Genomic DNA, 288358 nt, shown 5'->3' on the forward strand with positions numbered 1-288358 from the left:
AAATAAATCACAATCTGACTTCTTATGAATTGTACAAAAGTTACATGTACTATTTGCTTCTCTCCCTCTCAGCACGCTGGGCTGCATTGCAGTTATCTTACTGTAGATGCCTTTATTGCTAATGCAGCATCTTTTTTCTTTAGGGCACCATGGAATAAAAACAATCATAACAATACAGAGAAGCTCCCTCATGTAAGGCACATAATGCATTCTTTACAAACATAATTTTTACTCAAGTCTCATTAGAACCCATCTCTCCTTTATAAAGAAGGGGTCTGAAGCTGACATAACTTAACAAACTTGCCTAAAGAACAAAGTAGAAGAGCTTGAATTAGAATACAGGTTGGTCTGATCTCAAGATAACTGTTCTTTCCATTTCATTTTCACTGGAAAGAAAAATTGTTTCCATATTTCTTCTGAATGCCCTGCTGAGTCATTTTACCCGACAACTTTCTGACCTTGGCTTGATTTAGCTTTATTATACATAGGGCACTGCTGAATTGTAAAGTATCACTAGCCGCATGAATAGGAGATTCTTTTCTAGAAATCCTTAATAATGCCTAAGATGATTTCAGGCAACCTAAGGAGACTCTGTCTCTCTGTATTCCTTCTCCCCTAAGGCAGGTAGATGAGGATTTGTTTGTTGCTTTTGATTAAGCTCATTCTTTTGTAAGTTTGTACATTTACTTCTGGTCCAGAAAAACAGAGATGCATTAAGCCAGTAAGTCTCAGGAGCTCAATTCCCGAGACTAATCATTCTGTATTGTAAAAGAGCCATGTTCCTCTTATATAACCATTGTACATTTCCTATGCTGCATTCAATCAAAGAATTTACAAAGATCAGGAAACCCTGTTGGGAGCTCTAGAAATACAAACTGAAGGCAGGGACAATGAAACCCTCCTGCAAAATCATCTTGATAAAGAAAAGTGTCAAAATAGTGAGAAAACCACAGGCTAGGCCTTTGTTATTTACCACAAATGCCACTATCTAAGCATTGTGTTCATTGTTTATAAGATTCAAAACTAACAAGGGTAAACAGAGAAGTTTTCTTCAGGAGTTCAGTGAATCAGGCAATGGGCCTTCAATACTGCTAGTGAACCCACTTAACAAGTCCCCAGAGTAATTTAGTAGCTATTTTCTCCAAAGACCATGTATTACTTACTTCTCTTGTCATCTCTGATGCCCAGCACCATACCTGGCAGACAGGAATTGCTCAATAAAGGTATGAAGAAATAATGGATAAAAGAAGCAAAGATGAAATTGTTTCTTAAGGCAAAAGCTTTTTATTATGCATGTTTTAATGACTTTGCTTTAGATTTAGTATGCTTTTAATATGAAGGAGGATATTCTAGAATGGTACAGATATAATTACATATTTTTAACTCTATGAAGAAGAAGGCTCTAGAAGAAAAGAAGACACTCATAGATGATGCTTCTGCTGGCTACCTTCCTTCTGCTGACTTCTCAGGTGCACTTTGGGCCTTCACTCTGCTCTCAACCTACATAGTGGGCCTGGAATGGGCTGCATTAATGGTTTCCCTTGCCTCTGGGTTTTGGTTGGATTAGACTAAGGCAGTCATAGCAAGAGACCAGATGGCAAGAGGAGAGTGAGTCAGATTATTTATCCTCTTTACTTCCTCCGCACGGGATCATGGTGCGCTGACTGCATGACCTTTTCAGGTGGACTTTGCCAGACCCATCTCTGTCTCCAGGTTCCCATAACTGCTCCTTCCACTCATTCTTTCAGTTCTTGGGAATTTATGTGCCACAGAGAATGTACTCAATGGTGTTCAGGCTTGTTTTCTCAGCTTTCATGAACACATTTATTATTTTTTAATTGTAATAAGATAATTCATTAGGATCTCTTTACATTTATCTATTATTTATACTTCTTCAGGAAAAATAACATAGATACTACTAATCTGAAACCCATTTTACCTACACATTTTTACCTACATGTTTTTACATGTCTTTATAAAGCAATGTTTTAAATGTAGGTTTACTTTTGGGGATGCCTGGTGGCTCAGTCGGTAAAGCATCTGACTCTTGATTTCAGCTCAGGTCATGATGTCACATTTGGAGGATCAAGCGCCACATTGGGCTCTGTACTGAGCATGGAGCCTGCTTGGGATTCTTTCCCCCTCTCTCTCTGCCCCTCTCCCACACTAGCACTCTCTTTCTCAATCAAAACAAATAAATAAACATTAAAAAATAAATGTAGGGTTACTTCAGAATACACTAATCTGTCACTAGGACAGATTGCATTATTTCTTATGAAATTCTGTAGTTCTATTGTCCACTCAATAATATAATTGCTATGAAGCCAACGTTGTTACTTTTAGCTACAGATGCAAGATCATAGGTTCTGGGGGCGCCTGGGTGGCTCAGTCGGTTAAGTGTCCGACTTCAGCTCAGGTCACGATCTCACGGTCCATGAGTTCGAGCCCCGCGTCGGGCTCTGGGCTGATGGCTGAGAGCCTGGAGCCTGCTTCCGATTCTGTGTCTCCCTCTCTCTCTGCCCCTCCCCTGTTCATGCTCTGTCTCTCTCTGTCTCAAAAATAAATAAAACGGTAAAAAAAAATTAAAAAAAAAAAAAAAAAAAAAAGATCATAGGTTCTGTTGTCAAACTACCTGGGTTCCAAATCCTGACTCCAACACTTACTTGAAATTTTTAGAAATTTACTAGTTTTCACATCCACAATATGTAAATTACACTAGTGTATTTATTTTTGTGTTTTGGGAAAGGCTGAGTATAAAGCATTTAACCCCCTGCCTGGCAAGAGGAAAACACCTTATGTATGTTCCCTGCTATTGTTATTTGCTACAACATCTCTATCATCATCAGAGAGTGTCAGTTACCTGCAATTTGTTAAGATCTCTAATTTTAAAATGCTTTATTTATTTCTATGGAAATCCTTTGAAAATACACCTTATTCTTTTCTTCATTTTTAAGATAAAGACCACCTTGTCTTGGTGACCAGGCTTATTTTAACAGACATTAATTTTTATTGACTCATTATACATTTGTAGATATTAAGGTGTTTTGCTTTACTCAATTCTTTACTAAATGCCAACAAGAGGAAACTGCTCTATAACCAAGAAAGTGTTAAATACCAATTCTAAAAACATTTTTGGGTTCTTTATGAATTATACAGACAATAAGTTCCATAGGATTGCTGTGGATTTTAGTGATTAAAGAAAGCTTTATAGATGGGATTTCAGCTGGATCTGGAAAAATGGACTTATTTTTACTAATCCTCAGATGAAGTGAATCCGTTTACACTGTGGGCTCAGTCAGTTTCAGGTGAATGCTCTCCAACAGTCACCTGGGGATAAGCCTATCATGCCAGAGAAACGTAGGCTAGGAGAGTTTCCTAACAACACGGAGCACGAACTGGCCTGCCTCTGGAATTTGGATGGAGTATTGTAGGTGCATATCCCTGGCATCAAGCTACCGCTCTAAAGAAAGCAATGTTTTCCTCTTCTTCCCTCTTGGAGGACAGTGCTCTGATGTACTGGAGAAGAAGAAAGGAACTAACATAAGAAACATTAACTTATGTTTCAGGTATGTCAAGCAAGCCTTAGGATTATTAAACTCACAGGATGATATCTCAATTCTCCACTTTGTCAAGAGTATACTTGAAATGGATCATGTGTTTAACAGTGAAGTGATATTTAGATAACTGTGCCCTGTTAAAAATTTGTTTTGCCAGGAGCAGAAATAGAGGAGTTGAGCTAAAAGTCCAAATATGAGATGAGCTTCACAAATAATTCGATGATTGTTGTTGGGGGAAGTGTCCAAATTAAAAAAAAACATAGGAGAAAGGGCAGTGGAAGATCAAAGTGGACAGGGAAGCAGAGAGCTGGAAGGGCAAAGCCTGGCCCTTCCATTGTGTGCGTGTGCAGCCAATATCTCTGCGCTTTGATGATGCTGATGGAGGATTATAAGCTTCCTATGGTATTTTTGGAGAAACTCTGAAAATCGTTTTTTCTAAATTCAGGTTAGGTTGACTATAAGAGGATTAACTGTGTCTGTATCAAAAAGGCTTTCAGGGATATAGGGATTTTAAGGCACTTGAAATAATCCCTGCAGAGCAGGCAAGAAAATAGTATCTTTACTTTAATCGAGTAAAAGATATTATTAAGGAATCACACATGATGGATACAGTTCAATTTATTACAAAATTATCTGCTTAGCAAAATTAAGCAATACTTTATTAAGGAAGCTTTATGTATATAATTTTTTCATGTATTGATGTACCATTTGTTTCAGCATATCTGTTGCTTACAATTTAAAAAAAATGTCATTTGCTATTTTTAATTTATTTTTTGCTCTCTCTCTCTCTCTCTCTCTCTCTCTCTCTCTCTCTCATCCCCCCACCTCCTGGTTGTATAGAAGTGCAGTATAATGTAAGAGTTGAGAGTCTGATTGTGGAGTGAGGTAGATCTAGATTCACATTGAATCCTGGGCGACTCATTCCATATATGCCTTTCAAGTTACTTAGTTTCTCTGCCTCAGTTTCCTGATTAGTAAAGTGAGGATACCAACACATATCTCACTGTTTTGGTGACAATCCAATATGGTAATATATGTAAGGTGCTTAAGTGGATAAATATTGTGGCACATAAATATTGTGGAATATATAAGAGCTCGTACTTTTTTATTCCTCATATGAGCTTTCATGATGATTCTGCTGACAGTTCATACTCCATATTTGTTGTACAAGCAAATTTATATTTATGTTTCCCAGTTTCAGTTTTGCAGTTTGATACAGGTGATGATGGTGATGATGATTCCCTGTGAACAGATAAGACAACTGAGCCTCAGAGGTTTTAAGTCATAAACAGAAGTAACTGCTAAATAGAAAAATTAAAATATGAAATTAGTGCACCCAATTTTAAGTGACTGAGATTATTTTTCTCTTAAGTGGTATATAGAGTGAGCAGTATGGAAAATGAAAAAGGAAAGAGTGATTTTTTAAAAAAAAATCAATATGGTGTTATCATTTATAACTCATTTCCCTGATTCTGTTGTCCTGTGACTAAAACATCGTGTCTTCATCTCTAAGGGCTCACAGACAGTGGCAGGAGAAATACATGTTGAGTGTATGGAAAAGCACACAAAAGGGGAAATGGGCAAGTATTTTCAATGCACCACTTTAAGGAATGAGATTTTTTACTGTTGCCCAGAGAGTTCTTAAAATATGGGGCATACCACATAAAATATAATTTAAAGGAGCTCTCCCATCCCTCTGAGATAAGCAAATGGCTATAGGGATTTTATCCAGCTTAGAAGGCAAAGCCAGGACACTTTCAGCCTCATTCATATCCTTGAAGGGAACTGTGGAATAGGGTATTTTATTTGGCTTCATTTCTACTGGCAGGAAAAAAAAAGAAGAAGAAAGAAAGACACAGTATCAGCTCAACAGGATTTTTCAGGTCTTAAGGATTAACCATTGAAAAGAAAGACAATTTTATTAAAACTTCTTCACTTTAACCATCTATAAAGGATTGATTTGAGCTATAGATTCCAAGAGGTTTTAAATTAGGTAGCGGAATCATTCGTCTTTACAAAATCAACCAGTCAGGGCATCAAAATCTAAACTCCTTGGGAAAAATAATGCTATATTTCTTTCAGTTGAGTATTTCTATACTGAGGACAAGATTAGAAGTTATGACATTGGTTAGGAAAAGCTGCTGTTTTTTACTTCAAGTCCACAATGTCACCTATCTTTTATTTCACCTACAAATGCTTTATGTACTTTTTTAAATGAAAGATAGGATAAATACATCATTTTCTTTTTTAATTTAGCAGGTTTCAAAATGAGTCAGTTTCCTAGCATCCTCAAAAAGTGACCAATACATGTGAATTTAAACAGGCAGTCTGTTACAGTTATTATCCACATGGATACCTGTATTGTCCCAAGCCTGTTTTACTGTCCCAAGAAATCTCTCTTGGATTCTGAGTCTTTTGGACATACCCTCAATGGGTTCTGACAGCTTTCTTACTTGTGTACAAGACTCATCCTGTATACTTGCTACCCAGCCACTTCTTAAGGAGCCTGGCTTACTTATAGGGGGCAACAATTTTTAGATGCCACAGTTGAATGTTGGAGAAACCAAACATTTTCTGTAAGATATTTAGCATAGCTTATTATCTGAAATCTTTAAATTATTATAATTATACTTAAGTACCAAACCAGAGTAATTTATTTTTATTTGTATTTTTTATCTTTAATTTTTATTTATTTTTTTTTTACCTTTGACCTCCTTCACCCATTTCTCCCACCTCCCAATCCTCACCTATGGCAACCACCAGTCTGTTCTCTATATCTATGATCTTGTTTCCCTCCCACCTCAAATTCCATATGTGAGAGAGATCATACAGTATTTGTCTTTCTCTGTCTGACTTATTTCACTTAGCACAATGCCCTTGAGGTCTATCCATGTTATTGCAAATGGTAATATTTCATTATTTTTTACTGCTGAATAATATCCCTCTGTGTGTGTGTGTGTGTGTGTGTGTGTGTGTGTGTGTGTGTGTACCACAATTTCTTTATCCATTCATTGATAGACATGCAGGTTGTTTCCATATTTTGACTATTGGAAATAATGCTGCTATAAACATGCAGTTACATACATTTTTTGAGTTAGTGTTTTAATTTCCTTCTGATAAATACCCAGAATTGGAATTGCTGGATCATGTGGTAAGACCTACTTTTAATTTTTTGCAGAAAAGTCTTCACTGTTTTCCATAGTGGCTGCCCAATTTTCATTCCCATCAGCCATGCACAAGAGTTCCCTTTTCTTTACATCCTTGCTAACACTTATTATTTCCTGACTTTGATGATAGCCATTATAACATGTGTGAGGAGATATCTCACACATGATTTGCATTTTCTTATGGTTAAAGATGTTGAACATCTTTTCATGTGCAACATGGCTTTTTATTAATGGTTTTAATTTTATTAATGGCTTCATTTTCTGTGCAGATTTTAGTTTGATGTAGCCTCTCATATTTATTTGAACTTTGGTTGCCTTTACTTTTGGCATCAGATTTAAAAAATTCATCACCAAGACCTATGTCAAGTTGCTTACCACCTATGTTTTCTTCTAGGAGTTTTATGGTTTCAGGTTTTGTGTTCAAGTCTTTAATTCATTTTTTAATCTGTTAATTTTTGTAAATACTATTAGATAGTGGTCCAGTTACACTCTTTTGCATAAGGCTTACCAGTTTTTTCATCATGATTTATTGAAGAGACTGTCCTTTCCCTATTGCATATTCTTGACTTCTTTGTTGTATATTTATTGACTAAATATTTGTGGGCCTATTTCTGGGCTTTCTATTCTATTCCATTCAATTTTTTTTCCTTAATGCTTTATAGCTTTCAGTATGCAGGTCTTTTACCTCCTTGGTTAAATTCATTCTTAGGTGATTTATTCTTTTTGATTCAATTGTTAATGAGATTTTTCTTCTTAACTTCTCTGATAGTTTGTTATTTTTGTGTGTATTGATTTTGTATCCTTCAACTTTTAATTATGTTGACTAAAAGTGGTGAGAGTGAGCATCCTAGTTTTTATCTTGGTCTTGGAAGAAACACTTTTTCACTATTGAGTGTGATATTAGTTGTGGCCTTTTCATATATGGCATTTATTATGTTAAGGTACATTCTCTTCCTACCCACTTTGTGGAGAGTTTTTTTAAAATCATAATTGGATGTTAAACTTTGTCAAATGCTTTTAAAAATATATATATTTGCTTTTGAGAGACAGAGAGACAAAGAGAGCATGAGCAGGGGAGGGGCAGAAACAGAGGGAGAGAGAGCCCCAAGAAGGCTCCATGTTTATTGCAGAGTCTGACATGGGGCTTGATTCCATAACAATGAGATTATGACTGAGCCAAAATCAAGATTCTGACTTTCAACTGACTGAGCTACCCAAGCACCCCTTGGCAAATGCTTTTTATGCATTTTTAAGATGGTCAAATGATTTTTATCCATTTTTTATTACTAATAATTTATTTATATTTTAAATTTACATCCAAGTTAGTTAGCATATGGTGCAACAATGATTTCAGGAGTAGATTCCTTAATGCCCCTTACCCATTTAACACATCCCCCCTCCCACAACCCCTCCAGCAACCCTCTGTTTGTCCTTTATATTTAAAAGTCTCTTATGTTTCATCCCCATCCCTGTTTTTATATTACTTTTGCTTCCTTTCCCTTATGTCCCATCTGTGTTGTATCTTAAAGTCCTCATATGGGTGAAGTCATATGATATTTGTCTTTTTCAGACTGACTAATTCCACTTAACATAAGACCCTCTAGTTCCATCCATGTAGTTGCAAATAGCAAGATTTCATTCTTTTTGATTGCTGAGTAATACTCCATTATGTATATATATATATATATATATATATATATATATATATATATGTGTGTGTGTGTGTGTGTGTGTGTGTGTGTGTGTGTGTATCACATCTTCTTTATCCATTCATCTGTCAATGGACATTTAGACTCTTTTCATATTTTGGCTATTGTTGATCGTGCTGCTATAAACATTGGGGTGCAGGTGCCCCTTCAAAGAGCATACCTATATCCCTTGGATATAGCAATTGCTGTGTCATAGAGTAGTTCTATTTTTAATTTCTTGAGGAACCTCCTTCCAGAGTAGCTGCACCAGTTTGCATTCCCACCAAAAATGCAAAAGAGATCCTCTTTCTCTGCATCCTCACCAACATCTGTTGTTGCCTGAGGTGTTAATGTTAGCCATTCTGACAGGTGTGAGGTTGTATCTCATTGTGGTTTTGATTTGTATTTCCCTCATGATGAGTGATGTTGAGCATTTTTTCCTGTATCAGTTGGCCATCTGGATGTCTTCTTTAGAGAAGTGTCTATTCCTCTCTTTTGCCCATGTCTTCACTAGATTGTATTTTTGGGTGTTGAGTTTGATAATTTCTCTATAGATTTTGGATACTAACCCTTTATCTGATATGTCATTTGCAAATATCTTCCCCCATTCTATCAGTAGCCTTTTAGTTTTGCTAATTGTTTCTTTCACTCTGCAGAAGGTTTTTATTTTGATGAGGTCCCAATAGTTCATTTTTGCTTGGGTTTTCCTTGCCTCTGGAGACGTGTTGAGTAAGAAGTTGCTGTGGCTGAGGTCAAAGAGTTTTTCGCCTGCTTTCTACTCAAGGATTTTGATGGCTTCCTGTTTTACATTTAGGTCTGTCATGCATTTTGGGTTTATTTTTGTGTATGGTGTAAGAAAGTGGTCCAGTTTCTTTCTTCTGCATGTTGCTGTCCAGTTTTCCCAGCACCACTTGCTGAAAAGACTGTCTTTATTCCACTGGATATTCTTTCCTGCTTTGTCAAAGATTAGTTGCCCATACGTTTGTGAGTCCATTTGTGGATTCTTTATTCTGTTCCATTGATCTGAGTGTCTGTTCTTATGCCAGTACCTTACTGTCTTGATGATTACAGCTTTGTAATACAGCTTGAAGTCTGGGATTGTGATGCCTCCCCCGTTAGTTTTCTTTTCCAAGATTGCTATGGCTATTCGGGGTCCTTTCTGGTTCCATACAAATTTTAGGATTATTTGTTCTAGCTCTGTGAAGAATGCTGGGATGGGTATTGCATTGAATATGCAGATTGCTTTGGGTAGTGTTGACTTTTTAACAATATTTGTTCTTCCTATCCAGGAGCATGGAATATTTTTCCATTTTTTTGTGTCTTCTTCAATTTCTTTCATAAGCTTTCTATAGTTTTCAGTGTATAAATTTTTCACCTCTTTGGTTAGTTTTATTCCTAGGTGTTTTATGGGTTTTGGTGCAATTATAATTGGAATCAATAGATTCCTTGATTTCTCTTTCTGTTGCTTCACTTTTGGTGTATAGGAATGCAACTGATTTCTGTGCACTGATTTTATATCCTACAACTTTTCTGAATGCGTGGATCAGTTCTAGCAGTTTATTGGTGGAATCTTTTGGGTTTTCCATATAGACTATCATGTCATCTGCAAAGAGTGAAATTTTAACCTCCTCCTGGCCAGTTTGGATGCCTTTTATTTCTTTGTGTACTCTGATTGCTGAGGCTAAGGCTTCCAATACTGTGTTGAACAACAGTGACAAGAGTGGACATCCCTGTCTTGTTCCTGACTTTAGGGGAAAAGCTCTCAGTTTTTCTCCATTGAGGATGATATTAGCAGTGGGTCTTTCATATATGGCTTTTTGATCTCGAGATATAATCTTTCTATCCCTACTTTCTTAAGGGTTTTTATCAAGAAAGGATGCTGTATTTTGTCAAATGCTTTCTCTGCATCTATTGAGAGGATCATGTGGTTATTGTCCTTTCTTTTACTGATGTGATGGATCACATTGAAATTGAACCAGATATTGAACCAGCCCTGCATCCCAGGTATAAATCCCACTTGGTCGTGGTGAATAATTTTTTTAATGTATTGTTGGATCCAGTTGGCTAGTATCTTGTTGAGGATTTTTGCATCCATGTTCATCAGGGAAATTGGTTTATAGTTCTCCTTTTTAGTGGGGTCTTTGGTTTTGGAATCAAGGTAATGCTGGCTTTATAGAAAGAGTTTGGAGGCTTCTATTTTTTTGGGACATTCCATTTCTATTTTTGGGGGACAACTTCAAGAGAATGGGTGTTAACCCATTTTTAAATGTTTGGTAGAATTCCCCTGGAAAGCCATCTGGCCCTGGACTCTTGTTTTTTGGGAGATTGTTGATTACTAATTAAATTTCTTTATGGGTTATGGGTCTGTTCATATTTTCTATTTCTTCCTGTTTCAATTTTTGTAGTTTATATGTTTCTAGGAATTTGTGCATTTCTTCCAGTTTGCCCATTTTATTGGCGTGTAATTGCTTGTAATAGTCTCTTCTTCTTGTTTGTATTTCTGCTGTATTTTTTGTGATCTTTCTTCTTTCATCCTTGATTTTATTTATTTATGTCTTTTCTTTTTGATCGAATTGGCTAGGGGTTTATCAATTTTGTCAATTCTTTCAAAGAATTGACAGCTTCTGGTTTCATTGATCTGTTCTATTGAGTTTTTGGTTTCAATAGCATTGATTTCTTTTCTAATCTTTATTTCCTGTGTTCTGCTGGTTTTGGGTTTTATTTGCTGTTCTTTTTCCAGCTCCTTAAGGTGTAAGGTTAGATTGTGTATCTGAGACTTTTCTTCCTTCTTTAGGAAGTCCTGGATTGCTATATACTTCCCTCTTATGACTACCTTTGTTGTGTCCCACAGGTTTTGGGCTGTGGTGTTATCACTTTCATTGGCTTTTATGTACTTTTTAATTTCCTCTTTAACCTCTTGGCTAGCCCATTCACTCTTTAGAAGGATGGTCTCTGGTCTCCAAGTATCTGTTCTATTTCCAAATTTTTTCTTGTGGTTGATTTTGAGTTTCATAGCATTGTGGTCTGAAAATATGCATGGTATGATCTCGATCTTTTTGTACTTGTTGAGGGCTGATTTATGTCCCAGTATGTTATCTATCCTGGAGAACATTCCATGTGCACTGGAGAATAATATGTATTCTGCTACTTTAGGATGAAATGTTATGAATATACCTGTTAAGACCATCCAGTTTAATGTGTCATTCAAAGCCATTGTTTCCTTGTTGATTTTCTGTTTAGATGATCTGTCCATTGTTGTAAGTGGGGTGTTGAAGTCCCCTACTATAATGGTATTATTATCAATGAATTTCTTTGTTTGTGATTAATTCATTTATATATTTGGGTGCTCTCACATTTGGAGCATAAATGTTTACAATTGCTAGATCTTGGTGGATAGACCCCTTAATTATGACATAATTCCCTTCGTCATCTCTTGTTACAGTCTTTATTTTAAAGTCTATATTGTATGGCTACTCTGGCTTTCTTTTGTTGACCATTAGCATGATAGATGGTTTTCCATCCCCTTACTTTCAATCTGAAGGTGTCTTTGGGTCTAAAGTGGGTCTCTTGTGAACAGCATATAGATGGATCTTGTTTCTTATCCATTCTGTTACCCTATGTCTTTTGATTGGAGCATTTAGTCCATTGACATTTAGAGTGAGTACTGAAAGATATGAATTTATTGCCATTATATTTCTTGTAGAGTTGGAGTTTCTGGTGGTGTTATCTGGTCCTTTCTAGTCTTTGTTGCTTTTGGTATTTTTTTTTCATATTTTCTCCCCTCAGAAAGTCCCCCTTAAAATTTCTTGCAGGGATGGTTTAGTGGTCATGAACTCCTTTAGTTTTTGTTTGTCTGGGAAACTTTTAATATATCTATTTTGAATGATAGCCTTCCTGGATAAAGAATTCTTGGCTGCATATTTTTCAGATTCAGCACACTGAATATATCCTGCCACTCCTTTCTGGCCTGCCAAGTTTCTGTGGATAGGTCTGCTGCAAACCTGATCTGTCTTCCCTTGTAGGTGAAGGACTTTTTTTCCCTCGCTGCTTTCATGATTCTTTCCTTACCTAAAGATTTTGTGAATTTGACTATGATATGCCTTGTTGATAGTCAGTTTTTGTTGACTCTAATGGGAATTCTCTGTGCTTCCTGGATTTGATGTCTTTGTCTTTCCCCACGTTAGGAAAGTTTTCCATTATGATTTGCTCACATAACCCTTATATCCCTTTCTCTTGCTCTTCATCTTCTGGGACCCTTATGATTCTGATGTTGTTCCTTTTTAATGAGTCACTGATTTCTCTAATTCTTCAATCATGCTCTTTTGCCTTACTCTCCTTCTTTTTTTTTCTGCTTCATTGTTCTCCATAAGTTTGTCCTCTATATGGCTGATTCACTGCTCTGTGTCATCCATTCTTGATGCTGTGGCATCCACTTGAGATTGCAGCTCAGTTACAACATTTTTTATTTCATCCTGACTAGCTTTTGTCTCCACAGAAAGTGATTATAATCTGTTTTCAGCCCCAGCTAGTATTCTTAATATCATGAATCTAAATTCTGGTTCAGACATCTTGCTTGTATCTGTGTTGATTAAGTCTCTGGCTGTCATTTCTTCCTGTTGTTTCTTTTGGGGTGAATTCCTTAATTTCATCATTTTGAAGGAAGAAAAGGAATTAATAAGGTCAAAAAAATTAAAATTAAAACATTAAAAACAACACACAAAAAATCAAATAAAGGATGTTAGATCCTAGGTGTGTTTTGGTCTGGTTGTTGAAAGGAGCTTGATATATTAGAGTAAAAAGGGAAAGATAGGAAAAGAATTAAAAAAAAGGAAAATGTTTGAAAGTTTGAAAAGCTGAATTCAATGAAATAGAATAAAATGAAATGGTGGAAGTAAAATAGAAGTTGAAAAATTTACAAAAAATGTAAAAAATATAGTAGATCAAAATTAGAGAAAAATATTTTTGATAAAAATGGAAAATAAACATTTTTTTCTTTCTGTATTCAAGAATAAGAAAAGAAAATTAAAAAACATTGAATAGATGGACCAGCAAACAGACTGAAATACAATGGAAATTACATCAGTTTCCCCTGGAAATCAAACTATGAAGCGCTTTATAGTCTGTAACCTAAGCAGGCAGAGAGACTGGTGGTATTCCTGAGGAGCAAGGTTGGCCCGGTTGGGTGGGGCTTAGTGTAATGGCTCCATTCTCCTCTAGATGGCACTGCTTAGCTTACTGGGGTGGATTGTAGTGGTACACGTAGGTGTGTATGTGTATGCATGGGAGGAGTGAAAATGGCTTCACCCAGCTACACAATCTCTAGTATCAGAACTCTGCTTTCCCTGACCAGCTATTGGATACCCCTCCTTTATCTCTGGCTCCTATCAACTCCTGACTTTTACACTGTCCATGATCAAGCCATCAAGTTGCCAGGCGGCACCTCCCTCCTTACTTATATCTCAGATGGGGCTGTTTCCCATCCCCTCACTTCTGAGGGACTTCAGCTTTGACCTGCTCAGATCTTCTAGGGGAGGGTCCTACCTAGCAATGGCCAGGTGCCAGCAGCACCCAGGAACATTCATGGGACCATGCTGCTGCCAATGCCCAGAGCCTGTGGCTGGGTGCCAGCCTGCCCCAGAAAAAGTTCATGCAATCATGTAGCAGCAGCATTTCAGGGATTATGGAAAATCACAGCAAACATCTAGTACCAGGCTTTCCCCTTAACATCCTTGTTCCAACACCAGTGAATGTGGTTTTTTTCCAGGGTCTGCTGGGACCTTTGTCCATGGGGTGGCTGCACAGCCTCTACCAAATGTCCTCCCTCCAGGGGAACTGCCTGGCTCCCTGTGGCCCAAGGACCCCTCTGACCTCACTCTCTGCTACTGGGAATTCACCCTTCCCACCAGAGCACCTCCAGGTATCAAGCTGTGGAGTTTCCAATTGTGCACTCCTCCTGTTTATAGAGACTTAATGGAATTTAAACCCTCTCCTTTCTTCTTTATCCTTTTTTTGTTCAGTCCCTTGCATACTCTTTCTTTTCTCTCCAGCTGCTTTTGTACTCTCCAACCCCCCCCTCGCCCCCCATCTCCATCCTCTCTCCACAAGCAAAAACAGCTCCCTGCCCTCTGTGGCTTCTCTCTCCCCCAGTTCACCTCTCTGCACCACATACCTGCTGGTTCAGGTTGTGTAGATTGTTGTGTTAATACTGAAATCAGTTTTCTAGGTGTGCAGGATGGTTTAGTGTTGATCTGACTGTATCACAGGGATGAGAGATGCAAAAAAAAACTTCCATGCTGTTGCACCATCTTGGCTCCTCTCTCTACCCTTCATTTGGTTAATGTGACATACCATACTGACTGGTTTGTAGGTGTTGAGCCAGCCTTGCAACCCTGCAATAAATCCCACCTGATCATGTTGTGTGATTTTTTTTAAATGTATTGTTGAATTTGGTTTGGTAATATTTTGTTGAAGATTTTTGCATCTGTGTTCATCAGAGATATTGGCAGAGTAAGTTAGTTCAATAGTTTCCAGTTAATTTTGGTGATGTGTACCTGTAAGTAAAACATTCTCATGATACACCATCATTATAGGTACATTTACTCATTTTTGAACTACATACAAGTATTATTATATTAATGTATGTCATAAAAAGTTAGCCAAAAGTGGAAATAGACTTTCTTCATTTAAATTTTTTAAGTGTTTATTTATTTTTGAGAGAGAGAGACAGAGCACAAGAAGGGGAGGGACAGAGATAGAGTGAGACATAGAATCCAAAGCTCCAGGCTCCAAACTATCAGCATAAAGCCTGATGCAGGGCTCAAACCCATGAACTATGATATCATGACATCAGCTGAAGTCAGATGCTTAAGTGACTGAGCCACTCAGGTGCCCTGGAAGTAGGACTTTTATAATATTTTCTTTTCACACTCCAATGTGTTGTATTGTGGGTGGGGGAGAGGGATGGGTTACCCTCTATTGCAGAAAATACTGATATATACTATGAAGGTCAAATATTGCATATTATAATTTATGTAATACTTTACACTTTTACCTGAATATTTCTTCTTGTCAGTTTTGAAAATTAAATCAGTATTTAGTGAGGATTCATTCTTTGATAAATATTGTAAAATACTTGAGATTTAGAAGAAGCAAATTCTGAATGTTCCTGTTCAACATTGTTTTTTGAATCATAGGTCCTCTGGAATTCCTTGGTCTGGCTGGTGTTTTAACTGTTTTGTTTAAATACTTGCCAGCCAATAATAAATAAGAAGTCGTTATCTGTTAGTGTCAATTTAAATGGCACTGTTGAATGTATATAGAATTCTCTCACCTTTTCCAATGCTAGTGCTTACCTTCTGTTGAAATCAGTGGTTTTTATATTCCTGGAAATTTAATGAAATGCTACTTAATAAGAGTTAGTTTGATTTTGGGGAATGCTGAATTTTCATTTATGATGATAGATTTAAGTCCTATTGAAGACAGTGTTTGGGGCTTTATCATAAACTGCCATCTATTTCAATATAGTAATACAATTTAATCTCATTGCCTGGGTGTATACTATAAACTGTTGGTGAATAAAAACCATATATATATATACATATATATATATATATGTATATATATATATAAAAAACTAGGTTTTGAAACAAAACACCACATCACTATTCAGAAACAGGTTATGTAGTTCATTTTGAAATATGCAAACTCTTTATATAAAACATAAAATATTTATTATGGTTAAGAATGATCTTTGCTATATTTTAAAATAACTATGTTGGATTAATTATGGAGCTAATAAGTATCATTCACATTTTGTGTCTGCATTTATTTTGTTACTGTATAGTTCAGGATTGGCAAAGTGTAAGAAACCAAATAATAAATATTTATTTGAGGCTTTAGAGGCCATATGGTCTCTATTGCAGCTATTAAGCTCTGTTGTTGTAGAATGATATTAGCCAGAGACAATACATTAACAAATGACCTATACTGTGTTCAAATTAAATTTTATTTATGGGCACTGAAATTTGAATTTCATATAATTTTCATTGTCACAAAAAATATTTTTTTCTTTTAATCCTCTTCTCCAATCATTTATAAATGTAAAACCATTCTTAGCTCACAGCCATAAATGAACAGGCGGTGGATTGGATTTGACCTTTGGGCCATAGCTTGCTGATGTCTGGTGTGGCCTAGAGAACATAGTCCACAGGTTGGAGTTTTCTACCTGATTATTAATTTCATTGTTAATTTAAAGCAGCCAAGAGAGACTAATAAAAAAAAATTAAATTTTAAGGGCTCTGTGGCTCAGTCAGTTAAGCCTGAGACCCTTGATTTTGGCTCAGGTCATAATCTCATTGTTCATGAGATCGTGCTCTGCATCAGGGCTCTATGCTGACAGTGTGTAGCCTGCTTGGGATTTTCTCTCTTCCTCTCTTTCTGCCCCCCCTCACTTTCATACACATTTTATCTGTCAAAACAAATAAAAAAGACAAAAAAAATTAACTCCAGTGCAGTTAACGTACAGTGTTATATTAGTTTCAGGTGTACAATATAATGATTCAACAATTCTATACATTACTCAGTGCTCATCATGATAAGTATCCTGTTAATCCCCTTCACCTATTTCCCCTATGGTAGCCATCAGTTTGTTCTCTATAGTTGACTGTGTTTTCTGGTTTGTCTCTTTTTTCAAGAGAAACTAATTTGAAGTTTTTCAGAATGTGGGTGCCTCTCTTGGTAGCAGTCACTTGATGGTCAGGTTCAAATGTCTAAATATTATAGGAAGTAAGTACAGAACTTGATATTCTTCTAAACTCAACTGTATTATTAATCTTTTCTCTAATTTCCTTGTCTTAAAGGGGTTCTTTTTCTCTACTTACATGCATTAAATGAATTATCAGATTAGAATCATGCATAGAAATCAATTCAAATAGTCTATGAAGCTAATTCTAGTTTGTTTTCCCCTCCAAGCATGGAATCAACCAAACAGATTATTACCTAAATTTATTATAAAATGAAAAATTTAATAGCACTTTGCTTTTTGCTTACTTTATGTAATTTGTTCCTGACAATAGCTTGTGAGGCAGGTGTGATTATTACTCCATTTGCAGAGGAGGAAATTTTAGAAGAAATTCTAAAAATTACACAGTGGTGGAAAAGTTGGAAGCAGAACTTGAAGTACTACGTATCTTTAGATTCCAAAGACTGGTCTCTTTGCCTTAGTAAGGGTCTGAGTGTCCATGAATACATGCACACCTATACATCCATGTATACATAACGACTTAGAATATTACCTACCTTTATTTATTTGAAAAGGAATCAGAAAACCTGCAGAGAATTTATTGTATAAAGTTGAAATAGGAAACCTAAAATAACTTCCATTTCTTTAGTAATTTCTTAAAGGACATGTGTTCAGAGCTTTATACATATAATTCAGAATCTTAAGCCAATATATTGCTTAACAATGCTAAAAATGGGATCCTCAAAGTTTACTTTTAAAAATAAAACATTTTTATTTATCTTTCCTCCCCTCTGCTTCTGCTAATTAAAAAAAATTATTTGGAGAAGAACCAAGGATTGTTGAGATAGAGCCAATCAGAGTGGATGAAATGGAAATTGAGACAGGTGAGATAAAAATATGTTTCTTTCCTTCAGATTCAAAGGCCGCACACTTGAAAATTATTTGGTACAGCTAGGTTGCTAGTTTTATATTGATTTAAAGGAAATTAATTGTTTTAAACTTTATATTCCTATGAAATTTAATAGCAACCTTATGATGTGTGCTTTGTGGCAATAATTTTCAAACTATGAGCCATGACATGTTAGTGGGTCATGAAATCAATGTGGCATTGTGGTCAGCTTAAAAAAATGATAGAATAAAAAACATGAGTGCACTGCACTAAAGGAGGATAAGTTTTGTTTCATGAGACTTTAACTTCAATTGTGGATGTTTAGTTATGTCTATGTTAATGTGCTTTCTGGGTCCTCATATGAAATGAATTTCTCACTATGAATGGTGGTCTCAAATCTTTGGAAACACTGATTTATGGAGGTGGTAACTCCCTTTCACTTTTGCTGCATGTACTTCATTGTCTCAATTCAAACTCAGACCCCAGCTCTAATTACTAATAAGGGATCCAGAACTTTATTTAGAGTGCATTTGATTTAAAATATGTGTGCCTTCTTTTCTCATCAGGACGTTTAGCTGTTCTAAGCAAGAAAAGCCCAGATTCAGAAGTTTGGACAATTGTTTAATAATAGTCTATGAAAACATGGCAGATGCTTGGAGAAGTCAGATGCAGGAGAGAGGAAATAGAAGAAAAAGGGAAATAGAAAGAGACAGGCAAAAACACACGTGGATACACAGTCAGAAACCATTTCACAAAAACACAATTTAGGGCTTTTACAGTACTAGAAGAGTATATGGATTATGTACAGAAAAGGCTATGTGTACTAGAATAATGATATGAATTAACCACATTTTTCAACGAGTAACACATTTATTTCCATGTGAAATGCTGAACCAGTTGTTTTAATACTTTCGCTTAGAGAAACTAGTAAGAATAAGGTAAAGCTGGGGGATCAGGCAGAATAGTTTTAAGATTTTTATTTTATCAAGATAAAGGAAAAAAATTAAGCAGCTATCATTCTTTATAACATCTCTTGATTATTCAAAGGGTATTTTAACAAAGAAAAAGCACAAATTGCCAAAACAGAGATTACATTTTATTTAAAATTCACTATGTTGTCCTTTTTTTCTTTTCTTTTTTCTCATTTCATTAAACACTGAAGGAACTTACTGAGTTTCATTTGGTAACCACTGTTCTAAATTTCTTTCCAAAACTGTGGAAAGGGTGTGACTGCCAGTCTGCCAGTCTGTCTATCTGTGTTTCTATTCAGAAGAGGAAACACGAGACCTTGGGAACATGTGGAAATGCTAAATTACAGCTATACATTAACTGGCTTTCCAGCATCTGAGGAAAAGGGTGGTTCTCAAGTAGATTAGCATTTGAAGAGAGAAGCAGGCAGTTAGTCAAATATATTGATGGCTTGCTGGTTGATCCTCTATTGGTTATATTTGATGGTTATTGGCTATATTTGAGTGCCTACCTCTCTTAGCATCTATGTTTTTTTGACCATGGTTTCATTGAAATGTTAAACTCTTAATATGATGTAAATCACAGTAGGTGATTGTGATGTCATATCTCACTCATGATATACACTGTGTCCTACTAACTCACCTATAAATTTGTATGTCAAGATAACTGACATAATTAGAATTTTGTCTTAAACTTTGAAAACTGTTTCTTTTCCTAAATCATTTTTATAATCTTCTTGATTATTACTCTCACATATACTAAAAGAAACAATTTCAGAATTAGGTAATTTAGATTATTATTTTCTTTGATGTGTTAAATCATTCAAAACATTTGCTCTGGTCTGCCTTCTTTCTTCATCTAATTATCAGTGGAATTAATACCTCTCACAGAGATTCACATCTTTTTCTTTCAACTTTTAACTTGGAAGATATTTTTCTATGAAAAATGTATAAAAAATACACTTCACATTCAATTATTATCATTAGAAACAGTACATAAAACATTCAGCAACTAAAGGTCAGTGGTAGCATCATTATTCTTTAAATCTTTTCTTTAAGTCTTTGGATTCTGTAGAAAACCAGTGACGGAGCTTATGTGACTAATATTATCCTGGTTTTTAGCAAAATCACATGTGTATGTATTCTCTCTAAAGATCACACTCCCTACCATACGGATTCCATAAAACTATTCAGCTGCCCAAGTAGAATGGTGCTGTCCTTGCCAATCCCACTCAGATGTGGTGATGGATGTGCATTGGGTTTTGCTAGTGTGCTAAAAATGTCCTGGTTGTAGCACTGCCTGCGTGACTAGACTATCCACAAGCTGATGAGCAACTCTTCCTAGGTCCTTCAAAGAACTGTACAGATCTTCTCTCAGGAACTGAAGGAGTTTGGGCAGAAGATTGGGAAAGTTGGTGCAGATATTTTAATGCGATTGTTATTCGGAGAGAATCTTGCCCTAGACTTCCAGCAATTGTTCAAAACCTAGTTCAGTCATTGGTAACTGTTACGGTCACATTGTTCTTACACTGGCTCCACTGTCAGTGATGAATTAGGAAGAAAGCCCTGGGAGGCAAAGCACAGGTTCATTCATTCTTTCAGCTTTAAAAGTGAGTTTTAACACATAATGTAACTTAACTTAAAGCCAAATAGTATCAGTTACATATCGAATTTCTTTTTCTTTCACATTCATCCCGTGAAGCTATTTTTAGAGTAAAATGAGTAGATCTAGATCTCCTCACTGGCTATCTTAATGGTGTTTGAAGTTGAAAAGTCACTTAGTAATTGTGAGGGAAAGGTCGTCTGGCAGTTTATGCAAGGGAAGAGTATTTTTTTTTTTTTTTTTAGTTTCAAGTTTTTATTTAAATTCTAGTTAGTTAACTTATGGTGTAATTTTAGTTTCAGGAGTAGAATTTAGTGATTCATCACTTACATATAACATCCAGTGCTCATCCCAACAAGTGCCCTCCTTAATACCTATCACCCATTCAGCCCATTTCCCTGGCCCACTTCCCCTTCAGTAACTCTCAGTTTGTTCTCTGTATTTAAGAGTCTATTCCAGGGTTTGCCTCTCTCTTTTTTCCCCTTATATTTATGTTTATCTGTTTTGTTTAGTTTTTTTTTACTTTTCTTAATTATTATCTTTTTTAAGAGAGCAAGTGAGAGAGAGCACACAAGCAGGGAAAAGTGGCAGAGGGAGAGAGAGAGAGAGAGAGAGAGAGAGAGAGAGAGAGAATCTTAACCAGGCTCCACAGTCAGCGTAGAGCCTAATGTGGGCCTTGATCCCACGACCCTGGAATCATGACCTGAGCCAAAATCAAGGGTCAGACACTCAACTGACTGAGCCAACCAGGCACCCCTGTTTCATTTCTTAAATTCCACAGATGAGTGAAATCATATGGTACTTGTCTTTCTCTGACTTATTTCACTAAGCATTATACTCTTTAGCTCCATCCATGGCATTGCAAATGACAACATTTCATTCTTTTCGTTTGCTGAGTAATATTCCATTGTATATATACACCACATCTTCTTTATTCATTCATTAGTTAGTGGACATTTGGGCTCTTTCTTTAATTTGGCTATTGTTGATAATGCTGCTATAAACATCGAGATGCATGTATCCCTTCAAATCAGTATTTTTGTAAACTTTGGGTAAATACCTAGTAGAGTAATTTCTGGATCATAGAGTAGTTCTATTTTTAACTTTTTAAGCAACCTCACTACTGTTTTCGAGAGTGGCTACACCAGTTTGCATTTTCACTAACAGTGTAAGAGTAAAGAGTAAATTAAAAAGCTATGGTCATATGCTCTTTATTCTTCCACTCCAACTAAAAATCTGCCATTTTTCATTTATTTTTCTCTTATACAATCAAGTAAATCCTAATTTCTTTTCCTTAAGGAATCAGTATGGTCTCAATGGCATGCAGGAATTCAGGGATCTTTTAATGACTTACAATAAAAAGCATATCTAAAAATCACTATAAACACTGTAAAAATAATCTTTATTTAGATTATTTTGAAAACATGAAGGTTAAGAATGGGTAAGATGTAGTATGTCTATTTTAGGCAGCTAAATTTAGTCTCATGATTATTTTGTTCAGGTTGATTAATGTCTCCAAATGAAAATTTTTCATTATTAATTTTTTAAAAAAATTTTATTTACTTTTGAAAGAGAGAGAGAGAGAAAGAGCAAGCACACGAGTGGGAGAGGGACAGAGAAAGAGGGGGACAGAGGATTGGAAGTGGGCTCTGCACTGACAGCCGAGAGTCTGGTGTGGGACCCAAGCTCACAAACCATGAGATCATGACCTGAAAGGGTCAGATGCTTAACTGACTGAGCCACCCAGGTGTCCCTCATTATTTAAAAATTTTAAAAATAAAAACATTATACAGTTAATTTGTTCACTCATCTACCAAGAATTTATGGAGTACCTATAATTTCCAGACTTTAAGCTGGTCCTAGAAATACACAGGTGAATCAAAACTAGTGCCTTCCTCACGACCAGTACTTTAGTGACAGAAATGGATTTAGATATTATTGAAGCATTTGATATGGGAGCATAACCAAATCAAGGAGTTTCAAAAATCAAGGACATTTATTTTACTTTCAGAATCTCTTGGTATTACTTCACTCTACCAATAGTTACTCTTTGACCTTGCCTTTTTCAAAGTAGATCAAATTGTCTGCATTAGTTGTGATAAAGTCCTGGTCTCAACACTACCAGAAAACCCCATACAGTGCAAAGTGTAGTGAAAATAATGCTGGTCTAGTGACCTTTCACTTCATCTTCCTATGCCATATTTTCTAATACTCAGAGTTTTTGTATAGATCAAATGAGATAAACAATACAAATGCTATGTGATATATAACAACAGGTTTTAATTTAAGACTATTAATCAATATTGTAAAATCTTAAAAAATAAAGAATTGGGTTTGTGAAATGTTATCAATGAAGGAAATAGTGTTGAATGTCATCCTGAGTTTCCTTTTACATGTAAAATAAACACCGAGTGTTTAGGAGTGTGCATTAGAGGATTTGGCATTAACATCACAGTTCATAAATCTTTGGCTCTATATTTTACCATTTTGATCTGTATGGAAAAATTGCCTCATTTCTCAGCACATCTATAGTTTGCATTCAAGTGCAAGGAATTATCCTTCCAGGATTTCAAGTTTATCACTATAAAGGCTTTATGTTATTATGGAAGGAACATTGGACTAAGAATCAAAGACCTAGTTTAGAGTTCTTCATCTGCAATTCTTTATGTTATCCTGCCTAAGTTTTGGTTTACTCTTTTGGAGAAAATGGAGATAATAATTACCATTATTTCCTTTATTAACTAGTGGGGAAGAATAATTGAGCAAAGCTTTAAATGCCATATAGATATGGGGGCTGTGTCTGGAATTGCAGTAGCAAGGCATATATTGCACTGAGAGAGTTAAAACTGCAGTAAATGCAACTTTTTTGGAATGTGGAGTTATTCTAATAATAGAGGGTGCCCTGGCATTTCCTTTATGTGAGTTATTTGTACAGAAATAACAGCCATGATTTTCATTGCCTTTTCATGAGTCCTGGGAGGCAAGATTCTTTGTGAGAACCTTATAGATATGTCTGCCTCAGGACAGAACTACTGCCAGAGAAGCTAGTAGTTAGCCATCTACCTGGGAATGTTCCAGCTGAACAGTACTCTATTTTTTAAGGTTATTTGTTTTAAGTGAAATAAATGTGAACATGGCACACACACATGCTCTGGTCAGAGAAAAATGGACTTTTTCCATAATATCAGAAGTTGTGGAATCTTGATATTTGGACATATTTAAACAGCAGTATTTTATGAGGGATCAGAAAAAGATGAAACTAGAAAGGATCATATATAGCTATAGCTATAGTCCTTGGTGTAAAATAATTGCATGATGTATGGTAAGAGAAGCATTACAGTCTGTATGATAACAATGCAGCAGATGGGATTTCACAGAGGGAAAAGGCTTTGAATGGCTAGTCCCTATGAAATATAAACCAAAACAATTTTTCTTTTCAAAGCAGGTGATGGATCCTCAATAGTTCCATGGCTCTCCATCATAGGACACCAAGCTATCTTCTAGTCCTATCTCTTACTAGAATCCTCTTTTCAATTATTGATTGCATGCATTTATGATAATCATGTGAAGTTACTAATTTTCTTATTGTTGGTCTTGTTCTCTCTATCCACTATCCCCAGAAGAGTGTCAGGTACTTATGAGGAATCCCTTTATTGCTTCTTGAAAAACTGAATGAAAAAATTAACCCTAATAACACAGTGTCAGTCTCACCTGTGGCAGGTTTAACAGCCTTCATGTTACGAGTTTTGCTTGTATGTACAGCTCTCCTATTGGTTGTACAGTTTTTGAGGGAAGAGATGGCAATTTATTTATCTTACTATTGCTACAGAATCCCTAGTACTTTGTACTTGATAAAGCCTTAATAAATGATTGTTGAATATATGAATACATATACATCTATTTAAATATAATTTAGGTATTCCTTTTTGTATATAAACATATAAATGAATGATAAAATGTTAATCACATTTAATCATTATTCCTTTTAAAAATTCTCTTCTCACTCGTAAATACTGAGAATAAACTGAAGGTCGATGGGGGTGGTGGGGAGGGGAAAATAGGTGATGGGCATTGAGGAGGGCACCTGTTGGGATGAACACTGGGTGTTGTATGGAAACCAATTTGACAATAAATTTCATATAAAATAAATAAATATATATATAGATAGATAAATAAATAAAAACTCTCTTCTCTATGTGAAATTCAACTGACAATGACATATTGTTATTTAAGATATTTTGAAGCTTTAGATATCTTTTTCATAAATCTAATGCTTTTTAAAAAATGTTTATTTATTTATTTTGAGAGAGAGAGAGAGAGAACAAGTGGGAGAGGGGCATAGAGGGAGGGAGAACAGCGTGTAGCCTGACTCAGGGCTGGATGTCAGGAATCATGAGATTATGACTTGAGCTGAAATTAAGTCAGACACTTAATTGACTGAGCCACCTAGGCCCCCCATAAATGTAATGCTTTATATAAATACTTAAGTTCTAAACACATTGACTTAAAATAATTGATTAAGTTTATTAGATAGCTTAGTAATTTCTAGGAAAAAAACACATATTAGGAGTACATAATCTGAGAAGAAGCTATTAAGTGGCTGATAGTGAAAATGATAGTCTAAGGCATAGCTGGGTGCTGTGCATGGCATGTTTTGATTTTCTGTATCTGCTCTCAGATTTCTCCAACAGTCTAATTTCAATTTCACATGTTCCCACACTATCATTTGGAACTTATTGAGCATGACAGACTTTGTTGAAATGAATAATCCCGAACAACATCCAAACATTTCTTTCACTCTCTGTAACTATCAGCTTCAAACTTAATCCTTTTCTTTTTATAGTCATGTTATTCAACAAACAGTTTTAATGGTCACATTTTTTCCTACAGTGTATTTTCCAGTTGATAACATGAGATAGTTTAAAGAGCATATATAATTCTTAGTTTGATGGTGGTGTTTTAATCATCATGATGCTATGGCATAGGATAGTTGAGAGAAAGATGAACACAATCCCAAAGTATATGAAATGACTATATAATGAAGTAGCTGTGTTTTCCTTCGTAAGGTTCCATAAGGAAACTGTGAAATATTAAAAGAGTAAGCATAGAAGCCTTATTGAGTAACAGGGAAACTTTGTGTAGATAGTAGGGGAAAAAGTACTTTTAAAATCAGAATATTAAAAAAAATTGTATTGTGTGAATGGGCGCGTACGTGCTCTTATGGAAAAAGGAGAAGCAAATAATAAAGGTGATTAAGAAAGGGTCTTAACTGATTTACAATAAAAAAATGTGCCATAAATTTAGTCTAAGTGACATTGAGCTCAGCCAACACTAAGCTTCTCACAAGGAAAAAAAGTAAGATGAGAAATTTCAGAATTCGAAAAATGCAGTAAAATAGGTGCAGGCTCTTCAAGTAGCCAACTTTAAGAAAATCTTGTTCCAGTCTTTCATATGAAGCCGGTAGTCAAGCAAAGATTTTTTTTTTTTTTTCTTTTGCTGAATCTCCTTTGGCCACTTCCTTATTTATTTAATTGTTTATCTCAAAAATGGTAGATTTTAGTGTTTTCTTTGCAGAACTTGGAATATGAGCATTATGTGTGGTAAAAGATGATAAATTACCCTGTTAAGTGATGTTCTTTTTGATAAATTAACTCATGTTGGTAAGTAAACAGTGAGTCATTTTTTTTTTTCTTTTGAAGCCATTGTGATATCCAAGACCCCAAGGAGCCAGTATCATATAGTAATCAATTTCAAAGACGGTGAGAGAAACTACCAGACAGTTTGACCCATCAGGACTGCCACAGTGGTGTGGTTCTTTGACTTTATTCCAACTCTCTTAAATGTGTTATTTTAAAAAAAAATTTTTAAATGTTTTTATTTATTTTTGAGACAGAGAGAGACAGAGCATGAGCGGGGAAGGGGCACAGAGAAAGGGATATGCAGAATCTGAAGCAGGCTCCAGGCTCTGAGCTGTCAGCACAGAGCCTGACGCAGGGCTCAAACTCACGAACTGTGAGATCATGACCTGAGCTGAAGTCGTACGCTTAACCAACTGAGCCACCCAGGTGCCCCTAAATGTGTTATTTTTAAGGCTAAAAATTTTTTAGAAAACCAGTCTATATTGCATTGTGACTCACACATTAACTCTATAGCAGGACTATCATTTTCTTCTACGTAGATCTTGTATTCCTATGTGATGGATATTTCTATGTAATTTCCATGAAGTAAATATTTCATTTATGATTTTGCACTTCTTTTTTTGCACTAATTTTGCTTCTGGTTTCTTTAACCTTCCATTCATCAAGAAATCTGGTTTCTTTACTTTTGTCTTAAACCTTCTTTGATCCTATAATTTATTTTCAATACAGCAACCACAAGGATCCTTAAAACTTAAGAAAGATCAAATCACTCCTCGCTAAAAACCCTCAATAGCCTCCCTTAAAAGGACTGCAAGCATTTTAATCGATAGAATTTTTCTATTAATATTTAGAATTAATTGAGGCTTCCTTTTTTTGGCTGCTACATGATCAGTTTCTGAAATAACTCATATGCTTAAAAGAATGTGTATTCTCTAACTGCTGGGTGCATGGTTCTTCATGTATATTAGATCAAGATTGTTGATTGTATTGTTTACATCTGCATCCTTACTAATATTCTATGTGTTTTGTCTATTAATTTCAGAGCTATATTTTTAGATACATTTATATTGATGGTTGTTACATCCTCTTAGACCATTTTTTCTTTTATTAATTAATAAGGTCACATTTTCTCTCTATTAATCTTTTATTAATACCTCATCAAAGCATTATTTTGATTAATATTTTCCTGTGTTTCCTCCCATCATTTTATGTTAACATTTCTGTGTTACTGTGGTTTTTTAGCATTTATTTATTTTTATTATTATTTTTTTTAACCATGATATGAACTTTATTATTATTATTTTTTAAATACAATTTAGTTAGCATATAGTGTAATAATGGTTTCAGGAGTTAATTTAGTGATTCATCACTTGCATATAACACCTAGTGCTCATCCCAACAAGTGCCCTCCTTAATGCCCATCACCCATTTAGCCCATCCCCCAACCAATCTGCCCTCCAGCACCCTTCAGTTTGTTCTCTGTATTTAAGAGCCTCATATGGTTTGCCTCCCTCTCTGTTTTTATCTTTTCTTTTCCCTTCCCCTGTGTTCATCTGTTTTGTTTCTTAAATTCCACACGAGTGAAATGATATATTTATCTTTCTCTGGTAGACTTATTTTGCTTAGCATAATACATTCTAGTTCCATCCACATTGTTGCAAATGGCAAGATTTCATTCTTTTTGATTGACAAATAATATTCTATTATATATATACACACATATATATACATATATATATGTGTATGTATGTGTGTGTGTGTATATATATGTATATATATATGTGTGTATATATATGTATATATATATGTATATGTATATGTGTGTGTGTGTATATGTATATATATATGTATATATATATATACACATATATCTCACATCTTCTTTTTCCATTCATGAGTCAGTTGACATTTGGGCTCCTTCTGTGATTTGGCTCTTGTTGATAGCGCTGCTATAAACATTGGGGTGCATGTGCCCCTTCCAATCAGCATATTTGTATCCTTTGGAAAGATACCTGGTCATGCGATTGCTAGGTTGCAGGTAGCTCTGTTAATTTTTTGAGGAACCTCTGTACTGTTTTCCAGAGTGGCTGCACCAGTTTGCCTTCCCACCAAAGTGCAAATATGTTCCGCTTTATCCTCATCCTTACCAACATCTATTGTTTCCTGAGTGTGTTATTATGTTTTAATCTTGTCTTTGGTAAATATAGTGATATTGCAGGTAATCCAATCTCAGAATCTCTACTTCAATGAGTAAGCTTAATTTAGTTTCACTGATTGTAATGGCTAATGAGGCTGATTATAATTTTGTCATCTTGGACTATGTTTTTCCTGGATTTTTATTGATTGCTGTTTTTTTTTATTTGTTTGTTTTTACCTCTCTTTCTTTTTGTAAATTGATCTCCTCCACCCTATTAATGATTTTGAACCTTAAACAGCCTCTATCTATATATTCTTTATCTACTTATACATTTAACTGAACAATGTCTAAATTTAATCAACATCTCAATTTTCCCACAGATTTTATTACTTTGTTTATTCACTTAAGCATTTTAATAATATTTATATAAAAGTCGTTTTCAGATTGCCCTACTATTTTGAATATGAGATTTCTTCTCTTTTAATCTATTGACTCCTTCATGATATGTTTTCCCTTCTTGTTATTTAAACATTTTAGTTGTAAACTCTTTTTTTTCTGCTGACTATACTGAAATAAAAATATAATAAAAATAAATAATGAATTACTTTTAAGAACAAACTTGAAAAATAAAATTTTATATTCTGTAGTGAAAATTGTCAACCTGTGAAAGTCCTGTGTATGACCTAGATTGTGGAGGCAGCAACCTCTTTCCACCCCCTTCCAAGATTACTTCTGTCATAGCTCAACAGGATTAATTGGTTCTTGACCAGTTCTCTTATTTGCTTCTTAATACAGGCTTCTGTACCTTAAAAATATGTGTGAATCTGAGTTCCACAATTTGGGAAGGGGTGGATATTCTTTGTCAACACATGGCTCAGAGTCTGTGGCCTACACCTGTGTTGCATTTCCAGTCCAATGTGCAGATTTGTTTTTTCAAGTTCACCAACTCTAGTTCTCTTTTCTTGGATGAGACAGCTCCTTTTAGTTCTGGTATATGTGTATATACTCTGGCTTCTAAGGTCTGGCTTCTTGCACAAGATCTGCAGTGTTGGATTTCATTCTTACTCATGAAAACCTGTCTCTACTTGTATACAGGGTCCTAAACCCTGTGTACTTAACTTTATGTAGTTTGGAATGCTTATGTGCCTCTATCTATCTATCTATCTATCTATCTATCTATCTATCACCTATCTGCCATCTATTTATCTATCTATTATATATCTATCCATCTATGTATCTTGACAATTGTTAGAATTTGGTTTTTATAGATATCAAAAGACATTTTGGTCTTTGATGGCATTTTGTTAGCACAACTACAAACCTTATTCTTGCCTCAGATGAACAGTTAATTCTTCATTATTTACATTTAAGCATTTTTTCTATCCATATCTCATTAAATCGTCTTTGAAGACAAAATATTATAACTTTTATTTTTGAATTATATTGACTCTTCAGTGTATTCACAGGAGATGTTTATGCCTATTAATATAATTGGTTTTAAATCTATAGCCACAAGAGTTTTGGTGGTGTCAGGTGTTTATGAAGAGACTATTGACATGCACACGTGTGCACACACATGCACACAGGGTATAAGGGTAGATGAGGCTCTTGACTTAATCAGATAAAGATGCAAATTCTTATTGGGAATAATAAGTTTACACAGAGTGGGAATTCATGGGATAAATCTTACCTGAGCTTCCCTTGATTCATAGCATAATGACAGGGACTTATAAATGCCAGATCTGAGGTACTCAGTTCTCATCTCTTTATACTCACCTTTTGAAGTGCCTTACACTAACAAACCAAGTGTGTCTATTTCAGAGAATGTTTACAAACATTGGATTTTCCTGGATCTTGCACCAGGCTCAGTGTTAGCAAGGCCACAAGACCCTTTGAGAAGATGTAAGATTCTATGCACAGGTGTTTTGAATAATTTCTCAGCCTTCAGCCTTCCACTATCTTGGAAAGCCTATTTCTCTACAGATCACTTCTAATTCTGATTTTCTTATGCTTTTATCTGGATAGTTCTGATGAGTTTGGTCCAAATTCATTATCCTTTAGTAGGGTTCAATAGCCAATGTTTATTAAGCACTGACTATCTGCCAGGCAGAATGTGGATGCTGGGAAGTAGTGGAATTGGTCGTTACTATCTCAGGCAGAGCTCATGGTCTGGTAAGTTTGTGTGGTTGTGTGTTTTTCTTTCTTTTATTTATTGTTATCATCGTTACTATTGTTATTGTTATAGCTACTGTTAGTGTTTTGCAAATAGCTACTGAAGTAGCTGCATTGATAAAAAAGTAAAATCTCCAAAAAGGCTGGTATTAGGTCAACTATTCTGCAATGGTCAGATTATGCTCAACTTGTAATACTCAGTTTGGGGCATTATACTTTAAGGGAGACATAGACTGGCATTTTTGCAGAAATGACCAAGACTTTGAGGGGATTTGAAGCCATGTTATGTGAAAATTTGGTGAAAGGATTGGAGAAATAGGATTGTTCATAATGAAGTTGGAAAGACTTATATTCACCAATCCTTTCTTCCCTTTTTCACATAACATGATGACATTTAAAGTAAGAAGTCTGTCATTCTCTATTTCTATCAATGTGAATGTCATATTAACTATTTTACCAGAGCCACGCACATGGCTCTGGTACATTTACTAGATTGTCACAGACTCCCAATGGCTAATAGTAGTGATCAGGCCCCTCCACTGTTTATTATTCACCAAATACCAATGCCTATGGCTGGCTCGTGTCTTGTTTATATAAAAGGATGCTAATGCTACTATTGTATACTGGAGGAGTCCCTTCACATTTGTTTCTGGTCAAATCCAAATGTGAATCGTCTTTAATTTATTTATTTACCCAAGAATAAATTATAGCTTTTCACACTGAGAATAAACTCTTTCCATCTGTATCTTTTCAAAATTGTGTTGTGCCATGCATGGGGCTTTTGTGAGCCACAGATAGAGTCACATTTCTTTCTACTAACTGAAACAAGCTTGTAGAAAGTTAACCATCAGAAAGTTAAATATTTGTTATGGGTTCTACAAATGGAAAATATGAACATGAAATTAGTTTTTCTTTTTATTGAAAATATGATCTATCTGTAGAATGGTAGGACACCAATATAAAAATGATTTTGGTGCATGATAAATTCATAGTTTGCTACATCAATTTGGGGGAAGAGGGGATAAAAAGTTGGAACTCTGGCTTGTTATCAAATTTAAATCATTACCAGACAAGATCATGCTAAAGCCCAAATACTGTGGTTTGGAACTATCTGAATCTATTCCAAATTACCCTTGGAAAACATCAGACAGGTTTAGATTCATTGAGCTTATAAAAGAAGTTACTCTTTGCTGTACTGGCTCCATCTGTTCTAAACTGCAGTGAACATGTCCCACTTGGGTCTGCAACCCCAGTAAAGGTGTCTCACAGGTGCACATTGGGCCACTTGCTGGCAAAGGGTCACTGAAATTCCTTTCCAACTCTAATTTCAGATTTAGCCTCCTTCTTAGAGAAGTGAAGAGACCAACAGAGTAGAAAGGATAGAATGCTTTATGTCAATGAAAGTTTTATTCATATTTTTTCTTTCTTCTTTCCCCTGAATTATTTAAACTTGCATAGACTATTTTATACTCTGGTTCAAGGTTAACTTCAAAACGTCTTTGGACACACCTTGTTTTATGTCTTGTTGTGTATGTCATTCCAGTAAGGTAATGTTTATGCCAGTTCTAGTGAAGACCTTGAAGAGAGGGCTTTGCACACCAGCTGGAAGATATAACGTCTGAGATACTCTAGCACTTTTTGGAATCATCTCTTTCAATGAAGACGATTTATAGTCTCATCTTTTCAATCTTTACTGTTTCTTATCCTTCTTACCAGCACCTTCCAAGAGAAATTTGCACAGTTTACATAATGTAGAAACACATTCATCATGATATATTCAGAAGTCTTTGGTTTACAAATATTACCTGGCATGTACTGAGTACTTAGGCCACAACAGACTATTATTGACATAGTGGAAACTTAAAAAAAAAAAGTGTGTTTTCCCTCAGAATCTTCATAGTCTACTTTGCAAATGCAATTTTACATTATCAAACAATTAGGAATGACTTTAAATGTTTTTTATCCTTATGAAGAGATATACGAGTACATGTGTACTTATATATCTCACATAAGACTTTAGTTTCCAATAAGCCTTTATACTGATGTATAATCTAAGCAAAATTAAACAAAACTTTCCCAGTTTTGAAATCTCTTTTCCTTTGTTTTCTTCCTCACAATGACAGCTTCACCTTATTTTTATTTTCTATTTGCTCCCATTTCTCTCTTCCTGTAGTGGCCAGTGCTTTCCAGAATGTAGGATGTAGTTCCTAGCTCCCCTTCCAGATCGTTGTGGGCATGTGGAGGTCATACACTCTAGCCAATGACCTGCAAGCTAAAATCTTCTATGGTGGATTTGGGGGCATCTTTTTGATATATGAACATAGTTGTCTTCCTCTCTTCTCTCATTTTGCTGCCCTGAAGCATGGGTATAGGTCATCTTGGATCATAAGCACGAAGCCACTTGAAGAGTGTTAGAGCAGTGACTGGAGAAACCCCAGAGGGTTACATTGTTGCACAACTCCAATCGGCTCCAATGCACATTGTAGCCCCTATGAATTGTACCCCTTGTAACTGGGTAATGTAGCAGCTTCAGAAGCTGGGTCCCTGAGGACTTTGTGGGGTAGAGTCATTATACCAGTCCCCAAATCCCCCAGAATGCATATGTGTGAGGAACAAACTTCTTGTTATGGCCATTGTGAATTTAGATTTTAGTATTTATTGAAGTTGAATCCAATATTGTTTTATATACCCTTTATCTGAAGTAAGCTTATGGTCTAGCTGGAAAATGAATATGCATATTTAAGATGAAATAAAATAATTGACAGCTTATATGACAGGTATAAATATAAAATAAATGATCACATATTGGTGGAGGCTATCGGATCTTCCACAACTTAGGAAATACACATAAGGAGAGAGTTTCATAACATATGACCTAAAGGCAAAAACTAAAATATGTTGACAATGGAGATTAAATTAAGATAGTAGGATAAAGGAATAGAATTAGACAACAATGAAGCATGAATTAGGCAAAAAATGAGAAATTGAGATACAGATATGACACAGGGCACTGGGTGTAATGAGAAAGTATGTAAGAGTGGGATTTTTCATGGTCAGATCATGACTTGATTTTTGACTTACATTTGAAGAGTTATTAATGTGTATGTGTCTTAATATAAGTTATTACTATATATGTGTATTATATAACTTCTTATAAGTTTAAATCACCAGATTATAAATGATAGTGATTTTGTCTTCTATTATTCTATAATTTCTCCAAATAGCCTTGTATTTTGTAGTAAGTAAAATAGTAAGAAAAAAATACACAAAGGTTCTTAAAATAAATTCTCTTCTTTTTAAGGGAAATTTCAGGCTCTTTTAGATCATGAAGATTTGAACCATTTACTTTGGGTCTTCAAAGAGATTTAATTTCAAGAGATTGTGTAATTTCCCATAGTAGCTCATGACCACATTTAAAAATTTTCACTGTTGAGAAAGTCTTCCGTGTACTTAAGTTAAATCATGTGGTTTTGGTGAATTTTTCTGGACTGTCCCTTCATATAGGTGAAGTTTCATGTCCTATGCAAACAAGAACAATCATCACTGTAAAAGGGAATTCAGTTGCATGATAGTAAAAGTAACATCTTTACCTTATGGAGCTTTATATATTACAGTACATGATTATATATATCTATATCTATCTATCTATATATATCTATATATATATATATAGATATAAATAGTGCATGATAATATATATTTAGTTTTTATAGCAGTCTGTAATAACAATATTCTTATCCTAAGTAGTAGCTTAATATCACCTCTCCTGGAAATTAGTGAATTGAGAACTGAATCCATCTCTTATAATATCAAATCCAGGAACTCTGGGTATGAATCTAGGTTTTATGACATATGAAATCTAAATTATGCAATTTCAGGGGCCCTCCTGTTGAAAAATAATGCAGCACTAAAAATACAAACAGATTCAGGTGTGAATAATTAAGGAAAGAAATAGAAGTAAACAATTTAAAAAGCAAGCAAATGTAATATTTGAAAATCCTTATAGTTAGCTATCTGATATATTTCTATGATATTTTTATCCTTAATTTTGTTGCAGGAAGTACACCACATACTCTTTGCCTCTTCATATGACAACAATTCTTTAATTTCTTTACATAGAACAATAATTCAATCCATCTTCTGGAAAGTTGATGGAAATTTCTGGGATCATTTTTTATTGCTGGATCTGAAAACTTAGCTTCACAGATCAATTTAGCAATGTCAAGTAGATTTTTAGGCTTATTCTCAAATTTGGGAAAAGTATCCACTGTCTTTCATGTAGGGACTATAATATTTCATGGTATTTAAAGATTACTTAGCAATAAGTAATCTTAAATACTCTGCATTAACCAGTTTTTTTCTCTACTATGTCCTTGTAGTAAAGAATTATTGTGAGTTTTGTGTTATTTTGTATATGTCAATATTTTGTGTCAAATTAGCAAAAATTGTCTTTACCAATGTATTTATAAGAATTAGTCTACTTTATTAATTGGATTTTCAAATAATCTAAGACTATAGTCATTACTTCTTTTCAAAATCTGTGTCTTCCTTTCAATGAATAACTGCTTTTAGTGTGGCCTAAATTTTGTCATAATTTACTTCTCAATGTCAGAATAAATTCTATTGCTTCCTTTGCTAATTTTATCATTTTGGTTCATATTCTACTAATTTTAATCAGAATTTTCATGGTTGTTTTCATAAATAAATTTAAGGATGACTAAAAAAATTACCCTTCGATTGTGTCAAAATCATGAGTCTCGAGCTACATATAATATAACCCAACACTGATATGTGCATTGCTTGATTGATGAATATATGAGGAATTTTGCCACTGAACACTTGTTTCTTCATATTGGCTTGTTGCATATGTGGCAATTTTGGATGCTTTTTCATCTGTAACCTTCAGACTTCATTGGCCATGATGAGTCAGATGCACTTAGACATGACCCAATATGTTGGCATGCAGAAAGTGAGTGATTTCACTCACAAACATATTAGTTGGAGCAACACTTCTGGGCTTGTGTTCTACAAACACAGGATTTTTTTTTTATAAAATCCTAATGCAATTCCCATAAATAAATAAAATATCTGTTGCATTTATGGTTTATATACTGTATTATTCAATGTATTTCTTTCCTGATAAGGGAGAACTTATATTTTGTCCAGGCATTGATGAGAAGCAAATTCTTCACTTATAACTTTACATGTTTGGTGACTGGGAAAATATCCAAAGGTTAGTTTCTGGCTCCAGTCATTCATTCATTCATTTCTTTCTGTTTCCTTCATTCCTTTCCTTCCTTCCTTCCTTCCTCCATCCCTCCCTCCCTCCCCCCTTCCTTCCTTCCTTCCTTCCTCTGTTTCTTTATTCTTTCTTTCTTTCTTTCTTCTTTCTTTCTTTCTTTCTTTCTTTCTTTCTTTCTTTCTTTCTCTTTCCTTCTTCTCTCCCTGTTCTGCTACCCACATACTTCCAGTCCTAGGTGTTAAAAGATGTGTTCATATCATACTACCACCTCTGGCTCTTTCAATGGTTGGTAGTAAGACTTGTGGGAGCCATTTATGGCTAGCAATAAGTTAACTATACATAGAAATCACTGAAAATCCCCAAACTATACTCCCGTAAATCTAAATTAAATGTTTTTTCCAGATAAATTTCCCCTTAGCTGGATCTCAAAAATATCCTTGGCTACTCTATTGTCACCCAAGGTGATCGGATGGAAATGGGGAGAAAGTTGGAGTAGAAGGAGACAGATTTCTGAGCAAATTTTGGCTGAAATATTCAACCCTAGAATATTTTGCAAAACCACATAATCTTCGTGGTCCTGGAAGGAACTTATAAAAGTGAGGGATGCTAAAGTTTCAAGTACTTTGCAGCAAACCTGCCTCTATGCAGTGCTATCATTTTAAAGATACAGATTTTAGATCTAAAATTGAAATGCTTGACTCTTCATTGTTAGATAAAAATGTAAAATTAGACTTATGACTGAGATTATTTTTAAATCCAAATTTCATTTGTAATATTCAACTGGGTGGCCATTCTTTCTGTTTTTTATATATGTGTAGAGTTCTGTTTTGTTTTATCATGGTCTACATGATACTCACAGTTTGCTATGCATGGAATGAATTGTTGGTTACTAATACTTTCTGATAGTTAATGTCCATGCTGTGCTACTTTAACTTAATTAAAGTTTTAGTAACTTCTTTCTTCTTGCCTTGTCAAGTATGCCAAGAAAGAACCTTCTGGTTGTTTTCCTTCTTCTTCTCAGTTCTTCTGAGGTTGGATTATTTTGCAGTGCGCAAGCAAAAATGGTGGATGGCCCACCTATAGTACAGATTTTTGTTGTTGAGTATGTAGTATTGAAACCGTTATATTTTTTATTGATATTCACCAAGTTAAATGTGTCACATGTTGCACATCCATACATGTCCCCACTATATTCATGTTTTCCTTCATCTAAAACAATGCAATATATTTTGTTAGCTATATTCCAAAATAACTAACATCATATTCTTGATATAATGTCCTGCTTTGTTGTGTAGAAGAGATACCAACAGTATTTTTTCCCTAGGTAGTGCAGCATAAGGATAAAGATATATTTTCTTGATTTAGCTTTTCATCTCAATATTTACTGTAAGTTGAGCTTGACATGAGTATCACTAGGTTAAAAATTCTCCGCATCAGGCTGGTACCATGACCCCAAATTTCACCCATTTTTTTATGCTGGAAATAAAAACCCATGGTTTTCCTGGAGATAGTTTATAATACTTAGTGATGATATATGATAAGAACTGCGTGTTTATATTACCTGTGTCAGGATTCCCTTAGGTCTATAATTAACATGTTGGCCAAACACTATACAATTCTCTGATGAATGTACTCACCCTTTTAACTGAGTGACCCAAAGATATGTTGTATTTTAATCTCCACCTGACTTCTACATTCACTTTTTCCAAACATTTTATTTGGCATTTATCACATTTAGTGCTCTCCCATTCTTTTCATCCTTCTTGTTTTATTGATGAATAATGAGAATGTTAACACTGCTTATCTTGACTTGGGCAAATGAAGAGTGACTTACCTAAGAGCCTCTAGCCTGAATCAACTGGATGATTTCTGTGTGTTTGCTTCCAGTTTTAAGCTATGATTGCTTACACCTAACAGTAGCTATAAAATACACATTTATGGGGAAGGCTCTAATCTCACAGTCAACGAAAGTAATCTTATTCTGTGATATGACTATAAATGAAATCACACTTCACAATGGCTAGTCTGATGCCCATGTAAATCCAGAAGGGTTTGAGACACAAGAAAATTGAGAAGATATAGCTCAATAGTTATCTTATTTCTATAAGCCACTTTTTTTTCCAATTCAGTCATTGCTGCATGAATATTCTTTTTTGTTTTTAATGTCTATTTATTTTTGAGAGAGAGACAGAGACAGAGAGACAGAGAGAGAGAGACAGAGCACGAGCAGGGGAGGGGCAGAGAGAGAGGGAGACACAGAATCTGAAACGGGCTTCAGGCTCTGAGCTGTCAGCACAGAGCCTGAGACGAGGCTTGAACTCACAAACTGTGAGATCATGACCTGAGCTGAAGTCGATGCCTAACTGACTGAGCCACCCAGGTGCCCCATGAATATTCTTTTTAAAATTTTTTAAAAAACGTTTATTTATTTTTGAGAGAGAGAGAGAGAGTAAAAGCAGGAGGGGGCAGAGAGAGAGGGAGACACAGAATCTGAAGCAGGCTCCAGGCTCTGAGCTGTCAGCACATAGCCCAACACGGGGCTCAAACCCACAAACCACGAGATCATGACCTGAGCTGAAGTTGGACGTCTAACTGACCCACTCAGGAGGCCCACCGTGTGAATATTCTCAAAATATATTCTTAAAATTAATGGGTTAGCCACCTTTGTGAAAGAATTATTTTCCCAGAGAGATGGATTATATGACTATGATAAAGTTTAAAACCAAACTCATAATTATATGAAAAACTATATAAGCATAGGAAAAAAGAGAGTTATGGAAGAATCTCCAAATGACATTCATTCTGAGAATGCTGACTGGTGACACAATGTGTGTGTCACAAGGAGTTGTCATATACATAAGAACTTGAGTTACATAAAGGGTTATGGTAAATACATCATTCTCACTGTGTGTTGTGCATACACATATATATATATATTCATATATACATATATATGTGCACATACATATATACATACATGCATTTATGTACACATACACATATGTAAGTATCAGGATAGAATATATAGAATATAGAATATATTTAATATAGAATACATATATATAATATATATTAGGATATATTTTTTACATATTTTTATATGAATATGCAGCAAGTATTGGTACCTTAACTTGAAACAAGCATTGTTATTATTTCAATACTCATATATGCATGGATATATAAAGTATGCATGCATGTATGACCATATTATGTATAAATATTCAGGAAATGCCTAACGTTTATAACATATTTGGCTGACCAAGTCCCAGCTCAGGCAACCTCAGCACTTTAACACTTTTGGAGGCCAGCACATTCCTAAAATTGCTGAATTCATCTTTTACAAGAAAAAGAGTTTGTTCTTACATCTTATCTTTTAAATCCTCATGCTGCATTGATTCTTCCTGAATCAGATTCCAACTAAGAGACATATTTTTAAGTTTTATCTTCTATTTACAAACTCAAGACTGTCAGTCTGCTTAGTCACACTGGATTGATGTTTAGTTATCATCAAAGATGTTACCGAAGCAGACTCAGCCACACATTCTTCTCTTTTCCTTTAATGCTCACAGCACTGTTCACAGTAGAAAGTACTAATTGAAATGAGAAGGGATTTTTGTGAATTAACTTCCTCTTATCTTTAATATTATGTGTCTTTAACTCTGCAAATAGTTTCTACAACTTTTGCCGCTCCAATCTCATATTTTTATTTGCTTTCTGAGATACACTAAAAATGTATATAAAATACATAAAGGGAAGAAGCCTATGCTGGTAATAAAGAACTGAGTAACTAAGAAAACTGCACACATACTGAGAGAAAATCACCAGTTCTTATGGTTTTGCCTTTTCTAAATAAGGTATCTGTTCTTGTACATTCCTGAGACTTTCAAGGGATGTTATGAAAAGTAAGTAGGAGTGAGTACAACATAACTTGGGCACTATTTGTACTGAGAAAGTAGTGTGATACGGTTGGGAAGAAAATCAGTCCTCCTCCATAAATGAAAACTTTATTACTTCGGGAAGTTTTGGCCCTAGCCTGTGAGGTTAGTTTTTATCACGTGATCTGTGCTATATTTGTACTTCCATGAAAGTATCCATAAGTATATGAGTCCTTTTTCAAAATGCAAATTCCTGAAATATTTTGTTCTTGTTGTTAGGTGCAGTGAAAAAAATGTTTTGAGTTTGAAACACTGGAAATATTATTTCAGAGCACTCTTTGATTCCTTTAAGATACTTCTCATACTCCAAAATTCACTTTATCTTTTTGCAAACTTACAAAAAAAACCCCCAAACTTTTGGTACTTCTGTTAAGGCACTTGAAATGTCATTAATCATGCAAATCCCTGAAACCGCTAAGTTTTAAATTTTTGATATGCATCTTCTGACTCTCTTGGTCAACATTATAAACTGAGCTTGGACTGAACGTTAGGGTATTTCATGTTGACAATATGTGCTGTTAAAACCCTGGGTAGGATTCTTGGCTTTACCACTTCTCAGTTGCTTGACTTGAGGGAGGCAGCTTTGGCCCAGATGAACTTCAGTACTCTCACTTCAAAAACAGATATAATAGTGTCTAATTTACAGAATGGTTGAGAATACATGTGTATTATCTTATATATGTAGTATTGAGATTTTTACTCAGTAATAGATGAAAGGCATCATCAATGTTATTCTCAAGAACTGAGTGATAACTCGATTTAGACTTCTCACGTCTCCCAAGAGGAGTGAATTTAAGTAATTGTGAGAGGAAATATCCGGCTGGACCCTGTGTAACGGACTGAGAACACAATGGGCAGATAACATTATTATATTCAAAGGAGCACCTCACATATATTAGTGCACCTAGCTGGGTGAAGAAATAGTACTGATAGATGCTGAAATTTAGACTCTTGATTTAAGGGATTAAATTGGAAAGAGGGATATGCGTTCATATAAGTAAAGGTATTCTTTCTGGAGAGGTCATAATGACCACAAATATGTTTCTATTTTATCAATTCACATTGAAAATTATCTTTAGCCCTAATAGTTCCATAACAACTGTTCAACAAAATATTCCATTGAGACCAAGTACAGCTGTTTGGCACACCATAGGTACTGATCGTATATATGCTCGATAGTACTGATAGAAAGCAGTAGTACTGCATTGTGCTTAAGCAGCCCTCCGTAGTATGTCAAAACTGTAATCTTTCTTAGGAGTCATATGTTATAATAATATAACATCACGTGAAGTCAAACCCTAGTCGTTTTTAAAGTAATAAACTTAAAGGGTAAGTAGATTACTTCTATCACCCTTCCAATCTCTCAACCTTGAGCTTGGGTGATAATTTAAAATACAGAGAGACACTTTGGCAGAGTTTTTTAAAATGAAGTTTAATATCAGCACTGTATTATATAATTAATCCTAAAAACAGCACAATTTCTAAAATGACTTCGAACAAAATTTCACTTCAAAAAGCAATAGAGGGGTGCCTGGGTGGCTCAACTGGTTAGGCATCCAACTTCGGCTCAGGTCATGATCTCAGTTTGGGAGTTTGAGCCCCATGTAGGGCTCTGTGCTGACATCTCAGAACCTGGAGCCTGCTTCATATTCTGTGTCTCCCTCTCTCTCTGCCCCTCTCCTGCTCGCAATCTGTCTCTCCCTCTCTCTCTCAAAAATAAATAAACGTTAAAAGAAATAAAAATAAAAGGAACAGAAAGAGAGAAAGGAAGAAAACATAGCAAAGAAATGAAAAGCAACAACAGAGAAAGGAAAACAATGGTTTTATTTATTTACATAATTATAAATAGGATGATAAAATATTTCAGTGAATGTTACTATTTAGCTGAGATGAAATATATGGATTTAATATGGGAAATTTCTCAAGATATGTCTGCAAAAATACAAAATGTTTTTAAACTATCAAGTGATTTCTATCATACAGTAATTTAAGCTTACTTATGAATTTGCAAAATTTTCTGATAATATTTGCTCCTTGTTTTGATGTCCTTACAGATGCTTATAAATTATCAAATGATTTCACAAAGAGGTTTTGGTTCTGTTTATTCTTCAGCAGGGATGGCATTAAGTTTTTCTTCCCACAGTACATTATCTCTTCAGAACTTATTAGTCAGTCATTTTTCCCTGGAGTAACATTAATGATTGATGTTTATCTAAAGATAAGTACCCTATAAGAAAAAATAAGCAAAACTATTTTTAAAAAATTTGGCAGATATTCATTTACATCAATAATGATATTATTAAGCAAAATTTCTGTACAAATAAATCATTGTCTTTGGAGCTTCAAGAAATATAAATATGGAAAACAATGAGATTTATCTAGTAGGAGGATATAACAAATAAATGACTAAGGACAACTCACATCTCCTGAGTGCTTATAGATAGAAGTTAACTTGTGAGATTTAGGCAGGAAAAGCTTCAGTATTTTTGTCTGCATATTTTAAACATAATCAAACAGAAATTCCCATGCATGCCAGAATATTTTTCAGAAGCTTTCATGTGATAAATGGCAAAAGAGAAGCCAAAGTTGGTGGGAGCTCAGAGAATCCAAATACCACATCTTGTTGATGGTGGAAGGACTCAAAACACTTTGTGGGCTCGATTATGTCTCCATATGTCTATATCTTACCTACTTCTATATCTCACCTATATTTTCAAATAGATGTTGGTCAGGAATTTTTTATTTATGTCTAAGATGGAAGTCTTGGAGTTTTCTTCCATGTATTCAGCTTTTCACATCATGATAAGTAGGACCAGCATTTTTGTAATTGCTCAAGTCCCAAATTTAGGAGATACCCTTTTTATCCTTTGTTTTCCTCCACCCTCTGTGCCAGCATCACCCATCTAATCACTGACTGAGTTTCTATAGTTCTCGTCATCATGGCCACCACCCATCCATACTAACATCATCCCATTTCCAGAGCTCAACCAATCATTGTCCCGCTTAAGACCTTTTAATGGTCTTTCTCTTAGAATGCCCTCACCTGGGCCGTTTGCACGGATGGTCTCTTCCCATCCTTGAGATTTCAGCAAAGATACCATCTGGCCAGACAAGTCTCTTTTCCAGTTACTCTCTCTTACTCTTCTATATTTATATTCTTGCCATTGTCTGAGATCTGTATTTATCTTATATAACCATGTAGTCTTTGACACTAGAATATAAGCTCCACTGAGGATGAAGAACTTGCCTCTACCAAGTACTTGGAATATAATAGGTGTTCAATAAACAACTATTGTGTGATAAAATGCTTATACATGTGCTTTGGGTACTTCTTGGGGAAAGCCAGAACACAGATGATATCATGAATATATGGGAAAAGAGATTTAGGTATCGGAAACAGAGAATATCCAATTTCCCTTGATTTCAATTAAAGCTCATGAAGTAGAGTAATAAGAAATAAAGCAGGAATAGTAGTTCTGGAACAATTTGTTGAGGCTTAAATGCAAGGGAAAATAGCCTGTACTTAGTTGTACATCAACAAGGAGATTGCAGATCTCTCTAGGTCATTAGGTATATGAAGACACAGTAGGCCATAATGACAACTTATCTGGGGAGCTAGGATATCTGAGTTTAAATTCCAGCTCTGTTGCTTCCTAGCTGTGTGGCCTTGAAAAAAAAATTCCTTCACTTTTCTGTGCCTCATTCTTTTCATATATAAAGTAGGGAAAGTGGTTTTAATATGTCAAAGCTTTCTCAATTTTAAATAAATCAATATAGATAAAGTACTTAAAATTATATATCATTTATGTTTAATATTATCTATTCTTATTTTACTTTTAGCCACAGGTGAAAGTTCATGCAATTTGCCCATATTCTCATAAAATATTCAAACCTATAAAATGACATGGTAGGGAAAAAATTAACTATGCCAGGTACGTTATCTTCCAGCATAAAGACTCAGTAGGAAATAGTTTTTGGATAAGTGTTGTTGTTATTTTCATAAATACTCAAGTTTTCAGGGTTTCAGTCTCATCCTTCCCCCACTGCCCATCCAAAGTGAGAGATACAAGTCTGATACCTGTGATTGGAGAGAGGAAAGGGAGACTGATTGGGTAGGAAGAGTCTTAAATTGGCCAGGCCAATGAATCCTTGAGCCAAAGATGTTCAAGCATCCTGAATTTCACAGGAACATGCCTGCTTTAATTCCCCTAAAATCCTTTGTCATTGGCTAGGAGTAGCACAATAACAATGATTATTTTGACAATTATCTTATAAATTATTTTTGTCTTTAGTCATAACATATAAATTATTTTTGTCTTTAGTCATAACATAATTATTTCTTTTGAATCCATATTACACCTTTATTTAAATATAACTATAAAGTAACAAAGAGTTCATATTTGTTTAAATTAGATAGAGTATGCTGTGACAACAATCCCAAATAAACTAAGACTTTTATAGCATAAAACACACAGTATGAACATGACTTAAAAAAGAGATCAGAGTTGAGATGTTAATATCCAGATAGTCTAGAAAGGGGTATTTTTTTTAAGTTTACATTTATTTTGAGAGAGTGGGCATGAATGGGACAAAGGCAAAGAGAGAGGGTAGAAAGGGCTACTTAATATTGAGAAAACAAACTGAGGACAAAGCAACTTTACTGCAGAATTAATAATATATTAGACACAGAATGACCAAACTATGTGTGATTCAAAAGTTAATTACATGAATTAAAAGTTTGAGGTAACCAACATATGAAGGATGAGTAAAACCAAAATCTTATGGAAACTAAAGAGAAAGTAATATACATGGAATATAGATAAAGGTGAGCAAGATGAAGTCGAAAACCCATAAATGTATCAGAAGAAGTTTGATATTATGTACATGAATCTGAAATACAGGAAAAACAAAAACCAAAACTGAATCTGCAACTTGTAAAGGACATAGAAAAAAATGTTGAAAAGACAGTCTCAAATCTCAATCCCAAAGGCATCTTTGACATCAGCAGTGCTTTTGGGATGTGGATATACTATCTTAATAGTGTGAAGGGGAAAATACAAGTTAAAGAATAAATTCAGGTTGGTTTTATGACTTGTCCCATCTAATGTTTATGCCTGATGCCCAGAAGAATTAGTGCATTATTACAAAAATATTATAATGTCTTCTTTGATAATGTATAAAGACAACATATTTGTTAGGAATCACTTCAAATTAACTTTAAAGTAAAAAAGAACTTAGTAGAATTACATGAGAGTGCCAAACTTCTGGTCAAGCATGGATATTATTTGAGCTTTTGAAATAACTATAACAATATAATCTGGTTGCTAATAAAATTTTTTGTCTTTCTTCTTTTCTTTGGGTGCCCATATTCTTCCTTCTTACCATAGATTTGTTTTCATCATGTAGCAAAAGAATATAGATACAAAAGCTATGGATTTTGCAACTGTCAGTCTTAAATTACTGTAGATAGACCAAGTCAACTTTCTTGGCCCCATACCCAGGAAAGGAGCTCAATGGCTTAGTTTAAGGCAGGAATCTGTACAGTCTTCTATCAACTATAGATTTTCAAATAGATTTTGCCCAGCTATCTTGAGGTTCTTGGTTGCCCACTCATGTTTGAAAATGAAAGAAGAGGTGTTTATTTTAGACAGATTGTGTGCTTTCTCTCTTTTGTCCAGGTAGGTATGTTCCCAGTGGACTGTCTCAAAAATGAGAGGTTTAACTGGGAATTCTGGGTACATGGGTGGAATTGGCTTGCTGACAAACTACTTTGTGGTATAGGGAAGGAGAGCAGAATAGTTGACTGAGGATCCTATAAAAAAGCAGAATTATCCAGATTTTCTTGAGGCCCCAACATCCACACTTTGGTACCCTCAGGCTGAGGGTTCAGTTTTTCATCTGAGAAGACCCCTAGTTTTTGTCTGACCATAAAAATTGCATGGGCAGGAGTGGGTACAAAGAAAGCAACTGATACAATCATTTCATAAATGCACCTTCATTTAGGCCCCAGGGTCTACCCTAGTCCATACACATGTTTCTTTTTTTTCTTTAATTTTTTTTTATTGCCAAGATGGAGTTCTGAGCCTTTCCAAGATCCTTTTTGAAAGAATAACATACTTCCAGTGCAAGACCCTGGTTCAAGTGGTATGGGCTAAAGTTTCCTCTAGTCTGTTTTGTCCTTCAACACAATTTCAAATACTTTTCATTTTACAGACATGTGTTAATATCTTATCTCATATCTGCTGACCATAAATTTGATTTAGGGTTCATATTCAAAATATTTAAAACACATACGACAGTGGAAAAATGAGACAAGGAGTTAGGCCAGGTTATTAGTAGCAAACAACTGTGACAACAGACTGACAGTGTTGGTTATTCCTTTGGGTTCTGTGTTGCTACTATTGTTAAGGAGTCTTGGAAGCAAGTGTGGTAAAGGCATGCCAACTTAGCTTTAGAATAATTTTTACATTCTTTCTCAGTCACCTGCTTCATATTTGCATTGTGTGAGGCAGAAAACCCAACACAAAGTTATAGACAGTATTATAAAACTAAGCTTCTGACCATTGATCCTATTTTCATATTAGTCCATTCTAAAGTTCTTAATTCTATGTATTTTATGGAAGAACATAATATTAGACTAACATGGCTTTAATGAAATTACAGATTTAGACATGGCTAAAACAGAGAGGACATTATATCATAAACTATAAGTAGTGAAGCTCATTGTTTCTTTTCAGTAAATATGCTTTTTAAGGAGGATATAAGTACATATTTACATTTAAATCATTAAATTAGCCTCATTCAGAAACCCTTAGATGCTGCACACTTATATTTATTTGTCCTCTTTCATTTGGTCCTTCATAAAATGTAGCAAATGTCTTCATACACCTTCAGGAAGGAATCCAAACCTACACATTTGGATGAAGATACAAAACCAAATGAAAATAATGCCTTTCATTGCTATACTGTATTTTATCAAAGTAGAATCAGTTTTTTCATTTATATTATAATGGTTTTCTTCTTTCAATTTATATTTAGTGGGTATAAGGTTATATTCTTCAAATATCAGATAATTCAGACCCAAATTATGCAATTAATTGAGGAATATAGTTTTAATGCATTCTATTTTAGAATAAATTGATGCTGTGTTGACTTGACCATAGAAGACCACACAGTGATTATACTACCATAGAACTAATGGAGAGGTAAGAACTCATTTGACTTTTGAAAACTGTATTCAACTAATGTTGAACATTCCTTGGCATTCCATATGCTAGTTAGGTGGTAAAAATTAGTTTCATTAAAATGCCCTTATCTTTTATGCCTTTGGCCTGTTATTTTACACTCATGGTTTTATTTCTTCTAAGGATGTTTTTGAGAACTTGGCTTACTTCATTACACAGTGTCTTTTTAATGAAGATGTAGGATATATATTTATATATATTTATATATATATATATAAATATATATATTCAAATCTATATATTCAAATCTCTATACTTTTGAGAGTTGGGTTTCTGACAAACATCCCTTTTTTTAACTTTATGGCAACTGAATCATGGAATTGATTAAGATTCCACTTTGAAATGACTATTGACAAACCCAGTGCTAAGTTTTTTGGTTATTCCCCACTAGGCATTTTACAGGCATAACTTGGGAGTTATTGCAGGTTCAGATCCAGACCACTGCAATGAAGCGAATTTCACAATAAAGCAAGTCAAATGCATTCTTTTGCTTTTCAATGCACATAAAAGTTAGGTTTACACTACACCATAGTCTATTAAGTATGCAACAGCTTTATGCCTAAAAGAACAGTGTACATACCTTAATTAAAAATGTTTTATTTTCAGGAGCACCTGGGTGGCTCAGTTGGTTAAGCATCTGACTTTGGCTCAGGTCATGATCTCCTAGTTCTTGAGTTCGAGCCCTGCATTGGGTTCTCTGCTGTCAGTACGGAGCCTACTCTGGATCCTCTGTCCCCCACCCCTTCTGCCCCTCCCCTGCTTGCATTCTCTCTCTCTCAAAAATAAAATAAACATCAACACAATATTTTATTGCTAAAAATGTTGACCATCATTTGAGCTTTCAGTGAGTTTTAATCACTGATCAAAGTTCACCAGAACAAATATAATAATAATGAAAAAGCTTAAAGTATTGCAAGAATTGCCAAAACGTGAACAGAGACACAATGTGAGCAAAAATGCTGTTGGAGGAATGGTGACTCTAGCCTTGCTCAACCAAGCGTTGTCACAAATCTTCAGTTTGTAGAAAATGCAGTATCTGCTGAATTCTGTAAGGTGAAGGAAACTTAATAAAGTGAGGTATTCCTGCATATACTAATCTTACTCCTGGCTTCATCTTAGTTATTTTTTTTAAATCTTAGTTATCTTTACAATATTTCTTCTTTGTGCACACTTTCTCATTTACTTTTATTTGTAGTATAGTATTTAAATATAAATATAAATCGGTTTTAGTATTTTCAAGTTGCATAAAATCCTTTCTGGACAAAGTAGAAACTACTATTTTTATTAATGACTACTAAAGTAGTAACTTCTCTTACTACTTACCATTATAAAGATGAATTGATTCAGAGTTAGCTTTTTAGCTCATTATATTATTTTTCCAATTTATTTATTATGCATGCCAACAAAAATGAACAGATGACACCCTCAATGTCATGTGATAGATACAGAGACATGTAAATTTTCCACAAATATGTATTAGGTGCCTTTATGTTCCCAGGAACTTTCTAAGAACTAAGAATAAATCAACAAATAAAACAGACTTAGATGCCTACCGTTGTGGAACTCACCTTCTAGTGAGGGTAGATGGGCAATGGTATACAATAAAATGTATAATAAATTGTGAAATGTTCTAAGAACAAAAATTAAAGTGGGGAAAAAGGGATGTAGGGCTTAGCAAATTAAGTGGGCAGACAGAGAAGCCATCACCCAGGAGGTAACATTTGCATAGAGACCTAAAAGAGGCAAAGGGGTGCCCCATGTAGACATTCAGATACCAGGAAGCAGGAGTGTACATGACTTGAAGGGGATCCTGGCCATTGTGTTGGAGAAAGAGCAAAGTGATCTGTCACTGAAGTGAAGTGGGAAATATGCAGAGTAGTAGGAGATGATGGCCAGCTTTTGTAGACCCTTGTTGACCATTAAAATTCCATTTTTTTCTTTGCTGGGAAAAAACACCATTGGGAAGTTTTTTGAGTATAATAAGATTCCTGTAACCTGAAGTGTTTTTAAAAAGAATTTTTCTACCTGCTCTGTTAAGAAAAGATTTAAAAGGGTTGTGAAGAGAATGAAAGGCAAAAGACAATTTAAGACACTACTGCAAAAATTCACATCAGAACATATACAGGAAGACTGTGTAGTCTTATACCACAGACAAAGAGGTGAGGAGTGGTTGAGTTTGATTGTAAAGCCCACTGGATCTGTTCAAGATTGGATATAGTGTTAAAAAAATCAATGATGGCGTGCCTGCATGGTTCAGTCAGTTAAGTGCCTGGCTCTTGATTCTGGCTCAGGTTATGATCTCATGGTTTGTGAGTCTGAGCCCCACATTGGGCTCTGCACCAACAGTGTGGAGCCTGCTTGGGATCTTCTTTCTCCCTCTCTCTCTGCCTCCCCCGTGCTCACTTGCACTCTCTCAAAAAATAATATATAAAATTTAAAACAATCAGTGAAGATGCTGGAATTGTGCACTGAACAACCAGAACGATGGAGTTGTTGGAAACTATTCTGGGGAATATTGCCAAAAGAGTGGATTTGCTGGGATGATCAGCAGTTCACTTTTGCTCCTTTTGAGTTTGAGATGCTTCGTGCTTTCTCTCCACTTAGAAATCCAAGTGGAGAGATATGGATATGCCAAGCAGATTAAACATTACCCAGTGATGTGTATGTATGTAATTGCATATTTATAAAACTCCAGATGATCCAGAAAGCTTGGAAAGTCCTGTTTCAGCTGACAGGATATGTTTTCCCATCAGATATATCTAGGTATTTCTGCTGCCTTCAATGTCTGCTATAGTAAGGACACTGGCTTCTATTTAATTACCGAAGGTACTTAATTCCCCATTCATATTAAAAGATGCACACAAGTAATCTTTTACAGAAAAAAGAAACATGTGAGTATTAACCAGTATTTCCTCATATCCTCACATGGTTTTCAGGTCAATAAGAAATCTGATGAGAAAGACAAGAATATGAAATTAGCATCCGTTCCCCCAGTCCCTCCCCCCCCCCTCCCCCCCGCAAATAAATCAAAAGAGACTGATCCTTCCACTCTAAAAAGTAACAGGGAATAAAGAAATGTTTATGACTATCAAGGACCTATTGTATTAAAGGGAATGAAAATAAGCTGTTTGTATCTGGTGATATAATTAGCAGGACACTTCCTCTGAGAGAGGCTTGCTTGTTAAGGCTGTAAAAGGAGCCACAGATAAGGTGGAGTGCTTACAACTTAGCAACAGCTTGGAAAGTATTGTCAATAAATGCTCCAGTTTGAAATGGGGCCAAGTGATAGGATGTGATAATATTGTACAACTGAAGCAGCACTTCAGTATCTAATCTTGGGATTAGAGTAGATCTGGGGGTTCACACCAATGAAACCATGTCAGGGTGGAATTTATAACTCTTCTCATTGATATTAATAACAGCCACAGATTAGTGCAGGCAAACTTTGATACAGTTTACTGCAATATATCTATGATAAAGTGTGGAAACTTGCTCGTTATACCAGGAAAAAAAAAAAATAAAGACCCACCTCTCAAAAGTGTTGTAATAGAAACTAAAGCATCTGGTTCCCACTATCACCATGTTTTGTATAAGTGTTTCCAAAGATGTAGTTCCTTGATAATGGCCTTTGGTAAATTCATTTAAGAAAAACCTGGCCCCACACCAGCATTTCCCTACACAATGCCTTTACACGTGAGAATCATTTGCTAACCTAGCCTTTCATAGTTAACCTAATGTTGAGACAGTTTGTATTTAGTTCATAATCTGCAAACAGGAAATCCCAAGGAAGTGTGTTGCCTCTTCACAAATAGCTGGCCAAGAAGCCAGGACGGAAGGCAAAGAGGTGACCAAGGTAGGAAGAAGAGGATGAGCAAAGAAGGGGAGCGAGGAGAGGAATGGAGTGTGAGAGAGAATACAAATTGGAAACAGAAGCTTGAATGGGAAAATGCCATTTTAGAAAGTAATCTTTTGAATTCTGTTTTTAAAGTCGTGCCTAGAAGCTGTCCAAACTACAGCCAAATAATAAGATTATGTCTGATTCCTGATCCGAGCACTGTCAGGCTTGGTTAGGGTGATGTCTATAATGTATTTGGTGTGGTTACTTTTTGTTTTGTAGCACAGCAGGAATCCTCTACATTAGACATAAATTGTTTACAGGTTTTTTTTTCATTGCCGAATTTGCATGGAAATTTCAAAGTGAACATTTTTACTTTACAATATGGTTCTTTCTTTTTTTTTTTTTTGACCCCAACTAACAGATACAACTACTCTAACACAAATGAAAATCACTACACACAACCAGTAATTCTTATTTCATGAGAGTTAGAGGGGATTTCACGTTTTTTTGGTAATTTTGCATCAGTATGAGAGAAACTTCGCTCATTTTTCTATTAAAGGTACATCACTGCATTGTTTTAATAATATTATTAATAATAAAGTCAACGCGAACAAGTGGATAAGGTTACACTTAGAAAACTTAGTATGGTGACTTCTTTGTTTTTAAGACTATTTTCTGTCCTTTTCATCAACTTATCTCAGTAAATGTTTACTTCTGGGTTCAACACACATAGGTATTAGAAGCAGAAAGCAGATTTATGGCTGAGGCATATGACATTGACATTACTTTTCAAGCTAAAGAGTTCACTAATTCTTTTTTATTCTTGTCCATTGAGGAAAAATCTTTTTATCCTTTTGTTTCCTAAGAACACTTACAAGACTAGTTGGTAAATGCTCATGACTTCCAAACCATACACTTCAAAATGTTTTGTTATTATGAATAGTACTAATAGTTGTTCATTTGATAGAGCCCATAAAGAAATGATCAGCTCATTTTGTGGGTCTTACCCCTAGAAAGGAAATTAAAACCGAGTCCTGTGTTGAATACGATTGGAGAATATAAAGCTCACATCCTAGTAGAATGAAGTTTTAGGATATATGCCTTGATTTCTATCTAGGTCCTTAAGCGATTTTTCCTTTAAAAACTTTCTCTAAAACTTGCACTCACATCTGGATATAGGCTCACAATGTAAGATCGCTTGCACTTCCTAACATCAGACAAGATGCCGAACAGTAATCATGTCAGTTATTTTTGTTGTTATTCTCACTGTTGTGCACAATACATTTTGATAAAAAGTGGTGAGAAAAATAAAAGAATCCAGAGGTAAGATCTTCCTAAGATTATTATCCTTGGTCGCTCTTTTTAATGCAAATTCTAATTATCATCTGGAGTGTTCTGGCAGGATTTTATTATGAATTGACTTCGAACATTTCCCTCTTCTTAAACAAAGACTCCTGGAACTTTAGTCTTCTAGCCCTGTAAATCTGCAGTGTTTCTTTTTTTGTCAATAGGCACGCGGAAAGACTTAAAAAGACACATTTATTTCATTTCTGAGAAATTAAATCCAGATTTAAAGCTTTTCTCTCACCCACTACTGTTGGCTCTCTTTACAATGATTCTGTGGTGGTGCTGGGCCCCAGGAAGCATTGTAACATGTGTTGGCAATCTTGCAAACCAAATTTAGAGTCCCTTAGATTCAATATCAGGATATTTATTAGGAGTAATGCTTGCCTTGAGCTCTTTCTGTGGGTTGATGTTAAGCCACTGGCAGTGTTTCTAGGGTGAGTTTTTCTTGTTTATCCCTGGTGATGTTTAATGCAAAGCTAATCCACTTCCCGGGACATCCTGCTGAGAGCAAGTCATTCTATTAATAGTTAGCAGTCTTGATTCTAATTTCCAAGTGGGATATAGAATTAAGGTCCATATCTTCTCAGTAGCTTTCATTTATACAAATCAAAATTATCTTGAGATAATAGAAAAAAGATGAAATGGAAGAGTAGTTTTCTCTTATTATTTGTAACATCTCGCTGCACTTTGTTTTTAATGTACTTAATTTGTTCTGAATTACTTTTTGAAACAATTCCTACCATTTTTAGCATGGAGCCAATCCTAATTCAAAAACTACAAAAACAGAAGACATTTGTTGTTTAACAATATTGGTTTAGTTATCTCACTTAACGTGCCCATAAGTGTTTAATAACTGCCTTTCTAGAAAAAAAAAACATATTTGCATTATTCACAAATTTCCAAGGTATAAATGTCCCCAGTCGTGATTAATCCCAACCTAACAACCTGTTGTCAAGTGGCTTTTAATATTCCTAAAAATTTAACAATTGGCCAGCAATAGCTGGCTTCCACACTTCACTGGAAAAAAAATACTGTGTGTAACATATATATCTTCTATGTTATTAAGTTCAAGCCTTCCCTAATTAAAAGACTGAAAATTACACTAATCACACAACAGTGTAATCTACAAGAATGGATTGTTTGGAATTACCAACTCTGAACTATGTCATAAAATCCTAGAATTTGGGAGCTAGGAGGATTCTGGTTTCATATCTTTGTGTTGAAGAGTCTGAAACTCAGAAAAGATCATTTTTTTCAAGGTTACAATGGCAATGATAAGACTCAAACTGCATCTACTGGGCTTCAGCTCAGTGTTCTTCCCATTAGTTTGGTCTTGTTTCTTAATTATTAGCTCATAGAGATGATCTTGAGTTACCTGGGTTTTCCTTGTTTTTTTTTTTTTTTTTTTTAATGTTTATTATTTTTTAGTGACAGAGAGAGACAGAGAGACACAGAGCACAAGCAGCGGAAGGGCAGAGAGAGAGGGAGACACAGAATCCGAAGCAGGCTCCAGGCTCTGAGCTGCCGCACAGAGCCCGACGCTGGGCTCTAACTCACGGACCAGACTGCAAGTTTGTGACCTGAGCTGAAGTTGGAAGCTCAACTGACTGAGCCACCCAGGCGCCCCTTCCTTGGTCTTAAGAAAGCTAGTTTGTTGCCCAGTAGTTATAATCTCTTGTTAAATCTCAGGACTGAGGCATGAGTCAGTAATTGCTTTCTCATTTCTTTAGTGACTATAACTAATAATTGTGCAATCTACAGTAAATTCTGCAAAAGGAATATGTGCCCTTATAACTATGATGTTTCTATTTTGCCACTTCAGAGCTCAGCCAAACATGCAAATGAATGGCATACCTTTTAACCCACGGTTTTGATCTTTCATAACTTTTAACTAGAAAGGTATTCTGTTTTTCCTATAAAGATAATAACTGGCTTCTATCTGTAGCTGTTGTTACCCTGTGTAAATCTTCCACTACAAGTTTACTGGACTACTTACCCCTAAGTTAGTTTTCATCATGATATGTCTCTTTAAAAGGAAGAACAAAAAAATTATTGCCTTTCATCCGACCCAATCAATCTACTTTTCTTACCATAAACTCCTGATGACAAGGATCAAGTATGTTTTGCTCACCTATATCCCCAGTGCCACCATGGTGCCTGGACCATGTCTGTATTAGCAATCACTTTACATGTATCAACTTATGTACCCACACATACTTTGGAAGTGGGAACTACTAGGATCCTCGCTGTGCACCTGGAGAAATAAATAGAAGTAACCTCCCCAAGGACGCACAGCCAGTTAGTAGCGAAGCCTGTATTTGGACTCTGCTTTTCAGATTGTACTTTAACCACCATACCATATGCTACCCTGTTGAATAATTTTGACAGTCTGACCTAATGTGGGGTGTTCTCTATAATCTGGTGTAAGTCCATCTCCCTAGGTTTTCTCTTTCTAAGCTTCTGGGTGAAGTCTTGACTTGAGACATGCTGGTGCTCTCATGATCCAAATGGGCTCCAGAAAACCTCTATTCCTTTGCTAAAATGTGACCCATGTCGTGTCATTGGAATCCCCCTTTTTGTTCACCAACATCCTAACCTTTCATCAGGGCTGTTTGTTAACCACCTGGCCTCTGCTTCTCACTGTGCTCTCTTCTCCCGAAGTCCATGCACTGCTTTGCCCTTCTGGTTGTTTTTTCTGGATGTCAGGCCTCCCCAGGCAGTTCACATCTCTTTGAACGGGGACAATGCATTATGCTTTTTTATATTATCCACTGTGATCTGTACAATATTGTAATCATTTTATAATATTTGTTCAGTATATATTGATGACAATTTTGTCAATTATTTAGATATTCACAGGCATCTTGACCGCATCTAGAAAGTAAGATCCTGGAAAAGAGCATTGAATTTCAAAATGCCATTGAAAGTTGAATGATGTCTGATAGAGACAATAAAGAACAATTCACCTGTGAAGAGAAAACTATCCTAAGAACACAGACTGAACCTTTCAGAGTGAAGCAACAGTAGCAGAAAAATAATGGCATTAGAGTGGATAACAAGCTAAATGGGAATCAGCCGTGTGCCTTTATGAACTGTGCATAAATAAAAGTTTAGCAGGCAAGAAGCCCGTGCTAATCCTCCTACTAGATTTTGCATAGGTCAGGCTTTCTGAGGAATAATTCACCTGATTCTGAATTGTTCTTTTTCCATCGAAGTGATGAGGAAGGAACTATAACAGTAGGGATTTAGATGATATATTAGGAAGATAATAGAAAAGAAAGGAACATAAAATTCATTCAGCTTTCTGCCCTTTGAAAACCATTTAACCCACAGCCTTGATTGTGCAAAGAACTGCTCTCAAGCCAAACCAGAGGGCGTGTTAGCCTTGTCTTACAGTTTCTTTACAGTTCACAAACTCTGTCAACACTGCTTCGGCTGTGCAAACCTGATGATCAGGAACTTGCACACAAGGCTCGATCCCAAGCTGTACCGTCATATATCACAGCTACTGGCTGTCCCAGGATGGCTCATTTGAGAGACCAAGAGCCAGCCAGCCCTGAGGGCCTAGGGAGCTCCTGGCTTAAGTGCATATTTACATATTACCTTATGAAAATCCTTGTTCCTTTGCTTTTGAGTTGCTAAATTAAGCTATTTTTAGCCCCCTGAAACTAATGCGCTTACCTAAAAAGATACAGTGTGGAATGATGACCCTTTTAGTTCTCTGAGGAAACTTGGTTGAGTTGTGTGATGGGAATGATTGCTAATAAGTATTTTGGATGCTTAGGAGTTTCTTCAGCTTCACTCTTTCTCGTATGACTTGTTCTTTCCTTAGTTCTAATGAATATGTAACCAATCTTTATGGATTTGGCAGCATTAGAGGCATTTCACACTCATACCATCTGATAACAACCTTTTGAACTGGTATTATTACACTTACTTTAGTAAATGAGGAAACAGAAGTTAAGTGCCTATCCAATGAGAAACAGCTAGTAAATGCCTGACTTTATGCTCTTTCTACTATATTACTGAGTCACACAAAACCTTCCCTTTGATTGGGCTGGTGAATTTGATAAAAAATGCTCGGATTCTTCCATAGTTAACACTTGTAGTAAAACTTTCGTGAAAGAAATTTGTGTCGCCTGTTTGCATTGATAAGCAGAAAGAATCTAAATGAGACAACAATAAAAATGGCTGCAGTGTGTCTCATACTTTTACAAAATAGAAAACGTGAGATGCTAATAAAAACGTGCCGATAAAGTGGCTCTATTACAGAGGTACTTTTATGAGGGAAAAACAGTATAAAGTTATAACAAGGAATCTTCTTAGGAATCGCATCTAGTAATTCAAGTTTGTAGACCTTTGACTTCTATAAGCTCTATTTTATTATTAGCATAGCTATTACCACGGGTTGTGTTTTTACTGTGTGCCTTGTTGTCATCATTTCTTTTTTCCATTAATGCTCGCTCAGGAGCTTCCTTGAAGTGCTGATAGTTCCACTCCAATAGGCCTAATGGTGCAGTAACTTTACACTAACCTTCCTTAAATGGCTATCCGTTGACATGCTAATTTTTCACCGGCTAAAACTGCAGCCTGTTAAACGTAAATGCATTCCTGCCAGGCTCCAATGGTGGATTCGGAGCTCAGATGACCCCTTGACATTTTACAGGCATTGACAAGGTGCTGTCCCCTCTCTGGAAATAATCTAAACATTGATCCCAACCAACAGAGGGGAACTCTAGATAAGCAAAGAAAATGTGTTTATAGACATTTTTAGGCCATTCAGGGTGTATTACTGAAGGCTGAATTACTTATGCTTTTGAAGAATAGGAAGTGGAGAGGGAAGAAGTTCTATCAAACCCACTTAAATAGTTTTGAAATCCTACCATATAAATGATTCCTTGGATACCTCATGAGGTTAGTAAAATGCAAAGCATGTTTGTTTCCTGTTAGGGATGATGCAGCAGATACTGACAAGATGTGGGATAGCATTAGATTGTACCAGATAAAAATTTCCCTTCACTTTCTAGATCTTTTGGCAATTCTTAAAGAAATAATCATTAGTTTAAAACGTATATCAGAGAACACAGACTGCAGGAGACACTTGCTTTGGATTTGTTTAAAAAATCTAAACATTTTTGAGGGCTACAATGATTTTTATGTTCATACAGGATTTAATGCTTTACAAGTCATACACTGGGGGTGTGGTTTAACTGTTCACACATTTGACAAACTGCAGTTCTTGGTCTCAAACTCAACAGGGTATTTGTTTCTTTTGATGATATTACAGTTCAAAATTCCAGGTAAAATGTATATTTTCTAATATAGAGAAAAAATATATATATATACATATATATATGTATAATGTGTATATATATATATATATATATATATATATATATATATATATAAACATTGGTTTTTTTTTTAAGAATTTAGTTTAAGGGGTTTAGAAGTAAGCCAGAAACTTCTCCTAGAATGTTACTTGCAGTAGGATGACGATTTTTGTTTCTTTAGGCATTGCTTTATCCCTAATGGCTGACATATGGTTGATGCTTAGTAAATATTTTTGAATGAATGAAAATTCAGTTCAGGAGTATTTATTCAATACAGTCTAGATGAAAGTATTTCTGATCTGAGGATTTGCTCAGTTAAACATAGGTATAACCTTATTGTACATTCGGATACATAAGACTCTCTTAGATAGGCCCCATTACGTGTTCAAATAGAAGTAACATTCCATCCTCATCAAGAAAGCTTTAGATTCTCATGTCAATTACCAATAGGTTAAAAATATTATAATGTGAGGAAACCATTTTCTAGTGTGTGGTTACCTTGGAAATTACTATTCTTATCATAAATTAATGAACTAACATCAGTATTATAGTTAGCTCTTTCTAGAACTTGGTAATATTAGTCTGTCTTGGGGACACAACTATATGTGGAGCAGGGTAATAAACTAAACACTGCACAAGGGTAGAAAACAAATGGACTGCTGTTCTTCAAGGAGGAAATCAGATTGAAGCACACATGAGACTTTGTCCTAAATAAACCATATGCTATAAATGTGTATCAGTGCATTTATGTGGTACATAATGTGAATTTGTGAGCCAATGAAGAATAGAAGTAGAGTTAAGGAAGGCTTCCAGGAAACAGAAAATGAAAATAGATTGGCCTCTAAGAAAGAGAGGGATATCACAGGTGGTGAAAAATGCTCCAGATACAAGATGCAAAAATGGAAGAAAGAGGTTATATGAAGGATAGGCCAAGTAGATTGGCTTAGGCATAGTAAAGAGGCTGTGTTAGGAGAAATTAGATATGAGGTAAATGTGATAGATAAAACAAAAACAAAAACTTGCTATCACAAGTAGAAGGCAATGAATAGAGAGTCTTACATAGCATCCATGATTACAATAATTTTGAAAATTAATATGTAGCTTTATAACTAATACTAGGTGTTTGGTTATTACTTATTTGTTTTTTTATAAAGATTTTATTAATTAATTTATTTTTTCAGAGTGAGAGGGGGAGAAGGAGAGAGAGGATCTGCAGGCTCCATGCCCAGAGGGGAGCCTGACACAGGGGCTCAGTTTTACAACTCTGAGATCATGACCTGAGCTGAAATCAAGAGTGGACCACTCAACCAACTGAGCCACCCAAGCGCCCTTATTTGTTGATATATAACAAACTACCTCACCACCATGTGGCTCAAAATAGCAACATTTAATTATTTATTATGTTTCTGTTGATTAAATAAGGCTCAGCTGCATGATTCTTCCACTGGTCTCACTTGAGGTAACTCTCGTGGCTGTGGTCAAATGGTGGCCAGGATTAGTGCCTTGGGTGGGATGACTGGAAAGTTGGGTTCAGCTGGGATGGTATGATGAATAGATGCCTTTCTGTTTCTTTTTTCTTTTTCTTTTGAGAGAGAGAGAGCAGCAGTGGGGGTAAGGAGCAGAGGGAGAGAGACAGACAGACAGAGAGAGAGAGAATCCCATGTGGGGCTTCCCACATGACTCTGAGATCATGACCTGAGCCAAAGTCGGGAGTTGGATTTCAGGAGTCACTCAACCAACTGAGCCGCCCAGGTGCCTCTAAGACTGCTTTACTTCTTTATGTATTCTCTGAGGCCTTGCTCCTCTTTGTGGCCTTTCTTCAGGGTTTTTCTACATGGTCTGTCTCTATCAGGTTAGCTGAACTTCTTACACAGTGGCTCAATAGGTCGCAAAAGTGTGTTAGAAGAAGCTATTCAGTATTTTTAAGGCTTAGTTCCAAAACTAGAATAGTGTCACTTCTACCACATTCTGTTGGTTGAAGCCAGCCACAAGGTCAGCCCGGTATTCAACGTGGAAGCAGATTACACAAAGGCATAAATATTGGAGGCTTGTTGATCGTTGGGGGCTGTTTTTGGAAACTATCACAGTAGGTGATATCAAATCATTATTCTTATCAACATCACAACTACAGTAGCAACAACAAAACACATTTATCAGGCCCTTTTAAGTGCTAGGCATTATTCTTAATTAACTTGTGTTAATGTGTTTAAATCTAGAGAAAAGTGATATTATTATCCCAATTTTACAGATGAGAAAACCGAGGCCCAGAGAAATCAAGTAACTTGTTCAAGATTACATAGCTTGTAATTTAAACCCACACAGTTTTACCTCAGAACCTGTGCTAGTGAGTACAGTACTGTATTGCTCCTCTTGTAAGAGTACAAAATTTCAAACCTAGCTCTCTCTCTCTACCTGTATGCACCCAAAAAGTGTCTGCTAAATAAATAAAGTGTCAAAAATCATTGAAAATGATCTGGTATCCCTGTGTATTTGTACCACTATTCCTAAAATACTTCAACGTAGCTCAATAGATTTAGTTCCATTTGGTATGCAAAGGATGTGATACCAAATGTCAAGGTTGGGCTTGCTCAAGTTGAAGGGCTATATATGATGTTGCCCTACTTCAGAAATCAATGCACTCTGATGTGAGTGAAATCTGCTGGAGATGTGAAATGTGCAGCTGTCCAGATGGACCACAATTTGAATATGCTCCCCAGCATCGGGCCATGTGACTAACGGGTAGTGTCAGATTTACAGACCATTACTTCAAACCTGAATTCTATTTTATTTTTATTTTTGTTTTCAATATATGAAGTTTATTGTCAAATTGGTTTCCATACAACACCCAGTGCTCATCCCAAAAGGTGCCCTCCTCAATACCCATCACCCACCCTCCCCTCCCTCCCACCCGCCATCAACCCTCAGTTTGTTCTCAGTTTTTAAGAGTCTCTTATGCTTTGGCTCTCTTCCACTCTAACCTCTTTTTTTTTTTTTTCCTTCCCCTCCCCCATGGGTTTCTGTTAAGTTTCTCAGGATCCACATAAGAGTGAAACCATATTGTATCTGTCTTTCTCTGTATGGCTTATTTCACTTAGCATAACACTCTCCAGTTCCATCCATGTTGCTACAAAGGGCCATATTTCATTCTTTCTCATTGCCACGTAGTACTCCATTGTTCAAACCTGAATTTTAGATGAAACTACAAGATCAGCATGTAGGCATCTATATTTTTTCTAATGAGTTCATTATTCATGTCTTTGTTTATACTAATATATGATATAGAAACTGTAAAGATATTTCTTCATCTAACGACATACACTGTATTTGGATTGATCTGCTGAGAAGTTGCATAGTTTAGTGTCAAGGGCTCTGAACTTTAAATCAGAAGAAAGAGGCTTTAGCTCTGACATATTCTGCTATTCGTTGTGTAACTGCAAGCAGTCACTTCCTCTAAATTTTAATATAGCTGCATAATCTTAAAAAACCATTTGATGCTATCAACATGTTTCCCTATCTATAAAAAGAGATGAAAATCTATAGTTCTCAGAATTCTGTGAATCTGAAATAAAAATGCAAGTGTTTGTGTGCTAAATGGTTCCATGTAATTAAGTTTATGCAAATACATGGTAATATTAATGGTAATTGAGAGAAACTAGCTGAATTGATGTTTTATTATTAACGCTAGAAACCACCTCAATTATATTACCTGATCAGTGTAGTGATCTTTCCGGCATATTGTATACATTAAGATATCCCAAAAGGTTGAGGAATGATGGAGGAAAAGCCTTGAACATGTAAAAAAGCAAAAAAAAGAAATGTATGTCCTTTGAAACAGACTTTACACAATTAATCTTAGCTACTCAAATGTCTTTATTCGTTTATCTTTTTTCTTTTTCTTAATTATTTTTTAAGTTTATTTATTTATTTTAAAAGAGAGAGGATGAGTGGGAGAGGGACAGAGAGAGAGGGAGAGAGAGAATCCAAAGAGGCTCCATGTTGTCAGCAAAGAGCTTGATGTGGGCCTCAATCTCACGAACTGTGAGATCATGACCTAAGCTGAAAACAAGAATCTGATGCTTAACCAAATTAGCCACCCAGGTGCCCCTATAAGTTTTTTCTTTAATTTCATTGGGTGCCTATTACATGCTAGGAATTATACTGGGCCAGCACTAGCCAATGAAGCTTTCCATGATGATGGAAAAGTTTCATGTCTGCACTGTTCAGTACGGTAGTCATTTGACAGATGTGGCTATTGAGCACTTGAGATGTGGTTCTTGCAACTGTTTAATTGATTTTTAAATTAAATTTAATTTAAATTAAAATTACATAACTGTATGTGGCTGGCAGCTACCATATTGAATGATTCGGTATTTAACACTGCATCACTGTATCCCACCATCCTTCAGATCCTAATCTCTTTTGGGAAGGGATACTTGGAATCATTCATTTTTTGATAGTGATAGATCTCATTCATCCATACTCCTTGAGACTGCCCTTCTTTGGATATGGGTGCATATTTACAAGGCTACTGACAAATGTTAGGGAGGTCATCGGACTTAAGGAATGCAGATTATAACTGCTCTCTCTAGGCATGTGGAGCTCATAGTTTGAGTCTGATTTTCCTTGAACACCAACCAATATAAAGAAAAGGAAGAAAGAAAGAAAGAAAGAAAGAAAGAAAGAAAGAAAGAACCCTAATTGATGAATCCTTAATCTCCTAATCATACTTTGAGAAGAAGAAATAACATATAATCATGTAATTGGTAGTAAAGAAGTCATCTGAACGAACAGGAATACAGCATTAAAGTGGGAAGAGCTCAGTGTCCTCTTGTCCACAGTGTCATACATAATTTAATTTTTTAGCTTTGGAGAAACTCAAAATTCATTTTATTGGGTTATTTTCATTCAATTTTTAAAACTTAGGAAGATTCACTCCGTATGTTTCTGATTGATGTAGACATAACTCATCAAAATGGGTTTGGTAAGACTTGTTTTGAAGAGGTTCCAGAAGTCCTGTGAATCTTTTGAATGAGGAGGAAGACCGTATCGGTTTTAGATAAAACTCCCATTTGGCCAAAGGTGCCTTAGTAGAAACCCCGGCAATCTACGAGGCCAGCTGACTGCTGAGGCAATTCCCCCTTCCATAGCTAAAGTACTAATATATTAGTATTTAGAACTATGTTATCTCTGTGCATACGATACAGGATTCAAAAGAACCTAAAAAACCATCACCTACCTTTTTTTGTCAATGTTAAAAATGAGGAAACCATGGCTGTAAGCAAAAACAACTTGAGCAAGTTCTTAAACATGGTTTATGACAGATCTGGAATTCAAACTCAGGCCACATGTTTTCTGGTCATGGATGCTTTTTGACATAGCATACAGTTGCATCTTCATTCCTTAAAAACCAATATAGTATAGATTAGAAAACTACTACTACATACAAAGAGGGTGCTTGGGTGGTTCTGTTGGTTAAGTGTCTGACTCCTGATATCGGATAAGGTCATGATCTCACAGTTCATGAACTTGAGCCCCAAATCAGGCTCTGCACTGACAGCATGGAATCTGCTTGGGATTCTGTCTCTCCTTCTCTCTGCCCCTCCCCCTGTCATTCTCTCTCTCTCTCTCTCTCTCTCTCTCTCTCTCTCTCTCTCTCTCCCTCTCTCTCTCAAATAATAAATAAATAAACATTAAAAAAGAACATACAAAGACACCTGTAATTTTATATGACTTTTCCTGTAATGATACTGATTTATTAACATTTTAATTAAATATGTATATATCTGTCCAAGTTATCTTCAAAAGAAAAAACATATTTTAACTGACATGAAAATACAGACTCTTATGTTGAACATGCAACAGGGAATTCCTTTTGGCTGCCAGCTGTTTTTCAACCAAAGGTAAATGAAAAGAGAAGATTTTGCCTAATTACTTTTTTGAGGAAAAGAAGTGGAACCATATTCTATATGATTTGTTAACATAGAGGCTTATAGGGTGATATGATGTAATCCAACGGATGAATTGTGTTTCAGTTCACACCTGATGCCATGAGATCCGATGGCTCTTTTTCGTTTTTGTTCTAGGGATTTTAGAAAAGAGGTGTCACTTAAACTCTTAAGTGCTATCAGTTTGTCTGGGGAATGTCTGTCTGAAGGAATCTTCCTGTCTCTAAATTCTTGTCTGTTGCTGTCATCAATTCAATACCATTATAGCTCTCCTCTAAAAATTTATAAGCTAGCAGAAGGCTGAAGCTGGGAAGATTAAAAAAAACGCCCATTGGGTTATTTATCATTTGCCTGTTTCAGAGATGTTTACACACAGATTTTTTTTTTTTTGTACAGCGACTATTCAACTATTCAAGCTCCTGACAATTTACAAATGCCTTCCTATATTGATTAAAAAATTAACCTTCAGGAGACTGAAGGCTTGGGGGGATGAAGATAGGAGGCTTGGGGTACAGACTTCTCTCTCTGCTTTACTCTGGGGTAAGATTCTGATATTGGGAGATCTTGGTCCCAGTACTCAACCTCCTACTTTGTGACCCTGAATGTCATTTAATCTCCTGTGCTCATCCTAGTTTCCCAGTTTTTAAAGAGGAGAGAGCAATTCCGCAAAAATTAGAGTGCAATTAATAGTTAGCAACCTAATACATTGGAAACTCTCTGTAACATTATTCCTTAAAGATCAGATGTCATCACAAGGAAGAGTATGCATTTAACCTTACCCAAAAAACTCAGTTATCGAAAATTAAAAGATTGGTCTTCTAAATATCTTCCCATACAAAAATAGAAGAAACTTAAGATGCTACAGATAGAATCAAGATTTAAAAAGTCTCAAAAGGAGAGATGGAATAGGAAATGCTACTAATGGGGGAGGGGGATATCTTAAAATAATAATAAAAGCAGGAACATTTCCTAGAATTTAAATTTTAAAAAATGTAATGCTTAAAGAAAGAAGAAAAGATCACTATAAAAGAATTATTGTAGATAATCAAATTTTATAAATTTTCCTCAATATACTGTTCTAAGTAAAATTTCTTTGTGATGATTATAATGGGGTATAAAAGTTTGAAAAAATGTACTACATTTATTAATGTTAATGATATAATCTAACATATAGACATTACATATAGTTTTGTGATTCTAATAAGTCATATGTTGAGATATTTATTAGAGATTATTTCAGGGTTTAACATTTTTCATGATAGATGTGGCCTAGTAGGCCAACTTTAATTCAAATATTCTCCTTGTTTATGCCTCTTGCTGAATATTCGCATTTTTTTTCCAAATGCTAGAGAACTGATTTTTCACCTCTGGTAATTTTATTACCATGATTGGATTTGCTATAACCTCAACTCTATGCAAGAGAATAAAGACTTCAATAATGTCAAATAAAATAGCATGCGTGTGTAAGTGGCCTTGTAACATACTATTATTGTTTCATAGTCGCATTTAATGATAATTATTCTTTGGAGAACTTTGCATTATGTGGTTTCTGTAGAGTTACATGTGATTTAGTGACAATGGCTGTCTTTTTAGTGATTACAGATTTAAAGGATTACTGAACCCTTCAGATTTTAAAACAACAGAATATCCAAGAGGATTTTGTTTTCAACTCTTGTTTACTTCCTAAATCATGCATTAATGTGATGTTTGGAAAATGAGCTAAATATTCCAGTGTTGATCCAAAGCCATCTAGAATGTGAATTAGAAAAGTGGAAACAAATTGCCCATGTGTCCTGGAAATGATGTGTTATATACAAATGCATTTACAAATAAAACACATTAAAAGTGGGAGTGTGAGGTTGGGTGTACAGCTGGTTAGGAAATAAACCTATTTTTTGCATGCATGACATGACCTCGCGTAGATTAAAAAGGTTAATATACGTAACGTATGTAGACTAGTGCCACGCACACAGAGCAGCACAGTATTTGCCATCACCACCACCACCATCACTGTTGTCCACCTTGTCTCTTTCTGGTCTCTGACTTGTATCCTCAACTTAGATTCCAGGCTCAACTATTTTAAGAACTGTCTTAAAAACCATTCTTAATTCTTTTGTCCTTTTGCCGTTCCACCCTAGGGGTGAAGCAATGGCCAGCGCTGAGTCAGTTGAATCCTCCTCTTCCTCCAGTATTAGAGGGTATTGACGGAGAAAAATATTCACTTCTGCTGGTTGGAATGCCAGAATTTAAAATTGAGCCTTAGGACTGTTCAGCAATCCTCTCACTTATCTCTAGTCAACTCATTTCTCTGTCTCTCAAAGGAGAAATTTCAACCTTATTCCCTTCTTTAAACCTCTGCCACAACTTGATTTTCCTTCTCTCTTTAGCAAATGACCTCATCTCAGTCTTTGCCATAAAAGCAAAATGATTAAACTTCTACTAAACACACACACACACACACACACACACACACACACACACACACACACACCTTGTTAAAACCCCTCAACTTTGATCTCCTATTGCTTAAAAAAAAAGAAAGAAAGAAAAAAGAAAAGAAAAGGAAAGAACCCCCCCCCCCCACACACACACACAGACAAAAACCGGAGTGGCTCAGTCTGTTAAGCTTCTGACTCTTGGTTTCAACTCAGATCAAGATCTCAGGGTTTCGTGAATTCCAGCCCCATGTCGGGCTCCGCGCTGACGGTGTGAACCCTGCTTTGGCTTCTCTGTCTCCCTCTCTCTGCCCCTACCCCACTCATGCTGTCTCTGGCTCTCTCAAAATAAGTAGTAAACTTATGGGGTGCCTGGGTGGCTCAGTTGGTTAAGCCTCTGACTTTGGCTCAGGTCATGATCTTGAGGTCCGTGAGTTTGAGCCCTGCGTCGGGCTCTGTGCTGACAGCTCAGAGCCTGGAGCCTGTTTCAGATTCTGTGTCTCCCTCTCTCTGACCCTCCCCTGTTCATGCTCTGTCTCTCCCTGTCTCAAAAATAAGTAAAACGTTAAAAATAATTTTTAAAAAATAAGTAATAAACTTTAAAAAAAAGCAACAATGGCAACAGAAAAAAAAAAAACAAAAACAAAACTCTGTGCTTGCCCTTCTTTCTCTTCTGCCTCAAGTAAAGGAGCATTTATTTCTCTTCCAGAGCTCCTGATCAAGACCCTTTTCATTTCCTCCCCAATCTTTCTCTATCTGTCACTCCCTATCTAGGATACCTTAAAATATATTTCTCTTCCATTTGCTTCTTTTCTCTTATAAATTAAAAAAAAATCTATCATCATGTTTGAAAAAATAAAAATCCTCTTTTGCTGAAAGTAATCCAGTATTCTTCTTCACTGCCAACTTTCTCATAAAAGTTTAAAATTTTTGCTTGCACTATTTCACCTACCATTTATCCTCACCCCATTGTGTCCAAAAGACTAGTAAAGCAGCAGAGATTTTCTAACTGTCTGATCAATGGGCTCTTCTTGATCATTATCCCGATTAATCTCTGTAAGCGTTTGGCATTGACGGATATTTGCTTTCTTGAAGTCACTCTCCTTAGGGGACCCTGTGACTTTCTTTCTTGCTGTGTCTCCTCCCCTGTTCTTGACTCCTCTGTTTTAATATCCTTATCTCCTGTAGTACTTCTTTTTCTTGTGTTTTTCTCTTATGTGGGACCAACTTCCCAGAGTTCATTTTGAACTTTCTCTTGTTACTTCATATTCCATCCCCATGAGGGATATTTTTCCCATCATTTATTCTTGTGGCTTGAACTTTCACCTATTTTCATATAGGAGAAATGTAGAGTACTTTCCTCTTACAACAGACATCGTAAATATATGATGGAAGTATTATGAACTCTAGCCATCTGTCAATGATCTATCATCTCTCTATCATCTATCATTGTTTCTGGCTCTGTTTCTCCTCTGGAACTGCAGATACATTTCTAAATATTTACTGGCAGTATGACCTGAATATTTTGATGACCTCTCTCTTATCATTACTACTGATAATCCATTTATCCACCAAATTCTGTCAATTCCATTCCTACCTCTTCTACCTACTTTGCCTCTTCTACCCACCACACCTGTATCCATTCATACTCCTCAATTTGGCAGTTCAAACTTCTTCCCTTTCTTATTTGAACTATTAGAGTACTATCACTGTATTGTGTTTAATTTATTTTTATTTCTATTTATTCAGGATCCACCAACTCCAATCCATTTGTTACCTTTCTAACAATTATTTTTCTAATAATTCAGATCTGATTATATAACTCCTTTGCTGACTCTATCCTGATTCTCTTTTTGTACTATAGGATAAAGTCTAAATTTCTTAGTATGACGGCCAGAGAGTTCTTCAGAACCTGCATTTCTAGTTTTATCACCTTCATTCCCCTGTGTACAAAATCACTGGATATGCAGGACCATGAAGCTCCTTCTATCTCCTATCTCAACTCTGGGTAGAGTTTGATCTTTCTGCCAAAATATATTCTCTCATTTTTATCGATCGGTTACACAGATAAAACATTAGAATGGTGCACAGAGTAATTATTTAATACATCTGAATATTTTATTATTAATTACTGCTATTTTTATTTATATTTTAATAAATTCAGTGCCACCTCTTCTATTTGGCCTAATTGGGTTCTGCCAAGTTGAAATTCATCACTCTCTCCTTAATCTCCCATACTACTTCATAAACTCTATATTGCCTTATGGCTAGTTGCTTCTTTGTTTGCTTTTCTCACTAAAAAACACAGGCCAAAGTCTGAAGAACTTGAATTCAAATCTGAGCTTTACCACTTGGCAAGTCTGGTGACTTTTCAATCTACCTGGCGAAGACATAATGTTTAAAATACTGAGTGTTGCCAGAGGGGAGGGGGATGGGAAGATGGGTATTAAGGAGAGCACTAGGGTGGTGCCTGGGTGGCTCAGTCGGTTAAGCATCCGACTTCGGCTCAGGTCATGATCTCGCGGTCCGTGGGTTCGAGCCCCGCGTCGGGCTCTGTGCTGACAGCTCAGAGCCTGGAGCCTGTTTCAGATTCTGTGTCTCCCTCTCTCTGACCCTCCCCCGTTCATGCTCTGTCTCTCTCTGTCTCAAAAATAAATAAACATTAAAAAAAAAATTTAAGGAGAGCACTAGGGGTGAGCACTGGGTGTTATATGTAAGTGATGAATCACTAAATTCTATACCTGAAACTAATATTACACTATATGTTAGCTAAAATTTGAATAAAAACTTGAAAAAAAGATAAAAGAACATACTGAGTATAATGCCTGACACCTATTTAACATTTAATATATATTAGTTCTTATCTTTTTCCCCTTTCTCCCTCTCCTTTTATTAACTAGCACCTATCACTATGCAAACAGTAAGTGCTCAATTATTATATTATTGTTGAATTGAATTAAAAGAAACCCATAGAAGAACCAGCTCAGATATCTTCTTCAGGATATAGGAAATAAAAATATTCACCCAGTAGAAATTTGGAATTATTATCAGCTCCGTCCTTACTATCACATGACAACTTTCCTTTTATTTGTAATTACAGCATTATTGGGCTCTGTCAGGCGCAATGTTAAGCATTTTTTCATGGATTGTTCATTTTATCCACAGATTAATGTCATGAAATAGGTGCTATTTCCAGGGACTCAGAGATAGCAAGTAATGAAACTGAGGTGCAAAACTGGGTAGTCTGACTTGAATTAAAACTCTGCACCACCATATTACATTAGCATCATCTCTGTTTCTGGCTTAGTTCTACCACTTTCTATGTATCAATTGATTGCATTATACGGGAAAATACTGGAGAGCTGAGACTGGGTATATTGCAGGACTGAAAATGCAGCTCAAAGAGAGATTAAATTTAAATATTGGAATATGTGACTGATGGTGGGATTTGAAGGGATAATGGGATAAGGGTATAATAATCAAGAATGATTTGGGGCAATAGAACGGGTAGGTCAAAGAGCAAGAAAACTATTTAGATGACCTATATAAGCCCTACTCAACCACCTCAATGGAAAGTTTCCTCATGTGCCTTGTGAAGATGATATGAATCAATGAAGTCATTTACTGTCATAGACCTGTATGACTTAATCGTGGTCCACTGGGTAGACAACCATGCATGATGACTTTAATCTATAGGAAATATGTGCTTTTTGTGCTTTGCTTTGGGAAGACAGATATTTGGTCCCTTTCTTTACTTTAAGTAAAGTGTAGTTAAATAAATATAAAATAACTTTTGATTTTAGTGATAGGATATTCTTCTTTCTCTAACAAAAATTAAATTTCAGAATATCAAAAATTAGAAGAAAGTTGAGCATACTATGGGAATGTACAAACATTTCCTTGCTGTGTCCAAAGAAAAAGATTTCAGAAACAATATTTTTCTTTTTAGGTAATCTATTTACTATGAGGATTATATGTGCCATTTTGAAAAAGAGAGTGCACATTAAAAGCAATTTCCACTGAGTTAAATTCTTGATTGCTGTGTAATTTTCCTCTAAATGAGATGTTGAACTTAATCTACCAGTAGAGTAGGTCATTCATGCTCAAAAGCCCATTTCTAGATAGCAAAGTGGAATACTTATTTAAGCACTAAGAGCACAGCTCATGGAGGATGACAGGGCAAAAGAAAGATTGTGATGGCTTTAAAATGTTTGTAGGAAGAAAATGGAAGACAAAGCTTGTCACAAATTTCAGAAAACTGGGAAGATGCTGCTGCATTAAAAGCTTCTACACGTATAGTGTTTTTGTTTCTTGGTTTAGATATGAGGTAATTACTTTTGGATTTTAAGCATTATATGAACCTTAAGATCTTTTAGTGTACTTTTCTTAAATAACATTTTGCTATCTCTCCTTTGTAACTCCAAGGATGCCAGGTGTGACTTCAAGTTATAAACCCTCTTGACCAACTTTCAAGTTTTTCTTTTTTTCTCTTCTAACAAAAACACTGCTAATGATTATGTGGTCTTGTTGTAAGGCGTGTTTGCTTGGCTTTCTTGCAGAGGTAAATAGTTTATATATGAAAGTTTTCATTGTTTAGTGTATACCTCCTATCCAAAAAAGACAAAGAGACAAATGTGGTTCAAGTTGGCATTTTGCCATAAGAAAACACACTTAGAATGAGAATCATGTTATCTTAGAGAAATTAGGGAGAGGCATGACCACCTACCAAGAAATCTATAAGTAACAATTGTCATTTATCACTTTATCTATCGTAAACTTTTTCCTATTAGGGGAAAAGCTGGTAGGAGCATTTTGTGTTCTGAGGATGAATTAAACTGGAGAGAAGGATAGTTCGAGTTTTGTTTAAAACTCTGTCTCCAATTTTGCTTTAGTTTCTGAAGTGTTGAAATGAGGGTACTTCTACACCAGCATTTGTATGGATGATACAGCTACTATACTGAGAGTAAAGATATCCACAGATACTGTGACTACACAGGGAATGAAAATGTGCATGGGATTTAATATTTCTGGTTCATATTTCCAGAGATGGAGTAATTGAGCATAGAGTCACATTAGTTGATGGTACTGGTCTACCTAATTCAAAAATACACTGCCCTCAAATAAGCTGTCTTTTAAAAGGGCCAACGCAGAAATTGACAATGTTTTCTGTCATGTGCTCATTGTGGAAGGGAAAATACGTGTTGTATTGGTCAGGAAAAACTGGTATATGGGTTATTTACTGAAATAAAATTTATAGAGCTAATTTTAAACTGACAATTGATTCAGGTTTTCTAATACAAATGAGAAAAGCTGCAAATCATTATAATCTTTTGAAAAGCCAGGGTTTCATTTGAAGTTCAAAGTGATAAAAATATTGTAAGTTTAAAATTAAGAAAAATAAGATTTTCCATAAAATACATCTACTATTTTCTATGTCTTTGTTAGAAAAGCTTGGGAAATATTACAAGAAGGGGATGCCTCAGACAGGGAGGCATCCTTAGCCAGGTAGTCTACCTTGCTGTCATGACCTCTGTACCATGATGGCCAAGGGTGCCATTTTCACTGTTTGGAATTTGTGCAGTCAAATAATTAAAAGTGTCTTTGCTGATTTTCACTTAAGCAAATTAAAGTTAACAAACTTTAACAATGACACTTTGATAAAAACTAAACAGTAGAAAATATCTTACCATATGTAATGCGGTTTAGTACATATATATGTGAAACTACATTTACATCTCTTTACCCAACAGCAAAGGAAGAGAAGTTTTATGAACTGACATTGTGTTAGTCACCGAAGCTTACCCTTTTGTGTGCCATACCATTTCTATCATTCTGGATTAAATTTTTATAAAATATATTATGCATTTCCATACTGACTAGCATAAAAGTTATAAGACTATAAGTCAACCATTTCTTGACTACCAGTGTTAATCATTTTGAAAGAACATCCATTCCCATGTGGTAACAGATCCCCATGTGTGCCTTTTTCTGTCACCTTTCTTGGTGTTAGCCTGTCAACTGTCACTTCATTGTAACAGCCCAGTGACTGCCTCTAAATTTCTCTTCCTACCTTCAAACCTTCAACTGTTTGTAGTAATCTTGTGAGTACTAGAAAGCCACGTAACAAAACTTTAAAAGATTTCTGATTATAAAATAAATGCATGTTCATAATAGAATAAGTGGTACAAATAGGAAATATCAATAGTTTTATGGTTAACGTTTGATCTAATATTTTTTTTTATCATTTTGCAAGGCACATAAAATTTGTTTTAAAAATCATCAAGGGAGGGGCATCTGGGTGGCTCAGTCAGTTGAGTGTTCGACTCTTGACTTCAGCTTGGGTCATGATCCCAAAATTGTGGGATTGAGCCTTGTGTTGGGCTCCACACTGGGTGTGGAGCCTGCTTAAGACTCTTTCTCTCTCTCAAATAAAATAAAATAAAATAAAATAAAATAAAAATAAATCACCAAGTGAATAAATCTCTGAATGAAGGTTGGAAGAGAACAGTTCAATGAGACTATCACATAGGCCAAGTTGTCAGAGAGTTGGGGTTATCTGCAGAGAGGCCAGGGTAAAATCAAGAAGATCTTCAGTTCCATCCATGAGTGACAGCATCATTGAACATTGGTCAGGAATCAGTAAAAACAGCAGCAGGCGAGGTGAAAGAACTATACGTTCTGGTGAGTGGGTTTGTTTCTTCAATATTATCAGAGATAAATCATGAACTCTGTATATATAGGGTTTTTTCTCTTAATTTTAATTGCTCTATAACTAATAGTTCTTAGGAACCTTTAGTTTTGAAGGGAAATCTTTTGATTTCCAGTAGATTCCAGTAGATTCCATTTGAATCCAGTAGATTCTTTATCCATGCACAAAATTTTTTTCTTCCTCGGGTCTACTGAGATATAATTGACACATAGCACCATGTGTACAACATGATAAATGGGTATACATATACATCATAAAATACCTGCCACTCTAAGTTTGGTTAACACATCTTTTATTTCACATAATAAAAACCTTGTATTTGACAGAAATAAGCTATCCATTTATAAGAACATAATTTTCTTGGAGAACTGTATTAATGTGTCATGTTTGACAGTGCAGAATACTAGTGATAAATATGGATCAGAAACAGAGTTTGAAATAATAAACACACATTTCTTTTTTTTTTTTAATTTTTTTTTTTAACCTTTGTTTTATTTTTGAAACAGAGAGAGACAGAGCATGAATGGGGGAGGGTCAGAGAGAGGGAGATACAGAATCTGAAACAGGCTCCAGGCTCCGAGCTGTCAGCACAGAGCCCGACGCGGCGCTCGAACTCATGGGCCGCGAGATCATGACCTGAGCCGAAGTCGGATGCTTAACCGACTGAGCCACCCAGGCGCCCCAAACACACATTTCTTAACTTTAAGTTAAGCACATTTAATGATGACATTTCTGTGTCTTTATTAAAATGGGTACATTTTTCAAGAATCAGATTATGTATCTGATAGATTCATAAAATTCTGGAGCTGGGAGGGTCATTAGAAAACTTCCAGAGTACTATTTTCCACAGTTCTGTGGGACGCTATCTTTTGAGATGCCACACACACACACACACACACACGCACACGCACACCCCAAATTCTTTTGTCATATAACTTAGGACACATTGCGAACTGTATCTCCTCTCTTGGAGATTCATGATACACATCAATATTATAAAAATTATGATAAATCCTGCAAAAAATAAAATCTGTTTAACAGTGTTTTAAATAAACATTTCCCAGGTGTATTTGAACACTGGACACTGTTTGCTTTGTTTAGGACTTAAAAATCTTATGTGGAACAACTTGTAAGAAATGCTGATCTTATCTTAATCCCTTATTTTGCATACAAAGAATTCTATTCAGAAAAGGTTTGTATGGGGCGCCTGGGTGGCTCAGTCGGTTAAGCATCCGACTTCAGCTCAGGTCACGATCTCGCGGTCCGTGAGTTCGAGCCCCGCGTCAGGCTCTGGGCTGATGGCTCAGAGCCTGGAGCCTGCTTCCGATTCTGTGTCTCCCTCTCTCTCTGCCCCTCCCCCATTCATGCTCTGTCTCTCTCTGTCCCAAAAATAAATAAACGTTAAAAAAAAAGAAAAATTTAATAAAAGGTTTGTAAAAATTAGTAATAGCAGACCCAGAACCAAAATCTTTGTTCTGTAACTATGACACTGCTGCTCTTCCCACACCCCATGCTACTTTTCCTGTTAGTCTCTCTTCTGATATGCCAAATTCTGCACTGTCATCTTTCATTGCATCCAAAGTCCCACCTGCCTCTTCCTCATCCCTACCTTTTGAGACTCCCTCCACACTTACTCTTGGGACATCTCACCCACTCTCAGCTTCATGTATCACCTCTACATTTTGTCTTCTCCATGCCCAGCTCTAGTTCTGTCTTCCCACCAAATTGTCATTTCAGAATCACCAGGCACCTGTTGTATTTATTTTCTTGTATATCTTGCCCTTACTTTTAACAGCATGTCTAAAACCAAAGTTACCTTCTTGCTATCCTTTCTAGCTAGCTTCTAGCTAACCTGACTGTCCTTTCAAACATCTCTCTTTCTAGCAACAAAATTATCCCAATACTGAAGGTTTTCTTTCTTACTGTCAATTTAGGAGTATTTACGTCTTTTATTATTTAGATCCAGTCAGATCCTAATTTTTCAAAGTACATGTCTCATAAAGGTCATCCTAATTCACCCTTTCTTCTCCTTTCTCCATTGTATATTTTCATTTATGCCTACAATACTACAAATTCCTTTTTCCTTGTCTCTTATACCAATCTCTATATTGTCATAATTTACGTATGACTCCCAGGTTATTCAGTCAAAATCAAGTTCCATCCCACAACTTCCCTGTCGAAGAGTCTTTAATGGGTTAATATTTCCTGATGTTTCTAGTTTTGAGCCTCCATAAGTTAGCCTCATGTGGTCTGGCCAGTAAGCATGACTTCAGCCTCCATATTTCGGAGGATGCTATGTTGTCAGCAGGTCCATTGCCCTCTCTGGTGATGGAGAATGAACTATCAACAGGAACCAGGCTGGTGACGGGCTGATGTGGTGATACCTGGACACCTGGACTTGATTCAAGTAAGAGATTGTGTCCTACGAGTTTCATTTGATATGCTGTCATCATTGTTTCTGAGCAATGAAAAATAGGGAAATGGAATGTGGTTTATTCCATTTCCCTCATAGCCATGCTTTTCAAATGGAGCAGAAGTGATGGATGAGAGGCTACTGAGTTACAGAATTCCTTACAGCCTGGTTAAGGCCAGTTAGAAGGAAGGGAAGAAGACAAAAGGAGGATATATTATGCTTATTATTTCTTTTGAGAAAGTATAAGAAGATAGGGTCTGTTTGACACACAGAGGAGTTCTAGGTGAGGATACGGTGAGAAAGAAAATAATGGCCAGGTCTCCATTTGGGCGTGATCTCCTGTGGTATTCTTTCAAAGGCCATTTTCTGCTCCAAAAGGCATTATAATCATTCCCTTGTGTTAGCTTACTACATTTCAGCAGTTCAGCAAAATAGGTACTTAAATTGTCCAAGTCTCAGACGGAGCAAAAACAACTAATTCATGTCCTTTGCTGAGGTTGGGAGTGCTTCCTAAGGAGTTGGTTACCTTCCTCAGCTTTTCCCAGGATCTCTCTCACCGAGGATTGATTCCTCTCCAAGTCTCCCAGGAACAAGAGAGGCTTGGTTATGGAACCCCTTCTCATTTGGTTTGTCATGGTAGGATGTTCCGTAGAATTTCCTTAGGTGTAGAAAGTGTTTTTGTATGCTAATTTAACACAGTACCAAATGATAGAAGAATGATCAAATACATGGTATGCAGCAACATGGTGTAAATTTATGGAACGGGAAAATGTTCTTTCAACACATGAAAGTGGTGTAGATGACCATTATGAAGTCTTTTTGTTTATGCAGAAATTTGAGAGACTCAGAGATCCTTCTCTGAAATATGTTAGTTCTGTTAGTTCTTCTTAGATGTAAAAAATGGGCATACCTCATTTCATTGTGCTTTGCTTTGTTGCACTTTGTAGATACTGTGTCTGTTTGTTTGTTGTTTACAGATTAAAGGTTTGTAGCAACCTGGTGCCATTTTAATAACAGATTTTCTCACTTTGTGTCTTTGTGTCAAATTTTGGTAATTCTCACAGTATTTCAAAATTTTCATCACTATTATATTTGTCCTGGTTGTCTGTGATCAGTGATTAAAACTCACTGAATGCTTAGTAATGGTCCGCATTTTTTAGCAATAAAGAATTTTTAAATTAAGGTGTACACATTTTTTTAGACATAATGCTATTGCACACTTTATCGAATACAGTATAGTGTACACATAATTTTTATATGCATGCACTGGGAAACCAAAAAATTCATTTGACCTCCTTTATTGAGATAGTCACTTTATTGCTGTGGTTTGGAACTGTACTCCCAATATCTCCAAGGTATGCCTGTACATACTTTCAACTTTTTAGATTTAGGGGTATAGTTCAGTCTGGGCAAATGATTAATTTCCTAGATGGAGATGATTTTCTCATTTAAAAAAGCTATCTCAGTTTATATATTTTGATGTTTTATACTATGATATTTTCAAAAAATTCAATGAGCGTTTGATAGAAAACAGATTTCTTCTTTACATAGTTGAGACAGAAAGAAAAAAAAAAAGAAAAGCATAAACATCACTCCCTTGCTGGTATAGATAACAAAATTGATGGTGGGAGTAGGGACGAGACCATTTGACTCCATTTTGTGGATTTTCTGGAAAGATGCACTTTTAAATAAATCACTTCATGGGGATTTGAGCAAAATTGTTAGTGTCTAGGCTTGAAGAATAAGAAAGGAGCACTTGTGAAGTTACTAACAGAATTTTGGGTAAAGGCAATGGGCCATCAGCATTTTAAGTGCTGTCCTTCTCTGGATCTCCCTTTTCCTCTTTCAGACTCCACCCCCCCCTTCTGTCTCCCCTTCTTCATTTCCCTTTGGTTCCTCTTTCTCACATATACATTTAAAAGATATTGGCTTTTTTTGTTTTTAATTCTGGGGGTTTCATGTTTACAGAACTATTTGGGTGAAGTAAAAAACTATCTTCTAAAGATTCCTTCCCATACGAGTAGTACACACTCCCTGCCCAGCTAGTATCCTAGTATCCCCACCCTGCCCCTGTCCTCCAAGAAACAAAAAGAGATAAACACCAGTTTCACATTTCCCGTTGTTGGGAGTTGACCCTCCAATCCACAATTTCATTAAATACAATTGTTGCATGGAGAAAACGTAAGCTACCCTTTGACAACGATAATGGAAAAAAAAAAGCTGGATGCTGATGCAAACTTTATATGTATATGTAAGACAAATAACGTGTGTACATAAAGACAGAAGACTGTGCTATTGTGCATCGCCTGAACGTTCAATTAGGAGGAAAGGAAATTGCCCATAAAAGGTAGTACATGCTCTGATAGAGGGAGGGGCCACTTGTTCCTGGTGCATATAGATTTTCTATATGATAATTGCTCCTATTCTTGGCCTCCTACCTTAGCTAAGAAAGAAGTGGCTTACATTGGCCTGTATGCATTTAGATGGTTACGGATACCAAATCCAATTATTGACAGCTGCATGGCCACCAAAGCTGTTTTCATCTATGAGTTATTCCTCAGAGCCCGGAGAGGAGGGCAACATTAAAACTCCCTTCTATATATAGGACAGGAGAGGGCAGTAGTGGGGGAAGAAACTGAAGGAGAGAGCATACTGAGAGGGCTAACTTATTAAGCCAAAACAAAAGAGAATTGGAGGGAAGAGAATAAAGCTGATGGTGAGCTAGCATTGAATGAGAGGATTTCCAGGCCAGCATCAATTACAAATGTCTCTTACACAAGGCCATGCCACAGCCTGCTGGGCTGATCAAAAGTCTCTAGTTACAAGCTAAACATTTTCTTTGGTCTCAAAATGGATTCCACATTTTTTTTTTTTTTTTTTTTTTTTTACATTTGTGACTCTCACCCTGACAGCACTGGAGTCACATGAGAAATTTCCATAAATGCTTATGCTCAGGTTTCAGCCCAAATCAATTAAGTCACACTCTGTGTACAAAAAGATCATCAGGCAATTCTAATGCACAGCTAGGATCTAGGACCACTCAGGAGACACAGAAGGCAAGGCAAAAATTTGTAGTGTGTGTGCACAATTTTTCAGGCGTTTTTTATATCTATGTTATTAGGGCTGAAATATATGAAAAGCTATCCTCTGGTAAGGTGTTTTCTTACCTATGTACTCCATTTTGTCCTGCATTTACCCCCAGCTTTATTGAGGTATAATTAGACAATAAAATCATAAGACATTTAAAATGTACATGGTGGTGATTTGACATATGTTGTGAAAGAATCTTCCACTTAACTAGTTAACACATCCATCACCTCACATATTTATCTTGTGTGTGTGTGTGTGTGTGTGTGTGTGAGAGAGAGAGAGAGAGAGAGAGAGAGAGAGAGAGAGAGAGAGAGAGAGAGAGAGAAAACATCAATTCTATTTTCTTAGAAAATTTCAATCATACATTACAGTCTTATCAACTACAGTCAACATGTTTTACATTAGATCTCAGACATCATTCATCTTATAGCTGAAAGTTTGTACCCTTTCTTGCATTTTGTTTACATAAAGTCTAGATGGCTCCCATGCATCACACTGCATTGTTTAACAGCAGTGTTTCCAAATATGCCAATGAAATCAGTGGATAGAAATACTTGGGAAATGTTATGCTTTGGGGGAGTTTTCAGAGACTTTACTATGTATATTGGTGTGTATATACTTACTAACTTATACTAACATAAATTTTTAATCTCCAATGATATTTTTAATCTCCAACTTAACTCCAATTAAGTTACATATATATATGTGTATATATATACACACATATATATACATATATACACACACATATATATACATATATACACACATATATATACAAATATATACACATATATATGAAACAAGTGTTTTATATATATGTATATATTTGTATACATATGTATATACATATATATGTATATAAAGTGTTTCCTAAACTTATTCGATCAAAGAAATATTTTGCAAGGAGAGAGAGTGTCTATCTATTTAGTTTTGTGTTCCACAAGATATACTTTGGAAAATAATGTTTAGTGTCTACCACCCCACCCCTAACACCCTCCCTATTGCATTCCTATCCCATAGCTTCTGAAGTTGACTGGCAAGAGTTACACTGGTTCTGATTATAATTCTGAGTATCAATGAAACATTACCATATACAGATTTATGTAAATATATATCTTTCACAGTTGCTAAATGGGCATGGTCTTTGCCCAGTGGGCTATGGATAACCCTCCAAAGCCATACAGTGTACAACTTGTTTTTTTAAGTGTTAAGTTCCCAAAAGTCACAAAATTTGACCAGTGCTAGCTCTTTAGTAGGAGTCAATATTCCCATTTACGACAAAGTTTTCTGGGTGTCAAAAGTTTCCCCTCAGTATACTGCTATACCCTGGTTTCTATTTAGAAAGTGTAGTGCCTTCATCCGTCCCACATATGTTGACCTTGAGACCTGGGAATGGTCAAAAGTATACAGGGGTTCTCAGATCATGTCCCAGTCACCCTTTTCTCAGGTGAAGTAGATTTCAGCAAGGAGAGTGTTCAGTTACATGCAGGGAGGTCAAAATTGCTCATTGCAGAAAAGCTTCAATTCTGTGAGGACATATACCTGTGGGCAGAGACAATCACTCACCTGGGTTATTTCTTGGTCAGTCTCTGCTTTTTTTTTTTTCCTCAGGTCTTTATCAACTATTTCCCCATTTCTCGTCTTTGATCACTGTCTTTTACTCTTCTTGTTTTTTTCGCCCTTATAGTTGCCGTGTCATTCTCTTTTGCATTTAAATCTTTATGATATAGTTCCATTTCATGATCTCACAACTTATATATACCTGATGGCCAAAGAGTTGCTTATTAGTTTATTAGCCCTACTCACTGAGAGAGGTTTTCTAAAAAAGAACTGTAGGGGTTCAAAATTAATTAAGCTCAGATATCTCAAATACAAAAGACATCTTGTTTTACAAAATGGTATAGGAATTTAGAGTACATTGTGATTATATTTTAATTAATTATTAGGATTTTGGGGTTATTTTAACACAGAATAAATTGATAAAAATAGTAACAGCATAATTCTGAATTGATTATTTGCAAGTAAAGGAATAGAGATATAATAAAAACCAGTAGAGTTTTAAAAATCCATTTAAACATTTTCCGTGGACACTATTTAGGGTTTTCTTTGAGATTACAGATACTTTTCCAACTACCAAGCCCAATAAGACAGCCTCTTGAGGCCCTCCAAAATGGACAAGTTTTATGACCCTTCAGTCTTTTCCTCCTTTCATCTTCATAAGGTGAATAAATTGTTTTCTATACAGCATTCAATCTGGAGATCTTCTCTCTAGAGACTCAAATCTTCTTTTGCTCTTTGTAGCCATATTTTTAAAACCCTGTGATATCTTCCAGAAGAGTAGGCTTTGTATATAGCCTCAATGGACTCAAACATTAGGAACCTAAATGAAAATCAGGGAAGTCAAGATATTCGCTTATGTCATTGGTGAATTGTTTTTGCTGGGATATTTTTGTAATACACTTCTTGAATTTATAAAGTCCTTTATGTTCTTAAAAGGAATTTTAGATCAATCAACTTCTGAGAATCTTTTCTTGTGGCCAAGACGTAACTGTTTCTGGAAGCCATTATTTGCAAAGAAGGAAAATGTTGTTTACAAGGGCTCCCTCCATTCACACAACCAGAATCCATGTCTTGAATACTAGTTTTTGGTTTGTTTTTTTTTTTTGTTTGTTTTTTTTTGTCTGTAGATACATAGGTACTCTTATGACTACTTTAAGGGAGAACAAAGTGAAAGAAAAGGAAGGATTAATAAAAGTAAGGAACAGAAGAAGAGGGGCAATGCATCCTTATATATTAGCCTTACAATGAATAAAATGGTTTTTGAAAGTGGAAATGAACTGGTCTTAATAATGAGTCAAAATAAATATTTTAAGATAAGAGAAACAAAATAATATAAGAAAATTTATAATGAAATATTTTCTAATATACTTTTAATAAATAAGTTTCTTCAGATCTATATTGATGTTTTCTTTCTCTTTCCTTTCTCTTCTGTTTATATCCCTTCTCACCCCTTCCCCTCTTCATTTCCTCTTACTTTTTCATAATGCTTATGATGCGACGCTGATCAAAATGGAAAGTTTAAAATTATTATGTCTATTGAGAATTAATAATATTTTAAAGCTCATGTGAGGAGCATCAAATTGCTATTAACTTATTGCTAATCTTGTCAACAAAGGCATCGGGAAAATTATATATAATGTTCCACAATGTCAGCAGTAGTACATTAAGCATTAACTATTATTAGGAAACAGTTGAAGAAGAAGTGGATAAGTGGTGAATAGTTGTCCTGGATAGCAAATCCCATCTTCCTGTTTTGCTCTATGGGTTTGAAATGATTTTTCAAGCTCCAGAGTAAACAAAGTAAGGAGAAAATGTCTACATTTCATTCTCATAAACTATAGAATGCTCTATGGCTTTTTATGTCTAATTACACTTCATAAAGGGTTTTGAATCAAAGATATAACACCACTAGCTGTTAGGTATTTAAGAATTATAAGAAGAATCTCAGGACATTTTCTCTTCATCCTGACAGAGTATCTTTCCTTCCTCTTCGCCTCCTTCCTATTCTGGTTCATTACATTTATTAACCAGGGAGGCTGTATTAACCCATGTATGTATATTTTCCATGATATACAAAAGTCCTTGGATTAATTTCATTATGTTAGAAAATGTATATCCATAAAGAGTGTTGTTTTGTTGCTATGCTGCTGAATTTTACTCTGGTAATGAAATAGGCTTCAGTGTTTCACTTGCATGAATGTATTAGAAGGAATAGATTTAATAAGGTGATGAACATAATATTTGGCAGATATGAAATCTGGGATAACCTCTTTACCTCTTTCAGCAGAAAATACTAAGTGATTTTTCATAATTTACTGACCACAGCTGGATGATTCTATTTATCATGTGAAGGGGAGGGATTTTGATCCCTTGAATTACACAAGGTAGGCATACATTTTGTGTTTAGAGAAAAAGCTGTATGTCAGGATTTGAAGATTCATAGACTTAAAGAATCTCATATTTGGGCTGTTTAAAGGCCCCTGCTTCAACCTGCTATTTAATGCTCAAATCAACTCAGATTCCAATAGCTACTATCTGCTGAGCTGTGTAATAAGTGCTTTAGAAACATGCTCACATTTAATCTTCCTATCAGGTATGGGTTATTGAAAAACAAATTAACAGTTCAAGGAAGTTAAATAATTTGCCCAAAGATACATAGCTACCTAGTAAGTGGTGGATTCAAGATGTGAACTTCTACCTATAGGGCTCCATAGGCAATGTTCTTTGCATTGCCACCAGATTATTTGAACCTATAACACAATTTACATTGAAGAGTCTGAGAAGACTATGCTTTTGGTTAGCCAAAGACAGATACTGCATTCATCTGTTCCCTGACTGTAACTAGGAGCAGTTTCTCTCTTAAGAGTGAAGCCCAAGCTTCTATAAATATTTTTTTTCTACAGATAAATGATACTCCTGACTAGGACTTATTTTTGTAGATCCAAATCCAATTTTCCTCCCTTCCACTAAAGAGGAGGAACCATCTCTACAGAAAATAATATTACCTGAGTGAGGAGAACAATCAAATTGTCTTCCAGGCATGGACAACTTGTGATATGACATTTATCTTTTATAAAAAGAAGAAAAAAATCATACTTTGGAAACAACCCACAGTTGGTCTGTACCAGTCCTTAGTAGTTTATGGGAATCTATATTCATAGTGCCTAAAGGACAATGTCCTGACAATTTATTGCTCTGAATCTTACTTTCTTCACTAACGCGTAGAACAAGAACATATTCCAGATATTTGAAAAGTGCTTTGAACAACTTAGTATTAGTCTACAGGGGTTTATTATTCAACTTCAAATCTTGGCTCTTTTAATTTCAAAAAGCATGTATTTAATATTTATTGAGTACTTGCTAAATTCTGGAAACTGTTCTAAGCATCTTACATGCCTTACCTCACTTGACCATTATAATAACCCTATCATGTATGTACTATTGATACCTTTATTTTATAGATGAGGAGTTTGTTATTGAGAAAGATTAACTACTTTGCTTTATGTTCACAGAGCCAGTAAGGGGGGTAGTCAGGATTCAAATCTGAATAGTCAGAAACTAGATGGAACCTGAAGAAGTGAGCCGGAAGGAGAAGTGCATGGTATGGGAGAGGTCATTTGCATAGATATTAGTGGTCCTTCCACTTGGCACTAGCCTGGAGGAAAGATCTCAAAGCAGAAATGTTACCTAAAATTAAAAATATTTTTGGGAAGAGTTAACATGAGTACGGTCATCCAGGTCTTTCCCCTAAAGGGATGTCTCTCCCAAGTAGACCGTGGAGTTTTCCACCTTGTCCTACTGCCAAGTTCCAACCAAAAAATCTATATGACTAATGACGATGCAAGAGGCAAAGAGCAGCTTTATTTTCAGATTCCAGATGGAGTTTATGATGTTGTCAGATAGAAAGTCATTTGACTTACAACCACAGTAGAGTCAGTACGGATGCTTTTCAGAGACATAATATATGTGGAATGCTACATCATAATTTAACTTTTCAAATATATTACTGCGTTTTAAAATTTAGCAGAACTTTTAAGATAGAAAACTTCAATAATAAACACTTCTGAGTAGTAATTATGGTAACAAAATCATAATGAGAAGAATGGGTACTCTGGCATCAAACCTGGGCTTTAATCCTGGTTTAGGCTATGGAACTTGGACATTTTATTAAAAACTTTTGTATCTCAGTTGTATTATTTGGAAAAGGGGGATAATAACCTTTAGCATGGTTTGGAATTACAAATTAATACAAGTAAAGCATTCAAAACAGTGCTCAGCACTAAGGAAGTAATTCAATCAAGTCAGCTCTTAAAAGTCCACTTCAATTTCCTTTGGATGATGTTAGATTGGATGAAGATAAATACTTCAACTCAGCAACTACCTCCCTCCCTCTCTCCCTCCCTCTCTCTCTCTCTCTCTTTTTTTTTTTTTTTTTTTTTTTGCTTAATTTACGGTGACTCTTCTTTTTAATTAATTTTTTTAATGTTTTTATTTATTTTTGAAGGAGAGAGAGAGACAGAGCATGAGCAGGGGAGGAGCAGAGACAGAGGGAAACACAGAATCTGAAGTGGGATCCGGGCTCTAAGCTGTCAGCACACAGCCCGATGCAGGGCTCGAACTCACGACCTGTGAGATCATGACCAGAGCCGAAGTCAGATGCTTAACTGACTGAGCCACCCAGGCGCCCCTATGGTGACTCTGTTTAAGTTTTTCCCATTAACTTGTCTAATACCTGTTATATTTTGTTATACACATGTGACCTCGATGCCACTTCGCTATGCTTAATAGCAGATTCATTCATGAGATGGTTCTTTTTGTTGCACAAAGCAATACTCCTTTCAAAGGATAGAACTTTTTCTATAATAATAAATTCTAGACACCGAATTGAGTATTTTCTAACAGGGGAACTTTAATGGGCATTTCTATCAAACAAATTTTTTTCTTGTTCCTTTCAATTGTGATGTTTAGATGTGGGAGGCTTACAAGGCAAGGCCTAGTGTCAGAATGACTGAGTCTAATCTGCACCTACTTTATATATCTGCAAGAAATATAAATCCTCAATTAAAGTTGATTATAAGGATAATTATTATATAATTTCTTAGATTTTTGTATTAATCCTTAATCAATTAGTATCTCAAATACTAGAAAGAGCTAAAAGTAATAAGAAGGGTGTAACAGTAAGACTAAATTCCTGCCCTACAATTTTTAAAAGAGTATGAACCATGAAGTTTGAAAAATATTGTAACATAATCTTCATTTTTCATATAAATTTCAAAAAGCACAGGCCTAAGTGCCCAAATAGGCACAGATGTGTCTCTCTGTATGCTTACCTTCCTGAATAAGAAAAATGTAAATAGTTTGCATCAAATAGTATAAAATAATGGTGGATTACAAATACGAGATCATACCATTTGCTCTCAGGAAGACATGCAGACAGATGGCTGTGCATAATGCAAGGATTGTATTAAATATAAGGAACTCTTTTATAGCCTTCCACTCATTTTTTTCCCTAAATTCAACCTTAAGATTTCTTTTGATGGAGTGCCTTTGTTTCAAAGAAGAGACATATAACAAGTCAAGACCAGTTAAAAGAAAGGGCTTTGGCATCAGAAAAGAAGAGTCTTCCAGTGTCCCTCCTTTCACTGACCAGCTATGTGACCTTGGTCAGTTTTCCTACTTCTCTAAGCCTACATTTTCAGGATTACTCATAGTATTCATCTCATTGGCTTGTTGTGAGGACTACATGAGATAACACACTTAAGAGCATGTAACACATGACTAACATACTAGTTATTAAGCCTACCAAATTCCTTAGGATTATAATGATTTGAATCTTTGCCTACTAAATAATCCTTGTGTGTAAAACACAAACAGGATATTCTGTGTAATATGTGGTTCACCCAGTTGGATCAGGCTGGTCTGAGGTATGCTTCCATAAGGCACTAAAAACAACTCAAAGAACTAGGGCCATCCATCGATAGCCAGTGTAGTCCTCAATTTCCCCAAGGTCTTTTTCAGCTCAAACACTGTAGAAAGAACAAGTGGAGCAGGCTTTCGGATAATCACTTCAGGCGCAGCAAAAAACCTTTTCAGATTTAGTGCTCTCCAAGGAGGTAAGCTAGAGCAAGGGTTTCTGCCAGAAAGCTGGTGATCGGGAGACGGATGGGATAGAACTTACTCCCCGGGGAGACCAGCAGATGAGGGCACGTGAGGAAAAGGGTATTGAGAATTTCCCTAATCTAGAGACTCTGGTTACTGGGACTCTCCCAAAGTTTCTGAAAAGAGAAAGGGCACTTCCTGGAAAATGGTATAAAGGATTCTACTTAGCTATGCCACGTGCTTTACCTTGCCTAGCTCAAATAAAGAAGAGATGGCATATTCTTGGGACAGGGTAGTTCAGGTGGGACTACCTCTTATTCATCTTTGTATTTGCACAGTAATGCCTGGCACTAGGAGAGTTTCTGACACAAAGTAGTCAGAAATTGTAGCATTGTTTGGAACGGGTTAATTTTCGCCTAGCTCTGTGGCTACCGGCACTGCTGGCTGTATCAATCTGCCAGTATCATTTTACCTTTTGGTTTCCCCATGGCAAAATGGAGCTAACAATAGTTTCTACCTTGAAATTTTTCTCCGTTGATAAAATGAGATAATACATGTGAATTCTCTTTGCAAACTCTAACTTGCTAACAGATATTAAAATGAAAGATAAGAGCTATTTCCACACTGTTATTACTCCAATAATTCCAGACACTAAGACTTTAGGGTTAAATTTCTGTTTTGTCAGTGACACTTTTCCAATAAATGTAAGGTAGCTTTTAAAGATAAGACCTTCCTCCCACACACAATTCAGCGAATACAATTTTGTTTGTGTGAAAAAAATCTAGCTTGTAAACATTTCTATTCTTACTGAACTGGATCTCATGCAAAATAATGAGTTCATCATGCTCTAAGGTTTACTGCCTTTTGGTTGGCCTAATCTAAATTTAGAAATGTGACCCTTTTATGCACACTTCTATGTGGACTATGTCTGCAGGTCACAAGAAAGCTAGTCTGACTTGCTGATGTGTCTGTGTTAGAGTTGGCCATTTGCTCTAACATACAATGCCAACATTTTAGTGGCTTCACATAATAAAACATACTTTTCTCTCCTATAACAGTCCATCATGAATGTTCTCAATCAGGAAGTTGTTTTTGTTTGTTTTGTTGTTGTTGTTGTTTTGTGGCTCTCCTCCAGGTGATGATTCAGGGATCAAGGCTCTTACCATAGTGTGGCTCTACTAACCCCGAAGGCCCTGGAGTCATCTCCAAGAAAACAGAACATGAAAAATTGCTTGCGTGAGGCTTCACTGGCCATTAGTCAAAGCTTGGTCATGTCCCACCAAACATGAAAAGAAGCCTTGGAAATGTGGTCTAGCTAGAAAAAAGCAAAAGGGCTGTATTTGTCTCTGCCAAAGAGATATTTCTAAATGTCATTATGTCTAAATGTCCATAATGACATTTAGAAATGGATAACAGGGGCGCCTGGGTGGCTCAGTCGGTTAAGCGGCCGACTTCAGCTCAGGTCATGATCTTGCGGTCTGTGAGTTCGAGCCCCGCGTTGGGCTCTGTGCTGACAGCTCAGAGCCTGGAGCCTGTTTCAGATTCTGTGTGTCCCTCTCTCTCTCTCTGACCCTCCCCCATTCATGCTCTATCTCTCTCTGTCTCAAAAATTAATAAACGTTAAAAAATTTAAAAAAAGAAATGGATAATGAATATTATATTTTAATGAATATCATAATTGCATCTCTGTGTAATGTTAATTCAAAAAGTGTGACAAATAATCACACACTCTCTGAGTCTTCTTTTTAAGTGTATGTAGGACATAAACACCTGGCCAACAAGGCTTTAGTACATAAAAATTACTTACAGAAAAACTTTTATTAGCAAAATTTCCTTATATTTTACTCTTCTAAGATCGATCTATCTTCATTTTTATCTATTGTTTTTCAGTTGAGAAAGCTTTATTGGATGTGAAAATATATCTTTTTTACATAATTTAAACAATAGTATAACACATTTCTTCAAATTCCCTAAGACACATCTTTTCAATGCAAAACATAGTCTTGAAAATTGTCACTCCTTAAAAAAAATGATTTGCAATAAAAATACTTTCCAATTTTAATTCCAATGTTGTCTAAATATCATAATTCATCATTTGATAAACTAACTTTGTACAGCATCTCGGAGGCCAAAATAACCTGAAGCATGGGATACCATTTGTTTCTTAAAGGCACATTAGACCTCAGGGGATAATTTCACTAAGAAGTGCTTTGAATAAAAATAATCGGGGGCGCCTGGGTGGCGCAGTCGGTTAAGCGTCCGACTTCAGCCAGGTCACGATCTTGCGGTCCGTGAGTCCGTGAGTTCGAGCCCCGCGTCAGGCTCTGGGCTGATGGCTCGGAGCCTGGAGCCTGTTTCCGATTCTGTGTCTCCCTCTCTCTCTGCCCCTCCCCCGCTCATGCTGTGTCTCTCTCTGTCCCAAAAATAAAAAAAAAAAAAAAAAAAAAAAAAAAAACGTTGAAGAAAGAAAAAAAAAATAATCGGTTATGAATTATAATTATTTGTATATATATGTGTGTTTTCAAAAAACTTCATTATGTTCAGCACTCATATTTATCACACCCAGAGATTCACTGATTCTCAGAGTTTAGTATTAGAATACCTAAGATTTGTACTGGAAAAAAATTAAATATGCTAAGTATACTAAGCTCAGAAAGAAGTTTAGAAAAAGTATTATATGAGTTTAGAGAAAACACACGGAAGCTTCTAGTTGTGAAGGAAATCAGAGGTTGCTTCAAAAAAGAAATGCTATTTCAATTAGTTCTTGAAGATTCAAGTTCACAACAAAATTGAGGAAAGATAATTTTTGCCAGAAAACAATTTACAGACAAAATTAGGAGAAAAGTTGAGAATCAGTAATACACAAGAAACAATGTTGTTAAAATGTCCCCCATGTAGACAGCATTGAGGAGATTATGGGGAAATAGGGCTGGGAAAGTAGAGGGTGATGGAAAAGCCTGAAATCGTTGGCAAAATCCCTATTGGCTTAATTCAGTGAAAAAACGTGTTATATTTTTGCCAGGCACCATTTTTGGATAGAGATAGAGATTGTGATGGGAATTGAAAGAATACTGAACTCCTTCAGGTTGAGTTTGAACTTCCTAGCATTCACTTATATTATCTAATATTTGTTACAATTATGGTCCCTTTAGTATTTGAAGTTAGTAAGCCCTCCCTTATATGACTCTAAAAATGAGCAAGAACGTTGTTTTTTGAAAACATGATCAATGCATCAGTCCCAAACTGAGAAGCTAAAAAGAAAAATGCAGGAAATCTTCAGAAATCTTTGACAGTAAGAAAAATAAAAGGGTGAGATTAAAAACCTATAAACTTGTAACAGTGTATTATTCACAACAAACGATTTCAACACTTTCCATAAACACTTTTTCTGCCTTGGATAGATTAACTGTGCTTTAGCTCTATGAATATTTGTAGAATATGATAAATGACATAACAGTGTTATCTATTGTGAAATGAAAATGTCAGTTTAATGAGGGCAGCGTATTGCTTCCTCACCAGGACCTGGGACTGGGTCTAACTCATGAGAGCCATTGAATATTTGTCTGATGAACAGATGAATGTTTAATCTGAATCGAAAGTACATATAGTTTAATTCCTATTCTGCATTCTAGAAGTGTGTATAAATATTTATAAAATTAAACTTTTCTGAACATTTAGAGTTTCAGTCTTACTCTGCTTGGATTATTGAAAGCTTTTAAAAACAATGTAGATCTAGGTTTCAAGGTAAAATTGGGCAGTTCCTAGCTGCCATCCTTTAGTTGCCTTTGTTCTTTAAAATTTCACTGGCTTCAAAATAAGTAAATATATATATGAAATTGGACACCAAAAGAAGGACAATGTGAACATATAATAACTAATAACACTTGTTCATCTTCAGCCCATGCTTACCTCTTCTCTCCCCAACTCTCGTCTCCCAACACTGACATATAGGCCTAATTTTCAAAGTTAGGTTAATGCTCAGTATTTTTAATGGTCTATATAACCCCAAATGCAAGGAAACAACTCAAGGTACTTTCCTTTTATGTTGTATCATTCATGCTGGGCTTGGTCAAGTGGAAGTTCATGTTACAGAACAGGCAAAAAGTTGCTTATTTTCACTTATGTTTAATAATCATTTTTTTCTTTTTGACGTGGAAAACATTAATATCTCCTTTTCCCTGAATAAAAAGTAAAATTTTTGCAAGTTAGTACTAAGTGCACACATAGAACATTTATATTTCACCATTGCACCTCACTAATCAAAGTATCTTTTAGGGATAATTTAAAAGTAATGTCTTAAATATAGACTAAAAAATGACTAGTGTATCCAGTCTAAACTGGAAGCAAAAACAATCAAACTCTTTGCTGTCAAATATCTGCTTTATTTACTATAGATGGACCTTTTCAACAGTCATAAAACAGTGGCAAAATATTAATGGAGGAAATATTTTCCAACCTTATTTACCTCTAACAAAAATACCTCTAGGAATTTCTAGAGATTTATTGTTTCTCAGGAGAAATTATAATGAATAATATTTTATTTATAATTAACACTTATTTCCCATAAAATTGAAAGTAATTGTATTACCAATTAATCTGAATTAAAAGATATCTTTTTCTGAAGGGTTCTTCAAAGGAATTGAAAAGCAAGCACATTGAAATAGTTTTCAGTAACTGGAATTATTGATAAACTATCACAAGGAAAGCCACATCATTCAGTTGGTACAAGCTCTGATCCCAAACCCCTTTAAACAGACTCTTTCACCTACTAGAAAACTATTTTACATTAAAATGATATTCCTGCGTTATAGGAATATGAATATAATAGTTTTATATATTTCATATTAAGATTCTGGAATATGTAGGAGTCGTATAGTTATGGAGAAACTATCGTAACACTTCAGTGATGATACAAATTTCAGAGTAGTGAGATTTTCCACCAAAATTTGACTTATTGACTTCAAAATTCACGGAAAAAATATAAAGCATGTATTTAATTTTTTAACTGAAATGAATTAAAATTAGATTATATTTTGGAAATCCTGCTACACCCTGTGTGATGACTGGTAATGCATGCTAAGATCAAGTTTGGAATTCAGTGCTTGCAAATTCTTTTTGAAATCTGAACTTTTACCAGTGACTCCAGCAGAGGGCACCGCAGGTAACTTCCAACTTCTTTCTTTTCCTGCCGGCCTTTAGTCTCCTTAAATCATGCAGGGGCTCCCTCTGCTGTCCTTTCAGACCAGAGAACAGAAAGATGTCAATTCATTGACCCACAACCTCACAAATTTTGTGCAATTATGTTTTAAACATTATTGCAAAATGTTGTAGTTGCAGAGCTATTGAACTTCACTATCTACAGGATTACAAGAAAAAATAGCAAGCAAGTTGAGTAAGGCTTAGTTAAATACCTCTGTAAATAAATGCTGAAAATGTTATTTCTTCTAAGGTGGCTAGGTAGGCAAATAAATTCTAATGGTACCTGCATATTATACAGTAGGAGGAGAGAATGACACATAGATATTGAATTTTACTTGTGATGAATCAGAGAATCAAAATACCTGGATTAATGTCTCTGCGAGTGAATAAATGTGTGTGTGTGTGTGTGTGTGTGTGTGTGTGTGTGTGTGTGCTGGGTGGGGAATAGAGGTAGAGAGGAAAGAGACACTACCTACTTGACTTTACAACTACTTTTGACCCAAGTTATTTTTCATTATTGCTTTTTTGATTTGTATTTTCCTTTTTTTCATTTTAAATAAAGCCAGAATATAGGTTTTGGCAAACTTTTAGTTTGTCCACTTATCTAATACAATTAAAACAAATGAGATTATGTGTTTCTGCAAATGCAGAAAGGATACATATTGAGGTAATTGTGTTGATAATTGTTTATTTCAAAATAAATTTAGAAACTAAACAGTGGGGTAATTGCCAAAGAAGTCTTTCTTAGCTGGTAATATATCTTGCTACATACTGAATGCTGTTTAATTTTTGTATAAAAGCCATTAACAAATTAGTGGAGTAACATAGATTTTAATTTCAAATAAGTATTCTAATTCTTTACTTTTCTACCAGGATTTGTCTCAGTTTTATGTATTGATAAATGAAATTGTGTTTGCCTTTTATACCTCAAGCTAAACATAAGCCAACAAAATTATGGAAACTCTTGGAATGTCAAAATCCATTAGCTCCTTTTTAATAATGAATCTCAATAAATGGAATATTCATGCCTCAATGTCACAATAATAATGGACCTCTTTCTACTAATTGGCCAAGTATGTTTTCTGATTGTTAACAATAAATAATCGTTATCTACGATACATTAGTTAAATGGATAAATGATGAGGCAGAAAAGAGAAATGATCTTACACAATATAATAAGAAACAGATCTGTCAGGTCTGGTGGGCTATTCCAAACGTTACCAACAGTAGGGTTCTTGTGGGAGAAAGCCAATGGAGTTTTTTCAAAATTTCTCTTGTGGGATTTGGAATAACATGTGTAATGCTGTCTGGCTACATAAAGTTGTCATCTTGAGTAGAGGCATTCCTTGCACCACTGGCGCTACTCTATTCATCCAGTGGTTCTGGAACCAAAATTTGGGGAAAATTGCAAAACCATTATCATTAAAATATTTTTTGTTTTAATTTTACAAGCCTGTAAATCTATTACCCCATAGTCAGAGAAGGTTTCCAAACAAACCGTATGAGAACACAATGCAACAGGAGGTACAGCTTACAATTTGAGGAGTTAATATTTTAGTTAAGTTAGCCCATTTGTCTCATGATTGTTCCAGGTCTGGGGCATTGGTTGGAGAACAGAAGGTGAAATCTAAACTTTAATGAGTGATGCAATTTTAGGTGTAGCAGAAACAAATCCTTAATAATATTTTACAGTAGATCTTTGCTTGTGATATATTTCACGGAGTGGATTTTATTCTTCCGATTTGGCATACATTTATCTAGGAAATTATATTTCTGGAAATAGAAAATTATTTTTTTATTCACCTGTAGTTTTAGTCCTAAAGCATTGTGGAAAATTTGGATCACCATCTCACCTTTAACATCCCCCTTATTGTTCTTAAAGTTGACTGGAAGTCTTTCTCATTCTGCTTGTTTGACTCTATCTTCTGGCCTTACCAATTACTTGTCTCTAAAAGCAATTGACGATGCCGCTTTGAGGAAGCACAAAGCCCAGGCCAAACCAAATATTGAAAATTATGACTAAAGTCACATTATATTCAGAAATAAGAAAACATGTCTTTAGTAGAGTCCAATAAAACAGTATCATAGAAAAAAATCATTCCAATTAGGTGATTTTTAGGAGATTTTTATATTAAAATGTTTGACCAGATATAGTTTTTATAAAGGTGGGATTTGGCACGCTTACGTATGCATGAATTTTTTTTTTCTTTAGAATTGCTACCATAAAAAAAAATGACTCAGATTCACACAACAGCCTTCTTTGCTGTAACTAATCCCTCCAGATCTGGCTGAGCTGTTCAGGCTGTGCTTCCTGCCTGAACCCGCCTGTGTGAACTAAAGGCAGAACAGAAACAAAATAAAAATTCAGCAAAGATCCTTTTCATTATTTTTTAAGAATCCCCAAACTTCTTGTCAAATTAGTTAACTTCAAAGTGTGTCCCTGTCTCTCTAACATTGTCTCTGCGTGAAATCCTATTCATTCATTGTCTTGCGGGGGAAAAAGAAAAAGGAAGTTCCAGGTCTTTTCAGGGAGTGTTTCAAGGAACCCCTGTGTATTCCAGCAATAAGAAGGCACTGAAGGTTTGTAACAGTAACAGTAGAGCAAATCAGACACTTTCTTCTTCTAAGAAGAATTACCTACAAAAATATTAAGAAATCTTAAAGGATTTTATTTTAGGAAAGTCTATAAAATAATCTGCTTCAACTATGAGGGTTCTTCTCTCTTTCTCTCTCTCTCTTCTAAGATTGGAGGAATTAGGACTACAGATAATTCATATGGATCAAAGTGGGTTGGTTTAGTTTATCTCATGTAAGGTTTTATTTGAATCTTTTACAAAAAGATTTTGGATTAAGTCTTGTTGGGTCTCTGTTTTGCAACTCTAAGCTCTGTGTTATTTATAATATTTTAACAGGGATTAGTGGAAGGGAGGTAAAGTGATAAGCTTCCACATTTAAATAGTTTTTCCAGCAAATTTTAGTTAAAATATCACAGACTATATTTGCACAGATGGAATGCACTGATAGAGCATCAGTCTGGCAGTGACTCACAAGTCCAGGTTTCTCTTGTGAACATTAGTCCATGGAAGACATTTCACAATAGGAAAACCTTCTAGACAATGGGCCCATCTAGTCTAACTGTTAATATTCCTAATTTTCACGTAAACCACCATGATCTCACTACTGGCATAAGAATTTTTTTAAAGTTAGGCTAAAAACATTTAAGGATTATGTAACTCCACCATTTATAATTTTAAATCCTCTGGAAGATATCATCAGCCCATACATTCTTTAGGACCATATGTTGCCCTTGAAGACTATCATCCCAGAGAGATAGAATGTAGAACTTACCTCCTTACTATAGCATAGTTTTCATTTCTGTATTAAACACAAGTATTTTGCATGAAAGAAATGTTCTACATATGTTTGTCTCCTTGTAAGATGACCCGTCTCTGACACAAGTTTGTGAGTCATTGAGTTTTTCCTTGAATTTTCCACTTTAGCTAAATTTAGGTGGTACCTAAATCTTTTCTAGTGGAAATTTAAGTCTTACTTTTCCTATCTTAGAAAGCTGAGCCTGTTGTGTAGGAATTCTTTTGGTGAACAGTTTGGCCTGGGTGGTTTTGTTTCCCATAGAAGAATGTAATCTGTTGCTCAACTGATAGACTCTGTTCTATGAGAATAGCATAGCTCTGTGTTTTATGAGTACAGCCAGGAACACATAATCACATAGGATTCCTCATACTATCCACTGGCTAGCTATCTATCTATAAACATGTTTTTAGAATGCCTTTCAGTTATGGTCCATCCAGACACCAACCCAATCATCTTTGTATTATTTATATTTGACCTTGCTTTATAAATAATTTGGTATAGTTGATGACAAGTATGGACATCGAAAAAGTATATATGAATAGATACTGATGTTTCAGGGACTAAGGAGAAAAAAAAAAGAAAAGAAGAGTGTAACATCTTGGAGACAAATGGCTGCATCTTGGCTTAACACACAAAATGTGATCAATCATTATTTGTTGAAGAAATGAATGGATAGAGGAATGATAGATGTAAAGACAAAATTAAGAGGCAAAAATGCATAGTTTGTCTCTCAGGTTCTGTGTTTCGGAGTAGTCAGCACCCACCCACCAACCCCCCACCCCCGACACACACAATGGTAAATCTCATAAAATCAGACCTTTATTTTTCAAAGTTTTTTTCTCTCTAAATAAGAAGGATGGTAACTGAGGGAGAGAATATGAAGTGAGCTGTTCCACTTTGTACATGGGGGTACATTCTCTTTTCATTCTTAAAAAGCTGCATAGATTGTACTGTCCTGAATTCAAATGAAAGAATGTAACTATTACGGGAAATGGAAAAAAGAAAAACCCTATCATTTCTTATCAATTTTCTAATGGCCCTGTTTGTCAAATAATATGCCAGCTGTAAAGTCCTTAATAATAACTTCTTAAAATTAAGCATTGAGAACCTGGAAAAATATTTTTCTGGATAGAAAAAAAAAAACAGACACAGAAAATCCCTGACTTCATGTCAGTTTAAATCAATGAAAGAATTGTCATAGTAATCTACTAGTCCAGCATTCTTGCAGTGAAAGGTTTGCTCTGCAGAGCAAAGGGCTATTTATCTTCCTTGATATCAACCTCAACATTTAGAGAGAGAGAAAAGACAGCTTAGTTTCTGTGACTAACCTTTTGTTACTCCGTTATCTGTGAATTCGTATCAGCTTTAAAATTTTCATTTTCAGGAAAGTTATTTTCAAATACATTAGCCATTTCAAGCTCTAGGATATGATTATGATATTCCAATGCATGCATAGGTAGTACATGCACACATACGATACTCACATACACACATAACACAATGTAGATGGAATGTGTCTACAGGTGTTGATTTATTCATATATTAGTATGCCTCTTTGTATGACCAGGTTAACTGAACATATTTCTGCATGTATGTGCATGAATTCACAAGCATATGCTATCGAAGGTACACCTACATACTTTCTCAATTGTCATCTTTGGCCTTGCACATTACTATTTCCCAATCTTCATGGCCTCAAGCATAAACATACCTTTCCTCCCCTGTTTACTGATTTACTCTTCACCAGATAAACACAATCCTGTGACCATGACCTGCCCTTATCGTGTCTTCCTTTGCCAACCAAAGGAAGTATGAGTGCCCGAGATCCTTATCGGTGGGCAGGGGGAAAATCATTTATCGGTGGTAAAGTTTGGGACTTGCACAAGAGAAACTGACACTTTTGAATACTCCAGTGACTATCTGGAGCCAGCAGATGTTACTCTGCATGTTTTAAGCTTAATGACCTCTCCCACCATGTAAAGATTATAATGTTTCATTTCTCAGTAAACCTAAATGAAAACTTACTATTTGAGAAAGAATATCATTTCTCCTGGGAAAACAAATCAATACCAGTTCTCTAGTTTCAATACTTACAGTAAGCGCATATTTCTCATGCTTTATTCACAAAGGCATCCCTTTGTACAAATAAGTTTAGATGCTTGCTAAAATTCAACGGGGCAGGCTGAGTCTGTAAGAACATTGACAAGTCAAGGTTTTCACACAGAGATCATGTGCACATTTTGCTTGCGTTATATTAAATTAATAATGGAGAAATATGGTTGAAAATATATATACCATCGGCAACCACAAATGTCTATATTACAGATTATGCGGTTGGGCTGCAAGCTATTGCATGCGAAGAATGCCCGGCACCACCTTGCTTTTCCGAACACCATGACAGTATGAATTATCATCTATTTACAGCAAAAACTAAGACTGTTAAATCAAAAGGGATCAATTTAACCCTTGCAGTCTAAGAAAGTTCTGATACATGACTTTCACACCATTGACTAGAAAAAATACCTTAACTATTGACATTAACCATGTTTCAGATCTTGCTCTCTTTTTCCTCAGTCGGATTTAATTGTTCAGGACACTATACTCCTTTCTTTGAGGGTCTCCAGTTTTAGTATGAATTTCTAGCACCAAAACGCCACAGCTCTTCAATGTGTCTGGCTTTTAGGCTAAACTGTTTTGCACATTATAATTAATGATAATTATATCAATCACCACCGGGAAAATATTTCAATATCAATTTCTTTAGCCCCAGAGTCTCTAAACAAGTTTAGCTACTTCATTTTTATAGATGGTACCATAAAGAGTGACAAACCAAGGGAAGGTCCTAGGAATTTGTTGGTGGTGGTGGTGGTGTTTTTACAGAGCAGATACATTTGTTGTCCATATTATTGGTTTCTAGTATTACATAGTAAAGCACTGCAAGTGAATTCCAAGTGTACAGCAAATTTATACACACTCACCATGTTTTTTCCAGGCTGCGCTCACCACTTCTTTCCCTTCCTGCCTGACAATATGTTGCCATGCTATAAAAGCCCTAATGCCCATTTTCAACGATTAGCTGTACATCAGCATTACCACCACAAATCCACAAGTTTCACATCAAGCATTAAATGGGATGAATATTGATCTGCTAAAGAGGATTTATTTATTTCTAGCTCTATCCAAAGATCAACTGCTAGCAGCTTTTGGGGGATCTGTGAAGCTCTCACAGCACAAAGCTACTGCATACATGACACTGGACTTGACATTTCAGTTCTGGAAGAAAACCAAACAGTAAATTCAGTGCAATAATCCTAGATAAATGAGATGATCACTGGAAAAGCTGAGATAGTTAAGTGGTCTATCAGAGAAGTCCAACGGATGGTATTGAACAGTTGCTACATAGAATCCTCACTCATGTCAATATGGTCCAAAGCACCATCATATCAGATGCCAATATAATCACATTAAAACAAGCTCTACCTCCTGCTCTGATTTTCCTGCCTGGGTGTTTTGCCGGATTTACAAGTGATTGTAAATAATGCACAATGTGACAAAAGCTGGAGCTTAAAGAGTATGCATAGCAATTGTTTTGAATATGTGTAAGCTGCATTATAATGTGGCATGACATATATGAAATGCATTAAATCGAATTATGCTATATAGCGTGCGGGATGCAGTTCCTTATTCTTACTGGTAGCTCAAGGGATGAGGGGGCAGATCTGTGTAACCTAAATCCAATCAGTTTTTGAAAACAAAGATCAAATTCTGTCACGAATCTTCTAAGACTTGTGCAGCACTCGCCCACCTCCCCAATTGGGAGTACCTGTTCTCCTGTTGTATACCATCCAAGCACTGTAATCACTAAAACTCACAATTGAACATTGGTTGAACCAAATAAATATTCAGCTTTTGTGCCAGTTCAGCGTTGCTGAGCGAGACACCCTTTAACTTGCACACAACCAAAAATTCACTCCTACCCAAATGAGTATTTCAAAAAAGTTTGTCCCCCCTAAGTCCCTGATTACCAGAAAGTAAAGAGGTTTGTATTTGTATATATTTAACAGAATTAAACAACCGTTCATTTATTTATTTCTCATTACCAAAAATACAAAACATAAAATAAATCAAAAACTTTTTGTATGTCTAGAAACATAAGAAATACTTACATTAATTATTATCTTGGTCCAACTCATCACACAAACTCAGCAAACTTATAAAACTTATAAAAACTTATAAAAATTTATAATTTTAAGCAATGTAAAAATTGTTACTTGTGTGTCAGTGTTTTTTTTTTTTTTTTTTTTTTTTTTTTTACCTGTGTGTCATTTTATACCACTTACTCATTCACATGAACTGGAATAGTGTTAATTTTACTTTGCCTCATAGAGACACCCTCTTAAAGAAACTACTTTATAAATCTGCAAAGACTGAGAGGAAGAACAACAAAAAACCATCTTAGATTTTCTTCCCGCCTCTACTGCATTGTAATGCTTTGCTGTTTGTTTACATTGTCTTAATTATTAAATTTGTGAAACTGGTGAGAGAGTCCCAATACCCAAAGAAAGAAACAAACACAAAAAGTGGAGTAAGTCAAGGTTTTGCAGTTCTAAGAAAATGAAAGCACTATCTCAATTCGTAACTCTACCCTTTTGGAAAAAGAATACTTCTATATTAATCATAATGTTTCTGGAGGCTGAAAAATCATGCTTTGTTATGGATATTTGAAACTTTTGGGAGCAGATGTCCTCGGAAAAGGTACCACTTAGCTTAATTAGGGTTTGTCTGCAGACCTGAGGGTCTAGATTGCCAAGGCCAAATGATGTTTATCAGTTTAAACAGTGTTATTGGAAGAAAGAAGCTGAAATAAACATTGCAGACCCATTTATCTTCACTCTCTGGTTGTGTAGTTCATTAAAATTCATGTTAGTCACCTGGAAAATAGGCAGAGTGTACGCTGATCTTAGAAAAGAGTAAAAAATATATTCCAAGTGCATGTGAGAGTAGTTTGGGGCTAGGTTTTGAGATGGTTCGGTTATCCACTTTGAAGATCTTTAAGAGACAGAAAATTTTGTGGTTTCAGTATTCCCACCCCCACTCCCATCCCCAAAGGAAAACAAAGCATTTAATAACTGTATTATTTACAAGTTAATAGTTTCCTTTCACGAGTTGAATTTTCCATGTTTCTGAATCATATACCCTTTGAGGAGGAAAATTAAAAGAAAATTGAGGGTGGGATTACGACATAAAATTCTGATCATGTATTTAGGGCATTTCTCAAACCACTGATCCTAGAAACTGGAATAGTCTTGAGAGTTTAAAGGCCATTTATGAATTCATAGACTAGGGATCTGTATGGTTAGTAGAACCCATAATTGACACTTACCAAATTTCTCCATTTATGAGCGCAGCTCATTCTCTTGGATCGTTTTACCTGTCTTCCTCAAATGCCTCATCTTCCTTTTAGACACCTCTTTGGCAGTTTTTGTGAGAAAATACTCAATATACATTAAAAATGTCTATAACATTGGGGTATCTGGGTGGCTCAGTCTGTTGAGCATCCGACTTCAGCTCAGGTCATGATCTCCTGGCTTGTGAGTTCGAGCCCCACACCAGGCTCACTGTGTCAGACTGTCAGTGCAGAGCCTGCTTTGGATCCTCTGTCTGCCTGTGTTTCTGTGCTCCTCCCCAACTTGCGTTCTCCCCTAAATAAATAAATAAATAAATATTTTAAAAATGTCTATAAAAATCAAAGGCTTGTAAAGATCAAGAATCTCTAATATCAACTAACTATCCATTTATCACTGTTATGCTTAAAAGTTATCAGTAGACACATAGTGGGCATCCAATAAAACTAAGCTTTTTTATTGAACTAAACTTTTTCATCCAGATTTTCTTAAACGTGACTCCAGTTGAACCTATCTTATAATTATTATTACTCAATTAATTAACAGGAAATCAGGCTATTTAAAAAACTAGAAAATGCACTCACAGATGGCTTAAACAAGAATTAAAAAGCATATGTACCTTTAATAATCCACATACATGAGATTCTAAAACCTTTTTACATATGTCTCAGTGGATATGATTCTAGTATACCTGGATCAGTCAGTCATGCCAAAGCTAAAGCTGCAGAATATTTGCCTTATTCTTCTTGGACATAGTGCTGTTACTGAACAATGACACCTTTCTTCAGAAACACTTCATAACATATGCCACACTGAAGTGGACCGCAATGCTTGCGGTTAAAGAAACATGGCAGGATTTCAGATAGGAAGGAAAGCATCTCTCTCTCTCGTCCACTTTAAAAAAAAAATATATGATCAGTCACACCTCTTCCCTTTCTGTTGGATATGAAGACAATATCCATTCTCTCTCTCTCTCTCTCTCTCTCTCTCTCTTTTGTGTGATTGTTGTAGGTAAACCAAGGCCATTTGGGTAATGTGCTGCTTTTGTCTCGATTGTTTATGCCAGCTGGGAGCAAACGTGTAAGAAAGGTGCTAAAGGCAAGCTTTCAAGTCACTGTGCTGAGAGCTGGACTAGAAATTTGAGTTGAATTACTTAGTTAATCAAATGTCTAGATGTAAAAAGAGTGTGGAAGCACTGTTTTGTGGTAGCTCATTTAACAGACAGATCTGCTTAGACCTCTGCTACCGTTTTTCCAATTTCCTACCAAGAGTAAATTGGTTTTGCTCACATTATTGCTCTTTCTCACGTTTCAGTTGGTCTTACCAGAGAAAATGACTCAATGCTGTTACAATGATTTGGAGAATACCAATCCCTCTGATTTAGACAACAGGTTTTTATTTCTTCTCATCTATTGTTCTGGATGCTTTTTCTTCTGTTTATAAACAGACTAGAACAAAGGACTATTGTTCTTAACATGCACTGCATGCGCTAGAAACATATATGGAAAAATATAAAAGGAAGGGTTCTCTTTTCCAGTTACATATTATACTACTGACTAACAAAAATGCTGGCGGCATAAAATCATGCAATAAACCTCTCTAACAGTAGCTGATTTGTATGCAACAATGACCATAAGGGTAACTCTTCAGCAAACCTGAATCTCATATATAATGCATAGCAGTTAATAAATCATAGTAAAATCAGATGGCTTAGAGCCAACAATACCTAACTAGTAATGGAAAGGGGTGGAAAGATTTATAGAGAGACAGAGTCTGTCTGGATTTTGCTTTTAAGATGCTCACCAACTGCAGTGGAGTATCTTACACAGTTTCTAACTAGATGTGTATTCTGTTGATTGATTCCATCTCTTTTTCTGAGGGTCTTTTGCAAAAAGTGGCTACCCTTTTTCTTCTACCACCAGGTGGAGTGTTTTCTACCAAGTATTTAAGGTTTTACACTTTAGAATCAATACAAATCTAATGGGGGAGAAAATGATCCTTTTGAACCTCTACTTAGTTGAAAAACAAGTTTTTAGTAAGGTGTTTCCCGCAATCAAATACATGCAGATAAATACTCCTTGGGATTTCTGCCCCAAAATCTAACTTTATATGGCATGTCACATATCTTGATAGAGAGACAGGGTCGAATTTTTGCTTTATAGTTTCAGAACAAAGTGTTCTTAGATGTGCTCATTCTATCTCACTGCTAGTGTTTTACTGGCTGTATCATGTGAATCTTAAAAATGCAGAATTTGCAAATTTGTCACATGTCAAGAGACAGAATACTGAAGACAACATGTGCCATACAGATCTGAGAGAAGCATTCATTTCAAATCTGTTTCTGGTTATTAGTAGGTTTTGGCCAATTTCCGGTGCTGACATGGGCTATTGAGATGTGTGGCAAACACATCACTTCAGAGTTAGGAATATTTGAACCTACTGAATTATGACCTTTTACAAATTCTTAACATTAAAAACAATGAAGATAAATTACTGACGTAGGCAGTAGATAATAGAAATTATTAATGCCTCTGTTTAGTTGCCTACATAATTTTCTATTCTGTGCAGACTCAAGATTTTATTTTAGATCACTTCACATTTACATTTTGACCAAGTGTGGAAAAGAGATCTTTTTGAATGTTATAATACTAGTGTACATATTTTCACTGAAAAACAATGTGCATTATGGTGCCTCTTTAATGATGTACATTGGAAGTAAATGGATAAAAGACAGAGAGCATTATATCACCCGAGTCTTTTTTTCTTGCTCAGTGGTTCGTTAGGATTATTTGCCTTCAATTATAATGGCCACAAGATGGCAGTAATTCCTTATTAAATGGCCAGTCATCTTTGCTCTGGCTAACTGGGTAGGGACTGATTCCTGGCTAAAAAGAGGTAGGAAAATTAAGAAAAGGACTTCCTAGTATTACAGCTGAAAAAATGGTGCAAGGGGTAGAGATAATAGGAATGGTCTAAAGTAGAATGAAATTAGTTTTATACTAATGTCTTTCGGTTTTCAGGAGGCAGAAATTTTAGGTGAAGTGGTGTTCTTAATCAAAATGATCACCTAGAAGGCAGTATTATAAAATGACCATTTTGGAATAATCTGGGAATGTGATTAGTTTCATTTCTTTATGTAGTAATTAATTTCCCAGTGGCTATAAAACCTTGGTTTGTTTTGGCAGATCTAATTATTGGCTCTCATTTGACAGTGCTGAAGTAATGCACAGTAATTGTAGGCGGTAGTTAGATAGAGATGTTTCACTGTAAAAACCTGTATATATCCCTGAAATGAAGCATTAATTCAAAGTAAAATAACTAAAGACAAAAATACATAATTAGGTGTCCAAACTGTTTGTTTCCCCCCAAACGTTCTGTACTTAGAGCATGCAGAACAGCCCATATTTCAAGGTAGTAGCCATATAAGCAGCATTGTAGAAAGCAAGGCAAATCTGAAAATACTACTTTTTAAAAATTTATTCTTTACAAACAGCTCCAATTGATAAAGAAACTAAGCTTTATTTTTGCAAATGTTAGCCAACATGGATAAGATATATGTAAATTGGAGATTTAGAAATAAACATTGTCAATAAAAATATTTTGAAAATCAGGTAATCAGATATAACTGCATAAAATTTAGCAACGAAGCTAGAGGAAGCAAGGGATCAGAAAGTTATTTGTCACAGAGGTCTGAAAGGCTAAGTATGGCTAACATCTAAAAAATACCACATAAAATTAGTGTGTTTAATAACAGATGAATTGGATTAAGTTTTACACAATTAATGGAAAGGAATTGTATTCATTTTCATCGATATGTAGAAAGTCTATTTCAACTATTTTGAATAATTAATCTCTGATTTCCTGTTCAATATTATAATTTTGATTGTAGTATTTCAGGATTTTGATTGGTTTTCTTTGTGTCCACACAGGAAGAGTCAAAGGGGTTATATGGATACTTCAACCTTAACGTGTTATTACTAGAAATATCTAAATAATTAGAACAGAAACATATTTTGAAAAATAATGCTTACTATTTTGGCTCAATTTGTCTGTATTATATTTTTTGCTAGCATAGATCCAGTGACAGAAAAATATTTATTTCTGTTCTTCCTTTTCTGAATTATCTAAAATGGCTATTTGTAAGAGGAGATTAGTAAATTTAGTTGAATTTCTCCTTTTAAATATATAGGCAGAAGCTAAATTTAGTTCCTGTAAGTATATGGTATTTAATATATTCTTACCACTGTCGCCAAGCATATTAAAGTCATTAGAGTATTTGCTTCATTTAAGCCGGGGTTAAAGCAGATGTATAGTGATCATAGCAGGAGGGCTGGGGGTTTTAGTCACATTTTCTCCATGTAGATAAACCTTGCTTGAAAAGAGAAAGGCTATGTTTAGAGAAAGAGAAGAAGAGGGCGGTTGAGAAAACCTATGTTTCTTTTATCTGTCTGTTTATAAGCTTTGATTTATTCATGATATAACAATATTGAAAAACATAACTTTGAAAATTCTGTACTGGAAAAATAAATTTCTCCTGAGAAGCAGAAACTTTAAAGGCATGAAACTTTCAAACAGGAGAAAATGAAGACTCATAAGATTTTTTTTTCCTCAAAAAAACATCTAAATTATAATCATCAAAGCCTTTAAAAATATGGTAAGATTTTAGCATAGAAGACTATAGATATTTCCTAATCAACTAGAAAATTATGAAAATGTTCAAAATTATTTACCATGGCATAAAGAAACTGCATAGCATATAGTTCTTCAAGGCCAACTTGCCCTTGGCTATTCATAACAAAATGCAATATTGTTAAGCAACCATTATATATATAAATAAAATAGGCAGGATCATGGCTGAATAAGATGTTCCTTCTTTCTGTTCCCTTTCTCAACAATAACAATTTGGCATTTATTTATAGGCAAAAGTTCCTTTTTGGAGCTGTGGGGTCCAGCAGCATATACCAAACAACCTGGTGGCATATTGTTACCTGTTTATTGGATAAAGAGCATGCAGACCTTGGTCCCATTTGTGGGACCTACAGTAGCCCCTGAACTGGATTCAGCTTCTCTGGGCTGTGGTCCAGAAGCCACTAGAAAAGACTGTCTTAGGTAATTACCCATGGATGAGAGAGCCTTTGTGGAAATCCATATTTCCACCAGAGAAGTTCCAGTGCACTGTTAAAGCAAATTAAAAAAAAAAATGAGTTTGGATGCGTTGGAGAGAACAGTTAGTGATGACTAGAGGAAGTGAATACTATTTCAAATACAAAGACAGCAACACAAAACTTCAAAGAACATGAAAAAATCAAGGAAACATAACACTACCAAAAGATCACAATAATTTTTCAGTAACCAATCCCAAAGACATGGAGACCTGTGATTTACCTGTTAAAGAAATTCAAAATAGCATTACATAGACACTCAATGAGCTACAAGAAAATACCAAAATATCATTAAAAAAAGAGATAAATATGTAAGGTGATGGATGTGATAATTAAATAGATGGGGGAATCCATTCACAAAGTGTGTGTATATATATTTAGAGAGAGAAAGTGAGAGTGAGAGGAGTGAGAGAGAGAGAGAGAAAGAGAGAGAGAGAGAATCTTAATCAGGTTCCATGCTCAGTGCGGAGCCCATCATGGGGCTCAGTCCCATACACCTGAGATCATGACCTGAGATGAAATCAAGAATCAGATGCTTAACTGACTGAGCCACCCAGTCACAATGTATATTAAATCACCACAATTACAATTAGACTTAAAAAAAACTTATAATTTTATATGTCAATTGTACCTCAGTAAAGCTAAAATTAAAAAAAAAAAGATTAAAAACAGAGAATACAAAAAGCCAATTCAATAAAAATCAGGGAAATAATACACAAACAAAATAAGAGGTTTAACAAAGAAATGCAAATTAAAAAAAATAATCAAGCAGAAATGCTGGATATGAAGAATACAATGAGTGAAATAGAAAATGCAATAGAAAGCATCACTAGTAGAATGGATCAAGCAGAAGAAAAAAATGTCTTAGTTAGAAGACAGGGATTTTGAAATTATCCAGTCAGAAGAGAACAAAGAAAAAGAGTGAAAAAGAGTGAAGAATGCCTATGTGATCTATATGATAACCACAAAAGAAACTGTTTGCAAATTATTGGAGTTCAGAAGGAGAAGAGAGAGAGACGAGGGCAGAAAAATTATTTTAAAAAATAATAGCTTAGAAATACCTAGGTCTCGAGAGTGTTTTGAATATCCAACTTCATGAAGTTCATAGATAACCAAACAAACTCTTCTTTTTTTTTTTTTTTTTTTTTAATATATGAAATTTACTGTCAAATTGGTTTCCATACAACACCCAGTGCTCATCCCAAAAGGTGCCCTCCTCAATACCCATCACCCACCCTCCCCTCCCTCCCACCCTGCCCTCCCTCCCACCCCCCATCAACCCTCAGTTTGTTCTCAGTTTTTAACAGTCTCTTATGCTTTGGCTCTCTCCCACTCTAACCTCTTTTTTTTTTTTTTTTTTCCTTCCCCTCCCCCATGGGTTTCTGTTATGTTTCTCAGGATCCACATAAGAGTGAAACCATATGGTATCTGTCTTTCTCTGTATGGCTTATTTCACTTAGCATCACACTCTCCAGTTCCATCCATGTTGCTACAAAAGGCCATATTTCATTTTTTCTCATTGCCACGTAGTATTCCATTGTGTATATAAACCACAATTTCTTTATCCATTCATCAGTTGATGGACATTTAGGCTCTTTCCATAATTTGGCTATCAAACAAACTCTTCTTAAAGAGATCCTCTCCAGGGTTGATGGGGGGTGGGAGGGAGGGGAGGGTGGGTGATGGGTATTGAGGAGGGCACCTTTTGGGATGAGCACTGGGTGTTGTATGGAAACCAATTTGACAATAAATTTCATGAAAAAAAAAAAGAATCTAAAGTATAAAAAAAAAAAAAGAGATCCTCTCCAAAACACATTACAATAAAACTGTCATATATTAAAGACAAAGAGAGAATCTGAAAAACAGAAAAAGAAAAAAAAAAGTTTGTAATTTATAAGCAGAGGTTATCAGCAGATTTGTCAGCAGAAACTTCATAGGCTGGAAGAAAGTGAGATGATATGTTCAAAGTGCCGAAAGAAAACAAAAAACAAACAACAAACTAACAAAAACTACCACCACAAATATTCTATCCAGCAAAGTTATCCATCAAAATGAAGGAGAAATAAAGATGCCCAGAGAAACAAAAGATCTGCCTTATAAGAAATTGCCAATAGTTCTTCAAGCTGAAATGAAAGATGCTATCTATCATAAAAACATATGACAATATACAGCACCCTGATAAAGGTAAATATAGTCAAATTCAGAATGTTCTAATACTATAATATGGTGGTGTGTCAATCACAGAACTCTAGAAGGAAGGTTAAAGGATGAGAGTATTAAAAATAACCATAGCTTGGGCACCTGGGTGGCTCAGTTGGTTGGTTAAGCGTCAGACTTCGGCTCAGGTTGTGATCTCACAGTTTGTGGATTCAAGCCCCGCATGGGACTCTGTGCTGACAGCTCAGAGCCTGGAGGCTGCTTTGGATTCTATCTCCTTCTCTCTCTGCCCCTCCCCACATGTGCTCTGTTTTGCTGTCTCTCAAAAATAAATAAATGTAAAAAAAATTTTAAATAACCATAGCTACAATAATTGGTAGATAAATACAGAATATCAAAAGGATAAATTTTGACATCAAAAACATGAAAAAGGGAGAATAAAAAAGTGACGTTTTGTATGCAATTGAAGCTAAGATTTTATCAACGTAAAATAGACTGTAATATCTATGTTTCATGTAAGTCTCATGGTAACCACAATGCAAAAGCCTACAGTATATTCATGAAAGAAAAAAAAGAAGGGAATCAAAGCATAACACTATGGAAAATCATCAATGTTTAAAGTAAAGTGGTAAGAAAGGAAGAAAAGGAGTCATAAAACAGCTAGAAAACAGTAAGATGGCATTAGTAAAGTCATACCTATCAATAATTACTCTAAATATAAATGGATTAAATTCTCCAATCAAAAGACAGATTGGCTGGATGGATGTAAAAACAGGCTCCAACTTTATGCTGCCTTAAAGAAGCTTAAGTCTGCTTTTAAAACACTCATAGGCTCAAAGAAAAAGAATGGAAAAAGGCATTCTATGCAAATGGAGACTAAAAGAGAGCAGTTGTAGCTATACTTATATCAGACAAAATAGACTTTAAGCTAAACACTGTAACAAGAGACAGAGAAGATCATTGTAAAATGATAAAGCAGTCAATTCATCAAGAAGATACAATTGTAAATAATATATATAATATATATTTATATTTTTATACAATTATAATATTATACACACACACACACACACACACACACACACATACCCAACACCTAAATATATGAAACATACTAACAAATTTAAGGGAAAAATAGACATGTGGGATTACATCAAAAGCAAACATAAACAAATGGATTATAACAAAGCTTCTGCATAGCAAAAGAAATAATCAACAAAATGAAAAGGCAACCTATGGAATGAAACCAAATATTTGTAAATCACATATCTGATCAAGCATTAATATCAAAAATATATAAGAAACTTACACAAAATACAAAACAAAACATGAAAGAAAAATAATCTGATTTAAAAATGAGCAGTTGTAGTCATCAAGACAGTATGGTACTGACACAGAAACAGACACATAGATCAATGCAACAAAATAGAAAACCCGGAAACTGACCCACAAATATATGGTCAACTAATCTTCAACAAAGCAGGAAAAAATATCCAGTGGAAACAAGACAGTCTTTTTTAACAAATGTTTCTGGGAAAACTGCAAAGCAAAATGCAGGAGAATGAAACTGGACCATTTTCTTATACCACACACAAAAATAAATTCAAAATAGATGAAAGACTTAAATGTGAGACAGAAAACCATCAAAATCCTACAGGAGAACATAGGTAGCAACCTCTTTGACCTAGGCCATAGCAACTTCTGTCTAGACACTTCACTGGAAGCAAGGGAAACAAAAACAAAAATATACTATTGGGACTTCTCAACATAAAAACTTCTGCACAGTGAAGGAAACAACCAATGAAACCCAAAAGGCAGCCTACTGAATGGGAGAAGATAATTGCAAATGACATATCTGATAAAGAGTTCCTATCCAAAATCTATAAACTGTAAACAAATTCAACAAAAAAACCCCCAAATAATCCAGTTAAGAAATGAGCAGAAGACATGAACAGTCATTTTTCCAAAGAAGATACTTATGTGGCTAACAGACACATGAAAAGATGCTCAACATCACTCATCATCAGGGAATAAAAATCAAAACTACTATGAGATGTAACCTCACACCTCACACCTGACATTTAGTCAGAATGGCTAAAATAAGCAAGAAACAACTATTGGCAAGGATGCAGAGAAAGGGGAACTATCTTGCACTGTTGGTGGGACTCCAAACTAGTTCAGCCACTCTAGAAAACAGTATGGAGTTTCCTCAAAGAGTTAAAAATAGAACTACCCTACGATTCAGCAATTGCATTACTAGGTATTTACCCAAAGGATATAGAAATACAGATTCAAAAGGGTACATGTATGGAAAGAGCCCAAATGTCCATCAACTGATGAATGGATAAAGAAGATGTGGTTTATATTAAAAAATGGAATATTAGCCATCAAAAGGAATGAAATCTTGCCATTTGCAACTACATGGATGGAGCTTGAATGTATTATGTATTATTGTAAGTGAAATACATCAGGTGGAGAAAGACAAGTACCATATAGTTTTACTCATACGTGGAATTTAAGAAACAAAACAGATGAACATATGGGAAGGGGGAAAAAGAGAGACTGAGAGGGAAAGAAACCATAAGAGACTCTATGATAGAGAAAAAACTGAGGATTGCTGGAGGGGAGGTCAGTGGGGGGAATGGGCTAAATGTGTGATAGGTATCTTGTGTTGAGCACCAGGTGCTGTATGTGAGTGGTGAATCACTAAATTCTACTCCCGAAAGCAATATTATACTATATGTTAACTAACTAGAATTTAAATAAAAATTTGAAAAAAATATTAGCTGTAAGTATGGCTAAAATTTTTTTAAAAAATACGTAACAATGAGCATAGGGCATAGACGTACACATGGCTAACAGGAACATGAAGAAATGTTCAACGTTAGTAATCATGAGGGAAATGAAAATTAAAACCACAAGGTACCACTTTACACCTGTCAGAGACAATAGACAGCAATTGTTGGCAAGGATGTGAATAAAATGGAACTCTTGTGCACTGTAGGTGGGATAGTAAATTGATTCAGTCATCATAGAAAACAGTATGGAGGTTCCTCAAAAAATTAAAAATAGAACTACCATGTTATCAGGCAATCTCACTTCTGGGTATATGTACAGAAGAAATGAAGCCGTTATCTCAAGGGGATATATATACTCCCTGTTCACTGCACCATTATTCACAGTAGTTAAATAATCAGTCGCTAAATGAATGGATAAAGATGTGGTATATATACAATGGAATATTATTCAGCCATGAGAAAGAAGAAAATTTTAACATTTGTGACAACATGGTTGGACCAAAGGATATTATGCTAGTGAAGTAACTAAGTAAAAACATTTATATACCAAATTAAAAAAATTAAAGGTGGAAAGATCTGACTAAAAATGGATGTAACTATCATAATCTGGGCTTTACACTGTTATTTGACAAATACAAAATCAGCCTGATGGTATTGCTTCTTCACTTACTTGTAACTGAAGTTACAATTTATAAATTGCTAGTTATAAGATCATTTAACAAGGGGTCCAGTCAACCACCCATTTGTTCAACTGCTTATAGATCCTGTCTCAGTTGAAACCTAGAAACACAAACACAAAGACTTGTTCTGGAAATGCATATGACCAATGAAGACATAATCTGTGTTCTTAATTCTCTTTATTAGTAATAGATGATTTTAAGAGATGATTTATGTTTGCAATCCGTTGTTGACCTTAGACATATCTCAGAAACTGCCTATTGGATTTCACAGCCATTTGGTAATATTATGCAACATGAAATGTCCTGGTGGCCTCAGAGGATGTTAGAGGCCATCCTCTAACATGTGATATCTAGGACTACAACTTTATTCTAAAACTATCTGCCAAAATATTAATTCTTAATTCTTAAAAAAAGTATCCATTGAAATCTACTAATTTCAATTCCTTCAGATATATACCTGGAGTGGGATTGCTGTATCATATGGTAGTTCAATTTAAATTTTTCTTTTTTTTTTTTTTTGGAAGAACCACCATACTGTTTTCCATAGTGGCTGTATCATTTTCACCAACTACACACACACACACACACCACAGACACACACATAAACACACACACACACACACACACACACACACACACACACACCGGAATATTATTTATCCATAAAACTGAAGGAAACCTTGACATTTGCAGGGCACTGTGCTAGTGAAATAGGGCGGAAGAGAAGGACAAATGCTGCATGCTATAATTTATGTGTGAAATCTAAAAAAATATGCCAGTTTCATAAAAACATAATAGAATGGTATTTGTCAGGTGTTGGGGGGGGAAGAATTGGATAATGTAGGTCAAAGGGTACAAATTTTCATTTATAGGAAGAATAAATTCTGAGTATCTCATGTATAGCACGATAATAATAGCTAATAATATGGTTTGAAAGTTGTAAGAACAGATCTTAAGCATTCTTACCACACACACACACACACACACAAACGCACACACAAGAGTTAATTATGTTAACTAAGGGGATGGATGTGTTACTTTCATTGTGGTAATCATTACATTAAATATATACATATATATATTTATATATATTCACCACGTTGTACACTTTAAATATATATATTTGTCAATTATTTCTCAATAAGTTTTTTAAAAGTACACATTTTGTCTATGAAATTAAATAAAAGCAAAAGAGAAATAGAAGGATTCAACTAAAGTGAATATTATTACATATTGGATAAGATCTTCCAAAATATATTATTAAAGAAAACGTATTTTAGGAATTTTCTCATGGGAAATTATTACTTCTCAACTGAGAAAAATTCAAATCATTAAATATTTCAATATTGAAAGTATTTAATATTTCTGTGTGGAATTATATGTCCATATAAATATATGCTGTCCCCAAAATATATACTCATGTCTATACATATATGATATTGGAATAAATTTCATGTGATGTCCTTTTTTACATGACATGCATCTTCAGAAATTTTCATCTAAATGAAGGGGTGAAATAAAAACAAGGATGCAAATAAGGCAAACAAAATTATTCTCATATATCTATATTATCTATAGATATTATATATTTATATTAATATATATCTTATATTATCTATGTTTTTTGTGTTCCCTAGTTGTCCAACTTGTCTGTGGCACAGGAAAAATGTCACTACTTGAAGTACACACATGCATACAGAAACATACATATTCACACAAACTAGAAGAGAATTCCGTGGATTAGGTAGAGCCTGCATAATTTTGATATCTTGTATGGTGAGCTATTTTCACCAGTATGGAATAAACAGTAAAAACTAACTGTTTTTATGGAATAAACAGTAAAACTAACTGTTTTATGGGAAGATAACTAGTTTGAAGGATTTAGTTATAGGTAGTTAAAATAACATTTCAAAACTATTTGCATCCTTTATTTATTCATTCATGCTCATCCCCTGTCTTCATTAATGTTCAAGTTAGTAGGCATTGAGTGTGAAATCCTGGGAAGACAATCAACCAGGTATTAAGGACGTGAAGTATACCAGAGAAATCTTTCCCCTCCCCATTTATCCATTCAATAAATATTTATCACTCATTCTATATATACAGTCTTCTAGGAACTTAGGGTATAACAATGAACAAAACACAAAAGGTTACTGACTTTGTAGAGTATTCATTCTAATTGTGGAAGACAAACAATAAGTAATAAACAGGATTAATAAGTAAATTATATAAAATGATATTAGGTGATAAGAGCTAAGAGAAAAAAAGGAAGATAGAGCATGGTAAGGGGCATTGGGACTATGGACATAAGAATGCAGCCTATGGTATCAAATATTGTCAGGTCAGCTTTATTAGTTCAGGAATTAGTGGGGAAAGCATTAACATAATTGTAGAAATAATAATTACAGTTATGGTAACTATTATGGGGCAAAGCACAGGGCACTGTGAGAGTGTACAAAGACTGAAGAGTCAGGAAATGTTTCCCTAAATAATTGACATTTAAGCTGCGACTTGAAGAATGAGACCTGAGGTGACCTTGAGTTTTATTGTTAAGCATTCTGGTCTTTCACTCCTGTGCTGGAGTATTCTAGGGCATTAAGTAATGGTTATTGAAAATATCACCTGTTTGCCACTTAATAGCTTTCGTTCTGCAACACAAAAGAGAAAATGGAAAGAAATCCCAAACCTTCTGATGCTGTTCCCCAAAGACCGTTTAGTATAGTCTGGACAACTTTGAGGCTTGGATTTGTGTTGGATTATTGCCAGGAAAATGTGGGAGACGTTTTCTGCTTGCCAGATAAAGGCTGTTTTATCCCTGTTCTTACTGGGCTGACATCAAGGGAGGAATTTGTAGGCACTACATAGGTTCCTGAGGGAAGGTCAAGAAAAGGAAACTGGTGAACTAAAGGAATCATCATTAACATGAATCATCCCTTTTCCCTCAAATTCTGGCTTTTATCAGATAGAGACTCATGATCAAGCAGATCATCATTCCAATTTTGCTGTAACCCATTCTCACTCTCAAACTTTCCCTCCTTTGGCTAAGGATGGAAACACAGAAATTGAAATGACAGTCTAGACTCTGAGACAGTACATGTTCATTCCTAGTAGGACTAGGAATAGGAGTGATGGATTCACAAGCTGGTGGGTTCTATGTATAAATAAAATCTTCTGAAATGGGGCAATGTATCAATAGACATAGATACAGTTTTCTAGACTAAACAAGTGAGGAAACCATGCAGAAGTAGTGCAGTAAAAAATTCCAGAAAATGCTTAGAATTTACAGAAATCGAATATAGAAGTTCTCATGAGTAAGGTCACCAAAGTAAAGATGGTGAGAGAGGTGGGAGCACATCAGCAGAGGGTCCATGTGGAAGAATGAGGTGTCTTAGTCCCCCAACAGCAGCAGTCTGAGGTCAAATGCTTCTTTCTTCTATTCTTTCTATTATCCTTTTCTCCTGACTCCCTTTCTTTTCTCTCCATCTTTTTTTTTCTAGTAGGAGTGAAAAAGGAAAGGTGGGAAAGATTTTGACTGATCTGGGTGGGTGAAACAGAAGAGAATGGGGAGATCAGGACAGGGTGACATTGGCAAACTTGTAACAACTTGGCATTCCAGCCAGAAGCCTGATAACCTGTAGAAGCCACAGGAGAGAGAGCAGGCTAGCCACCCAGCCACAGTTCTTGCCACTTAGGGAATACTGCCAAAGTTCCTCTTCAGCCTCAAATACATTATTTTCTGAATCCTTCTACACCCTATGCCATCTCTCCTACCTTTTCACATGCCCACATATTTTCTGGCTTCTGTGAAGGGGCAACTGTGACCTTGGATATATTATTACCTTTCTCTGGATCTCTATTTCCTCCTCTGTAAATAAACCATGGGTAATACTAGTATCTAAGTAATAGAATTGTTGTGAAAATTAAATAAGATTTACCCATGCATGGTACTAAATGCTTCCAAATGTTAACTGCTATTATTATTACTATTATCATTATTCATTCATTTTGTCACTCATTCATTCATTCATTCATTGAATTTTGTCTATGTGAAATTCAAAATATCCACTCAAGTAAGAATCATGCACAGTGTTGGAAGATACAGAGGTGACCAAGACACAACACCTAGCCTCAAAAATATAGTCTAATGCAAGAAAATTGCTGTAGAAGTTTGTAATTGCTTTAATAAATGTAGTCACTGGATACTTGAGAGTATAGAGTAAAAACTCCTAATTAGGTCTAATTCATTCCATGCCCATATTATTCACCTATTCAATCTCTCCTTGCACTATTCTCCAAGATATTTATTTTTTGTTATTACTCATCTGGTAACTTTAAATGGGTCTCATTTTTATTAGAATTCTCTTTTTCATATGCACAGACCCCCTGGCTTCCCACACACATACATTGCAAACTCATCTCAAACCTCCAGTCCCCAAATAGGGATTTCCTTCTCTCCCATCAACCATAGTTGATTATTTTCTAATTTGCACCACAGTTATTAATAGGTCTGCTATTATTTTATCTCACAAATTAAATTACAATTATTTGTTTACCTTACTGTGTTCTCCCGCACATATTGGATGGAAAGGTCCTTGAGGATGGAGCTTCTGGCTTATTTATTCTTGTATACTTAGAATATAGCACAAAATTGGTTATATAGTAGTCTTTCACTGATGTTTCAAAATTAACTAAAAGTTGAAATTTCTCTCCCTTGAAATGTTTCATGCTTTAGAAGTTATCTATTCTTATTTATTTATTTATTTATTCTACAGTCAGAACTCTCATTTTTTTTAATAATTTTTTTTTTTTTCGAGAGAGAGCTCATGAGTGGGGTAGGGACAGAGGATCAGAAGTGGGCTCTGCTCTGACAGCAGCAAGGCCAATGGAGGCTCAAACCCACAAACCGTGAGATCATGACCTGAGCCCAAGTTGGATGCTCAACTGACTGAACCACCCAGGTGCCCCACAATTTTCATTTGTTGATAATGAGTTCTAATTTTATGAACTGTTATCATGTATTAATAACTAATAGAATTTCTCTTTTTGGAGAATACAGATACACAAACCCTGAAGTGTGTTGAGAAAAGTGGGAACCTATATGTCATGTTTCAAGTGGGAAATATCAAGGCACTAAAAGCCTGGAATACTCAACTCCTTATATATCAGTATTCTACATAATATAAAATATTTAATAGACCAGTTACCAAAATTATTTATCACTTAATAAATACATAATTTAAATAATATGTTTTTGTATAATACTCAGTAACACTATACAGTATTGGATATGAATTGTTTTACTTCTACATTGTAATAAACAAGAAATTGAATAATCACCATTTTCAAATCACTTTTTCATCTCCAGCTCTTACAAAATATGGTCATTTCTGGTTTTTTTATTTTCGATTAAATTAATTTGTTTTCAGCTATACTAATAGTATATTTGTGCTCTGCCCAAATCCCCTCTGCTAGTGGGAATACCTACTGCTGACCGTCACTGAGTTTACCCCCTTGCCAGGGATTGCCAAAGGTCACAGGGTAGCACCTCTCACAAAGTTATACCCCTCCCATGGTTCAGACTGTGCCCTCATAGTCTGATATGAGGTTGAAAAAGTCTGCTTGCTTCAAGTTGTGATAACTCTGAAGGTGCACCCCAGTTCCAAGGGTTGCAGGATTGCTTGAAATTTCCTTTGTTTACAGCATTTTGTACTTTATTTCCCCATTGGTAGTGAACCAAGATGAAATACTGAGGAGGATATTGCACTAGCTGGTGAGGTATGAGACAAATGATAATTACTGTTAAGAATATGGAACTACAACATCGTTGCAGAGCACTGAGGGGATAATGACAGGCTTGGGCTGATTAATCACCAATTTGTGAAAGCCAGAGGACCTCCTTGACAGTATTGAAGGAAATTTTTATCTCTTGTAGCTAAAAGCACAGAGAATGAAGGACCAGGCTCAGGATTTAGTTTGTATGGGTAATAGACCTTCAGATGCTTAGTCCCAGCATGTCTACTATGCCAAGGGCAGGGCCCTAAGAAGGAGAAATTGGAATCCTGAGACTGAACAAGGGATTCTGGGCAGATGTGGGGAAATCCCCCCTAACTCTGCTGGGCCTTGCAAAAGTGGCCCTTCTGTAAGGAACACTTGTTTGAAGACCAGTGAAGAGGCCTCAAATGAGACAGGTCCTTATAAGACAATACTTGGCCTTCCCTTCCTGGCAACCAAGGAAACAACAGGAATCCAACCCCAGCTTACCTCAGCAGGGGCTGTGCTGCTGAACCTATTAAGGGAGGAGTGAGACAGTTGCCAAGGGAGTTCAATGTATGCCTAACATGTATTAGTAGGAATCTAGGGAGTATGCATGAGACTTGATACTGAGGGTGCTGAATCAAGGCGGCAGAGGTATAAAGTTGAATAGGGGAGAGCTGATCAATATGCAAATACTTTCCTATGGAACAGAATTTAGCACCTAGGCATGAACCTTGAGTATGGTGTCAACAAGTAGCTAAGATGGCTCTTGGAAACTTGGGAGTTGGGGACAAACAAATTGAAGCATAAATGTTGGTACAACTTTAGCAGGTGATGAAGGATCAATGGACTCATAGAGTGAGTATGGTAGAGTGGGTCTACCATGTAAGGCTGGAACTCTCCACTAGCTGGTTGGATATGTTGCACAAAATAGCCCAGAAAACAGTTTCTTCCATAAGTGATAAGGAATGTACTGATAAGAGCAGCACCAACCGCAATGATAAACTCAGTAATTTCTGTACTCTGTAGCCAGGGATGATAGGAGATACTATTATGGAATTGAGTGTCTTGATGGTAATGGGAATAATGATGTCCTGAAATCTTGGAATCCATGACAGTGGATGAGGTGGTGGTACTTAATCGTCAGAAAAAGGATGAGTGCTACTATGTCAATGAATAGTAAGACTGGTGTGGTAGCCAGAGAAATGGTTAATAGAACACAGTGTTACTAGAGGCAAGATACATGGACAGCCAAAATATGGATTGGCTTAATTTATTCACTCAAAAGAAATAGAGAATGGAGGCTGATCAAAAGCCTGATGGCAGTCACCTCAACAAAAAGTCCCTTGATAGGTTTCTCTCCTTGACCCAGAACCCACTGACTGAAGGAAAGCTTCTTATAAATATGGGCCCAGCAAGAGGTGTTGTAGAGGTGAAAGCCAAGTGGAAAACAAAACTACTCATCTAAGGCCATAAATCAAAACAATACTACATACTGTGGGTACGGGAAGTTAATTACCTCAGAAATTAAAGAATATCAAACTTAAACAGGATGGCGATCTCTGTGATATCTCTAATTTATCAATTTGTTACCACTTTATCAACGGGGATCATCGCAAATGACAGTGGAAAATAGCTGAGCATACTTCACAATTGACTAGACTTCATATGTCCATGAGTTAATGGTGCAACGCAAGCCCACTCAGAGGCATTTGTCAAAGGGAGTGCAGTGAGAGGAGCTTTTTCCAGTCATTGGAATTTTGGGGATCTATTTGGTAGGGAAATGACCCTGAGGTAAAAATATACATGGACTTATAGGCAGTAGTAAGTAGCCTGGCTGACTGGTAAGTCTGGAAGAGAAAAGACTAAAATATTCTGTTCAAGGGTCTATGGAATCATCTATCTATCTATCATCTATCTATCTATCTAAAGGTTTCTGTATTACCCACCAGAGGTTACCACCATAAAAAAGATACTAAACAACCAAGTAGAAAGAATGATCCAGCAAGTTTTTATTAGTGAATTTCTCCCAAGTGTTGAAATATGGGTACATGAATGAGGTACTAATGGTGGCAAGGAGGGAGACGATGTATGCACACTACATTATGGGCTGGCACTAAGACAGATCCAGCTATTTCTAATGCCAATATCTAACCTGTCAACAGTAGATATTAATACTGTGGCTATGATATGGTATTATCTCCCCCACCCCACCCCCCCACACAAAAAAAGCCAACCCGCCACTTGTGGCAAGTGGACGGACATTGGGCCTCTTTTGCTTTGGAAGGGGTAATAACTCAACTTGACCGAAACTGACACAGTTCTTGTTATATGACGGTTTCTCATGATGATAAAGTTTTGGCCAGCAGTATTAGTGAGAGATGTATATATTGTTTGACCTTCTAACTTAAGACTTGATGTATTACCACCTTAGATGATAAAAAACAAATTTCAATAAAGATGATGGAAATGTGAGTTTGGGACATGTGAGTTTGAGTCATATTCAAATGCTGTTGGCTTTATAGAGAGGTGGGATGGCTTCCTAAAGCACAGCTGAATTGCCAGATTGGGACACCATCCTATAGGATATGGTATACACTCTAGATCCGTAGCATTTATATAGTACTGTGTCCCCGCTGGATAAATGTGTGGGTCCAGGGACTAAGACAATAGGCATGTACTTGATGAATTTATAGTCTCTGTTCTGAAAGTTTAGAGTTTGCAGGCCTAGAGCTCTTGATTCTCAGAGAGGGGAGTTTTCCACCTGGGGATACAGTAAGGGTCTCATTTAACTTAGACCATAGTTTTATAGCTATCACCAGTAACTTTAGACATCTGGTACCAAGAAATGAGCAGACAAGGAAAGAAGTCACTATTCTGGCAGAGTAATTGAACAGGATCATTAGGAAAAGGTAGGGCTGCTAGTACAGAATGTTGAGTTATAATATTAAATGGAGACATATAGAAGCCATGAAGAGCATTTCACACAGAGGTAAAATAAGTATAAAGTATCTAAGGCAGTAGCACACTTGACTGTTTAAGGAAGAACAAGGAGGCCAACTTGGCTGAAGTGCATTGGGTGAAGGGAAAATGGTGGAGATAAGTGGAGGAGTAACTAGAAGCCAGATCACTTGGGACCCCCCCCCCAATACTTTTAATTTAATTCTAAATGTGGAAGAAACCAAAATGAATGTTGAGCAGGAGAGGAACGATACACAAACTGTGGTTATGGATGAAATTGAAGCAACAGAGAAGATGATATACAAGCAGAATGAGTAGGGCAATAAGTTCTTAAAATCCCATTCCTACCATGAAACCTCCAATACCAGATGGAGGAGAAGTAGGGAATTATGTCTGGTACAAGCCCATAGAAACAACTGTTATGATTAATCTTATTGACATACATTTAATACATTTATTTTGTGTGCATATTTAATATTTTCATTTTGCTTGTTAAATTACCTCCTTTATTTCTGTTCATGAAACTTTTGACTTCTTTTATTGGAGGAAATATTTCAATGAAGTGTTATGCCTGGTATCTTATTTTATATAAGATTAATATCGTATTGAATAAGGACTAGTGCACAATTTGTAAATTGTGTTTGTGAGGGCAATATTTCTTAAGTTCTTTTTTTAAAGATTTTTTTATTTTTAAGTAATCTCTACACCCAACATGGGGCTCAAACCAATAACCCCAAGATCAAGAGTCTCGCACTTCACTGACTGAAGCCAGATAGGTGCCCTAGGACTTCTTATGTTCTAATTATTCATTCTTGATCATGCCTCTGTGCCTTCTTTCCTATCCTCATTCATTTAATGAGTTGTCTTCTCTTAGGTCATCAATTGGGGAAGACTAATCAGGGGCTCATTTTTTCTGTACAGGTACTAAAATTCTTATAGGCTCTCTTTAACAATCTTCAATTCTTTACATAAATATATATCACTTATTTTGTTGTCATTTTATTGAAAGCAAAGAAGTAGACAATGAGGACTAGGTTTCTGCTTGCTTTTGCAACTTAAAGAAGTACATATTTAGTTTGCAGTTTATCTAACTGTACTCTGTACTGTTGAAAACAAGAAAGCATTAGGCATAGTCCCTAATCTTGAGAAACTTAGTGGAAGAAGTCACAGTGTTACGCATAAGAATTATGGAACTTTGAAACCTACACCAGAAGAAAATTTAATTATAATAATAATTTTTGCAGGTGTTCAGATATTAGAGAGGATGATATATCTGTATTAGAGAGGCTTTATAGAGGAATTAGAACCCTGAAGGATGATTTAGATTTGAATGTCTTTACCTGAAAAAGCAGGCCTCCAAAGATGAGTTAGATTATAATTTGTGGAGATGAAACTACCAAGAAGAGAAGCCTGGTGGAAGTGAAGCGTATTTTGGCCCCCATTCTGATGGTAGGAAATAGCAACAGTGAAAATGATTGTAGAAGACCAAGTTCCTGGCCTTTGAAATGTCTGAGTTCATTTTCAGGCTTCAGGTACCTCTGGCTGAGGATATGAACATCAGAAATCAATGTTAAAAGGAACTTTCATTGCTGCACACTGAAGTCTGGTAGAAAGGGATTTGAAATAGTAAGTCTGTTGTCCAGGCTGAACTGGACAAAGCTACTGGATCTTTATCGACATTATTAGATAGGAGTTTGTGCAGTAATGAAGTCCTTGGCCTTGGATATTGTGTTGAAATATAAAAGAAAGGTTGAGCCTAAATATTTCTAAACAGAGGTTAATAGGATTTGACTAGGGGGTTATATAGAGGGAAGAACACAAAAATTAGAGATGGCACATCAATGGCTTAAATGGAGGAAATGAGAAGGATTTCTCACTATATCATGGTTTAGTAAGTATAGGACTAAGACATAGGTGGGGAGCAATATTACCCTCATCTTCTGACTGCCCATTAAATGTTAGAATTATCTAGGGTTTGGTCCATTGTTTCATTTCTCATCTACCTGTCCTACTTAGATATGCTTATCCCTGACTGTGGTTTCAACTTCCATCCATTTATATTTGTATGACTCCCAAATGCATATATCTCATTCTGACTTCACCCACTGAAGCTAGAATCATATTCCCAAATGCCAGCTGGGTGTATTTGCCAGCAGGCAACTTACATAATTGACATATTAAAACATATTACTTTCTTTTTGAATCAGTCCTACCTGCATCCTCTAGATGAATAGCAGAGCTGTCTTCAGTTGTCTGTACCAAATCCTTACAGATTCTAATTCTCTAATAGACCATGTGATTTTTTTTTCTTTAGGAAATTTAACAAGCATGAAGAGTGCCCCCTCCTCTGACAGTGTTTCAATATACCTCAGGTACTTTTATGTCTTCACTTTGGTATCATAGATACACATGCAGATAATTTGCTCAGCAACTTTCTTTGTATATATTTCTGATGACTGGACTATTTTCCTCCCCCTCTGACTATGTAAAAGACAGATAAGGATTGCTTAAATTTCTTACATGTTTTCTATAAAACCAGCCACACTTCACTGTTGTATCATGAGCAAAAATATTCAGGCTTAGACTCCATTTCCCAGTCATCTTACTAAAATACCAAGAGACTACTTCTAGACATAATCTCAGATCTATGTAATATTTTCCTGCATTGTCCCTTTTTACTCTTATATTGGCAACTAGAAACTGATGACTACTGTTTGAAAATGACATTACAGCAATTTTTGTTAGTTTGTTTTAAAATAAATAGCAAGAGACATTCAGGGTAAAGTCAGAAATATTTCCAATGCTGACTTGAATGGTATTACAAATACTGTTGCTCTATAACTTTATACCCTGTACTCCTACACAGATATAAATTAAATTGAGCTAACATAACTGGTTGTGTGTATTGTCACTTTATCATATATATTTATCATCCTTTAAACATAGCTTTTAATTTGGTTAGCTTGTTCCAGTATCTTTTCAGATCTCAACATCAAGCTGATTGACTTGACTGATAATATCTTTTGTTGTCCTACTCATTAAAAAATAAAAATGATATAAAAATGCTTCGTGTCTAGTAGAGTGACTTCTACCTCCCTAAGCAAATGTCAGCAATATTTAAATATTACTCTAATAATTTGTACATCCTTGAAAATTAAGCAAACTATCATTACTACAATCCCTACATATTATACTATCCTAAATATTCCTGTAGAATTTATTAAATAAAACACACACACACACACATATATATATATGTGTGTGTGTGTGTGTGTGTGTGTGTGTGTGTGTGTATTTATTTATTTTGGAGAGAGAGAGAGAGAGAGAGAGAGAGAGAGCGAGCAGGAGGAGAAGCAGAGAGAGAGGACAGAGAGAATCCCAAGCAAGTTCTTTGCTGTCAGTACAGAGCCCGAAGCGGGGCTTGATCTCCTGATCATAACCTGAGCCAAAATCAAAAGTTGGTCACTTAACTTTGTTAAGCCACCCAGGCACCCATCTACTCTATATTTTATATACCTTCGAAGTACTACTGAATGCCCTTTCCATCACTGCAGCATTTGACTAGCCCTTCATTACCATGTCATGAAATGTGGTTTCTTGTCCTTAATGATTCTCTGTGTTATTTGCAACTCTATAAAAGGAATTTAAGTAATTGCAGGTACACTTACATCATACCAAATCAAGTACATGTGAACAGTTTTAATGGTTAATAATGTTAGGTAATTTTTATATTAATTCATGTCGAAATATGATTATATCCTTAGGGAAAGTGGCAAGGCCAGTTAATTTCTATTATTAAATTCTGACCTTGCATTTTAGAGTGAAATAAGTTTAGATTTATTAATTTATTTGTTCAACTAAAATACGTTCATTCCTAATTGTTTTCATTCCTGATTATATACTATGCATTGGTAAACAAGGAAAACAAAGCCCTTTTGCTTAGAGCTTATCAGCGAGGTCTAAAAGGCTTATAGACAATGAAGCAAGTGATTAGAATAAAATCTGCTGTGTGTTCGATAGGCTGATATGATGACTATTATTCATATTTTCTTGTAGTTTCAAACCAATACTAAAACAAATTGTTGGCTTCTCTGAATTGTTAGTTGGCCAAATTCCAGTGGGAAAATATTTTGAGTTTTAACTTAGTTGTCAACTTTAAACAACCTCAGAAATGCGATCTCCTAAATTCTTTTCTTTTCTCTGCATCATATCCATTTCCGCTAATGGTGAAATGTTTCAGAATCATCTTTTCTTTTATATTTGGTGGCTTAGTATACCTTTTTTTTAAAATAACCTTTTACATGAAGTTACCATACTGGGTAACTTACTACTAAATTATTCATTCAAGACCCAATTCAAAAGATGTCTCCTTCAGAACTCCTTGTTTGCTATCCAAAGTAACTTCTTAATTCTGCAAGTTCACCTTTGTGTAAATATCATTTGTATAAATCCATTGATATACCATGACCTATGTATACATTTGTCATAACTGTTTCTTTTAAACTTCAAAGGCAAAAATGGAATTTATTGCCTAGCTTTTGAAATTCCTTAAATATGGAACAAGTGCTCAAACGTAGGATTGCAATACAGTGATTGCTTGATGACAAAAAATTTGCACAAGGTCCAGAATGCCTCCCAGAACATTTGACCAGTTAATGACATCACTGACATTTGTTTACGATTCCTATTTTCTAGATTTGGGAGCTGAGGGTCTTTCTAACGTTTCTAATTTCCTCTGCTACTTTGTAAATTTCTTAAAGGCAGAGATAATATTTCATTCAACTTCACAACATCTATCATACTGCTCTTCACATAGAAGGAACTCAATAAATATCAGTCAAATTAATTAATAAAACATCAACTGAGCCTGATAAAACAAGATGCCATGGACTGGGGGGGGGGGGGCGGTGCTTAAATAACAGAAATTTATTTTCTCACACTTCCGGAGGCTGGAGGTCTGAGAGCAAGGTGCCAACATAGCTGGTTTCTCATGGGGTCTCTCTTCCTGGTGTGCAAACAGCTGCCTTCTCACTGTGTCCTCAGGTGGCAGAGAGCGGGCGAGGAAGAGTTCTGGTGTTTCTTCCTCCTTGTATAAGAGCACTAGCTCTCTTGGATCAGGGCTCCACTCTGTGAACCTATTTAACCTTAATTACTTCCTCACAGACCCCCATCTCCAAATACAGTCACATTGGGGATTAGGACTTCAACATATGAATTTTGGGGAGACACAAACATTCAGTCCATAGCAATTATTAATGTAATCATTAAACACATATAGTGGACATTTGATCTTGCTCTCATGTATACCACAAATAAATTGTGGAAGTACCAACCTTTTTTTTCTAAGTTTATTTTTATTTACTTTTTGAAAGAACAAGTGGGGGAAAGGCAGAGAAAGGAAGAGAGAGAGAATCTTAACCAGGCTTCACACTGCCAATACAGAGCCCAGAGTGGGGCTCAAACTCATGAACCATGAGATCATGACCCGACCTGAAATCTAGAGTTGGACACAACCGATTGAGCCACCCACACTCCCCCTTATTTTGTTATTCAGTGGATAGAAATAAAAAAAAAAAAAAAAACTACAATAGTGTTCTATATATGAATGCCTGGAAAAAGGTTTTATTTTCTTTCTCTAGTATTGTTTTTCAAAATTTCCAGCTATATCCTTTTGGGGCATTTTCAAATCATCCCAAATTTGAGAGAAAAACACCCTCAATTTCTCCTTTCTCTAACCGCCATGTCTAACTAGTCACCAAGTCCAATTAGTTTACTTCCTATATGCTCCCTGAATCTCTTTTTCCTGTCTGTTTCTGTGGCCACTGCCTCAGTTCAACCATTTCATTTTTATTTAATCTAGAGATTAATGCAAATACCTGATAGCTGGAGGTAGGTGATAAGCTGTGTGGGCAAGTGCTGACCCTGGAGTCAGCTGACTGTGTTCAATGCCCAGTTCTGTCTCTCAATGGCTGTGATGCCTTGTCAAATAAAATATATATGTGTATGTGTGTGTGTGTGTGTGTGTGTGTGTGTGTGTGTATATATATACATATATATATATATATATATGAATTAATTATTCAGCAGACATTTACTAAGTATAGGCTTCATGTGTATACATATATATATATATTTCCTCATATAATTCTAATTATATTAAAATAATTTAGTAATTATCAAATGAGATAGTACACTCATAATAAACCACTAAGAAATTCTCATTCTTCCCCTTTTTTTCCTAGCTTCTGTTTTCTCCTATATTCTCCCCAATGTACAAATCCCCTTAAAGCTCATATTTGTACATGCTGTTCTGTTTGAATTCTATTACTGACTTTCCATCAACATACAGGGCGAATCCCAAGCACTGTAGTGTATTATTCAAGGTCTTTAAAAATCTGAAACCAACCTGCCTCTTTCAGATCAGACATTTCAACTAACCACATGTGTCTACAGTCCTTAAGGCATCCCATGCTCTATTTCATGTGGCTTTGTATGTTTTTCTATTATTCGAATTAATTATCTGCTCTTCTTATTATTGATGTACATGTCTCTCTCCTCTATCATCTCAACCCCTTGTCATGTCTCCCCAACACTGCTGCAAATAGTCATACTTCACTAATCTTCAAGTTTTTCATTTATCCTTTCAGTAAACATATTCCTTGGGGTTCTGCTGTATTCTTGGCATGATGTAAAGAGATTAAGAAGACATGACACTAGTCCATGCAAATTCTTTGTAATGTTAGGAAGGACAGTTTTATAGATAAACTGATGCAGAGAGAGGATAAGTTCCTCACAAGGTCTCACACTTACTAAGCTGTAGAGACTGCAAATCAGGTCTTCTAACTCCTAAGCCAGAATTATTACTACTCTGCCAAGGAGACTCCAGAGCATAACAAATAGAAATGACAAAATTCTATAATTTGACTGGTTCCTGATACCACATATCGGTAAACACTTTGCACAAACCTTTATATTAGTTACTCATAACGTTTGCTGATGCACATAATATCAGAAATATATTTACTCATATATTGCATTAAATGGATGGTGGAAGAGAAAGGCATGCCAGTAAGGTAAGGTGATATCTTGGTAGTGTAGAAATGTCAGAAATATGCCATTAGTACTTAGGAAGGAAATGGTGAGTATTTAGTTCTTTATACATAACAGTCTCTGGTAATTTTAAGAAAAAAATAGTGTATGCTTATATGAATTGATTATTCGGCAGACATTTATTGAGTACTGTATGCCACATATTCTTCTATAAGCTCTTTTTTTAAGTTTATTTATTTTTCAGAGAGAGAGCCAACATGCACATGCACGTGAGGGAAGGGGAGGGGCAGAGAGAGAGGGGGAGAGAGAATCCTGAGCACTCTTCACACAGTCAGCACAGAGCTCAGTGCGGGGTTTGATCTCACAAACCGAACCATGAGATCATGACCTGAGCTGAAATCAAGAGTTGGAGACTTAACTGACTTAATGACTTATCCATGCCTAGTGTTTCAATAAAAGGTACAGTCAGAAAATGATTAAAACTAGAGGATTTTAGACACACGTCTGCTTATTATTTAAAATTTCTTACAAAAAGTAACAAAATACACTGTAAATGTAGGGGTTTATGCATTAAATTTATGACATAAGCAAACATCAAAAAAATTAAAAAATAAGAATCAAATCTGCAGGTCATCAAATTAGTAAAATTAGCAAATTGTTCTAATTTACTTACGTTTACCATTTTTAACGATGTGCAAAACTTTGCAATCTTTCTGAATATTAAGTAATGTTTTAATGTACCTTTAAATTTTTGTTTTTGTTGCTTCTAGAATTTTTTTGTAAGCATGTCTACTCTTTTTTTTTTTTTTTAGGACTTGTCATTCTCCTGTTCTAAAATGTAAAAAAGAAAATGGTGGGGGAAGGAGAAAAGAAAAGGTAAAGTAAAAGGTATACTCATGGTATTTAGACCTAGTGGACAGTATTTAAAAGCCCACACATGAAGCAACTTGTTGTTGGTTTAAAGAATAAGTAAGTAAATGACTAGCAGATTGGGACCTTTTATGGCAGAACAATGCAGGGATGAACTGAGGGCATTAGTCTCTGAAAGAAAGCTGGACCCATTACTAGTAATTATAGTTAATCAGCAACAATTGTCTTGACTAAGATACAGATCAAGATTGAGCACTAACCCAACAGGACTAATGGGGGTAATGGAGGATGAAGAAATCCTGATTGAACTCAGCAAGGCATTGAATAACCAGAGCAGATGATGCATTTTCAATCTGTTACTTTAGTCCAGAAAGCACTAGCTTTCTTCAAATCAGGGGTCCATGGTTGTAAATCTCAACATAGAAATTGAAAAGTGGTTAATGTTTAGCATAATGAGTAATATTTATTTATATGGCCCACACCACATTCGCATGGTGGCACTGTCTTTTAATCCTTGCTACTGAAAATGTGGTTTGAGGACCAACCAAATTGACATCTCCTGGAAGCTGGTTAGGTATTCAAACTTTCAGGCCATATCCCAGGCCAACATAGCCAGAATCTGCTGGTGACAAGATTCCCCCAGGTGATTCCTGTGCACTTTAAAGTTTAAGAAATACTGATACTCTAAATTGAGGGATCCTGGAATCTAATTATTGTGTTGCCACACATTAGTTATCCAGGGATAGTTTCTTAGAGAGGAACAAACTATAATAACTTGCACTCCAGTCTATGATAAAACTAGTGTATTTGAGAAGAAAAAGTCATTTTTTCTAGTGCTTATTTAATCCCAGACCACGTTAATGCTCACAAAAGGAGAGGTAAAAGGTCTCCTCGGGGAAGGAAGAGCTGGGTTGGTCTATGTATACAGTGCATAGAACACAATGTCTTCCATTAAATTAGAATTTTTTTTTGTTTGTATTGCAACAATCTCTGCCAAGAAGCCAATGTGTGTTACACAGATAATAATTCATTTTTTCGTCTCCAACTAGATAACCAGAGGCATCTTTCCTTTTTCATTCAATATGGGGAGAACATCTGAATCCTGAGAAAATTAAGTGATTTGGACCACTTGTTCAGTGGAAGTTTTGAGACCAAAAAGTAAAATCTTTCATTTCCCACCACTCCATACAATGCACTAGATTTAGTGAATGTCAAGGTCTCACCTAAAGTATTAGATTTTCACCTTCACTAGATCAATATAATACCAGATTGTTGAATTGCATACATTTTAACTTTGGCCTGTGGATCTCAGGTATTTATATTGTACATTGAAGTTAATTTTGATGAGCATTCTTAAAGAGTACAAGATATTTATGTATTTATTCAGATAACTGCAAATACAAAAGGAAGGATGTGAGCTCACATATATTAAAATTCTGCTATGCTTTAGTTACTTTACAATTGTATCATTTATTTCCATTAAAAATAAGACAGACAGGGGCGCCTGGGTGGCGCAGTCGGTTAAGCGTCCGACTTCAGCCAGGTCACGATCTCGCGGTCCGTGAGTTCGAGCCCCGCGTCGGGCTCTGGGCTGATGGCTCGGAGCCTGGAGCCTGTTTCCGATTCTGTGACTCCCTCTCTCTCTGCCCCTCCCCCGTTCATGCTCTGTCTCTCTCTGTCCCAAAAATAAATAAAAAACGTTGAAAAAAAAAAATTAAAAAAAAAAAAAAAATAAGACAGACAACAGGCCCAAAATGGAGTCGCTTACGCTAAGCCCCATGTCACTAAACAGACTGAACTTAATTACAGTTTTGGCCTCTCCCAGAAATGGAATCTTAAACCAGTCAATCAGGAATCTCCTGGTCAGTACTAGTGATGTAACCTGACTGATAGACTCCTGCTATTCCCCACAAGGAAGTGACCTTGCTGCAAATAACCAACTGTTTGCCTAATATAGCTTCCTCATTTCTGTTCCCTTCTACCCATAAAAGTCTTTCATTTCATATAGGTCCTTGGAGCTTCTTTTTATAAGGTAGATGAGATGATGCTTGATTCATGAATCATTCAATAAAGACAGTAGGATCTTTAAAATTTGCTCTGCTAAATTTTGTGTTGTTATAGTTTTTTTAAACATTTCTGACAACAGCACTTGATGATAAAGAACTTATCCTCATTTTTCCCACATGGAAACTGAGGCTAAAGAAGGCTAAATAAATAATTTACCTAATATGGTAAGTAGAAGTGAATGCAAATCATGTCTGCTTGATAGGAAAACTCTCTATTTACCATACTCATTTGGCTTGATGAGGATTTCTGTCCATATTCTACACCTTTGGAAAGTAATCATTTTCCTTATCCAAGAAGAGCTAAAAAGAGTACAAGAAGATTTTATTACAAATAGAACAAACTCTTGCTCCATACCTTCTGTCTTCTTCTTCTTCTCCCATAGCCAAATATTCTAAATTCTCAAATTTACTTATTCTTGCTCTTGTATCCAGTTGTCTATATAATATTATTATCTGTTAATTATTAAATCAATTTTAGATGTTAAGTATTTATTTTACGTTTTAATAGTTGAAAACTTAGCTCTTTTTAATTTTTTTTAATGTTTTATTTTATTTTGAAGGAGAGAGAGAGAGAAACAGAGTGCAAGCAGGGGAGGGGCAGAGAGAGAGGGAGACACAGAATCTGAAGCAGACTCTGAGCTGTCAGCACAGAGCCTGATGTGGGGCTTGAACTCACAAACCGTGAGATCGTGACCTCAGCCAAAGTCGGACGCTTAACCAACTGAGCCACCCGGGAGCCTGAAGACTTAGCCCTTTTTATATTTTCCACCTTTCTCTAACATTTTTATTGCTCTGGAGGCTAAGCAGTATCTTGTTTACTTAATTTCTTTTTTTTTATTTGAGAGAGAGAGAGAGTGCTTGTGCACAGGTAGGGGAGGGGCTGAAGGAGAGGGAGAGAGAGAATCCCAAGCAGGCTCCATGCTCAGCACAGAGCTTGAAGCAGGGCTAGACCTCATGACTGAGATAATAATGTAGGCCCAAATCAAGAGTCAGATGTTTAACTGACTGAGCCACCCAGGAGCACTTAATTTGTTCAGTTTCATATGTGCTAACCAACCATTTGTTTCCAAAAGCTCCAATGGATCTTGCAAATACTACTTAATAATAATTATTCAAAGTGCTCAAATTCTTTTTAAAATCAGTATTCTGCACCCCCCCCCCCGCCCCCCACAAAGGAACTCTCCTTCCAACGCCCTCCATCTCTTGCTAAACTTGATAGTTTTCTCTGGAGTTCTGCTGCAGAGTTTATAATCCCCAGACTCCCTTCCCTCTTTCCAGTGCTTGATTCCCTGTTTTCTGGATTGGATGTTTCTTTTCTTTTGGTTGACCCATCATATTGCTAAAGTATTCCATATACTAGTTCCCTGAGAAATGATTTTTGGGAGATACATATTCTGAATTGTTGCATGTCTGAAAATTTTGGGATTCAGTTGAGGGTCTAGCTGATATTCTAGTTATGTATTTGCTATATAAGACATTACACTGAACTTTAGTGGCATAATGTAACAACTATTTTTTTATGTTCACTAATTTTGTGGATCAAGAATCTAGGCAGGCACAGTGAGGATGGCATATCTTAGCTCCACAATGTCTCATATCTGAGCTGCAAAGGCTTAAGGGGCCATGAAACAGTCAAATGGCTGAGCTACAATCATTAGGAGTTTCCTCATTCACAGAGCTGGTACTAGATTGGGTTCAGCTGATGGACTGATGTGCCTAAACAACACAATCAGTATAAAATTCTAGGTTTAAAAAATCATATTTTTCCCTTTGGAATTTGAAACACTCGATAGGAATATCTAATCTGGAAACCAGTGATTTTCAGTTTTATCTCTTTTCTTTTGGATTTGTTTAGAAAATTTTGCATTTCATTGTTCTTTTTTTTTTTAAGCTTATTTTTGAGAGAATGTGTGTACATGTGCAAGCTGGGTAGAGGCAGAGAGAGAGAGAGGGGAACAGAGGATTCTAAGTGGGCTCTGTGCTGACAGCAGAGAACCCAATGCTGGGTTTGAAATCATGAACCATGAGATCATGACCTGGACTTAAGTCAGATGCTTAACCAGCTAAGTCACCCAGGTGCCCCAGATTTTCTCTTTTTTTAGTTTCTGAAATTTATATTGGTTGTATACTGCTTTTTTAACCTGATCTAATTCTTGTATGTTTCCACTTTAGTTATCCATCTTTTTGTTATTTTCACTTCCTAGATTTTTTCAGATTCACCTTATCATTTAAAAATTATATTTTTAATATGTAGGAGCTCATTTTGTTCTCTGATTAATTTTGTTCATAGCATGATACTTCTGGATCATAGATTAAGTATCTTTTCTTTTTTATTTGATGGTATTAATAATGATGATGATAAATTTTGTATGTTACCTGAGTTATCTTTATTTCATCTAAATTATTTCCTTTTTTATTTGTTTTAGTCTCTCTGTTTGAAGATTTTTCTCAAAGCCTTGGTAATCCTTTACCTTCAAGAATGTGACCTAAAAAAAAATCATGAAAATAATTTGTGCATTTGTGCGGTGGTGGTAATAGAATTCTAGAGGCATTCTAGAGGAAATTTCTAGCATTTTCACAGAAAGATGACAAATATTAATCCCTATGTAGGTCTTTTCTCATTTAGTTTCTCTAATGAAGAACCCCCACCACTCTCTTGTAGTAGAAGTATATACCTAGATATCAGTGCTCTGGGAGCAGCATGCAGTAAGGTGACTGACAGGCCTCACTACTCATGTGCAGATTTTATTTAATCCTTGTTTTTATTCTGGCACCTGACTTCCCTCTTCCACTGTCCCTGGTATGTCTCTAGTTCCGTTTTTGTTTCTGTTTTTGTTTTTTATCAAGTGAAGTTGTGGAATTTCACAAGATTTGGAAGTATTAATAATGGTGGGAGAAAGAGATCTGTGATCTAACCCCTCCCAATTAAAACTTTCAACCAACCTGTCTTTTGAATCCAAGCCTAACCCTTTCCTTTTATGTTATTTAGTTCTGGCAAGAAATAAGACTTTATGAGTTCAAGGCAGATGGGCTCAACTTCTCTTTATTATTCCCATCCATTTAACTTTCCGTTCCATCTCTTCTGTCATGTAAGTTACCTCTCCTTCCTCCATTTTCCAGCTTCAAAATGAGTTGAGCAATTATCTGCTTATAATCAATCACCTCTCTTGTTTTCTCTGTTCTTTTGGTTTGCATCTTTTCTTTTTCATTTACTATTACCTCAATGTGTTTTATGGAGGCAGTGGTAGGCAAACACATTTTGTTTTGTGGAGCGGTCTGAATATAATAATAAATGAACTTCAGTTCTCACAGGTTTAAAATGCAATTCATTCCTACCTTTCACACAAGGAAATTCATCACAGTCTAATGGGTGGTCCATTGGGTGGACCATTGGGTGCACTGGGTGGTCCAGTGCAATGGGGTACTTTTCACCATGGGGTCATTTGGGAATCCAGCTCCCTTTCAGTTTGATGCTCTACCACCAACCAGGGCCTTGACAGCCTACTGGATCCTCTGCACGTTAGGAGAAAAGAGTCTATGTTCTTTCCTACATCTAGGGTGGCGATAACTGCGGACTAAGGAGTTACATGTCACATTTGTACACATGGCTATGACTAAGCTTAAGAGAGCTTCAAAAATGTAGTCTGGCTGTACCCCTGTGAAGAAAGGGAAACAAGTTTGTGGAGCATCCAACTTATGCTGCTGGACACATCTATTCTATCTTCTACTTAATCAGAAGTTTCTAACATATTTTCTTCCCAAAATGTACTCATCAGGTAAATACATAGGAGACCATAGTTCAGTTTCTAATTTCTGGGAATTTAATTTACTTGGGAAAGAGGAATCTAATTTTAATTTTTAATCATCTGAGTGTAATTTCTCCATCTTTAAACTGAGGGGGTTCCTGGTACCCTTCTACTTGCATGGCCTTTTTGAAAAATATTAAAATAATTTACATTTAGGATATTCTGTTAATATCTTGGAGGAAAGTCACCATGGAAATGTAAAAGGACAAAACATTTGTTAAGGGGGGAGATTAAGAAAACAAAATTTGTTATTTTTCCCTGACAAGTTTAAATTATTGGTTCTGCTCCATAAACTCTAGACGGGGTTATCTAGATGGCTAGCCTGCCTGCCATTTTACCTACTTATAAATTTGGTTCTCCAGCTTTAACTAATTGTAAACTTTAATGTCAAGTACTATAATTAATTTTTTTCTGGAAAACTGGATTTTATCAATTATGTATCTTGTTGAGAAGCTCCTTTTGCAAATACTAATGCTCATTCTATGAAACCCATGCCCATGCATGTCTGGCTACACAAGTTTTGTGTTAGGTAAAGCAACCAAAGTAATCCGTTCATATGAACAACCTTTTTAAATGACATACTTCTCTTGTACATGAAGAGCAGCCTTTCATTTAATGCCAGTATCGCTCCTTGGCAGTAAGTTGAATGTTTAGATAGGCAATAACTCTTCTATTTTTTTCACTTGTCAGTTCTCAAATTGTTCCAAGAAAGCAAGCTCAGTGACAGAGAACAAATATGTGAAAAATCTGTCCTATTTTCTATAGAGGTGGGTTCTGGAGGCACAGCCAGATGCAATTGGGTGCATATAAATATTTTAAAGTTTTTATCATTAGTTGATATACATTTTCTATTAGAGTCAATAATATATTTTTTACCTTTAACTTAAAATATTATTCTCCTTCCAAAACTGTCCAATTACATTATGCTCAAGGATATATAATTAATTTTTTGAAAATTATTATTATTTATTTGGAGAGAGAGAGAGAGAGACAGAGAGACAGAGAGACAGAGTGAGAGTGGGGGAAGGGCAGAGAGGGAGACACAGAATCTGAAGCAGGCTCCAGGCTCTGAGCTATCAGCGCAGAGTCCAACATGGGGCTCAAACTCATGATTGTGAGATCATGACCAGAGCCTAAGTTGGACGCTCAACCGACTGAGCCACCCAGACTCCCCAAGGACAAACTATTTTTTTTTTAATTTTTTTAACGTTTTATTTATTTTTGAGACAGGGAGAGACAGAGCATGAACAGGGGAGGGTCAGAGAGAGGGAGACACAGAATCTGAAACAGGCTCCAGGCTCTGTGCTGTCAGCACAGAGCCCGACGCGGGGCTCAAACCCACGGACTGTGAGATCATGACCTGAGCCGAAGTCGGACACGTAACCGACTGAGCCACCCAGGCGCCCCAGGACAAACTATTTTTATTCCTGTGACCATGCTTTGTATTACTCACCCAGTTTGACTGATAAAAAAAAAATAGTGAAAATGCATTATAAATATCAGTGTTTCCTCACCCTATTGTGGAGAAGATGGTAAAAATCTATGATTTTTCACTTCAAACTGTGTGCAGCTACTATTTATTTGCTGTGTCAGTGGTTTTATGTCTATGCAGTGACTGATAGCAGTAATTTAGATAATAACCCAGTTATTTGTTTTATCTTTCTATTATTATATCGATTGGAGCAGCCTTTTTTTCAGATTTTTTTTCTGTATACTAGTTGAGCTCACAATTACTGTAAGAACTGTGGGATCCTGCTGAGATGTACAAGCAGAAATGTTCATTGGCTAATTGCATGAGCTTTGCATTATGTGGGATGTTGAACAATGCCTTGTATTTGTATTATTATAATATCATCACTACCTTTATAAGAAAAAGTGATAGAGTTGAAATCTTATACCTTTAATCTTAAACTATAGGTCATATTCTACTAGATGATGCCATTAAATTAAATAGCACCTTTCAAAATGATAAAATATTAGATAATAATTAGAATCTAAAACATTTGCACAGATTTATCAAACACTTATGAAATGTGTAGACATTGGGACTTCATTTTAAATTTCCTATTGGCGGTTCACAAATTGAACCTGTCTGCTCATGCTTTGTCCATTTTTCAAACTTTCTTCTTAAAAATTTTTTTCTTTATAAAAGATTCTTCTTCAGTATTTTTCAGCCAATATTTTCCCGGTTTCTCCTCAAGCTTTTCAATTGTTTACTCCTAGCTTTTCCAGTATCACTTTTTCCAATATTTCTTACTCTTGTTTTACTTATGTCAGATTTTCCTTAAAAATAAACATAATTTTTTAGGTTGGATCATATGAAATTACTGATAATTAACTGTCTTTTGACCTACAAAAATGACAATTTTATGATTCAATCTAAAAGTAATAATTCCATCCTATAGGCTATTTCTTCAATGTTAGATTTCTCAAGCATGGCATTTAGTTTCTCACAATTAAATATATTATCATTTGTTATCATTGTCATTATAATCTCTTGTATCTCAAACTACTTCATCTGGATCCCAAAGGCCACCAACACTCCTGCACTGCCTAATTAAGTTACCTCTTGTAAATACTCTTTTTGCTCTCTGCAACTTTTGGATACATTAGCATTTCTAGAGAAACTTAAGCACTCTGAATGCTTTAAACTGCCCCCCCCATGTTTATTTACTTTTGAGAGAGAGAGATAGCAAGAGCAGAGTAGGGGTAGGGGTGGGGAGACAGATATTCTGAAGCAGGTTCTTCATTGTCAACACAAAACTCAAGGTGGGGCTCAAACCCATGAATTGTGAGATCATCACCTGAGCTGAAGTCAGATGCTCACCCAACTGAGCCACCAAAGAGCCCCTAATCACTCTGATGCTTTAATATCCTGACAGTCCATCTACCTTTCTGTCCTTTCTTCTTTAGCATCTCCATGGCTCCTTTTGCTCTATTTTTATTGTGAGTCTTCCCCATGTCAGTCTGTGGACCTGCTTTCTTATGGCTTTAATCTTTTTTTTTTTTTTTTTTGAGTCTTCCACCATGCTCATTGTATTGATGATTGTTATGTGCTACTTTGTGTCCTCTAAAATTCATATGTTGAAGCTCTAAGCACCAGTACCTCAGAATGTGATTGATTGGAGATAGGGCTTTCAAAGAGGTGATGAGGTTAAGATGAAGTCCTTAGGATAGCCCTAATCCAATCTGGTATCCATAAAAAAGAAGAAATGTGGACTCACAAAATGACACAGGGGATGTACACATATAGAGAAGAGACCACCTGAGGGCACATAGTGAAGGCAGCCCTCTACAAGGCTCATCTGCATCCTTATTAGCAAGCCAAAGAGGCACCAAAAGACACCAAATATGCTGACACATTGATCATGAACTTCTGGTCTTAAGAACTGTGAAAAAATAAATTTCTGTTTAAGCCAGTCACCCAGTCTGTGGTATTTTGTTATGGCAGCCCTACCTAGCAAACTAAACAATGATCTATGTCTTCTTCACTTTTATTTTCCTATGGATTAGAAATCCTGGTAGATGTTTCATAATAAACAAATGGTGCTTGAACAAATTTGGAGAACTTTATGGATATAAAACCACTGTATTGAGATTTGTAAGGCACATAGGATATTAAAGACTCAGATGTTCTGCAGTAAAGGATTATTTTGATTCAATGCTTCTCAAATTTATACTTATTTAGCCATGACTGCTTTTTATTTTATTTTTATATCTTATTTAATACCTTATAACATCCCATGGAACATATTTTGGAAAATGCTATTCTGTGTCTCTGACTGTAACCTCAGAGCTCATATTTTCAGTTCTGAATCTCTACTTGCCTAATAGTTAATTTCTACCTTCATATCATTGTTTTCTCTCAAAACCTTATTTGATTTTCTGTATTGTGTAAATCCAGTTTCTCTATTATCCAAGCTCAAACCCTGTGCCATTTCATAGTCTTCTCTGTTTCCCACAGTGAACAAGGTAAAAAGTCCTGACAATTCTTCTGTAGGCTCTGATTCCCTCATATCGTTCTAGAGCAGGAATCTGTCATGATATGTTTGGTTTATTGCAATAGGTCCCTTACTGACCTTGGCTTTTTTTCTCTTCATGCTGGGCCATACCACATGACTCAAATTTCCAATGTTCTTTAATTCTTAAAATTACTTTTTCCTTAATTACCTGCTGATACAAAACCTTTTATTATTCCCGATTATCATTGGTTTATTACAAACTTCTTTGCTTAATATTTAAGATTGCTTTGAATTTGATTCCAGCTTCTGTTTTTCTGCATTATTCCTCTAGTAGAGTTCTCTGTTCTATCCAGAATCATCTGAAATTTCTTTAATTCAGCTGGGTTCAGCAAACATTTACTGAGTACCAGTTAGATTGACAGTCTGTGAATATCTAGTGAGTCAAATACTTTGCTAGTTCTGCAAGGGTTGCTCACTTCCTACCTCCCCTTTGAACACTTCTTCCTTCCCAACATGGGATGTAATGTAACAGCCATTGTGACTCATTCGTTCATCTCATAAATCCTGAGCACATATTTTCCTCAATCGATCAACACAGGGACTGGGGGCGGATACACCCATCTTAAATTGAAAATATTGTAAGTAAAACTACATTTAATACACCTTATTGGTAGAATGCCATAGCTTAGCCTAGCCTACCTTAAATGTGCTTAGAACACTTTCGTTAGCCTGCAGTTGGGCAAGATCATCTAAGACAAATCCTGTTTTGTAATAAAATGTTGACTATCTCATGTAATTTATTGAACATTCTACTAAAAGGGAAAACAGGATGATTGTATGGGTGCAGAATGGTTGCAAGTGTATCAGTTTTTACCCTGTTTTGTGTGGTTGACTGGGAGCTGTGGCTCACTGCCACTGCCCAGCATCACAGAAGAGTGTTAGAACATGTATCACTAGCCTGGGAAAGAATGGAATTTCAAAATTTGAAGTACAATTTCTACTGAATGCATACTGTTTTTACACCATTGTGAAGTCAGAAAATCATAAGTCAAACAATCGTAAGTCACAGATCATCTATATTTATTACTTGATCAAGTCCCTGGGGATACAACAAGAAATCAAAGCTCCCAGTAGGAGTGAAAGACAAAAAAGAAAACAAATATGCATTTTAGACATTCATATACGCCATGAAAAAAATATATTCATTTGATAGAGAGTGACAGCTGGGAGGAATAAATAATAAGCTAAGGCAGAAAGACTGAGAAGGAATCAACCTGGGAAAATATGAAGTAAGAGGATTGCTGTCAGAATAATTGCAAAGGTCCTGAGGCATGTTAGAACTTGAATGTGTACAAAGTAAACCAAATTATGAACAATTGACTTTTAGTATTCTAGAATTAACAATGGATGATTATGCCTATGTTCTTAATTAGCATGTCTTTTATTTCTCAGTGACTGTCATTAAATCTTCCTATTCATCCCAAGCCAAGACCAAGTGTCATCTGTAAGTTTCCATGGCAGTGTGTTCTCTGGCAGACTCTAGGTTCTCAGCATGCATTTGATTGCTTATTGTCTACTAATATAAATATTTTTTGTATTGATAGCTAGTATTGTGCTATTGAACATTTTAAATAATGTATATATATTTTGCTTTACTGTTAAAATTATAAACTTAATGAAAATAACATACGTTTTCAAACACCCAGTAGCTGCCTTTCAGAGTGTGATTGAACATAGAAGTTGTCTTTGTAGACCTTGCATTCTAGAGCAGAAAAAAAACCCTGAAAATAATTGTGGCATACATGGACATAGAGTAATTGAGAATAGAATCCATATTTGAGTCTTGAGACATTAATTTTTATTTTTTAAAAAATTTTTAAATGTTTTATTCATTCTTGAGAGAGAGAGAGAGAGAGACAAAGCATGAGCGGAGGAGGAGCAGAGTGAGAGAGGGACACAGAATCCGAAGCAGGCTCCAGGCTCTGAGTAGTCAGCACAGAGCCTGACGCGGGGCTCGAACTCACAGACTGTGAGATCATGACCTGAGCTGAAGTCGGATGCTCAACCGACTGTGCCACCCAGGTACCCTGAGTCTTGAGACATTTAAGCAATAAAACAAATTGTGGTATTCTGCTACTTCAATCTATAGCTGTGGTCAGAAAATATCAAAGTGGAATCATACATTAAGCTATTCCAAGAAAATATTATATATAGGCATTATTGCCATTTATGGTGACTACATGGTGAAAAGGAGAGGCAGACACTGAATAGCCCAAGCCTACCCGTGAGATCTTGACCCACATTCTGCCCTGTTTAACCACTTCCAAAATGATCTTTAGGGGATGTGTGTGTAGAGCAAATCAGACAAAAAACTCTTAACTTCTGAATGGGTGTTGATACCAACTTCTGTGCAATTTCCAGGTAAAGTTTACTAGACCACCTGTGAGTTATAAGCTCACTCTTGTCACTTTAGCTCAAGTTCTAGACAAAAATGCCAGCTTGTCACATTTCCCCAACCTGTCTAATTTTGGCATTAAAGGGATTAATGCCATTAGTTTTGATTGGGTTCAAGAAGGACAAGGAAGAGAAAGCAACAAGTGAAAGAAAGAAAACTAATCTAAATTCTGGAGCAGAGTTTACCTAAACTTCCAAATTCAATACAAACAGCAGTGGTGGAGAATGAGGGAGAAAGAAATGTGTCCTGGTCTTTTTTCAAGAGGAAGGCAGTATGAGTTCCTTTTATTGCATGAGTCTCAGGGTAGTATTAAAAGAGGAAATTATTCAAAAAAGAATAAAGGGAGGGAAAGAGAATAAAGACACAGGAGATACTACTCACTTATATATGGCCCACCTCAGACCTATTCTACTCTGGAGCTTCTTTTTCACCTCCAACCCCAGTAGAGTGTGTAACCAACCAATCATGGGGCTGTAGATTACAGAGTACAATCACAGATGCAATAATTGCTTCTGACATAGTGTAAATTAACTCCTAATGCTTAAGAATGTTACAATCTGGGTTTATCTTGCTCCTGCATTCACTAGCTGGCATGTTGGGCTAATTACCTGTCAATGTATAATGGAGATAATTGTATTACCTCATGATGTGCACATGAGCATTATATGAATACCGTGCCTAATATGTAGTGAATGTTCAACAAATTATTTGCTGTTATTTTTATCATTATACCTTGCTCCTTTGGATACAAAATATATAGTATGGAATTATAGAATTTAATATTTACCTCTCAAGTACTAAGAACAATAGCTTTTGCTTGTGATTCAAGTGCCCTGTACTTGTAAAGATAATTGCTTTTACTTATAAGTTGCTTGGATGTTTTCTTAAATGGCAAAGACCTCTTGTATCCCTGCAGCATGAATCAAAAAGGTATGATATATCTAGCCTTATAATGTGACAGGAAAAATAGCCAATATTTACTCTATATGATGGTATTATCTAACATTTATTACCAAAAATAAATAGTGAAAGGACCTAATAAGTAAAAAAAATCTTTCAAAGGAGATGTTCCTGAAATGTTAAGTGCCAATGCTGGTGTTCTCGTTATTTAGTTCAAGAAATCTCAGTGTGCCCATTTGAAAGGTCAGCTAAAAAGGGCTCGTTCTGCAGAAAAAGTACAATGAGGAACACAGGACAGCAATTAATTAGGTTTTCCATTTTAAGAATAATAAAATTATTAATAGTCCTGATACTTTTCTATAAGGATTTACTTACTTCTTATTCTTGGTATCTTAAGTGCTAGCACTTTTTTAAAATTTCTCAAGTAATTTCGAACTCAAATCTGTAACAGATCAAATCTGATTTAAGGTTTATGGATATGTTAAAATAGTTAAAATTTAAAGTAATATTAAATTATTGATGTCTGTCCTGCCATATGTTTTCCTTATTTCTGTATTCAAATATCATTTTTATTTTGTGTGCTTCTCTTCTCTGCTACTCCGAAGAGGGAAAGCAGATTTTGAACCCAGGTTGTGACTTGAAAAATAATGTCACATCACTTTGGACCTACATCCATCATTCTGTATATCTAGAAAAAAAGACAGAAAATATTTCATTTTTTCAAAGGGAAGTGTTGTTTGCAACCATCTGTGAAATATTTCTTGTGAAATTTTAAGGTGATTTGATCAATTTATAAACATTAGACACCTAATTTCAATCTTTACACATGTGAACTTCTAAAATTATAGAGTGTGAGGTCATGACACAGAACATTTTATTGCAGTTTCTGAAAATTGTAAGAGATACAGTATATAAATATACAGTATATAGGTGTTTTTAAAAGGGAATAATAATTTTTATTGAACACACACCATATTTTCAACCAATGTGCTTTGTTTGTATTCAGTTTATAAGTTATTACAGTATCTGGATGTCTTCTTTGGAAAAGTGTCTATTCATGTTTTCTGCCCATTTCTTCACTGGATTATTTGTTTTTCAGGTGTTGAGTTTAGTAAGTTCTTTATAGCTTTTTGATACTAACTCTTTATCTGATATGTGACTTGCAAATGTCTTCTCCCATTCCATCAGGTGCCTTTTAGCTTTGTTGATTGTTTCCTTTGCTGTGCAGAAGCTTTTCATCTTGATAAGGTCCCAATAGTTCATTTTTGCTTTTATTTCCCTTGCTTTTGGAGATAAGTTAAGTAAGAAGTTGTTGCAGCCGAGGTCAAAGAGGTTATTGCCTATTTTCTCCTGTAGGATTTTGATGGTTTCCTGTCTCACATTTAGGTCTTTCATCCATTTTGAATTTATTTTTGTGGATGGTGTAAGAAAGTGGTTCAGTTCCATTCTTCTGCATGCTGCTGTCCAGTTCTCCCAGCACCATTTGCTAAAGAGACTGTCTTTTTCCCATTGGATACTCTTTCCTGCTTTGTCAACGATTAGTTGGCCATATATTTGTGGATCCAATTCTGGGTTCTCTATTCTATTCCATTGGTCTATGTGTCTGTTTTTGTGCCAGTCCCATACTATCTTGATGATTACAGCTTTGTGATACAGGCTGAAGTCCGGGGTTATGATGCCTCCAGCTTTGGTTTTCTTTTTCAACATTATTTTGGCTATCCGGGGTCTTTTGTGGTTCCATAAAAATTTTAAGATTGTTCTAGCTTCTTGAAGAATACTGGTGCTATTTTGATTGGAATTGCATTGAATATGTAGACTGCTTTGCGTATCATCGGAACTTTAACAGTATTGTTCTTCCAATCCATGAGCATGGAATGTTTTTCCATGTTTTGTGTCCTCTTCAATGGCACATGAAAAGATGCTCAACATCACTCATCATCAGGGAAATACAAATCAAAACCACATTGGGATACGACCTCACACCAGTCAGAGTGGCTAAAATTAACAACAGATGTTGGCGATGATATGGAGAAAGGGGAACCCTCTTGCATTGTTCGTGGGAATGCAAACTGGTATAGCCACTCTGGAAAATAGTGTTCAGGTTCCTCAAACAAATTAAAAATAAAATTTTCCTATAACCCAGCAGTTGCACTACTAGGAATTTATCCAAAGGATACAGGAGTGATGATTTGAAGGGGCATATGCACCCCAGTGTTTACAGCAGTACTATCAACAATAGTCAAATTATAGAAAGAGCCCAAATGTGCATCCCCTGATGAATGGATAAAGAAGAAGTGGTATATATATACAATAGAATACTACTCGGTGATAAAAAAGAATGAAATCTTGTCATTTGCAGCAATGTGGTGGAACTGGAGGGTATAATGTTAAGCAAAATAAGTCAGTCAGAGAAAGATAGATATCATATGATTTCATTCATATGCAGAATTTGAGAAACTTAACATATGACTGTAAGGAAAGGGAAGGAAAAATAAGTTAAAAATAGAGAGGCAAACCATAAGAGACTCTTAAATACAGAGAACTGAGGGTTGATGGGGGTGGGGGATTGGGAGGCAGGGAAAGTGCCATTGAAACATTGAGGAGGGCACTTGTTTGGATGAGCACTGGGTGTCGTATGTAAGTGATGAATCATGGGAATCTACTCCTGAAGCCAAGACTACACTATATGTTAGCTAACTTGAGAATAAGTAATAAAAAATTATTATAATAACCCTATGTAGATATTCAGAAAGGTTAAGAAACTTACCCAAGTTTATTTGATCAATAAGAAATAAATCTAAAATATGAACTTTGGTAGTCTAATTTTAGAGTATGTAGCCAGCCAGCTAAGCTCCAAAATTCCAGTCATATAGTGACATTGAGTCACAATAATTTCCATACGCAAGGAAGATGTTCTGTTCTATTAACGTACATTCAGAAAATAGAGTCACACAGCCACTAAATGTGAGCACAGGACAGTGAAAATGCCACCCACTAGCTGGTTTCATGAGACATATTGCAAGGAGATTAACTGGATAATTTTAATTGACCTTGAAAAGAAGCTATTAAGGTGCCATAATCTCAATACCATGGAATACTTTCAGACACATATTTGGACAAGGACACATTTCTTTTAAGATAGTGCAGGTCTTCTGAGAGATTGACAAGAATGAAACTGAGAAGTTGATGCTATATGCAGTATTTGTTCCCTCACTAGACCATTCTTGATTGTATTTAAAACTCCACCTTTTGGGGTGCCTGGGTGGCTCAGTCGGTTAAGGGTCCGACTTCGGCTCAGGTCATGATCTTGCGGTCTGTGAGTTCGAGCCCCGCGTCGGGCTCTGTGCTGAATGCTCAGAGCCTGGAGCCTGTTTCAGATTCTGTGTCTCCCTCTCTCTCTGACCCTCCCCCGTTCATGCTCTGTCTCTCTCTGTCTCAAAAATAAATAAACATTAAAAAAAATTAAAAAAAAAAAAAAACTCCACCTTTTGCCTCTCTCAGGTTTGAATTCAGTGACATTCCCCTCTCTCTAAATCTGACTCAAAGGCCTAATGATAGCATAATCAGGTGTGTGTAGATACCAGATCTCTAGGCAAGGACATAGTATATGTAATTATTCACTTTTCACATGTACATAAAAGGTAACACGTCATTTAAGGACTCAAATTAGGTGATGCAGCAATTACGCAAAAATTTCAGATGACCATTCCACATTTAAGATGAGCCAAATTCTTTTCCTGCTAAGCAGAACTTAATTTAGTAGTTAATAAGCTAATTTATTGATAACTATTTATGAATATAATGCATTCCATATACTACTCATGATTTCTAAAAGCAACATTGTACCTTTATTAATTGGCATAAAATAACTTCAGGAAGTAGTGGTTGCATAAATAGAAGAACCAGCAGAGACATGGTGGCCAAGGAAGGAGAGAGTTCCAAGAAGGACATAGCTCAAACTGCCAAGAAGCAGACAAGTCAGAAGAGGACATTTATCTCTAGGCCTATGCTTGTGTACAACACTTTCTTATCTCTGATGTCACTTAAAAAATTCACGAAATGTTTGCTGCTGATGGCCATGGTACTTCATAGTTATTTCCACTTAAACGTGTGGTTCTAACGAGTGGAACCATTTTAAGACTTAAGACAAAATGCTGTCCTAGAAGTAAAATCAATGTTGAATTTGGAAAAGAGTTGCATACTTGGTCAACCTATAGTCTTAGAAATCTTCAAATGTTAGAGTATAAATTCATACAATCCTTATTTGATGGATGAGGAAAATGAATCCCAGAGAGTTAGATGCTTTTCTTTAGATAGAGCACCCAGAGTTATGACTACAGTGAAGGTTGTTGTTGTTGCTGGTCGTGATGGTGGTGTGTGTCCATGTGTGCCTGGCTATGTAGAATGAGGTAATAAAGAAACCTCTTTCCTTCCTCTTCTTCTTCACCTTTGACTTTCCTCATCTTCTGATTGGCCATTCACATAATCATTAAAAGATTAAAGGGTGGGAGATCTTCCTCTCCAATGGTTCTGGACAGTTCTAAGCTGCCTGACTTGGATAGGTCATTTCACTTGCTTAGTATATATATTGAGCATTTTTCATGAACTAGAATAGAAGACTGAGAATAAAGGGTGGCCAAAACGCATTTCTTGTCCTTATGGATACTGAAGCTTAGTAGGAGGTACAGAAATTAAGCCAATAATCACACAAATACATATATAATACATTGCCTATAATGAGTGATAAAAAGCATGTGGGATTATTAGAACAGATGACCTCTGCAAGATGGGGTAACAGAGAAGGCCTTTTTGAGCATGTCACATTTAAACTGAAGGACAAGTACCAGTTGCATTGTGAAAAATAGGTGAATGTGTTTTCCAGACAGAGGGAAGGGCATGTAACACTGAGGTTCCAAAAAAGACCTGAGTCAGCGTGTTGAGTTAGGAGAGAGTAGCACAGCATGGGGCTAAAGAGGTGTGCAGATGCTAGATAATTGATAGGATTCTGGGCCCCATTAGTGTTTTGGACTTTAGCTTAGGTCCAATGGAATGGTTTTGAAAAGCTTTAAGCAAGGGTTTTAACAAGATCTAGTTGGTATCTTAAGAACATCTATTTAGGTGATATGAGGAGGATTGATGGGGAGAAATCAAAAACCGAATTGAGCAAACAGTTGGTTTTTTTCAGTTTTAAGGAAAAAATGAAGGAAAGTTTGATAGTTTGAAGAACAATGAAGAAGGCTTTGATTGTTTAGTAGACAGAGGGTAAAGTCTTGGATTGTCAGGGTGGCAATGACAATGGACAGATGTGAAAAAATTTAAGATATCTCTTCTGGAATCAATAAGTATTTTCCACATATTCGATGTCTGGGGACAGGGCCATGTCATGGATGACTTCCAAGTTTCTGTCATGTGCAGCTGTGTGGATAAGGTGTTGTTACTGATATGAAGAACACTGGAAGAGAAGCTGCTTGGGCAAGGATTAAAGCTGGATTGTAGCTACTTAGTGAGATGAAAACAAACGCAAAGTTTCTGATGTTTAATTCCTTCAGGGAATATTTGTTTGATAAACCTCACTATAGATAAAACTCTGAAGTAGGTACTATGGCTGATGAAATTATGTTCAACACATGATTACTGTTCTTTAAGATCTTCCAGTAAGAATAACTACAGGGCATAATTTTTTGGTTACGTTGGACTTCTATTCAGCTAAGTACCAAGCCCATCTCTGAAACAGCTGATTCAGGACTTAATTTTCTCAGTTTTTCTCATTTATAATATAAAATGATTATGCATACAACCCATCAATAGAATATTTAGCATCTGTGTTCCTGTGAGCTTATTAAGAGTGCAAAATCTCAAGTCCCATGTTAGAGCTAATAAATCAGAATTTGCATTTCTGCAAGTTATCCAGATAATTAACATGCATATTAAATTTTGAGAATTGCTGTTTTAGATGATCTCCCACCCCCAAACTGGACTTATAGAGCTAAGTCATATCCTTCCCCCAGGGAAGTTTAGGTTTGGATTTTCACCCATCTGTACCAATATATGTTAGTAGTAGAGGATGGAGAACTATGGATGTAATTACCAAATCAATTCTGGAAACCAGTCGGAATGTATATAGGGAAGCTGGCATTATCTAGATAGGAAAATGAAGTATTATATGTTGCCTCTCATTTGGTTCAAACTTGCCAACAGTAAAAACAGATATTCTAGAGTTAATCTATTGGGCCTTGATTAGGCTTCATGTTTCCATTTATCTTTGTGACAAAAAACTTTGAATCATTGGTGAATTTGAAATGTAATAAATTTTATGGCCAATAACCCAGAGTAGGCATTAGAACAATTGTAAGTACTATATTATTTAATAAATAGTCCACAATCCACAACAATTAGATATCACAATAAATATTATAATTATTATAAATTATTATGATTATTTATTATTATTTAGGAGCATGTAATGGTGATAATTATATTTACAAATGAAAACTGCTTGGCCTATGTTTTGTAACAAAACTAAAGATATAGATTAAAGAAAACATTATAAGGCCTTTAAAAACATTTTTTTAATGCTTATTTTTGAGAGAGAGAGAGAGAGAGAGAGAGAGAGAGAGAGAAACCGAGTGTGAGCTGGGGAGGGACAGAAGGAGGGTGAGACACAGAATCCAAAGGAGGCTCCGGGCTCTGGGCTGTCAGACAGAGCCTGATGCGGGACTCAAACCCACAAACCAAGAAATCATGAACTGAGCCAAATCAGAAGCTTAACCGACTGACCTACCCAGGCACCCCAGGCCTTTGAAGCGTTCAAAGTCAAAGTCATGTTATTGAATTGATGATTTCCTTTTTAACAATTTATTACATATTCTTTATAGATCAAATGAAAAAAATATAATCCTACTTTAAAATTGTGATAAAATTGTTTTATTTTTCAAGCACATCTTGATTAAATATATAAGCTCTTTACTTTTTTAAAAAACGTTTATTTATTTTTAGACAAAGAGAGACAGAGCATGAACGGGGGAGGGTCAGAGAAAGAGGGAGACACAGAATCCGAAACAAGCTCCAGGCTCTGAGGTGTCAGCACAGAGCCCGATGCGGGGCTTGAACTCACGGACCTGGAGATCATGACCTGACCTGAGCCGAAGTCGGATGCTTAACCGACTGAGCCACCCAGGTGCCCCTAAGCCCTTTACTTTTAATTAAATATGTATTAATACACTGATTAAACATCCACATTTAAGAATCAGATAATTCAGATAAAACATCCACATTTAAGAATCAGATAATTTCCTTTGTAAAGGAATTTTCACATTTTAGAAAGAATGAACTGTGAACAAATTTTTCTTTAATTTTTTAAAGATTTTTTATTTATGTTTTTTGAGAGACAGAGAGAGACAGACCATGAGTGGGGGAGGGGCAGAGAGAGAAGGAGACACAGATTCTGAAGCAGGCTCCAGGCTCTGAGCTGTCAGAACAAAGCCTGATATGGGGCTCAAAACCACAAACCGTGAGATCACCCACAAACCACAAGACCATGACCTAAGCTTAAGTCGAATTCTTAACCTACTGAGCCACCCAGGTGCCCCTGAACTGAATATTTTTAAATGCTAATCTCATCTCCTGCTTTTAAAATGTTATTCAGTTTAGATAAATTGAATTTATACAGGTATTTTAAAAACATACCTATTGAGAAAAGTCAGTCTCAAACTAGTATGGAAATCTTAAGATAATTTACAAATTTGTTCTTCACTAGATAGGAAGAACATATTTATTCTATGTAAATATTCTGCATAAATATTCTACATATTTATATTTCTTTTAGTTGAATCTTAAGTTTCTTTATAGGCACATGAATTACCCAAATGAATATTAAATTCCTGAGAATAAGAAGCATGTTTTCCCTCTTATTTTTTTCAACCAAGCACATCATTAATTGAGATAGAACAGATACTAATAACATTAATGAACTATACTGTAAAGAAATAGCCTTTCTTAATTTTGCCCTATTTTTATGTTGATCATTTGGAGAAATTTTGAACTTCTGTAATTAAAAAACTTTGAGGTCATTTCTCTTTAATATTAAGGCTCTGGAAAACTTATTTCTCTACTGGCAGGTTTTGCATACATGATTATAAAAGAGAGTTTGCTTTTTGGTTAGTTCTCTTCACTTACAACAGAGACTAAACCAAAATATTTATAGTTCAACATTGAAGTCAGAGTTTCTTTGTAAAGTTCTTCATTTTCTTCATCTTCTTTTTTTTTTTTTTTTTTTGGCTTAAACTGGTGATTGGAGATACTTTAATCAATTTTTATGTGTTCATACATGCCTAATACTTCTCTCCTTTATTAAATGTACTAATAAGTCCTATAATCCTTAAAATGGATTGTGGACTCAAGCTGTCTGTGTTTTCACCTGAACTCTCCTTGGCAACCACAGAGATATACTTGCAAGACTCCAGATAAATCAGGATGTCACAAACTATAGTTAATACTTATTATCATATCAATATGTCTCAGTCTCTCTCTGTCTCTCTCTCTTAATACCACACTCTATGCTGGATCCAATGTTTCTAATTCAAAAGAGGATATACAGTGCTACTTTCCACGATAAATATTTAAAATATCTTAATGCCATAGGACATTAAATTGAATCCTATTATTTTGATCTCCATCATAGGGGGAAAAAAATCTACGAGTATTTATGATGGCAGAAGGAATGGATGTTAAGAGTGGTGTGGTGGAATTGCTGGGGTGCCAAGATCAACAGTAAAAAACAGTTTAGAGTTATGGTTTAGAAATTGGATCCAGTTTTACAGATGGGTGGAGTCAATGTAGAGTCAGAGGAGAATTCCAACCCCCAAGTGAACAGAATTAGTACAATAGTAAAAAACTTTTAGAGAATATACCTTTTATCCTGTTTATTTAAAAACAATGTGCCTTCAAGATATTAAATACGTCTTCCCAAAGATTCCCAGTTTGTTTAATTTTAAGAGTTAAATTTAAATTAAAAAAATTATGCTCTCACTTGGCATAATGTTTTAACTCAAGACTGAGAGGCATTTTGAAAACATTTAGCTATAACCAAAAGAGGTAGAAATATTCTTGCTCATATTTTCCTGAATATAACCTTATAGTTCAGTAGCTAATTTGAAATGGATAGCTTTTTACTCATAAAAGTTTATATTTTAGTTTGAAATCTAGCAATATTGAATATTTTCTGTAAGAGTTTATTTACATAGAAAAACACGTATAGTTTTAAATTGAAATTTTTATAATATAGAATAGAAAACTTAAAATTTATCTTTCTTTGATTATAGATCCAAATTGACATCAAAATACTGTGTATACCTTTTTTTTTTTAATGTTCATTCATTTTTGAGAGACAGAGAGAGACAGACCATGAGTCAGGGAGGGGCAGAGAGAGAGAGAAACACAGAATCTGAAGCAGGCTCCAGGTTCTGAGTGGTCCGCACAGAACCCAATGCAGAGTTCGAACTCTCAGTGTGAGATAATGACCTGAGCTGAAGTTGGACCCCCACCCAACTGAGCCACCAGGCACCCCTGTATATACCTGTTCTGAGTACTACATTTGTAATTCTACATTGTGACCATATTCAGAATTCATAAAAAAGGTTTATGGTTTCCATACATAAAATATGCATGTCTGATAAAACCAATATTTAATTACAAATTGTAAACCAACTTGGGCATAAGTTTGAACCATATCTAAGGATATTTTATATCTGAAGAAAATTTAAAAAAGTTTGAAGCTGGACCTAAGAATCTATGAATCTAGGAATCTAGGAATAAGATATTAATAGACAGTAACTATACTTACTAGATACATCTCTAAAAAAGGTAAATAATAAATTATAAAAAGTGTATTTTACTTATCATATATATTATTGCATTCTGGTGCTGAAGTTATTACATATTTGGAAGTATGCTTTATAATGTTTATAACTTAAAAGCCATGTAACTATAAAAGAAGTTCAAGAAGCTAGTTCACTAAGAATTGGGAACACCCAAGAGATAATCTTTTTGAAAACTGTTCACTTTTCTATCACCAAAGTGTCCAATAGGAAATTTCTCCTGTGCTCAAAAATATACTGTTGAATTGGATGTATAAATATGTCAGGTGGGTGAAAATATTTAATGGAGGAAATCTAGTAGATTTTCAATCTTGAAGGGAAAAAATATATGATGTACAATATTTATTAAGGTTTCATGACGTATTTTCTCCCTCTCTGTTAAAACGTAAGAAAAAACTTTACAAAATATCCAGGAACTACCATTTTTCTTTGTCCTTCCTAATGGTATATTTTACTCGAATAGTTGTTTTTCTTGGCATGGTTTTTAGAAAGCCTAGATCTTATCTAAGTCTCTCTTCTTTCCAAATAAGCCATGAAGAAAGGAAGTAAACAAAACTTTAGGAGTCAATTAGCCATCCCATTGCAGTTAGTGGTTCTAAATTTTCAGAAATAGAATTTGAAATTAAGGTATAATAAACTCCTAAAAGATTTCCTTGAGATGAGCTTAGCTGAATGCAGTGGCAGTGTTATCTTGTTTTTCCCCTCCTACCAGGGACAACGTCTGCTTTTTCCACATAGAGTTTTCTTTACTTCTTATCATGAAATCTTCTCTCTCAGTACTGTCCTGTATCATGCTCCTGGTATGTCCTCTGGAGCACAAGTTCTATGAGATTTCTTGGTAATTCGAAACAAATTTTAAAGCAATGATTATCCACAGTATATCCATAGAATTACATAACTGTTGAATAGAATCAATTTTGGTATTTTCATAAAGTATATGTGTGACATACTGTGATTTTAATCTCCTTGTGTTTGTGAATAGAAATCTAAAGCATTTGTGGTAGTGGTAAGGCAGAGAAAGACATGAGCCTGGATACATTTATTCACTGTCTTTAAATTTTGTTGATGAGTGGTTTATTTATAGCACACTCTGATTTCATTAGCATAAGACAGAATCATAAGAATGAAAAAAATATGATTATTAAGTTAAAGATGCCACATAACCAAGTTGCAAGTATTTTATATATATATATATATATATATATATATATATATATATATATATATATAATTTTATATATATATATAAAAGTGTGATTTGGCTAATTTTTATTTTTTTTCAAAAGCAAGATGCACAGTTTTCAATGTCTTTTGGGTGGAGATAGGTACAGGATGGAGAAGAAGGTGGGGATGTTTTGGTTTGCATTCTATACACTATCTGGATTTTCCTACAAATCGAGACAAGTTTTTCAAATCGTTTCACATTCCTATATGAACTCACTATTACATATTTTCTCTTGCTATAGCTCTCATGATAAGTCCTGGAAATCCTGGGCAAAAGTTTTTCTAAGCAGTGTGATACATTTTATGTTTCGAACTCTTGAAAAGTAAGAACTGTTTTATGTCTATGTCCTTGGATTAATAAAATTTTTCAAAAGTTAACACAATAAATACCGTAGTTTTATTCCAGATGTGATGCCCATGTGATTATACACTACAGTATTATTGCAGTAAGGTGATCCAGGAAAGGCAAGGAGTAATCAGGTCAGTTTCACTTTTTACCATTATAGAGGAGTACTATTTTATTTTATTTTATTTTATTTTATATTTTATTTTATTTTATTAATTTTTTAATTTTTAATTTTTTTATTTTTCAAATACAATTGTCAAGTTAGCTAACATACAGCGTGTACAGTATGCTCTTGGTTTTGGGGGTAGATTCCCACGATTCATCATTTACATACAATACCCAGTGCTTATTTCAACAAGTGCCTTCCTCAATGCCCATCACCCATTTTAGGAGTACTTATTTTAAATGAACTTCAGCCATTCAATAGAGTGTTATGCAGGTATATTTTAACTTCCTCATTACAATAGTAGTAAATAGAGAAAGTGATCACTGACATTAGTCCCTGAAGTCTGCATAATGAATTCTCTTTTAACCTGGTGACCCATACAATTCCATGCAATGATTCAAATGACAGGAATGTTCACTTTAATACTCCTAACTATAGGTTTGGAGAGCAGTCTGTAATTAAGGGGCAGGTGATTGAGAATCATTGATAAATCCAAACAACCCCCATCATTCAGAACCTCTCGGTATGGAAGTCATTTACACAAATAACCTCTAACTGCTCTTAATTGATGTGCAAGTGTATAATTTATACTATTTTCCTCTGGACCTGCTCAACCAAAGCATTCATTTCCTGTTCAGTAATGGTGTTTGGTGCGAGATTTAGGACATTTGTGAAACATATCCTGCCATTGATATTGAACATATTGGCTGGTGACTTATGGCTGATCCCATGCAGTGATAAGGAAAAATAAAACAAAACCTGTTTGGGGATAAACTTTTTCATATCCATATTTGAGTATATCTATCTGCAGTGATTTGGGAAACAAGGTGGGACATGCATAAATGGTGATATGAATAAATATTTTCACCTTGTATAACCGTAGATTCCTCCCACCTCTCTCTCTCTCCATTTGTACCCCTTACTTTCATCTATTTGTGTCATCAAAATTCATACCACGTGAAAGTAATTTTCTTTTTCCTTCTGAATTGTTCTCTTTTATTTTTCCTTTGTTTTTGGCACATAGCTAGATGACATTTCAATATTTTTAAAAGTTTACAGACACTTAAGTGGGCAATTTACAACTTAAGCATCATGTACCACAGTGAATATTGTTGCAGGTAGCTAGCCTCATTCTGAGAATACTAAAGCATGAATCTGCATCATGCTCAAGGAACATTTGGAGTGTAAGATGTTCTGGGCTCTCAATGTCCTCTCAATGCTGAAACTAAAAGGAAAAAGAATGAGTGAACAGCTATAAGGTTTGGATCATTCACTACCTATGTACCGATTTTAAAAAGAATAAAAAAGGAAAACGAAGACGATGTGGAATTTTCAAGTCTAACAATAAAGAGCAACAATCAATAGCAGACACAATATAAAGTCAGAAGGCAAACACAGTGTTAAAAATCACTTATTTCTCACTCTGAGTTTGTCTCACTGGGGAGAAATATTAGCCTCGTGATTGTTGAAGACAAGATCCCAGGATTTAAGAGAGATGCTTTTTTCTTTTTTAATCAGCTTAAAGCTTCACAGTTTGCCACACCCTGGGAAGGAAACATAGCCCCTAGTTTTCCCATCAACCTGAAAGAATGATGGCACTGGTGTTATTGTGTCAGCAATATCACCTGCCATTTTAACTACACACTTTGGTGAACCCCTCCCAGGAGTATGGATTTAAGTAGTCAATTAGCAAATGAAGTCACACTATTTGCTTTTGTTTCATGTCATTTCACCAGAAATTCCATTGGTCTTGTGTTAATTAGTATTTTCTTCCTATTTTGGTTTCCAGGGATGGGAATATTCCTGATTATAACAAGGCTTATATTTCCGAGTTAATATATTAAGGACAGGCCTATGAATAAGAAAAATACAACAAATAAAATGTATGAGAACAAAAGCACAAGGCAATTAAGATGAACAATATGTAATTATTTTAAATGGACATGTGAAAGCACGTTACACAATCGTATGCGAAAATTACGGAAAGGCTACCTGTATCATTTCCATCCTGCAGTTATTTTATTTCTGTTATTTTCCTACCATCCCCAGATGCACACTTACTTATTCCTATTATAACATGAAGTTTTCCAAGGGATGTAAATATTTAAGTAATTTTATAAAAGGGAAGTTTAAACATAATTGGTAGATAATTTGTTTGTACCTACCTAGCTATACCAAAAGCAACATTCTCTGATTTTATCACAGAAGGAAAAAACATAAGAATTTTTAAAAGATAAGCCTCTAACAGGAGAATATTCCTAACATCTATTATTTGAGATAGTACTATCTCAGTAGCTTTCAGTGCTCTTGAGAATAAAACCTGAATGTCATATTTACCTACTAGCTGCAAAGTATATTGAAATAGGTACCAAGCTGGGGCAAAAAACAAGACCGTTATGGCAAGGGGGCTACACGCAGCAGCAGGTCGATGCATTAACCTTTTGCCTCAGGGCACCTGAGGTTAAAGTGTGGTTTAAATCAAAGATGAAATGATCATGGTATCTCAATTCCAAACCAGTTGATATTTGCCCACATCTTTGAAAACTAGCAATTGAAATATCACACATTGACTATGACTGTATGAGTTACACGTTAGAAAGGAAAGGGAAGACAGTTCTCTCGCCGGCTGGGCTCTTGGGAGGCAGTGTGCAGAGATGTACGGGAGGAGTAATTAACTGGGAGAAGTTTTAACCTGGGCAGGGAATGTCCAAAGGCTGATTCAGTCACTGAGCAATCAGTGGTCCAGGCTTTTTTGTCCTAAGGGATTCTGACAATCTTGTCTAACGTGCACTCATTTTAGTTGCGAGTACTTCTAGTTCTACCGATAATAGGGTTTCCCTTGGAAATTTAAGAGCGCTGGTTTAGGGGAGCAGGAGACAGGTTCCTGCATTGGTAATGACAGAAACTATATCATGAGTATCAGTTACCTCAGCTGTAAAATGGGCATAAAATACTATTTTACTTCAATAAAAATAAATCTTCTACTTATGCCTGGTGTCATCCTTAAGTCTCTGACAGATCCACACGATTCCTATAATTATGACCAATATATTCAGATTTATTATTTGGTATAAATGGCAAATTGCTTATGTCATTCAGAAGCATCAAAGCATATGAAACTGACTTTTATTAATTCTAAAAATTAAGATTTATCAACTCTTGAAACTTACAGAGATTCATCTGGGTTCTAAAATCTGAATAGCAAAATACTTCAATTACAATTTTGAAAATAACTATCAATGTACAGATATAACATTGTATTAACTAAAAGTCTATTTTTTCATGCATATACATAAAATGTTAAAATACATAATTATATATCAATTATATATGATTATAATTATATAAATATATAATTATATAAAACTATATATATGTTATATATAAATTATATATATTATATATTATAACACAATAACATATATAATTATATAAACATATATTTTTAAATGTTTATTAATTTTTGACAGAGAGAGCACAGACAAGTGGGGGAGGAGCAGAGAGTCTGATGCAGGGTTTGAACCTGTCAACCTCAAGATCATGACCTGAGCCAAAGTCAGACACTTAACCAGTGAACCACCCAGGTGCCCCGTTTTCTTCTCTGAAATAAGCTAGTGTTCAAGACATTCTCACTTTTCCTGAATTTAATGTAAGGCCAATTCAGTCCATAGTCAAAATTACAGGAGAAACGAAGTCAAGGGTGAATACGGAGCCCCAGATTTTGTACTGACCAATTTGTAACATAATGTTCCCATATTTAATTCTTAGACCTAATTTTCTCAACTCATCTCAGGCCTGAGGATGGAGATATTTTTACTCTGTTGGAATGTGTCTTCTTGATTTCTCCCCTACCAAATATATTGAAGGATATTTCTCCATAATCATAGTGGATTGAACATATGTATTTATCTTTTCTCCCTTCTAAAACACCACCAAAACCCAGCAAATTAGAAAAAAAATGTATTATCCATCAAGAACAACAGAACAATAGAATATAGCCTATATTTGAAGAAATATTAGGAACATGCAAAGATGATTCAAGAGTTGCAATTGACTCACAAGAACAAAGGCAGTTCCCTTCTGTCTGTAGAAAGCTAAAGTCTGTAACTACAAATAGGCAATCATGTTAAAGTCCATAGACAGCATACTTGGCCTTCAAGTTCCCATTCTCCACCCTGCTCAGGCAAGCTGCTACCCATCCATATTGACCTACTCACACACACGCACACACAAACCATTCTCTGAAACACTGGGGACACAGGTATAACTGAAAGCAAGGGTGAGGCACAGAGCTGACACCAGGAGATTAGATGAAAACCTGAATGCTGACTGATCAGAATCTCCATTCTGATCTCTCCCTGCCTTGTTCCCAGAACAGCATTCAGGAATGTGTATTTCATGAGATAGGAAATTAGAATATCGTTCTCTAAAGCAAAGGGGTGCCTCAGAGACATTAGGCAAAGTCCAATGTAACCACTAACATTACACAGAAAAGGGTATGGAACAACAACTTCCTTAGTTCCCCTATAAAGAAGTTCAGTGGTCTTCACTCAGTTGTAAACGGAGAGCCAAAATCTTGAGATACTTAAGGGAAATCTTCAAAACAAAGAGACCAAACCAAATGGAGAGAAACTGAAACAGAGACATTAGATCAAGGATAATATAAAAGAAAGTAAATTGTTAAATAATCAATCAGATAAGAGAGGAAATTGTACTAATGGTAAGAAAAAAAAAAAACCCACGAAACTATAAGAAAAGAAAATTAAGCTTACCTCCCTCCAAAAAAGAAGTCATAGAAATTAAAAATATGAGAATTGAAATTAAGAAGAAGTAAATAGCATGTCCTGAAGATAAGGCGAGGAAATGTCCCAGAAAGTAGAACACAATGATACAGAGATTAAAAATTAGGGAACAAGCTGTTAAAGCCAATTCTGAGGGTCAATCCATATGGGCACCACATCTAAGTAACAGAAGCTCTGGTAAAGAAGGACAGAATGAAGAAAAAGGAGGCCAAAAAATCCTGGAATCAGGAGGATGGTTGAGGGATCACTCACAGAAGCCACAGTGGACCTGGAGAGAAAACCATCCAGACAGGAGCAGGAAGAGTGGTTGGGGTGGGGATCTCGAGGTTAAAAACAAACAAATTGGTGCATTACCTGAAGCAACTGAGCGTTGGAGAAATTATTGCAAGGAATATGATGGGTTTTTGAAATATATGGGGAAAGTGGGTATCTGTACTAGAAAACCAAGTGAATGAAGAAAAAATAAACAGAAAAATAATTGTGGGAGAAAGAAAATATAATTCATGGCATGTTACTTGGCTTAGAAGTAGACAATAGTAATATTTCAAAATTGAAACCAAAATTATGAAATAAGCATACTGGCAAAATAGAAAAAAAAAGGGAAAAGAAGTATGATAGAGTAAAACTTTTGAAACGTTAACTACCATTAAAAGGAGTCAATTAGTCCTGTCTAAAATTAGAGATAAACACACACACACAAACACTGCTACAAAAGTTGCAAATATAAATGCCTAACCCAATTGCCATCCTCCAATGACCCCAGCACAGACTTGGTGCAATCTTCTGCAATGATGAAAATTCTATAATGTACAGACTGGTGACCAATGGGAAGTCTGATTCTCTATTTTTGTTTTGGGGGTTTATTCGTAGGAGGAAATTTTTCTCAAAGCAAGATGTGATCTGTAGTATCTTCATTCACTTCTCATGTTCCATCAAACTTTCTCACTAAGCTTTCCATCCTTCTACTTTTTTGTTTTATTTTTATTTAGTGATTCATTCATAAAGTTTATTCATTTCTTTTGAGAGAGAGAGAGAAAGAGTGAGCAGAGGAGGAGCAGAGAGAGAGAGAGAGAGAGAGAATCCTAATCAGGCTCTGCACTGTTAGCGCAGAGACTGATGTGGGGCTGGAACTCATGACCCAGGAGATCTTGACTCAAGCCAAAACCGAGTCAGACGCTTAGCCCACTGAGCCACCCAGGTGCTCCTATGTTTCTACTTTTTTAGAAGGAAAATTGCTACAATGCTCTTCACAGAATAATCTCCAATACATGGGTACATTTACTTTGCTTATCTAAACAAAATTTACATAATCACAAAAAGAACTTTCAGAACTCTCCTCAACTCAGTGAGAACTTTCCTCCTGTCTACTTTCATGGGAATTTGTATAAATTTCTATGATGAGATTTATCTTGTTGATTATATTCATATGACAGGAACTTTATTCAACTTTTGTGTTTTCAGAATCTGTTAGAGTGATTGAAACATAATAGGAATTTATAAATAAGTGTATGACAAATAAAATGAACTCCTTTTAGACAAATGTTTGATATAAAAGAGTTCTTTTATATCAAAAATATGATAATTATAAATCTGACATAATGAAATAAAAAGTACAGAATCACATACAAAAAATAAGAGATTCTGATCCTGATAATGTTTCTTACTGCATAATCAGTTAAAATGTTTTCTTTGTTTTAAACCGTTCTCTTACCCAGGTATAATGTTCAGCATACATAATACTTCTGATAATGAGGATCAAAGCATGTGGCTGCTCTCTAAAACTGAGATGTTATGTAGAAAAGCAATATTTGGCTCTCACATTACAATCATGTTCTATACCTTGGTAAACTGTTATATTTCTTTCTAAGTTTGGATCAGCCTCCAACATTTTATCCTTCATACTTTTAGTGCCATAGAATATCTCTGAGAGCTCCATTAATATGAATATTGTTTGCCAGCAACACTTCCTCAGGGAGGTTGTTATTCTTTTCATCACAACCCCTTTCTTTTGCTTCCCTTCTCTTCTCTTTTCTCATCTTTTCTTCTCTTTTCTCACCTTTGCTTTCTTTTCTTTTCTTAATCTTTTTTTCTCTTCCCCTCTCTCCCCCTTCCTTTTTTATTTTTTTCTTTTAAATTCTAGTATAATTCACATAAAGTATTATATTAGTTTCAGGTATACAATATAGTGATTCAACAATTCTTTTTTTTTGTTGTTTATTTAAAAAAAATTTTTTTTAACATTTATTTTCTTGAGACAGAGAGAGAGAGACAGAGCATGAATGGGGGAGGGTCAGAGAGAGGGAGACACAGAATCTGAAACAGGCTCCAGGCTCTGAGCTGTCAGCACAGAGCCTGACGCTGGACTCGAACTCACAAATCATGAGATCATGACCTGAGCTGAAGTCGGATGCTTAACTGACTGAGACACCCAGGTACCCCTATAGTGATTGAACAATTCTATGCATTACCCAGTGCCCATCCTGGTAAGTGTACTATTAATCCCTTCATCTATTTTTACCATCCCCCCACCCACTTCCTGACTGGTAACCACCAGTTTGTTCTCTATAAATAAGAGTCTGTTTTTTGTTCGTTTCTATTTTTTTTTATTTTGTTTCTTAAATTCCATATATGAGTGAAATCAAATAGTATTTGCCTCTGACTGAGTTATTAAACTTAACATTATACCCTCTAGATCCATCTGTGTTGTTGCAGATGGCAAGATTTCCTTCTTTTTTGTGGCTGAGTAATACTCATTCTATCATCTTTATTCATTTATCGATGGATACTTCCATATCTTGACTATTGTAAGTAATGTTGCAATAAACATAGGTGTGCATATATATTTTCAAATTAGTGTTTTTGTACTCTTTGAATAAATACCTAGTAGTGGCATTCCTGGATCATATGGTAATTCTAGTTATAATTTTTTATGTTTATTTTTGAGAAAGAGAGACAGAGCTTGGGCAAGGGAGAGGCAGAGAGAGAGAGAGAGAAAGAGAGAGAGAGAGGAAGAGAGAGAGAGAGGAAGAGAGAGAGAGAGAGAGAGAGAGAGAGAGAGAGAGAGAGAATGTGAAGCAGGCTCCAGGCTCTGAGTTATCAGCACAGAGCCCAATGCAGGCCTCAAACCCATGAACTGCGAGATCATGACCTGAGCCAAAGTCAGATGCTTAACTGACTGTACCACCCAGGCTTCCCTCTATTTTTAATTTTTAAAGGAGGTTCCATACTGTTTCACACAATGGCTGCACCAGTTTACATTCCCACAACCACTTTTCTGGTTTATGCTAATACGGTTGCCTTCACTACATTCTGCTGGCTGCACATCTAGGGGCTCCTAAATGGCAGCAATGCTAACATCCACACTCCCGCTATTTCTTCTATAACTCAGTTTATATTTAATTCAAATTTCACTTCCAGCTTTATCATTTTTTGTTTCTTTGCTATTTCCATCTTAATTAACCAATTCCCTCTTTTAATTTTTTTTTTTTTTTTTTTTTTTTTTTTTTTTTTGTAAAATGGCACCTGAGTTTCTCCTTAAGACAAGGAGGCAACATAGCCACACAATTTGCTGTCTGAGTATGAACTGATTAACAGACACACAGTGGCCAAACCCTGGCAGACATTAAAAGGAGTGACATGCTTGGTCACTGATCATGATGGGCATCTGTTATTCCATAGTAACTTGTGAACTAAAGAGCTAGCAGTGAAATTTATGCTTTTTACAGTTACAGTTAATACACTGTGGTAATTGAAATTTGAACTGTGTTGTAGCAGAACTGGTGTTAGTTAACTAAACCGTGGTAACTGAAATCCATGCATTTTGGAACCATACAAAGTGAGGGTGGTATTTTTATTGTGCTTATAATCACTACCTAGCTAACTTGCCACTTTTTGATAGAAGTAAATTATATTTATCTGCTATTTGTATGATAATCAGGAATAGGTTTATACCTCAAGAGATTAATATTTTTGTTAATATGAGGAATGATTGCAAGGTAATAGATTTTGACAATTTATATTCTAATTCTGAAAGTGTCAAAGCATATTTTTTAACCAACACAATCCCTTTAATTTATCACAATATAGAAAATGTACGCACACTTAGAAAATTAGAGTTTGATAGAAAAGGCTTCAATTTTAAGTTAAGGCTGTAGGTATAATTTTGCTACTCTTCCAGTAGAGAGAATTCTCTTTTCTGAAATTCAAGGGGGAAAAACAGGGCAGTACTTAATGTAAAATTAGCCCTTTGGTTCTTTCTTTAGAAAAGTGACAAGTGGTCATTATTGATTCCTGGGGTCTGGTTTGGATTACACTATATAATTAGGTTTTAAGGATGCATCTGAGGTTATGCAATGGAATGAGAATGGGGCTGATACAGTAGAAAAGGAAGCGAGACAACAGTAATGGCAGAGCGCATTGGCAAAAATTAATTTAAACTAGTGCATTGGCACTAATCTCATGAGTTACTGATATTTTCCAAGAGCTCATTTTTAGTGGGAGAACCACATCTCTGATTTTGCTTAACTGTTTCCTTCTTTCCTTCTTTCCTTCTTTCAAATGCTGGAGACCGCTAAAAAGAAACATAATGAGACATTTCAAATCTTAGTTACTCCATATAGGGATGTTAGGTTTCCTTCCTGGGAAAAATATGTGAAACTGCTCCAATTAGGAATTAGGCTTCCCTTGCATTTCACAACACTGATCTGGATGCCAGTGACGAGACGTTCTGTCTCATTTTCTTTCTCATGCTATTCTCACATTATATTTTTCTGCATATTCTTGCTACATTCCCTTTATAATGACTCTTGAAAAGCCATTTTGTGCTTTCTCTGTCTCAAAGTCCCCAAATTATCATATGTATTTAAAAGTTCTTGGCCCCATCCCCTCAACACATTTCTCCAAAGAGAGTATTTGTAACCATTACATACGTACTGGTATAGTCATGAGATTACTATTTAGACTTGCTTTGGGGAAGCTCCATGTATAAATCAATCAGTTCTTTTAGGCCATTACTGAGAATTCAGCTACTTTCTTTGCATCAGAAGTTTAGGGTTATTTCTCAAAAAAGAAATCCAAACCAATTATTCTTCTATCTGGTTTTTCTGTCTACTGCTGTCACCATTACCAAGTTCATTCCTTATATAAGGCAGAGAATAGGATGACATTTCACCATTTAATACTCAAAACCTCTAAGTAATACTCTCCCAGAACAGATATGTAACCCTGACACTGAAAAAAAAACCATGTTTTTAAATCCCCTCTAGAAGATCACCCTCTGTCCCCCACCAAATACAAACATTGCTTATATTCTGGGAAAATGCTTATATAATTCAAATTGACAAACTAGAAGGAAATGTTTGCTGACATATTTTTATATATATGTTCTGTTTTGTCAGGATAAATAACTAACATGCACCATGAAAATCCTATGCCAACTGTGAAAGATTAGAAATCTAATAAAAGATGATTTTTTAAAGAATAAAATTTGAGTATTTTGTGATTCAAAATTTTATTTCTTTAAGATTAGTGCTCATAGTAGTATTTCCTCTCCTTAAGACCTGAGAAACACAAAAGATGTTAGTTCTCAGAATATGAATATGCTTGGTAATTCCTCCTTTGTTGTAACTTTTGGGAAAATTAGTGTTCTTACACAAAGGAAATAGACATTGTTAATGATTCAACTAGACTATGTATTTCAGAGTCATAATTATAAGAGACTACTAATTTCAGAACTATGTTCTTATACTAGTGAAAGACAAGAAAACCTAAGCTGTGCGAATATCTTTGAAATTTACATATGTTGATTGGAAATGCCCTACTCAGTAATATTGTAAGTGTAAACTCCCAGTAAGTTATGTCAAAACAAGAACAATCCAAAATGATTGAGATTCAGATAGAGAAGAAATGATATACTAACACTTACTCTATTTTGCTCTTTCATAGAGTATTCTTTCCAGGTAATTTAAGAACGTTTTATATAACCCTTCCTTTTAGTTACAAAATCCTTGAGTAGAAAATAAGAGCATATTTGGAAAATAATATTTCTAAATTTTTCCTCAGTGTCCTTTTCAATAAAGAGAATAATGATAATGATTAAGTCTAACTATGCCTGAATTTACTTTAGTTTGCTAGCAATCTGCATATGCTTTGTGATATGACAGTATAACAACATGATTTGACATTTTGTATTGTTTTAGTATCCCTACTAAGTGTGCTTTTTAAGGAAGAGGATAATTTGACTACTTTTTGCTTAAGCGAAATCATTACAAAAGAGCAAGATTTAAATAATTGACATTATTTATGCAGCAAACAAATACTAATCTGTCAAACATGTGCTAAATTTTACTTTTTTTCTCTTTTGGGAATTAATGCATGTAAATTTCTAACTGTATCCTCGTGTCTGTTGTTTGTTTGTTTGTTTGTTTTTGTTTGTTTTAATCCATAGAATGAAAAGGGAAAGTAAGGAACAAGTTAAACTCTGCAATATATGGCACATAATAATTTCATTTTTGTGAAAGTTTCTTTCTCCTTTTACTTATATTTTTTTATTCCCCATTATCCTTATTCTTTACTCTTCTCTCAGCAACATTCTATTACATTTGAAGAGTGTTTTTATTAATACACTATTATTTTCTTGCATACACCTTAAGGTGCATAAATGATATGCACCATAGATCTTTTGATGTTGCTTAATATATGATTCATCCACTGTATCTGATTGCTACAAAACACAGTGATTCACCAAATTATGTTTATACATACCTCCACATGGGCATGTACCTTGCGTCGATCTCCCTGCTACAGTAATCTTGCTATCAGAAACACCTTCATGAATATCTCTGTTACCAACTTGTGTGATAATTTCTTTAGGAAATTATCCCAGGAGCAGGATTTGGATTATGTATCTTTGAATTATTAAACTTGGCTAAGCTCTACCATCTACATTGCACTTCAGAATTATGGCACCAAACTACATTACTACTTGTATTTTTGTCAGGGCTTTCAGACTTTTCGTTTTTTCTGGAGATTAACCATTTACTTCCTTTCCATTTTACCAATAGGACTACTATGTTATTCCTGTTAACTTGTGAATTTTAGGTAAGAGTTTTTTGTTGGTATTGAATATTGCACATTGTTTCTCCCCCAACCTGTTATTTGTATGTCAGTTTTTTGTCGTTTCTTTTTGAGGAGAAATCTTAATTGGTTCTAATCAAATTGATCAGAACTTTTGCCTTAATTTTTGTGTTTAATTATTTGGTTTTTGTTTTAATAATAGGGCATTTCAACCATATAAAACAAGATATCCTAAATTAACATTATGATTTTACAAGTATTGGGTAAAATTTGTCCTGTTTTGTTTTTTTGTAACAATTTATAAGCCCCTTGAATATTTGTTATGACTCACCCTTAAGCAATCCAAAGCTGTTTTAATACTATGAAATCTACCAGGATGTATAATTGGAAATTGATTTTATAACAATACGTGATAAAATTCATAGAGTACTTCTTTAAAGCACTGGGAATAAAAGGCTCTTCTATATCAGCATCTTGATTAGTGGCATAAGATTAAGAGGGTGTGGCAGGTGGTCTCCAAATTCCTTCCCCTTACTGACATACAAGTTAGTCTTCACAAAAGTCAAAGCTCAATTCTCTTTCCCTTGAGGTTCAGCTAATTTTGTGGTTGGCATTGGCTGCAATCAGTGATAATATGGGATTTCTGAGCCCAGAATTTAAGAAGACTGGAAGTTTTCTGTCTCAGAATCAGTTTCAGCTTGATTCCAAGCTACCGTGTTTTGAGAAAGACCAAGGAGTCATGTGAAGGAAGTAAAATCAAGAACTAAGACCTTCAGCCAATAGCTGATTTCTTAAGCATCTGTCAGCCATCTGACTGAGGTAATTTTTGAGATTGTGGCCATCCCAAACCCCAGCAGACTCCAAGGGAAAGTTGCCCAGTTGAATCCAAGAATTGTGAACATTTATATATCGTTATTTCAAGCTAACACATCTTGGAGATAATTTGTTATATAACAATAGGTTAACTGAAACAGTATAAAAAACTAAACAAACATGACTGATAATACTATTTTTACTTGAAATTCCAGTCATCTCAATAAAGGTAAAACAGATATGAGAAATAAAAATTTTCAAAGGAAGAAAAAAATTATTAGTATTTAGAGATGATTTTTTAATTTTTTTATGCCAAGATGAATACAGTATAATAAAATCTAAAACTTTAAAATTCCTATAAAATTATAGATCTTCAAGAGGAAACAAAATATATCAAATATGGTAAATATCTAGGAATATATAAAATACTATTTTCCTCTTAATTTTATTAAAATCCAAGGGACTATTTGAAACAAAAAATATAACTAATTTGTGGGATTTATAATCTCCGCATATATACATATATGAGAAATATAACAAAAATAATGGTAGGTAAATGGGTTTAAATGATTGCAGTTTTCTACATTTTACATAAACAGTATAATATCCATTTTAAGTAGAGTATGAAAAATTAAGAATGCACATTAAGACCCCTGGATCAACAATAATAAGACTACAACAAAATTAATGCAAACAGGTAGTTTAAAAGCCTAAAGATAAATTAGGATTAAAATCTGAAATATATTTAAGTACTCAAAAAAATAATAAAAGGTTGAAAGGAGAAACAAAAGAACAAAAACCCACCCAGAGATAATAAACAGAAAAAAAAAAAAAGAAAAAAAATCCAAAACAATGGTAACCCTAAATTCCATCATGTCAATAATTATACTAAATATTAATGGAATAAGTAATCCAATAAAATACGAAGATTGTTTGTTAGAGTGGATTAAAACAACAATAGCCACAATTTCAAAAAAAACAAGCCCTAACTCTAGACTGTCTACAGAGATGAATTTCAAATCTAAAAACACAAATATACCTGAATAAAATTGATAGAAAAAGATATACAAATAGTAAACTAAGAAGGCTGGAGAGGCTATATCAATATAAGATAAAATAGACTTCAAAATAAAAGAATTGCCAGAGCTAAATAGGGATATTTCATAATAATAATTTTAATTCATTAGTTAGACACAATAATTACAAATATATGTGCACCAAATAATAGAGCCTTAAAATATGTGAATGAAAAATCAACAGAAACAAAGGAGAAATAGACAATTCTACAATCAGAGTTGTAGATTTTTTTAAACACTTTTCTCTGAGAAATTGAGACCAGTAAGAAGTAATTCAGCAAAGACATGGAAGATCAGAAAAATCTCAATCACCTAGATCTATTTATATTTATAGATCACTGTATTTAGAATACATACTCTTTTAAATTGTATTTGAAATATTTAGCAAGGTAGAGCATACATTGGGCCATAAAGCTAATCTCAAAAAAATTTTATAATAAAATCATAAAAGGTATAATATCTAACCAGAGTGGAATAATATTACAAATCAATAATAATATATCTAGAAAACACTAAATATTTGGAAATCAAACAAAAAACTTCCAAATCATCCAAGGATCAAAAAAAAAATCACAAGTAAAGTTCAAAAATACTATAAAGTGAATAATAATAAAAATTCAACATATCAAAATTTGTACAGCTAAATAGTACTAAAAGGAAAACATAATGCTCTACATTTGTTTATTAGTAAATTAAAAAAGTATAAATGGCCTGTGGTAGATAGAAAAAGAATAGCAAAAGAAAATAAAGAGGGTAGAAGTATATCTATATAGAAAAACTCTCTCAATCCTTTATAACATACTGAAAGATAAATTTGTGAATGATTATAGTTCTAAATGTAAAAGCTAAAAGTGTGAAATTTTGGAGGAAAATACAGGAGAATATTATGGTTACCTGTTGTTAGGCAAAGTTTTCTGAGGTCAAGAAAGTGATAAATATTTAAAAAAATGATCATTTAGTCTTCACTAAAATTGAGCACTTTGCTCATCAATAGTTACCATTAAGAAAGTGAATAGACTAGCTTCAGAAGGAGAGAAAATATTCTCTCTCTCTCTCTCTCTCTCTCTCTCTCTCTCTCTATATATATATATATATATATATATATATATATATATATATATCTGACAAAGGACTGGTATCCAAGACATAAGGAGCTCCTCATATTCAAAAATAAAAATGTCAAATAACCCAATTAAACATAGACAAAACATGTGAATGGACATGGACAAAATATCTGAAGAGGCATTTACAAAATAGATTCATCAATAGTCACAAAGGATATAAAAATATGTTTGATGTTTTTAGTCATCAGGAAAATGCAAAACAGTACCACAATGAGATATGATTGCATGTCCAACCAGAATGGCTATATATTTCAAAATCTGATAGTAAGTATTATTTGTGAAAATGAAGAACAACTAAAAGTTGTATGTACTGTTGGTGTGAATGTAAAATGATACAACCATATTAGATAAAGCTGTAGTTATCAGTTGTAAATCTAAATTTACATCTATCTTATGACCCAGAAATTTTACCCCAAGAGATAAAGCCTATATGCACAAAATAATTATAAATCTATATTCACAAAATAGTTTTAAATAATTTAAATAGTTTAAACTGGAAAAATTATTTGTAATGGTCCAAAATGGAAATAGCCTAATTGTTCAATGAGAAAATGGAAAAATACACTGTGGTATATTCATGTGATGAAATATTACTTACCATTAAAAAGAAACAAACTGATGTCACAGATCAAGCTCTAAATATTATGCAGCTCCAAAATATTGTGCAGAGTGTAAGAAGTCTTACACAAAAGAGAACATATTGTGTTAATTCATTTATATTAAGATCTAGAACAAGTAAAGCTCATCTATGGTATAAAAATTAGAATAGTAGTTGCCTTAGAGTGAAGCTTGAACTAAGAGTGAGGATTGACTGGGAAGAGACACAAGGGAATTTTGAGAGTGATAACAATATATATCTTGAGAGGGGATTTAGTTGCCCAAGTATATACATTTGTCAAGTGTATATAAGTAAGTTTTGTGGGTTTCATTGTAAATTTCACATGAAAATATTTTAAGCAACATTAAACTCTGAGTAAAGATGTGCATGCAGAAGTATTTTTTGGCAAATGAACAGAAGTCTGTAATTTATTTGAAATGCATTCAAATAAAATGGATTAATAGATTGGTGGAGGGATAGCTATAACACATAAAGTAAAATGGCAGAATCTAGGTGGTGGCTACCTGGTGTTCACTGTAAAATTCTTTTAACTTTGTTATATGTTCATAAATTTTCTTAATAAATGGCTGGGGGAAAATACAGTATGAAAGGAATTCTTATACACTGTTGGTTAGAATGTAAATACATGCAACTTTTCTTCAAAAATCTGTGCATACACTCATAATATTCATACCTTGAGATAGTAACTACACATCAAGAAACAGTTCAATAGGAAATGATAATAACTACTAAAATGTGTTTTATGTTCATAATGATGATTTAGAAAAAATATGAAATGTCTAATTTTAAGAATTGAGTAATATACAGAATTGATGAATCACTATATTGTATACCTGAAACTTATATAACACTATATGTTAATTACACTGGAATTAAAATTAAAAAAAAACTGTGAAGTAAGTTTCATTTTATTGATTGATTGATTGATTTACTTTTGAGAATTGCTAAGTAATTTTTTGATGAAAATTTTTACTTTAGAATTGTTTTAGTTGGAAATTTATCTTTGAAAAGTTACAAAAATAGTACAGCAACCCAGTATAATCTGCACTGTTTTCCTTCATGCTAATATCTTACATTACTGTGGTACCTTTGTCACAATTAGTACACCAGTAACTAAAATGTATATTTTATTCAGATTTTTTTAGTTTTTTCTAGTTTATGAAATGAAGTATTTTACAGTCATTAAAGTGATTTTAAAGAATTTTCAGCAACATAGTGAAAGATTTGGGATAAAATATTGAGGGAAAATTTAGGATGATTGCCATTAGTTAAACCGTAATTTGAATGGACCTTTATTGTTTTTCTATAAAAAATGGTCATGTTTTTCCTTTGTTTCTTGTTTTCCTCCTCTCTTCCTCCTTCCTCCCCCTTTACCTCCCTTCCTTCCTTCCTTCCTTCCTTCCTTCCTCCTTTTCTTTCTTTCCCTCTTTTTCTTTTTCTCTCTTTCCTTTTCTTTCTTTCTTTCTTTCTTTCTTTCTTTCTTTCATTTCCTTCTCTTTCTTTCTTTCTTTCTTTCTTTCTTTCTTTCTTCTTTCTTTCATATATATTTAAATTTATATATTTGGTGTGCTAATATACATATTTAACTTTTGAATGGAATAAAAAACAAAGCTCTAATTAAATCACATTTAGTTAAGATTGACTTTTTAATTAAAATTGAAATATAAACATTGGTACAGATATATAAATAATAAGTCAACAACCTATTTCCAAAGAAAATATTTAATATAATGTCATATATGTTTTCCCAACCTAGTGATATAAATGCTATAATGGACTTCACCTGGTACAAAACCCATACAATGTGTTACAATATAAGAAAACAGAGTGCAGGCTGACACCTAATGACACCCATCAAAATGTTGGAGGAAACTAGAAACAGATACTGTGTCGGGGAGTAATGGCTGTTCTTATGTTATATGGTGTGATTTGAAGAGGTTACCCAAAATGGGATGTGTAGCTCTTTTGCCCCAGGATCATGACTGCTGTACTCATGATTTATATAAACATGTGGCATTCTACAATGCTCCTCCTCCATAAAAATCATCCTTAGCCAGCTGGGTGATGTTAACTAGGAACTAATCATAAACATCTGGTTAGTTTACATACATGTTGCCTTTATTCCCATATTTTCACTGAATGAATTATCTGTTCACTTTCACACAAATTATTTTCGCTTTTTTTCTCATAATGTAAAAGGAAAGGAAAATGTTTCCTTTAATGTCCTTAGTCCCAATAATTTTTGTTTGCTTATTTCTTGGACCAACACAGAATTTAACAAAAGTTGTTTCTGCTTGAAATACACACTCTCTTTGTTAACATTTTATATAAAAATCCCTGACATTTTTTATTCAACTTAGCAATACATTTTTATGTAAATAATGACCCAAGATATGCTCTTCTATTAGAAAAGCAATCAAAAGTTTTTCAAATAAGTCTTATGTAAACTTATTTCTTTCAGAAATACAACTAAAATGCTTGTATAAAGTTTAGGTATTTAATTTATGGATGATAGCAAACACTTTCCATCTAGTCATTTATCAGCTATACTCTCTCTTTTCCTCCTCCTCTCCCTCCATTCCTTCCTCCTCTCTCTTGAACTAATCTACAATTTTTTGATAAAAGCATGAAGTCCTGTATGGTATTTTTGTCATACTAGGCTACTTACTAAAATTTATGAATATCTGATTCATGCATTTACCCCTTTGGTTTGTTTTCATCACACCTTTGTAGAAGTGTACCATCATGAAAAGCTGGAAAAATATGAATATCAGGAACATCTTCTCTTTGAAATTCTTAAATTCTGATTTGATCCACATTGTTTAACACAAATTCCAAAAATAAAAGTACATACCAGGAGGGATAAGTTTGCTCTTAGCTCAGGCTGTCAACAAATGTTGACATTCTTCTCTGGAAAAAATCTTGACAATATATCCCACGTGGTCTTTTTACTCATTTTCATTTTCTCCCCTGTTCTTTCCAATTAATTATCAAAATTTCACATGAAACTTATTCCTAACAGAAAACTTTACTTAAATTTGTCTCAGTGTGCCTGTCCATGTATCCCTTTAGCCAGATCGATTTTAAGTTTAATTGTTTTGCTTTTTTGCATATATTCTATGTTTTAACTTTCTAACTAGAAAGACTAAGCTCTTGTCTTTTCTAACAAGATACGTTATTTAAGCTAATATTATTTTATTTACCTTCTGATAAAATTGCTATCATACTATCCTAGCAATAACTGTATTCACTAGGCAATCAGAAAGCTGACCATATCTGAATTGGGTTTAATATTTTGCAAAGCAGTGGAATAATAACCCTTTGAAATTATATGGTAAATTCTATTTTAAAGGATTACAAATTACTTCACAAAAGTAATATAGACCACAAATATTCCAAGAGACTTTGCAACTAAATGATTTGCAGTATTAAAAAAAATTGGACAAGAGGGAAAAGGTGATTAATATCTCTATTTATGAGGGAATGGTTAGTAGCAAATACTGCACTAAGCATTTTATGTACGTTATCATATTCCTTTCTAATATTGGCTATTATCTTTATTTTCCAGAGAAGGAAATTGAAGCTTAGGAATTCAAACAAATTGTCTAACATTGTATGACAAAGAATTGGCTGAGTCAGAATTTAAACCCATGACTGTCTGAATCCAACTCTTGTATCTAATATGCATAAAGAAAATACAAATTTAAAATTCAAATTACAAATGTCTGTATCATAGTTGAATATGAATTTCCATTTTTCTTATGTTACCACTGTGGTTTATTTATACTGTCAATGTGCCTAGAGTTCCCAACCAGCCTGGAATTCTTCTGTTAGAAAATTTCAATTATTTTTTATTAGAATTATTTTTCAAAATAAATTCCCAAGGCTATTCCTTATAGATGACAGGCCATAAGAGGCAAATTTCAAAGTTACTTGACAATTGTGATGTGTCCTCCTATATTATATAGAAAAGCTGGTTGACAGCACATTCAGTAGAATCTGTTATCCTTGCCATCAGACCTGTGCAAGACTGCTCTAGCTTTAAATTCATCTAAGATACGTTTGAGGCACTCAATACATATTTCCAAAGGGAATCCATAAGAACTCTGAAAGTAGGGGATGACTTTTGTCTTTCACTATTTTACCTTTCTATTCGTGATGACTGAATGTTTAGATTGAAGCAAAAGCATTTCATTTTCTTGTTTGGATGATGGAATGGCTAATAAGTTTATCTTTCTGGTTCTATAGTGTGTGCCTCCAAAAACCATATTGCAATTTATCTCTAATCTTTAAATTCTATACCATAGGTCCTGGGTTTGAGAAAAAGGGGATGGGCAATGGGAAACAGGTAAGAACAGTGTATGGGAAAGAAAGCAAGGATGAAATAGTAAAAAGAAAAAAAAAATATTTCCAGAATGGGAAAATTCCTTCCACAGAACATCCAAAGTGCTACTTTAATCAAATGCAAACTATGGCACTGTAGTATTCTACTTCAGAAAGGTAACAGTTGTGTATTACTTCAACGCTGTGATTTCATGGAATTTAATTGGGGGTTTTTCCTTAGAACTTTTGCACGATATGAAATTTCCTCAGGGGACATGTGACTCATTAGGGGAGACTAGACATGAATACAAAAAAAGCTGTAAATAAAGACAGAAAAAACTGAGTTATGCAACAGCTACACAAATGCTGTCAAAAAAAAGTAGAGTAAGGTTCATAAAAAGACATGATTTTTGAAATGAATCTTAAATAATAGAATTTGTCTAGATATATGTGGGTAGGAAAGGTATTTTACACATGGAAATTATGAGATGATGTCTGGAGATAGATTCTCACTTGAGCATATTTGATGATTAGCAACTGGAAGTATGGAGTTAAATCAAAGCGATGTGCATGCCTGGTAGAGCTATCTCTCAAGAGCCTCTGTCATAGGTCTTTCTTTCTTTTGCTTATATCCCAGCAAAAAAATTGTCAGCCGGACATGCCGCTTGTGTGCCTTTCGCCTTACAATGTGTCTAAGTATGTGTAAGGAAAAAGAAAGTAAAATGCAGCAACTGCCTTCCACCATAAAAGGAAGGATGGAAGGGCACCTGCAGAATTCAGTCGGTTAAGCGTCCAACTTCTGCTCAGGTCGTGATCTCACGGTTCGTTGGTTGGAGCTCCACATTGGGCTCTGTGCTGAGGCTGGAGCCCACTTAGGATTCTGTGTCCCCTTCTCTCTCTGCCCCTCCCCCGCTCACGATCTGACTCTCTGTCTTTCAAAAATAAAAACACACACACACAAAATTAAAAACAAAATACAATGAAATAAAAAAAAATTTAAAAAGAAGGATGGAATGCCAGTCAGCTGAATAAAAAACAGTCACTTGAGGGGATGATTGGAATGGTGGTCATTCTATGGCCCCCCGCATTGATGAAGACAAGGCAGCTTATCAGTATTTCCATGACGTAAAGGAAGACCTACCAGAACGCACCTGGGCCCTGATATGGAGCCCTGGTGGCCTGAGAGGGCTGAGGGATGTCTCTGGTTTTCTCTACCAGAGGATGAGCCAAAAGGCCTCACCACCTAAAGGAAGCAGTCAAGACACAAGCTGCCCTAGCATTCTGGCTTTCTCAGCTTCTCTCCAAGGCTTGCACCAAAGAAAAGTAACCAGCCATCCTCCTGAATGCTTAGCTTTTTCTAGGTCCCGCCTTGCCCCCCACTAGAAAGTTAACACCCTATAGCTTATAATTGCATTGCTCCTTCCTGTTACCATTCACCCCCTCACCATTCTGTCATGAGTTGATGAGTGTAAGAGAAGTGGGGTCCTCTCTCACCACCTCTGAATAGTCAGGGATATGACCTATAAATGTTGGAAGTACAAAATACTGGGTAGTTTCTCTGCGGTGTGACCTTGGCAAACCTTAATTATCTTATGTGTAAGATGAAGACAGTATGATTACTTATTATATGGGACTGTTGTAATACTTAAAACCATACATGAAAACCTATTAACACGTTGCCTAATGCATATTAAATGCTCAGTAAGTTTAGTCATGTGTGTGTTCTATGAGTGAGAGAGAGAGAGAGACAGAGAGAGAGAGAGAGAGAGAGAGAGAAAACACACGCCAGTGAATATTTAAAATCTCAAACTTAAGTTGTACAATTAACATAAAAATGGAATTTAGGAACAGAGGCACTTTAGAGTATGGCTGGGGGGAGGTAGACGCTGCTTTTTAGATATTGGCGGGAGAGCCCAGTGGAGATGCCTTGGAAACAATTATAAATGTGATTGGGACTGAACTTGAGAAACTACATAGAACGTTATATTTTTAGGAAATTTACAGAGCTATCAGAAAACATGTCTAAGGACAGAATTAATTGAAAAGGATGAAAAAATGTTTTAGAGAAGATAAGTGCAAAAAGAGAGTGGCAAAAATAAAGAGAAAGGCAAAAATAGAAGAAGAAATAGTCATTAGACAAATGTTGCATAAAGTTCGAAAATTGGGAATAAAATTTAAATATACCCAAACTATGTCAAGTAAGTTTGCAGTCTAATTTATCAAGTTAGCAAACTCAGTTTCCAAAGTTTTCTAAGTAATACATCTTAAGAAGTACAAGGAGGCAGAAAACATGTGGTTTAAAACATTAGATCATGACTTTAGGGCCTCTTTTCAAAAATTAACTAAAAATTTCAGTTTCAGAAATATATCACACCTGCCTGTCTATTATCATTCACATGAGTTCCAGTTATCACGAAGACAAGTTTGGAGATCTGCCTACTGAAAACCGATTTACATCATCAGTGATTTTTAACAAATTTTTGCCTCTCTGTTGAACAGACGCTGTTTAATATTGAATATGTACCCACTAGAATTAAATCTTTGCTTTTGAGGACCTTCTGAGAAGCTTGAAATCTAGTTGGAGAGAGACACAGGAAGAGATTTCAATGCAGTAAAGAAGTTTAGTGATTGACAGATGTGCTGGGTGCCGTGGATGGACCTAGAAGGTGCAGTCTGGTCTCAGATTTCTTAAAGAAAACGATGCCTACTTCAATTTTAAGGGATGCTTAAAAATTTCCCGGGTGAAGAAAGGGGGAGTCTTGTCAATACGTTGAGAGAATAAGTCAAGTCTCAAAAGCACAGAACAGTTATTGTGCAGGGAAACAAGAGTAAAGGCCCATCTAAAATATATTTTCTGGTTATCAGGTGATGATGACCAAAAGCTTGACTGACAGAAACTTTTTGCCAAGTAGAACATTTGGTTTGCATTTTTAACCAATGAATCCTACAGTTGGGATTTGAAAATGCATATATAGGAAGAAAATTGATTATTACCAAAGCTGTCAGTGCCTCTTTTTTTTTTTTAATTAGGTGTCATTTAAAAAAGAAAATCCTGTATATGATTTAAAATCATATTTCAAGTATATTATTTACTAACTTCTGGAAGGAACAAAGATGGTAAATTGTATGAAATGGTTGTGTATGAATCAGGGGAGGATAAACCAATCAAAATTCAACAGAGAAAAAGAAAACTTTTGGGCACCTATTGCCCAAATGTGTTTAACCAGGAAAATAATTACTTCATGTAGAACATTGATTATAGATGTTAGCTCTATAAACTTTTTCAAGAGTTTTACATTCTCTTTTTTTTAATACTTTTTTTTTAAAGTTTATTTATTTATTTATTGAGAGAGAGAGAGAGAGAGAGAGAGAGAGAGAATCCCAAGCAGGCTCTGTGCTATCATTGCAGAGCCTGATGTGGGGCTCAAACTCAAGGACCATGAGATCATGACCCGATCGTAAATCGAGTCAGATTTTCAGCTGACTGAGCCAGCTAGGCACCCCTAGAGTTTTAAATTTTCTGATTACAAATTATTATTATTTTAAAGTTTATTTATCCATTTTGAGAGAGATAGAGACAGCATGAGTGGGGGAGGGTCAGTGGGAGGGAGAAAATCTCAAGCAGGCTCCATGCTGCCAGCACAGAATCCAATGGGGGGCTCAAACCCATGAAATAGTGAGATCATGACCTGAGCTCAAACCAAGACTTAGACTCTTAACTGACTGAGCCACCCAGGCACCTGATTACAAATTATTTTAAAGAAGAAAATAATTTGAATCTAGTTTTGACAACTCAGTGGTTACACATAAGCCTTGTCATGATTTCTTTCCTCTCAGTAGTAAATATAACTACTAAAATATTTTAGCAGTAGAATAAACCATAAGTGTAGACCTGCTAATATTTTTGAGTGTACGGAGATTCATTTCTTTGATTCATCCATGTACATCATTTATTCATTCATTTATTCATTCATTCATTTATTCATTCAGCAAATAGTTATATATCACCTCGTATGTGCTCAATAGAGATGCATAAATGAATAGATGTCTATTATTTTCTAAGTCAGTGCTCTCTAATTACCCAAGTCTTTACCTTTCCCTCCGGGAAACCTCAGGGTTGTTGTGAATCAAGGTTATAAGAAGAAAATAGGCCTGGAACATATTTCTACAGAATCTATGGGACATCAAGAAATCTCGGCAATGGTAATTAAACTATGAAGTCAGGTAAGATTGTGCTAGAGGCTCTCCACCATTTCAGAAAGCTTGTAAAACTCAATCAGGTATCAAGAAACCTCTGTCAAGTCCAAAACCAAGAGGAATCCTCTAGAGCAATATCTGAAAACTTTTTCTGTAAAGGTCTAGCTAATATATATATATATATATATATATATATATATATATATATATATATATTATTTTATGGGTCATACAATTTCTGTAGAAATTTTTTTAACTCTGTGGTTTGGCACAGCTAAATACACTGCAAAAATGCAGCCGGTATGTAAACAAGGGAGAATACATGTGTTTTAATAAAAAGTTATTTACATAAACAAGCTGTGAGTCAGATGAGACTTTACAAATTGAAACAAACTGAAATTAGATAAAACTCCGTTCCTCAGTCCCACTAGCTGTATTTCAAGTGCTCGATAGCCACACGTGACTTATGGCTGCCATTTTGAATGGCACAAATTATAGAATGTTTTTGGCATTTCATCAAGTACTATTGGACAGCACTGCTCTAGACTTTCTTATAGCACCTATTTATCCTAGATATGGGAAGATAAGGAAGAGGTGAATGGGCTTGATCTTCCTGAAACTCTCAAGAAAAATAGAACAAAAGTGTGACTAGGAAGTTTTAAGAAGTTAATATACTGAGAATCAGCGTGTTAGAATACTTACACTCTTATCAACTTTAGTGTATTAAACCCATATAGGATTACATTAATAAAAATTGACATCAAGTGACTGAGTAGCTACAAATACTATAAAACTATGTATCCCACTAAAAATGTAGTTTCTTAGTGTATATAAGATTTTTTCCTCACTAAAGATTATTGAAACAGTGAGAGACTGTAATGTTTTCATTTATTTCCACTGGCTTTTATTAATGAGACAAAGCCTATGTGAATTTATTTTCTAACTTCAAGCATTTGTTGAGAAAGCATTAAAAAATAGTTCAAGTCTTCTGGACAAATACATAAATCTTCTAGATAAATATAAGTTAAGGAAAGAGTACATTTGGCTCTAAAGCTGGGAAGAAATCAAAGACCAATTTAATAGTGCAATGAAAGAAAGTGAACAAGCATTAGATGACATTGTTTTGATTTAAACTATACTTCAAGATTCTAATAATTAGGTTCAATTAATCAAGTTGTAAAAGTTGAGAACAATGAAGAACAATGCTGAGAAAGGTGATGCAAAAAAATTACCCTTCCTTAGTTATTTCTAAATAACTTGGAAATTATCTAGTGTGATGATAATTTGGCTCACCTTTGTGACTGTATATCTAATGTTTCATGACAACTTCTTTCAGGAGTGTTAATAACTACTTTAAACACTTTCTTTAAAATTTTTTCATGTTTATTTATTTTTGAGAGAGAGACAGAATGTGAGCAGGGGAGGGGCAGAGAGAGAGGGAGACACAGAATCTGAAGCAGGCTCCAGGCTCTGAGCTGTAAGCACAGAGCCTGATGCTGGACTTGAACTCACAAACCATGAGATCATGACCTGAGCCGAAGTCGAACGCTTAACTCAGTGAGCCACCCGGGTGCCCCTTTAAACACTTTTCTTGGCAAAGATTTACATACTCGCTTCTAGCACTTTGTTAGCCTGTTTGTTTTGTATCTTTCTCCTGTATTTTGCAACTTTTGATGAGCCTTTTCATCAACTAATGACTGTATGAAGTTCCTTTTAATACTAGATACTTTGCTATTGCCTGCCCTTGCTTTCATTAATTCTATATTAAATTGTGGTTTCAATTTTATAGAAATGTTCAGGAGTTTCTCTTTAACATCTATATGCCTTTAAAATTAAGCAGCACTTGTGAAATTTGTCATAGTTCATTAAGATCACTTGTGTTGATGGTTTTGAGCATTTAAGATAAAACGTTTTACTTCTATCTTCTAGAGATAGAACTGCCCCATGGCACACTTTCTCTTTTTTAAGAGTTTCAAATTGAAGGTAGATGGGTAAGGACCCTGGCTTCTCTTCCTACTGCTGTTATTAACCTGCAGATACAGATACGTATGGGACCTTCTTGTACCACCAAAGCAGAACAGAGAGGCAGATAACAGCAGATCATAAGAGGAAAAGCACAGTTCCTTGCACAAATTGAGTTTATCTACTACTGAAAGACTGTGTTAACCACAAGGGGATTTAAACCAAATGTCCAAAGGAGTCTCAAAATGTCGAACCTGATACTTAAACCACGAGCCATTCTCTTGTGTTTATCCAATGTGCTTCTTACACTGACCCCTGGATATTAGAAGGACCCTATGCCCTGTGGAAGCCTTTCCACATGCTTCCATTATTAAATGAGTTTGTTTAGCTCTGACTTCAATTGTGATAGTAAATAGTATTTCCTACATTAAAACATGGGGATGAACTCCAGGTGGACATAGCCAGCACGCTTAATGTCTCCAGTGGTTTTCCAGTTTGGGAAGGGAGTGTGAACGTATTAAGAACTTACAGATGTGTTGGACATAACATTTTAAAACTCTCTCTTACTCACCATTTTAATAGCACATTTTATTTTATTGGTACCCTTTGATTTTAGCAAATTCTCTGGAGCCTATTTCATAGGGATTTTCATTTGTTTTCTCTTTAAAAATCATTTCTTCCAGGAGAAATCCTCAAACACGTGAAAAATTTGTATTCAATTCAAGCTCCAAGCTTTGTGTGGAACACCACTTAAGAGACCACTCGGAAGCTTCAGACCCTGAAAATGCTGTGGTCTGCTTGCTTAACTAGATTGGTTACATGAAGCATGTTACACCTGTGCTCTGCCATCTGTGCTGATTGCCTTTTAGCTTCTGAGTGCAATTCAAGGTGATCATTTTAATCTCTAAGGCCCTGTATGGCTTGGGACCCAGTTATCTGCTAAATTGCCTTTTTCCCTGGGCATGGCAATTAATATCATCAGAGTGGCGCCAATAGCAGTTCCCCGTTCTGAAACTGAGGAACTGAAGGCAGGAGTGTGTTTGCAGGAAGTGTGCTCCCCAGGGTGTAAGACCCATATCGCTGATACTTTCTAGCACTTTTCAGGTGAGCATACATATATATACACAAGTGACATGGATCTTACACACTGGGGTGCACGATTCTGGCATATATATACAACTTCTGTGGATGTACACACACACACACACACACACACACATTGGGGTTAACCTTTCTAATTGGCGATCTAATCTTTTTAATAACTAGTGTTTAAATTATTTTCAGCACTTATAAATTTCCTTTGGAAAAAATGGTTAACCGTTACTATGTTCCCTATGCATTACATTTCATTCTTATGACTTAGTCATTCCATAACTGGAAGGCTGTATCTATATACAAAAATATGCATTATTAAAAAGAATTTTTAAAAATTGTTAACATTTGCTTTGATTATAATATCCTTAACACTTCAGTGGATGGGTGGTGCTTTTTAAAGTAAAAGCCATCTGTGTTACTCACATTCTCAGAGATATAAATCATTATTGGATTCAGTGGAAAACTGAAGTATTCCTGAAGAAACATACTCATTCAATAAACATTTATCAAAGTCTCACTATGTAGCAAGTACTTTTTTTCAGACATAAAAAAAGGATGAAAAAATATAGTGTTGTTTAAAGAATAACTGCTACACAAGGGCGCCTGGGTGGCTCACTAGGTTTAGTGACTGGCTCTTGGTTTTGGGTCAGGTCATGATCTTATAGTTTGTGTATTCAAGCCCCATGTCAGGGTCTGGAGCATGCTTGGGATTTTCTTTTTCTCTCCTTTTGCCCCTCTCCCTGCTTGCACTCTCTCTGTCTCTCTCTCTCTCTCAACATAAATAAATAAACATTTTTAAAAAAAGAATAACTGGTACATAAAGTCAGTGTTTGCTGCTTTCCTTGTATACATAATCATAAATTGTATTTGACAAAATTAATGATGTTTTTTAGACATACATACTTTCGTGCACACAAGTCCAAACACTGATATTAATGGGCATTATTTGACATTGTGTATTAAGGCTGCACAAGAGTTGGGGCGTCTGGGTGGCTCAGTTGGTTAAGTGTCCAACTTTGGCTCAGGTCATGGTCTCACAGCTCATGGGTTCGAGCCCCGCATTGGGCTCTGTGCTGACAGCTCAGAGCCTGGAGCCTGCTTCAGATCCTGTGTCTTCCTCTCTCTCTGCCCGCACCCCCCCCCCGCCCCCGCTCGTGCTCTCTCTTTCTTCCTCTCTCTCAAAAAATAAAATTAAAAAAAAATTTTAAAAGACCGCACAAGAGTTAGTGATAGTGGTTCAATCTATCCAATTCTAGTTACTTTCACAAAAAGGAATACATTAAAAGGATATGAATAGATGAATGGACAAATAAGATGTCACACGCACACACACACACCAGAATATTATGCAGCCATAGAAAAAAGAGTGAAATTTTGCCAAATTTTGTGACAATATGGATGGATCTAGAGGGTACTATGTTAAGTGAAATAAGTTGGACTGAGAAAGACAAATGCCATATGATTTCACATTTTAGACGTGGAATCTAAAAAAAAAATGAATAAACAACAAAAAGCTGAGTCAGACCTATAAATAACAGGGAACAAAATGATGGTTGCCAGAGGGAAGGGAGGGTGGGAGGATGGGCAAAATGGGTGAAGGGCAGTGGGAGATATGGACTTCCAATTGTGGAATAAGTCATGAGAATAAAAGCCACAACATAAGGAATATAGTCAATGATATTGTAATAGTGTTGCATGGTTACAGAGGGTAGGTACACTTGGGGTGACTGTCCTGTAACATGTAGAATTGTTGAGCCACTATGCTGTACACATGACACTAATGTAACATTTTATGTCAGTCATAGCCAAAATAAAAATAGAAATTCAAAAGTAATAATAAAATAAAATGAGATGCTCTCAGCTCACACATACAAAAAGGATGTGAATAGCTTACAGAATCAGCGATAACAAATAGTCTATCTTAGGAAGAACAGGTATGTGGAAAAAAATGAGGATCTAGGGAAAGACTAGATAGTAAAATCTTTCATTATACGTCTCTCCATTCCAACTGTTTCTGTCACTGCATCATTCTAATCAAGATTCAGATATCAGGGAGCAAGACAAGAGAGAGCAAAAGAGAGAGAAATATTCACTGCAGAATTCAGAAACAAGATAGATTTGTCCATTTAAAATTTGGCAGATGGAAGGTTCCTCGAATAGGTTTCATACTTGTGTATTCCTGTTCTGGCAACCAGCTCTACTTATTCCCCAACTGCAGGTTGATCTTCAACCTGACCTTTAGAATAAATCTGATCTCTAGTTTGGGAGACCATTGGCTTTCTTGCTCGGTAGTTTCGACTTGCTGCGACAGTCCCCATAATTGGATTTCTGTAGCATATCTGCATTCTTCATGGTAGAGTCTTCCACTCTGGCCCCATATCTCCCAGTGACTAGGGACCTGACCATTGCTATCAAACCTCCTTCACTGTCACAGCCTTCTTGTAGCACCTTTATTAATGGTTTAAATGATGTTTGCTAATTGATTATCTTACTTTTGCTTGAAGGACAGCCTGGAGCTAAGCTCTGCTTCAACTCTGGTTAATAGTACTAACCGTCCCTGTCCCCTCTCCTGGTCCCCCCAACTCCTACCCATTTCAAGGAAAAAATAGATTTGAAATTCAGACCTTGGACTCTCACTGACAATGTTTTTCTTACATCTACTTCTCACGGTCAGATATGTGTTATTGTTAGTTTGTGTTTGGTTGTTTGTCCAATGGAACCATTTGATTGTCCAAGGCTTGACTAGTCTCTTGAAACAAGCCTTCTGGCCCCTTGGTTCTTTCCTTTCCTAGTATGACTTTCTCTTGTCTCCCTGAATACCAATTATGATACTTCTAAAAGTTATCAATTCATGCTTTCATGTATTCACTAGTTAAATCAACAAGTCCTTATTAGATATTTCTATATTGGCATAACCTTTTAGTAATTAAAAAGATGAGTTCAAACCTTGTAATTGTCTAGTGGAAGAAATAACATACACACTAAACACAGAGACTACAAAAGTGCAAAGTTATACACAATTTAGTGTCAACATAAGAATTACAGAAATAAATGCTACGGAGGTTCAGAAAAGAAAGGATGTTATATGGGTGTACTCAGAGAGGGAGGGAAGAGATGAGATTTGACATTGAGGCTAAAGTGAGGATAGAACCTGAATAAATTGTTTGGAGAGGGTAGTTGGGAGGGCTTCCTGAACAAGCATTTACATTAAGGAATTTATTTGGCTTGTTCAGAGGATGATCATAAAATGATTAGAACCAAGAGCTGAGTCACTGGAAGAACAATTGGGAGATAAATGTGCTAACAGAAAGTGTCCTTGGATTGTGAAGTCTGTGTCCTTTGGATTTCTTTCTAAAAACATTTTTTTTTAACATTTATTTATTTTTGAGAGAGACAGAGCACGAGTGGGAGAGGGGCAGAGAGAGAGGGGGGACACAGAATCCAAAGCAGGCTCCAGACTTTGATATGTCAGCACAAAGCTCAATGCGGGGCTGGAACTCATGAACTGTGAGACTGTGACCTGAGCTGAAGTCGGACGCTTGACCAACGGAGCCACCCAGGCACCCCTGGATTTCTTAACAAAAGCAACAGTAGCCACGGTACCTTTCAGAGCAAAACAAAATCTTATTGTGAGATGTAACTCCTTTTTGGAAAAATTTAGCTCTCAAGAGGAGAAGGAAAAAAGAAAGCCAAGCAACTATTTTGTTTGCTTTGTTTTGTTCTCTTATGAAAGTGAAAATATCTGTGCGCATTTTAAATGGTTTTTCTTCATTACTAAAACAAACTAGATTAATATAGAAAATTTAGGAAGAAGAAAGAAAAATATAAAACAATGTATATTTTTAGAGCTTAGAAATAAATCTTGTTATTAAAAACGTGTTTCAGATTTTTAAAAACAATTTATAAAATTAGGATTTTTCTTTGTCTCTACTATTATGTCATGAATATCTTCATTTTCTTTATTGCGTTGAGATATTTAACTCCTTTATCTCAAGCAGCCCACTTTCTGAAGAATATATAATTTATCAATATCTAAGAATCTCCTTACTGCACATATTTATCATCCAGACTTCTATTTTCCCTTTTGTTTTTGTTTATACTTGCAGCATTTTAAAGTCTGGGTGCAATATTGTAGTTTATCAGAAACTGTTAAAATCCAGTCAGACCACCAAATTGTATACTTTAAAACAGTGAATTTTATGGTGTATGAATTATATCTCCCAATGAAGCTTTCATTAAAAAAAATCCAATGGACTTTCTTCGTATTTCAAATCTATTCTTATTGTAGTAGTCAATACATATAAGATAGAATATTTACAACTGAAAAAAAATTCTACAAAAATTTCTATTGCATTGGAGCTCTAAAAGTTTGGGCTTTTTAAAATTTTTTTTAACGTTTTTTTGATTTATTTTTGAGACAGAGAGAGACAGAGCATGAACGGGGGAGGGTCAGAGAGAGAGGGAGACACAGAATCTGAAACAGGCTCCAGGCTCTGAGCAGTCAGCACAGAGCCCGACGTGGGGCTCGAACTCACAGACAGTGAGATCGTGACCTGAGCCGAAGTCAGATGCTTAACCGACTGAGCCACCCAGGCACCCCAAGTTTGGGCTTTTTAAAGACATATGTCATTTGTTTTCCAGCATGAAAAGGAAGAGATTATTGAAGGATTCCTGAAAACAGTTTCTCGGACCATGGAATTTCAATGCAATGGGTCTTCTAACATTACATGTACTAATGTTAGGATCTGAAGAAAACAATTCTAGCTATATGCTGTGTGCCTGAAAATCATTTCATCTTTTGAGATTTGGTTCTTTAAATTGCAACAAGGGAAGATTTTTTTTCATAAAGCATTATTTGATTTTTATCAGTTCTCTATTTGAATTTACATTGCTTGAGAGATACTTGCCTAAAAGAATGACGATAAATACTCATAAATATGATCAAGCCAATATTAAAGTCAACAGGACCCTTAAAAACAAAAAGAAACTATAAATTTGTGAATGATTGCTACAAAGCAAAGTAGAATGTATAAAATCTGTATCTTAGGGAATAATTTCCTAAAATTATAGTTTCTTAACTGTTATTACTCCATATGATTTATTTTTTGAAATAATGTTTGAAATTCATTTAATATTAAAGTGTTCAGATTTTTTTTTTGAGAGAAGTTACTTTTTAATTCCTTTAAGGTCAAAGGGAATAAAGAAAATATTAAGGAAGGAATTATCTTCCTTGGACCTTCAAAGAGAAGTAAGACCAGATGACACCCTTGATCTGCCTTCCCATTCTTTAAAAACAATGCGGTGTTTGATTTTTCAAGAGATCTTAGAGACTAATCGATGGTTTGTTTTGGAGATAAGATTACTGAAGTCTACAAATCATAAAGTGCAGAAATCTAGGGCTCTCACATCAGCTATTATACTCTCCAGTATACTGTGCTGTTTAAGATACAAATTTAGAACTAATTTTTATGGATTGACTCATGACATGTATTAATTTCCAAACTTCAATCTTCACGAAAGGAATGTATACTCTTGAAAATGGTACTACTAAAAAATTCAGTTTTTACAAAAAAAAAAGTTTACAAAGTTTGGAATACACTGAAACCGTATCAGGTCTGCAGGCACCTGTTCCTGTCTCACAAATTGCATGCATGTAATATGTAGTTGGGTGGTCCCAGCCATCCAATCTCATGATACTCAGGACAAATGTGAACATCAGTGCACGATGATAGTTTTATGAAATCTTTGATTATTTACACTCATCTCATTTGTAATACCAGTTACCAAATATCAGTTATTGGAAATTATTAAAATTTTCTAATTATACAGTTGAAAATGAGATCTTAGCTAATTTATTTTTAAAATAATGGTTGAGTGGAAATACCTCAATTTGTTTCAAATTGTAGTTGTTTTTTCTCTGCCATATTTTGTTGAATTGAGACTATGTGGTAATATTTACACATATACTTGAATAAGTGCACACATATATTTGAATAAATATAGAATGGATATATGAATAATACCAGTAGTATTGGTTTTGTGACATGTAGGGTCTCCTTAAGTTGGAATTCCTAAAGTAACAAAAGGAATCCCATTTCCCTGGAAAAATTCATTTGCTTCACAATAGCATAAAACTATGAAAATTCTTCTGGATATGCAATGTTCATAATTTTCATAATTGGAAATAATTTCAAAATTTGGAAGTCAACTGTTGCTAATCAAATTAAATAATGTTTGATGAAATTTTATTCAGAAGTGTTACAGCATAGTTATTACATTAATTTTATTTTAATACCCTCTTCTAGAACTTCTCTTTACTAAAATAATTATTTTTATCATAGGCCTTCCTGTACCTTTCCTTTTTACTTCCTTCTCTTTCTGTCATAGCATTATCTTTTATTGTAATTATATCTTTTGTTGAAACTAGAGTCATTTTTGTTACCTCAAAAATCTTTGATTCTGTAAGAAACAGACTCTTAACTATAATTTTTTTAATGTTTATTCATTTTTTGAGAGACAGAGCATGAGTGGGGGAGGGACAGAGAGAGAGAGGGAGACACAGAATCCGAAGCAGGCTCCAGGCTCTGAACGGACAACACAGAGCATAACGCGGGGCTCCAACCCGCATACTGCGAGATCATGACCCTAGTGGAAGTCGGACACTTAACCTACTGAGCCACCCAGGTGCCCCTAGACTCTTAAATATAGAGAACAAACTGACAGTTACCAGACGGGAAGTACGGGTGTGAGGATGGGTGAAATAGGTGATAGGGATCAAGGGGTACACTTGTGATGAGCACCTGGTGTTGTAGGGAAGTTTCGAATCGCTACATTGCACACCTGAAACTAATATTACACAGTAAGTTAACTGGAATTTCACTAAAAACAAAAAATATCTGTGGTTCTGGTAATTAAAAATAAAGAGTTTAAAATATAATAGTACAAAAATGTTATTTATGTCAAACTAAGTTTATTTGAATAGGCTTATTAAATAGAAACTGTAATAATTGATTGCTAAGTCATATGACATCTTAGTTCAGCTTACATTTGGCCCTTGATGTTATTATACAGTTTTTTGCCCTTGGTAATTTTAATTGTTATTCTCTTATCTTGTTTGTAACTGGCAGCACTTAGCTATACCTTATCATTGTGAACACACAACTCCTTAATTACACCAGTTGCTAATTGAAATCCACTTTCTTCTGAGGGCCTTTATTTCAGAATCTCTGATTTTCTGCTTTAATATCAATGAAACTTTTACTTTCTAGACCTGCTGCAACCTTACATTTACATCTTACATACTAGAGAGTCGATAAATATTATTTGAGAAGATAAATTACAAAATAGAGGTTTGAATACATTATTTAAGGTAATAAATACTAAAAAAATTTAAAAATAGAAATTATCTTTCTACATTTTTTAGGAGAAGGGATGCAGTGGTTAAGTAATTAAAATTCATTTTTCTATGAAGGTGAAACTTGTAAATATTTAAATTGATATTTTTTGAAATTAAAGTATAGCATACTTTTGGAGTTACTTAAATAACCATCAAAGAAGAAAAAAATAGAAATGATTGAACATGGTTTTGTCTAGGGAAAAGTCTAAAAGTATAAGAGAGGCTTTTACATTTTCGTTGTCTAATTGTCTAGATTTTGGAACTTTCTTACCCTCAGTCTATTTACACTTATAATAATCATACAAGACAACCACTTTAGAAACAAAAAAAAGCGATTTTTGTCATAACCTGAAATTAAAATATTTAAAATCAGGGAATATTTATTAGCAAAGGGCAAATGAGAGTAAGCATTTTTAAAGTAAAAATCAATGTTACTTCATATTAAAAAATGCTTATTGGTAGCTGTGTATGTGACCAGAACTATACATAGTGTTGGAGATGCAATAGTAAACAGTGAAAATGTGTTCCCTTTCCTCACAGACATAGTAGTTTAGACAAGTAAAGATGAGAAGCTAAAGGCTACATAGGAAGACAGATGACACTCAAAATAATGCCTGTCCCATCCATCCTTATCTCAATGCAGTCTTATCTAATTTATCTTTTTCTCCTCCAAATAAAACAAGCATAAACAAAATAAAACATACACACAAACAGATTCAGAAAAAGTTTCCAGTTTTACACTGGTGACCAATCTGATATACCATCCTAAAGCATCAGATTGTGATTTCACATAGCTCTAACCAATGAAAAAGTGTGGTCTACATCCATACTCCGCTTGTAATTTCCAACAAAACAGTATTATTGACCATATAATGCTGTGCAGCAAACATCACAAAATCTCAGCTATCTACAATATTCAACCCTTATTGAGGTGCTTATCCAGACAGTTGGCAGTCAGCTGACCTAAACCTGGCCCAGCTAGGTGTTTCTGATAATCTGAGCTGGCCTCTCTCAAGTGCTCTGGGGGTCAGCTGGAGCTCAGATGGTCTAGACTGGTCTTGCTGTGAACAGTTTGGATAGGCTCCATGTGTTTCTCATGCTACTTCTGGAACCATCAAACTGGCCCCGGCATATTCTTTGTAAGTTGATGGCAGGGGTCTCAGAAAGAGACATGAAGCATGTGAGGACTCTCAAGGCCTGCTTAAACAGCTGGCATGTGTTCAACTCTGTCTTATACTATTGGCCAAAGCAAGCAAGTCTCGAAGCCCAACCTGAAGCCAAGAAACAGGAAAATATATTCTGTCCATCAGGGGGAGAATCTGAAAAGCCAAGGAGCAAAGAGTACGGATATAGGTTAGAGTGGAGAATTGAAGCAGTTGATGTAAGTACACAAATAATAAAACATAGGCTAATTATAAAAATGTTCTGCAAAAATTTTCCACTATACCCACTCTATCGCTCTTTTCAGATAACAAGATTAAAAATGTTTCAGGGGTGCCTGTGTGTCCGACCTCAGTTCAGATGATGATCTCACGGTTCGTGGGGTTGAGCCCTGCATCGGGCTCTGCTTTGACAGTGCAGAGCCTGCTTGGGATTTTTCTCTCTCTCTGCCCCTTCCCCACTTGCACTCACTCTCTGTCTCTCTGTCTCTCTGTCTCTCTGTCTCTGTGTCTCTGTGTCTCAAAATAAATAAAGAAATAAAATAAAGAAAAACTTAAAAAGAAATAGAAAACAGTCATGGGTAGATGAGAGGGACTTAATAAGACTGAGTGAAGGACCTGTAGAGGGTAGTTTACTGATTTTAGTTCACACGTGTGAAATTTAAGAGCTAGAATTTATAAAGTTATTTCTAAAATTCTGCAACATTTTAATTACTAATCAATTCTATAATAAAGCCTTTTTGCTCATGTATTAACCTGCCTAGACCTTTAATGGACAATATATATAGATTGTCTCAGATGTCAACAGGTATGTAATCAGCTTGGCGTTTGTGGATGAAATAATAACACAAAGTGAAATGTTGAATTCTTAGGTACTTATGCTATGTACCATCATAACTCCTATAAGGGAATGATCAGTGCTGTCAGAATAGACAAAAACAGGGGCGCCTGGTTGGCTCAGTCAGTTGAGCGACCGACTTTGGCTCAGGTCATGATCTCACCGTTTGTGAGTTCGAGCCCTGCGTCAGGCTCTGTGCTGACAGCTCAGAGCCTGGAGCCTGCTTCTGATTCTGTGTCTCCCCCTCTCTCTGCTCCTCCCCCGCTCATGCTCTGTCTCTGTCTCAGAAATAAATAAACATTTAAAAAAATTTTAAAAAAAGAATAGACAAAAACGATCTCTGGAGAGAGTATAACTTGATATTATGACCTTAACAAATATTTAAGATACAAATGTGTGAAAGAAGAGGAGAAGGATTCATGATAGGAGAAGATCAAACAGAAATAGGTATAAGGAATGGTCAGGATGGGTTCCACTGTCAGAAGAATCCTCCTTAAATGCAAAAGGCAGAAAGAGACTGAGTCCATTGGAGTCGGAAGATGCAGACCGAAAAATCAGTCAAAAGATTTTGGGCCTGATATTGCAGCCAAGAGAGAGTTGTGGTAGCATAAAGAAGAAGGTGTTAGAAGGAGGTGAACCTGGTTGTGGTAGGCAGAGTAATTTGAAAGAGAGAATTGGATGGCAGGGAGAGAATTAAGAGGATATTTATTTAATCCAGGAAAAGAGAATGTCTAGACCACAGAGGAATAAGAGAAATACAAAGATATTTTGGAAGAAACAAAGGGAAAAAATCAAGAAGCCCGAAGGACGAAAAGAGTCACGTCAACATGAAGAGAACTCTGATGACTGTATGGTGGATCAAAACCGGAAAAGATGAAAACGAGGTGTTCTGGGATTATGCAATCCTGGAGGTACCTGCTGAACACCTCAAAAGAAAAAAAATGGAAATCATGATTTAAAGTGGAGATATGTGGCCAGTGATGGAATTAGAGATTCCACAGCCAATTTAACAAGACTTAGATAGATGATGCCATAAAACTGGCTTTATTTATTTGTTATTTTTTTATATTCAATTTTAGATGATAAAACTCAAATTATTAACGAGAAGTAAGCAAACAGTATATTTTTTGAAGGAAAAAAAATCCATTCCATATTACTATATTGTTTTGGGATATGCACACAAGAATGCACAGAAGGGGGAAAAAAAGAAGGCATAGGGAAAGAAAATTCTCAAATGTCAAAGTAATCTTTTTAGTAAATATTAAAAGAGCTAACATTTATATTGCTGGAGTTCTAAGTACTTCACAGGCTCATGCAGTTCTCACAACAGTCCTAAGACATAAATATTGTTATCTTTATTTTTATAGATATGGAAACAGATGCTCAAAGAGTTTAAATGGCTTGCTCAAAGTCATCCACCAAATTAAATGGCAGAGCTAGGATTCAAACCCAAGTAGTCTGGCACCATTTTACTGTCTTACTATCCCCACTATACTTTTTCTGGCACAATGATTGTTAGCTGTGAAATTTTATGTCATTTCTTACATATTAATGTTACCTTAGTTGTATCAAGACATAGACTAATCATTAAGTTCTCAACTAGCCAAGATTTAGAATCTTGTCTAATTGTAACAAAAACTCCAGAATATTTCTCTTCTCAATTCCATTCGTTTTATGCCACAAATGGTCCCTACAATGACTTATTTATTCCAGAATATTATATAACTTCATTTATGTAAAAAGCAGCACTCCCAAATGATTATCAAATAAATATTATCTTGGGGGCGCCTGGGTGGCTCAGTCAGTCAGGCGATCAACTTTAGCTCAGGTCATGATCTCGCTGTACCCGAGTTCAAGCCCCGCATCAGGCTCTGTGCTGACAGCTCAGAGCCTGGAGCCTGCTTCAGATTCTGTGTCTCCCTCTCTCCCTGCCCTTCGCCCCACTTGTGCTCTGTCTCTGTCTCTCAAAAATAAATAAACAATTAAAATTTTTTTAAATAAAATAAATATTATTTTGCAATCAGATCCTGTTCCTTTTAAAAAAAAACTTCATTTTTTTCTTATTTTTTAAGGTTATTTATTTACTTTGAAAGAGTGAGAGAGTGCTAGTGGGGAAGGTGCAGAGAGAGAGAGAGAGAATCTCACGCGGGCTCTGCATCACCTGATATGAGGCTTGAATTCACAAAGAGTGAGATCATGACCTGAGCCGAAGTCAGATGCTCACAGGATTGAGCCACCCAGGAGCCCAGATCCTGTTCTAAATTAAGGTTTACAAAAAAAACCACAGGGGCGCCTGGGTGGCTCAGTCGGTTGGTCGTCCAACTTCGGCCCAGGTCATGATCTCATGGTCTGTGAACTCAAGCCCTGAGTGGGGCTCTGTGCTGACAATCTCAGAGCCTGGACACTGCTGCAGATTCTGTGTCCTCCCTCTTTCTCTGCCCTTCCCCCGTTCATGCTCTGTCTCCGTTTCTCTCAAAAATAAATAAACATTAAAAAAATTTAAATATATAAAAAACTACAGATTTATGTTTATCATTTCATGTTATGAATGTACATAAAGTAGACAATAATACCAAATTCTAATTAAACTATGCCAACAAAATAAAGCCCTACAATAGAATCTTGAATAGAAATCCATTGCTGGTGTCTGTTTCTGGACTGGTTTTCAGCAAAAGTTGTAGTTCTTTTTCCATATTTGTTTTGAAAATTTCCAGCATGACTACATTTTATTCCATTTATTTCTAATGTTAGCACCATTTACTGAAGAGGAAATCAAGTCCAAGAAGATTGTTTCAACCCATTGTTTTGTAAGTTCCTTAATCAGAGAGGGCTGTTTTATCTCAGAACAACTGCAGTGAACTGTTTGTAATTATGGAGGCATCTTGGAATTGCAAGCACTGAGGAAGAAAGCTCTGGGATCGGCTGTGATTGAGAAAGATAGAATGCTTCAATGAAAATTCAGTACCTTTAGAAACTAGGAAGATTCTAATTTTTAACTAACTGTAAAAATTTAGAGACGTAGGGGAGCTGCTGAATCTTGAAATGGCATTCTTTCCGAAAAGTACAGATTCAAGTATTTTTATAAAGAAGTATTTTGTAATATCAAATGGCTTCTACAGACACCATTTTGATAAGTAAAGTGTAAATGAATCAGATCATATAGATTAAACCTCCTTTGAAATGCACAAGGGTTTAAATAACTAGGGATGTGTGATTTGTCCAAATCATTGGGGGTTTATGGACTCCAAAGTATTCAAAAGTCAAACTGAGATTTCAGGCCACTGGAATGTGGCCATTGGTCTACTGATGATATTTGATGTAAAACCTCAAGAACACATTTCTATTTCTTTTACTGTAACATTAATTTTTTTGCCATCAGGTAATAATAGATGATATAAGACAAAGTCAAGAAAACATTCCCTGCTAATATTTTAATCAAACCTTGTACTAATTTTATATGGTTATCAACATAACTAATTTCCTTTTTGTATTGTATTGTTTGTGTTGTTGAACTCTACTTCTCAATTGGAATTAACTTGCCTTTCCAGAATTTGGTTAGAGTCAAGGGTGATGAGGTCTACTGGGAAGTGTGCAGGTGGAGAACGAGGAAATTATACCCTTGAGAAGCTCTGGGGTTTTTAATCATTGAGATCTGACCCATAATGACTGATGAAAACATTCTGTTCCTCACTAGTGACTTGCAGATGGTGGAACTAGTTCAGACTCATTTTAGCTTCTTTCTTCCTTAAATTAGCAAATGTGTGTGTGTGTGTGTGTGTGTGTGTGTGTGTGTGCATGTGTATGTGAATATAGGATTTAAACAGCTAGCCAAAAATCTTATTTTTGTTATTCATGACACCTAGCATCAGACTAAGATGCTAGGTGTGATTTTACATGCGAAAATTTTCCAGCAAAAGCCTTTCACTATGCAGATCAAATCAAAAGCTATGCTCTCACCTGCGACTCTCCCCACAGGCATGCACACACACACATGCGCACTGACACATACACACACACACGCATATTGGGAATATGCACAATGTACAATGTGCATATGTACACATATAGCAATGTGCATTAATATTAGCTTGGTGAAATACAACTAGCTTTCTGTCACATGTTATGTATACACATAATATATATTTGCAGTGTATATGCCTGTATATATGCATGTGTATACATATATATGTCTGAGAAAGGTTGATATCAGATAAAAAGTGAAACACCTAACTATGAATTATAAATGACATTTTTTCTGTTATCTTATTATGATTTGTAAGGTGCTTTGTGTATATAGCTGATGATAGAGAAGATGCAGACCCGGCAAGCTGAGAAAAGGCAGAGATGGCCTTCCTATATTTCCCCCCACACTATGTAATCTATGTTTACATAATTCATTTTCATTTGAGAGAGGCAGTGACTCCCTTTTTTCTCATTGGTTTTAAAAGATTCTTAAGGCCTTTTTAATTAATAAGAAAATTTAACTCCATTGAATTTAAAATTATGTTATCATGTTTAACAGTGACATGACTATAATATCGTTGTAAATACAGATTGTACTCCTAATGGTTTTTTTTTATTTTCCCTTCATTACAAAATAACGTTTCATTTTGCGTTGTTGCAAAATACTGAACCAAAATATTAATTCTTCATATTAATGACTATGTTATTATTTAGTTTATCTTCTAGAATACAGAATCTCTTTGTGAAAGAAAACACTTGAAAGTTTTTCTAAATCTTGTTAAAACAGTTGGTCATTGGTGGAAAAACCTTGCGATTTCTCTAAAAACAACATCTGAGAACAGTTCTTTTTAACCAAGTTAGCATGATTACTAGGGAATATTTGCATTGTTCTATTTTGTCAGGATAGCATAAGTACATTGATGGTTATGATTGTTATATAAGTTATTATATAACATATGTGACAATATTTTACTTAAAATGTTAATATATGCTGTATATAAAATTCATACTTTAATGCAAGTATAAGTAATTCAAATTCAAATTATTTTCTCTAATATGACAATTAATATTGTGTAATTTAAATAATTCTGTTCATATGTATTTTATATTGTGCATGTATGTGTGTAGTATTCAAAGGTAAAAGACAAGTCTCATGAAGGGAAATCATAGCTACAGTTGTAGCTATATTATGAAGGAAAAATACACATTTTACTTATATTTTAAAAATATTACTTATATAGTAAATATATATATCATATAGTAAATATGATTTAATAATACTATAGACATATAGCCACAGAAATAAGCTAATAGTATTTGCAAGTTACTCATCTCAGAAATTACCATCTGAAGATATGTTTTTAAAATTATAAATAGGTAAGGTACACAAATGAATAAAACCCTTTTAGCTTCCTTAAGTCTCCATTTTCAGTAGTTTTAATCAAATGGTTAGATACCTGCTGGTTTCAACTTATTTTTATGTATATTAAAACTTTCCATGCTCTGCATGTTCTTAAAATAAAGTTACCATCAGATGACATTACTTTCAGCTCCTGCGAGAATATGTCATATATGAGTTATATTTCCTTCCACTTATATTTGCCCTGTTTCTCTTCTGTATTTCTGGAGATAAATTCATTTGAAACCTACAACTTCTATTTTCTTATTTTTTACTCCGGTAAGTAGTGTTCTTTCCAGACTCATTATAGTGCAGAAGGAAGGTGTTGTCCTAAAATGACAGTTTAGCAGTCCCGAGCATGTCCTGGGAGCTAACGGTCCAGAATGACCAGACGTATATAGTGTGTCCTTATTTCCCATTTTATTCTTACCCTGCTGGTTAATGGCACATATAGAGCCTGTTGATCAGCCAGATAAAATGATCCTGATGCTTAACGGTCTGAGCATCCTTTGGATGGCTCTTAATTGTCCCTGAGAACATTGTGCGTGAACCAGACTCAGGTGTATGAGGCCAAGATACATTTCCAATCTGACATATAATACAAATGTTTAGATGGCTGTTATAACAAAAGATTTCATTTTTTCTCGGCCTTAGTCAGGCTTTTGTTTCCTTCAGTGTAACTCCTAATCTCAAAAAATAAACGTCTGCAGTTGAATTTCTCATCTTTGCCATTTTACCGCAGGGAAGGTTTTTGCAAATGTGTGTAAATTTCCCATAGTCAAAAGATTTTGTAGAAAAGAAAATGTCTGATTTATTCTCTTGTATTTTTAATGAAGAAGGTCAGATCCATCATGTTCATGCCAAGAAGTAATTACACCTGCAGTGTTTGAACCTTGAAGGGCCTGGTAATTTCTGAGCGTTGCCCGAATGATATGGTGACGAGACATATCATATGGTGAATCATATGGTGAATGATATGGTTAAAGAAATATATATTGTTAGGGAAATGTATCCTTTAGGCAGAGAAGTTTTAGAATCACAAGGCACCTTGAAATTGCTGATACCTCTCTTTTTCAATAGCAGCTAGCTCAGAGTGTGCAAGGACCTCAGTAATAACCAGATCCCCAGGGTATAGGTGGAAGAGATACAGAATCACAAAATTTGGTGAGTTTGCCCAGGGTTCTAATAATACGAAAACATCTTCGCTTCTCAGACAATCTGAATTGCTTTAACTTCATGTCCTGGGTCTTTCCATGTCACAGCAGACCACCATGAAGGCAAATAACCCAGCATCCATGGCCAGTTTCTTTGTTTAGAGCCCCATCTGGTTATAAAAATCTTTCTTATTTCTTGGAGATGGACCAGAACCATGGGTCCAATTTACATGGGCGAGGTGGCACAAGTGCCTCTCCAGTAGCATGGTCTCCACAAGCTGCAACTGATTAATTTTGTGGTTTATTTGCTTTGCAGCGACCTTGTAACAGCAGCACGTGCCCTCACGACCACAGGGTTCGATTGCCATCAGGGCCTCCCCAAAGGGCTCCCCGCAGGGCTTCTCCATTGCTAGCAGCTTGTGTGGAATATAGTAGCATACCCTCTCAGTGGTGTGAGGAACCCAGATCAGATTTCCCGTCTCTCCTCCCCAGTTTGGGTTGGGCTGCCTGTGTGGTGGGTTGACTCTCAGTTGGTTTTGCAGATTTTTAATGAGGAGCAAACATTGTTTTGGAGTGGCGCAGCTGAGAGGCAGAGGACTAGTGGAAGATGTTGTTTTTGGCAGAAATGGTGGCAGGATCAGGCGGAACAGCTGGTGAGAGTGCACTCACTGTTGGGAAAAAATAAAAAAAGAGTATCTCCTAACCGCAAAACTCATAATTTTGTTTGTGAGCTTCAGTCAACGGCTATGATTGCAAATTCACATGTCTTGCAAATTACTGAATGTGGAATTATTGCTGCTAAGAATCTGAAAAATTCCTGTTGCAATAAACTGTGGGGTTAGTAGCTCTTTTGCATCTCTCTTGGAGTTTTGTTTTGTGTCACGTTATCATTAAGGTAAACTGTTTATGTATCTATCTCTCTGTTCTTATTCCATCAAAAATGAGTATTTATTATAGACTTACCAGTAGCCCTTCAGATGATAGAAAATTTAATTAAACATAGCCCCTATCCTTCAACACTTCACAATCTTGCAAGTGAGGAAAAACATCTGTAAATAACTATGCAAAATGAGATGGCATATAAAGTATTATCAGAGTTCAGATGAGCAAAGGGATTTTTTTCTATGTAGAAGGATTAGGAAAAGCATTAAGACTGAGATAGTATTTGAGTTTAGCCTTGAATGATGAGTAGAAGTTAGAAATTCAGACATAGGGAAAATACATCTCAGTTGGCAGAAATGGCTAAAGGCAAGGGGACTATACCAGAAGTAGAGAGCTCTTTGCTTCTACGAGGATGTCTCAAGTGAACATTAAGAGGGAAGATTCAGAAGGTACATTGGAGATATATATTAGTGAACTTAAAAGCTGGTTGGAAAAAAAACCCTTACATGTGAGAAGTTGTCAAATTTTTAAACAGATTTAGGGGGCTCAATCTTTTAGAAAACTGTGGGCTATTCATTGATTACTTATTAATCATAGTAAACGTGTGGCTTATACTGAATAGATTTTCGGGTTGCCTTTACAAATCTGGGCATATAATATGATAAACTATATTTTAATTTCAGTCATTGCTAAAAAGGAATGTAAGATAACATGGAGAGAAATGATAATGAAATGTATACTTTTCTTGTATTTCTGCAAAACTTTTGCTAAGCAAATGAATACTGCAAAGAAAGACATGGTGAGGTAGACAAGTAGTGAGAACATAAGAACATATGTTCTAATATAATTTCTACTGCTCAATAAAGGACTTTAGTTCCTTTGTTTGTAAGATGGCATCTTGTGTGTGTGTTTGTGTGTATAAATTCTTCCAAATTGGTTTGAGTCTAAGATTTTAGAGAAATGTGTAAGTTTTGTAAGAGAAGGTATTTTCTTTAAGCATTTTAAGGGTTTCAGAAATACCAACTATTCATTTATGAAGAATAAGTCATTTAGACACCATCTTTAGCCCTTCATCTCTCAAAGCCAATGGGAAGTAGCCAATTTATTAGCTCATATCCAGTTAACAGTTTTTCAGAGTAAATCACTGCATTTGTCTAAGGAATTCACCGTGATTCACAGTAGCCATTATTTATGCTGAACCTCTTCTTGCTAGTGCATGTTACTGTTATTTCATGGTCTTCTTAAAGTGAAGGTAACATTTACTAAGGTGTAAAACACTCAGAGTTGAGAAAAATGCCATAAAATCACCCAATGTTTTTTAGGGAGGCAAGACTTTAGTCTTATATTTATTAGAAAAAAAGAATGGGTCATGAAACACTAGGACGTATGTCCTAGCATTCTATATGAGAACTAAAATTGTGATTCAGAGGAGGATATACAATCTAATAAACTATATTTTCTTTAGCAGCTCCCTTTGCTGGAGTGCACTAGTTTCTTTCCTGCTCAACTTGTGAAATTAATGGAACAGTTTTCAGAACCAAGTTGCTGAATATCTTTTCCACTTTACTGTTCTGTGTGGTTGATAAATGCGTGATGCATATTCTCAAAATCACCTTTCTGTGCCAGTATTAGAGTACTCTAAAATGGAAAGAAGAATATTTAACTATTTGTATACAAAAATCCCATGAACTACTATAGTTTTTGTAGTGACAGAAGCATACCAGGAAAAAAAAAAAGGTGTAACTACCTTGCTATACCTTATTTCCTGTCTTCTAGATCAGCCTTAAAACATTTAGGTATAAAGTTTAATGACAACATCAGTAACTTTTTAAATTTAGAAGTCATTTAAAATATTTTTGGTACTTTTTGTTTAAAATAAGCACTCACTCTTTATTTGATACGACCATTCCTTATTTTTCTCTGAAATGCCTAGTTGAGAATTGCTACTTTAAACCAAAAGATCTTGTGTTTAGGGACGATTCTACATGTTCACATTGAGTAGATATTCCACTCTAATTTACAAAATCGGTAATTTTTATATTTTTTCTGTGCAACAGTTCTCAACTAAGGGCAATTTTGCTGCACCCCTCCATCTTCACATTCGGCAATGTTTGGAGACACTGTCACAACTTGGGGAGTAGCATCTAGTGAGCAGAGACTAGAAATGTTGCTGAACATCCTGCACTGCAGAGACATTCCTCAACAATTATCTGAGGCAAAATGTCAATAGTGCCAGGATTAAGAAACCGTGGAGTAGAGCAAAATTAAGACCAATTGGACTTTCCATATCTATAGTGAGCTTGTATTTTTGAAATTAGATGGAAAGACTCTTCATCCCCTTCCACTGTCGAATTCCTGAATTAAAAATGTAAAATCTATATCAATTGGGAGAGAAAGAAAGAAATTATAAAGAAAAAACAAGTGAAGCAAATTAATTGAAGCTAATATACAATGAAAAGGATGCAGAAAAGCAAATATAGAAGCTAAAAAAAAACCTAATAATATGGACAAATTTCTGGTAAGATTGATCAAGACATAAAGGATAAATGTACAAATAAATTATGTTAGGAAAGGAAAAGAGGACATGACCGTATCTGTGGATGTAGAGAGTAAAAGCCAATGTAGTTTATATGGTTACAAATCCAAATTTCATAACCAGATTGGGTATGTTTATTTACAAGCTCCACAACTTATGCATGTGTGATCATAGTCAAGTTAACTAATTTTTTCAGTTTCATTGCCAGTAACAAGAAGGGACAATAATAAGATTTATCTCAATGAATGGCATCTGGATTAAACAGGAAACATATGGTAAACAACAACACAGTATTTAGTAAATGTTGTATAAGCATTGTATTATTTTATTACATATAATCTGAGATGATGATGATGATTAGAATAGCTTTGTGAAAATAAAATGTAAAATAAAATCATTAAATTTCTAGAAAAAATATAATTTATCAAAACTCACTTAAGAAGAAATAGAAAACCTGTGTAATCCAATAACCACTGATGAAAATCATCAATAGTAAAAACATTCCCATAAAAAACACACAAATCCAGATGAATTCACCAATAAAATCTACCAAATAGTCAATAATCAAATACAATTATTTTCACACAAAATATTACAGATTCAAGAAATCATGGAAACACCCCTTAATCTTTTTATAAATTTAGCCTAACCCTGACACTACAAGGGTTACAAACAAGAAAAATTAGAGACTATAGTCACTTGGAAATAGATGAAAAAAATTCCAAATAAAAATCCAGAGTCAAGCATTGTAGAAAAATTATAATACACCATAACCAAGGTGGAGTTACCCTAGGAATACAAGTGTAGCTTAACAACAGAAAAGTTTCCTAACATAATGCACCATGACAACAGTTTAAAATAAAAAAAAAATCTCATTTTCTCAATGAAGATCAGTGGTTTGATAAAACTGAACATCTATGGTTAAACAGTTTTTTTGTTTTTTGTTTTTTGGGCTTTTTTTTTTTTTTTTTTTTTGAGAGAGAGAAAGAGAGTGGGGAAGGGACAGAGCGGGAGAGAGGGAGAGAATCTTAAGCAGGCTTCACACCCAGTATGAGCCGAACATGGGGCTTTACCCAGGGCTCAATCTCACGATCATGAGATCATGACCTGAGCCAAAATCAAGTCAAATGCTTAATCGAGTGAGCCACCTAGGCACCCCAAACATCTATTATTAAAAAAAGAAACTTAGCAACAAGCAACACAAGGAAATGTCCTGACCCTCAGAAATAGGATCTACAAAAGAAAATCTGTAACAAGCAGAAAGATCAATTACAAAGGTGGAATATTTTCCTCTTAATAGGGCAACAAGACAAGTATGAGTGCTATTGGCCCTTCAATTCAGTATTTTAATAAATGTCTAAGTTTAAGAAGGCAAAAAAAAGATTTAAAAACTGTATAGGCAAAAACAAAGCTGTCTATATTAAAAACTCAAAGAATATCAATTAAAAAGCAATATACAAAAAGCCATCTTATGAAGAAACCACAAGGGATTATAAAATATTAAAATACTGTTGATAATGGCACCAAAAAGAATAGAATACTTAAGAAAAAATCTAATAAAATACGGAAGCCTTTACAAAAAAGGTCTATTTATTTGTTTTGAGAGAGATAGCATTCACACACATTATCAGGGAGGGGGCAGAGAGAGAGAGAGAGAGAGAGAGAGAGAATCTTAAGGAGCCCCCATGCTGTGAGCACAGAGCCTGAAGAGGGCTCAATCTTATGATTGACCTTTAGATCATGACCTGAGCTGAAATCAAGAATTGGACACTTAACCAACTGAGCCACCCAGGTGCCCCTGGAAACCTTTTGGAAAAAGTCATAAAAGCTTATTGAAAGTCATGACATCTAAGTGAATGAGTAGAGATTCCATGTTCTTAAACTGTCAGTTTCAGTGTTGCAATTATCAGGTCTTTCCTAAGTTACAGCATAAGTTCAATAAGTATAACAACCTCAGTAGGTTTATTTAATTATTTCTATATTTGTTTATAGAATTGGCAAGTCAAGTCCTTTATTTACATGGAAAAATAGAGGAAGAATAATAGACAAGGTGCTGCTGGAGAATAAGTTTGGGTGGGATGGAAACTGCCTTAGCGAATATCAAAAATTTTTATAAAGCTCCAGTAACAAAGGAATAGAATATTGGTGCCTGAAAAAACAAATATATAAAGAGAATTAGATAGAAAACTTACTACATGATAAATACTAGGACTGGCATTGTAAAATACTGGAGAAAGGAAGACATTTAAATAAATAATGATGGAACAGTTGATTAGCCATACATAGCCTTTACTTTTATGAAAAAATGGACTGTACTCAACACCGTATACATAGATCAATGCCAGATGAAAAACTAAGCCATATAACTTAAAAAAAAAAAAAACAACACAGGAAAATATTTTTGTGATCTTGAGAATAGAGGACTTTTTAAATTTTTTTTTTTTTTACGTTTATTTATTTTTGAGACAGAGCATGAACAAGGGAGGGTCAGAGAGAGAGGGAGACACAGAATCTGAAACAGGCTCCAGGCTCTGAGCTGTCAGCACAGAGCCCGATGTGAGGCTTGAACTCACAGACTGAGAGATCATGACCTGAGCCGAAGTCGGTCGCCCAACTGACTGAGCCACCCAGGCACCCTGAGAATAGAGGACTTTTTAAACAAGACACAAAAAATAATAAACCATAAAAGAATGATAAATTCAACTTTATGAAATTTAAGAACTTCTCTTCAGTAAAAGATACATAAAGAGAGCAGTGGTGGTGGTCAGAGGAGGGGGCTGATCTACAAATCACAAATTGAGAGAAGATATTTGCAACACTCAAATCCAATCAGGATTAGTATCTTGCAAACTTAAAGAATGTTGTAAATCGATTAGAATATCAAATATAAACAATTAGAAAAAGAGGCAAAATAAGTGATTGAGGGTTTTACAGGAAAGAAAATATGAGTAGCTCATGAACAGTTGAGCACATGCTCATTCATTAGTGTCAGGACACTGAGGATGAAAATGGAGAGAGAAATTGCCTGAGAGTTGATTTTTTGTTTTGCTTGTTTGATCACAAATTCTGCCACAGAAGAAATCAACCCAGACAGGTATGAACTTGGGACTGGAGGCCCTTAAGTACTATTTCAGGAGAAATGAGAAATTAAGGAAGAATGAAGGAAAGCAATCCTGAGTCATTGAAATAGCAAAAAGGGAAAAGAAGAGTTCATGTGGCCACAAGACCCCACCCCCCCAATCTGAGTATCAATTACAAAGTGATTATAAATAAAAGTTTAAATTTGTAAGTTGAGGAGTTACAAAACTGTTATATGCATGATTTTTTCATTAATACTTGTAGTCTTTTAAAAATTACACTATTTCTTTGTATTCTCTAAATGCTGATATTCTTTTAGCTGACCATTTTTTTTAAGAATTATTTATTTTGCAGGGAGAGAGAGAGAGCACAAGTGGGGAAGGGGCAGAGAGAGAGACACATAGAATCTGAAGCAGGCTCCAAGCTCCGAGCTGTCAGAGCAGAGCCCCACATGGGGTTTGAACCCATAAACCATGAGATCATGAGCTGAGTCACATTGGGACACTTAACCAACTGAGTCCCCTAGCTGACCAGTTTTAACTTCTTACTCAATAGCCTCCATGAAACTATCCCTGATAATGAACTCTACAGGCTTAACTATCTTTCTTAGCTATTATACTACACATCCCGCCAACTTAGTAAAACTCCACATACTTCTCAAGATCACATGTTGGATTTCTGCTTAAATACCTCATACCCAAAATATTTTTTTTTTTTCAACATTTTTTATTTATTTTGGGGACAGAGAGAGACAGAGCATGAACGGGGGAGGGGCAGAGAGAGAGGGAGACACAGAATCGGAAACAGGCTCCAGGCTCCGAGCCATCAGCCCAGAGCCTGACGCGGGGCTCGAACTCACGGACCGCGAGATCGTGACCTGGCTGAAGTCGGACGCTTAACCGACTGCGCCACCCAGGCGCCCCCCAAAATATTTTTGATATCTCTTTCCACTACTCCATTTTATTCATTTACTCAACCAATATTTTAAATTTTTTTTTTTAAAAAAATTAATGTTTTTTATTTTATTTTATTTTATTTTATTTTGAGAGAGAAGACAGAGTGCGTGGGGGAGGGGTAGAGAGAGAGGGAGACAGAATCTGAAGTAGGCTCCAGGCTCTGAGCTGTCAGCGCAGAGCCTGACATGGGCCTTGAACTCACAGACTCTGAGATCATGACCTGAGCCGAAGGGACGCCCAACTGACTGAGCCACCCAGGCACCTCACAATCAATATTTATAGATTTCCTAAGATGTATTCTAGGATAAAGAAAACACAGTCCAATAAGACTACTTCCCTACCCTCATGGAGCTTACAACATAGCTGGCAAGACAAAGAATTACATCTGTGATAATGGCAGAATCATTTGATAAGCAAAAGAATAAAGCTATCTGAGGGTTCTGTATGGGTACAGGCTCCTAAACTAAATTGAGGAGTAAACCCTGTGCTCATGATGAGATTTAAAGTCTGAACAGACCAATGAATTGGTTACAAGTGGCAGAAACTCAAAGCAAACCTGGTTAAGTAAGAAGTGGACCATGTTGGCTTGCACGAATGATAAATCCAAGGGTAAAACTCACTCTCATCTAAATAATATATCAAGAACCTGTCCTTTCCCGTACATTTGTCTTCTTTCCCTTAGTTTTCCCTTTTTTTCTTTTCTTCCTTCTTTCTTTCTTTCTTTCTTTCTTTCTTTCTTTCTTTCTTTCTTTCTTTCTTATTGGCTTAATTTTTAGGCCAGCTCTCTCCTGTGGAACAAGAGGGACACCAGCAGCCCAGCCTCCCATTCTAGCTGATCACCAACCTCAGAGAGAAGACTGTTTTCTTCTGATCCATTGAACAAAATCCCTGGGCTTGCTTGTTGATATGAATTCAATGAATATCCATTTCTCACCCACTCACCAGGGGAAAGGGATATAAAGCTTGGAGCACACACTCACACTTAGCATTTGAGTGGGGCATATTTGGAGGACTAGATTAACCACAGCTAAGCCACATGGATGAAAAGAGGGAGGCATTTTTCCCAAAGGAAATGAAAGTTTCTTTTTAAACAGGAATGGATCCTGGACAGGGTAAAAACAAAAAAGGAAAGCAGATTACTGAGGAGGAAGATGGGAAGAACATTCTAGGCAAATAAATCAGCATACAAAAATCATGGAAATATGAAATTGTGTAATTTGGGGAACAATAGTAGTTGAAAGTGTTTCCAGAAAAGATTATGAATTGGTGGCAGAGGGTAGGAGGACTGTTTAGTAGAAGCACCTCCTTTCTCAGTACACATTGGAGTACTTATCTTAACTTCCCCACTATAGATTTCATTGTAGAAAAAAAGCATAAAGGAAAGTATTTTAGTTACTTAAAGATAGTCTGCAAATGTTTTCCTTCTCTGTTTGGCTTTTGGAAAAACATTATATGTTACTGCCTGCATCTGTTATTTGTAAACATAGCATACCACATACATATTCACAGACTAATGCCTTCATTATCTTCAATCCCTTTCTTAGTATTTTTCTTGTTTAGTTTTTCTTTGCCTTGTAATTCAGTCATGTCTCATACATTTCTGTCTTGGCTCTTGAACCTTAAGAGGACAAGATAAATGTCTTTTTCAAATTTTTTGTGTGTCTTTTTGCAGAAGCTAGTAATTTCCTTGGCCATAATCTGTTCTCAATAAATTTTGTTTGAATTGGTTTACATGGAATTATATCCTTCAAAAATTTTATGAAATAAATTGTCATTATGAGGCTGATGTTATATTAGCCCAACTTCCACATTATAGTAATAATATATCTCTATTTTTCCTTCTTTTTCTTATCTGTATATAACTGTCTACTTAATTTTTAAAATACTTTAAGAAAACTTGAGATCACACAATATTGGACTAAAGAGAAGGATGACTGACAAAAATAATGATAGATTAGAAAACACAAAGAAATGGAAAGACAGTCCATGCTCATGGATTGGAAGAACAAATATTGTTAAAATGTCTATACTACCCAAAGCAATCTACAGATTTAATGCACTTTCTATCAAAATACTAACAGCATTTTGCACAGAACTAAAACAAGCAATCCTAAATTTTGTATGGAATCACAAAAGACCCTGAATAGTCAAAGCAATCTTGAAAAAGAACAAACGAACCTGGAAATATTACAATTCCAGACTACAAGTTATATTACAAAGCTGTAAATAAATAATCAAAACAGTATGGTACCATCACAAAAATAGACACATAGATCAATGGAACAGAATAAAAAGCTCAGAAATAAACTCACAATTACATGGTCAATTAATCTTTGGCAAAGGAAGCAAGATATGCAATGGGAAAAAGACAGTCTCTTCAATAAATGGTGTTGGGCAACTGGACCACTGGACCACTTTCTTACACCATACACAAAAATAAAATCAAAACGGATTAAGGACCTAAATGTGAGAACTGAGACCAAAAATTCCTAGAAGAGAGCACAGGCAGTAATTTCTCTGATATTTGCCCCAACAGCATCTTTTTAGATATGTCTCTTGTGGGACAGACATAGGGAAACAAAAGCAAACATAAACTATTGAGACTATATGAAAAAGCTTCTGCATAGCAAACAAACAAAGCTAAAAGACAACCTACTGAATGGGAGAGATATTCGCAGATGACATATCCAATATATATATATACATATATATATACATATATATATATATATATATATATTCAAAATATATCTGTATATAAAATATCCAAAATATATAAAGAACTGATAAAACTCAACACCAAAAAAATAAGAATCTAATTAAAAAATGGGCAGAAGACATGAATGGACATTTCTCAAAGACATCCAGATAGCCAATAGAAACATGAAAGGATGCTCAACTCATCATCAGGGAAATACAAATAAAAGCTACAATACAATATCACCTCACACCTGTCAGAGTGGCTAAATTAAAAATCACAAGAAACAACAAGTGTTGGCAAGGATGTGAAGAAATAGGAACCCTCATGCACTGTTGGTGGGAATGCAAACTGGTGCACCTACTGTGGAAGATAGTATGGAGATTCTTCAAAAAATTAAAAATAGAATTACCTTACAATCTGGTAATTTTCTACTGGATATTTACTCAAAGAAGACAAAAATACTAATTCAAAGGGATACATTTACCTCTATGTTTATTACAGCATTATGTATAATAGCCAAATTATGGAAGCAACTTAAGTGTCCATGATAGATGAATAAAGAAGATATGAATAAAGAAGATATGATATATACATATAAAATATATATATATATATAAACATGTATGTGTATATATTTGTGTGTATATATTATATATAATATTATATAGACATATAATGGAATATTAGGGGCCTCTGGGTGGCTCAGATGGTTAAGTGTCTGACTTCAGCTCAAATCATGATCTCATGATTCGTTGGTTTGAGCCTCACATCAGGTTCCGTGCTGACAGTTCAGAGCCTGGAGCCCACTTCAGATTCTGTGTCTCCCTCTCTCTCTGCCCTTCCCCCACTAACACTCTGTGTCTCTCTTTCTCAAAAATAAAATTTAGAAAACATTAAAAAATAATGGAATATTATTCAGACATAAAAATGAATGAAATCTTGCCATTTGCAACAATATGAATGGATCTGAAGAGTACAATGCTAAGTAAAATAAGCCTATCAGAGAAAGACAAATACCATGATTTTATTCATATGTGCAATTTAAGAAAAAAACAAACAAAAGAAACAGAGAGAGGGGGACAAACCAAAAAACAGACTCTTAACTATAGAGGACAAACTGATGGTTGCCAGAGGGGAGGTGGGTAGGGCCATGAAGTAAAATAGGTGATGGGGATTAAGGAGTGCACTTCTCTTGATGAGCACTGAGTAATGTATAGAACTGTTGAATCACTATATGGTACACCTGAAATGAATATAACAGTGTATGTTAATTACTCTGGAATTAAATTTAAAAAACAGGTCAATAGAGTAAGAAAGAGAGAAAAAGAAATGGCAGAAAACACTTCCACAAATTTGTAGCCACAGGAGAAATTAGAAAATAAGACTTTAGGGGAGTGCCTGGGTGGCTCAGTCAATTAAGCATCTGACTCTTGATTTGAACTCAGGTCTTAATCTCACTGTTCATGAGTTTAAGCCCCTCATTGGGCTCTATGCAGAGTGTAGAGCCTGCTTAAGATTCTCTCTCTGCCTCTCTCTTTCTCTCTCTGCCCCTCCCCCTTCTCAAAAAAATATATAAATAAACATTAAAAAAATAAAACTTTAGGAAAAAGAAACCGCAATATTGAATAAATATTGATGAATGAAAAATAGAATTCTGATAGCATCATCCTACCTACTTATGACTCATATTCTAAAGGTTACAAAACTTATACATTTTTATCATAATGACAAACATGTAGGTAAAACTATGTAATTTGAAATTCAGGAATTAACTCATTTAAATTCAGAACAGCTGAGGTTTTTCTCATTGTAATACCAAAATGTTGATTTTATTTTATTTATATAATTTTATTTAGGGGCACCTGGGTGGCTCAGTCAGTTAAGCCTCTGACCTCGGCTCGGGTCATGATCTCACGATTTGTGGGTTCGAGCCTGGCGGCAGGCTCTGTGCTGACAGCTCAGAGCCTGGAGCCTGTTCGGATTCCGTGTCTCCCTCTCTCTGCCCTTCCTCCGCTCACACTCTGTCTCACTATCCTTCAAAAATAAATAAATATCTTAAAAAATTTTAAATGTGAACATGTTTCCTTGCTTTTATAAATGTGTATCACGGGGTCTTATTTTACATTGGACCCGTTTTTAAGGTAAATTTTTATAAGGCAAAAATTAATACAATCGAAATTATTCTTGAAAGCCCATTAAATTGAAGATAAAGTACAGTATACACGGCCAAATACGAATTCCTACAGGAGAGTAATTTATTATCCCTTTATAATGTCAGTCAATTTGAAGTGGCTTTTGGGTACTTGGGCAATATTTAAGGTTCATGTTATACAAAACAAAACAAAAACAAAAACAAAACAAAACCTCAAAAGCATATCATGATACACTCATACTGGAAGAGACACAGGACAGATATAACTGACTGAGGGAAGGGCAAGTGTGTCCGTTTTGCACAGCCTTTATTCTTGGATATAAGCTTATTTAACACTATATATCTTTATCCCTCTCCCAAAACTAGTTACATTCATGTAAGGGCATACATCATGAAAAACCAAATATAACAAAATATTACTTAATACTTGATGATCCAGACAAAATCATGGTTTTAAGAACAAACGAATATTTTGTAATTTGGGACTCCTGTAATTTGACCCTCTCTCTCTTCTATCAAAATCTCTCTTTGGTGACCTCATACAATTTTTCCCTCCTGATGTTAGTTGGTTCTAACTTTATCCTTCCAGGGTCATGAAAAAGAAGTGGGGAAGTCATGCCTGATTCTATTTTTCCCTCATGCCACAGATCCAATTTGTAAAGAAATCCCAAAGGCTCAACTTTCTAAATATCCAGAATCCAACTACTCTTCACTATCTTTATAGTTACCAGTCTGGTTTAATCAATTAGTATACTGACTTTGATTAATTAATTAATTTAGTTATTTATCTATCAATTATTATTTAATTTTTTGTATCTTCTGGTATTAAGCTATTGGTTGATGTTTAGTATGGATAATAACGAGGGGCAGCTTCTTTACTCTTTTTGTTTCTTGCAACTGATATCACAAAGCTTATTATGATTGAATATAAAATGTCAATCAATGAACTCTGAAGGGAAACATAGGAGGGTCTCACATGCATAAAAATGATTTTATATTCAGATGCATTTGTGAATTTCTTTTGGATTCTTGGCAGAAGTTTTTGCTTTCTGTTGTTTGTTTATGTTCAGCTGATCAGTATTCTCAGATTAGTTGTATTGATCAAAGGAAACTGATCCTTAAATTTTGGTCTTTTCTCAAATTATTCATGGTTCAGCAACTTGGAAAACATTTTCACTGCAGTTCTCATCTTTTTCACCTTATGAATTGTCCCTCAGTAAAACACCATTCCATGTCCTAAGCATGTTTTATACTCTCAACTTTTCCTTTAGTTTCTTGAGTTTGCTTTTTTAGGCGATTTCAGGTATTTGAAAGGTATCTAAGTTTATATTAAGTGGCACAATACCTTTAAAAGAAAAAGTAATCTGAAACTTTGGAACCACTCTTGCAAATAAATAAGAATTTGGGTCCTGCTAATGTCTCTTGACTTTTTATTTTAAAAGAAGGTATCGATGAAAAAAAAAAAGGAAAAGAAAAAATGTACCTTCAGACAGATTAATTATTTTGGGGGTCAAAGCAATGCTTTTCCTGGGAAGTTGTCAACTGTCAACTAGAGGGAAATTCTGAGAAAATCAGAACTGAATTAAATGAATTTATTAGATTAAAAGAAGTTGAGTCACTCAATTCTTCCTTTTTAAAAGAAAAAAAAAAAGAATATGAACATTTTAAACAATGTGTTGATGTAAGACATCAAATTATAATTCAGCAATTAGTGGAATTTATATTACTCTTTTATAAAATAAGTTTAAATAAAAAATGTGCTTAGCCTGAAATTTTCTTTTAAGATGCACATCAAAAAGAATTTTTATATGTTCAATATCTTTAACATATATGATTCCAGTTTGACTCTTCTTTTTACAAGCATTCATTTACAATCCCTCATTTTTTTATCTGATATTAAATGAATTAGATTTCAAGAATATCTTTTGCCCTAAAATTGTGATTCAATTTTTTTCATATAATCTCTGAACACCGAGTTTTTAATCCAATTAAAATCATTTCTTGGTGGAGAGGAGGCATGTTACCCTGGTAGAAACTAGCACATGGATTCTCAAGTAGGCCAATGTGAAAAATGTACGATGAAAGCAATATTTTCATGTAGATTTTAACATAATCATATCTGTATTTAGAGATCACATAAAGACCAATCAATTTAGATTCTCTAGAACATAATTTTAAAAACTGAAAATCAATTAGATAACTAAACTATGGAAAACCCTTATGAAACGGTGTACTTTTTAAAGTTTGAGTATAAAAGTTCAATGATGTGTAGACAGAGACTGCTACAAGATTATTGCTATCACAATCTGAAATACGTATAACACAATCTGATACTGTGTCGAGGATCGGTGCATCTGTCCATCTTGCATATCTGCCCTGCTGGAGGGAAAGCAACGGTCAGACCAGTGGAGAGCTCAGTTGCTGAGCAACGGTTCCATCTCGGACATGCTCTTTGCTTTGATTTGTCACAAAGACAAGAAATAAATATACACACACACACACACACACACACACACACACACACACTAAAACAAGTCTATCAATAGAAAAGAAACCTGTGATATCATGTTGATATTAAAATTATTGATCTTCATAGAAAATGAATTTAGAATCAATGTGAAATGTAGAATCAATGTGAAAAGAGATAATTTTACTTTGAATTTTCCTGATACTGTGCATCCATAAATGATTGCTCTGTATGCACAAAGGTACCAAAATTAGACTATTAAAATATTTCCTTAGAGTCTAAGTGATTATGTCTTCCTTTCTCTAACCTGTGCATCAGACTGCGTGCAGTGAAAAGATCACAGATGTGGTAGTTATTGGAATGATTCAAATCTTTTCAATTTGAAAGCACATTATGGTTTCTGTTAAATAGGGACATGGATAGTTGGGAATGCTTCGGATTAATGTCTAATTTACTCTATTTGCCTTTCTTCTTATAACTGGACAACTACTTGTAGTCTCATAATTTTCGAATCATCACCCATGAGTCTTAGGTCTTTAGAATGAGCTTCCTGAGTCCTTGTTATTAGTTAGCAAATTTAAAGAACAGGGTGCATTGGCCAAATCTCCATATGCAAACCAAGTGGAAATTAAATGATCTAATGTAACAAAGGAACAAAATGAAATTATTTCTCACAGTATCCTTTGTTTGTCTATTCTTAACCACCATCTTAGAGAAGTGTAAATTAAAAGTCGAAATGATTTATTTCAGAAACTAAATAAATAGAGCACACTGCTGCTTTTTCATTTCATTGTGTACCTTCACTTCTGGTATTTTTTTCCTCCCTCTGAAAGCGCTATTTCAACAAGACCATGTAAATGTCTATAATTGCGAGAGAAAATGTTAATATAACATTTACACAGTTCAACAGCTTCAAAGCTGTTTCATTGACTATGCTTAAAAGGAAACTTCCACACAGAGGCCCCAAGCCCACATAAATGCTAGTTTAGTGGGACATTTGGTGACAGAGCCTTGAAAACAGAAACAAAAAGGAAGGGAAATCAAACAGCCCTATCTTCCAGCCTAATTCAAGCCATTTAGAAGCTCTGTGCTTAAGCCAAGGATTACCAGTGATACTATCTACATCAGCTTTGCTGTTCGGGAAGAAATGTCCCTCTTATTAAAGAGAAAAAGAGGGAAAAAAAAAGTAGGGGAGAAGAAAATAGTTTAAAGCCAAGTAATTCAGGCTTGCATAAATCTTTAATGGGTTCTGTCTTCATATGATTGGCTGTGCGTTCTTTTCTCTGCCCAGGGGAAACACTATATGTCTTAGAGGAGAATAATAGTAACTCCATCTTGTGTGTTATATGATATCTTCAAGTAATCCCGAGGATTTTGGCTTTGTCTGCCGTAAACAAAAGGCCACCCATACATAATGTGTCTGGGCTATTCCAGACTCCTCACCTTAGCAGGTGACACCCATAAGATGGACGTCGGAGACTAAGCCCATATGTAGCTGGAGGCAGTTTTGCTCCCAAGACAACTGAGAAAACGTAAAAACAAATAGCATATTTCTCTTCTTGTAAGAACAAAGTGTGATCAGCACCCCGCAGTTGTGTCAATTTTCTGGGCTTTTCTCAGGAGTAAGAATGAAACGTCAAATGACATGCTTTGCTTTGTGAGCTGATGAAGAAAATACCACGCTGTAGATTCATTTGTTGAAATTATATGAATGGTTCCAAGCCCTCTGTGTCAAACCACAAAAACAAAAGAGAAATTAAGGAATAAATGCATCCACCATTTACATGTTAAGATTTCAATAAAGATTAATAAAAGTTACCTAGAAAAGTCCACTTTGTCTATTTTATCATCATTCTTTCTTATTTTTCTTGGAGCGTTGCTTACTGGGTTACTTTCTGAACAATTGTGCTTCCTAGCTCATGGATTTATTCACTCAACAAATGTACACCTATTACACGGAAGAGCCTTTCTTCCACTCTGATATTAGGAGAGCTTTCTCTTTTACATCTACTTACTACACAGGTTAACTTGGTAAAAATTTAAATCTGAAAGGGTAAGACCTGAATCTGCTCTATTTCTTCATCATCTCTGATCAATATCAATTCTCAGCATTCTATGCTTACGAATCACATTGCATATAAATAGAATGTCTTTTGTCATTATCAAATAGTACCAACACATCAGGAAGGGATTTCTAAGTTGCTTGGCTAAAATGAATTATTTAAAAAGCTAGATCTTATAGCAAAAGTGTTTTGAATTTAAGGCCAAAAAATGTATATTTGTGCTCTTTAATAAGATAACAAATTGTCTCTAGGATACATGCAACTTTATGCAAGAGTGCATGTTTCTTTTTATTTCAGGTTTCCAGGAAAAGTTTTCTTGTAAGGTACAAAAGGAAAATGCTTTGTCAAATACCAATTCTCAGTGAAGAGGTTAAGTTATAATTTTGAGTCCAGTCTTTGGTGATAAAAGACTGGATGTTCATCAACAGACACATACAATAATGCTAATTTCAAAAATTTGCTGCAGTGTATAATATACGGTGACAAATATAAGTAGTATGTGAAAGAGTAAGTGGTTTTTAAAAAGGATTGACATAGATACTACTATTATTATTTTTAACATGGATTCAAAGCATTAATTTTATAATATATTTCTATGCAAGGTTAGTATCTTCACACTGTGTTTTTTTTTAGTTACCAGAATCATATTAATAATTCATTCTTAGTCTACATATTGTGACTAACAAAAGGGAGGGCCCATTGCCTTCCAATAGATCAAGTTGTTGCTTGATCTTGCTCAGTGTTTTATCTGCAAATTTCATGAAAACAAATTTTAAAAATTCAAAAAAGAAAGAGAGACATCAAAACAACCCAATCATGGGTTGTTAATCATGGCTAACATGTTAATGTATCTTATATGACCCTTAATTAGTTGTGAAAATGTGTAGAAACCTGTAATATGTTAGTCATTCAATGGCAATTAAATGATTTAGATTTGGGTAATATAATTCAGTATTTAATGAGACATGTTTACACAATTAGGAATTCAGTGTATATCCCCTAGTTCATGACTTCTTTAACTGATTATTAACTTGTTAAATAAATGTAATAAATATCTGATTAACTGAATTTACTAATATTTTAATCCATTAAAATCTTATATTCTAAGATATGTTACTTTGCTTAATTAAGATGAATTAGCCTCAGCATTACTGTGAATAACTTCAGTCACAGAAGATAGGCTTTGACATATGTGGTCACATTTATGGTGAATATACTGGTTTTCTGATTAAGAAACATGTCTCTCAAAAATGCATTTGGGGGGCACAAGGTATGGCCTATTGCCTAGCTTAAAATTTCAGTTTGATGCATATTCTAGACTCTGATGTGATTCCTTCATTCAAGCCTTTCTACAAACAATCTGAATTCATTTGTATTTTCTTCCTGTGTTGCTTTCTAGAACTGTTAGTTTTATACAGTTTACATATACATAGTTTTCTTTTTATGAGCTTTAAGTTTATGTCACTCAGCTTACAAAGAATTCCCCCTCTTCCAATTGTAGTTTATAAATATATTTTATGCATTATTTTAATGGTTTTAATCATAAAGAAAAATTAGGTACTTAAACCAAAACGCTCATTTATTTGCCCTACATTTGTATTATATAGGATATGTATTATATAGGATATTGTATGAAATAAAGAAAGGAAATTGATCATTTGAGAAGTTACTACGCCTTGACTTTGCAAAGTACATCTAGAAGACATTAAACAGAAAGTAGAGATGGGAATCGATTTATTATTAGTTTTTCAACAAAGTTAAAATATAAATAGTAAAAACAAGTACATTTTAATATTATTAGCTTTAATATTAGAACAGAATGTAGATCATAAATCACATCTTCTCATTATTATTTCTCTGTCATCCTTTCACTGACATGAGCTAAAAAAATAAAGTCTACTACTCACTAAAAACCTAATATCTTCATTCTATCAGACATACTGATTAAAATAAATGTTATAATGTGTTGAACACTTACTATCATTGAGGAGTATTAACAAGAGTACTTTCTGCTGCTATAACAAATGAAGTTCAAGATTTCAGGGGCATAACATGATAGGAAGTTATTTTTTTCCTACATTACAGTTCAATGCCGATGTACCTGCTTAGTGAGTGGCTTTTTTACTTGCAGTTATCCAGGCTTTCAAATTCCTAATAACTTATAGCTTCAATAATATTCTAGGCGAGGATCTCCTCGTGCTTGGCATCTAGTCAGGGAAAGGGGAGAGAAAGTGTGAGGAAGGACACTAGTCTTAAAAGCTCACATTATTCCGTTCTGATTCTGTTGCAAGATCTAGTGCCAAGATCTCACTGGATGCAAGGCATCTCTAAATTAAAGTCCCTGGCTGATAGCTGCCTCCCGGAGACAATTTCACACTACAGATAATTGAGTAGACAGCTATGTGTCTTGGGCACATAAGATATGGTGCTGGGAACTTTATATTCATTATAAGTTTTATACTCTTGCAATTTGAACCTGATATCATTATTTCTTATTTTGCAGAAGAGAAGAACCAAGGCTCAGAGAAGCTAATTATTTGCATCTGTAAATATGAACACAACTTAAAATTCTAACTTAAAAATTTTAACAAAAATCAAGTTCTTAAAATTATAGTATATGTTATAAAATTATAATGGATACAGTTATTCCCAATAATATTAATATTAATTGATTTTGACCTCTTATTATCTATTTGTCACTATTCTAGGTGCTTTTAATGTACTAGCTAATGTTATCTTCTTAACAGCCTATATGATGTAGGTACTAATGTTATCCACATTTTCCAGGAAGAAATTGAGGTAAAACCATATTCACTCAGTTCATAACTTATAAAGCCATAATTTGAAATCCTGGCTCCAGCAACCCCCCTTTTACCATTACCCTAAACTGCCTTTCTATTCAGTAACATAATGGGAAATCTCTGTTCTGGATTGGTCTTCAGCACATGTACAAATCGCCCGAAAACATATTATCCATCCTGGAAGCTACTCATTAACTTCTTAGTTCTGTAAAAACAGGTCCAAAAACAGAACAAAACCAAAACACTGATTGGCACCTTCTCTTCTTCCAACTTCCGCCATTAATTTCTTTCAAAAGCAGGTAACGATTTTTTATGACTTTCCTAACACAAATTGGACACCTGTTGTAAGCACAATGGAGACTCAGGGATACCAATGCTATCTTCCTTTGGTTCGGAGCATGCTCAGCACACATCATGTCAGTGTGGCACATATGCATGAGCACCTTCCCAGGCACCTCATCATTTCATAGAAGCAGAAACCTTTTTCACTGTCATAGTTTAGACCCAGAGAATATCTCAGAGGCAGTCTGGTCTTAACGTCCATCAAATATAAGCTCCCTATAATGATTACTGGGCTAATATTTCCAATGTCAAGGAACTTACCACCTCACAAGATAACATGAAGTTTTAATGGGTAGAAAATACTTATAGTCATAGAGTCATAGAGATTCAAACAGTCTGTAGACTGCACATTTTTCTACTGTGCTATTCATACACATTGAGATCAACTACATGTTTTATAACTATGAAAATAAAGGCCATGAGGGTGTCAGAGACCAATTTGCCGAGGATCAGATAGCCAGTCTTTCTGCAATTCAATCCATTGATTTTGGCTCTGACCTTGGAATTACTTAAAGCAGCTCTAATTTCTCATCCATGTTAGACTCTCACATATTTGAAAACAATTATCATGTTTTCCTTAATTGTTCTACAAAATAAACAGTTTACTTTTCTTCCATAATTTTTGGTATAAAATCCTTTCAGATATTGATAATTTGGTAAGTTTCTTTTTTTTCAATGTCTCAAAATGTTCTTCCCCATAGCCTTGGACTCCACATGTGGTCTGACCAGTGCAAGATACAGGGGAATTAGTTTCAATTTATTGCTCAGCTCTCTCTACTTCTGTTAATTCAATTTAAGATTAAATTTGTATTTTTGGCAGCCACATTACACTATTGACTTACATTGAACTATTCAACTTGCCATTATAAAACCTTCCAGGTCTTTTCCAAATAAGTCACTGCTGAATACAAAGAACTGTAAGGTCAAAGGTGACTTCTTCTTTTTTAGTTCATCAACTGTGAAACTTGAGTGTGTCTAAGGTAATATGGCAAAAAGGAGACAATTGAGTTTACCTGGATTAAATTTCATCTCTATTATTTTGCCTCATGATTTTTGCTTGTTGCATATTTTGAGTCATAAATATTAACCTCTCAATTGTGCCTTCTGAAAATTTGAAAACAACTTCTATGTGTTGATAGAGAATATTAATGGAAATAGAAAAACTGAATAGCACAGAAGGGAAAAAACAATTCTGTTCTCAGACACCATCTCAGATTGACCTGAATAAACACTGCATAAATTTGAATATTTGCCACAGATGAACTCATCTATAAGCATCACTATCCTTGCATACATTTGGTACCCTGTTTACATGTGTATTGTGAATGGCCCTATTCAATTTTTTGTTGAAATTAAGATATACTTATCTATGTCATCCTCTGATCTTCTTGTCTTATATCTCTTCCAGGAAACGACATAATATTAGTTTGGTATACCCTGCTTTAGTGAACCAATACTGGTTCTCAGGGATCACTGCTTATTTCTCTAAGATCTTATAAACCCATTGTTTTCTCATCTATTGTAGATCTTTGCTGATTATTAATGTTAAATTATCCCCTCTCTTTGGAAATTGGAGCAATAAATGCTAATCTTCAGATATGCTTCTAAACCAATTATAGTAAGGATAGGAGACATGAATGGCATTGTTCAAAAACAATTATAGGAGTGCCTGGGTGGCTCACTCAGTTAAGTGTTTGACTTCAGCTTAGGTCGTGATCTCATGGTTCGTGAGTTTGAGCCCCACATTGGGCTCTGTGCTGACAGCTCAGAGTCTGGAGCCTGCTTCAGTTTCTGTGTCTGTCTCTGTCTCTGCCCCTCCCCTGCTCATGCTCTGTCTCTCTCTCTCAAAAACAAATAAAATTTAAAAAATATTAATTATAAACTAACATTTTAATTAAATAGTTAAATTAACAATTTTACTATTTTTGATATTTGATTTTATTGAGAATTTGGAACTATATGCTTTCAAACTTTTTGAAATTTCATTATTATAGATAGCAACCTATTTTATAGTAGAAGAAAAATAAAAAGGAAAAAAGAGATAAGAGAATCATGGCAGCAACAATGGCCTGTTAATAGACTGTAACACCATAGTGCATAAACTTTTTGGAGAGTGGTGTATGATACTTAGCAAGGGGTTGGGATGGAAATTTGAACATGTTTCTAGTTGAACTCTAATTTAGTTTCATATTGAACTTACCTGTTCTCTTTTCAGTATGTTAACAATTCCACAAATATCTGTGAGATTTACACTTAAATGTCAATATATAGTCAAATTTTTATTAACTTTTATTTTAGATTACCCGCATTTTGGCTTATGTAAGAGTTCCATATGTCAGACAATGTTTATTACTAGATATGCATTTTCTTTTTTTTTTAATGTTTATTTATTTTTGAGACCGAGAGAGAGACAGAGTACAAGGAAGGGAGGAGCAAAGAAAGAGGGAGACACAGCATCCAAAGCAAGCTCCAGGCTCTGAGCTGTTAGCACAGAGCCTGACGCGGGGCTTGAACTCATGAACTGTGAGATCATGACCTGAGCCAAAGTAGGATGCTTAACTGACTGAGACACCCAGGCATCACTAGATAGGCATTTTCAGTCATTGTCCTAGGTCCTTGTGTCCAAAATTATGGATTCTATATTTATTAATGAGCAATATTCAATATCAAGAAATTTGTGCCCATAGAAATAATAAGAAATTGAGTTTTCTCTTCATCCTATGGTGTACAGATACTGAGATTAAAATTTAGATATTTTAAAAGCAGATGTTTCATTATCCTGAAGCATTCTACTTTCAATGGAATTGCCAACAGTAATAGTAAAACCAATTCAGATCAGTATTCGCTAAGTAGAACGTTGGCAAAACAACCTCATTTTAAATATGGGGAAAACAGCATTACCAATGAATTGAAAACATTTTCAGAACCTGTCTAATTTGTCGAATTAAATTTTTGAATAATTATACAATGACTTAAGTAACAATACTGTCTGTTAGAATTTGACTTCATCCTCCTGACTTTGGGAAGGAGAGATCTTAGCAGCCTGTCAACTCCTCTCTCATCTTTAACCCCACATCCAGTTGATCATCAAGATATGTTGATTTTTTTTGTTTTTAATCTCTTCAGGGACTTCTGGGTCTTTGCTTCTCTTGCTTTCAGCCTCTCTTATTCAGAGATCTTCTAGAAGGTTGTCTGCCTCCAACCATCCTCTATCTCACTCCTTCATGCAGTTGCAGTAATCTTTCTAGAACAGACACAACCATTCCAATTTTTTATTCAGAAGTATTTGCCATCTAGATATCCTTCCAAAAGAAAGACCAAACCTTCAACATCTTCAACACAGAATGACCAGAAGACCCAGCAATTCTAGTTCTGGGTGTATCCTCAAAAAATTGAAATTAGGGACTCAAACACTATTTGTACAACCATGCCCCTAGCAGCATTACTCACTAGAGACAAAAGGTAAAAGCAACTCAAGTGTCCGTACACAGATGAAATCGATTAGCAAAATGTATACACACACCATGGACTATCACTCCACCCTAAAAAAAGGGAGGAAGTTCTGACAAACACTATGACATGGAAAAGCCTTGAAGACCTTATATTAATTAAAACAAGCCAGTCACAAAAGACAAATATTATATGATTATTTTTATATGAAGTACGTAGAGTAGCCAAATTAGACAGAAAGTAGAATTCTGGCTGTCAGGAATTAGAGGAAGATTGGAGAGTTACTGTTTCATGGGTGCAGAGTTTCAGTTTAGAAGAAAGAAGAAGTTCTGGAGATGGATGGCAGTAATGGTTGCAAAACAATGTGGATGTACTTAATGTCACTGAACTGGACACTTAAAAATGGTTAAGTAGTAAATTTTATGTTATGTTTATTTCATCACATATTTTTAGAAGACAAAACTTGCAACATAGTGTTCTTGATCACAACATTCTGGTCCAACCCTGCATTCTTCCATCTTCCTTCTAAATCTCCAGTCATACTGGAGATCCATCTGCTCTGCTAAACCTCCCAGATGGTCCAATGTTTCTATGCCTCTGCCCAGGCAGCTTTTTGTTTATTAGATTTCCCTTATACCCTTCATCCATCTTTTCAAATTTCTTTCATCTTTCAAGTCCCATGTGAAGTAATCTTCGTGCAATAAAATTTTATCAAGGCTCACATATCCCAAATATCTCCCTTTTGTTCTCCTTTAGCAGCTTGTTTATATTTGGTCATAGTATTTGATAATTTGGCTAGAATTGTTTAAATTCAATCTATTAAAACAGGTCATATCTCTTGTTATATTTTTTAGCATGGTATTAGTCTAGCTTTTAGTGTAATAACCACTCAAAATTCTTATGGAATGAAATGATGTGGAATAAAGTGGTAAGAAAATATAATTTAGAATAATACACAAGTTTAGAATTTCCTTTGAAAATGTAGATTTAAAAAAATGTTTATGCATTTATTTTGAGAGAAAGAGACAGAGAGCAGAGTGCAGGAGGGGTGGAGAAAGGGGGAGAGAGAGAGAGAATTCCAAGTGGGCTCATGCTGTCATCACAAAGCCCAACATGAGCTTGATCTCACAAACCCTGGGATCATGACCTGAGCTGAACTCAAGAGATGGATACTCAATCTACTGAACCACCTAGGCACCCAAAAATGTAGAATTTTTATGTTTTATCACTCAAAGAAAATACATGATGTTGTATTTATTCATGTCTAAAGATATCAAACAAAAATCTGTAACTTAAAAAAATAATAATATACTATGGACCTTTTGCTTATAATTAATGTTATAACATTTTATTGTATTGATGAATTATCACTTATTAAACCAACTAACAATTAATAACAATTTTCGTTGTTTATAATTATTGATATGGTGACTAGTGATATAGTGAATATCTTTGTACACTTATCTGATGATCATCTTAAAGTGTTTCTTAGGATAAAGTTCTAGAAAAGAATATGAATTATTAAAGATTGCCCTAGCTGAGCCCCATTCCAGTTGTAGCCTCTTCTCTTCCTCCAAAAGCAGCTACTGTCCTGATTTCTATTATTAGAATATCCTATAATTATTCACATACAATAATTTCAGAATAATGATATCAATACCAGCACAAGTTATGACTACCATTAACAGTTAAAATTTGACATATGCTATTCCTTTTCTACCTATTTATTTATTTGTTTGTCTCAATTTTTATTTAATTTCCAGTTAGTTAACATACAGTGTAATATTAGTTTCACCTATAGGATTTAGTGATTTATCTCGTACATACCACACCCAGTGCTCATCACAAGTGCTCTCCATTTAGCCTACCCTCCTCCCACTTCCCCTCCAGCAACCCTCAGTTTGTTCTCTGTAGTTAAGGTTAGCTGCAGATCTCTCCACAGCCACTTGGCAGGCAAAAGGGAGTGGTATGAAATATTCTACCTCATTATTTTTTATGTTTGTTTGCAATTGCATTATTAGATTATACCCATTATATTGTATTATTTCCTGCCTTTTACTTCTTGTGTAGTGTTCGTTAACACAAATCAAGGCTCACTATCAGTACTTAGCTCTATGTCTATCTGGACATTTTGGTTGTCTGCACCACTGTGTTTAGTAGATTCCTGAATGAGACCTCATGGGAACATCATTCTATGAATTCTTACATATTAATAGTAGTTTATCTACACCTTCTGAACCGAAGGACATTTTTGGTGGCTATAAAATATTTGACTCACGTTATCTTTCCTTGAGCATCTTTAATATATTACTCTATTTTCTTCAGGCATAAAGCATTGTTATTAAAAATGTGTGATAACGCTCTACATTGTATGCCATTAGGGAAATGCAAGTTAAGACGACAATGACATACCACTGCATATTTATTAGAATGACCAAAGTATAGAACACTGACAATATCAAATACTGATAGGATATGGCACAAAAGGAATTCTATTCATTGCTGGTGGGAATGCAAAATAGTACTGCCATTTTGGAATACTATTTAGAAACTTTTTACAAAATTAACATACCCTTACCATATATATATATATATATATATATATATATATATATATAATCCAGAAATCACATTACTTGGTTTACATCCAGAGGAATTTAAAACTTATGTTCACACAAAAACATGCACACAGATGATTATAACAGCTTTATTAACAATTGCCCAAACTTGGAAGAAACCAAGATGCCCTTCATTAGGTGAATGGATAAACTATGGTACATCCAGACAATGAAATATTATTTAGCACTAAAACCAAATGAACTATAAAGTTATGAAAAGACAGAGGAAAATCATATTATTAAGTATAAGAAGCATACATATTATTAAGTATAAGAAGTCAATCCGGAAGGGTTATATACTATATGATTCCAACTAAATAACATTCTGAAAAAGATAAAACTATGGAGACAGTAAAAAAGCCAATGGCTGCCAAGGATTTTTGAGGGGATTGTGATGAATAAGTGGAGTACCTTGGGTTTTTAGGGCAGTGAAACTATTCTATATGATACTATAATGATGGATACGTGTCATTATATATTTGTTCAAACCCATAGAACATACAGCACCAAGAATGAACCCTAAGATAAACTATGGACTTGGAAGATTATGATGTTTTAATGTAGGTTCATCAAGTGTAATCAATGTATCACTTTGGTGAAGGGCATTGACAATGTGGGAGGCTATGCATGTGGGGGTGCAGGAAGTATATGGGAAATCTCTGCATCTTTCTCTCAATTTTGCTGTGAAGTTAAAACTGCTCTAAGAAAATAATCTTTGTTAAAAAAAAGTCTGATGATATTTTAATTCTTTCCTTTTTAACCATATGTTCTTTTTGTCCTCATACCTAATATTTTTTCCCTTTAATGTCCAGTAAGTTTCCTAGAATATGACTTGTTGACCATTCTGTCTGTGTCTATATTCTTAGGCAAAAGGTATGCTTTTTCAATAGCAGTCCCATTTAAAATATAATTTTAGCACATTTTTCTTGAATTATAATTTCTTTTAATATATTTTCTGTTTTCTTGCTTTTTGTGTTGTTCTTTTGCAGGGACTCCACTGATTTTTATGTTGGATTTTCTTTTACTTTTATTAGTTTGTATTATATTCTTAATGTCTGTGATGCATTAAAGATGACTACACTGTAACTTTTGACACTTTCCCATTGATGCTAAGAATGATTGTAGGGTCGATTTTTCCTCCCCTTTACTCTGGGCTGGCAGCTGACTGCTTTGACCAATACAGCATGTCTACAGTGACACCACACGTGCATATGCATGAAGAAGCTACTTTGAAATTTCATCCTCCAACCCCAGTTGCTATAGCCGATGCTACATGGATAAGATACGAACTGTCCTCACTAGCTTTGGTCAAGTTCCTGATCCATGAAATTATGGGCAAGGTAAAGTGATTGTTTTAAGCCCCTGTTTTGAGATCGTTTGTTACCCAACAATAGATAGCCAAAACAATGTCTTTCACCTTCCTTTGAAATAGTACATTTCAATTCTGACCTTCTTAAAAATGAACATCTCTATGGTTCACTTACATTTACTGTTGGACTGTTACTCTGCTCCTTATTCTCATCATTTAAAAAATAATGTCTTTGTGTAGGATTTGACTTCAATACTCTCCTGTTTTTCCTTTTCACATTTAGTTTTCCTGACAGGCTCACAAGGCTTTTCTAACTCTGCTGAGCCCCCTCTTCTGATACTCTCAGACAGTTTTAAATATTTGGCAGTTTATTTTTGAGATATCCTAGGTCTGTTTCCTTACTTTACTTTTTTTTTTCCTTATCTTCTCTTTCCCTTTTCGTTTACTGTCCTTTTTGCTCAATTTTGGTTCCACTCACAGCACTTTCTCTGAAATGCTGATGTCCTCTCTTGTAAGGGAGGTTTGGTTAGTTTCAAAAGTTTATAGGGCAAACCCCTACAGCTCCTTTCAGACTGGACCCCTTTCAATTACGTGAACTAGAATAGGCAAAACCCACCCAGTTTCAGTTTCATTGGTCCACCACGCTTTCCATTTATTTCCATTTATTAATTGTTGGATATTTGGGGGTTCTCTTGTTCCAGGTCTTCCAGACACCTTCTTGCTTCCTTCTTTCTCCTTCACAGATGCTGCTAACAAACAGACTTCGCAACTATTGATGATTCTTTCCTTCTCCCTTCTATTTTGTGTTTTGAGGGATTGACCTCATCACCCAGTTTTTTTGTAAATGTTGTACAAGTATTAGTGTCTTTGCTCTGTGTTTAATATTTGTTTTTATGTGAGAGTCAGAAAGATCCAAAAACTATACTGCTGTCACCTCCACCATCTTCCCATAATCTACACATTGGAAATTGGAAAATTGGAAAATTGGAAAATTATGTGCTGTTTTTCAAAAACAAGTATTTAAAAATAATATATATTGCTTGTACAAAAGATCCCATTGTTCTAAAAGTTTATTACACATTTATTACACATAGACATCTAATTCTCTAGCATTTAAATTTGACTCCCCCCAAAAAAATTGACCCAAAAGTAATATACAAAAATAATAAATAGCAGGTAAGTGTCTAATTGGCTGTAATGTTGTCTAAAAATTTAGAAAAGTTTTTTGAGAAAAATTAGAATGAGTCTATAAAATACATTGTATAGAAATTGTGCGCTATTTCTGCCTTTTCTTTTACCCCGGGAAAAGGATACACGTGTAAAACTGTCCCATTTACTTAGAGCCTTGATTAAGTACTACAGTGGCTATATGGCACAAGTTTATAGTGAGGAGGATGAAATTCTGCTAACATAAACACATCAGATTTTTTTTCTCTAACAAATTTTTAATGGCCAATTGCTATGTGTAATTCTTTATAACCATCACAATAAGTTAAAAAGAATAAGGCAGAATCTCTGTCTTCAAGCAACTCACAAAGTGACAAATGAAATTAACATTTATGTAATTAACAATAATTGAATAGACAGTGACTATTTTAAATTTGGTTCAGTGTTTATTAAAAACATCTTCAAACACATGACAGCTGCATGGCCTTCATAATGAATAGGAAAAGCATTAAAGTGACCAATTAGTCTGATTCTAAATTTACTTAATAAATGTGTGTACTTGGACAAAGCATCAAAGTATTTGGATACACTATGCTTCACTGTTTTCATTTGTAAAATACAAAATCTCACAATTTGGAAGAGGTTATCGTTTTATACTTCTATGAACTTTTTGTCAAATACTTAAGGCATATATGTGTACCTTGACCAATCTTAAGCTATTGATTTTCCTATTTGCAGTACTTGGCAGAAAGAATGCAAAGCAGTCTGGACTTCTTATATATGTTGCTGTATATACATGTACATAGACACATACATTGTCTCTTTAGATAATAAGCGGACAGTGGATTTTATAACTTTCTAGCAATTTTATAGTGAATTAAAGCCCATTTGTATCATGATCACTGTCTTGGAAAACTAATACATGTTCGAATTTACAAATTCTTTTTGTAATCCTTCCTCTTGATTTTTATTCCATTAATTACTGAAGTCATTTCCCATTATTTAGTTACCTTATTAACCAAGTACGCTATATCCAGAGGACCTAGAATTCTTTATATACTAACAATATCCTCTGCCATGAGTGCTTCAATCTGTGACCCGACCAGTGATCTTGGAAGCATAAGGGATAAAACAGAGAGTATCCTTGATTAAATCAATCATTTAATCAACAAGTATTAAGAGCTGTGAGGGAGATAAAAAAACACAGAAGATAATTATCTCTGCTATCAAAGAGCTTACAGTCTTGTTAGAAATGGAATACGTGCAAGAGGCAATTAGAAAATAAGACAGTATGTAATGAAGTGTTTAATTGGGATGGGGTGCAGCCGTAGCTTCTTTTGCTGTAAACGAAAGGTTTAGACAATATGGGATCTAAGATTACTTCGAGGAGTAGCATCTCTACAAAAGTAGAATGAGAAGCTATCCATGAAGGTAAGGCCTTAACGATGTAATTTATCTCTTTGCCAATTGTGCTCCTTTTCTTCATCTCACTGAATGTTGAGGAAATCTTTTTATAAGGCCCTCAGTAAGGAGTGTAATTTAATTGATCAGACCTCGTGACCACAAATATAAACTCCCTTTGGCAAACAAATATGTCATCAACTAAAAGATAATAATAACTAAAAAACCCCACCAATGTCTAAAGTTATTTAATGTATTTGTTCTTTGGCTGAAAATAGACACATGTTTTCAATGAAAGAAAAATTTTAAAACACTGAAAACAATGGCAGGTTGAGTTTGAATCTCATTAATTAAAAGACGAGAGTCTGGTTATCTATGTCATACAGAGATAAAGTGATTACTAAGATTATCCTCTGAGACAGATTGGAAAACGTGCACACACGAAGGTAAGGCGTTGACACACCACATGACTGCTTCATTGGACCATTATGAAAAAAAATGGGGAATGCAAAAATGGTTTAGGGTACCAGTGATCTTGGAAGCATAAACAAGAAATTTAGCTGCTTCTAAACATTCAGGTAGGTTTAAACAAGAAATTCAATTTCAGGCTTGTAAATTCTCAGACTGAGATGACATCTGAAGACCATGATCACCCTTGGATGCCCTAAAAGAATAATTACTTATCACCTCTAGTTAAAATAGCCTAAATAGATTATCCAGTCTGACTCTGAATTGCTGAATTACAACATAGGTTATGTCCTGAACCTGTCCAGACCCTTGTAAATTTTAGAGCATTTATTGGGAAATACTTTGACCCCCAAATTGGAAGAGGGACTTTACAGGGATTCAAATAACCCCGAATATCTTATACTGCAACCCATGCTACAGTGCTGGAAATGCTTTGTGTGAATACCTTATAAATACCTCACACGATAACAAATGCCAATTATTCAGAAATCTCTTTCCAGACCTTCAATATCAGTTTCTAATTTAGATGAGATTGCATCTGTGATAGAACATTTTTTTTTTAATTTTTTTTTAACGTTTATTTATTTTTGAGACAGAGAGAGACAGAGCATGAACGGGGGAGGGTCACAGAGAGAGGGAGACACAGAATCTGAAACAGGCTCCAGGCTCTGAGCTGTCAGCACAGAGCCCGACGCGGGGCTCAAACCCACCGAAAGCGAGATCGTGACCTGAGCCGAAGTCGGACGCTTAACCGACCAAGCCACCCAGGCGCCCCGATAGAACATTTTAAGGGCGAGGCAGAAGCAGAGGGTCAGCTCTCAAAGTCCCTCTCCCACTCCTACATATCACCGTTTCTTTAGTTCTTACCCAGGCCTACATATTCTATCAGGTCATTAGATAATTTTCTTCCCTCTGCTAATTGGTGGATTATTACAAATTTAGTCATCTGTTAACTCCAATATCGGTAGTTGCTCCGGAAGTTGTCTCTTTATTGAAGAACATTAACCCAACTTCTAACACCAGGCCAGCAACAGCTTAGCTGGAAAATGCAGTTCCTCTATCCCAAGAGGTAGAGAATTCCAGAAGCAATTTATTTTCATCTCTCAGTGACCATAGTATAACCACATTACTCGAGTATGTCACATTCTGGTTCTTCATCATAATTTATTCTACAGGGACCCTGATCATCTGCCCATCATATAGGGTATCGTGCTTTCCCAATTCATGGAGGTCTGTGTGCTGCTAGAAGCTGGTGGGCAGGACATAATTATGATCAATGTGTAGGTAAGACACTTGCGTGCAAAGAGGTGAGAATGGCATGCCATAAAAATTGGTGAAGCTTATGAAGATCCAAGAGTGTGCACCATGTAAGGTAGTCTTCTCAAGCATTAAAGAACACTAGTAAGACTTTACATCAACTAACATTAAGAAATGAGGCATAATGGGGATGCCTGGGTGGCTCAGTTGGTTGAGCATCTGACTCATGATCTCACGGTTGTGGGATCAAGCCTTGCGTCAGGCTCCATTCTGGGTGTGGAGCCTGCTTGAGATTTTCTTTCTCCCTCTCTCTCTCTGCCCCTCCCCCACTTGCATGCTCTCTCAAAATAAATGAATAAAAATAAAAAAGAGAAACAAAGCATAATACCTATTGAGCTTCTTTAGATTTAGAGGCAATTTAAATCATACTTGTATTTTTAAAACCCATTTACTTAATACCTCTTAATGCTGGCAACTTTTGTGGGTCTCAGAGAAAGAGAAGACTCTTGAGCTTGTCTGGGCTGCGGTGAAAGCACTTTTCCACCTGATACAATGGTGCTTAAAGATTAGAAAAATGTGTCAAGAGTTGCCAAATAGCAAGATCACAGACCAGGCCTCTTAGAGTTTGGAATAAAGCTTTCTGTGATAATGACTATTCTGCTGGTCTGCCTCGGGAATGTATTGAACACCTGGCTAGGAGACACCAAGTGATACCATGTATCCTGGCTGCTTCTCATTCACTGGAGAGCAATGGAGTTGGAAGTATGCCGCGGTTGACATTGTTCAAATGAGATCAAACTTGAGCACTTTCTAAAATCACAAATTCATTGCTTGAAAAGGTGTCTTTTAGTCACATTGTACCTACTCTTGCTGACTTTTCCTTTCCGCCACTTTTACCTATGGCCTCATAGAGGATTCCGATAAACTCAGTCTACTGGTTTATAGATCATTGTGAAATATATGATTCCCCAGCCAGAGATGGATGATTCTAGCATTATAGCCATATTCAGAAATGGATCTTAAGGGGGCAAATCTTCCCATCAGCAGAACCTTTAGATACAGATTTCTAAAAGGAGAAATGGCCAGAGAAGGGACTCTTCACTGGATAATAGTTTGGCCGGATGGTCAGGTGGGAGACTAGTAGCAAGAACAGTCTGAGGACATTCTTAATCTGATTATTGCTACACATCACAGGCAAGGAAGAAAATGTCTGCATTCCAAAGGCCTCTGGGAGACCATCTTGTGTTAACATTTCCCAGGGAATACTACATATCAACCCAGGGAGGCGGATTCATCAGGCATTAAAGTTTGTGTTACTCTTCCTTATAAAGTGACAGTAATCATCTGTGTGTCATGGCTGGGAGCAAAGGGAACATGCAGTGTCTATTGAAGGATGAAACTTACCATGTTCCAACTCTGAATTCATTGTCACTTGTAGAAAGAAGGACGATCGTTACTATCCATGATGTCTGCATTGATACGGAAAAAGAAATGTACGCGTCAAAAATGTACCTGCGATAAGAGGATTTCAGATATAGTGACATGAACTTTTGGCTTTCGTTTTCCACCCAGCCCTGTCCTCAAATGGCGTGGAAGTTCTTCCGTGTGTGTGTGGCAGGGTGAGATACAAGGGGTAGAAAGGGGAGGCCTCGTGAAGAAGCATCAAACAGCCGTATCTCAGGAAGCTTGGGGTTGGGATGAGGCCCTCTATCCCTGGTGTTTCCCTGGTCCTGTTTCCCTACATCAGGATGACAGAAACCACTGCTGAAGTCCCAAAAGTAACAGTTGGGGCAGGACACAAATTCTCTCCACTGATAGTGAAGGCAGAGTAGACATCCACTGCCAGGTGGTTCCTAATCAGAGTGGGGCCAGAGTATAGTCGGTTTACACAGCTTGACCCCTGGCCAACTTGTGGAATAGGCTCACTAGGGTCAGTTCATTACTTTCACCTGAGCCCATTTTTTACAGTGACTGAGTTTTTGAATCCCACTTACTCTTCTTTTCCCACCCTCTTTTATATAGTGAATGATTGCAGTTGTTAAATTCTTTATTTAGTACCTGGTTTGCAATATAAGACAGGATTCAAATTCAACTAGAAAAAGAAATGAAATTAACAGAGATAAATACAGTGATGGATAAAACTGTATCCACCTTTGGAGAGGGGGTGTAGAAGTGCTACAGCATGGACTCCATCTTTGACCCTCTATTTTGTTCATGCTCATGCAATGACCTCCCTCAGGTGTTTGCTTCCATCTTCCCTCAAGTGGCACACAGAAGCCTCCTGTTTAGGTAACTAGGAGACATGACTGGCACACAGATGGTGCTACTTTAGATAACCACCTTACCACAATGCCCCTTTCTCTATAAAAGCTGTGAGTTGAGGTCCAGACTGGGGGAGGAGTAGCTGCTGAGAATAGTTGCATAGCGTCAGGATCATTTGTCTGCCAGATCCTCTCCCACCCATCAGTAAATTACCCTGAATGAAACTCCGTGTAAACAGTATAGAGTGGTTTGCTTCATTTTTTGGTCTCAGAGTGACTTATCATTCCAGGGGATACTTTACTGTCTCTCGTCCACTTTCTAATAGGGAGTGGAACATTTACGTTTCTATTCATTTTGGGTGTATGATAGATGGGGGAATGCTGTTATTCTCCTTATTGCTGTTAAGTTTATGTATGATAAGCATGGATGTGAGGAGGCCAGGTGATGGACTGTTCACCTCTCTTGTCATGCTGTTCTATGTTGAAGAGCTAAAGAGCTAAAAGCCATCGGGCTGCTTTTACGGGAGGTCCTAGATGCGACTAGGTTCTGGCAATCCGATGTAGTCACTTGAGATTGAAAGCCAAGGTAAGGCAGGGGCCATGCTTCTGAAATATCAACTGTCTTGACTAACAAGCAGTAGTGGGAAGGCATTTTGTCTTCTCAGCATTGGTGATCTCCTAGTGTCTCTTCAAGTGGTGGGTATTGAGAAGCAGGCTTCTGGAAGTTCACTGGCTGGAGTGAAACATATTAGGCATGGCAAGTCTACTTATTCAATTCATTTAACATTTACTTCTTGAACACCTATCACATGCCAGACACTCTTCCAGGTCCATGGGATATAACAGTGGGCAGGGCTCACCATATCCCTGCCCTTTTGGAGTTTACATGCCAACAGTGGTTTCCTGGTCTGGTAGCTTGTGCATTTTTTTCCTTAATAGGGGCAGTGGCAATGCATTCTTGACCAAGTAGTTCCTGACTATAGAAAAAAAAAAATAGCAGTTCCTTTGTGGCCTGGCTCTGGTATGATTCTAGAAGTCATTGTTGAAAGCTCAGTTCAGTCTTTCTTCAGTCCTATAAATTTAGAAGTTAAATAAGTCCCTATTTTAACTTCCTTTTTACTTAAATTATTTAGAAAGACTATTTTCTCAGCAAAGGGATATTGGCCAATTACAACTATCTTCTTAGAATACCCACTCGTTCCTACTTTGGCCACGTTGGGAGTCCCACACATTAATTTCCATCCAACTACAATGTCACCTCTGGCTCTCCTTTTTCTTGGGGAGAAACCACATGGGTTGATTATTACCCCTGCTGAGCTGCCATAGCAATCTGTACATGCTTTTGTTCTTTTTATGTTTATTTATTTTGAGAAAGAGAGAGAGTGCAAGCAGTGGAGGGGCAGAGAGAGAAGGAGAGAGAGAATCCCAAACAGGCTCCAAGCTGTCAGCACAGAGCTCGATGTGGGGCTCAAACCCGCGAACTGTGAGATCACGACCTGAGCCGATATCAAGAGTCGGACGCTTACCAACTGAGCCACCCAGGTGCCCTTCTATGTGCTTTTTTAATAGGGTTTTATCAGGTTGTGTAATTTGGTTTCTTTTCCTGCTCTCTGCCTGTTGCTCATACAAACACACATGACAGAGATTTGGTCTTACTTACCTTTGTATTTCAGACTTTTGACAGTGTTTGACAGATTACAGTTACCTATGTTCTAATTACTCATATAGTAATAAATCACAAATTTCCTTATTGCAAAATGTTTTTAACTACATTATACCTTTCTTTTCCATTTAGATTTATTTTTATCATTTTAAACATGGTACATGAAATTATTGGATTTTAGCTTAGGAATCCTATCAGAAATTATGTAGTCCAAACTTCTTTTCTGGGTCAGGAATTTTAGGTTAGAAGGATCTGGCTTCTTGTCCCATGTGTAGTGTTCTTTTGTGTTGTTCTTCAGTGACTGAGGATAGATTATCTTGATCATGATATAGTTTGTAGTTTCTGTGAAAACATGAACATGTATGGTCTTTGAAGCTCTTCACCGTGTTTTGCAAGGTGAAAGGATAATTGGTGACTGGGGAACTGCCCATATTTCCCTCAAAAGTGCCTTTATGGAAACTTGTAATGTGGAGGGGGTGTTCTCCATTTCCAGCAGGAGCCTTTGTCAACAAATTGGTTCATGCACACCAGATAAACTGTTAAATGTTTGATTATGATTCCATAAATTATATATCATTCTCTTTTACATCATAGTTTTCCTCTGTAAGGTGCAAAAATGATACTAAAATACGAATGCATGTGCTTTTATTTACAAAATTGGAGTTCAGACTAGTGAGGTCATCAACCATGTATTAAAATAACATTTTGTACAGAGTTTTCTTTTAGCACTTAACCAATTTTTGTGAGCATCTCTCTCTCTCTCTCTCTCTCTCTCTCTCTCCCCCAGAAGACTGTGGACTCCATGAAAGCAAGCCTCACGTCTTTATCTTAGTAGATTTGTTGCCTAGCAAGGTGTTTGGCATAGGCTGTACATTTTATATTTGTTCCTGAAGGTTCTTAGATATATTCCATCTGCCAGATAACAAACTTCTAAATCTCCCAAATTAAATGAAGTGAAACCAATTTCTTTTATCCCTGTAAACTAAGTTTATTTTTTTGTAGAAATTCCTACCAGTTTATGGATTGTCCATTTAAGTTTAACAAGTTTCTAGAGTCCTTTACCATCATTGAAGGAAGAGGAGAATTCTGTTTTCTAGGAGCTGTTTCTTTGCGAAAGCTGCTCAGTTCTCTTCCCAAAATTGCTACACGTGGCATGGAGTATCTGGAGTACAGGCGTGTTAGCACTTTGAAATGACCCCAATTAACAAACTTGACAACCGCTTCAACAAATATAGTCAAAAGTGGAAAAGGTCTGTTTTTAAGTGGTACTTCTGAGAAGTGTGAACTCATAATGGAAAACACACTCACATAATCACTTATGAACGAATCATCTTGAAAATTAGTCCTACACAAGTTACATATAAAACACTGGTTTTTACAGAGCACACACATGTGAGCTCTCAGGAGTGTAATATGATTCTGCTTCATGCTCACAGTCGTGGTTGATGAGCAGGTGCTGTGAATGAAGACCAATGAATATGAAATCCAGTTGTTCAGGAACAGCTTCAAACGAAGCTCAGTGACAGTGATTCCTATGCGCTTTAGAACAGGAAGAGTGAGATGGAAGGACATTTCTTGATCTAAATTCGAAGACACTGTAAACTTAAGCAACATAAGGAAAACCAGGAATCACGTTTAGTCCTTGGGTACTTAACTCACTCCATCTTTTTGTGATATTTCTCAAGTGAGTTGAAGAGGAGATAATAGGCCATTTTGGGATGAATTTTGTATGTTTCAGAGAACAATACAACTTTTTACATCTCAGACTACCAAAAAGAAAAAGACAATAAGAATTAAAAAAATTTTTTTTTTTCCACCAGAATCTCACTTTGATTACAAACACCTACTCACCATACACCAGGGCCTTCCTATCCTTTAACACTCATACCGGAGAAGAAGGGCTTATAAGTGATTAATGTGTTAACTTGATTCATTAATGCAGAGAATATTCACGATTTTCCACCTTGGAAGAGACTGAATCTGTCATCGCTTTAATAGAACTCTGCTGGAAATCAAACACAATTTTTATTCTAGGGGATGATTACTGTGTCTTGTTTAATTCTCCCCTAACAAATGTCAGCACTAATGTATTACAGATTATTCAGTCAATTTGATGGTTCCAGGTGAAAGAAAGGAACACAAATCTCTTCTTTTAGTGTAAAAAGGGTCAGCTGGATGACTTCCCCTGCAGGAGCCGAGATGAGGCTTGACATGAATCAATCAAGAAGGCTCAATTTTACAGTTATAGTGCCTAATGCCTAAACATGAGCGTACGGGTGGAAATTAGCACCCGATTATGAGCATACATGATCTTCCCCTGGAAGACAATAATATTGGCATTAAGCTTCTCAAGAGGGAAGATGCTGCTGGTTTTTAATATGTCTTAAATTATGTCAGGAAAAACACTGGAACATCACACAAAAGCCACAGTCAGTGTCTATTGCTATCTCATAAAGCTGGAGATCTTTACAACAATATTGACACAGGAGCAGGCAAGCAAATGTCAGCCAATATAACATATGAAATACTTAACGTAACCAATTTTCAGCTGTCAATCAGCAGGGAATAATGACTGATGCAAGGAATCAATACGCCACAATTGAATTCCAGCTCACAAACTTGTTTCGTTCTGTGCTATAAAAGACTGTCAAATGTCACACCCCAAGAGATGCAACAGGATTCCAAAGATTTATTTATTTCAAGCTCTGAAGTCTATTAGCAATAGTGCTCCTTTGCTATTGGAAATAGAGCTTCAATGACATTAAATTTTCAGAAATGACAACTTGCTTTTCTGACAAATTAATGATAGCACTTCCTTAGACCCCTATTTATTTATTTTATTTTATTTTTTTCGCCCACAGGAAGTACGATGATACTCAACTCATTCTCAAGATTCCAGAAAGCAAATATTTGCCATAATTTGTCAAGTAAACTGCTCACAGAGTCAACTATTGTTAAACAAGTTGTTCTATACATGGTAAATGCATGGAAATTGCAGATGACAAATCTCGAGCCTATGTTAAATCCAAACCTTAGTATTATGCAAATGATTGATAGCAAATTAAATCTACAGAATTTTGTCTTCTTCCAATAACAATATTCTCTTTCCACGGCATAATGAACTTTTAGGTAAAAATAGTAAATCTGTATAAAAAAAGCCTGTGTTATCCAGAACACAAGTAACTCATTGTATCTCATTCATGACAGTAATTTTAGAGGTGATAGTTTGAATAAATTTTTTAAAAAGACATTTTAGTATTAACAAATCATTTAAAAAATAGTTTTGATGTGATGTAATAACATGCTTTTTAGAAATGGGGAGAAAAACAAAACATAGACGATTGCTATCTACTCTTTCTTAGATATTCCCTCAGGAACTTTTTTTCTTTTCTTTTCAACCCTAGTATTTTATATTTTGCTAAATATTCTTCCTAAATCAAAGAGGAAAAACACATAATACATGAGTTTTATGAAAGGAAGAAAAAATATCAATAGTGATCTTTCAGGAAGTATTCTTTTTCTCTTTGGGGCCAAGGAAAATGCAAGTCACATACTCTTCTAAGCAAAAGAAAGTAACAAGCCAGTTATCTCTCAAGGTCCAGTTATATGTGGTAGAAATGTAAGAGTTTTCCACCATTGCCAGTGGTGATAATGACAGGGCAAAAAGTCAAAGCCTGCTACCCTTTTGGCAAGGGACACCCACTGAAGGAGCATAATCATCAAACTACTCTCATTTGGTCACGCACTTGCCTATAGCCCTTTGCTGGGTGTGTGTGTGTGTGTGTGTGTGTGTGTGTGTTTTGTGTGTGTGGGGGGGAGGGTTTGTCTTGTTTTGTTTTTTCTGCTTTTGCTTTTGTTTTACAGAGTGCCAATATGGTGGGACTACTTATTGGAAGAACTCAGCACTCTACCTAGGCTGATGCCTAGGGTAGGTTTTTATGATCTCATGACAACTCCTATTATAAAATTGATCTGGTTTCGTACTAAATATTTAACAGGAAATAATTTTCTTCAGGTAAATTTGGCATAAAAGTGATAAAACTCAAATAGATCATGTTGAGAATCTGATGTTTGTTCATGAAGAAACCAGCAAAACGCCCTCACTGTTTATAAATGGGAATAAAATACTGTTAAGGCAGAGTCACTCATGTGGTTGAGTGGGCTGATTAAACCCAGAGAGAACATCTCGGGCAGAGCTGCCGTATCCTTCATTTGTTCTTCACCGAAAATGATAACATCGAACTGTAAAAGTTGAGATTGAAAAGCCACTAGTGTGTTGTCTAATTTCAACTGCAGAAACTGCTGTGCTCTTTTGGTGACTTTATGAGAGAATAAGATTATAGGTCACAAGAGCTTCTTTATTTCCCACCTGTAGCTTCTAACAACATTTTATTAAGGATTTTCCCATCTTCTTTCTCTGACCTATTGGGGTTGAAATCCTAAGAGCTGTTATAGGAACTTGACCAAAAAGGTATTAACATAGATTAGTGATTCTGAGATGAAGTATCCTTTTATCTGAGCTCTATGGATGGCTACTAAAATTTTTACAGGGCTAGTAGGACAAACATGATATATCATTATGTAAATAGAAAAGGAATCCTTAGTATGGTTAAACACTTAAAGCTTTATGTTGTTTCATGGAAAATCACACCGTGCCATTGTTATTTGAAGGTTTAGTGTTAATTTCTAAAACAAACATGTTGGAGAGTAGTCCACAAATACCTTCTTGGCATTCCGTTGCTTTCTGGCTTGTTTAGATGTTTTTTTTTTTTTTTTTGTTTTTTAATTGCCCATTCACTGACTAAATTTCCAAAATAAAAACTGGAGGAAGAATTTTAAGTACATATATAGTGAACACTCTTATTGGAGGATATAAAGTCTTGTTTTCAAGAGTTGTCTTTGAGACAAGGTGTATGATTTCTTGCCTGGATAGTTTTGAAGAGTAATGAGATGATATTTGCAGGGCACTTGGAGAGCAAAGAAAGGTGCTAAGTACCCAGTACTATCATTGGTCTTCACTCAGAGATATACTTTAACCGAATAAATGTAAACACAATAGAACAAGAACACCCTGTTCACCACTTTGGTATACTAAAAATTGGAAGGAACACATGGCTCATTGGAATGTCAGAGATTTAAATTTCCCTAATATTGCTTTATGCCAAGGCCAATGTTGCTGCTTCTTAAAACAAAAACAAAAACTATCTCCTAAACTTTATCTCATTAATCCTAGATCAGTTTAGTTCCAGACACAGTCAAGTTAGACTATCTTGAGGTTTTTCTGGCTCTTAGATTTAATTCCTAAAACTGCCAAGTCAAAATTTTATTATTATTAGGCAAATCAATTCTAGAGTCCAGTTTATTTTTTGCTGTTAGTAAAATTTGAAAAAAAAAATCCATCTGTTCTGCAGTCAGATGGAGGATTTGAGAACACTTTGACGATAATTGTGTTTATATGAAACAGATCAAAAGGAGTCAATCTGCTGTTTTCAGCTGTCTTAACAACAAAAATCGGATTGTCTGCACAGCTGATTCAATCAATAGTGGAGAAATCGGTTAATATGGCAAAGAGTGATTGGAAAGAAAACCAGTGGATTCAGTATAGTCATGGCCTGTTTATCTATGAAATAAATATCCGATGTGTTATTTAATTGAGATATTCCTCTACTCTGCATTTGTCGTTGTGAATGTACACGTAAGATTAGTAGAGAAAAAAAAAATACCCGTTGAATAAGCTGTCTTTGATTACTAATACGGATCAGATTGAGAAAACACCAAAATTTTGCAAAAATTTAGCTTTTTAAAATTTGAATTGTGCATTAATAGAAAGATTCGTTAGGTGAGAAGGGTAATAAATGAATAATAATAGTAGAGACATATTCCGAAGGTATTTATTTAATCTAAAAGAATGTATGGGGTGTCTGGGTGGCTCAGTCGGTTAAGCATCCGACTTCAGCTCAGGTCATGATCTCCCGGTTCGTGGGCTCAAGTCCTGCATCAGGCTCTGTGCTGACAGCTCAGAGCCTGGAGGCTGTTCTGTCTCCCTCTCTCCCTGCCCCTCCCCTGCTCACACTCTGTCCCTCTCTCTCTCTCTCTCTCTCTCTCCTTCTCTCAAAAATAAACAAACATTAAAAAAATAAGTAAATAAATAAAAGAAGGTAAATATCCAAATATTTAAAATCAGGTAAGTTGATTCTATTTCAATGCTTTCTCTAGCCTTTATCTCTTCTGTTATTTTGTTATATGATGTAATCCTTATAGAAAACTTCCAGTACTGTATTCTGTGTCATCTTCTTAGAGTTAATAGGATTGAAATGCAAAGGCCAAATTGGAGAGACACGATATTATGAGTTGAATTGTGATGCCCTCAAAGGATGTTAAAGTCATAACCCCTAGTTCTTGTGAATATCATCTTCAAAATAGGGTTTTTGCAACTGACCAAGTTAAAATGAGTCATTAGGGTGCGGTCTAATCCAATATGACTGTGTCCTTATAGAAAGGAGAAATTTGGACACAGATATGCACACAAGGAGAATACCATGTAGGCATAAAAGCAGAGGTCAGGGTGATGCCTCTACAACCCAAGGAGCACCAGAGATTGCCAGCCAACCACCAGAAGCTAGAAGAGAGGCCTGGAACAGGTCCTTCCTCACAGCCCCAGAACGAACAACCTTGCTGACACCTTGAGCTCAGACTTCTTCCCCCAGAAGTGTGGGATGATACATTTCTGTTGTTTAAGCCCCCCAGTTTCGGGTACTTTGTTGTGGCAGCCCTAGCAAAGTAATATACTAGGAAGAACAGACCAATACATATCATCAAACTTCAACTTTGTAGACTTAGATTTCCAAAAGAAAACAAAGAATGAAATGTTCTGAGAGCCTTCCAGTCTCCTGTAAATTGCTTCTTTTCCTTGAACATGTGTCTGGGTGATGGAGTATCCTCAGGTGTACTTGAGACTCTGACATACAAAGTATAACTCCTGGAACTTCCAGAACATTCTAGTCTTGCACTGAGTAGAATTTTACATATCCTTGGGCAATATCATACTGTTGGGATTTTTTTTTTTTTTCGTACTGGTATTTTTGGGGGAAGAGAGAGAGAAAGTCTCTTCCTTGAGACTTAACATTGGAAATATGTTTCTTTGCTGCCTTGTCAATAGAGTCAAACTAGAAAAAGATACCCACGAAAATGCAGTGGCAAAGCTAAATGAGTCAAATAGGCTACAGAAGGTAGATATGGCCGCATTAGTCCCTCCTTCAAGGAAACTGAGTCATCTGAGTCAGAATTACTTTAGAAGACAAGATAGCTAAATGACGGTACTTGTGCCTATGAAAATCAGACCATTTGACTGTTAGGTATGTAATGCCAACGCCTTGATGGAATTGATTTATTTCTCACCAAAAAATATTTTTCCTCCAACACTAAATATGCAAGTTAAAATTAAACTGACAAAAAGAAAAATATACAGTGAACTCTCTAGATGAAAAATATTTTCTCATAGGTTAATATTTTTTCAATTTTATCATAAAAATATTACATAAGCACAGATTTATTTAATATGGCGATTTCTCTCATATTTGATTATTATTTTGAGATCAGACCTCCCAATGAATTTGTACATCATTAAATTCTAGGGAAAATGGGAAGTCTACTGTTACGTAAATAAAATTCTAAAGTGTCTCCATTTCTTTCTCTCCCTGTTTTATTTCTAAGATCCCCTTTTTCATAGGTGAGAAACCATGGGTAGCACAATAAACTTGGAAAAACAATGAAGTCAGCAAAAGAATGAAGACCAAATATTCTGATTGGTAGCCTGATATAATTATTCTCCAAACCAAACTTCCTGTCCATGTACTTAGCGTGCAATATATATTGGGTTGAAAATGATATTTTCAAAACCTCTTTGCAATGCCAAAAGTACCATTATGTAGCCTATTCTCTTTATTAAAAGATAATAGTAAAAGGTTATGAAAAGGCAAAAGATTAAATTGTTTAAAGTAAAAATAATTGAATTGAATTCTTGCCTGCATTTTCTAAAACTAAAAGCAGTTTATTTTGCTAAGTCAAGCAGTAAAAAGAAGGAAATACTTCTCTTTTATAGCCATGTACCTCTAAAACCACTGTCCAGGAATTTTCCAGTGCTAACTTTTGGTCTCTAAAGACCAAAAATATGCAGATAAAGTTAGTCCCAGCAAAGATTCCACAATGTAACAAAGTTTTTTCATGTATAGGGAGAAAACAAACCCATAAACTTAATGCAAATTTCAAAACATATGGCCTCATAGAACTGTCAATCAGTGATCAGCAAGGATTCTGCTTTGTTTACTTTGTGGTGGACATTAGCAATTCCTCTGGGCAGATGTTGGTCAACACAGTAACTAGCCAGAAAGTTGTGATGACTTTGCAGTGGGTTATTTTTCATAGGAAAATAGCCAGAATGCTATACCACATTTCATGTGATACATGGGCACTTCCTAACTAAAAGAAATCTGGAAAAAAAAAAGAAAAAACAACCTTGTATTCAGGATGCACAACAAAATTAGAGTTGTCCAAATTCCAGCACGTCTTTGTTAAGCATGTAGAAAGTATCCAGAATCCAGAATTTCTCTTCCTTTACCAAAATGGAGTTGTCATAAAAACTGGTAAGCTTCATTCTGAAATGACTCATTCCAAATTGAGCATCTAGATATTTGTCAAATACTCTTGTCACTATTCCAGGGTCTTTGATTAGGGCTCCTCAGTGACAGTGGTCAGATGACATGAATGGACTGTCTGAGTTGGTCTGCCTTCTTGGAAGTAATTTCTGATCAGTTTACAATATAGCATTCATATTTTTCTTCAAAGAATCTTTTTTACATTACATATTTTCAAAGAAATCTTGTCTTAGCAATCATAGATTACTAACAATCTCTGTAACAATTGTAATTTATTTAAAACAAATAGTAATTTATTTAAATTACAATTGTAATTGTATTTATTTAACAATTGTAATTTATTTAAAACAAAACAATTGTAATTTATTTAAAACAATTGTAATTTATTTAAAAACAAAAGAGGCACCGAGTTTACATATCACCTAACAAATCTGCACATTTTAAAATCTTCTTAGGAATATTACAGATTATTTACATATGTATATGTACATATATATATAATTTTAATATTTTTGATATTAATATGTTCTAGATAATGATAACATTTTTCTAAGTTATTGCTTTCTTTGGTTGTCTGAAAGAATTATAGTGACATTTAAAACCAAAAATGTCTTGGGGTGCCAGGGTGGCTGAGTCAGTTAAGGGTCCCACTCTTGGTTTTCCCTCAGGTCATGATCTCACCTTTTCAGGAGTTTGAGCCATGCTTCTGGCTCTGTGCTGACAGTGTGGAGCCTGCGTGGGATTCTCTCTCTCTCCTCTCTCTCTCTCTCTGCCCCTCCCCCACTTGCACGATCTCTATCTCTCTTAAAATAAATAAATAAACTTAAAAACAAAACACAAAAGAAAACAAAAGTCTTAAGGGTGCCTGGGTAGCTCAGTTGGTTAAGCATCTGACTCTTGATTTTGGCTCAGGTCATGATCTCATGGTTCGTGAGTTTGAGCCCTGCATTGGGTTCAGTGTGGAGCCTGCTTGGAATTCTCTCTCTCTCTGCCTCTCCTGCTCATTCTCTCTCTCTCTCTCAAAATAATAAGTAAACAATAAAAATAAGACTAAAAAGTCTTAGACTTTTGATTCCAGAAGTCAGTATGTTTTCTAAAAAGTGAGACTAAGGGGGGACGAGGAACAATGTTTCTAACTTGTTATTTTACCAAGGACATTTTTTTATTTTAATGTTTATTTTTGAGAGAGAGAGAGAGAGAGAGAGAGAGAGAGAGAAAAGGGATGGGGCAGAGAAAGAGAGGGAGACACAGAATCCGAAGCAGGCTCCAGGCTCTGAGCTGTCAACACAGTCTGACATGGGGTTCGAACTCACAAACTGCAAGATCATGACCTGAGCTGAAGCCGGATGTTTAACTGACTGAGCCAACTAGGCACCCCGTAAGGACCTTATTTTTAAAAAGCCTATCCTACATTACCGCTATTTGGTAGAAGAGAGCCACTTTATGACAAAAAATTAAGAAGGGCGGATTCTTAGACTTAAAGTTTTATGTTTACAATATAGGACTGTTGATAACTTTGTCTTCACATACATAAAAACCTTGCCTTCAGTTTCTCATTTTGTCCTGAACTATACGGACTTGCTCAAAACCAGCCCTGGTTATCTGAGAACTGGCGCATGGGAAGCACTGTATTAAATTTCTCTAAAAAGAGAAAGAATATTAAACATTAATTCTGCATTTCTGAAAAGAACTACTCTAAATTAAGGATGACTATATAAACTATTTGGCTGTCAGGCAATCTGGTCACAGTTATAATACCTGAATATTTTTTTTTTAAGTTTATGTATTTGTTTTTAAGAGAGAGAGTACAAACAGGGGAGGGGTAGAGACAGAGAGAGAGAGAGAGAGAGAGAGAGAGAGAGAGAGACAGTATCCGAAGCAGGCTCCAGGCTCTGAGCTGTCAGTGCAGAGCCCTATGTGGAGCTTGAGATCATGAACTGTGAGATCATGACTTGAGCCAAAGTTAGATGCTTAACGGAGCCACACAGGCATCCCCTGAATATGTTTTAGGGGACCAACTGCTCATACCTTTTCTTGCAGGAGCAAGACAATGTATATGGCTGCTCAGGTTAAGTGTATATATGTCCATGCAGACTTGGGTCTCTAGGCTGACTGCCCCCTAGGAAAATGGCTTGTATTTCTGGGAAAGAGGAAAGAATGACATTTTGAATATATTGATGATAATCTTTAAAATTTCTCAATTTTATCTTTATATATCACATCATTTTCGGAGGCCAAAAAAATGAATTCCCCACTAGCAACAGTCTTGAGATGGGTGAGGTCCCAAAACTTCTAACATTATTTTGGATTTTTTTTTCTGTAAACTCTCAAATGATGTTGATTTATATTTATATTTATCTAGAACTTAAAATGTAATATGTAGTTTCTCTGATTTCCATATTCAAGAAAAAATACAATTATAATTGAAGAATTCCTCTAGGCTTTTTGTATGGTTTCTTTCCCCTACTGAAAGAGAAATAAAAAGAGCAAAATGTATGTATTTTGTATTTTCCCTTTTAGTTTTCCTTTATTATCCTTCTTAAATAAAGTAAGAAAAATGTATGAGATTTTGTTACATACACATATTACCCTAATATAAAGTACAATAGGAGTTAATATTTCAAATCAAATGATGACCTATAATTTAAGAAATGTTAAAAGATAGTTTAGCATTGCCATCTTTTCTAAAATTCCAAGATAAATTCTTTAACAATATGAAAATTATGTTTTTTTCTCACTAAAATGTTTAATACATAAAATAGTACAAAATTAACTAAAATCCACTAAACATAGGATTTGCAGCATTGCATCTGGAGTCCAGGATCCTACAAATTTGTGTTATTCTTATTTATCTCAAACAGAGCTTTGGCAAAACTGTTTCATAAAATTCACAGTGACAGTACAGATTTTCCACTTATAGCAAATTATCTCACTTTTGTGGATTTCAGTCATGACCTTAATATTATTTGTTCATTGTGGCAATGAACAACGGGTACATGTGTTCACTGGATAAATTTTTTTCTTTTTGATATTCAATTCATAAAATTATATCAAGATATAATAACCCTTTGACAAAATTGTTAAGAACTAAAATATTTTAAGTTGAAGTTAGAAAAACTCTGCCTAACAGGTATGTGTTATTGGTCCACAAATGTTTCAGACCCTAATAATATGAATTATGTGAATCCCGTTCAACAGCAGTGATGCTGAAACTATTCTTACCTCTCATGATAGATGTGGGATAATGCTACTAGAAATATCTTATTACATATTTTGTAATATAATGGGTCTTTCAAAGGATAATTTACTGGATCTATAAGAAAAAAAATAGCAGTGATATTTAGTACTCTTCAAGAGGCTTTCAAGCCAAGAAGAAAAGGCACTTTATAAACTCTGAAGCTCATTAACCTTCACAAAATACTGGTGAGTTAGATGGCAAGTGTTACTCTTCTCAGTTCATAGATGAGTGAACTGAAGCACTGAGAGGTTAACTGATTTTTCCAATTCACAAAGCAAGTCACGGCAGAAAGGGAGGTCACACAGAATCCTTGACTATTGGTTCACATGGGGCTCTACTCTCTGGACAAATAATTTATTAAATAAGCACCTATTGATTATAATTTACTGGATAATTCCATTTGGCATTTGTCCAAATAATTTGCTCATGACACAATTATCCACTCTCTAAAAAGACAAAACTGCCTGATTCACATAAGTACTATAATAGTTAACATCACAGCGGGTGAATACCAGGAGAAATTCCAGTCTGCTTTTACACTAGTAAAACTATAAAAAATATCTATAAATATTTAGAAGAAACTAGTAGTTTGTTTTTACCGCTAAATAAGATAGACTACTATCTTAATGTTCCCTCTTGGAGGAAGTTTTCAAATATAACCTAGAGGAGAAAGTTACATGTATCTTTATTTATCTTCTTTAAGGAAAAACCAAAAAAAAATCTGATCTTTTAAAAATCAGGGAAGTGAAAAAAGGTAGGAATTTAGCTCTGTTTGAAAAGAAAGATATATTTGCTATAATATTGTTAAAGCCAGGTGATGGGTATATAGGGGTTCCTTTTTTGTCATTGTGTCTACTACTGCATATATTTTAAATTCTACATAAAAATTATTGAAATTAAGTAGTTAACACAGTTCCTGGAACATATAAAATGATTAATATTCAAAATAAAAAGTAAACCTAAAGAACACATATCTGACAGCAGACATAAATTTGATGTATTTTGTCCAGTGATCCAGAGTCTTATTGTATACTAAAAGCTATTCAGGTACATAAAGCATTTTCAAGTTCTAAAATGTTGAAGGGTGATCTCATATATCAGCTTCCTTTTTTTATGGCAAAGAAAGAACTAAACTCACCTGCTCAATATTGAATACTCGGTGTGGCCCTAGAGAATTCTTTAATAATGTTTCTGAGAATTGGGAGACCTTTTGAACAAATCCCACCAACCTCATTTACTTTGATTAACGTGACATTTTGGGGGTGCCTGGGTGGCACAGTTGGTTAAACATTAAACTCTTGATTTCAGCTCAGTTCACCGTCTCAGAGTTCACGAGATTGAGCCCCATGTCAGACTCCATGCTGACAACACAGAGTCTGCTTGGGATTCTCTCTCTCCTCTCTCTCTCTGCCTCACCCCCGTTTGTGCTCTCTCCCTCAAAATAAATAACCATTAAAAACATGAAATTTTCATCAATTAAATTTAGTTAAAAGAATTAAAATACAGAGTAGAAAAAAGGACACAAGAAGGAAGGAAGGAAGGAAGGAAGGAAGGAAGGAAGGAAGGAGGGAGGGGAGACTAGATAACAGGGAAAGTACTCTAAACCCAGGCATTCAAATCTATCCTGCATTTTTCCTTTTATCTTTTTTTCTCATCACTATAAGTATGTTTCCCATTATTTGTCACTTAAACATTATAATTGTGTGTTTATGAGTTTTTTAACCTCCATTTCCTCCAGCTTCAATCTGTTTCACACGCCATTACTAGAATCTTCTAAGTGCAATTCTGATCATAAGTTTCCCGCTCACAAATTTTCAAAGATTTTCACTTTTTCACCAAATAAAATATTCTCACTGGAGAATCAAAAGTCCCTCACAGTATGATGACTACCGACTTTTCCAGCTGTATGTCTAATTCTTCTACCTCTCAATATTACATGTTTTAACCAAACTTACATATTCATTTTCTTTTCTGAGCCTGCCTCTCTCAAGTCATGCTTGCACACCTCCAAAGCTGGCATGTGCCATTTTAAGTGTCTGAGATAACATGTTTTCTCTGTCTTCTGCCCTGGCTTTTGCATTTTGTTCCTTGGGCTTTGTAATCTGTTTTCATTCTGAGTCCACAGAAGTGTTAGAAAGATGTTTTATTAGTAGATTTAGAATAGGCAACTATCTCTTTTCCTGGAAATCCTGACCCTGTTTTCTCTGCTAAACTTACTCCTTTTTTTTTTCAAAGTTTTATTTAAATTCTAGTTAGTTAACATACAGTGCAATATTGGTTTCAGGAGTAGAATTCAGTGACTCGTCACTTAGATACAATATCCAGTGCTCATCACAAGTTCCCTCCTTATGACCCATCCCCCATCTAGCCCATCCCCCACCCACAACAACCCTCTGCTTGTTCTCTATTGTTAATAGTCTTTTATGTCTGCTAAACCTACTTTTGAAACAACGAGGAATCCAATTAATCATTTTTGTCTGTCCAGAACATAGTCATCATTTTCAAGTAACAGTATTACAAGTTTTTTTGGGTGAAACCAATTCTCCCTTACTCTCAGTTCATGGGATAATAAAACGACAAGGTATGTAGTGTGGAAGAGACTAAGTTGTTATATGTAGGAGGGCAATGATGATCTCTTTGTTCTAGGCTGGGAAGTCTATAGTTCTGGTTACATGGTAGCAAAACATCTGTTAAATGTTAATCCCTTTATCTTAGAACACAGATAATAAGACAACCAAGGTTAGAGTTTCGGGACCTGGTTGAGAAATTTCAGTGACCCCTTCTATCTGTGAACAAGTAAATCTATATGGCTTACAGTCTGATAATATTAATCCTTAGATGATTTAAAAAAATTGAAATATATGTTTGAGGCTAATGTTAGTTTCAACAAATGCAAAAATATGGGAGTGCAAATGTAGGATTATACTGGAACCTGGAGAAAGTCTCCCAAGCTCTCTCTGCTATTTATTTCTCCTTCCAGCCAAAGGAAACAATCACGACCATTGTAAAGAGTTATAAATTGAAATGCAGCCTGGTTTAAAGGGGCAGTTTGTACCAGCACATCTCATGCTATGGTGTACATCATTCCAGTCTAGGCAAGTAGAAAGCACTTGGGCCTTGGACCCTCAGAAATTGACGCTTCTGAAATCTACATTCAAAGATTATGATACTGCAAGATCGCTGTCTTTAGTTACTAATTTATGGGATTAGATTAATGCAAAGCTAGAAAAAGCCCACAAGCATTTGGAAAATTGTGTTGGCTGAGAAATATTACTTCCATTTTCCTTTCCAAAATTATCTCCATGCCCAAAAGTCCCTGTGTTTTGGGAGGGGCTCAGTGCTTAGTCTCCAGTCCAGATGCCTTATTGAACCAGACTTGGTCAATTAAGTTTCCACATCATCTTGACCACAGGGATTGTTTCAAAGATGGACACATGATCCAAAATAGCCAATAATACGAGATGTAAAAACTTTTTCTGCTGTGGTTGAGGTACTGAAGAAACTTAAGTTTACACAATGTGGATACCACTCATAGTCAAACTTTGCTTTTTAAATGAATCAATTTTAAAAAGTGGATATGAGACATTGGGAAATTAAAAAAAAGCTCAAGTGAACATATACATGAACTATTCAAACATGAAAACCATTCTATTTACAAACTTTTCTGTTATACGAGGAATATGTTTCCTTTTTCACTTATGCCAGTTTGTGATTCTGTCTCCAGTAATAGAAATACAGTAATTACCAAATAAACAATATTGAATTAAATTGAATTGAGATCATTTTCATGACCACAATTCAGCAGATTAAAAGGAAACATCCAATTGATTTAAGATATACCTAACAAAAACTAATTACAGAGTAGATTCTAATACGGGATGGTCAGTAGCCCCTTATTTAATCATTTCGATTTCCTAGTATAGTGTTTAAGAAGCACCAAGAGTAGTGATCTCAGAATAACAGTAAAAATTAGTACCGAATATTAGTCTAGTACCAGAATTTGGGAAGAATTTCCATTAGCAGCAAGATTAACGGGGCTGGATTGAAAAATACCAATCATCATGCACTACAAGATAAAAACAAGCCTCCTTACCTGAAAGTGAATGGAAATGTTTATTTCCTGCTACTCATTTACTATTTGCAGAAAACAAGTTCTGAATTAATTTGAGAAGTTCAGAGGCATCTTCTACTGCATGGTGCCTCCATTCTTCCCTTCCCTTATTTTTCAACCCCACATCTCTTTGTTAGTGTATTCTCTGTGAGCAAATGCTCTATAGGCAGAAAGTAAGCTGGAATACTGGGGATTTATTGTTAACCTAATTTCTAGGAAGTAGGGTGGGAGAATGTCTCACCTCCATGACATCATAACTTCATAAGGTGCATGCCTACCAAGGCCAGATTTAGAATAAGAGTTATATGTCCCACTTCACTTCCACCTGTAGATCTAAAAAGATTAAGCATGTGTAGAGAGAATGGATGCAATTAAATCCTCACACTCTATTGACTGACACATTTATGTGTATTTGGATTTGGCATTTTTTGAGGATTGAGCTTATTCTTTAATGAGAGTTCTCCTGGTGTTAGAATAAGAAAAAAGAAATAATGTGGGATCCACATTAAAAAGAAAAAAATTTAGGGGCACGTGGGTGGCTCAGTTGGTTCAGTGGTCATCTCCTGATTTTGGCTCAGCTCATGTTCCAGGGTCATGGGATCGAGCCCCCCCTCCCCCCCCATTAGGCTCTGTGCTGGGCATGGAGCCTGCTTGGGATTCTCTATCTCTCTCTCTCTCTCCTTCTGCCCCTTTCCCCCACTTGAGCTCTCTCTCTCTCTCTCAAATAAAAGAATAATTAATTAATTGATTTTAAAAAGAGAAATTTTAAACACATACCATCACTAGAATAAGACATTACTGGGGTGCCTGGGTGGCTAAGTCAGTTAAACATCCGAATTTGGTTCCTGAATTGGAGCCCTGCATTGAGCTTTCTGCTGTCAGCACAGAGGCCACTTCAGATCCTCTGTCCCCTCTCTCTCTGCCCCTCCCCCTCTCACACACACACACTCTCTCTCCCAAAATAAATAAAACACTAAAAAAAAAAAAAAGAATAAGACATTACCAGTTATAAGACTCAGAAGAGGAATAGACCTCACAAAATAAAATGACACAGGAATTGTAGAATATTTTATAAAATAATTTGTCATCCTTGATGTAAAACAAGAATCTATGGTTCTTTGAAATGGAAAGAAAAAACTAAAGACAAAGTTGGCAAGATTTAAACAAAAATTGATGATATACAAAAAATTTACTGAAATTAAGTAGAAATACATGGAAACTAAAATTTTAATAGCAATATAAAATTATTATTGGAAGCACTAAAAAACCAAGTTTTCTGCTTTTTCAAGGCTTGGCTGACTTTCTTTTGATCCTTGAAATCATATTTTTCTAATATTTTGTCTTTTTTTTTTAATGCTGAGCTACTGAAAAAATGGATCATGGAGGAAGAAGTAGTTTGACAAGTATGAGAAGAGGAAGAGGACATCTCTATGTTCTATATAAATCAAAATTTCTACTGATTGAGAGTCTTAGCCCAATCTTAGTGGGGTATGTATTCTCCTGAGGTGTAAAGACCTCAAAGAAAAATAAGTGGAAACTGATTTTTGCTCTATTGCATTTGACTTATACCTGGGGAAGAAAAAAAAAATCAACAACAAAGTCATAAAATTGAAGAGTGGAATGGAGGCTGCAGGAGGCTGGGGGTGGGCTTGGGAGGATGGGGAGTTACTAAACAAATGGCAGGAAGCGTCAGTTAATCAAGATGAACAAGCCCTAGAGATCTGCTGTATACATTGTATCTAGAGTCAACAATAATGTATTGTACACTTAAAATGTATTAAGAGGGTACATCTAATGTTAAGTGTTCTTACCACAATAAGGTTTTTTTTTTTTTTTAAGGAAAGATGGTGAGGAAACAGATACAACAAAATACCAGGAACAAGAAGTATCTCCTACCTCACTGAAGATAACTTTCTTTAGTTACAACTGAATTCTGTAGGTTGAATGGGTTAAACTCAAAATTAATCCATCTTAATCACAAACTTATCAGCGATGAGGCAGGAGAAAAACTTAAAGGCACTTTCAGTCATTAAGGAACTAAAAATTAATGGCTGAAGGGGAGTAAATGTTTAATAAAAGTTTTAGTGTGGAAATTAAATTAGTCGTATGGAATTAAGTCAAAATGTTCACTTGAAATTTAGTCTTAAATGCTTTTGAAATTTAAAAAAATATATACTTAAAAATAGAAAATGAGTAAGGGAAAATAAAACGTTAATAACAATGACCTTATTCCTAATCACCTTCATAGTAAGTAAGCCTGGAAGATGAGTAGAGATGGTGACAAAAGGGGGAAGATTAAAATTAGGCTAATATTTTCTCAGATAATAATATTCATTCCTGATTTTGGTAAATATTAAGTTTTAAATACATATTTTTTTAATTAAACTCTCACTAGTAGAACTACTAAAAGACTTTTTAAAGATTTAAAAAGTTGGGAAAACAAAACAAGTAAAAAATAATCGTAACAAGAAAATATTCAAACAAAATTTTAATCAGAATACTATATTACATGAGAAACTCAAGACATGAAAATGAACACGGTATAGGTTCAATTGTTAAACTCAAAAAGAAATAAAATGTTAGTAGTGGCTTATGTTTGGTAGTGGGATTATAAATTGTTTTCTTCTTTATGATTGTCTTTGTTTTATATACATAGAGGCACAGAATTACTTCTGTAATCAGAAAATAAACTGCTCTTCAAAAGAGAGAAGAAATAAATGTGACCGCCAGTGTAGACTAATTCTAGATTATGTGACAGAGAAACTAAGAGTTGAGGAAATTTGAGAAGAACTTAAGGGTTTGAAGCAAGAATTTAGGAGTATATAAAAAGATATCCATATTTGTGGGGCAAGAAAGATGAGAACGTTAGCTTATATTTGCAGCTGTGTTTTTCTCAATTTAAAGGCTGCTCCCAGGAGCACAGTTTAAATGGAGAGAAAGCATAATTGACCCTAATAAAATAATGGGGTTTATGAAGGCTGTCTTCTTATTGCACCGGTTCCTTTTGTTTTTTGTTCTTATGCTATACACTACACACTTGAGCACTCAGTGGCCAAAAGCCCATGAGAGACCTTAAGCAGCAAAGAAAAATACAGATCCTTAACCTCAGCGTAATTGAAAATGATATTAAAATATAAAGTAAGGTAAGCATTTTCAACAAGTATTCGATTTTTCCAATTCTACATTCTTTTGGAAATATCATACGTTGAATCATTAGGAAAAAAAAATTCTGGCCTTCTCTTGGCTAGTGTCTTGATGAGCGTTTAATCCTCAAACTACAACAGCTTCATATTCTTCCCCCAACCAAAGTCTCGCTTACATGACTCATTTACCAACATTAAGATTTAAGTACCTGATCAAATGTTTCAAGGCTACCTCACCAGGACTAATGTCAGTTAGCAATGCTCAATGTCTTAGATTAATTTGCATCATCTGGAAGGAGTGGGGGGCAAGAATCTTGGAGAAACTGAAGTGTTTTCCTCATGACTTTGTATTTTGGCCTAAAGTTTATGAGTCACACGGAGCAAGCAGCTCTCCCTGTACCCTTTTCATTTCTTTGTTCATATGAAGCTAGTGAAGTTTATGGATTCTTTCTGAAATGAACTATCGAAGTTATTCCCAAGATGGACACATAGGGGTCAGTGTTCAGGGCTGGCATAAAAATGACTGTAACAACTATCTGTCTCACAGGGCTCCTTCTGACGCTCATCTCAGGCTGAATGGTCTCCCACATGGTTTCTGATGGATGTTCAACCGACATTCGTGTCTTCTGCTGAGTATGGAGCTTGTGCAATTCAATCTTTGTAAAATAAAGGTATTGTTCTAGATTTACTTGTTTGTTCATTTAATCTTTCTACAACCTTTTATTTAGTGCTAAGTATGTATCAGGCGTTTGTTAAGAGAGGAGACTGTAAATACAGTAAAACAAAGCTCTACCCTCATGGTGTTTATGTTCCAGTGGTGCATGGTGCAAACTCTTTATATTCTACAGTTTGTGATTCTATTAGCTCCTCTACAAATCAGTTAGAGAGTGTGGAGAGAGAAGTTAGGGAGTCAGGCAAGATACCTATATGGAATTTGCCACAGATGCCATATCTTCTTGTCACTCTTGTACTTAATATTTCTGAGAATTACAAAAGCAAGATCTGGCCAAAAGGGAGCTTCTTCTGCCTCCAGGGGTCAGTCTCTCCTTGAAAATCCTTCCTTGAACCGCCTGAAGCCACTTCGAAGGATCACAGACTCTCAGGTAGGAAGAAGCCTTTAAGAATTTTACTTGCACAGAGAAACCAGTTCTAAGTTTTCATTCAAACGTGAAATGAATCTCAAGAAAGTTTTTTCCTTTGATTGAGATAGAGGGGCTTGTGAGGGTGCGTGTGATTTGTACGTTTACATGCACTTTCATACGTCTTTGAAACCTAGACAAAGATCTTTGCCTTAGGCCACTAAGGGAGTGAATATCACAAAAGGGATTAGCATGCTGTACTTCATAGCATCAAATCGTGTATTAGGGTATTAGATCATACGTTTAATTCAAATAATTTCACATATGTCTAATTCAAGTCAGAATCATGAAGGCATATGATTGAAGGGGGGGGGGGAAGATTGGCTTTAATTTGAAGTGGCTCTACTAGTATGGTTTATTTGGAAGACAACCCCAAATATGTACATTCAACATGCTAACATTCTAGCCCTACTAAGAGACCGCTCAGTAGACACAGGGGTAATGCCATTTAAGAACTGCCTGCTGATTAGGAACCCCTTCCTTCATTTTACCCTATCCTGAAAACTCAACTTAGCAATTAACAAAATGAAAGCATTCTCTTTTTGGAATTTGACTTTAGAAACGGGAATTTAATTTACAAAACTGCCTGCAACTAATTAAAATGAGTAGTCACTGTTGGTTTGAAATGGATTATCTCTGAGAAAATTACACTTCAGATTGTCAAAAGAGGGTTTATATCCTGATTTTGAAAAAGCACCTTCCTCCATTGTAAATGCTTTCTCTGTTCAGCCGACTGATGCTCATTCAAATTAATGGAATCCGAAACCTGAAGCCACACACTGAAGATGATTGATACTCAAAGGTTAGTTTCATACATAGCTGCTTTACATCAGTGTATTTTTGAAAGGATTCGTGTTCCTTTATTCCATTATCTTCTCATTTCTTTTGCTTTGGGTGACTTTCTGGTGTGTAACATATAACCAAAGAAGTGCTGGTTTAGATTATTTGTAGATAAAAAAAAATAGAGTATTTTTTAGTTCACCAAATATTTATTTGCACTGAATATTTTCACCAAGATTCTCCACACTTAATTTCGTGTTCGTGTTCAATCTGATAATACTTGTGTCATAATTGGAGGATAGCTATAATTCTGCCAAGTTTCAATTAAATTTCTGCATGCCTGAATTCTACAGTATTTTAAGGCAACCTGCCTTTTGCAAGTTTAATCAGGAATTTACATTTGGCCTCATTTCAATACTTCATGGACTTCCATTGATCAACTTGGATTAATTTGGTTAGTCTAAATAAAATAATATGGATATATACACATTTGTTACCTTGAGAAGGTTGGTAATAGGAAGTGTTCACAGTATGCCTGTTTTACACCCAGCACTCAATGTTGTCTTTTAAAATAAATCCATGAACTACTGTATGAACCCAAAGATAAAGAAGAAATAGAAATTAAAGGAATTTGGTGTTTCAAGTATAAGGAAGTATCATTAAGCTACTGCTTATTAATTGTAGTGGTAATATAAACAAAGAATGTATTTCCATAGGACAAATAATAAAAAAGTAAGTGGATTTTAATAATATAAGAAAATCAACAGAGACAGCACATTATGTTTTGGAGCCGTATCACTATCGGCAGGTCCAGCAGAGATATCCTAAATTAATTCTTCCATTGGGAATATTGGTTTACACTCTGTGAATGAATGAATTTATTGCCTTTACTTATGCTTTGAATTTCTGGAGAAATGAATGCTTGGAACTATTGAAAAAGGATAGTACTGCTTAGTTTTCTCAAATTATCCAAAACCTAATTTGTAGTCACAAATGACAACTGATATTAAAGAAGACTACATAATAAGTGATATCTAAAATACCACTCTAAAATGAAAGACAAATATAAATTTATTTTTATTTATAAATTTACTGAGATATATATTTATTTTGTTGTGCTTTGCTCTATAATGGATTGGAACTAGTTAGGAATTACCTTATAAGAAAGGTCCAGAAATTAATCAGAAAGAGTACTAATAACACTTTGGAAATGTTTACTATAATTCATCTATCTGGATCGTGCCATAACGTGTATATAGCTTAAAAGAAAACTAAATGTGCATTATATAGGAGGATGCCTGAAATAGAATATTGTGCTAAAAAAAAAAAAAACCTTTCAAAGAGAATGGGTGATTACAAAATGTATAACAGTTTATAAAGGTGAACTGTATCAAGAAGATATTTAAAACTCATATCCATTGTGAACACCCAGAAATGAGGCTATACATCAATACCTAAATTTTCTTTTCTGGCAATGTGTTGCTCCCATAAATAACATTGATAGTTGACTTAACTAATTTATGGGCTAACCTAGGTCATTCTCATTAATTTACTCAAAGCTTTAAAGCCATTAGCAGTGCTTGCCTTTGATCACTTCTTAAGGTTGCCCTAGGATCCTTTTCTGAAAACTGTTAGTTTACCTCTCCCATTTTTTATGATATAATCCTCAATCTTTCACTCATGTTGTGTGTTCTTTAGGTGTTGATCTGTGCTCCATTAAATCACTTCAATTTTCCTTAATGGGTCCGGATTAAGTGTTTCCAACTTGGACATGCACTTAGGTGCTTTTTTATGTATATTCCCTATTGCCTTCTATGCCAAAGGCAATGTGGAGCAAATGGCAGCCTTAAAAATTAATATTTTTTATGTTTTTGAAAATCACTATTAGGAGAATTGAGGAAAGAATGACAATTGCTTGGGGGCATAACCCATCAGAAGAAGCAAAATACCCACCTCTGCTCCCTAAAAAAAATCCCACATATTATATGCTCAGATGGAGAAAGTGTAGCCAAGTTCTTGCCAAAGGGTTACAAAAAAAACAAAAAGATATACATCTTGGAATGTGCTCCCGCCTCGGAGGAGGGCCACTCAGTGACTTTACATGATACCACGGCTGGGGAAAATTATACTTACATCACACACGCTATGCTTGATGACATCTATTCTATTTGCTTTGTCTGAACCCCTAAAGAATGACAAGTTCAGCACAAAAGCTTTAATATGATAACAAGACATATACCATAAGCTTTTAACCATCTTTTTTTTTCTTTTCTTTTTTTTTTCAGCAAGCATAATCATGAGTCAAAATAGTCAGGAAGTGGGATAATGGTGTGGAATTGGCATGGATTTAGGGACAAAGACATCGATGTTTAGAATTTGGTTCAGCCACTTAACTTCCTTCTGTCTCAGTTTATTCATCTATAAGAATGTGATACAAGTGACACCTATTCTGCATGTTGAGCTAAGTTTTTGTAAATAATGCATATATGGTGCCTAGCACGATTCCTAGTAGTCAGGAAATATTTATTCATTTTCCATAACCCCTTATATCATGATCAGTAACTCCAACTCTGGACTGAAAAGAAAGTTTAAAAAAAGCAAATGGAAATTTATTAACATTTCTATCATGATAGGCTATTGGCTTCTGAGGGATACATTTAAAGACACAGATAACAAGAGGTCCTCCTGTATTTATCTCATATGCATCTATTCTTGTCAGGGTGAAGAAACATGCATTCACTTAAGCTAGATTTATCTGAGTGGAGAAGTAACAGGGAAGACCACAACAGGAATACAAATAGCTTTTCAAAAAGTATTGTGTAAACTATTTTCTTTATTAGAGGAGCTTGATTTTAACTGTATATACATGAGGAGATCATACTCCAATAGTAATTTTCTAAATGAGTACCTGTTCAACAAACAGATGTTTGCCTGAGGGGAAGAGTTTGGGGTATGAGCAAAACGGGTGATGAGAAGTGGGAGATACAGGCTTCCAGTTATGGAATGAATTAATCATGGGAATAAAAGGTACAGAATAGAGGATATAGTCAATGCTATTATATTAGCATTGTATGGTGATAGATGATAGCTACACTGTGGTAAGCATAACATATAGTTGGATCACTAGTTGTACACCTGAAACTAATGAAACATTGTGTAGCAACTAGAGATAAATAAGTAAATAAATAGCTTTTTTTCACTCGTTCCAAAAAAAAAAAAAAAAAAGGACCTGTTCACCTGTTTTTCTCTTTTCATATTGGTAAGCAAGGTTTTTTTACAGCTATTAATTTCCTTCTTGGAGTGAAAATAGAATGTTCTGGTAGATTTTGTAGAACCTAGAGCCTTGGGGGAATTTTAGATTTCACTGAGATTTATATCAAATAATTAATACATTGAAGTGTTCCAAGTTTTGGGCATTATTTCTGGCCAGGAGGACTTTATTAACTGTAGACTAAAAATATCTTGGAGACTTCTACTGTTCTAACTAAAAATGCAGGGGCAGTTTTTTTTTTTTAAATATTAATTTATTTTGAGAGAGAGAAAGAGAGGGTGAAGGAGGGGCAGAGAGAGAGAGAGTGAGAGAAAGAAAACCTCAAGCAGGCTTCCCGCCATCAGTGCAGAGCCTGATGCTAGGCTTGATCCCACGACTGTGAGATCATGACCCGAGCTGAAATGATGAGTTGATTAAATGACTTAAATGACTGAGTCACCCAGGCACCCCACAGGGGCAGTTTAGAACCTGTGACACAGCAGAACTAAGAGTTAAAGATGCTCCATCTATAGTTGTAAGTGTCTTCACCAAAAAACAACTCTTCAACTTGTATTTTTCTGTTGTATAGTATAGGATGGGAGAAAGATCTACTGAATATGATAGGTAAGGTTTCATGCCTTAAGCTAAAAAGGTGATGAGTATTAAGGAGGGCACTTGTGATGAACACTAAGTGTTGTATGTAAGTGATGGATCACTAAATTCTATACCTGAAACTAATATTACCCTGTATGTTAACTAACTGGAATTTAAATAAAAACAAGAGGAAAAAAAGACACAAGTGCTTGTAAAAAAAAAAAAAAAAAGAATTTGTATAACAAGATACCTAAACTAAGCAAAATATTTCTACTGCGATTTGTTCTGGATATTCCACTTCTATCCATTTATTCTGTAATTTTCTTAGGTTTTTGTTTTTGTTTTTGTTTTGGTGTGTGTGTGTGTGTGTGTGTGTGTGTGAATATCTTCTCCAAACTGTCAAGTCATCCTAAACTTAGGGTCATTATTATCTCCACATCATTTGACAAAAATATCAAAGCCACTTTTCTTCTATTCTACTAAGATACTTTGCAGTTAAATAAAAAAATATTCTATACAATTTAAAAATTACCATCTAGGGTTGGTTTTTTTTTTTTTTTTTTTTTTTTTTTTTTTTTTTTTTGGCTAATCATTATAGAATGTCACATTTTTAACAAGTCTTCATTGAGTTGTCCAACAATTCATGAAACTATCTACTGACCTTGACAAGTCTATACAAATGACCAAAATGTTTTTCTTGCCTTCATTTATACCTCATAAAAGTGAAAACTAAAACAGGATAACACCATGGAAATATCCTTCTGCTTTGATACAACACTTCTTACACGAGGGAACCGAGACACTCAACAGTGTTACCAATCGTAATTATGTACTATACTGGTCCGGAAAGGGGTGTTTTTACATGTTACCTACAAGGATGTCATGAGGTTCTATCAAAAACTTCTTTGAAATCATTGTACATTTTTTTATATTTTCCTAAACCTATCTCGTAAAACTATCAAACATAGGGTTGTTGTTGGTTTGACATTTTTCTCCCCATTAGCAAATTCACATAAAATCTCAGTAATCATCATTTTTAAGGCATGTACAAATCATTTATTCAAAGTTTAATTTTAGAGTTTATTTTAGCAAGAAACTGACATTGTTGTATTCTAAGGAGTTCTAATTTCATTGAGACAAAGATAATTTAATTCATAGGATCCATATCTCTGTTTTTTATTTCTCCATGTGTATTAGAAAAACCTATAGAGTTTAGACAAATTCTAAAACTTGAACCCTCCTCCCAGAGATTCTGATTGAATAGTTTGGAATGGGGCTAAGTTACTTAAAGTTTTTGAGAATATACATGAAACCTTCCACTTCTGAGAAGAATGCAGAATAGTTGTGGTGGGTTAGTGGCCCCACTACCTAAAATAGTGAAATACAGATAATTTATAAAAACTGTCTTTTTTGAAAGCATTCACTGGCTGTGGAAGCACAGAGATAAAGTCAAATTCTATGTAAAAAGAATTCTCTTGACTTTTTCAGAGCTAAGAATAAAGACCAATGCCAGGCTCCCAATTAAAACCACATGTGGTTCAGACCTAAAGAATAGGGGATAACCAGAAGTAAACTGAATTCTACTGAAATTTAACCTAGCCACAACCCAGTTTAACCCCTGAATATGTTACAGTGATCAGACTTACACCCTCTCTCACTGAAAAGATCACCTATTTTTGGTGGAAAATAATATCATCTGAAGCCCAGATTTTTTATACAAAATGTCTAACATGATCAAAAATAAGAAGACATGCAAAGTGGAAAGACAATATGATCAATAATCAAAGAGAGCAAGTGAATACTAGAAGTTGGCCCACATGACCTAGGTCTTCAGGTTAGATGAAATATGGGAAAATATAGAAAAAAAATATATGAAAGCAGGAAAACTTTCATTAGGAAATCAAAGTATGTGAACACAATAATAGACCAGACATCCTTGAATTGAAAACTATAAGATCTAGAATTAAAACTAAGAGTTTACCTTGATTAAAATTCAGGGTTTAAAAGCAGGGCAGACAGAGCAGACTAGTAAATTATAATGTGAAGAACTATGCCGGGAGTATGATTTTCCCTTACTTAGAAGCTTACAAGCTAGACTATTGCTATTTCATAGATGCTGGCAGAAGACACAAGATCCGTGGGTCAGAGACGAAGAACTTTATTACTCACAGCATAGCAGGCAGCATGAACTTTACTTTGGGGCTGGTTTCTCCAGAATAGCGCAAGAGGTTGTATGTGGATGCCTCCATACAACCGTATAACACCACTGGAAGCCAACATTGATGTGAGAGGATTCACCACTTTGATAGTAGGCAGAAATAACTTTAACTTTCTCCAGGAGAGATGATACCTCAGCTACAAAGCCATCCAGGGTGAAGAGGGAATTCCAGGGGTAGCTACTAGCTGCTGGGCACTGCTGGTTAGCATGCACAGCAGAATCCAGACACTGAGAAACTGGGACTGCTGCATGAGATTGGTACTGAAGAAACTAAGCATGGACCCTGCAGAGAGAGCAAATTGACTAGAAAGCAACAATTCACCTCCTGCAATGACTCTCCAGCATGCTGTATTGACAAATGTTCAGTGTCAGATGACAAAAGAAAAAGTACTTCCAGGGCTCAGATCCACTCTCACAAAGAAGTCAAAATGAATAAATGAATTTGGGGCAGAGAGGCAATAAATGGATAAACCATACAGCAGGCACACATATCACAATCATTGTGAGATGCACTCCACCTCCAATCAAAAGGTCAACATACTGGTATTATGAAGCATAACTAAATAACAAATTGGTTCTTTATACCATTAAGTAACTGGTCATTTTTATTACTTATCCCTGATTCTCTGCACAAACTTATAACATTTTCATTAGAAAAACAACTTAGAACATTCAAGCTCTTCACAGAACTCCCAATCTCTTCACATTTCTTTCCGTTGCTTCATAGTCCTTAGAGATTATTCCTATGTCCCTTCTGGCAGGGAATCCAAGTAATTAGTGGTCACTGAGATTAATAACACTCACCAGGGTTTACACCGTAATGTACACAGAGTATTTTAGAAAGAGAGCACAGTTCCATATCAGTCAACATATATCTGTTGCTATGCCACTTAGGTTGTCTACCACCTTAATGCATGTTTTTAACTCAGGGGCAGTGATAAGTATTCACTTACCTGCCCTTAAGATGCCTTCCATGCTCTTCCCTACTTCTCCCAGAGGTTTAGCTTTACTTTCTGTGTGAGACAATCCACATATAGTTAATCATAAGTTGGTTCAGGGATGCAGAGTTTTTCTTTGTCTCTCTTCTCTATATCTTGTTCCTCCCATCAATATCAACTTTGATTTGTTTTAATTCCCCCTCATTTTGTGATTTCTTTTGAATAAGATTTTCTCTATTCAAGGTAGAAAAACATTCCCAATATGAAATGTAAGAACATTTGTCTCTTCTTCAAAATCACTTATTTAGAAATGAAACATTACATATCTAGGGTTAAATGCTTCAGCATAGGTGGTTTTAGATATGTTTTCATGTACACATTTGCACAAATTCTAAAAATGAAACACGTGGTGTTAAAGGACTTTCTCACTAGTAGAAAGCTGAATTTTGCAGAGGTTTTTTTTTTTAATTGATTTTTGAAGTATTTAGGTGGGTTTCTTAGGGAGACACTGCCCTGTGGATTTAGAAAGTTAGGACAAAAAGATATTAATCATCATAGATGTTCATTTTGAATGCATTTTTTAAATACCTTAAATAATCCCTGGCTGTCACTATGTGTCTTAAAAGCTGCCCGATAATCTTGATAATTGGCATCAATGAAACACTAAAACCTTAGTGCTGATGAAAGACAAGTGACCAATTAAGGTATTGGTTGTAGTAGGCAAAACACTTATTTTGCATTAGTTCATGAATATCTGAGATATAATTTATGTTGTTCTGAATGCTGGCTGAATTTGTTAAATGTTTTGCACCTTTAAGCCAAAACCTAGAAAATACCTTATATCTTGGTTTTGCTACTCACCAAAAATCACAAGTCATATATTTGGGGAAGTACAATAATGTTTTTAATGCTTTAGATGTATCAGAGGTAAAAATTCATGAATTACATAATAGCATTTTTACTAGTCTGTTGAATTTTAAAAAATGTTTTTGAGAACTTTCAAATTTTTTTGTTATTCTTTTATTCCAAGTCTTGACCTTTGTTGAAAAAGATAGGATAGTTTTTAAAAAAAATTTTGGCAACATTCAGAGTCCTATGTCCTAAGAACAGTTGCTGAGAGGCTGTTTAAAAACCTTCACTAGTTACGATTATATATATACATATATATATATGTATATATATATATGTATATATATATAAAATAGCTGTTTCATTCAAGTCTTTCCATTTATAATTTATAATCTTTGAGCCTCAACCAATGCCCAACTCTCAGCTAGTCCCTGAGGATAATATTTAGTTTGAGTCAGAGTAGCCTAACATACTTATTGTCAGGTATATGTTTTGCTAATCAAATTTGCACTTCTAATCTAGAGGACTCAAGGGATAAATTTCTTACCATCTATTTTACTTAGCTTACAACCCCATGGGCAAGAACAATTTCCATTATCTGAATTTTGTTCGTGATTAAGCTACAGCAGGAACAGTAAAGAGCAGAAAAGGAAAAGCTCTTTTGCTAATGCGTTATGATATAAAGAGTTATGTTTAAGAGGCCCCCTTTAAGAAATCATCATATTATGCTGCATATTACTCCTGGAATTCACACATTGTAAAAAAAAAATTACCCTACAATTTTAGTTTAAATATCCTGAATGTAATTGTTTTTAGCCATTGTTAAACAGAAGGCATTTCTTCCATAAGTTGTGCATTCTCTGATTAGTCATATGGTTTTATTTCCTTGGAAAGCATTTATTAAACTGTATGGTCTGATTAATTATTTTAACTCTTCCCATTTTGAGTCCTAACCTTAAATTATTTTAACTATTTTAACCTTATTTTGAGTTCCAGTGTTCAACTGATCTAATGAGCTCAAGTTGGTAAAAAATAACATGGATACCATCGTTGAGTATTTTTTTGGCAGACACTAAATTCATGTCTATTGAATTCTTTAACAATGTAAATCTGTCCCCTTTGCCAATAATTAAGATATAAGTCTTTAAAATGAATGATTAAAAGGATCTTCCCGTCCAAATTATGAATATATGAATGCCAGTTTAAAGTATATAATTACACATTTGCATTCTATTCCAATTACTGTAGCCTTAGATAAATTAATTTCACTTTTGCCTTCATTGCTATGCTTTTTTTAAAATTTTTTTTAACGTTTTATTTATTTTTGAGACAGAGAGAGACAGAGCATGAACAGGGGAGGGGCAGAGAGAGAGGGAGACACAGAATCAGAAGCAGGCTCCAGGCTCCCAGCCGTCAACCCAGAGCCCCACGCGGGGCTAGAACTCACAGACCATGAGATCGTGACCTGAGCTGAAGTCGGACACTTAACCAACTGAGCCACCCAAGCGCCCCTTCATTGCTATGCTTTTATATAGTCTTTTTACAATGTGTTTTCCTTGTATTTTGAAGCAATTTTCTAATTTTGACATTTCTTCATCCTTTTTTCTTTCTCTGCTGCTTTTTAAGTTTATTGGCAATAATGCACTTCTGGGGTCCTTAGCAAATTCTAATACCTCTGCTTACTTCCTGATACTGATTTTGGATGCTACATATCACTATACGGCTCTAGGACAGATAATTTTTCTTTGATAACACTAAATAAGAGTCATTCAGACAGTTTTATTTTGGGGGCTGTTCTTTCATTATAATTTGAGTAAAACCTGGGAAATGATTTCAGTCTAAGGAAGCAGATGACCCAAGGAGAGAACAATAGCGTACCAAAAATGCTTTTGTATTTTGTATAATTTTGTATAATTTCTCAGATGGGTGTTATCACTGAGACAGGCTTTTGTTTCAGCCAGAACGATGATAAAGCATGAATACCATGGCTCTGAACTTCCATTGGATATGCTTCATGACATGTGGAAAATGTTTCTTGACTTAGGGAAACTAATATCAAGACAGAATTTACTATAGGCTAGGGTCGTTGGGGTGAAGGCAGCATTAAGACGATCTTTAAGTACTGTGTTTAAGTCATAAATGTCCTACAAATTAAAGAAATATAATTATTTGAATGATTCTTAGTTTTAAGCACTTGTAGGCAAGGTAATGATGCAATTGTATACCTAACAGTTAATAGTGCTTGTTTTAAGGAATAATTAATTCCATTTTCTTAAAAAATAAGCAATTCAATGAAAATGATTAAAAAAAACTTCATATTCTGCATTAATAATTTTTCGCATGGTCAATTAAAGTTTTAATTTAGTCATTTCATTAGGTCAAACTAGTATGTTTTCAGATGATGTCAAATGAAAAACATGTAATAGCTGTTTGAGTTGGTGTATGCTCTACACTAGTGTTGTTAAAATCAGGCTAATGAAAAGACACCAGCTAGAAAATCATTTCAATTTCTAGGGACCACATGTCAGAAATTTAAGGTAGCTTTCACTAGGTAATTGTAGTGCCTTGTTTAGTCCCAGAGTAGTCCTGGGTTGGTCCGAAGTCCTCCTCCGGACAGGAAATTTGACATGCAAGGAATGAAAACTAAATTTAAATTTATTTCCAAGTCTGTCAAAACAGGACTTATCACTTACTGAGTAGAACACCATTACTGTCTACAACAAATATCATGCAGACTTCTCCCCAAATTATTGAGAATTAGTCCAAAGTGCCTTCAGAATGGCAATGTCCAATGTTCAGTTACCTATAATATTGCTGTAATGAGAATGAGGAAGTGGCTGGTTAAAGCTCTAAACCCTTTTCCAGTATTAGATTGTTTCTGTTTTTCTTTATTCTTTTGTTTTTTTTTTTAAATAATTTTATTTGTTTGTTTTTCACAACAATCCTACCCAGTATCAGCATTGAAAGCATTTTGCAAACATTAATCAATGATGTCCATGTTCTGGATCCTGATAGTTTGGTCCAGTTTTCTCAGATAGTGGAAAAAGTCTGTCTTAGACTATGGACAAAGTTCCCAAGGTGACATAGGTGGCAATAAAGCCTTCAGTGGAGGGTCATCTAAGTTACCTGACAGACCAAAGGAGATACACCACCTAAGAAGAAATGCTTTACCCCAAAATGTCCCTAAACTTTACAATTCTTCTCAAATAAAAAAATGTAAGGCTACTCCACACAACAATGGGTTATCAACTAGGTATTCTGCTATATTACTGGGGTAGGATTGAAACATTGACCTTGATTGGGCAGCCCAATTCAGGAGGCTTAAAACTTGGCTTTTACTTCATTGTCATACCAGCTTTCAGTTGGTGGCCATTTAAAAAAGGAGCAACATTTGAACATATCAATTTTATGTTTCTTCTTGTACTCTCTCGTTATATATTAATTATATCGATAATAATATATTAATTAATGTTAATAATAATAATGATCAATATATAACATAGATATATAATATATTCTATAATATGTTTTTATGTGTTATATATTTCACTTATATATACACATATATATTTCACCTCTTTTTTTTCTTATGTGCCCATAAAGTGTTTTTTGACTTTGACTTTTGTTCCCTTCTCTCTTATACTTAGACAATTTTTAAGTTTTTTTTTTTTATTTTTGAGCTGTTTTTGAGAGAGAGAGGGAGTGCATGCATGTACATGAGCAGGGAAGGGCCAGACAGAGATAAAGAGAGAATCCCAAGCAGACTCTGAATTATCAGCATAAAGCTGGGCATGGGGCTTGAAGTGGGACTTGAACTCAGCAACTATGAGATCAAGAGTCAGACAATCAACTGACTGAGCCACCCAGGTGCCCCTACTTGACAATTTTTAAATGTTCTTTTAACATTGAGGTCTGTCAGCAGATAGATGATAATGATAGATAGACAGATGGATGATACATGATGTTATCTTCTAACTACTTGATATTTCTCCTCACTCTGGCAATTGATTTATCAAGATTAGTCTACCTAGGTAAATAGATTTTTGGCATGAAGTACCACTTTCTCTGAAAGTGTGGGATAGAAGGGAAAAAGCTTAAGATGTAAAGTAATAAAACCTGGAGTTTGATTTCAACCCTTACTTGCTCTGTGACCTTAACGACGTTACATAATCCCTCTGAGATATATATCTTCTATATGTAAGTGAAGATAGTAGCGTCTGTTCTATGTGTGTAATAGGACCATTTAAAAGAATAAATTAGAGCAGCAGTTTTCACACTGTCTAGAAAGGAAGGGCCAGGCATTTATGCACGCATGTATGTATGTATGTATGTATGTTTGTTTGTATGTTTTTATTCCATTACATAGCAGACCCTACTGTTGTAAAATGCAATCTGTCAAAGTTCATTACTAGAAAATTGACAGAAAAAGAAAAGAAAACTCAAAATGAACACAATACAAGTCACATCTTTAATCATTAGATTTAATTGGCATAAAATTACTCTGATTAATTGCCATGAAAGTTTGTAAGCATTTACTAAGTTTTTGTAGTTATTTCTGTACTTATTTCTTTGGGGGCTAAAAACAAGCAGTTATGATCATTCTTCTCTGTTTTAACCATTAAACATGTATCCATACAGTTATTTTCTTAAGCAAGTCTGTGTTTGCCTTTTATTAATATACAGCTCTGACTCCACAAACATATATATATATATATATACACACACACACACACACACACACACATGCATATGACATAAAACAGGCTCAACTTTAAAGGCTACTATATCATAGACAAGTACCTTTCTCTATCATGCCAATTTGAGTTCTTAAATTTATCATGCAAGTCCTATACATGTAAAATATTCTAAAAGAAATGAGCAAAGACAAATATTACCCATAAAACAAGACTCATAAATATGTCTCATATGATAGAGAAACAATCTTAGGATAAATTATTTTCATTTTCCTTTCAAAAATGTCAACTTTAAACTACCTTGTATTTCTACTTCTGGTTTTCTGTGTAAGGTTCCACTACACCTGGCTATTTTCAAATACATTGGTGATACATGATAAAATTTAATTCACTAGTTTTATTTAAAGCCTCTGCATCTAAGTCCGAGTCTATCATTTAGATAGTGCTTACATGCCACGTGTTTTTTGGAGGGCATATGCATACCTTATTGTGACATTATAAGTTGCTATAGGAATGAAGTGTGAAAAACTTTCATAGTACTAAAGGGAATCTAGACAAAAGAACAATACTGCTTTCTTAGGAAAAACAAAAAATGTGATAATATCCTGTTGAGGGAATCCAAGCCTTCAATTAATTTTGCCTAAAATAAATATTTTATAAAATACCACATGATTCTATGAATCGAAATGCTACACACTATGATGAGTTAACATTTCAACCTGAGGCAACTGTGAGTCTGTTTTGTGCATTATTTGTGCATACACTTATGCAGCTTTTGCAGTCAACCAAAATGAAGCATAAAATGATATATTTAGAACTTAAAATAATGTAGGGATAGAAATTAGTTTTTAGTATTTAGTACTTCTAAATATGAGACAGTTAAGGTACTGAGAGGTCAAGCACATGGATTCAAGTCTCTAGTTAATCTGTGGCAAAGCAGAACCCTGAGTCCATATCTGTCTGTCTGAAGAGGCTTCCTTAAACACTACGCCATATTGTGTCCTGTGTAATTATAATGCTCTCTTAGATTTATACAGCCAATTTCTCTAATGAGTTCAGAGAAAATTTCTGTCTATTATTCTCTTTATCCTTTCTATTAAGATTTCAAGGAGTGTGAGTTTTATATTAGGTAAGTGGTGGGGACTAAAACAGGCTTACTTGGAAAAGGGAGAAGTAGCGATATAGTTATGTAAAGTGATTTGTTGAAGGTCACACAACAAATCAATAACAGAACTGGAACTCAAACATGTTTTATATTTTCTCCGTGTTAGACTTTTTCATTGAAATACCTTTTGCTGGTCCTTTTCTCTCACAAAGGCTGAAATATTGCAAACAAATGAAGAGATTGTTTTTAAAGAATTTGTTACATAGCAAGCATCCTGGGAAAGTTAAAATATATAAAGTTCAGGGAAATAAATAGTCTTTTATACCATTTAAAAATCAGGGGTAGAGATAGGCTTAAATTTACAGTTAGAGCATGTCAAGGACCACACACAATATGCCACGCATTACACATAGCAGATTGTTAATCAGTTCTTACAGGATAAATACATACATGAATGGTGTAGTAATAAAAAAATATTTACACAAAATAAAATAAATTGTCATGTTTAAAAGAACTCACTCATTCATTTATGCACAATACATAGCAGGCAATAAATTAGTCACTCTGAATACAAAGCTCATTTTGTGCTCTCAATGAGCTTATAGTCATGTCAAGGAAATATGCAAGTCAAAAGCCAATTTATTCAGAATGTAAAGTGTTGTGATATAGGTGGGCACAAGTCCCCTAGTGGGTGTCCATAGTATCCTGCAAGAAACAAAGCCTGGTGGTTGTTAGGTACTTCAGGAAGAGGTAAATGTGTATACGGCCCAGAAGAAAGTCCAAGGGCGGTAATTCCCTGTGAAGGAAACACAAAGTTTGAGAGAAATTTATTTCTCATGGATGCTCATACATTGAGTATTTTTCTATCTTAATTAAAAGATTTTGAAGAAAATTTAGAAAATTTTAGTATTGGCACAGTTTGTGTCAGGTGTGGTGTGCTGGCATGCAGCAGCCATCCCTTGCCTTTTTTTTCTAGATTTCAAGGCCTGGAAGGCTGAAAATTTTACTCACGAGATTTAATTAAAGGTAAAGCTCAGGATGCAAATTAGATCCTACCAAGTTGAACCTGGAACTTGCATGAGATTTTGAAGACAGAATTGAAAGGCTATATATATATATATACACACACACACACACACACACACACACATGTATATACATGTATATATATATATATATTTTTTTTTTTTTTTTGAGAGAGAGAGTGAGACAGAGAATGAGCAGGGGGGGAGCAGGAAGAGAGGGAGACACAGATTCCAAAGCAGGCTCCAGGCTCTAAACTGTCAGCACAGAGCCTGATGTGGGGCTCGAACTCACGGACTGTGAGACCATGACCTGGGCAGAAGTCTGACACTTAACCGACTGAGCCACCCAGGTGCCCCGAAAGACTCTATTTTTATTACTTCACCTGGTACTGAGAACAGGCGTGGTTTTGGAGACATTAGGTGCCCAAGCATTTGAGTGTCTAGTCATTAGCTCTGTGGGTGTAAAGAGGCATTGGTAGCAGGTCCATCAGGGACTTCCTAAGCCTTGGAGAGCAGCTGTGGACACAGCCCTCTTAGACTCAGTAGTTCCCTGAAGCCTCCCCACACCCCCATGCTCCTGAAGAGTGTAGGGTGTGGATCCCTGGCAGGCAAGCGTGGTGATGGTGTTCCAGGAGTCTTTCATGGAGGCCCTGTCAAAATTCTACTCCTCTAGCATTGTAGGAGCACCCATTTCCTGTGCTACATTGTTTTTCACGTCCAGTAGTTAGAATTGTCTGTTTCTGGCAGCAGAACTGGACAGATGCTTGGGGGAAACCTGGCTTTATGAAAATAAGAATGAAGGAAATTTTCACCATTCCACAGAAAATTTTAATTGTTCCTAAACATAATGCATTCTTGTCTATTTATATGTCAAGCAGGCATATCATTTTCTGCTCCTTCACCTCTGCTGTTCTCATTTTATATGGCATCAAACACACAGCTGCTTAAGAAGTAACTGCCGATTAGATAAAATCAAATACCAATTTTTTTCAATCTATTCGAATTGTTTTTTCTAGATTTTATCATAATTCCAACAAAACCTTGGATTGTGAGTAACTTGTTCTATGAGTGTTGCAAGATGAGCAAGGTGAGGAAACATTTCTAATAAATTTTAACTTGATAAATGAGCAATGTCTTACAATATGAGTAGTATGGGATGCTGAATGTTGCATCATCACAACTAAGCCAATGGGTCTTCTCTGTCTCTCTCTCTCAATCTGTCTCTGCAGGATTGTGGGTGATCGACTCTCATGTTCAGATGCTTGGTCTCAGGCCACGGCGTTTGGCAGAAATCCGTGTTTTCAGAACATTGGAAAGCGCCCACAACTGGCACTAGTGTATTTTTTGTCACTTTAAAACACTTCTGGACAGTCCTTTGCTTTTCCATACAAGAAGAAGCTTAGGAATGCTTTGCTTCATTCTAGGTCAGTCTGCCTGCAGATATAGACCATTTCCTCTGCTGCCTTATTGCCCGTTACATTAAATACAGTATATAACAAGAGTTTATTACTATTCTACTGTAGTCAACATCCATTAGTGATAGTGAAAGTTGTCCTATACAATGACCCTCCTCTCTCTTGTCTCCCTCACACCAGCCATGAAGGTTTTCAAATGTAAGTGCAGATTAATTTCCTTATTTTTCTTTACATTTTGTATTTTCTTTATTATTTTGTATCATATTTCATTATTATAATCATTTATATATAAATATTTTGGGGTTATGGGATAAATCATCTGAGTTTCCATTATTTCTTAGGGGGAAATTGGTTTTGATGTACAAGTGCTTTGGATTACAAGCATGTTGCCAGAATGAATTATGCTTGCAAACCAAGGTTTTACTGTACTATTATTTTAAAAGTTTATTTCTGAGACAGAAAGGGAGAGTGCTCACATGAGTGGGGAAGGGCAGAGAGAGAGGGAGACAGAGGGAGACAGCTGTGCTGTCAGCACAGAGCCCAATACGGGGCTTGAACTCACCAAATGTGAGATCATGACCTGAGCTGAAGTTGTACGCTTAACCGACTGAGCCACCCAGGCACCTCTATTATTATTTTTTAATATTCTAGTTTGGTAAAAGTTAATTATAGGTGAGAGTGTACAGGATTTTTCATGTTCAAGCTAATAGATATTATCTATAAAATTTCTTAGTGCTCTGTGTAAAAAACTGACTAGTTAATTCTTTCATTTTAAGGTGTGATGTATATACTAAACAAAAATGATTTCTGCCATACCCACAGCAGCCATTCCAGTCAAACTATGCAGGGGATGAAAGTTCAGTAGAGGACTGACAATATTGAGATGCTTGTCTGTTAACTCTAAAAGCATCTGATGATAATTATAAATTAATTTCATCAGAATATTGGTCAAAACATCAAAAATGTGGGCAATTTTTCTCCTTACTTTTCTTCATTAATAAAATAAATTATCTAACAGGTGACAATTTTTTAATTTACTCATCCAAAGTAAGGAGATATTGTTTATCTCCTTACAATAAATCAATGTATTTATTGTACTTACAATAAATCAATGATTTATTGATTTATTGATTAAGGAGAGTATAAATCACCATTAGGCAGAGTAAACAATAACCAGTTTGGGACAGTTAGCCAAGATTATTTCTGTTTATTCCTATTATGATTAAATTACAAATAAAATATGTAAAAACAGAAAATGAATCCTATCAGATTGCATGGACCGTGTTATAATTAATATAATATCATGGATGGATGGCAGGCACGTAATTTTCTGCCCCCAAACGAATGTCTATACATGGCCCAAAATATAAATAGCAAACTCAGATTTAAATTATATCTGCAAATTCACTACCTGGGCTACAATCTCTTTAATAACTTACCTATAACCAAAGTAATATAAATAAAATAAGACACTCTAGAGTTTCAATGGGGCTTCTGCCAAGATTTATTTCTGTCTCCATAACTCTCCTTTTTATTCTCCACAAAAATCCCAACCAACTCTTGGGTTAGTTTCAACATATTTTTTGTGGACATGTAACTATCAACAGCAGTAAGACCAGTTCCCTGGGTGGGGGTTCACATTTGCACTACTGAGCATGATATGCTCAAGAAATGAATGATAAAAGTCACAGTCCATGGGCTACTTTCATCTGCATACCTAGGGAATCTAGGCCCATTAGCATGTTTGATGGGCAAAAAAATGTGTTGATGGAAATATGTGGGCACTCTGGTTGTAAAAGTACCAGGAGAAGTGACATGAAAGACATTTAAAAAAATAAACAAATCATTCTCTCAGTTCCTTGATGTTTTTGGCAGATTGAGACAATGGGAACAAACATTTGCATGGAAAATAGGTATGCTCTGATATATTTTTTAAGGACTTGGTTATAATTGGTTAAATCTTGCTTATTCATTGCTGGGAATTATTTAGTAATATTGTGCTTTTAATGTTCTAGCAACACCATTATTTATCCCTCCAATAACATCTCCACCTCGTATACTTTATTAATATTCCTACATTATAAGCTAACCTATATTAATAAAAAGAAGTTTGTTCCATTGTATCTTCAAGATGATATGATCTGTCAAGTCTAGGGAGTCACCTGAAGGTTTGATTCATGGAGTGATGAATTAATTCATGGAGTCATGTTAGTAGCCCAGGATTTCTCAAAGGAAGAGAAAATTAAATTAACAACAAAATAGTAAGTGTGCATATAGAGACTGAGGGAGAAAAAGTGGCGTTGAGAGTTAGCCACTAATTCAGCACAGAGCCAGAAGGTTGGGTTACCACATTATGGACAAGTCAGTGTTAAAGATGGGACAGTTTCCTTTAGTCAAATAAGATGCGAAGATATCACTAGCATTAACAGGCCCTACCTCATAGCTATAATTGTATGTCAAATGACATACTACTGATTGTTAGTATGATAGTCCAATGTCAGTACATTTAGTTATAATGTGAAAGATGTGAATTTACTTGGTCCACATAAGGTCAAAATGTCTATTTGTTAGTTTCTTGTGAATTACAGTAAGTGGCTTGTTAAACTACAAACTTTCAAGGCTGTTTCATGTGAATAAAATGTTATAAGACATAGAAAGTCTGGAAATTACACCATCATCTTAAAGAAACCTCAGGCACTTTTTAAGCTCATAAATATTCATAGAAACATAAAATTATTCGGTCTGCTGTTTAATCATTCACATTTGATTTAATCATTCATGTTTTGGTAAATGTGCATGAATAAATAAAAATATCTCCTGTATGTCTTTAACAGTTAGTGTTTGCTGTTTGTTTCAATCATACTTTAACCTAAATTTATGGTTTCTCTGATAAGGGGACCAGATCTTATAGCAGACCCACCTGTTTGTCAGATATTATCATTTTATTTTCCTGATTCAGATGGAATGCTGTTCACAAAATTCAATTTCTAAAATAGCTTTTTTGCCAAAGGTTGGAACCATTTTTTATATCTTATCTTGTGTCCATTGCACCATGTGTTATTACACTGTATATGCAATTTATATATGCATTTATTAGGTGGAGTCCAGCAGAAGGAGGAAAAAAGAGAAAGCTTTAAAAAGGCGATTTTCAGGTCCATACTTTCCTCAGAAAGCAATATGGGGAGGGATAGTAGTCTCTTCGTGAGATTGCATTATGATCTAGTGACCCTGAAAATAGGGTCAGAAGGAGGTCTCCCTGCTAACTGGAAAACTAATCAATATAATTCAATATAAGGACTGGTGTCCCCAAATCATATAACTTCTCTCCTTTTCTGTCCCCCTCCATTATCAACGCTGAGACTCTAGCCTCCTACACCTCACGATTCCCCCACACCACTGCTCATATACCCATAGTCCTGCTAGGCACACGCTAACAAAAAATTGCAAAAATTTTATATTAATGGCTAAGTGTATAAAAATCAAGAACTTTAAGCTTAATTTCATATTCAACTCATTTGGACCGAATTTTACTAGTTTGAAATGTGACTTAACTTATTTCACTGAAAAAAATAATTTGGGATTGTAGCTTTTTGTTTCAAGAAAAATAAATGCATAGAATTATAATTTTTCTTAACAGATCAATTTTATTGCTTATGCCAAACCCCAATTATTCAGATTTGTGGCAGGTTAGCAAAGGAACTTCTCTGTAGATTGGTCTGCATTTGATTCAGATCAGGTACAGTTACTGAGAAGGAGAGCAAGACAAAGGGTAAAAGGTCACTGGTGACTAATTTTCTGAAAACTAGAAGCTTGTGTAAGTAATAGAACATTTATTGCCTTTCGATGTTGTCCCAGCAATGAGCTAGAAAATCCATAAGAATTCCCAGCCCTAGCCTTTATTAAGGCATAGCCCTGGATTAGTTTAATGTGCAATTTAAAGTCACTGCCTGCCAATACTTTGCTTACTTTTCTTAAGTAGGGCCATTTTCCACCTACCCCCCACCCCCGACCATCAACTTGTCAAAAAGAAAAAAAAAAAAAGAGGTGTGCTTTTCTTAATCATTTGAGAGTGAATCTTTTTCCAATTTAAGTTATACATTTATTTCTTCTGATATAGTGCAGATCCTGATAAAAAGGTCAACTCCAAGTGATGCTCTTATTATTTACACTAAATTCATTAAAGTGTTGAAGAAGAGAACGGTTCTCTCTGTGCCATCTGCTTCCTGCCAGGTGGACCAGGCCTTAATATTCCAGCGCTTGTGAAACAGTTAGGTATCTACTGACTGCTTAGTATTTTAAAATACAATCACAAAACGAAAGCAATTTTTAAGACTCCAAGGGTTTTTCAACTAGAAACAAACTTTAGTTATTTGGAAAAGAATATTTTAACAGAGTAACACTATCAGAAGTACTATTTGATGCTGAGCATCGTGCCTGTGTTATCTCTGAATCCATTAAACAGTTTCCTAAACCAGGCTGCAACATCATCTTTTTAAGGATGAGAATGCTGAAATTGAGGAAATTTAGTAAACTAGCCAAAGTCAAAGAACTGAAAGAATTAGTCAGTTTTACTATAATGCAAATATCCCTGATTTTTTTATGCGACTCCATAGAATATTCTGGAAGCATGTTGTTCCATGTTCCAGAAAGTCCTCAGGGGATTCTGATAAGATATCTTATGGTATAAGCTGGGTTATTTGAAACCTCTGAAACATGTTTAAAAATGCCAACCAATTTTTCCGTATTTAAAACAATACTGAGTCCAAGTTCATAGAAAGTAAAAAGAGAATTTCATAAATAGAGAGTTTATAAAGGAAGCTTATTTTCTTTGGTCATTAACCCTAGAAAATGAGGATCAGGACATGATAGTAGGTATTCAACGAAGCAGAAAAAGAACAAAATTATGCTGGTGCTTCTTTGCTATGTTTTCCTGATAGAAGTTATTGTTAAATATGTTAAAATTTTAAAAAGTTCCTGATAAATAGTGCTGGAACATGATTTCAAAGCTAAATTATTATTCTGATATTTGTTTTGCCTTAATTATGAAATGTAACAATGAGATAGGGGTCCAATTTTAATCATGTTGGTATCCTTGTTACTGCCCATACATAGCTCTTGGCACACAGAAGTTACTGTGTGAATGTCTGTGATTGTATATAATAGCCAATGAAATACACACTCCCACCAAAATCCTCATAAATTTGGAAACTCTAACAGAGAATATAACATAGTACAGAACTATTCCTCCCCCAGTTTGGACTGAGGTGCAATAAGATACCAGATATCAAAGTAAGACAAATTTCTAGTATAAAGTTTTTAAAATAAATGTTTCAGAATGGGGAGAGGTGGGGTATCCCATCTGAAACACCTCAAGCCTAATGAGGGCCTCGTCCTTGGGAAGACTCAAAGAGGTTGAGATGTATTCTCTGCTACTGGAAAGCCTGGGGGTCTGGGACCAGACTTACTCCACAGAAAGATAAAACAGCCAGTGTGTTTATAGGCTATAGGGAGCTATATTAAGAGTGTCCTCTTCTCTAAGGCTTTGTCAAGGGAAAAGCTGTGTGAATGTTTTTCTTGGAACTGATGTGGACCCTAGAAGGACAATAGAATCCCAGAAGCAGAAAGATCCATGTAATGACCAGTTTACTGAGATCTGAGGGAGGAGTCACAAGTGACCGTTAGGAATACTAATTCATTAAAAAAAAAATAAAAATAAAAAGGAATACAAATTCACCTTTCAGAATCAAGAGATCTGCATGAGAGAAATATCCAGTGACACTTCCTATCACGGGCCCAGGAAATTACACCTCAAGACAATGAGTTAGCTGTAAATGTTGGCCATGTTATAAAGAGAACAAAGCTCATGGAAATAGTACCTGATTGATCAACAGCTTATCTCTTTACCTAGCACAATTCCTTTCCAAACTTTCACCTTGGAGGGGTCAGAAACAACTAACAGAGCAATGTGGAAGGAGGAAAAATAAAACAGGGAACAGAGAAGAAATTGCAACCACCAACATGGTCCACTTCAAATTTCTAGATTGGAGCAGCCCTAGGGTTGGGGAAGGGGGGAGATTTAATATTGAATTGGTTTTAGAATTTTGATTGATATATTGGGCTAGATAAACTAATTACTGAAGTGAGACAGTATTCATGACTTAATGCGAGGGCAATGCTCTCTGCTCTTAAAATCCAGATATTCTGAGCCAGAATAAAGAAAGATTAAACCCTCTTAACTCACAATCCTGGTGGATTGGTTGATATTAGAATATTGTCCCTGCTAGGTTATTTGATCGACTACTCCATCAGACACCACATTTACCAGTGGCTCAAACAAGATAAAGGAATGCTTTTTCACTCTTTTTGACCAACTAAACCCACTAATAAAAAATTATATTTAGGATAAAATTCTCCAAAATTAAAAGATGTTGTGATTGAAGTATTCCCTAAAACAAGGTTTGAATATAATTTAAAAGTTCAGCAATAGGAAAGTGTTTTAATAACTTATGATGCAACCCCTTTGGTAGCTATTACAATTATTTTGAAAGTATTATTACAAATTTAAAAAATATAATAAACATTTCACATTAAAATTATTTTTCCAATGTTTATTTATTTATTTTGAGAGAGAGAGAAAGAGTAAGTGAGGGAGGGAGGGTGAGAGGGAGACACAGAATAAGAAGCATCCAGGCTCTAAGCTGTCAGCACAGAACCCAATGTAGGACTCAAACTCATGAAGTGTGAGATCATGACCTGAGCCAAAGTTCGATGTTTAACCAACTGAGCCACTCAGGTGCCCCTATAATAAAAATTTTAAAAGGCAGACCATGATGACTCATTTTTATAAAATGTTAACAAGCTCCAGAATAAATCCATTTTAAATAGAATTCATGTTGTTAATAATAATGATGCATTGTTGAAAAATTCTACTTTCTTAATTTTTTCAAAGTATTTGCTGTTTTCATATTTTTTCCTTCTCTCTCCTTTTTTTTAAATTTTATTTTTTTAATTTTATTTTTTTAATTTATATCCAAATTAGTTAGCATATAGTACAGCAATGATTTCAGGAGCAGATTCCTTAATGCCCCTCACCAATTTAGCCCATCCCCCTCCCACAACCCCTCCAGTAACCCTCTGTTCTTCATATTTAAGAGTCTCTTATGTTTTGTCCCCCTCCCTGTTTTTATATTATTTTTGCTTCCCTTCCCTTATGTTCATCTGTTTTGTCTCTTAAAGTCCTCATGAAGTGAAGTCATATGATATTTGTCTTTCTCTGACTATTTTCACTTAGTATAATATCCTCTAGTTCCATTCACATAGTTGCAAATGGCAAGATTTCATTCTTTTTCATTGCCAAGTAATACTCCATTATATACATTATCATATGTATATATAATATAATCTCTATATATAGATTATATTATTATATAGATTATATTATATTATTATATAGATTAATATAATATAATATAATATAATATAATATAATACAATATATATTTAATATTAATATGTTAATATATAATATTATATTATATTATATTATTATATAGATTATATATCTATAATCTATTATATATATATATCACATCTTCTTTATCCATTCATCCATTGATGGACATTTGGGCTCTTTCCATACTTTGGCTATTGTTGATAATGCTGCTATAAACATTGGGGTGCGTGTATCCCTTCGAAACAGCATACCTGTATCCCTTGGATAAATACCTAGTAGTGCAATTGCTGGGTCATAGGGTAGTTCTATTTTTAATTTTTTGAGGAACCTCCATACTGTTTTCCAGAGTGGCTGCAACAGCTTGCATTCCCACCAAAAATGCAAAAGAGATCCTCTTTCTCTGCATCCTCACCAACATCTGTTGTTGCCTGAGTTGTTAATGTTAGCCATTCTGACAGGTGTGATGTCCTATCTCATTGTGGTTTTGATTTGTATTTCCCTGATGATAAGTGATGTTGAGCATTTTTTCATGTGTCGGTTGGCCATCTGGATGTCTTTTTTGGAGAAGTGTCTATTCATGTCTTTTGCCCATTTCTTCACTGGATTATTTGTTTTTTGGGTGCTGAGTTTAATAAGTTCTTTATAGATTTTGGATACTAACCCTTTATCTGATATGTCATTTGCAAATATTTTCTCCCATTCTGTCAGTTGCCTTTAGTTTTGCTGACTGTTTCCTTCACCGTGCAGAAGCTTTTTATTTTCATGAGGTCCCAACAGTTCATTTTTGCTTTTGTTTCCCTTGCCTCCGGAGACGTGTTGAGTAAGAAGTTGCTGTGGCCAAGATCAAAGAGGTTTTTGCTTCCTTCCTCCTCAAGGATTTTGATTGCTTCCTGTGTTACATTTAGACCTTTTATCCATTTTTAGTTTATTTTTGTGTATGGTGTAATAAAGTGGTCCAGGTTGATTCTTCTGCATGTTGCTGTCCAGTTTTCCCAGCACCACTTGCTGAAGAGGTCTTTATTCCATTGGATATTCTTTCCTGTTTTGTCAAAGATTAGTTGGCCGTACATTTGTGGATGCATTTCTGGGTTCTCTATTCTGTTCCATTGATCTGAGTGTCTGTTCTTATGCAAGTGCTATACTGTCTTGATGATTACAGCTTTGTAGTATAGCTTGAAGTCCGGGATTGTAATGCCTCCCACTTCGGTTTTCTTTTTCAAGATTGCTTTGGCTATTTGGGGTCTTTTCTGGTTCCATACAAATTTTAGGATTATTTGTTCTAACTCTGTGAAGAATGCTGGTGTTATTTTGATAGGGATTGCATTGAATATGTAGATTGCTTTGGGTAGTATTGACATTTTAACATTATTTGTTCTTCCTATCCAGGAACATGGAATCTTTTTCCATATTTTTGGGTTTTCTTCAATTTCTTTCATAAGCTTTCTATAGTTTTCAGGGTACAGATTTTTCACCTCTTTGGTTAGATTTATTCCTAAGTAGTTTGTGGGTTTTGGTGCAATTGTAAATGGGATCGATTCCTTGATTTCCCTTTCTGTCGCTTCATTGTTGGTGTATAGGAATGCAACAGATTTCTGTGCATTGATTTCATATCCTGCAACTTTGCTGAATTCATGAATCAGTTCTAGCAGTTTTTTGGTGGAATCTTTTGGGTTTTCCATTTAGAGTATCATGTCATCTGCAAAAAGTGAAAGTGTGACCTCCTTCTGGCTGATTTGGATGCTTTTATTTCTTTGTGTTGTCTGATTGCAGGGGCTAAGACTTCCAATACCATGTTGAATAACAGTGGCAAGAGTGGACATTCCTGTCTTGTTCCTGACCTTAGGGGGAAAGGTCTCAGTTTTTCCCCATTGAGGATGATATTAGCGCTGGGTCATTCATATATGGCTTTTATGATCTCGAGATATGCTCCTTCTATCCCTACTTTCTTAATGGTTTTTATCAAGAAACGATGCTGTATTTTGTCAAATGCTTTCTCTGCATCTATTGAGAGGATCATATGGTTCTTGTACTTTCTTTTATTGATGTGATGAATAACATTGATTGTTTTATGGATATTGAACCAGGCCTGCATCCCAGGTATAAATTTCACCAGGTCATGGTGAATAATTTTTTTTAACGTATTGTTGGAGCCAGTTGGCTAATATCTTGAGGATTTTTGTGTCCATGTTCATCAGGGAAATTGTTTTATAGTTCTCCTTTTTAGTGGGGTCTCTGTCTGGTTTTGGAATCTAGGTGATTCTGGCCTCATAGAAAGAGTTTGGAAGTTTTCCTTCCATTTCTATTTTTTGGAACAGCTTCAAGAGAATAGGTTTTAATTCTTCCTTAAATGTTTGGTAGAATTCCCTTGGAAAGCCATCTGGCCCTGGACTCTTGTTTTAGGGAAGGTTTTTGATTACTAATTCAATTTCTTTACTGGTTATGGTCTGTTCAAATTTTCTATTTCTTCCTGTTTCAGTTTTGGTAATGTATATGTTTCTAGGAATTTGTCCATTTCTTCCAGATTGCCCATTTTATTGGCATATAATTGCTCATAATGTTCGTTATTGTTTTTATTTCTTCTGTGTTGGCTGTGATCTCTTTTCTTTCATTCTTGATTTTACTTATTTGGGTCCTTTCCTTTTTCTTTTTGATAAAACTGGCTAGTGGTTTATCAATTTTGTTAATTCTTTCAAAGAACCAACTTCTGGTTTCATTGATGTGTTCTACGTTTTTTGTTTTGTTTTGTTTTGTTTTTGCTTTTTTTTTTTTTTGTTTTGATAGCATTAATTTCTGCTCTCATCTTTATTATTTCCTGTCTTCTGCTGTTTTGGGGTTTTATTTGCTGTTCTTTTTTCAGCTCTTTAAGGCACAAGGTTAAGTTGTGTATCTGAGATCTTTCTTCCTTCTTTAGGAAGGCCTGGATTGCTATATATTTTCCTCTTATGACCACCTTTGCTGTGCCCCGGATGTTTTCGGTTGTGGTGTTATCATGTTCATTGGCTTCCAAATACTTTTTAATTTCCTCTTTAGCTTCTTGGTTAGCCCATTCATTCTTTAGTAGGATGTTCCTTAGTCTCCAAGTGTTTGTTACCTTTCCAAATTTTTTCTTGTAGTTGATTTTGAGTTTCATAGCATTGTGGTCCAAAAATATGCACAGTATGATCTTGATCTTTTTATATTTGCTGAGGGCTGATTTGCGTCCCAGTATGTGGTCTATTCTGGAGAATGTTCCATGTGCACTGGAGAAGAATGTATATTCCACTGCTTTAGGATGAAATGTTCTGTATATATCTGTTAATTGTATCAGGTCCAGTGTGTCATTCAAAGCCATTGTTTCCTTGTTGATTTTCTGCTTAGATGATTTGTCCATTGCTATAAGTGGGGTGTTGAAATCTTCTACTATTAATGCATTATTATCAATGAGTTTATGTTAGTGATTAATTTATTTATAGATTTGGGTATACCACATTTGGAGCATAAACGTTTACAATTGGTAGGTCTTCATGGTGGATAAACCCCTTAATTATGATATAATGCCCTTCTTCATCTCTTGTTATTGTCTTTATTTTAAAATTTAGATGGTCTGTTATAAGTATGGCTACTCTGGCTTTCTTTTGGCGAGCATTAACATGATAGATGGTTTTCCATCCCCTTATTTACAATCTGAAGGTGTTTAGGTCTAAAGTGGGTCTCTTGTAAATAATATATAGATGGATCTTGTTTTCTCATCCATTCTGTTACCCTATGTCTTTTTATTGGAGCTTTTAGTCCATTGACAATTAGAGTGAATACTGAAAGATATGAATTTATTGCCATTATGTTGCTTGTAGAGTTGGAGTTTCTGGTGGTGTTCTTTGGTCCTTTCTAGTCTTTGTTGCTTTGGTATTTATTTATTTACCTATTTATTTATTTATTCATATTTTCTCCCCTCAGAGAGTCCCCCTTAAAATTTCTTGCAGGGCTGGTTTAGTGGTCACAAACTCCTTTAATTTTTGTTTGTCTGGGAAACTTTTTATCTCTCCTTCTATTTTGAATGGCTGCCTTGCTGGATAAAGAATTCTTGGCTGCATATTTTTCTGATTCAGCACATTGAATATATCCTGCCACTCCTTTCTGGCCTGCCAAGTTTCTGTGGATAGGTCTGCTGCAAACCTGATCTGTCTTTCTTTGTAAGTTAAGGACTTTTTTTCCCTTGCGGCTTTCATGATTCTCTCCTTGACTGACTATTTTGTGAATTTGACTATGATCTACCTTGTTGATGGTCAGTTTTTGTTGAATCTAATGACGGTCCTCTGTGCTTCCTGGATTTTGATGTCTGTGTTTTTCCCCAGGTTAGGAAAGTTTTCCGCTATGATTTGCTCTCATATCACTTCTACCCCTATTTCTCTTTCTTCCTCTTCTGGGACCCCTATGATTCTGATGTTGTTCCTTTTTAATGAGCCACTGATTTCTCTAATTCCTAAATCATGCTCTTTTGTCTTAATCTCCCTCTTTTTTTCTGCTTCATTATTCTCCACAAGAGAATAGATCCTCTATATCACTGATTCTCTGTTCTACCTCATCCATCCTTGCCACTGCAGCATCCATTCGAGATTGTAGCTTAGTGATAGTATTTTTTATTTCATCCTGACTAGCTTTTACTTATTTTATCTCTGCATAGATTCTAATCTATTTTTGACTCCAGCTAGTATTCTTATTATTGTGATTCTAAATTCTGGTTCAGACATCTTGCTTGTATTTGTGTTGGTTACGTCCCTGTCTGTCATTTATTCTTGCTCTTTCCTTGAATTCTTTCATTTTGTCATTTTGAAGGGAGAAAGGAAATTAATGAGGCAGAAAAAATTAAATTAAAAATATTAAAATTAAAAAATATTAAAATTAAAAATTAAAAACAAACACATACACACAAAATGGAATAAATGATGCTAGATCCTAGGTGTGTTTTTGTATGGGTGTTGAAAGTAGCTTGATAGATTAGAGAAAAAAGGGGAAAAAGGAGGGAAAAGGAAATTGTTTGAAAATTTGAAAAAATGAATACACTGAAGTAGACTAAAATGAAATGATGGAAGTAAAATAGAATTTGAAAAAAATTACACGAAAGTAAAAAATATAGTAGAATAAATTAAAGATAAATGTTTTTATAAAAATGAAAATAAAAATTAATCCTCTTTCTGTATTCAAGAAAAAGAAAAGAAACAAAAAAGGGAAAAATAAAAAAAAAAGAAAGAAATTGAATAGATGGACCAGCTAACAGGCTGAAATACAACTGAAGTCAAACTATGAAGCGCTAAGCAGGTGGTGAGACTTGTGTTCTTGAAGAGCCAGATTGGCCCATTTGGGTGGGGCTTAGTGTAACGGCTCCATTCTCCACTAGATGGCGCTGCTTAGCTTACTGGGGTGGATTGTTGTGGCGCTTGTAGGTGCTTATGCGCATGCACAGGAGCGGTGAAAATGGCATCACCCAGCTATCCAGTCTAGTATCAGAACTCTGTTCAACCAGATCAGCAATCGCACACCTGTCCTTTGTCTTCAGCTTCTGTCCACTCCCCGCTTTTACACAGTCCATGACCAAGCCCCAGGCAGCACCTCCTTCCAGAGTTTTGTCTCAGATGTGGCTCTTTTTTCCCCACCCCTTACTTCTGAGGGACTGCAGCTTTGATCAGTTCTGCCCCTCTGCAGAGGGTCTCACCGAGCAATGGCCAGGTGCCAGTCGCACCCAGGAACGCTTGTGGGACCATGCTGTTGCTGATGCCCAGAGACTGTGGCCAGGTGCCAGCCCGCCCCAGAAAAAGTTGGTGAGATAGTGTAGCAGCAGTGCCTCAGGGATTATGGAAAACCACAACACACATCTGGCACCAACCTTCACCCTTAACAACGTTGTTGCACCAGCAAATGTGGCTGTTCTCTGGGGGCTGCTGGGATAAGGTGGCCTCACAGCCTCTACCAAATATACTTCCAACAGTGGAACCGCTTCTCCCTGTGTGGCCTGTGAACCTCCCGGAACCACTCTGCTACTGGGGATTTGCCTTTCCCACCAGAGCACTGCCAGGTATCGAGCTGTGGAGTTTCAGACTCTGCACTCCTCCTATTTATAGTCTTAATGGAATTTAAACCCTCTCCTTTCTCCTTTCTCCCTTTTTAGTTCAGTCCCTGCGGCTGTTTCCAATTTTCCACTTTCTCTCCAGCTGCTTTTGTGGGGGGTTGCTTTTTCTGTACTCTCCTCCCCGCCACCCTCCACACCACATACCTGCTGAATTCTGTAGTTCAGGTTGTGCAGACTGTTGTGTTAATCCTCAGGTCAGTTTTCTAGGTGTACAGGATGGTTTAATGTTGGTCTGGCTGTATTTCATGGACATGAGACACACAAAAATACTTCCATGCTGTTCCGCCATCTTAGCTCCTCCCCCTCAAAAGCTGTAAACTGGATACTGCTCTGAATTACTTCAGCTGACCGCCTCTAACACCCCTGGCTTCCAGTTCACCTTTCCCACCTTTTTTTCAATGTTTTCATAATTTTTAAAAAATGTTAGATGAGGTAGATGTATCATTCATGGTTGCTCCCAAATTTGTTTTTAAGTTTGGTAATCTTTCAGTAAACATTTTTAATGTAAAAATCTTTGTGACCAGCTCCAAATTTTTATTAATAATTTCTTTAAATTTTGATTGTTTCCCAATTGTGATTTCCATATTCCCAATGTAGAATACAGACAATTATATATAATTAAATATATTAGCTATTGTCTACTAACAGCAAAGCCCTACTATGATATTGAGAGTACCAAAAACATAAGTAGACTCATTCCTTACTCCACAGTTATAATCTAGAGTTAAGGCAGATAGCTGATAGTTCTACACTTAAAATATGATAAATTACTGCTAGGAAAATGTTTATTTCCCACAACTCTGATTTCTAGGACATAGGATTTTCCCTCAACCCTGCTAATTATTATTTCACTCTGTTCTCCTCTCCAGGGAGAAAGAATAAGTTATTAAGTTTGTCAGTTTAAGAAAGGAATTGGGCATGAAATCTCAGTCTCTCCCTTTTCTTAAAACCAGTTGCCTCCAAGGAACATGAAGAAAATACATGTTCTTCAGAGACCTGCTTTTGTTCAATACTATCTGTAACTGAGTTGGTAAATAAATATAATTCTGGAGTTCAGTATTAGAAAGCCCATTACTGCTAAGGACTCACTTTCCATTCTAGCCATTTATCAGCAATGACTATGCTATTGTTCTATCCTTGGATTGATTTGTAACTCAGACAGGGAACAAAGAGTGCTATTTTTGGGCCCCTTTGAATCTCAATTTCCTAAAGACTGGAACCATTGAAACATAATGGGAATTCAGGTAATGAGAAGATTTTTGCTGCATCAGAAAATATTTAGTGGGTCGATAATATTTTAGTTAGGTTAAATTTTTTTTCCTTAGTGCTTATTTATTTTTGAGACAGAGAGAGACACAGCACAAGTGAGGGAGGAGCAGAGAGACAAGAGACACAGAATCTGAAGCAGGCTGTAGGCTCTAAGCTGTCAGCATAGAGCTTGATGTGGTGCTTGAACTTACGACCTGAGCCAAAGTAGGATGCTTAATTAACTGAGCCACCCAGGTGCCCCTAGTTAGTTTTAAAGTTTATATAGGTATCTGTCTGGCTGGAGCGACAGTGAGGGATGCACGAGATAGTAACAACATGACCAAATGTCATAGAGGTAGAGAAGGAAATAAACGCAACCTTTATTTGAAAAAGTCTCTCTGGCTTGTCTGCAAAAGTTGTCTCTTCATAAACCATGTTCCAGTTAACTTTAAAAAAAAGCCGATTTTGCTGTTGATGGGTATTTGGGTAGTTTCCAACTTTTGGCTAGAGCAGAGAGCGCTGCTATGAACATTTGAGTATATGTCCTTAGGTGAACATATGTACACATTTCAGATGGGTATAAACCTAAGAATAGTTGGATCATGGGGTACAGATATGTTCAATATCACTAGATATATTTATTGACTATTTTGATATACTCTTTGGTAGAGTGTATGTTTAGAAAGAACTTTGCCATTTCTATTGCTTTTCTGTTGGTTTTGTTTTTTCCCCTTTGACTTATGAGTAGTCCATTGACAGAGGACTTCTAAAAATTATATTAGAGGGATTGTAAAAGCTATAAGGCTTGCTTGAAATTCCTCAGAGTTCTGGGAAAGAAAATGTCAGCATAATGACTTCAACAGGGAATGGCAAGAAAGAATCAATTTTTTTCATGCTTGAATCTTACCAAGCCCAACTCATTTAGTAAAATAGTTATCTTTGAACACTTTTACATTTATATTAAACATTTATGAGTATATACATATGTTGTTTATTTACCAAAATGAGTTTGTATTATATAAACCACTTTCCTTTCACTTAATTTACATTATTTTATGGTCATCTCTCCAAGTAAGTACACAGAGACATGCTTCATTGTGGCAAATACTTACCTGCCTAGCTTGATCATAACTCATGCAACCACTTTCTTATTGATGATAATTTATGTTGCTGCCAAGTTTTTGTGCTTACGATGTTGCTATAAACATTCTTGTGTATATATTCCTATATATGTATGTGTGTGTACATGTAGATCTATGTGTATTTATACATGTATTCTAGGAATATATGCACAAGAATATTTATAGCAAGAGTGTATTTTTGTTGTTGTTAATTGATATGGGTTAAATTCTCCAAATCAGATTACCTTATCAAAATTTATATCACTGATGGGGCCCTTGGCTCAGACACAGTGTTTTAGTACTCTGGTTCCAGAGTGCATTTAGCCTCTTGTATATTATTAAAAGAATAAACTGAATAGCTCTTATAATGATGAATTCTCATGCACTGTCTTATTTTTCTCCATATGCTCATTTTTTATACTTGTCTACATTTGAGAAGTTCTTTCAGATTGTGCTAAATAGGAATTTTAGCACTGCTGAAGATGCATAGTTTTGCTGCACATTAGGAATGCATTAAGTGTGGTCTGGCAGCAAATTTACTCTTCTTAAATTATTTCTAGGTGAAACATATAACATAATGACAACAGGTCACATTTGTTTCTGACTTGACAGCTGGTTCAGACTGGTACTGGCTAGAAGATTCACTTTGGAGTCTTTTTGGAGACCACATTTACTTACTAGGATTTTTTTTAATATAGGCAAAGCATAGCATTTAAAAAATCTATGTTACTCAACTTTTATGCTTTTCCAGATTTAATTAGTACAAGATTTAACACGAATTACTTTTTTGTTAACGTTTTTTTTTTTTTTTTTTTTTTTTTTTGGGACAGAGAAAGACAGAGCATGAACGGGGGAGGGGCAGAGAGAGAGAGGGAGACACAGAATCGGAAACAGGCTCCAGGCTCCGAGCCATCAGCCCAGAGCCTGACGCGGGGCTCGAACTCACAGACCGCGAGATCGTGACCTGGCTGAAGTCGGACGCTTAACCGACTGTGCCACCCAGGCGCCCCCAACACGAATTACTTAATGGGCATACCCCATAGATATTTTTATTTATGCCTTCCTTTTCTCTATAAAATTTTGATGAGTAGAGGAGGGAAAACTATAAGACATTTAGAATCTTTAAATAGGACTCTTTTGAATTCCAGAACAAAAGTTAGTGTTTTCCAAGTAAAGTCAAATTCAACATGTTCATACAATTTGTAGGTGTCCCCTCTAAACCTGGTCATTTTCTAATATTTCCCTCACAGTTAGAGGCACCTCCATCAATTCAGTTTTATAAGCTGGAAATTTGAAGGTTATTTTTGTCAGCTTCATATTTTCTTAAATAATTTTCTATGCTAAGTTTATCATCAAATGCTATTGATATTACCCTTAGAATGTCTCCTGAGTTTTGGACCTTCTCTCTATTGCTGCTGTTTCCACCTTGGTACAGTGGTCCTGATTCACCCTGGCTCATCCTTGTTCATCCAAATCCTAGAACAATCCCGGTTCATCAAAATCTCTTAAACTTATTCTCTCCAATGTGGCTGACGCGATCTTTTCCAAGTTTTACTTTATGCTACTTCTTTCATTAAAACCTTTAAATGTCTTCCTTTTGATCTTATGATAAAGGCCAAGGTTCTTAATATAACCTGCAGGACCCTGGGTGATTTGCCCCTGCCTATTCCTCCAATAGTACTTTTTACCAAATCTCCTTTTGTTCCTGGTGGCTGTAACACATGGGTCTTCATTCAGCTTCTTGAATATACCAAATTCCATGGGTTCAGGGCCTTTGCACATGCTATTTTTCATCCCTGGAAAGATGTCCTTCTTCCTATCTCCCTAAAGTGCTCTCCATTTATTAATCTCTACTCATCATTTGTATCTTGACTCAGACCTTACTTCCAGTAAGGCTTTTCTAAAACCCCTAAACTAGGCCAGTTTACTTTGGTGTGGCACAAATATGCATTAGGGTAAGAGAGAGGTCTTTGCATAGCCCATCCTAGTTATGTAATGGATGGTCAGAAGGCACAGTCCTACTGCCAATCTCCTACCATGTATGCCCTGCATTTACTTCTACGTTGTGGAAAGGTTATGTATATTTATATCTCTTTCACAAGTACTCTGGGGACTGAAAATTAAAACACACCACACTAGCTTAGTGCCTACCACTATTTTATTTAATACACATCCTGTCTTTCTTTTAAATTTTACCAATAAGTCATTGGCATCCTTTTATAAAATATCACCAGTTTTGGAGTGTAACCAGTAATTCTCACATTAGTATGAATCACATTTTTTCCCCCTGGATATCTATCTAATAACACTATAACTTAGTGATCACTGGCATGGGCACTAGGACAAAACTCAAAAAGCTGAGACTAGGAAAAGCAGAAAAGATGAGGTGCCAGAAGACTTCAAACTGCAGAAGAGCAAGAAAGAGATGGAGGGACAATGAAGACAAAAGTGACTATTTCAAATTCCTGTCTGGGTTTGTGTACCCTCGGGCTACAGAGCCATCACCTGAAGTCTCTTGTCTCTGGTATTGTCCAAGATGAATCTGCTTCTTTCACATGGAAAATCCAGATGTATTTGTTTCCTCTCCAGATCTGCTGTGGATTATAGCTCGTATAAATGCACTAATTTCATCTTTCTGTAGTGATGCCTACTTTCTAAGATGTGAGGTCAGGTGTGTGTGTGTGTGTGTGTGTGTGCAATTTCACCTTAAATTGAAGTATAGGTGGGATTTTGACAACTTTTGTTTCACAGTAAAATGTTTTGAGCACAATTTTCTCTACATGTGCTATCAATTGTTAACTCCCGATATTGAGAGAGACTTCAGAGAAGTATGAAAACAACCTAGTCAGACAAATCAAAAAGAAAGGCACACATAATTTATTTGAAAATGGACAAGGAATATAAACCAGCAATTTACAGCAGAAGAATCCTAAATGATTAATAAATATATCAACCAACCTCATTACTAAATAGGAAATTCAGATTAAGCAGTGGGATCCCAATAGATTTAAAAGTCTAACAATACCAAATACTGTTAAAAAGTAGAAAAAAACATGAGTGCCTGGGTGGCTCAGTCAGTTAAACATCTGACTCTGGATTTCAGCGCAGGTCATGAGCTCACAGTGTGTAGGTTCAAATCCCACACTGGGCTCTGCACTGACAGTGTGGAGCCTGCTTGGGATTCTCTCTCTACCCCTCACTCACTCTCTCAAAATAAATAAATACACTTTTTAAAAATGTAGGAAAAAACATAGTTTCATACTCAGTGGGAGTTAAAACTGTTACAACAAATGTAGAGACTAGTTTTGCAATATCTGGGAAAGCTGAGATCTTGCATCCCTTAAATGAGTTCATGAGTTTGAGCCCCACATCTGGCTGTGCGCTGATGGTGATGGCCCAGAGGCGCCTGCTTGGAATTCTGTCTCTCTTTCTCTCTGCCCCTCCCCCTCTTGTGAGCTCTCTTTCTCTCTCTCCCTCTCTCAAAAGAAATAAATAAACTGAAAAACAAAACAAAACAAAACTGAAAGCAGCTAAACATTTGTCAACTGGAAACCTGACTAATAAATAGTGGTATATTCACACAACTGAATGCTTCTTCAGCAATGCAAATCAATGACGTAGAGTCTGTGTATCAAATAGATTAATCTCCCAAGAATAATGTTGAGTGATAAAAGAAGTTGTGGAAGTTTTTTGAAATGCTGGGCAATGGTACATGTTTTTTCTAGATATAAACATGTGTAGTCAAACTTTCAAAATCATGGAAAAAATTACTACAATTTTCTTATACTAATTATCTTCAGGAAAAGGGAGAAAAGGGAGTACGAAAGGGAGTTCAAGTTTATTGTAACATTTGATTTGATTTGTTAAAATATTTAACTCAAAATATTAGGAATTTTTAATAGAAAAACCATAGGTAAAGTGTGTTGGAAATATGTAGTTTTTCATAATTTTCTTCATGTTAAAAATAATACACAACAAAAGTATTTTAAAGTATATTATCTATGCAGACCTAATGCTGCCGTAACATGAAGCATAAGCATATTATAGCATTCATCAGGTTCTATTATGGTACCTCTCATTAAGACAATGTCAACTCCACAAGCTTAGAATTGTTTCTTATTCTTTTGTTTGTTTGTTTGTTTTTTTCCCCACAGTGTCTGTGAACTTATTGCCTCAATATTTGTTGAATGACCGTAAACATTAGAAATATTAGAAATGCATGCAAAATTAATAGAAAATTGGTTAGTTTTATAGTAGAGACATTACAAAAAAGACGCTGCATTTCTACATGAGGGTTTTCTTCTTCCCTCAGCCTCCACCTCAATTATAGGATGTTATTTCATTGCACTGACTTTTGCTGATGGTATGAGATGACTGCACAAAATATCATGTACTTGTGCACATATAAACAAGTTATGCAATGCAGCTCATAGTCATGGTTGTAAATGAATAAGCAAATACTGTCATTGCATTCTATATTTATATTTTTCCTGACCAAGTCCAATATTATTTTAGGACTAGTAGGAAATGAAGGAGTCCTTCAATATTTTTTTTCTGTATGCCTATAGGTAAAACTGAGTTGTGGCCCTGATACACTATGCATATCAGTTAACTCTTTTATATTCTACATTTTATGTATCATTTCTAAAACTTGTAAAAACTTGTGACAAGTAGCTCTAGTTAGAGGTCACTTTTCGTATGATCAGATAAGCATTTTGTTATGGTTAATCAACAGCCAGTATTGAATTTAAA

General features: G+C 35.3%; 1 long non-coding RNA gene across 1 annotated transcript; it reads left to right on the forward strand.

The window, feature by feature from the left end:
- The first annotated feature begins 3273 nt into the window (after positions 1-3273).
- Positions 3274-208677, forward strand: LOC109248219 (uncharacterized). Its single transcript, XR_008421717.1, has 4 exons — positions 3274-3566; positions 121556-121613; positions 127104-127167; positions 207851-208677. It is a non-coding gene; the product is annotated as an uncharacterized LOC109248219 (long non-coding RNA).
- Positions 208678-288358: the final 79681 nt, after the last annotated feature.

This window comes from Panthera pardus, unplaced genomic scaffold (assembly GCF_024362965.1).
Source record: "Panthera pardus isolate Hobbes unplaced genomic scaffold, ASM2436296v1 HiC_scaffold_13, whole genome shotgun sequence".
Classification (NCBI taxonomy): domain Eukaryota; kingdom Metazoa; phylum Chordata; class Mammalia; order Carnivora; family Felidae; genus Panthera; species Panthera pardus.